Source organism: Hemicordylus capensis, chromosome 15 (genome assembly GCF_027244095.1).
Source record: "Hemicordylus capensis ecotype Gifberg chromosome 15, rHemCap1.1.pri, whole genome shotgun sequence".
Classification (NCBI taxonomy): Eukaryota; Metazoa; Chordata; class Lepidosauria; order Squamata; family Cordylidae; genus Hemicordylus; species Hemicordylus capensis.
The window spans coordinates 576,890-798,858 of NC_069671.1; the positions used below are offsets into that span (position 1 = coordinate 576,890).

General features: G+C 54.6%; 4 protein-coding genes across 19 annotated transcripts; 2 read left to right on the forward strand and 2 right to left on the reverse strand.

Annotated features, from left to right (window-relative positions):
• Window positions 1-3,801: 3,801 nt before the first annotated feature.
• On the reverse strand, window positions 3,802-76,332 carry DTX1 (deltex E3 ubiquitin ligase 1). 6 transcript variants are annotated; one of them, XR_008312449.1, is made up of 11 exons: window positions 45,574-45,880; window positions 43,533-44,743; window positions 21,710-22,391; window positions 14,999-15,060; window positions 14,607-14,768; window positions 12,997-13,058; window positions 11,969-12,127; window positions 10,358-10,519; window positions 9,535-9,624; window positions 7,277-8,216; window positions 3,802-4,840 (listed from the first exon to the last, which is right to left on the reverse strand). XR_008312449.1 is itself a non-coding variant. In XM_053279315.1 (10 exons), exons 2-10 carry the CDS (start codon window positions 43,789-43,791, stop codon window positions 7,992-7,994), a joined length of 1,863 nt encoding a protein of 620 aa, XP_053135290.1. In that variant the 5' UTR covers window positions 43,792-44,743; window positions 76,237-76,332; the 3' UTR covers window positions 3,802-7,991. The 6 variants fall into 6 exon arrangements, 5 of the variants coding, with proteins under 5 accessions (XP_053135290.1, XP_053135287.1, XP_053135288.1 ...); XM_053279315.1 differs by lacking the exon at window positions 45,574-45,880 and adding an exon at window positions 76,237-76,332 and having other exon boundaries at window positions 3,802-8,216; XM_053279312.1 differs by having other exon boundaries at window positions 3,802-8,216.
• Window positions 49,929-72,712, forward strand: LOC128337859 (phosphatidylethanolamine-binding protein 1-like). The gene is made up of 4 exons (XM_053279318.1): window positions 49,929-50,395; window positions 66,425-66,534; window positions 67,582-67,682; window positions 70,782-72,712. Exons 1-4 carry the CDS (start codon window positions 50,258-50,260, stop codon window positions 71,000-71,002), a joined length of 570 nt encoding a protein of 189 aa, XP_053135293.1. The 5' UTR covers window positions 49,929-50,257; the 3' UTR covers window positions 71,003-72,712.
• Window positions 76,333-78,104: 1,772 nt separating the features above from the next.
• TAOK3 (TAO kinase 3) lies at window positions 78,105-198,416 on the reverse strand. 10 transcript variants are annotated; one of them, XM_053279813.1, is made up of 22 exons: window positions 198,266-198,414; window positions 164,618-164,740; window positions 160,467-160,677; window positions 153,147-153,218; window positions 150,645-150,746; window positions 149,723-149,768; window positions 147,551-147,647; window positions 142,993-143,106; window positions 140,300-140,391; window positions 138,707-138,800; window positions 137,936-138,017; window positions 135,184-135,351; window positions 129,857-130,102; window positions 113,354-113,488; window positions 95,662-95,898; window positions 94,211-94,339; window positions 91,488-91,667; window positions 88,837-89,040; window positions 83,774-84,013; window positions 82,021-82,233; window positions 80,821-81,003; window positions 78,105-79,653 (listed from the first exon to the last, which is right to left on the reverse strand). In XM_053279813.1, the coding sequence occupies exons 3-22, from the start codon at window positions 160,584-160,586 to the stop codon at window positions 79,492-79,494; spliced, it is 2,916 nt and encodes a 971-aa protein (XP_053135788.1). In that variant the 5' UTR covers window positions 160,587-160,677; window positions 164,618-164,740; window positions 198,266-198,414; the 3' UTR covers window positions 78,105-79,491. The 10 variants fall into 10 exon arrangements, with proteins under 10 accessions (XP_053135788.1, XP_053135790.1, XP_053135789.1 ...); XM_053279815.1 differs by having other exon boundaries at window positions 198,228-198,407; XM_053279814.1 differs by lacking the exon at window positions 198,266-198,414 and adding an exon at window positions 177,375-177,673.
• Window positions 198,417-201,146: 2,730 nt separating this feature from the next.
• Window positions 201,147-220,930, forward strand: SUDS3 (SDS3 homolog, SIN3A corepressor complex component). Of its 2 annotated transcripts, none has more exons than XM_053280298.1 (12): window positions 201,147-201,691; window positions 203,517-203,586; window positions 205,212-205,267; window positions 205,806-205,877; window positions 207,042-207,061; window positions 207,686-207,842; window positions 209,080-209,298; window positions 210,190-210,227; window positions 211,751-211,772; window positions 212,480-212,585; window positions 217,322-217,406; window positions 219,923-220,930. In XM_053280298.1, the coding sequence occupies exons 1-12, from the start codon at window positions 201,403-201,405 to the stop codon at window positions 220,019-220,021; spliced, it is 1,233 nt and encodes a 410-aa protein (XP_053136273.1). In that variant the 5' UTR covers window positions 201,147-201,402; the 3' UTR covers window positions 220,022-220,930. The 2 variants fall into 2 exon arrangements, with proteins under 2 accessions (XP_053136273.1, XP_053136274.1); XM_053280299.1 differs by having other exon boundaries at window positions 201,156-201,691; window positions 209,080-209,175; window positions 210,166-210,227.
• The last annotated feature ends 1,039 nt before the right edge of the window (window positions 220,931-221,969 follow it).

A 221,969-nucleotide genomic window follows, 5' to 3' on the forward strand; every position in this document is an offset into this window, starting at 1 on the left:
ACGCGCCCCCAGGCCGCACAAGGAGGTGGCCAGAGCACCCCTCGGCCCAACCGCAGGCCCGTCTGCCCTGGTGGGGCTGCTCAGCCTTGGCCCTCCTCCAGCTGCTGTGGGCTGACAACGCCCGCCACCCCTTACTCTGCCCCACTGTGGCTGGGGGTTGGGGGAGTGGGCAGGCCACAACAGCCGGAGGGACCAGAGTGGCGCAGACCGGACTTAGGGCAAACCTCCTTGGCTGGTGCTAACCCTGCTGCTGACACTTGCTGGATGGCTCCTCCTGTCCACCTGCGCCCTTTGTTGGCTGGAAACAGGGCAGCAAGGGAGGGAGGCTGTGCCCTCCCCCCACCGCAAGGGCGGTCTAGATTTCTGCAACGCCACTTACCGACGGGGGCTTCATTCAACAACCCACGCTGCTGCCCCCTCCCAGATTTCTGCTGCTGACTGCCCTGTTGATGAGTTCTTTGAGCATAAATAGATGTTTTTAGTTGGCCAAACTTAGTCAGGGAAAAGAGCATCTCATCAGACTTTCCACATTGCACAGGGCGGCAGCTAGTTGTGGATGTTGGTCAGGTGAGGACAGTCTCCTACCCCCTGCTGCCTGCCCCCAGCACCGGCAATCTGCTAATTGTTGCGCAAAAATGGAACCCCCCCGCCGAGGGAAAAGAGTTGGCGGAAGCAGCAAGGGGGCTTGACCCAGAGGAAAGAGGAGACGGGCACAAAAATGGCACCCGAGTCCCACAGGCTGCACCACATGGGCTGCGTGTTGTAACATGAGGGTTGCGCCGTTGTGCATGAGCTCTCTGGCACAGGCATGACAAAGGTGCCAGTGGAGTGGGACGGTTCGCTGGAAGCCACTGCTGCGCCACCACGCAACTTTGCACCATTTGTGTGTGTGTGTGCAAGAGCGCCCGTGTGCAACAGTTGTGCAGTCTGCCAGCCGTCTGTGTGCGGGGGTGGGGGTTGCGCTCACAGGCTCCCGCAGGGCTCCAGGTGTGGCTCGGAGGCCTCTCCATCCCCGCAGCAGCCCAACAATAACAACCGGTCAGTGGGCAGGATCCAGACTGCGTTAGTCAGGAGGAAGTCTCACTGGCACCCCGAAGAGGGAGCTGGCCACATCCAGCAGCAGGACTCTGCTGGGTCCCGTGGGAGCCCCGGCCAGGCGGCCGGCCCAGTCGCTGGGTGTTAAGAGGGCCGAGACGAAGCCGGCTGGCTGGTGCCCCAGGAGGCCGAGAAGCCAGTCTGGCAGGAGCGGGGAGGACTCGCCGGCCAAGAAGCCCAGTCCCGGGCCAGGCCCTCCTTCCCGATGTCACGGGAGCCACATGCCCACCGGACACTGCTGGACCCCACCCGGGCCAGCCTCTAGGCGGGGACAGCCGCGCTTTGCCAGCGGTGGTGGAAGCCGCCTCCGGGCTACTCGGGGGTGGCCCCCCAGCCGCCTCCCCAGCCGCCGTGGCCCAGAGCCAGGGAGGAGGGCGCCCTGTGCCTGCAGGCAGGAGTCTTGCTCAGCCCTGGGGCCTTCAGCACGCAAAGCGGACGCTCCCTCCTGTCCCCCAGAATAGAAGGGGGCGCAGGACCGGCCAGCTCCCTCCAGCCTCCAACGCTGCCTCGGCCCCCAGCAAGCGCTGCTGGGCCTGTTTGGGGCCACCCAAGGGCTGGACTGTGGAGGAAAACTGAGCCCTGCTGGAGCCAAGTGAAGAGGGGGGGTGCCACCCTGCGCCCAGCCCCCACGGTGCATTTCCAGAAGACCAGATGTGCCTTCTGTGGTGCCCTGGAAATCCTTCCAGTCTGTATGGGGTGGCGGGGGTGCATGGCTAGCTGTAGCTGCCCAAGAAAGGCACTTTGCACATGCTCCAAGATACCCGGCCTGTATGACTGCTTCCCACCTGCCAGCGTCAGAGCAGAAGCCATCATCACGCCAGGCACAGGGCAGGGAAGGGGCGGGCGGGCGGGAGACGCGGCTGGCCTGGATCTTTGAAAAAGGGGCCACACACACCACCAGGTTGCCAGCTGGGGGCACTCTGGGGGGCACCCCCGTCAATAAAGGGCAAGGGCACAGTTGGCACTCGCCCCACAGCAGAGGCTGGACTCCAACGCCAAGAAGGGTGGTCGTTGCACTCCAGCAATAGCTGTGCAGCCCCCCTGCCTTGGGGCCCCTTGGCCCTGGGGGATTCTGCGCGCACAGCCCGACAGCTGCCTTCGGCTCCACAGCTAGTGTGGCTCAAGGAGCCCCGAGTTCCAATCCAGCTAGGAGGCCTCAGGCAAGCCACGGCCTCGGCCTCCCCAGCAGGAAAACGGGGACCTCACAGCAGGGGGGGGGTAAAGCGTCCAAGGGGCTGCAGGCAGCGCCCTTGAAGCCCTCAGAAGTGGAGGACTCCTGCCCCCAGCCCCACGGACAGCCCCTTGTTTTGCTTGGCCCTGCCAGGTGAGCTGCACTGCAGCCGTCTAGGGCTCCCCTCGTCCATGGGGCACTTATCACAGCCCTCCACATCCTTTGGGGTGGGCGGGCGGCAGGCCCACCCTCCAACCACGAGCAGGATACTGCCCCATTGGGCTTCCCTGGACTTGGCCCCTCACACACCACTCCAGGCGAACCTCCCGCTCTTCCCCCAAGGAGCCCAGAGCGGTGCACTACACAGTTCAGTTCCTCCTCACAACAGCCCTGTGAAGTAGGTCAGGCTGAGAGAGAAGTGATTGGCCCCGAGCCACCCAGCAAGTCTCGTGGCTGAGTGGGGGATTTGAACCCGGGTCTCCATGGTCCTAGTCCGACAGAGACAGCCACCCTTCTCTGGCCTTCAGGCATTCGGCGTAGTGCCCGTCGCGGCTGAGCCGGGGGGGCCCAAAGGAGGCGGCCGCTCCGGTTGCTCCTCTCTCCCCCGCCCTGCCCAGGAGTGGTGCTGCCTGCAGGCTGGCCATCCATCAGGTAGAGAAACGTGCAGTGAACTGCAGGCCATGTGGCTCCTGGGAGGGGGGCTGGGGGGGGGGGCAACCTGGCAGCCGCCTCCTCCTTGGGTGCCGGCGCTCCTGGCACATCAGGGCCGTTTCCAGAGAGCCAGCCTCACGACGCAAAGAGGGCCGTGAACGGCAACGCTCTGTGTGCCCAATTCAAACCGCAGCTGAAATCCGTTGTCGGCTGCGACTGGGAGCCGCGGCTATTTTTCTGCCACGCAGATGTGGGGTCCCAGGGCTGCGGCGCAGCAACGAAACCCAAAAGGCGGCATCGGAAACGTGAACGGCCCCCTGCTGACAGCCCAGGCCGTGCCGAAGCCCGCGCCAGGGAGACGCTGGGGCCGCCTGTGCCATCCGGAAAGCGCCCAGGAGAAGCCGCTGGGGTGCCTGAGCGCGGATCAGAGCAACTGCCAGACGCTCCCGGATCTCAGAAGCCCAACCAGGCCGAGGGAGCAGCCCGCCTGGCCCCTTGGTCCCAGCAGCCCCCGGGGCCACCCCAAAGATGCTTGGCAGCACCCAGCGGCACTCCCTCCCGGGAAGAGCGCTGACCCCTCCCCGGACCTCAGCCACTTCCCCATCACGAAGAGAAGCGGGCTCAGCGGCAGGCCAAAGAAGAAGTTCTCTCTTCTTTGAACGGGTTCCGATAGCCGTCCCTTCCCCATGGGGTCTCAAACCCGGGTCCCCAGATGGTCCTGGATGATGGGCATTGTAGTCCAGCGTCATCTGAGGAGGCCAGTTTGAGAACTCTGGCTATAAGCAATATAATGTCCACGGGATACAATCTCTGCCCATGTGTGCAGGTTAAAAAACGTAGGCAAAAAGAACATAAGCACATATAAATAGGACAGTACCATATGCTCCTTAAAACACCGTGTATTCCAGATAGGACATTTAAAGATCCAAACAATTAAATACACAAACATCAGGACTCTTAATACTCAGTAACGCTGAGCCTAAAATATCTATTGAGAAAATGCTATGCAATGCCTCCGTCTTTACCTTCACTGGCCTGCCTGGGAGAGAGATTTCCTCTCCAAAATCCCAAGGAGAGGCATGAAAAGCCCTCCTCTGACCCAGCTGGGCCTTTCCCTACTTAATCATTTCACTCCCATTCTTAAAGCAACAGTGCAATAAACCAGAAGACTTACACCCAGCAAAATCCATCGGTAATGATGTGTGCGATAACGAGAGAGCCAGCATCTATTTGAAAAATAAGACAGAGTCTATCAACCTCCAAAGAGATGTTCTGGGGGCACACGCAGCATTCTGAAGCCAAGGGGCGCTGCTCTCACCCCAAGGCCCAGAGTCAAAGCGGCTGGGGCGATCCACTGCCGATTCTGTCTCACACACACACACACACAGCTCTTGCGAAAACTACTCGCGGAGGACAAGAGACTCTCCAGAATTCTAGCATCAGGGCTTGAAACCTAAGCTGCTCCCTGCTGAAGAAACTTCTTTTGGAATATTCTTTTCCTCTCTATGGGGCAATCAGATCAATAGCCCCGAACATCCGATCTTCTGCCCTGTGCCCACTTTGCAGTTCAGTGCTTGACCAGGCAGTTTTTCACACCCAGCTTTTAGTTTGCATCTCCTCCAGAAAGGAGGTGGGCGTTCACACATATGGGCCAAATTTACCCCAAAGTGCCTACACGGGATCAGGGAGCGCTTCACCCACAATCCAGGTTTTTCATTGTGCATTAGAGTGTAGCCTGATTTATATCCGGAGTGGAAAAAAATTCCCCTTTTTGTGTCAGTTTTTGGAGGCAACTTTAAACTCGCAGTAAAGCCTTACAGAAAACCGTCGGCAGAGCCTGTCTGGGAAAGCTCCAGAGGATCTCTGGTTTTAGACCGCTGTAGCGTTCTCCAGTCCTAATCTTCAGTGCACATGTTGTCAGCCCTACAGACATCGGACCACAAGGACATTTTTACTGCACAACCTAAACCTGGACCAGCACAAGAAAATAAAGATTGCATCTTTTTATATAGTTTTATCATTTGATATTTTAGGCTCAATGTTATTGAGTGTTATGGTTCATAACTTTTGTGTATTTAATTGTAGCTTTAAATCTTATATCTGGAGGGCAAAGGAGAAGCGGAGCATGATGGAGTGTTAGGAGTCGTAATTTTTGCATCTGATGGTTTGAATCTTTAAATTTTCTGTCTGGAGCACAGAGTGTTTTTAAGGAGCAAATGGTATTGTCCTTTTTATCTATGTTAATATATGTTTTCTAACATGCATCCATGTGCAGTGATTCTATTATGTGTACATCTTATTGCATGTAGGTATTCCTTGAAAAAGTTATTGGAACATGTGGGAACAGAACTTCCCTCCTGAGGATTCTCTCCGGTGGCCCCCTCAGCTGACATCTCGGCCTCTGCTGACCGTGTTTGGCTTCTCCATCCTGCCCAGCTTTTTCTCGCTTTGGGGTGTGTGTGGGGGGGGGGCGGAGGTGCGGGTGTGTGTGTTCAACATCCAGCCTGACGAAGAGCTCTGATGGACTCAAAAGCTTGCCCACCCGCCCTCTTTCTGGACTGCATTTCCCAGCCGCCTCTCGAAATGTGGAATTCGTTCTCGGCAAGGGGGCCAGACAGGCACGCCCTGTGCGGGGAACAGTCTGCTCTGCTCTGCTCTGCAGGGGGGCTTGGCCCCGTGCATGAAGCCAGCCCCCACCCACGACACAGCTCCCCCTCCTGCCAGATTGCTGGCAGGGGAGGGGAGACACCCTTTCCGGGAGGCTGGGGAGGGGGTCCGGGCAGTGCAAAGCAGTCTGAGGAGCTGCCTGGGGCCACCACCCTCTGGGGGCCCTCCAGGCCTTTGCCACGTGGGGAAGGAGTCCTGGACCGACGACAATGATCTAGGGGGAGGTTGTGGGGCAGTTTCTCCCGCCACGCCTCTGCAGGGTGGCCCCCGGGCACGGCCGTCCTTTGGCTTGGCTCGGAAAGCCCAGGGAGGGGCCGAGGCTGCCCAGCTGAGAGGTGCGCCTCGGTGGAGCCAGAGCAGCCGAGGCGGCGGGAGGGCAGCCCGCACCCCATTCTGCCCCCGACTGCCAGGCTGAAGAGGGGAAGGAGGGCCCTAGAGATGCGTCCACCTTTTGTGCAGGGCGGGTAGAATCAGACCCCCGGGAAATGGCTGCTGCAGGGAGGCTGGAGCCACTCCGGGGACAGCCGGGAGGGGGCGCCTCAGCCCTCAGCTGTCATGGCAACGAGCCGTGGGCCCCCCCCCCCATGCCAAGAGGGAGAAAGTGGGGAAGGGACCGATGTGGCTCAAGGGATTCAGAGGGTGCTGCTGCTTTGGTGGCCACACAATCCTGCTGCACCAGGGAGCAGGAGCGGATCCACCGAAGGAGCGGGGCGGGGGGGCAGCAAAGGAGGCACAGCGGCCTCTGCTTCCCGGCAGCAGCTCAGGCTGCTCCTCTCCCCTCTGCACTGCCTGCAAGGTGGCCATCCCTCAGGTAGAGCTGTATGGTTAACTGCACAGGTCTACCTGATGAACGGCCGGCCTGCAGGCAGTGTGGCTCCCAGGTGGGGCGGGAGAGGGAGAGAGAGGCGCAACCCAAGGGGCCAGGAAGCAGAGGCAGCTGTGCCGCCTTTGGCGCCTGCCCTCTGCAACCCACCCCCCACCCGGCCGGCCTCCTCAGGAGGAGCCACAACTGTCCCGGAGAAGGCCGCAGAGCAGCCAGGATGGGAAGTCTTGCAAGACGACGGGGGTGTAGGGAGGGAGACGGGCTCAGCAGGCCGGTCGATGGGAGAGGTCCTTGCCCGAGATCTCCTCTGAGCCCTGGCGGTGCTGGGGGACCAGAGGGAGCTCCTTCCCTCCCGCTGAGGCCTCGCGGGACATCAGCGCAGAGAGAGCCCTCTTGCCCGCATGGCTCTGAAACAGGCATTGGCCAAGCTGGAGAGCCCACCCAAAGCGTAAGGGGGGAAGGCCAGGCGAGTCCCACTTCCTGGTCCAAAGACGCGTCAGGCGATTTGCTGAGCGGAGATCACACCGGGCGGCGTGATGCTGCTGGATGTCTTCCCCCGCAGCGTCCCCTCCCTGGCCCCGAGAGGAGAATCCCTCCCTGCAAAGGGGCAGGCATGGCAGGAAGCACAAAAGAGCTGCCAGCAAGGAGCGTGGAAGGAACCCGGGGCGAGGCGGTGGGGAGCAGGGAGCCACCGAGGCAGGACTGGCCTCGTGTCTCTCTCTCTCTCTTCCGCGACAAGCGCCGGAGGGATGGGATGCAGAGGGTCTGTCGGCACACAGACACACACCTGGGGCAAGAAGGCGACTGCCAATGGCCAGGAATCGACAGAAACCCCACCCCCACAGCGGAGCATTTCACCGGGTGCTCACTTGCGCAGGATCCTGTGGGTCTCCTGGCTGTTCCTCCAGCAGGGAACGGAGCGGAGGTCGAGACGCTCCTGGGCACTTTCCAGACTGGACACTACAACAGGGTCACGACGGGTCCGCTAAGTGTGCTTCCGAACGGCCCGTGTCTTGGCATCACAGTCCCTGCGCTGCCAGCAAGGTGCTGCTCATGTTTCCGATGCCCTTCTTTCGGGTTTCTTTGCTGCGTTACAGTCCTATAATGTGGCATGTGCAGCGCAACATAATAATAATAAAACAGCTGTATTTCCCCCGCTGGAGGGTTTGGCGGCGCAAGCGAGAAAAGACTGCTCCCCCTGCTGGAGGCTCTGCGCAACAAACAGCCTCGCTCCTTTATTTACATTTTCAATGCCATTTGCCCAAGCCGAAGCCTCTTACCACGGCTGTAGCGGGTAATCTGGGAAGCGCCCTGGCGAGGAGGAGGGGGAGGAGGAGAGGCGCGTCCCTGGGGCCTCCCCCGGCCACAACTGGTGCCGCTGTGCAAAGAGAACCCGACGGCGAGGCAGCGAAGCAATGTGGCTGGTGAAGGGATCAGTCCCGGATGCTGATGGAGAGCAGACCGACAGACAAACGGACGGACGGACGGATGGACGGACGGAGGCAGGCAGTGTTCACGCTTCCACGCAGCGCATGGCAGAGTGGGGCGGGGGGGGGGAGAAGTGGGGCGGGCAACGATGACTCCTCAGTCCTTCAGGTGGGCTTCGGAGACGCCCTGGGCCAGCAGTTCAGCCAGGACATTGTCCAGGTAGTTGGGGTCGGGGTAGCCGTGGCCGGTGAGGTTGGAGCCAAACTCGGTCTTGTGGTGGATCTCGTTCCAGACAACCGTGTCGGACTCCCCTGTCGTGTTGGACGTCCCAATGGTGAAGATCAGCCGGCGTTCCCAGGCCACGATCAGGAGCTTCAGGACCTGGGGGAGAGGCAGGGGATCAAAGAGCCTGTCGACCAGAGATGCCACCTCCTGGGGCTTCGGTTGGGGTCACCAGGACTGGCGGGGGGAGGGCTGCCCTTGGGATGCTTTGCCTCACTGTCAACGATCCATCTTATTTATCTATTATTTCTCTGCCCTGAGCATAAGTAATAAACAAACGGGTCTTGGGGTCAGTCCTGCTGCAAAGGAGGGACACCCAGTAGCAGCTGGCCCTAAGGCACTGGTGGGGGGCGGGCGGGGGGACCGCCAAAGGAGGAGCAGCTGCCTCAGCTTCCCAGCAGCAGTTTGGTGGGTTTCTCCTCTCTCTCTCGCCCTGCCCGAGAGCGGTGGTGCCTGCAGGCTGGCCATTTGTCAGGTAGAGCCACACAGCTCTACCCGACGAATGGCCATCTTGCAGGCAGCACGGCTCTCAGGCGGGGGGGGGGAGGAGAAAACCCCTAACCTACTTCCTTTGCCCCCCGCCCCCCCCCCCCATGGCTTGTTACGGTGAGCCGCTACTGAGACCACCTTGACGATGCCACGTCTCTTCAGCCCACCTTTTCAAGGGAGGCTCCGGCACAACCCTCAGCCCAGGAGACAGAACTTAAACCATCACCTATCCATCCTCTGTCTATCCCTGCTTCCATTTCTCTCCCTTTGCCGTCCAAGTTTAGATTGTAGGCCTTCAGGGGCAGAGGCCTCTCCTCTTGCTCTTTGTAAAGTACTGCACACATCAAGACGGCAATATTAATCATCGTAATAATCAAGGTTATGTAGCCAGGAGCGGGAACTCTGCTCTAGAGAGTCAAATGAACAGGGACAGCCTTTAACTTGGGGAATCAGGCAGTGTTCCCCGTAACAGGGACTCCCAGATGTTCTTGACTACAACTCCCATCACCCCCAGCCAAAGGCCATTGCAGCTGGGGATGCTGGGAGTTGTAGTCAGGACCATCTGGGAATCCCTGTCACGGGGAACGCTGCAGACAGGCTGCTCTCATCTCCCCCAATCCGGCACTGCTCGGCTCTGGCTGAACTCAAGATCCACCTCCGTATTCTGTGCTCCCAAAACCACACCCTGCCTGTGCAGAACCAACCGACTCATCTCAGCCTTCTTTTTAGTGAAGCAGAGCTGGACAGTTTCTCGTCCGCTGGAGTCAGAGAAAAACTTGAAAACCTGGCGGCAAAATCTCAGAAATTCAGTGCGAGGCAAAGCAGGGTTTCCAGTGGGGGTCCGGAAGGATTGAGGGACTCTAGGCCGGTGGAAATTCAAGGGGGGGTGAGGAGGAGGAGGAGGAGGAGGAGGAGGGCAGCCACCCACCTTTCTGCCTTTCTCGTTGTCAGGAAGGTAACAGTGTCGCGGGAAGCCCCGTGCGGTGAACTTCTTCCCCGGATTGGGGTGCTCTGGGCCCTGGCAAGGCAAGAGGCCGGAGGGTTAAGCGAGTTCTGCCAAGAGGGGGCCCGGAGGAGAGGAGGGGGCTCCCCCCCCCGCTCACCACCCCAGCAAAGGGTTTCTGGGTCAAGACCTGGAGGTTTATGTTAAGCCTTTTAAATCCCCGATGAAGCAGCAAATGCCGCCCCCCAGCACTGCTCCTTCCACTCAAAAGCTCCCCCTCTGTGGCCAGCGGCCTCTCTGTTGTTCCGGGGGCTGGGATGGGCAGACGGGCCACCGCTGGCCGCCAACATGGGAGAAGCTGCTCCTCCGGAGGCCAGGGCACTGGGGGTCCAGAGACCGGGGGGGCTGAGAACAGCAGCTTGCCAATCACGGCATCCATGCCCGGCCCTCTGCCCACCTCTCCCCCTGCCATTGCCTCTCCCTGCCTCGTGCCCCTTTGCAGCTGCATGGCTACAATCCCCCCAGCGACGTTCTCTCCCTCCAAAGAAAGGGTCTTTCAGAGGGCCCAGAGCAGAGTCCCCTCGGAGGCGTGCACATGTCTGCGCGCTCACAAGATTTGGGATGTCTGCTCAGTTAGTTTTAGATCCCGCTCAAGTGGAATCAGGAAAGCCGCTCTCCTGCTGGTGCACACACACACGGCCTGGGTACTCGTTCCGCAGACCGACGGGAAAAGCCAGAACTCCGGCCCCGAGGATCAGAAGCACCACCGCCGAGGCCACTGACTTCCGCCTCCCCCGGCCCCGCTCACCTGGATCCCCGCAGGAATGTCGTACACCATGCGGATGGTTCTGCAGTCCACATAGCCCGGCAGCGAGTGCGGGATGAGGTGGAATTCCATCTTCCCAGGGGGCTGAGTGCCAGTCTTCTCCCCATAGATGGCCTTGCAGGTGGGGCACTGCAGACTGCCATCCTGCCGGACAGGAGGAGGAAGGGGCGGGTGTGTGTGCACGCACAGGGACGTCACTGCCCGCCCAGGAGTGCAGGAGGCGTTCTCCGGGACAGCAGCCCCCGCCCCTCCCGGCCATGCCCGCCCCGACAGGCAGAGAAGCCCAGCGCTCCCTCCCGGCACGCCCCCCACCCCCACTGTGCGGGGAAGGGGGGGGCAGAGGTGCAGGCTGGTGCTCCCAGGACTTGCAGGGGCTTCGCTTCAGAAGCGGAAGTCGCTGTGAAGGCCTCGCTCGCCTCTGCCCATTCGTTTGTGGACAGCAGCCACAGGAGAGCCCGAGCAGGATTGGGACCGCGGCAGGGGGAGAGGGGTGGTTTTGACCCTCCAGCCCTCCCGTGGGGCAGCAGCCTTAACCCAAACCTCTCTGCCTTGGAGGAGGAGCTGCGATTTGCAGCGGGGCAGCTTCGACCCCAGGGCAGGCCGGAACCTGCCTTGCCAGCACCTGATTAACGAGGAGCCCACAGCCCAAAATCAGAGAAGCCCGGAGGGAGAAAGAGAGCAAACCAGCACCAAAGCGCCACGAAACCAACAGCTCTGAACAAAAATGCTTAAAAGCCACCACAGAGGGGCCGGCCGTGTGTCCCGAGGGAAGGAATTCTGGGTCTTCACCGGCTGGACCTCCAGTCGTGGTGGAATTTGGTGCGAGGTCTCCGGGGAAGCCTGCAGTGGTCCGATTCAGGCAGGAAACGGTGGTCTCAGGAACACAGGAAGCTGCCTCTCACTGAGTCAGAAACCCGGCCCGTCGAGCTGGGCATCGCCTACACAGACTGGCAGCGGTGCTTCCAAGCAGGAGATGCTGCCGGGGAGGGGACTGGGAACCTTCGGCATGCAAGCAGGCAGGTGCTCCATCCCCTCAGGGGAATACCTTGCAGTGCTCAGACATGTAGTCTCCCATTCAAATGCAAACCAGGGCGGGCCCTGCTTAGCAAAGGGGACAATCCATGCTCACTACCGCAAGACCAGCTCTCCTGCTTCCTCCTGCTCCCACTCCTGGCCACGTTGGTCCACGGCCTGCTTGAGCCAGACGGCAGCAGCCCCGGGAGAGGAGGAGGGAGCCGCCCGCCTCATCCTGGCTTGCTCACTGCCCCTCCGGGTGGGGCTGGAAGGGGCCCTCCCCTCGAAGCAGAGGCCAGTCTGGTGCCTCAGTCTTGGGCTGCCTCTCAGAGCCACGAAGCGTGGCCACGAAACGTGGCTTGAGTCCGACCCCCCTGCTCAGGGCCGGAAACAGCCGCTGGGGTGGGGGGGCACGCGCCCAGCCGCTCCCTGAAAACCACCAGAGTGTCGTCCGTCCCCCCGCCCAAGGCAGGCCGTGGCACTGCTGAAGGGCTCTCAGCACCCGAAAGACCCTCCTGCTTGTGCGAAGAGGGATGTGGGCGGAGAGGAAGGGGGCCCTGCCCGCCGCCCCGGCCTCACCTTGTTGCCGTTGTTGTACATGGCCACCAGGCAGAGGAGATGGTACATGTGGCCACACTTGCCCAGCTTCCCCACCAGCTCCGGCTTGGCCCCCTTGTGCCGGAGGATGCCTTCGTAGCCGGACGAGGACACCAGCCTCTCCATGCAGATGGTGCAGTCCTGTGGGAGGGAGACAGGAGAGGAGGGGGGCAGGAGCCCAGCCAGGGGGTCACGGGGCCCGGCTTGCCTTGCCTCGCCGGGATTTGCCAGCAGGGGGTGCAGCACTTGGGGGCCCAGAGACGGGTCACAAATGCTGCCTTGCAGGAGGGACCAAGGAGGGGCGAGACCAAGTCTGGGGAAGCAAACCATGTGCCGGTCCTGGCCTTCGAAGTGCTACGCGGCTGGGGGCCGGGGTCCCTGTTGGGCTGCTTTGGCCCGCATGAACCTGCCAGGGCCTTCGGATCATCGTCATCTCAGGCCCTGCTCATGGCCCAGCCACTGACAGAGATCTGGCTGGCGGGGACCAGAGACGGGGCCTTTCCGGTGGTGGCCCCTCGACCTTGGAACGCCCTCCCTGAAGAGCTTCAGCATGCTCCCCCTGCCCCAGCTCAGGGTTTTTAAAGAACCATTTGGGCACCAAGGCAGAAAAATGCCTGGTCTGTGTGGCACAGAAACACACGTCCAAGCTGCTGTCACAAAGCCCACTGATCCATCCTTGCTTCAAAGAGTTTTCTTCACCTCAGTCCCACACCCAAAAAGTGTTAGAACCCCCAATAATTCCTTTTCTTAAGAGCACGTGTGCAGAATCGCCTCTTAACAGCTGCAAATGGTAACCACAGTTTAAATAAGTGGGGCCTGGTGCATGCATGGGTACTCAACCTTGGGTCTCCAGGTCCTGTTGGACTACAACTCCCATCACGCCCGGCTACAGAGGTGAGGGGTGGTGGGGGTTGTAGTCCAAGGACACCCAAGGACCCCAGGCTGAGAAGGGTCCCGCTCAGAGCTCCCTGGCCTTCTCCACAGGACCACCCGGCTTGCGGAAGACTCACCTCGTCCGGGGGGTTCTTGACCTTCTGCATGTAACGCCGCACCACGGCCTCGGGGTTCTTGCCTGTACAGGACAAACCAGGCACTTGGGTGCTTGGGGCACCTTCCCTTCCGTTCTAATGCAAACATGGCTGCCGCCTGGCTCTGCTCCACAGCTGGGTGTTCAGATACGTTGGGAAAGCCACCTGAACTTACACCGCCTAGCGGTGGGAGGCGGGCCGGCCGGCCGGGTCCCCTCCCGCCGCCCGGTTCAAAGCACAACGTGTTCTCCCCTGGCCCTGCCCGACCCCTCTCCCCCCAGGAGGCCAAGCCCTGCGCAGCTGCGGGGGGGGGGCGGGGGGTGGTGGTGGAGGCCGCTGGGCTGCTGCCCGCCCCGCCCCCCACTCTTGGTGGCAGCAGCGGTGGTGGGTGGCTGGGGTCCCTGGGAGACCTGGCCCTCTCCGCCCTAGTGGGCAAGGGGGGGCCACACCGGAGCTGGTCGCCAAAGGTCTGCTCAGGTTCACGTTCGGCACAGGGGCTTACTGGGAACCCAGATCTGTAGGAAACGACACTGGCAAACTCCTCAGAGTGTTGAACAACAACAACAACTACTACTTATAGACCGCTTTTCCACAAAGGGTTCCAAAGCGGTTTACACGGAAAAATAATCAATCAATCAATCAGATGGCTCCCTAACCCCAAAGGGCTCACAATCTAAACAGAACCAGAAGACAGACCCCAGCAACAGCTACTGGAGGTTCTGCGCTGGGGGTGGACGGGGCCCGTTCCTCTCCCCCTGCTCAGTCAAGAGGATCGCCACGTCAGAAGGTGCCTCTTGGCCCAGTGAGCAGGGCAGTGAAGACGCGACTGAGCTACAGGGCTAACTTCCTCTCCTTCTCCTCCTCCTCCTCCTCCTCCTTGTTGCGGTTGCTGTCGGCTGACACCCTGACTAGCGAAGGGCTTGCAGAAGGAGCAAAGTGGCGCAAGCACAAGGAGAGGGCGCCGTGGCGCTTGTCGCAGAACAGTCCTCTTGCGTGAGCATCGCTCTCGCGCAAAGGTGCCCCTTAGGACAAGCGAAGTGCGCTGCAGACGGCACAGACACATGCCAGCATCTCTGTCGTGGTGCGACGCGCCCCTGGAACACCACCTCTCGGCTCAGCGCGGCAAACCAGCGAGTGCATCCGCTTGGAGCCTACACAAGGTCCTTCCACAGCCCTCCGTTAGTCAGCTGTGATGCGTTAGTTATCAGCAGGAGGTGGTTGCTCCTGTTTGGCGAGAGGTTTGGGCACACTGACAGGACCACTCGCCCTTCGGGTGGGAGCCCTTAGGGGACCAGCTCTAGTCACTCTGCATGCATTGCTTGGCCTGCTCATTCCTGGAAGTGTCCGGTGCCATGCAAAAATACGTCCCGGAGAGTCGCACAGTCCTCAAGGACGTATTTTCAGGTGGCACAGAGTGCTTCGCTTTCCGGAAGGTCACTGAAATTCTCCCCCCTCCCCCCCAACACCTGGGCTGCATGACTGGAACTCAGTAGCAGCTACGCAGGCGTGTGGGGGGGGCCCCTTCTCCCACGGCACTCATGCCTGGCCAGTTGGGATGCCAGCCAAAGCCACGAAAGCGGCCCCTTCCTTACTCTTCTTCAGGTGCTTCTTCTTGGTCTTCCGGCAAATCCCGCTGATGCCAGGCACCGGCTTCATGTCGCTCTTGTTGACGGGCGGCGGGTGCAGGATGGGCTTCGGGGCGCGGGTGAGGCAGACGGGCAGCCCGGCAGCGCACATCAGGATCCCGGTCATCCCTGCAGGCCGGACCAAGAGGAGGAAAAGAGAGCAACTCCAGCAAGGCAGTGGAAGTGTGGCAAACCTGCCTGGGATTGCTTCCAGGCTTGCTGCGTGCTGCAGACGCAACACGGCTTTCATGTACCATGTGCACGCTGCCTTCCTATCCCGTGGCTGAGCACATACCCCCCACCCTGGTCCAGCTCCACAGGGAGGGGTCCCGCTGCTGCAGCTTCAGTGTGAGGCGTACCTGCCAAGGCAGGATGGACTGGACCAGTTCCATTCAGGTTCTTGACAGGGAGGGCAGGAACCCTGCACGGGAAAAGAAATGGAGAGCCAATCAGTTAAACTGGACATCAACATGCCCCTCCAACCCCAAAAGCTTTAAAGCCAGGCAAGGTCTCAAATTCCTCATGGCGAGCCTGAGATCAACAGTGGCTGAGGCGGCAAATTCACTCCAGCCAACATCCTCACCAACTGTGGGCAGGGGCGGCGTGCAACACGCGTCTGCAGCAGTTGGCCATCCAGAATCTCACTGACGTTCACCAATCCCTCCTTCCCACAGAAGTGCTCTTTAACATGTGGAAACATGTCCCTGAGGGCTGCACGATTCTCAGGGACATATTTATGAGTGTTAACAAGTGCTTCTAGGGGAAGGAGAGTTCAGTGGAAATACGCATAATGAGTATGTGAATAAAGCAGAACTAGTCAAGAAAAGCAGCTGTTCCCTTTCTTTCCAGACAATGTTTGCATATGTGGCAGCAGCCCCTGCCTTAAGGCCACTGGAAGCAGGAGAGACGAGGGAGTGCCCCTCCTGCCACCCACGGATCGTTAAGCACTTACATGAACAATAGCTAAGAAAGTTTTTAAAACCTGCCCAGTTAAATCTATGATGGTGTTGCCACCCACATTTGTTGTAAGCGGTTGTGAAAAGAAAAGAAAAAAAACCCTTAAAAAGCAATCATCTGCTTGATTCCCCAGGGGCACCTTTTTCTTTTTCAGTTAAAGAAAAAGCGTTTCATCAAAGGCTGACAACCCCACTGAATTACTCCTGAGTAGTCCTACTGGAAAGTCTCTTAGAGTGCCTCCTGAGTAACTTGATGCCAGTCGGTGTTCCCAACTCACCACCAAAACTCTGCAGCCTGAATTGTTACTTGAGCCATTGTTATCAAATGGTTCTCACACCGAATCCGGGGTCAGCCTCCAACCTGTCCAGTGATGGCCCCAGAGGCTGCTAGGCTGCTCTTGCGCTGCACTGGTGCACCCTCGCACACTCGGCAGGTCACGGACCCCTCAGCCACTGCGGGAATGTCGTGCTGCCAGAGCCACCACGGAAAAGTCCCTGCGATTGAACCAAGAGGCAGATCACACCTGCCTGGCCCCACGTGAGGCATCTCAGGATTGTTTTGCCTCCGCTTAGCTTGGGGATTCTGTGGCCCAGCAGAGTCCAGCGTGAAGGGAGGGGAGGTTTGGGCAGGGCGGGTCCGACGAGCTTCTGACTCGTCCTGAGCGGAGGCTGCAGCTACACACGCGGCCTCCTCTTTGTCCTGGCCAGCAGCCAGGCCGGCCCGCTTGGGGGAAAGCAGCTGAGCTGTTTGCACTCTGGGGACAACTTTGGCCTAGTAGGAGAGGGCAGCCCGGAGGAGGAGGAGGAGGAGGAGGAGGAGAGCATCACGGGTTCGGCTTGGGCAGGGAGCCGCCAGAAGACAAACACTCGGCGGAGCAGGCCGCCCTGAGGAGCGCGCCCGGTCAGCTCCAGCCTGCAGCAGCGCGAAAGCAGATCCGGTGCCCAGAGCGGATCCTAGCGAGCTCCCCCTCTGGGGGGTTCTATCCTTCCTCTCGCACAGAGGCTCTCAACCGTGGGTCCCCAGATGTTGCCACACGACAGAGATGTACATATCAGGCGGTATAAAAATAGGAAAAACCAACAAGAAGTTTAAAAATACAGCTCCCCTCGTCCCCGGCCACTTCGTCAGCTGGGACCCAGCGCTGGGAAGCCTGGTGTCGAGGACTTAGGGCCAGATCCCTCGATTTCACATGCACACGGCTTTCTCTTAAAAATACTCAAAGGGATTTGTAACTTGATAAAAGCACCGTTAAGAGCATTAATGCCACTGTATCAGCAACAAGTCATCTAAAAATAAGGAAACCGAGCACTAAAAGCAGCCGCCACCAAACACCCATCCAAAGCCCTGGAGAATAAAAAGGTCTTCGCCTGTCTTCCAAATGAATGATAAGAAGTGCTGGTGCCTGTCGGCCTAATAATAATGAGAATGATAATAATAATAATGGACGGATATTTTGAGAGCATGTGCAGAGTGCATTTCCCCCACTAAGGAAGCACGGCCAGATCCACAGGGCTGGGGTTGGAAAACAGCTTTCTGTGGCTCTGGGTCAGGCTGGAGTCCAGGGGTGGTCCTCCCATGAGGCGAGGAGAGGCAGTCCACTGCAGGATCAGGGGAGCGCCAGCAGCACCGCAAAGTGCACCGCCCCCCCCCCAGCCGCTCTTCAGGACCTTGCAGGCTTCGCATTGCGAGGAGGAGAGGAGAGGGGAGGAGAGGGCGGCTTCTGGCACAGCCTCCCTCCTCCTCGAGCAGGTTTGCACGGAGGCTGCCCTCCCAGCAGGGCCATGGGGTCAAACGGCCATGGGGTCATACTCTGGGCTGCCTCTGCAGCCACCCCTTGCGGAAGCTAGCCTCTTGGCACTCCTCCCCCGCATGCCCGTGCCTGGGATGGAGCCGGAGGCTCTCCCTGCTGGCCACCTGGTGCCACCCAGCAGAGGCCTGCCTGGTGCCCAGTCGGACCAGGTCTAGGGGCTTACCTCTCCATGGGCAGCAGCACGGACTCCGCGGATCAGGGTGCTCCTGCCAAGGTGCAGCTCTGCCAGGAACTGACAGGCCGGAATGGAAAGCCGTGCAGAGGGAGGAAGCAAGCAATAACCGCGGCCCCAGGCTGGTGCACAGAAGCCTCGGCCCGGCGCTTCCGGCTGTGCCTGCGACACAAGGGAGGGCACAAGGGAGGGCCCCCCCCGCACTCGCCATCTTGCTGCTGGCTTTTGGCAGGCAACAGCTTGCAGAAGAGCAGACACCAGGCTGTGCAGCCAGGCAGAAAGTGCGATTTCCTCCCCTGCCGGGCCCGAAAGTTTACATCCCAAGAGATCAACTCATTATTATTTTTAACAGGGCCACATTCTGAACAGCGACGGCAGGTGGGCTCTGCCCACTGCTCTGTGCCCAGCACAAGCCGAGGCCGAAGCAAAGTGCCTGGTGTGTCGGGCGGGGGGGGGGGGGGAGCAACTGGCCCCGTCCAAGCCCAGCACAGCCCAGCGGCATCTCGGCACCTGTGGCTGTTTCTTCTAGATGTCCTGTTGACTGCGAGCCCTGTGCGGACAGGAAGCCATCGTGTTTGTTTCTATGTAAACCGCTTTGAGAACTTCTGTTGAAAAGAGAAGAGCTGGCTTTGTGGTAGCAAGCATGACTTGTCCCCTTAGCTAAGCAGGGACCGCCCTGGTTGCATATGAATGGGAGACTAGAAGTATGAGCAGCACTGGAAGATCTTCCCCCTCAGGGGATGGAGTCGCTCTGGGAAGAGCAGAAGGTTCCAAGTTCCCTCCCTGGCAGCATCTCCAAGAGAGGGCTGAGAGAGACTCCTGCCTGCAACTTTGGAGAAGCCGCTGCCAGTCTGGGTAGACCATCCTGAGCTAGATGGACCAAGGGTCTGACTCAGCATATGGCAGCTTCCGGTGTTCCTATGACTCCGCGTAGACAGTGCTAAGCAAGCCAGAGGGAGGAAATAACCTTGGTGCATAATAAAGCGGGGGGGGGGGCAGCCTGGACAGCACTCCGTACTGTACTTTGTCCATACTGCCGGCGTGGCCTTCACCTCCTATATGCGACGCCACACGGTCACCACTGTGGGGCCCAGCAGCAGGAATCTCGGAGCCAGAAAGGCCAGGGGGGCCAAACCTCCCCACGTTTCCAAAGCTGGCTGGGTGTCGCCGGGCAGTCAGTCTCTCTCAGCCCAGCCTACCTCACAGGGTTGTTCTGAGGACAGAAGGGAGAAGGGGAAACCAGGCCTGCTTCTCTGGGTTCTTTGGATGGAGAGCAGAAGGAGGGCAGAGTCAGCCCACAAACAAGCCAGGGTGAACTCCTTGGGCTTCGCACCCTCCAAGACTGGCAACCAACCAGGAGGGACGCCCCTCACGTTACCAACGGACACACGAGCCGATGGGGAAGAGTTTCCGGAGCCGGGCATGTCTGCCCCAGAGAAGAGAAGAACAAGAGAGCCGTCTCCAAAGAGCCGAAGGGCTACCACACAGCCAGCTCCCGAGGGCAGGCCTGGAGCCCGTGGCTGGAAGCGACAAGGAGGCAGATTCAGGCCAGACCTGCAGAGGGATTTCCCAACAGGAAGAGCGGCTGGGCAGTGCAGCCGTCCGCCTTGCGCTGTGATGGGGCAGCCATTGGTCACGGGTGCTGAGCAGGGGTCGGGCTAGAAGGCCCCCCACAAGGTCCCTTCCAGCAGAAAGACTCGATGGTTTTGAGCGTGCTTGGGTGGGCATCCAGGTGCATAAACGGCTGTCTATAGAAGGCACAGGTAACGGTGAAGGTGAGTCTGTGGTGGCAGGCAAAGGAAAAAAGAGGGCAGTGGCGCCTTAAACGCATCTACACTCGGTTGCTTTTGCTCCAGACGGCGGACAGGGCTACCCCTTCGAATGCGGAAGGAACTGGTCTCCCAATGAATGTTCAGGGGAAACGCAGCCATCGCAAACCAAGGCCGCTTCAGTGCATTTGCACCCAGAAATCTGTACCCGAGTAGTCCAAGGGTGGTGTGGGAAGCCGGTGCCTAGACAGAGGCCTCTCCCATGCAGAGAGCGGCAGAGAGAGAGCCAGGCACCCTGAGGCTCTAATCGCTCCTCTGTGCTTTACAGCTCTGCCACCTGGTTGCCATGGCAATGCAGGGCCAGCTCGCTGGTGCGCCAGCAGCCGGGTTCACAACCGGCCGAAGCCTCTTTGGCTGGAGGAGGCGCCGACACATCCCTGCCTCCTCCTCCTCCTCCTCCTCCTCCTCCTCCGCGGGTCTCAAGAGGCGCCGTAGGCAGCAGCACGGAGGACATTTGCGCCTCTCTTCCCCTCTGCCCACTGCCCTGTTCACAGGAGCAAGCGGGTCAGACAGGCTCTCTCAGACCCCAGTGGGTCTGGGGGCCTGTTCTTGCTTGCCTCTCTCCCGGCACCAGAGGGCAGGCAGGTCGTACAGACAGTGGGGGAAACGAGGGGTGGTGCCATCAAGGCTGTATTATGCCATTAAGGCAGGGTGGCCCCCAGATCCCAAGGCCTCCATTTCTAAGCTACTTTCCAAAGGGAAGAAGGAGGCGTCCGAGATCTCCATTTCTCCGTGTGTCTGTCCACCTCCATGTCCTCCTTTAATAACTTTTGTATTTACAATCCAATACAAACCAAATTGTTTGGGGGCCAATCTGCCATCTTGTTTCAAGATGGCAGCCAGCCACTCAAACTAGAGAAAGCATGGAGGCATTTGTGGCAACAGTCAGAAACAAACCAAATTCACCGCACATGGCAGGGGGTTCTAGGTAAATGCCCCCGTATTAAAAGAAACAGGATGTGGACGCCACTCATTCTGCTTGGAACGATTTGATTCTCATGTTACTGCACACGGGCAGTGCAAACCAACAGCAACAGAAAATATATGAAAATCATAGTAGCCATGTTGGTGTGAATGGCTGACCTACTGTGCAACATTAAGAGGGCGGTGGGATTTTTGCACAATGCAAAGATCGTGCAAATTGAGTTGCACAATGGTTGTGCAATTTCACGCTTGTGCAACATACTTGTGCAACATGACATCCCGCTAAAAAAGTTGAAGAAAATGAAGATGTAAAAATATCATGGGACTTCCGACTACAAACAGACAAACATCTGCCACATAATACACCAGATATAACTGTAGTCTAGAAGAAAGAAAAACAAGTCAAAATAATTGACATAGCAATACTAGGGGATAGCAGAATAGAAGAAAAAGAAATAGAAAAAATCTCCAAATACAAAGATCTACCGATTGAAATTGAAAGGCTGTGGCAGAAAAAGACCAAAATCATCCCAGTGGTCATTGGTGCCCTGGGTGCAGTTCCAAAAGACCTTGAAGAGCACCTCAACACCATCGGGGCCACGGAGATCACCATCAGCCAATTACAAAAAGCAGCTTTACTGGGAACAGCCTATATTCTGCGACAATATGACAGTCTGAGTGGAAAATTGATGAGTTATCTTTTATTAACTGCAATCATCTTGGCTGCCTCCACATGGAAAACTGTTACTATTCTTTCAGTCATAGAACAACTGGGTAAAAAAAAAGGTTTATTGTGACATTAGAAAGAGTAGTATAAATATGACTGAGACAAGATGGAGGGAAAATATTTCCTATTTTATTGTAGATCCCTTTGTATATCTGCATGTTATTGGATGCAACATCACAGCTTACATTACATACAGGGCATTCCTTGGCATGTTTACTCAGAAGTCAGTCCCACTGAATTCAGTGGAACTTACTCTCAAGTAAATGCGCAGAAGATTGCACCTCAGAGCAGCTTTGTAATGAAGCTCTCCACATTTACCTGCCTGCAGTTTTTGCTTCGTGTCTCCTTTAAGGTGCTCCTTGCCCGGCTATAGTGGCAATGAGGCGGATCGGATTGGCTCCCCCCCCCATCTTATTGGTCTCACCTCTGTGGGCAGCAGCGGCTTCAGCTGCGCTTGAAGTGCTGCCGAGAACGTCCCTAGCGGCCACCCCTTCTTCCCTCCAGGACATTACCCTAGGCAGGACCCCGGAGCCCGAGCCAGCGGCCTGCTGCAGGCTGAGCGTGTGCTTCGCCACTGATGCCCTCGGCCGCCCGGCAAGGCCCTGCACTCCCCTGCTTGGAAGACGGCGGAGACGTGCTCTTTGGACTTACCCTGGTGGGATGGACGCCCTGGTGCTCAGGATGGCCACACGCTGCGTGCCCGGCCGGTTCAGGTTGTTCTGGCCCGGGAGCTGGGTGTGGCTGGGTGCGCTCTGGCTGCGGGAGAAGGTGGCCGCTTGCATGCCGTTGGCCGCCCGGACCTGCTCCATCTTGGCCGTCCCGCCGGCTGCCACGGTGCCCAGAGACCAGAGGGCGGTCCCGTTGAAGGTGCTGCTCTGGCGCACCGGGAGCGCCCCGTTGCCGCTGCCGGAGTAGACCTTCCTGCGCTGCGAGGCCAAGATGGCATTGGAGGCCGCCCGGGTGCTGTTGACCAGCAGGCACTGCTGGCAGGAGCAGGGGTGCCCCGAGTTGGTGCCCACAGGCCAGGACTGGGACTTGGGGATGGAGCCCATGGTGAGCGGGTAGGCCAGGTCCATGCGGCGACGGAGCCGGCGCTTCCGCTGGGTCTGCCGGTTGACCTGGGACATGCTGTTGAAGTAGATCAAGTAGCAGAAGCCCAGCGAGGAGAGGTCCAGCCAGGGGTGCTGCTTCTCGTAGGCGTTCTGGATCGTGATGCAGATGTCCATGTCGTACGGCGTCCAGGAGTTGCTGTCGTTCTCCCATTCCCACACAATCCCCTTCCCCGGAGCCGAGGATGGGTCGTAGAAGTTCCTGCGCACGGGACGCATCGTCCCTGCAGAGAGGAGACAAGGAAGCAGAGGTCAGGCAATGCTGCCGTGGGTATAAGGAACGCGAGCAGAGCCCTGCAGGGTGAGGCCCAGGAAGGCCTCTGGAGCCCAGCACTCTCTTGTCCGCCAGAGAGCTTTGGGAAGCCTGCAGGCAAGAGCAGAAGGCCTGCCCCCTCCCTCCCTCCCCTGCAACAGGGATTCAGAAGCATCCTGCCTCTGAACCTGGAGGTGGCCTGTAGCCCTCAGGACTAGTAGCCCTTGGTAGACCTGTGAATTGCTCTAAGGCCCTTTTAAAGCCATCCAAGCTGGTGACCATCACCTGTGGCAGAGAATGCCAAAGATCAACCATGTGAACAAGTAATCCCTTTTGTCGGCCCTGAAGGCAGGCTGCAAGAAGCAGTCAACTGATCCAGGGGCGTAACTACCATTAGGCAAGGGGAGGCAGCTGCCTGGGGGCCCCCATGCCTCGAGGGGGCCCCCCAAGGCAAGTCACATGTGAAGTGAGTGTGTGTGTATCAGCGAGGGGCCCATTCTAAAATTTTGTCTCTGGGCCCACTCCAGCCTCGTTACGTCCCTGAACTGATCCATCAACATATTTTGATTTTATCAAGTGCACAGCGTTCCCTCTAAGAGGGATTCCCAGATGTTGTTGACTACAACTCCCAGAATCCCCAGCCAAAGGCCGTTGCAACTGGGGATACTGGGAGCTGTAGTCAACAACATCTGTTAATACCCAACAACATCTGGGATCACGGGCCCCTGGGTCTCTCTGCCTTGGCTTTTCACTGGGGGGTTCTGCAGGCTCGATCTACACAAAGACAACTGGAAAGTACGGAACGCAAAGGATGCCAAAGTCAAACGGAGTTGCTGGGCTTTTGCACCCACAGTGAGTTTTCATGGGATGGCCACAGATTTATTGAGGATGGTCAACAGGAGAACCTCTCATGCCTGCCCATTTCAGGTTAGAGACCAAGAAAGTGGGAGGAGGGCAGAATCAAGCTAGATGTTATGACAGATGCACGTCCTAACGAGCCGGTGGTGGTGTGTGTGTGTGGCACAGGAAGCTGCTTGGGTTGCTCCTCTCTCTCCCAGCCCACATGGAATCTGTGTGGGGCTGAGAGACCCCAAACGGAAAGGGGGCTAGCCAGGAGCATCCCAGCAGAGGGCAGGGGCTGCTCCCTCTCCCGTGTCTGTGGAAGTGTGCACAGGAAGGGGAGCAAGAACAGTGGATGGGCTGCATGGCTTGGAAGCCGAATGAACCGTGTGACTAACCAGGGCCCGCTCCAAATTGGCTGGGAAGCCCGTGCTGAGGGAGGGCCCTCGACACAGCCCTCTTCCTGCTGGCCTAGCAGCCTGCGGTTAGACGAGCAGCAACAGAAGCGTTGAGAGAGCAGCGGAGAGACTCCCAGGACACTCGGGCAGAAACGTCACGGTGTGACCTGCAGATCTGGCAGGACATTCTTTGGCAGCAAGAATGCAGAGCTGGCTAGCAAGTCATACAACGGCGCTTGACCCCTAAGCACGGACCAGGGCATGGCCATACTTTTTGTTGTAGCAATTCTGTCTTTACCTGAATCCAAGACTAGGTCCCACCCCACCCCCCCAAAATGATATCAGTAATCAGGAGGTTGTCAGAGTCCTGTTCAGAATTCAGAGTCCTTTTCCTTTTGAGTAAATGCAGGTATAATCTGTATCTAACTTCTACTTTTTAAAGGGGTCATCTTCAATTCAGGTAGTTCAGTTCAATTTATTTGCGGTCGCTGACCAGAAAAATATATACGTATAGTTCAAACAATAACAATAAACTAATCCAAGTATCCATAAACCTCATAAAAACAAGCAACACAGGTACTACAAATTCTAATGGCAACAAGGCAAAACTTAGCAACTTCCTTAAGTGATTTTGTAATTGCTGTCAGATAAAAGATAACCAAGATAGAATTCATCCAGGCGGCCAGGGTAATTTGCCAGAAGGGGCACTATTAATTCATAGCGAGTGTCCCTGTAGAAACTACGTAGAGTAACACATGGGATAGACAGTGTCTCAAGAGCCCCTGCCTTGCAAGGACAAAACCAATCTGCATAAGGGACTCTTAAAATCCTACCCTCAAACACAACGGAAGGCAGAACATCAAAGTGTTCTAGTGTAAAAAGCTCTGCAGTATTTTGCTATTTGCAAGCTTATCTCAATAGTTAGCAGGTTTCATATTCAAAAGTTGGTGACCCACCATTACTCGCCTTGCTGTAGGACTTCTATCGGATTGCCATGCTACATCACAAATAGCTTGATCAAGATTCATTGTCAGCAATAACTGGGGAGCAAAGCCGTAAGAGAACAATTTCCTCTTAACTTCCATTTCTCAGTTAGATGTGAACTTAGCTGCTAGCATAAGCAACAGCAATCCAGTGGGACTGAAGTTTATTTTAAGCCAAAATTTGAATATTAAAAGCCAGATTTTAGACTCAGCATTGATCAAATCTGCCTCCACTCTCAAAGCTGCATTAGGAATGTCCTGGGAGTACCTGAAACAGCTTTCTAAGAAATTTAGATTGCACAGCTTCTAAGGCATGGATGTTAGGATAAAGGTCGAGCTGTGCTCCATAAAGCAAATGACCAAACACCTTGGACTCAAATAGTCTTATGGCCTTTGATTCAGGAAAGTACGGTATGATCCGAAATGAATGCAGCCAGTCAGTAGACTGTGGTTTAGCACCAAGGATGCCATGAAGAGCCTGAACAAGAACAGAATGAAAATTCAAAATTGGCTAAAATCTCTGATCTTCCCACCCAAATGCAAATGCCTGAGTTCACATTCCTTATCGCTCTTATAAGAGGATCAAATATTGTGAAATGTTAACCACCAAATGGATGTGTCGCAGCCCAGTGGAAGAGCACCAACTTTGCACGCAGACAGTCCCAATTTCAATCCCTGGCAGCATCTCCAGGTAGGGTTGGCAAAGACCTCCTGCCTGAAACCCCAGAAAGCCACTGCTGGTCAGTGTAGACAATACTGGACCAACGGTCTGATCTGGTATAAGGCTGCCTCCTGTGTTCATCAACAGCACCCACCACTCACTTTGCATGCAAAAGGTCCCCATTTCAGTTCCTGGCATTTCCTCCAGGAAGGGCTGGGAAAGACCCTTCTCTGTCTGAAACTCTGGCAGTCAGTGTAGGTCATTGTGAGCTGACTGGACCCATGGCCTGACTCCATATCCCCATCTGGAACATCCATAGCTCAGTGGAAGTGTCGTGTTTTGCATGCAAAAGATCCCACATTCCCTGGCTGGGAAGGATCCCCTCGTCTGAAGACCTGAAGAGCTCCTGCCAAATCAATCTGACGAGTACTGAGCTAGATGGGCCAATGCGCTCTCACCCAAAGACAGCTTCCCATGCGCATTCCACACCCCCTGAAGGGATGTATACGAAATACCATGCTATGCCAAGTATCTCATAGGATGCCATAAGAACACAAGAGGGACCCTACCTGTCCCGGCAGATTGCTCCTCACAGTGACTCATCAGAAGCTTCCAAGAAGTCCACATGAAGGCCACAAGCCTTACTTTGTATTGTTGTAGACTGCCTCTCAACATGGAGGTTCTGCACATTTGCAAGGAACCCTCCCCATCTGAGACTCTTGAACGCGCAATGGCAATAGCTGGCCCACAGCACACCCCGTATGGACACTCTACAGTTGCTGTACATGCCATATTTACCCGAATAGAAGGCAGCTCTGAATTTGCCCCCACCTCGTTTTTAAACATCAAAGAACTGGGGGCGGGGGGGGGAGAACCTATTCTTGGATTCAAGTACATATAGTATCCCCGACATTTCACGGATAAGAGTACAGACAGCCTGCTGGTCCTCAGCGCCTCTGTCCCTTGCTCTCCGACGTCCCACGCTCTGCAACCTGTCGGAGGCTCAAATCGCTACCTGCTGGAATAAGTGCTGGCAGCTCATCAGCCAGCGCTGGGCAGCTGCTGCTCCTCCAGGTACACCTTGTGGGGATCGGTCGATCTCCTTCTGATCGCCTCCTCAGGACTGCCAGTCACGCCGTGTGGCTCTTAAAGGGCCAGCGACAGGGGGCAGCCCTGGTGTTCGCTGTTCACGCCTGCAACAGCGGGTGACCCAGCGGCTTCCCACGCAGGCTGCATTAATCAACTGACTGCAACCGGCTCCTTTTTCTGGTCAGTTCACTAGCACCGTGGGAGGAAAGCCAAGCGGAATTAAAAACATAAATAAAAAGCATCCCCCAAAGCAGGGAGGAGGACAGATCTGGAGCTACGGCACCCCAGAGAACGGGGGGGGGGCTGGAGGCTGCCCAGCAGAGGCCTGGTGCAGCCTGCCACAGAGCCTGCCACCCAGGCCCCCCCCCACACACAAGGCCTCGCTCGGCCACTCCTCCCTCCCTCCCTCCCTCTGCTTGCGGATGCTGCAGCCGGAACAGCAGGCTCTGCACGCAATCAATAATGATGTTTGAAGTGTTACGTTAACTCTCCCTCCCTCCCTGGAGACTCATAGAAGCTAAACGGGGCCGCACGCCAGCGGTTTCCGTGGTGTTTGTTTTCAAGGCGGCTCGGCCTGGCAGCCCTCCTGCTTCTCTGCCTTCGCTTGGCTGCCGCAGCAGACTGAAAGGGCCACACACACCCTCCTCCTCCTGGTCGCCACTCCAGCTCCTCAACCTGCACCACGCAGGGAAACAGGCGCTCCCAGGAGCCTTCTGAAGGCTCCTTCAGGTGTCCAGGTGCCAGGTGTCCCTGGCTGAGGCCGTGGCCAGAGGTGCCTTCTATCGGCTCCGGCTGATACGCCAGCTGCGTCCGTTGCTTGAGATGAACCACCTCAGAACGGTGGTACATCTGCTGGTCACCTCTAGACTTGACTACTGTCATGTGCTCTACGTGGGGCTGCCTTTGTACGTAGTCCAGAAATTGCAGTTGGTCCAGAATGCGGCAGCCAGGTTGGTCTCTGGGTCATCTTGGAGAGTCCATATCTTGGAGAGTCCAACATCCTGTGTTGGAAGAGCTACACTGGCTGCCGATAAGTTGCCAGGCAAAATACAAGGTGCTGGTTACCACCCATAAAGCCCTAAACGGCTTAGGCCCTGGGGATTGAAGAGAACACCTTCTTCGTCATGAACCTCACCGCCCATTGAGACCATCGGGAGCGGTTCGTCTGCAGTTGTCACCAATTCGTTTGGCGGCTACTCGGGGACGGGCCTTCTCCGTTGTGGCTTCTCGACTTTGGAACGCTCTCCCTGTTGAGATAAGAGCCTCCCCATCTCTGGCAACCTTTAAGAAGGCACTGAAGACATATTTGCTCACCCAGGCTTTCAATGCGATTTATAGCTTTAATACTTTTAATGTTGGGTTTTAAATGATTTTAATGTTGATGATTTTAATGTTTAAACCATCCAGAGACACAAGTTTTGGGAGGTATAGAAATATGTTTAATACAATAAAATAAAGTCTCTCTTCCCCTGTGGGCCTGCTGTCCTGCCCACGCCAAATCTCCTATTCCCCACCACTCCTGTAATAAGAGCCACTCCTGAACCCACAAAGGCACTCCCTACCCCCTCGGTCTGCACCAGAGCCCTGACACATAATTGTCACTAGCCAGGCACTCACCAGGAGCAAAGGGAGTCCCTTCATAATCAGAAGGAGGACCTCCAACCGGAAGCTCTTGCCCCGAAACTGGCTATGAATGTCTCTGACCCGAGCATAACGCCCCCTCCACCCCACCCTGAAGAGTGCCACCAAAGACGGGCACCCTTGGGCGGCCGGCTGCAGGCAGTGCGCCCAGCACCTGTGCCGGATGGCCCCTTGCCTGCCTCTTATCCGCAGGAGGGCCCACCAGGCCTCTCAGTCGCCGCCTCCCTCCAGCAGGCGCTGAGCACCAGCGAGGCAGCAGAAGCCAGGAGGCGGCAGCAAAGACCCCTCGCGGCCAGAGGGATCCCAGGGCCAGGGGGCAAAGCGGTGCCTTTTCTCAGGTGGAGCTGCACAGCTAACCGCACAGCTCTCTCGGATGCATGGCCAGCCCCTTGGCAAGCTGGAGGAAAGGCAGGCAACCTGGGCTGCCTCCTTGGCGCACACACACACACACACACACACACACACACACACACACACACACACACACAGAGACCCGTCCGTTCGGATGAGCCACTGCTGGGTACACTGAGCGTCATGTGTGAACAGGGCTGCTGGGTGCTGAGAAACAACACTGGGAGACAAGGTGGACTTTGCAGGATCAGACTCAGGTCCGTCTCGACTCCAAGCACAGCCAGTTAGAGGCCTGGGGGACAGGAAGGGGTGGCGGTTTAAAAAACGGAACGGTTGTCGCCAAGGACCTTCCCTGCCAGGGACTGGTTGGTGGATCCGATGTTGACGCCAGAAGTAGCTGCTGGGCTGCCCGTCCGCAGCTCACTGAGCAAAGAGGCACCTTTTAAAAGCGGCAATTCTCTTGATTGGACACGGGGAGAGCAACTGGCCCTATCCATCCCCTGCAGGGCTCTTGCTAATTTTCTTCATCTGTGTGCGGAATGAGTTTTGTTCTGGGCAGCAGGATCAAGGCAGTGTACGCACACCATGTGCATTCAGAGTGGGGCCTTCCTGATCCAACCTGAGCGGGATCTAAAATTGACTGAGTGGACGTCAAAAAACATGTGAGCGTGCACATACGCCTTAGAGGGAACACTGCTTAGGAGCCCGCTTGTAGCATTAGTCGGGATGCTGGACCACCCAATTACCACCACATAGCCCATTCACAGGCAGAGGCCACCAAGTAAATCCGTGGCGAAGGCAAAATCCGACCGAGAGAATTTCTGGTTCTCGGCTCTCGTGCGCAGGGTCCCCGTCCGACACAGCACGGTCCTCACTTGACAGCTGCCACATCAAGTGATGGCTTGGACACAGGAAGGACCCGTGACAGATATAACACAGACGGACCTTCTGCGTCTCCTCCGGCCCCCTCCCCTCTGCTGGGTGGGGGTCCTCTTCTCTGATGGGGATCTCATTCCAAGACAGACAGAGAGAGAGAGAGATTCCAGCCACCTGTTCCCACTGAAGAAACATCAACTAGCAATCCAGAGCTACTAATGGCTTGACAAAATGATGGCCCTCCAGAAGCTACACCAGGCATTTAGCGTGTCCTCGTAACGTCACGTGCTCACAAGGACCTCTGCCCGCTGGTTCACCTGGGGTTGTCAATAAACTGGCGGAGTCCCTCTCTGGCCTGACCATGCTTCAGCCCTCCCTCCCTCCCCCCCCCCCCCCCGCAACGCCCAGCAGAAATGTTCCCCACACCCCTTTGTCCAGCCCGGTTAATTACCATAATGATGGCCATTAATCAGCAGCCGGGGAAGGCAGCATTGCATCAGGCTTGGGAGCTTCTGCTGAGGCAGCAAAGTCCTTTCTCCGGGGGGGGGGGGAGGCTGTGGGCGGACAGAGGCCTGGCCCCGATCCCAACCCTTCCTCCCCCCCCCGCCCCCCAGCAAACCCTGCACCAGCGCCAGGAGAGAGGCTTTTGCCTGGCTGCAGCAGAGCATCCTTCTCTCCAAATCAGGCATGGCTGATATTAAGGCCTGGTCCAGAGGAATTCCCGGGGCCACATTCTGGAGCGAGGCGTCTGGCCACGGCTGCGTGCACAAGGGCAGGGAGCCCGATTCAGAATCCAGCTTCCTCAGAGCCTTAGCTTCCACGTTCCCAGTCTGGGTGGGTCACAAAAATGGGGCGGAAAGCACACGGGCAGTCTGCCAGGCGGCCCCGCCTCAGCGGGAAGCATCCTTGGGCTGGGTGATGGGGACCCAGCACCCAGGGGCTAGCTCTGATGCTGGGAAGGATCGGGCCCTCGTGGCCTAGCGCTCTTCTTGGTGGCTGCCATTCTCCCCCCCCCCCAATGCAACCTGTCAGTCGGGCAGCACTGGGCCTTGGTGTCCTGGGTCACTCCTGTCACTGCTATGGGTTGGGGAGGCAGCTCCCCACAGCACAGGGGGCTGGCCGAGGGTGCTTTGCTGAGAGCCCCCTCCGGGCACCGCTTAGCAAACTCTCAGGGGGCAGAGCTGCTGCAGAACATGGTCAGAGGGAAGCATCCCGGGTCTGATGAGCTCTCGGTCCCTCCCTAGGAGAGCGGCAGAAGCAGAACAGAAATATGCAGAGGATACAAGCTCATTGCTTTGCAGGAATCCGCAGGTCACCAAATGCCGCTTTTTAGCACAACTCCGATGGCGCCTTTGGATTCTCAAGAGTTAGTAATGAATGTTAGGGTTATTCTTTCACTAGATCATCAGTCAGCTGCTTCTATTTGATGCTCTGAAAACTGACTCAAATATTTACGCTCAAAAATAGTTAAACTTAACTAACCAAACTCAGCAAGGCCGCTATTCCAAGGCACACCCTGACACAGTGGGGCAGAAAATTCCAGGATCTCAGAGGCTCTCTGGACAGGCTGCCGAGCTCTGGAGCCATTTCAGGGCATGGAGGGTGCATGTCTAGGGTGCATTTACACCATCGTTTAACTGTTTGTGCATGATTGGATGCCCCTCGGCATCTTAAAACAAGCCCCTACAGGCAGAAAACCAGCATGTCAGGAAGGAAGGCTGGGGAGGAGAGCTGGTCTCGTGGCAGCGAGCAAGAATTCCCTCCTTTGCCAAGCAGAGCCTGCCCAGGTTTGCATGTGGATGGGTGACCACATGCGAGTGCTGTAAGATCTGGGAAGAGCAGCTGCATGCAGAAGGCCCTCGGCTCACTCCCTGGCATCTCCAGGCTGGAGGGTCCGCTGCCTAACACCTGAGAGAGACACTGCCAGCCAGTGTAGACAATACTGAGCTTGGTGGACCAGGCTCCGGATAGGGCAGCTTCCTACGTTCCTCCTTGACTAGCTAGTTTTCTAAGGGCAGGGCTTTTTTCCTTGGGTCTCAAGGCCTGACAAGTTTTAGGGTGTCGGCTGTCTTCATAGAGTGCCCAGAAAAAGGACTAAACATTTCAGGGACAGAGTCAGACTTCACCCCTTGCCCAGTGAGAGACCCCCCAGGAGGCAGCCCCTGCACTCCTCCCCCCGCCCCCCGGGTGGGGGGATCTGGGGGGCCTGCAGGAACCCAGCGACCTGATGCCAAAGACCGTTTCCCTCTCAGAGAATCCACCCCCCGCAAGGCTGAAGTGGTACAGTCCAGGAACCCGCTTGCCCCGCAAGGAGCCATCTGCCAAGAGAGCCTCTCAGGACCAGCTCCTTCCTCTGGAAGCTGAGCTCAGCACAGAATCGAGAAAAGCACCCGCTTAAAGCAAGCCCTTGGCAGCCTCTTCCGATGACCGCCCTGCCACAAGCTGCGAGGGATGCTGCCAAGAGTGCCTGCAACACTGCCGCGGGAAGCAATGCAGCAGTCAGCTGGCGGCAGCCGCGGCAGCCGCCTGGGGAACCCTCCTCCTCCTCCTCCTCTCCACAGGGCTGGCCGCTGCCTGCACAAAGCCACTGCGCAGAGGCCGGCAGGCTCACCTGGCCCCCCATTGCTGTGCAATAACTCACGGAGAGCACACGGGCCATTCTCCCTCCCACGGTCCAAGACGGAGACGGTGGAAATGTTTTTCGGGGGGGTGGGGTCGGAAATGGCTCCCTGAGCAACTCCGGCCTCTTGCTCGCAGCACAGCGAAGAACTTTGCACAAGACGGCAACGCATCTCGGAGTTCTTCGCATTTCAGCTCTGCAAAACACCGGCAGCGGAGGGGGGCGGGGGGGGGGGGGCGTCTGGAAGCAGATCTCTGACCTCTTTCTTTCTTTTGCTATAAAAAGCAGCAGTGAGTGTGTGTGTGTTGGGGGGAGTGGATCAGAACCACAGCTCCCCAGGAGGAAGCCTTTTAACCCATGGCTTGCCACACCTGCCGCTGCTGGACTACAGCTCCCATCATCCCCCGGCCTCCCCCTCCAGCCCCCAAGCCAGACTGCGCACTTAACCTGCCCACAGATATCCCTTCCTGCCATGCATCAGGAGAGTTTAAAAGTGGCTCTTTCACACACTGAAGGGGAGGGGGGCTTGAACCCACCCACCCCACCCCACCCCTGCCAACCAGAGGCACATTTTGGAGCCTGGACCTAAAGGCCTTTGAAGCCCCCCCCCCGCTGGAGCCCCCCCCCACTGGGCTGCAAGTTAAGCATCATCCCCCTATGCACGCTCGCACACGCACGCACACACACCGTGACACACACAGTATTTTTAACACATGCGTTCTTGAGGGTGCAAGCAGCAACTGGACTCACAAGGTAAGAATATCCAACGGGTCTAGTTATGCAAACAGGCATGAGCAGAACCATTTCCACCTGCAACCTAACATGTCCCCATCTGACATCTCCCCCCCCCTCCCCACGACCCCCTCTGTCTCTAAAGCCTCCGGCACAGGTCATAATCACACCCGGCCACTGGAGACAGTGCGAGCCAGCGGTGACCACACCACCCGGGACAGACTAAAGCGGATTGAGGGGTCCGCAGGGGGTGTGGCGGCCCCGGACTTCGGCCCCCAAGCCCAGGGGTCAGAGCCCCACTGCCCACCGTTGGGACTGCAGTCAAGCTGCTCTAGATCCCCATCTGGGAAACTACAAGCCAGTAGTTGCTGGGGGGGCTTCTGGATGAAAAAAGGAGGTTCTCCCCAGGGAGGAGCACTGTGCAGCCTGCAGGTTTTGCCCCCCCCCCAGATGTTGCCCCCCACCTCCAAAAATCTCACCACCTGGAAACAGAATGGCAACGTTGGGAGGCCGTTTTGTCTTGGCTCTAAAATGCGCCCCTGGCTACAGAAACAGACTGTCTTAGACGCCTGCTCACTGGGCCAAGAGGCACCTTTTTGACGTGGTGATTCTTTTGACTGAGCAGGGGGAGAGCAATTGGCCCGATCCACTCCCAGCACAGTCCTTCCATTACCTTTGATGGTGTCTATCCATCTTATTTATTTATTGTTTCTCTATGCAAACCGCTTTGGAAACTTTTGTTGAAAAGCGGCATGTGAATATTTGTTGTCGCCGTCTCTCGGGGCTGCAAACAGCACCCCTCCCTGTGATGTGGCGCTGCAGGCTTGCAACCTCCATGTTGGCTGCCTGAGCTCACAGGATCGTGAACTCTGCACATGCCCATAGTTGGGAAACTATGCAGTTTGGCCCAAGAAGGCATGGGGCAGTGCTGCCCGAGGTCAGAACAACAAGCGACCGAAGGGAGACCCCGCCTGGGCCTCTCTGGCACACAGGGAGGAAGCTAGCGAGTGGACCCGAGTCAAAGAGACCTCCACAAGCGAGGTAGCCAACTCCCTTCGCAATGGGATTCGCTTTGCTAATCGCTCCTCCAGCTGCACAGGTAAGCATGGCACACCCCCAGTCTCCTAACGCAACGTTGATGAGCTGGCAAGGACCCAGAGGTGGGATCATTGACAAAAAAGGAAACCTCTCTCTCTCTGGAAGAGATGCCCCAGTCTCCGATGAGGCTTTTGAGCTCCCCCATCCAATACTCCTCACACACACCTCTCAACCAGCCATCCCATCTTCTGTTTCTTATGGATCACATCACGCCCCCTTGACTGGTTCACGTAAACATGGGCTTCTGTGTTCCAGGCGGGTTTCAGCCCCTGCAGTCAGGGCACTTGACTTGTTGTGCATTGCCTCAGGATATGTTTCCGAGTACAAATACCCCTGGCCCAGCCACACGGCCTCTGGACCAGAACTGGACGCCACGTGGATCTTTGCCCCCTGCGGGTTCTTAAGAGTTCAAGCGGCAGCTCTTTGCTCCTCCCCCTTCTCCTTCCTGCTCTTCTGTCGCCTTCTCCCTGCGAGGAAGTCTGCCTGCGCACTCCAATCTGCAAGTGCATCCAATGCGCTCACGGACTGGGACTGGTAATACTAACTGCCGAGATCTCCTTGCTCTCTTCTCTCCCCTCTTTAAGTCTACCTCTTGGTCCTCTCTCAAGCAAAGCCTTAAGCTGATTTAATTGACAATTCAGACCTTAAGCTAAAAAGCCTCTACGCGAGACTCTAGTTAATAATGTTAGTTAAGATTTTATTGCCTCCTCACCTTGCCGAATCAATCATTTTCTCTTCCAGTACCCCGATTATACATAAATAAATTTGATTGTACCATATTCCTGTCACCCCATTTTTCAGACCAAAACTTTACAGAAATTTATTCTGTAATGAACGGTTCCATATAGTCACGCTGATTCCCCACATTAGACCAAAAGCCCGATCTGAATGTTCAACAGGCTCACCAACAATTCTTTCCACCGCCGTTTCCCCCATTAAGAATGCACACCCAGGTTAAAGCCTCACAACCTGGTGGTGAAATCCCAGCACAGAATCCTTCCAACAAAGACAGACAGCTCACAATCTGAACAGGTAGACAGTTCTTGGAAGGCACCCACAGCTCGCCCCAATGAGCCAGGTGTCCATGTGCCCCAAACGAAGCATGGCAGCCTCTGGCTCCTGGCAGCTCTGGCTGAACCTCGTTTGGCACCCCCCGGCTCGTTGGGATCAGCCACTGTTGCCTTCCCAGGACTGTCTGCCTTATGCCTCTGTTTAGATGGCGAGCCATCTTTCTTTGCTGGTTGTTGCTTTTCTAATTAAAGCACTTTGAGAACTTCTTCTGATAAGCAAGAGATCAACAGTCGTCATCGCAAACCCGGCACCTGGCATTGCACTCCCACCCCCAACTGGGCCCTACACCCCACCCGAGCGGCTTCAGGCAAACATGCAAAGAGACAGGCACCCCCACCCTCCAGCTCCATCGCCTCCTGCCGCTGAGGGCCCATTTCGGCTAGCCAAGTCAGAAATGCTAGCCTCGCTGCAAACGAGCGGTAGGCAGCTGAGCAACTGGAGGCTCAGAGGTGGGAAGAGGGCTGTCCAAAGACGGAGGGCCCTTCCTAGCCATGGCCCAGAAGACAGCTGTGAATGTTGCATTCTGGACCCCCGGGACTCTCTTTCCAGGGCTCCTCACAAGCTGGGTCCCCAGGGGTGGAGGGAGGGGACTACAGCCCCCATCGCCCCCAGCCACAATGGCCCAGCACTGCACCCATCCACCGATTCCAAGAGACGCCCCACTCTCTGGGCTTTCTGCAGTCACCTCCCCACAGGCTGGGCCAAGAAGGCAGGCCACCGCAGGCTCGTAGGAGGGTGGTGCCTGCCACGTCCCTTCTCCTCCACCCCGTCCCCCTTTCCCGGCTCCGCCGAGAGATCTTCAGGCTGGAGAGCTTCCATCTGTGCTGGGAGGAGCAGAGGAACTTCCGGAAATAAAAGGGTGGGCAGGGAGGCTCCTGGGGAGAAACTGCTCGTGGCCAGCCCCGGAAGGGCACCTGCGGAGAGATGTCAAACGGGCGCCTGCACTCCCAGCAGGCCCGGCTGACAGCCACTCCCCCCCTCCCCCGCTGCACCCTCCGCGTAGATGTCCTTTCGAACAGCAATGGGCACGATCCAGGCCCACGTCCAGGGCTTTCCGTGGGCTTCGCTCTCTCCAGCTGAAACTAGCAGGGGTATTGGGGTGGATGCTCAGCTTGTGGTGGGTGGTGCTCGGGGCCTGCAAAACTTTTCAAACAGTCCAATTTCCTCTCTCAGACAGAAGTCATTTCTTTTCTACATCCTGCCTTTGCAAATAAAATCTTCACTCGCTGGCTTTCAAAAGCAAGCAAGCGCACACCCCACAATGAAATGAGAGGACACCACGTCAACATTATGAGGCAGCAGAGATTAAAAAATCAATAGCAGACGTCTAGCAGGAGAGATGGGGCTGATCTTTCTTGCTGCTTGAAGACAGGGAGAGAAGGGGCTGGGGGGGCGGGCGGAAAGGGGGGCTGCACAGTTCCTGCAGCCCTCACAGTGAGGATTCCTTTTATTAATGGCCAACATCCAGATTAAATTGCTCAGAAATAAGAATATCTATGCTGTTTTTCAAACAAAAAAGGTTCCCAAATGCCCTAATCAGACATTATGTGGGACGCGCATTCAGGAGCCTGTAGACACCACCATGTTTGTGTGAGACTGACTGTCCCTGTGTTCATTTTAGAAGTGAACCTGGGTACAGCCCACTCACCCCCATGCGTTCCCACTCCTTCCCCTGAGGACGAACGGGGGTAGTTGGGCAGAGATGGGGCGCCCGACACCCACTTCTCAGGTACCCACCAGGTGAAGGCAGGAAGGAGAGCTTAAAAGGGTCACCACAGAATTGCTGCCGGGCTTTACCTTCCAAGACATAGCAACCTAGGAAGCTGCCATAGACTGAGTCAGACCCTTGGTCCATCTAGCTCAGTATGTCTACCCAGACTGGCAGCGGCTTCTCCCAGGTTGCAGGCAGGAATCTCTCTCAGCCCTATCTTGGAGATGCTGCTGCCAGGGAGGGAACTTGGGACCTTCTGCTCTTCCCAGAGCGGCTCCATCCCCTGCGGAGGGGAATCTCTTCCACTGCTGCTCCCACTTCCAGTCTCCCATTCAAATGCAACCAGGGCAGACTCTGCTTAGCTCAGGGGACCAGTCCTGCTTGCTGCCACCAGACCAGCCAGCCACACTGCAGGTGCTAGGGGAGTGGGCAGAGTGGCACAGCCTCCCCCCCCCGAAGAGCACACAGGGGGTTGTGCAGCCCCCACCTCACAGGCAGCCCCTTTTCCATGTCCCAAATTACAACCAAAGCAACCCCCACCCCAATAAATCACCCCAGTTATGTGGTGGCTACTTGCACAAAGGTGCCTTGGCCCCCAACGCTGTGTAAAAAGCCGCCCAGCGGCAGAATTGAGGGGTGCGCTGCCGGGCGGAGGAGGCGACACACCCAAAGCCAACCCTCCACGGCTGGCCCGTGATCTGTCCACACAGCCGCTTCTACACTGCCGGTTTCCGGAGAGTGTAAAACAAGGCTGCCAGATTACGTGGGACTACAACTCCCATCATCCCCAGCCACACAGTGGCCAGCAGTCAGGGATGAAGGGAGCTGTAGTCCAAGACCCAGCCGGAAGGCCAAAGATGTGCCGCCCGCCCGGGCTTAGAAGAACGGCTTCTGCATTCCCTGCACAGAGGGGCTCATCGCCATGGGGCAACCCAGGAAAGGCCGCCGGTCGCACCCGGCCGTGGTGACCGTGGCCAGGCGGACATACAACCCCGTCTGGATAAACCTCACCGACGGAATTGCTACAATAAATCCCGTGAAGCCCCGGAGCGCTTGTCTGGACGCACTACACCGCACACAGAGTGAGGACATTTTCGACCCAGTGGCTCCACCCCAAGCGAGGCTTCTGGCGGAAGCAGCGTTTTGGGTGCTCTGGAGTGCAGGCGGCTGCCTGGCAGGGAGTCAGCACTGGCAGGCAGCCTCGCTCTGAGGTTTCAGGCATGGAGCCTTAGCTGGAGATGCCGGGCGGGGGGTGGGCGGGGGTGTAACATGGGGACCTTCACCGGACGACAACACCCCCTTCGCAGCCACCTGGTCTTCTGTATCGCAAGATCATTTAAACACACACACACACCCTCCAGCGGTTCAGGAGGAAGATCCTTAATGAGGCCATGCGATTCAGGGGCCCTGGGGATGAACAGGACAAGATCACAGACACAACGCCAGGAGCCGCCTCCTGCATCCAGAGAGCCCTTTCTGCAGGAGCGTCTTTGCCGAGGAATCCCTGTGGGGTTCGGAAGTGGGGCGCGGTGGGGTTCTGGTCAGGTCTGCAGGCAGGAGCGGCTCGCCCTAAAAAGCCAGGGAGGGCAGCCAAGGGGGAGGCTCAGGTGACTCCTCTTGCTCTGTAACGGGCTGCCTGCAGACGGGCCATCCGTCAGGTAGAGCTGCACGGTTAACTGGGAGAGAGAGGAGCCACCCGAACGGCCTCCCCAGCCCCAGCCCGTGAGGCTGTAAGGCCTCCTCGTCCTCCAAATCAACGCACCTTGGAAGAACACGACGCATTTATGGAGAGGACTGAGGATCACAGGGAAGCCATCTTGAAGGAGGCTTGTCCACCAAGGCCTCCGGGCATCCCTGGAAAAGACCCACGAAACCCCAGTCCTCTGGCAGACGGTGGCAAAGGCACAGGCTCACCCCCACCCCTCCTCTCCTCCTCCAAGCCTGTGAGGGGATTGGCAGCTGGCGCTTGTGCTCTGCGAGGAGCCACACGATGCCCGACAACAGCCGCCGCCTGTGGTTTGCACAAATCACACCATTACTTACACAAAAATCTCAGACAGAATTAGAGGAAAGGCCCGGGTGCGGCAGGATGCTGATGAACTGGGAAGGGAAGCCCCCCATCTCACAAGGAGATACCAAAAGAAGAAGAAGAAGAAGAAGAAGAAGAAGAGTACGGCTGTATAAAGAAAATCAAAAATATATTCATAACAATGTCAGAATCTGTAGCCATATACTGAGTAATAATATATTACATAGAGACCAGAACAAGAACCATATTGTGGATGGTCATACCAGAGTGATACAATGCTAAGTAGAGCCCATAAAGGAAGAGCCACAGACAGAAACCATCATAATACAAGGTTTAAAAAAAACCAGAATAAGGGCCATTTTAGTTAGTCGTGCAACAAGTCAGACAATGTTGAACACAGGCCATAAACACTTAGTGCTAAACTTCGTTTTCACGTTCATCGGAGTAAGTGGCAATATACAACAAATGGGAAAACTCAAGAAGGGACAAATATCAAGGTAAATCTTAAGGAAAACAGCCCGCTTCATCCACGACTAGAGATGCTTCATGGAGACCGAAAGAGGTCTTGCGGAAGAATAGCTCAAGTAATTTCTGCCAAATTTTGTACGGATGAAGTTCATCTCAAACTCCAGTGTTGCAGACTAGCTCACCATTGCTCCCTCTAAGGACTGTGCATGTGCGCTCACGCATTTTCTGATGTCCACTCAGTCCGTTTTAGATCCCGCTCAGGCTGAATCAGGAAGGCCCCACTCTGAATGCACATGGTGCGCGCACAAGGCCTGGATCCTGCCGCCCAGAACAAAACTCAGATGAAAAAAACTAGAGTAATTCAGCAACACTGTTGCTCACCTACCTATGGTATTTCTCAGTATATGTTTACAGATTCTGACAATGTTGTGGAAATATTTTTGATTCTCTTTATACATTAGTACTCTGTTTCCTTCTTTCTTCCAATCTCATAAGAACATAAGAACAGCCGTTTGACTGTAGGAAAAACAAAAATGAAGTCTATTCAGGTTCTTTCGCGGGAATGGACGGAATAAGCCTTCTTGGTTTCAGTATTCACAATTGAACAGCGTAGTGCAGAAGGAAATACAAAAGCAAGGTGGATGTATCAGAGATTTGACAGAATTTGAAATATGAATAAGTAAAAATGACAAACAGTTACTGGGTTTGATATGTAAGTTGTTAGTGAAACATGACTCAGAATCAGAACAAGTTAAAGACTGTATGATTAAATGGATGCAGAATATGAACAAAACAATCGACATGCAACAAGGGAAATATCAATGGAAAGTGAACTCTAAATTTACAGCCAACAGTACGTTATGAGAAAATTGGTAGAAAATGTGTTTCCGTTGGTTACTCCAATGATGATTTCAAAGATAGAGAAGAAGTAACCCAGAAATTGTTGGAAGTGTATGAATCAGCCAGGAACCCTTTATCACATGTGGTGGACATGCACTAAATTTTGGAAGTTAATTCACAGTAAGATGCAACAAATGTTTTAAAAAGACTTTCATTTTTCTCCAGAGATTTCTATGTTAAATATTACTAAGCCTTATATACCTGCAGAATATTTGGAGTTGTCCTTATACATGATAACTGAGACTAGAATTTTTGATGCTTCTTTTTGGAAGACTCATTTGTTACCGACATTAGAGGAGGGGCATCTCAAACTCTGGGAATATGCTTCCCGTTTTCCCTTCTAGGGGAGCACGTTTTCTGAGCCTGCCAGTTAGGAGCCCGAGACAGGTAGAGGGTGTCTCTCCACCTCCCCACCTGTGATCCCAGGCAAGGCTCTCTTGGCCTGGCCTGCCAGTGGAAGCAGCAAGTGCTGGTCTGAGGGTGCTGGAACGGGGGCCCTTGTTTCTCCTTTCCCCCAGCTAGGTGCCTCTGTTCCTGCTGGCTGGGAGCGGCAGCGATGGATACAAATACAACAAACATTTATATGCTGCTTTAAAACCAAAGTCCCCAAAGCGGTTTATAAACCAATCAATAAAGATGGCTCCCTGTCCCCGAAGGGCTCACCATCTAAAACAGACAGACCCCAGCCACAGCCACTGGAGGGGTGCTGTGCTGGGGATGGAGAGGGCCAGGTGCTCTCCCCCTGCTCAAAAGGGGCCTCTTTGCCCAGTGAGTGGGGGTTAGCAGGGTCCCACACTAGGGAGCCAAGGGAAAAGGCCACGGGGCATCGAGGACATGTGGCGGGAGGAGACAGGAGGAACGGCTTCGTTCCAGAGAGCTGGAAGTGGCCTGGCAGCGTTTCCAAAACCTGGACACTTTGCTTGGCCAGAGATGACGGGAGGGGGAAAGACGGAAGCCAAGCCCCCCTCTCCAGCCAGGCCCGCAGGGGGCGCGACCGGCCTCCCGCTTTGGCCCCAGCCCCGGGTCGCCCGTCACACCTGCCAGGCGGCCACAAATGTGTGGCGGCCGGGCTGGCCTTTGCTGGGCGGCTCAGCGGCCTCAGACAGCCCGGCCTCTCTCCTTCTCCTGCTCTCTCTCGGCCTCTCCGTAAACAGGTTGAGGTTTGCACTGTCCGGGTGTCAAACGGCCGCCTGCTCCCGGGAGACAAAAGCAAAATCCGGGACGGTGGCGGGGGGTGGGTGGGGGGAGTGTTGTTTTTGCCCGTTGAAAATGGAAGGGTGGAAGCAGATCGCGCAGCTGGCAATTTACGGAGCCATGAGATTTTTAACCGGCCTTTTCACAGAGGGCTTCTGAGGGACACACAGGATTCTCCCCTTGCCCGTTTGATCTGCACAACCACTCTGTGAGGCACGTTAGGCCGAGGGATACAGTCTGCATCAAGGTGGTCCTGGCTGAATGGGATTTGAACCCAGGTCTCTGCAGTCCTAACCTAAGCCACTGTACAGTACTGCACTGGTCCAGTGACAGATGCAGGGACCCCTCGGCCTGAAAACCATCCTCTGGCCTCCACATCCTTATCATAAACCCCAGATGTATTTATCCAATAATGCGTGGAAGGCACTCTGCACACACTCAGAGGCCCCCTTGCATTTATTATTTGTACCAGATCTGATCTCTGGCACCAACAACAGGTTCTAGAGCTAGGCCCCCATGGCCCTTAACCCATGCTAATACCTGCACCATTATACATATTTCTGCACAGTCTATATATATTTCTAAAAACAGCCAAGGGCAGGGTCTTCATGGCTATGAAGTTATGATTGCAGCTGCTCTGTGCTTTAAGTGGTCCATAATTCTAAACACTGCCATCATGAGATCTAGCATCCTATTCTTAATTTTTTAAAAAATAAAAAAATCCAGCGAGGTAGCCATGTTATTCTGCTGCACCAAAACCTCAGAGGGGACCTTATGACCCTTGAAAGCTAAACACTGTGGCAGGGAACATAGGAACCTAGGAAGCTGCTATATACTGAGTCAGGCCATAGGTCCATCTAGCTCAGTATTGTCTACCCAGACCTGCAGCGGCTTCTCCAAGGTTGCAGGCAGGAATCTCTCTCAGCCCTATCTTGGAGATGCTGCCGGGGAGGGAACCTGGAACCTAGATGCTCTTCCCAGAGCGGCTCCATCTCTCTAAGGGAGAGTCGGCATTGTCAGACGTCTCTGACGGAGAAGACTCCTCTCCACAAATGCCCAAGTCTTCAGGACGCCACAAGAACAATCACAGGTTGTTGTTGTGTTTTTTAAAAGGACGTCTGGTTTCCTTTGATTTGATTTAAGCCTCTAATTTATGAGAGGGAGGAAAGGCCTGAATGCTTCACACACACACAGAACGGCCTGCATATCCCTGAACCAGATCTGTAGGAATTGTCACATCACAGGAGAAGACCTGCAGCCTCCCTTGAAAAGGGACTCCGTCTACAATTGGGAAGAAGATTTTAGTGGTATCCTTGGAAGAATATATGAGCTTTCACTAATACTTGAAAAACGACACTCGAAACAGAGTGCTGTTATTCACAGATTCGTTCCTTGGATGTACTACAGTGTTCTTATCTTTGCGGTTATTTACACTTTATATCTTATTGACCTATTTGCTTTGTACGATTTACTCGTATCACCCATCATCGTATAGATGATTATTCTATTTTCAATATAATCTACATCTGTATATATTGGAGTTATTGTTGTCTGCCACATTACCGGATCAGTTTGCGTCTTATTCAGATCCTTTACGGTTTTTGCTCTGGAAAGCCGTAAGACCAGTCGGCAGAGCACGGCATGGCCAGAACGAGAGGCCCTTTCCCTTTCCAGCAGAGACACTGGACCAAGTGCAGCCTTCATGAGCCCAAGTCTGGGCTGGCTCCCCCCTCCGTGTATCTGTGGGGTAAGGAAGTGCCAGCCAGCTCAGCCTCCTCCCGCCCCAGACGCCCCGGGGGCCTCCCAGCTCCCTGACTGCACGGCCAGGCTTGACTCTCTGGCCTGGCTCATCCACTTCGGCTTTCCCACAGGGAGGAGAGGGGACACTGAAAGGCCTCCTATTAACATAAGGGCAGCCCTGCGGGATCAGGCCCAAGGAGGCCCATCTAGTCCGGCATCCTGTTTCGCACAGTGGCCCACCAGAGGCCCCGGGGAAGCTCACAGAAGCTCAAGGTGAGGGTGGGGGTCCCTCTCTCCCGCTGTGACTCCCCTGCAGCTGGTACTGAGAGGCATCTTGCCTCTGAGGCTGGGGGTGCCCCACAGCCCTCCGACCAGTAGCCATAGAGAGGCCTCTCCTCCATGACGTTATGGAGCAGACCCACTCCCACAAGCAGCAAACCCATTCCCTGCAGGTAGGAAACTAGCAGATCAGGGAATCGGCTTCAGCTTGGCCTTTGCCCCTGGAAGCTGTTTTTTCTCAAGGCTGGGAGGTCTCTCCTCCCATCCTGGGTTCCAAAATGTGCCCCCTCCCGGACAGGCCCGAGTGATCCAGTCTCAAAAGAGCTTAGCCACGCGAATCCAAGGACAGGCTGGCCCTCGGGGGCTGCCCCCCCCGCCCCATCCCAGATCCGCCTCCCCCCCCGCCAAGCGGCCGCGTCACGCCTGCCCACCTGTGTCCTGGCGGAACTGGTGCATGGACTGGAGGTCGATGACGTAGGGCGCGAGCTGGGCGTCCACCTGGCCCAGCACCACGCTCCCGCGGGCATCCTCCTTCAGGACGTTCTCGATGTGGTGGCAGACGGCCGCCGTGTAGGGCCGCCAGCGCCCGTGCTCGTTCAACCACTCCCAGACCACCACGCGGGCCACGTTGTTGGGAGGGAAGCCCAGCCCGTTAGCCAGCACCAGCGCCCCTGTTGCAGGCCGTGCCATGCTGCCGGCCACCGGCCACCGGGCATGGAAGAGGCAGGCAGGCAGGCGGGGTCACCAGAGAGGTGTCCTCCCCATGGGCTCAGGAGCCCTGCGGGGCTCAGGCTGTGCACCCCGCCTCACAGGGCTGCGGGGGAAGGCAACAGCTGCCCCACATCCTGAGCCACCATCAGAAGCGGCTTCGGGGCCGAGGAAGGCAGACCACACACAACCCTTTCCCCAGCAGAAGAAAAACAGTGGAAGCCAGTTCCAGAGGCTCCGCAGGCTCTGGGGTGTGCAACCTTCAGGTCTCTGAGCCAAAAAGGGGCTCTCCCCTCTAAACAACGCCAACCACAAACCGGCCGACAAGGTTCCAGGCACAGAGGGGCTCAACAGCCAGGGGGCAGAAATGCCGGGGGGGGGGGCCGCGGGGTGCTCACACGTCCCTGTGGCCTCTTGCCATGGAGCCAAGCAAAAAAGGAGCCGGGCGCCCCCCTGTCTGTCCTCTCGGCAATCTCAGCAGAACCTTCCTTGGAGCCGGGCTTCCGGCTGGCCCAGGCCACGTCCCTTCTCCGGCCAAGCTCTGTAGCCCCACGGCCAGCCTTCAGGCTGCAGCAAGAGGGAGAGTCCCACTGCAGAGCAGCAGCAGCTGGCCAAGCCCGCTTGCCTCCGAGGGGAAGGAGGCCAGGGCTGGCGAGGAGGAGGAGGATGGGGGGAAGCAGAGTCCACCAGCAGGGCAAGGGAGGCTTCTTCCGGATCTGCCTGCACGGCCTGCTTGTCCACAAGCAGGAGAGCAGTGGCCGGCAGCGCAAGTGGCGGGGAGATGCTGCCTGCTTGGGAGGTGACCTCTTTCCTCCCAGCGCTGCTGCTGCTGCTGCTGCTACTCAGGCGGTGTCATCCTGGTCTCCTTGTTTTCCCGCAGCAGCCTGGCCCAGGTCTGGTTCTCCTCCTGGCTGGCAGGGGCTGCAGAGTGAGCCTGGAATGGGAAAGGAGGCGGGGAGGACAAATGAGGATGGAGGGGGACCTGCTGCTGCCTGCAGCCTCCCCCCTCCCTGGCTGCTGATGGGCTCTCTGCCTGGCGCCCTCAAGCCAGCCTCAACTCCCTGCTGCTGCTGCCGCCTCCTCCGCCAGAGCTGGGGCGGGGGGGGGGAGGAGGGAATGATGACTGTCGCGTCCCACCCCCACCGCCACCCCTCCCAGACACCGGCGCCCCTACAGGGGAGAGGGGGTGGGCACCTGGAGACCTCCCCCCGCCCGCCTCCTACCTGCGGCCGGGCTGCCCAGAGCCAGAGAGAAAGGAGGGTTTGAGGAAGCGGGGCTCGGGCGGCGGGGGGGGAGCACTGCAGCCGCCCACCGGGATCTCCGCGATCCGGCTTTCCCGAGCAGGTGGAGCGGGGAGAGGAAGCACCCCCCGCGCGCCCCGCTCCTCCACGCAGCCCCTTCCTACCTTGCTCACTCCTCCTCCTCCTCCCTCCTCTGCAGCCGCGCAGCGTCGCCCCCCGCCCCTGCCCCCCCGCGAGATGGCCCAGCCTCCCTCCCTCCCTCCCGCGGCCGCCACGCTACGTGCCTCGCGCCCCCCGCCTGCCCCCCGCTGCTGCTGCTCAGCGTAAACGCGCATCGACGTGGGTGGAGAGGAGAGCTGGTGGTGTCCAAGGGAGGCTGGGGGCGGAGAGAGCGGGGGCGGGGCGGGGCGGGGGGTCGTCGCCCTCCTTCGGCAGCGGGCTGGGGGCGCTGCCAGCCCAGCCCCGCCCCGCCCCGCCCGCCTCCAGGCGGCCTCGATCCCCACGAGTCACTCACGACACCTACCCAGGAGGACCCCGGCGCAGACCCTGCTGCTGCTGCTGCTGCTGCTGCTCCGGAGCTCCGGTGGCGCAGGCAGGCTGCTGATTGAATGCAGCCCGGGGCGGGGGGGGGGAACCTCCTCGCCCCACCCCTGGAGGCGACCAGCAGCTGCAGCAGCCCGGCGCCAGCCCACCACGGCTCGGGGGCCTCTGCTGCCCGCCCCCACCCCGCCGCGGGGGGGGGGACCCAGCGCGAGCGAGCCTCCCTCCTCCACCGCCCAGCCAGACAGAGCCCGCCTCCTCTGAGCATGTGCAGAGCGGGCCGGCTGCCTCTCCGAGCTCGCTCGCTGCCCAGAAGAAGCGGCTTGTGGCTGGCGGGAGTGGGGGGCCGGTGGGGTTTCGCGAAGGCGGCACTCGGCCCTTTGCAGCCCGAGCAGAAGGCACACTGGCCGCACACTCTCGAGGCAGGCAGGGCTCGCCACCGCGGTGGGTCCGGCCGACAGCTGCCCCCCGCCTACGCTGAAGCCTCCGGAGGCAGCCTTGGAGCCGGCGAAGCGGCGCGTGTGTTTTGCCGCGAGCAGGGAGCCCCACGGAACGCAGCGAGACGTGCTGCGCAGCTGCAGTCCAGGCGGGATTCACCTCGGTGGAGGAAGGCAGCCGCCTCCTTCGCGGCAGCGGCAGGCTGGCCGCCCGGCTCCCTCGTGCCTGGCCAGAAGCAGCAGCAGCAGCAGCGGCAGGGTCTCCTCCCGGCTAGCAGGCAGGCAGGCAGGCAGGCAGGGCGGCCGGCCCCGCCAGACCGCAAGTGGCCCGGAGCAGCCGAGGAGCAGCGCCCGCCCCCGCCCCACCTCTGTAAAGAGGTGCTGCTGCTCTGAGCCGCCCGCGTGCTTAGTTAGGGTGCTGGTTCTTCACCCCCCGCCTGGCCCGGCTGGGTCCAGTGCGTGCAGTGCACACTCAGCGGGCAGAGAGTGATGCAGACCCGGCAGGCAGGCAGGCAGGCAGGCAGGCGGCGCATAGACAGCGGAATCTGCCCGACCTGCCCCCGGCCCTCGAGCAGGGGGCCCGCGGCGCCAGCTTCCCTTTTGGAAAGCACACAGTCCTGGCATTCACACACCAAGCGTGTACAGGCACCTCTAGGCACGTAAAGGGGACTCCTGGCGCCAGAGGCGTAGCAAGGCGGGAGGGGGCCCAGAGACAAGATTTTAAAATGGGCCCCCGGTCACTGAAGCTCAGCTCATGAAGTAAAGAAGTCTTAAATGAGGCTGAATAGTGGTAACCAAAAGCAGAGTAGAATTTCTATCTATCTATATCTATATCCTATGTGCCACAATAGAACATCATCCTAAATTATTTTTTAAAAGGTTTTGTAAATTGTGGACGATGCCAGTCATTTAATGGTACTAGAGAAAGAGATGCGGTTCTGGTCGCTCCCGGGCTTAACACCCACATCAATTTCGGAGGATGAATACAACTGAGGGAAACTCAGGTGGGTGCACGGCTGGGGGAGTCAGTCATGTGACTTCCCTCTGGGGGGGCCCTCAAGGCAGTGGGGCCCCAGACAACTGTCTCCCCTTGCCCTATCATAGTTACGCCCCTGCCTGGCGCCCACAGAAAAGCCCTGTGGTTGCCTTGGGCAGCATACCGGAGGGGTTGGCCATGGCATGAGATGATGATGATGATGATGATGATGCCTTTCAGCACCTGCCTATGTCACCGATATAGGAGCAGCGGGGGGGGGGGGATGTGAACCAGCAACCTTCTGCTTGTTTGTCAAGCATCTGTGCAACTGGAGGGGGCTGAAGGACCTCTGATGGGAAATGTGGCCGGCAGCTGGAGGCGGGCCCAAGCCCCACCTGAGGAATGCTCTCCTGGAAGTGGGGAGGCACCCCCCCCCGGGCCACACCACGGTGCGTATCCAGCACAGGACGCAGACTGCCCGCCTCCTGGCCCCACTCCTCCTCCTTCCAGCCTTGCTTCCCATGATCTCCCCCCACCCGGACCTCTGCTCCTCCCCCTCAAGCCTCTCTGGAGGCACCCTGCCATCCATCTTGACCAGGGGCGTAACGAGGCTGGAGTGGGCCCAGAGACAAAATTTTAAAATGGGCCCCTTGCTGATACACACACACTCACTTCACATGTGACTTGCCTCTGGGGGCCCCCTCGAGGCATGGGGGCCCCCAGGCAGCCACCTCCCCTTGCCTAATGGTAGTTACGCCCCTGATCTTGACCCCTGCAGAGGCTGCTGGGCAGGCGGCTGGGCTTCATGGCCCCCGAGCCCCAGGAGGAGGCGGCTGGCCTGCAGAGGCTCAGGCCCACCGGGGGAGGGGGTGGGGCCCTGCTGACAAACGTCAGAGGGGGGACGGCATGTTTATGGGCAAAGCTCCCCAACCCCTGGAGAGAAAAACCACCACCCCCCCCGTTTGCAGAGGTGTGAGCCAGAGCCCAGATGAACCAGGCAGCGCTTGGAGCAGAGCTGCCAGAATTGGGTGCTGGAACTGCCGCCGGGGAGGGCCTTCCTTGCCCTTCTCACAGGACAAGGAGGCGGCTCTGCCCCCAAGAGGGGGCTCCCCAGAAGACCAGCAGCCACTTCCAGGGACAAAGGGAGCGGCGGGCTGCAAGCCAGGCCTAGGGAGGCCGGGAGCACTGGTGGCTTTGCAGCACCCTCTGCTGGACCCACATCATCAGTGCGAGGAGGGATGCTGCTCTGCATCTGGGCAAGCGCCACCGCGGGGTGCCCAGGTGGTCAGAAACAGGCTTGTGCATAGGAACTGAGGCAGCAGCTGCCATATACTGAGTCAGACCATTGGTCTGTCTAGCTCAGGATTGTCTTCACAGGCTTCTCCCAGGCGGCAGGCAGGAGTCTCTCTGCCAGCCCTATCTCGTTGGAGATGCTGCCAGGGAGGGGACTGGGAAAACCTTCTGATGTTCTTCCCAGAGCGGCTCCATCCCCTGCGGAGGGGAATCTCTTCCAGTGCTGCTCACACTTCTAGTCTCCCATTCCTATGCAATCCAGGCAGACCCTGCTCAGCTAAGGGGACCAGTCCTGCCGGCTACCACCAGACCAGCTCTCCTTTTCATTCATTCATCACCTCCAGACATCTCTCCCTCCCGCAACCAGTTGCATTGCCAGAGAGCCTAGACAGGGCTCACTTTTGTGTGCACACACCCATTTCTGTGTGAATGACTGAAGAGCAGGAAATAATTAAGGACCAACAAAAGGAAGGACTTGTTCACACTGTGCGCAATTCACTTATGGAATTCTCTGCCACAAGATGTGGTGACAGCCACCAGCTGGGATGGCTTGAAAAGGGGCTAGACACACGCAGGGAGGACAGGTCCATCAGTGGCGCCTAGGCTGGTGGCTGTGGGCCACCTCCAGCCTCAGAGGCGACAAGATGCCTCCGGACCCCAGTGGCAGGGGAGCCACAGCAGCAGCAGCAGGAGATGAGAGGGCCTGCCCTCCCCTCTTGCCTGGGGGCTCCCCAGGGCCATCTGGTGGGCCACTGTGTGGGAAACAGGATGCTGGACTCAATAGTCTTGGGCCTGACCCAGCAGCAGGGCTGTTCTTATGACTGCACCTGCGTCCCTTTAGAAATGGAACCTGGACACAGGCCCCGCAAATGCAGGATACAGCGGGCAGAGGTGCTCTGACTTCTGGGCCAAAGTCCAGGGCCTCCACACACCCCGAGGGCCCCCCCCCAATCCTCTTGAGTCTGTCCTGGGTGGTGTGGGACAGTTGTTGTGCGCTGAAATGTTCCTGCTCATGCATATTTGCAGAAATATACCTGTTTTCAATTCTTACCTTCTTGTGAGTTCAGTTGCTGTTTGTGCCCTCAAGAACTCACGTGTGGAAAATACTGTGTGTGTGTGTACGAGCTAGGGATGATGCTCAACTTGCTGGGGGGTGGGTGGGCTCCTAAAAGGCCTTTCGGTCCAGGCTCCCAAATTACCTAAGTGCCCCTCTGCAGCTAGGACTGTACTGCTGAACATTCATTCAGCGTAAGGTATGAAGGGGCAGGGGCCAAGGCTTGTGATCCTTTCAGAGCTCTGCTCCTGGAGGTGGAGGTTCCACTAAATTGTCGGCCCCTCGCAGGGTGCCATTTGTCCCTTCTTTTCCGCCAGTGGGAAGAGCCTCCGGCCCAGATCCAGCCAGTGATTGCCACTAATAAGGAAAGGAAAGCAAGGGGGGGAGCATGATCTCCCTCCCCCGCCCCCAATTCAAAGCAAGTGTCTTTCTAGGAGCCAAAGTGGCTCACCGCGGTTAGAGAAGAGACGCAGAAGCTCGCTCGGTGGCACCTGCTGCTGCTGCTCTCCGCGGCAGAGGGGAGGGATGGAAGCGCCTCAGGGAGCCCGGCGAGCCCCCCGCGATCGGGAAGCTCAGCCAAGCCCACCCGAGCCTGGAAGAGAGGCCGGCGGCCGCCCCCGCCCCGCTCCCTGCCAGGCCAAGCCAAGCCAAGCCGGCTCCGTCGGGGCCCTTCACGCCCCGCGCCAGCTCGCCCATCATCGCAGCAGGCAGGCGGCGCTGGCGGGTCGGTTTTCCTCCTGCCCCGTCCGAGAGCCGCGGGCAGCGGGCCAAGAGGGAGCGCCGCTTCCCCGCCTCGGAGGGATGGACGCGGAGGCGGCTCCCAGCCCGACGGGACTCTCCTCCTCCTCCTCTTGCCCGCCGCCAGTCCGCGCTCGCTGCCGCTGCTGCTGCCGCCCCGAGCAGGAGGATGCTGACTCTGAGCGCGTGGGACGGGCCGCCGCTGAGCCTCGGCGAAGCTGACGAGAAGCCGGCGCAGCTCCTGCGGGTGCACTACGGCGGCGCCCTGGAGCTGGCCGGGCTGGGCCAGCTGCTCACCCCGACCCAGGTAGGGAGCGCCGACTCGCTTTGCCCCGGGCTGCCGCCGCCGCCGCCGCCGCCAGAGGTGCCCCGCTTCGCCCGGGCCTTGGGGGTTCTCTAGAGGCTGCCCCTCCCGCGTGGTGTGCGGCTCACCCAGCAGAGCCGGCGGAGGGCCCCTCCACAGGCCTCGAGGCCCGGGCTCCCGAACGACCCCGGCGCACCTCCGGCTGCCCCTGGCGCCGAGCCGCGCTCCCCGCCGCCGCCGCCGCGGCCCTCCAGCAGTGCCCCCCCTCCCGCCGAGGGGGCGGCCCAAGGACGGGCGCCGCTGACACCCTCCACACTCCAAACTGCCTCTTGCTTCCCTCCTGCACGGCCGCGGGGAAAATGCCTTCAAGTATTAAAAACGGCATTTTCGGTTTGGAAGAGGCTGGCTGTGCCCAGCAGCGTCGCACTTCCCGGCTACCTCTGGAGAGCCCCGGCTGCGCAAACCACCCCGCCCCTTCAAGTCCTGGGATGTGCTCCGCTTGGCACCAGAAGGTGCTGCGGGGAGGCTGCTTTATTACTGTTAATGCAAAATGGCTTTGCTGGGTCAGTTACATGCTGCACTGCCGAGGAGACGCATCCCCACAAAACCGTTTGCTCTGTAAATGGTCACAAGACACTTATTTGGGGCAGCATAACCAACTAGGGACATACAGTAGAGGGGCCTGTGTTCGCCCCTCTCCCGGGCAGTCCCTTGGAGTGAGGGAGATAATGATTAAAAGAGGGAGGGGGAGAGTGGGGGGGGGGAGGTTCTTAGAATCCATCTGCTCAATTATAGCTACAACCCAGAGCGATTGATTAAGTGCCGACAGGTCGGTGTCCACTCTTAGCGACCACATAGAGAGATCGATTCTCTCCAGGCTGATCTGTCTTCCACTTGGCCTTGAAGGCCTCTCCGTGGTGCATCCTAGAGCCCCTGGTGGCGCAGTGGTAAAACTGCCGCCCTGTAACCAGAAGGTTACAAGTTCGATCCTGACCAGGGGCTCAAGGTTGACTCAGCCTTCCATCCTTCCGAGGTCGGTAAAATGAGTACCCAGAATGTTGGGGGCAATATGCTAAAATCATTGTAAACCGCTTAGAGAGCTCCCGCTATAGAGCGGTATATAAATGTAAGTGCTATTGCTATTGCTATCCATTGCTGTCCTCATCGAGTCCATCCACGTTGCTTCTGGTCATCCTCTTCTTCTCTTGCCTTCCACTTTCCCCAGCATTACGGACTTCTCAAGGGAGCTGGGTCTTTGCATCATATATGATAGTTTGAGCCTGGTCATTTGTGCCTCGAGTGGAAATTCTGGATTGATTTGTTCTATGATCCACTTGTTTGTTTTCCTGGCTGGCCATGGTCTCCTCAAAAGTCTTCTCCAGCACCAAAGTTCAAAAGCATTGATGCTTTTTCTATCTTGCTTCTTCAAAGTCCAGCTTTCGCATCCATAGAGTGTCACGGGGAAAACCATCTTCCGAACGCTTCTAATCTTTTTAGGTATAGACACTTCATGGCATCTGAATATCCTTTCCAAGGCCTTCATTGCAACCCTACCAAGTGCTAGTCTGCAGTGTATTTCTTGACTGCTGGATCCTTGACTGTTGATGGTTGATCCTAAAAGGCAGAAGCTATCCACCACTTCAGTGTCTTCATGGTCAGTTCTGGGGCTGGTTGCTGTCCCCATTGTCACATAACAATGCAATAAATTGAAATTCCTGATGCATTACTGGGGAGGGAATGGCCATGCCCTGAAGCTACAGGACAGGGGTGTCCAGCTGCAGCCCCTCCACTGGGGAGGGGCTGCAGACATGCCGACAAGGCATGGAATCGCGCAGCTCTACCTAATGAATGGCCAGCCTGCAGGCAGCACAGCTCTCAGGCAGGAGAGAGAGGAGCCGGTTGCTGCTGCCAGGAACTGCTGCCAGGAAGCAGAGGCAGCTGCACTTCCTCTGATGCCCTTCCAGCTCATCAGGATGAGCTGCTATTGTTTCTATTTATTTATTTATTTATTTATTATTTGAAAGCTGCTTTTCCATTTAAAAACAGAAGAGTCATTTCAGGACTAGGCTAGGCATTCTTGAAACCAAGAACCTTCCATGGCAATCTGGAGTGTGCCCTAGAAGTGGGCCAGGAAGGCCTCTCCATCCCCACCACTGGACCCTGAAGTGGAGGCCCCACAGCCGGGCATTATTGGCTCTGCCCTCGGGCCATTGTTCCACCCAGCCAATGGCAGGGCTCGGAGCCAGCCCCTCATTTGCATGGCTGCCACTACATAAGAGCCCTGCCGGAGGGAGGTCCCCAGCCTTTGCAGGGGGACACCGGAGCTGAGCCGGAGGGGAAGGAGGAGAAGGACATCCAGAGGTTCAAGCCATGGCCGCCGTCCGGAGAGGCCGGAAGGGCCACTCCATGCGCCAGAGGAGCAGAAGGCAGAGGCGGCCGCGGAAAGGCCCGGCCGCACGCAAGAAGCTGCCTCCCTCCAAGCCCGAGAGGAACCTGTGCAACATCCGCTTCCCGAGGAGCAGCTACCTGCAGACCTGCCCCCTGGTCTCCTGGTACTTCAACCGGCGGGTGCGGGATGGCGTCCTCTCCTTCCGGAGGGCCAAGAGGGACCTCCTGCGCCCCTGCGTGGGGCACCCCATCCAGAAGAGGCCCCCCCAGGCAGGCAAGCCGAGGGCCCGGGCCTGCCCCGACTTCCTGAAGGTGGCCCTCCGGGAGGTGGCCAGCAAGAAGCGGGCCCAGTGGGTGGTCCCTCCCGACAGGAGGAGGAGGAGGCGCTACTCGGATGAGGAGATCTTCTACCGCCTGGCCAGCCCTTTGGAGGAAGAGGGCGCTGGGCCCACCCCCACCGATCACGCCTGCGCTCAGGAGGACCCGGGGCTGTGCTCTCCGGGGCCCCCCCAGCCCGCTGCGAGTGAACTGCAGCTCTCAAGCTAGAGGAACAGCCCCCTCTCTTCTCCAGACTGCAGGCCCAGCCCTGAGGAAGACCAGGGGAGGGGGGAGAGAGAAGAAAAGAAAAGAAAAGAAGGCACCACCTGCCCAAAGATCCAGGAGCCGCCAGGAGACCTTCTGCACCCAGACGCCACCCGGAGCAGCACAAGCGCCTTGCCGCAAGACCCGGGAGGGAGGACGCTGGTCCGTCATCTGCGCTGGGGGCCACACGGCCCACCCCACGAGAGGGGATTATTTATGTCCTTGGTGACGAGAGCCAAAGGGGAGAAGAAACGGAGACGACGAGAGGGCTGTGGGCTCTGGGGTGCTTGTTCTTTCCTCCAAGGAGGTCCTCCTGGAATACCACTAAAGCTGGATCTTTTGCCACATGCGCTGGGTGCAGCCGCAGTTTTTCTTGCAGTCCAGGCCTATCCGGCCCACCAGTGCAGTATCCCAGGGCCCCTGTCCAAGAGTGGTGTTGCTGGTGTCTAATCAGCCGCTCTTTTTAGATTGCTGGGCCGTTTTTGACTGGGGGGGGGGAACCTTATTCCTTTCTCCTTATAAACTACTTTGAGACAGTTTTGCTTGAAAGGTGGGGTCAAAATGCCACTATTACTGAATCCACTAATTTAATTTCATTGTGTGTTTTTGGAAAAAATGTGACTTCATTTTAGTTCATGGGGTTACACAAAATTTGGCATTCAACATGAGGAAGTTCTATCTTGTGGTTTGAGCTCACATAATTGATATTATTCTTTGGTAGGTAATTTTCAGAACTTCAATCAAAACAGAACTTTGCAAATTTTAGAGTTTGGATCCTGATCGCTCTGTTGGGCTGAATGAAGGGTTGCCCAAGTGAGCAGAATTAAAATATCCCCTGATAACTCTGTGTTGTTGTGTAGCGGGTGGGGTGGGATACCTGTGCTACCAAAGTGAGGATGGTGTTCTTTGAGTTTGAAGATTTGTACCTGCCCGATTATTGTACAGGCCTGATTAATGAGGCCTGTGATGCCATTAATCTGGAGAAGCATGGATAGTTACTTCTGTCAAACAATGCTTAACAGATGATTGATTAATCATCACATCAATACACTTCTTGTACCCTTAACATAATATATAATAAAAACAGTACCCTTAAAATAATACTGAACAAGATCAGCAGATTTTCACTAGAAAAGAAAATGTATCCTAACTGCAGAGGGGACTCCTACCAAAGAACCTTTCCATATGTCACAGCCGTAGTGTCAGTATAATTAAGATAGGGAGTTGTTTCAGCATTCTACCATTATAAATCCTGAACACATCTGCCCAATTTTACCGTGATAACTAAACTGTCTGCCCAATCTGCCTGAAAGTTTGCAGGCATCCACTACGGGACGCCTCCCCAATACCCCGCACCTTCAGTGCAGAGCTGAGGTAAAGTGGCTGAGATGCAGCAGTTTAAAATTTGACCCTTATACTCTTGGAAACAAGTGTGGGCCAGTCGGGTTATTCACTGGACGATGCAATACAGGTGAAACTGTGGCATCCCACTGAGGTCATCTCTGGTGCATCAGTTCATCACATGCCTGCTGCTGGGAAGGCTTCTTCTGCAGGAAGCACAGCCCATGGGAACCACCCAATGAATGTGGCTGGCGATGATGAGAGTTGTAGTTCCACAACAGCTGGAGAGCACAAGTTGCCTACCTCTGTGTAGCAGATTACAGCCTTTGTCTCAGAGTAAGCCCATGTGAGGGAAATAAATGCTGAATCATCCCTGCTGAGCTGCCTGGCTAAGCTCCTCCTAAAACTATCCTGTATTATCGGTAGGTTCAAAATACTGCCTCCACCACCCCTTTTATCTACAGAAACTCTCTGGGCTTGGGGTGGGCTAACCCAGAAAGAAAAGAAAAAAACCCTCTTAATTTGGCTCTTGGACAAGTACAAAAACCTTTCACGTGTAAGCCTACCCGTGGTGAGAAAACTGAGGACATGTTTGCACCAGAAGAGTCCCCTTTGCCCCCCTTTTCCTAAGTTAAGAACCAACTCAGAGAGGCTTGTAAAATTATTCAATTACTACAGACTGCTTCTGTCTGAGGCTTTCTCAGCTTTTAAATACAGTTAAGAATACTTAGTAGGATTATAAAAACAGGTTGTCTTAATGCACGCTTAAATGTTTATAGAGCCTTTTGCAACACCTTAGGTAGGGTGGGCATAGGCTAATGTATCTTATTTCAACACACTCTCTTACTAAACCACTTTCTCCTGCCCTAAACTTCCGAAGCCACTAGCCTTGGCTTCCTTTTCCCTTGAACTCGCCAAACTCCTGTTGAGAATCAAGCCCCTGCAGTTCTATCTCCCAAGTGCTGCAGTCATCCTGTTGCCACAAACTCCATTGCCACATGTCCCCCTTTGCTCCTCCAGCACAGAGCTTCCTTTCTTGTTCCCAGAATTCCCAGCAACAGCTCTCTAGTTCCCACCCACCCCCTGCTGGACTGATTGGGCCATCTCTGTAGGTCACCACCCTGTCAGTCAAGACAAGGGTTCACTTCCGATTAACTCTTTAGAGAGGAGACTGGTTACTACACCCTGCTCTCTAGTAATCCTAACAACTGTCCTCTCAGCTGCTAGAGCGCTTGGGAGATTTCTTTCTCTGCCCCAGCTACAGCGAAAGAGCACAGGCAAGGAAGAAGCACTGCTAATTAATACTGTCTGGAGACATGGGGCTCAAATAAAGTAGTTCACTTGGGAAGTCCATCTGGGAGATAGATAAGGCCTATGTGCCTTGCTGCTAGCTACATACAGGAAGAGGGAAGGGAGTTAGAAGAAAGTCTTGTCTCTCCAGGAGAGAGAATGAAACCTGAGACTGTCAGTCAGGGGAATCAGAGTAGGGAAAGCATGGTCAGAAGGGAAATGCCCTTACTGGCCCCTCGTGGTCAATAGTCCTGCTGGTGCTCAGAGTCCATGCCCTCAGGAGATGCATCTCCAACAGAAGGCAGACCAGGACCCATTCCAGGGTGGAGGCCATGGCCAGGGGGACCCTGGCTTGCCTAAGGGAGTCCTTTCTGAACCATGGGGCCTGCAGCCCTGACTGGCGTTACACCAGCGGTGAGTTTCGCCCTTCCAGGGCCCAGTTCTCACCAGCTAAGGTAGGGTGTGCCCTCGAGTCGGTCTCGACCTATGGCGCCCACAGAGCCCCGTGCAGTATGCGATTATGCCTTTCAGCATCTTCCTCTATCGCTGCTGCCCTACACAGGTACCAGAAAGGATTCGAACCGGCCACCTCTGGTTTGCTAGTCCCCGCATTTCCCCACTGTGCCATTAGGTGACTAGCTAAGTGTTTATGACCTCAGTTGCTGACTGGAAGGGGAAGCAAGAGCCTCCATGCTGCTGCTGCTGAGTTACTTTAATCAACAGTGTAACCCTATGTGTTTACTCAGAAGTGCATCCCATTGCAATCAATGGGGTTTACTCTCCAGTAAGTGTGTGTAGGATTGGAGCCTTCTGGGGAAAATGTTCCAAGCATTGACTCCTCCCCATACAAGGAAGCTCAGTGTCTTTCTTGCTGCTACAACCTACCGCACAAGTGGCTATTAGTTCATTGGTTACCCACATGCATTGCCAAAGATCCAGCTTTATTAGAATTTCATGGCAAACTCCTTGGCAGAAACACCTTGGATGCAACAATCCTCTCTTTTACTGCCGTGGGGATCAATTTCTCTTTGTCTCTTGTTACCAAGGAAATAGATACCCTAATTTCCTTTCCCTGAGGTTCAGAGATGAGGCACCCTTCCTTCCTTCCTTCCAGGTGAGTGCGTTGTTCGTGAAGCGCAGGGCAGGCGGAGAGTCTTTTCTGTGTGTGTGTGTGTCCGTCCCCCCCACCCCGTGTTGGACTGCCCAGGTTTCAGGACTGGCACCAGGGTGCAGGTGGTCTCCTCAAGGCTCTTGGATCTTTGGCAGGCGGGGGCTTCTCGTCCTCTCTTCTCCCAGGTCTTCCTTAGGCCTCCGCTTCCTGGTCGGAGAAGGGGGGGGGCTGTGCCTCTAGCAAGGCACCTGTTGCAGCTCACCTGCCGTGGGGGGCGGGGGTGCTGCAGAGGAGCAGGCGGGGCCTGAGACGGCGGCGGCACAGTTGTCTTTTGGAAAACTGGCCAGCCGGTAGAAGATCTCCTCGTCCGAGTAACGCCTTCTCCCTTTGGCAGAAGCAGCCGCCCACTTGGGGCGTTTCTTCCCCGCCACCGCCTTGTGTGCATTTTTCAGAAAATCCGTGCAGGTGCGGACGATGCGCTGCTGCTTCTCCCTGTGCTTCCGGAGGAGCATCTTGCGGGAGGGGTCTCCCCTGGAGGGACCGGCAGCGTGCCTGGCCTTCCGGGGCAAGAAGACCTGGCTCTGCATCCACCTGCCGAAGCTCCAGGACATGAGGGGGCACTTGGTTGAGGAGCCTGGGCTTGGGAGCCTCAGGACCCCCCGGGGGCTCCTCCGTGGCCTGGGCAGCAGCTTCCTTCTCCGGATCGGGCTCTTCCGCAGCCTGCTTTGCTCCCTACTCCTCTTGCGCAGAAAGTAGCCCTTCCGGCCTCTCCGGACAGCAGCCATGGCTTGAACCTGTCGTTCCCCTTCTCCTCCTTCCCCTCCGGCTCAGCTCCGGTGTCCCCCTGCAAAGGCTGGGGACCTCCCTCCGGGCAGGGCTCTTATACAGTGGCAGCCATGCAAATGAGGGGCTGGCTCCGAGCCCTGCCATTGGCTGGGTGGAACAATGGCCCAAGGGGAGACCCAATAATGCCCGGCTGTGGGGCCTCCACTTCAGGGTCCAGTGCTGGGGATGCAGAGGCCTGCCTGGCCCACTTCTTGGGCACCCTTGCAAGGGCTGAGTCCTGGTTTCAAGAATACTTCGCCTCCTGAAACACCCTTTTTTAAAAAACAAACCAACAACCAACAGCCAGGAAAGCCACTCATAAGTCTAAAAAATAAATAGACACAGTCGCAGCCTGTCCTGATGAGCTGGGGGGGGGGGTTTGCTCCTCTCTCTCTCCCCTCAGATGAGAGCAGGCTGTCCATTCATCAGGTAGAGATGTGCGGTTAACTGTTCAGCTGTACCTGATGAATGGCCAGCCTGCAAGCAGTGCAGCTTTTGGGTGGGGCGGGAGAGGGAGAGAGAGAGAGAGGGAGGAGACAGCCAAGCTGCCTGCTTTGGCACAGGACGAGCAGCTATGGAACAGAAACAGAACTCCACACAAGCTCCACGCCACCCTTGCATGAAAACAGGGAGTCTGTGCCCCTACTCTGCTTCCCGGGCTGGTTCCCAGTATAGGTGCACAACGGGGGGTGGATGGGTTTCGGGGTTTCGGGCGGGGCTGTGCACGGCCGTCGTGATCAGAACTGGTCTCAACCCCATCCCGGTAATGACCGCCAGGGCAGGCCAGAGCCCATGCACTCGATCCCCGGTGTGGTCCAGATTGCCTCGAGCCAATGCCTCCGTACTGGAACAACATCCATGGGCCTGGGGACAAAGAGCAAGAAGGGGCCCCCACCGCGTGCACCCCAGGCCACGCCCCCTGTCTGACCCCAGGCGCAAGGGGGCGGGGCAACCTCCTTGCCTCTCCCTCCTCTCCACTGTGATGTCCAGAGAGGGGGACTCCAAGGGCGCTTTACCCAACAGCGCTTCCATTCAGAAGGGAGGAGGGAAGAGCAGCCCTGACCCTGCCCTGCGCGGCTCCGTCCTCCAAACAGAAAGAGCTTCTGGCAGCCCCCTCCCTCCCCACTGCTGCAGGAGAGCAAGGGAGCGTGTGCATGTGCGCATTCCCCGGGCTCTAATTGTTCAGCGTGAATGTGAGAAATATTGGCAGCAGGGTGGCAGTGGTGGGGCAGCCCCCCAGATGGCAGGAAGCCTCTGCTTGTGGGCCCCGTGACCCAGGGACATTTGCCCTCCCTGGCCCAACGGACCCTACGCCTACGCTTTGGGGACATCTTCTTTCTCTCCCTCTCTGTAAGCTGCGTTGAGAACTTCTTGTTGAAAAGTAGTAATAATAAAACAACAATGAAACATAATATATGATTAATAATGTTTAGGCAAAGTCATGGTGGTGGTGGTGGTGGAGGGAGGTCTCTCTCTGGCTGTGGCCCTGATGGCGCTTTGGAGCTTCTGTGTTCAGGAGCAGCCGTGGCATCTCTCTGGATCCCAGCTGCTGAGAAGGGAAACCGCTGGGGAGGGCTCTTGCCTTGAGGGCATCCTGGAAGTATCTGGTGGGCCACCGTGTGGGGTGGGGGGAGAAGGGAGGCTGGGCTGGGCTGGGGGGTCTTGGCTCTGACCTAATGGCTTTAAAGCAGAACCATGTCCGGCAACTCCATCCCAGTGCTGAAGAGAGGCACCCCGTCACCAGCAGGCAAGTGAAACCAAACGCTTGGCTCGCTCTGCGAGGAAGAGGCCCTCCACACCCCAGTTGTGACTGCAAGCAAAGGATTATTCCGTAACACACTCCAGATGGTTCCTTTGGGCAGGCCACGCCACTTGCAGCTTGGAACGGAAACAGATCTCCAGGGTCACTAGCCAATCTAACCTGGGCGGCGGGGGGGGGATTCTTCTCTGACACCAAATCTAGCAAGGAGGGCAGTCGCGCAAGGGGAGCTTGCTGTGATTTCCACCTGAATCAGTTTGGTTTGTTTGCCTTTTCTCTGTTTCCAAGAACTGAATCGGCTCCCTCTCATTCAGCCTCCAGATTCCACTAACAGGCGGATCCCTTCTAGGAGGCTCACAAGCTCGGCACAAAAGCCAAGGCTTGTGGGAGGGAAGTGCAAATCAAACCAGCTCAGTTCGAGGGCTCGCCCTCAAGCCGAACCAGGCCTGGGGTCAAGGTCGAGCCAACCCCCCTGGGCCAGTTCGGGGGTGTCGGGGATGTTTGTTTTATTTTTAAAGGTGGACTTACTGCCACTGAGGCATTTTGTGGCCGGGGGGGGGGGACGACGGACTGCTGCAGCTATGGGGGGAGGGGTCTCCGGTGGTTCCCCCTCCCCCCGGCAGCCTCCCCTTGGTGTCCCAGCTGGGCCCCTCTGATCGCACAGCAGCCATTTGGGAGGCCGCTCTGCATGCGCATGGGCCATTTGTGTGCCCGGATCGTGACTTGGCAGCCCTGGCACCAGAGTCCACTCTAAGTTTGATCACCAGTGAGCAGAAAGAGTTTTGTTCTGGGCGGCAGTGTCAAGGCAGTGTGGGCACAGAACTCTCTCTCTCTCTCTCTCTCTCTCACACACACACACAAAATTAATGCACCGCGTGAAGCAGTCTCTCTCCCCGCTCCCAGGCCCCCACCTTGACATTCTCCCGGCCCCCCATTTCCCCCTCTCCTCGGCTGGGCTGCTGCCGCCTCCACCTCCCCCCCCCCCGGCCAGGATGTGGGGACCTGTAGTCTAGCAAGATCCAGGCACCCGCATTTGGGACCCCCTGATCTGGATGACATCCTGTTTCACAGCAGCGGCCAACCGTTTTGCTTTAGAAAAACCAAATGTATAAAAATACGCAAAATAGGGATTAAAACTTTCCAGGGTCTACATTATGCCCCAGCCATGCACACACCACACGGGTGCTTCCGAATACTGATATATGACATGACTTTGGTTTGATCTCAAGGGACTTAATGTGCGGTTTAAGGGTGGGAGTTCCCAGCAAGCGGGTGTGTGCGTGTGAGATTTGTGGGAGTCTTGTGCCAGCTACCATGGAGCAAAGCAAACACAAATAGATGCGTCATGCCTTTATGAAGCTCTTTGTTATGAATCGAAACCTGATTTGAATAAGCCACAGAAAGGGAGGAATAAGCTGGGGAGAGACTTCTGCATTCTTCTCTTTACGGACTCTGGAACGCACAATCAGAACCAAACTTCTCAAAAGCAAACAGCTGCCTTCCAGCCTCTCCGGCACAACCGTCTCTGATAGAAGAGTCCCTTCTCTGTCTCTCTCCCTTCGCAGATCTTCTTGGTTATAAAAGCCTTCTCTGTGCACACAGACTTTTGCAGAGAAGTCCAACGGAAGCGAAATCTGCTAGAGCCCTTGCCTGCGTCTAGGCAGGCTCGGCCTGGCTTAACTCCAGCCCCTGCACAGGAAGAGAGTTCCAGAGCAGAGCCGTGGCTGGCCTGACACTCGGCAGCCTCCGCCGCCCTCCCACTCCCTGTAGGGATGCCTGCTCCAAAAGCACGCACGGGATCTGCCACATCAGATCAGGGCTGCTTCTGGAGCTCCTTTTGGCACTTGGGAACCAGCCCAGGAAATGGTCGCGGTTTAGGAACAGTGTGCATAAATGGTGACTTTGTCTGCAAAATACACACCCACACTCCAGCAGCCACCCAATCTCTCCTCAGAGGAGTGCTGAGGGGAGCCGAGAGGCCTGGCGTGTTCTCCTTCCGCCATCTCTGCTCCAGACCAGCTTTCCCCCAAAGCTGCTGCTTCGCTCTCTAGCCCTACTCTGAGTAGGCTGTGCCTGCATTCAGAAGATGTCCACACACTCCTCCTACATCCCTGGAGGATGGCCTGCGCGGGGAGAGGGACAGTTGGAGTGTGACCCTGAGGATAACATCGACCGTGGGGTCCTTTGGGGTCCTGTCCCTGGGTTGGGATTGATTTGGGGGCACTGTTTGGCAGCGCCTCCTCCTCTTTCGTTTGTCTTTCTTCTTTCGTTCTTATTTATTATCATCACTTGAGTTGTTAGCAACAGCAGATTTTTAAGCTTGGAAGATTCCACCTCTTTACTTTCCTTAGATAAAGTGAACCACCCATGTGGAAAAGGGCAGATTTTGCAGAGGAGTTCATGCAGGCCATGCTGAAATGGAGTGCAGTGGGGAAAGTACAATGGGAAGACCTTGAACTGAATGGCTGGTAGATTTTGGAAGTGCTAAGGATGCTGATGGCGAGCAGAGGAAAAGCAAGAGTTCCACAAAGACGCGAAATAAGCAATGCCTTTTAACTGGAAGCAGCTTTTATACTCAAAAATAACCTGCCAAGGAAACAAAGCATGGGCACCATCCAGAGAAAGGATTCTTCTCTGCACTTTCAGGTCTGATGGTCTCAAGGGAAAAGTGACTCCAAGCACCTTCCCCCACTGACACCTGCGGGGGGGGGGGGCTTGAGGTTACCTGGAGTGAGCACCACAGACCTTCCCACCAGGAAGGGACATCCCACAGCCGGGCATTATTGGCTCTGCCCTCGGGCCATTGTTCCACCCAGCCAATGGCAGGGCTCGGAGCCAGCCCCTCATTTGCATGGCTGCCACTACATAAGAGCCCTGCCGGAGGGAGGTCCCCAGCCTTTGCAGGGGGACACCGGAGCTGAGCCGGAGGGGAAGGAGGAGAAGGACATCCAGAGGTTCAAGCCATGGCCGCCGTCCGGAGAGGCCGGAAGGGCCACTCCATGCGCCAGAGGAGCAGAAGGCAGAGGCGGCCGCGGAAAGGCCCGGCCGCACGCAAGAAGCTGCCTCCCTCCAAGCCCGAGAGGAACCTGTGCAACATCCGCTTCCCGAGGAGCAGCTACCTGCAGACCTGCCCCCTGGTCTCCTGGTACTTCAACCGGCGGGTGCGGGATGGCGTCCTCTCCTTCCGGAGGGCCAAGAGGGACCTCCTGCGCCCCTGCGTGGGGCACCCCGTCCAGAAGAGGCCCCCCCAGGCAGGCAAGCCGAGGGCCCGGGCCTGCCCCGACTTCCTGAAGGTGGCCCTCCGGGAGGTGGCCAGCAAGAAGCGGGCCCAGTGGGTGGTCCCTCCCGACAGGAGGAGGAGGAGGCGCTACTCGGATGAGGAGATCTTCTACCGCCTGGCCAGCCCTTTGGAGGAAGAGGGCGCTGGGCCCACCCCCACCGATCACGCCTGCGCTCAGGAGGACCCGGGGCTGTGCTCTCCGGGGCCCCCCCAGCCCGCTGCGAGTGAACTGCAGCTCTCAAGCTAGAGGAACAGCCCCCTCTCTTCTCCAGACTGCAGGCCCAGCCCTGAGGAAGACCAGGGGAGGGGGGAGAGAGAAGAAAAGAAAAGAAAAGAAGGCACCACCTGCCCAAAGATCCAGGAGCCGCCAGGAGACCTTCTGCACCCAGACGCCACCCGGAGCAGCACAAGCGCCTTGCCGCAAGACCCGGGAGGGAGGACGCTGGTCCGTCATCTGCGCTGGGGGCCACACGGCCCACCCCACGAGAGGGGATTATTTATGTCCTTGGTGACGAGAGCCAAAGGGGAGAAGAAACGGAGACGACGAGAGGGCTGTGGGCTCTGGGGTGCTTGTTCTTTCCTCCAAGGAGGTCCTCCTGGAATACCAATAAAGCTGGATCTTTTGCCACATGCGCTGGGTGCAGCCGCAGTTTTTCTTGCAGTCCAGGCCTAGCCGACCCACCAGTGCAGTATCCCAGGGCCCCTGTCCAAGAGTGGTGTTGCTGGTGTCTAATCAGCCGCTCTTTTTAGATTGCTGGGCAGTTTTTTACTGGGGGGGGGGAACCTTATTCCTTTCTCCTTGCTTACAGTTTACATAGAGAAAGGAAGAGGGTTATTGAGGGATGAGATGGTTGATTACCAGTTGGGACAGAAGTGGTGCAGGACTCCAGTGGAGACAGGGAACCGGGTGTGTGGGCAGCCCCACCACAGGAAGGCCCCAATCCTGCAAGTTCCTGTGGAGGTTGGGAGGGCCCTGGGAGTGTCCGGAGGGACCTGGAGGCATGTTCCAAAGTGTGTGTGTGTGTGGGGGGGGTGCTGGTGGTGGGGAGAAGCTCCGCCCCCCACCCAAAGCCACTCCCCCAGACACTGAGCACACCTGCTTGGCAGCCACTCACGCCTGCAGGGTGGGCAAGCAGGCCTCTCTCCTGCGGCCCACCCAAAGGGCCTTTGGCTCACCACTGTGGCAGTAGGTGGGGGCCCGTCTCCTTCCCGTTCGCTGCCCGGCATCAGTGACCTAGTCCAGGGTTTCCCACCCGGTGGTCCCCCACCGAGGCTGCTGAACTACAACCCCCAGGGTGAGAGTTCAGCAACGTCTGCCCTTGTCTGTCCCTTCCTCATTAATATCCCACACAAGATTTTGCCATCTGACCCACAGGTGTTATGGGGGAGGGTGCGGGGGGGGAGAGAAAATAATCCATGTGGAAGGCACCCAGTTCTAGACATCTCACCCCTTTCTATTGCCTCCAACGCTGGATTTTGTATCTGCTGTATTGTCCAAGGAAGTCTGGGTAACCTAAGTCGCCATTTCCCCCCTTTGATCCTCACAACAGCCCTGAGAGGTAGGGTGGACTGAAAGGGAGCACTTGGCTCAAGGTCAGCCAGTGGGCTTCATGGCTGGGGGTGGGGGTAGGATTTGCACCCAGGTCTCCCTGACCCTCCTCGGACATGCCCTCAGCTGCTCCTGCTTTGGGGGAACCAGAGGGCCGGAGAAGGACTCTGCCCAGAAACAGCGTCCCAAGGCTGCTCTGCCTCAGTTTCCCCCAAGGACTGCCGCGAAGGCCTTATGAAAGGCAATCAGGGGCAGTGTTGACCCAGCTCTGGACAAAGGCAGGCCGGCCTCTCCCTGGTCACTTGCGGTCTTGGGAGCGACGGAGACAGGGCTTTTGTGCTGGCGGCCTCTGGCCTGACCTCCTAGCCCAGGGATTTGCAACCTGGCTTCCCCAGATGTTGCTGGACTACAGCGCCCGTCATCCCCAGCCAGAAAGGCCAAAGGCAGTTGCACCCCAGCAACACCAGGCGGGGAGTCCCCCAAGGTTGCAAACTCTACCAGAACCACTTCCCTGCCTGCAGCTCCAGAGTTTGGCTGGTCAAAGCATTTAGTATTGCCCGGGGGGGGGGGGGATCGAGACTAAAGCCAGAAAAGACCTCTCCTCCTCCACCATGACTTTGACTAAACTCTATCTATCTATCATTAATAATACTACTTTTCAACAAGAAGTTAGGAACAGAGGAAGCTGCCGTATACTGAGTCAGACCACTGGCCCATCTCGCTCAGGCTTGTCTACACAGACTGGTAGCAAATTCTCCGAGGCTGCAGGCAGGAGTCTCTCTCAACCCTCCCTTGGAGATGCTGCCAGGAAGGGAACTTGGGACCTTCTGCATGCAAGCAGGCAGGGGCTCTGCCCAGAGCGGCCCCCTCCCCTAAGAAGGGAATATCTCTCATGGAGTCTCCCATTCAGATGCAAACCAGGGAGGACGCTTCTTAGCAAAGGGGACATTCATGCTTGCTGCCACAAGGCCAGCTCTCCTCCCATAGTTCACACAGCAATTTACAGAGACAGGGAAATGAGATGTCCTCAAAGGACTCGCCATCGAAAAAGAAACACAGCGGAGGTAGATCCCCTTCAAAGCTCGTGGCCCAGGAGTAGCTCAGCCTCGCCAGCCAGCCGGGTGCCAAAGAAGGCAGAGCTGCCTCTGGTTCCTGGCAGTGGCTCCTCTCTCTCTCTCTCTCCCCGCCGGAGAGCTGTGCTGCCTGCAGGCTGGCCGTTGGCTGCGCTGAGCTGCATGGTTAACCGCTCAGCTCTACCTGACGAATGGCCAGCCTGCAGGCAGCGTAGAAGAGAGAGGAGCCACCCGAGCTGCCAGAATCCAGAGGCAGCTGCACCTCCTTGGGTGCCCCCCCCCGCTCGTTAGAACGAGCCGCCATTCCATCTCCTGGCCGAGCACCCCGGGGCGGAATGGTCAGGTGCCGGGGCTTGTCTCCGGAGCCGGTTGCCAGCCAGGACAAGCGCAGGCTTCTTGGCCATGATCCAGCTGGCTCAGGCACGTGCCCGCCTTGAGCATGCGGAAGGCTGCGCCGGATCCTGACCGTCAAGGACTCACCAGAACAAGAGCGAGGAATGAAAGAGCGGGAAGCCCTGCGGGGGGCGGGGGAGTACGGGGGGGGGGGAAGTTGCTGGCTTCCTCTCTCTGCCCTGCCGGGACTTAAGGTGTGTGAAGCGTCAAGGGCTGCTGCAGAACACGGAGGGGGGGGGGCAGGACCCTGGAGAGAGAGAGGGAGGAGGGTGTCCCCCGGCGAGAGAGAGGACCACAAGCAGCTGCTTCCACTTGGGGAGGGAAGCCTGCAGGTTGGACCAGGATACACACACACACACACACACACACACACACACACACACACACACACACACCCACAGACATGATCCTTCTAACACAGCGTGGCTTTAATTCTGCCAGGTCCAGAGTCGCCCAACCTCCCTTGAGTGGGCCGGCTCTGACGCCCAGAAGCTCTACACCTTGATTCTGACCGACCTGGATGTTCCTAGCAGGGCGGACCCAAAGCTCAGGTGAGAGACTAGTGGGAGAAGTGGGTCGGGCTTCTCTTGGGATCCCCCCCCCCCCGGTGTAGGCAGCTTCTCTGCCGGAGGCTGGTGTTGCAGAGGAGGAACTGGGCCGCCATTCTGCATTCTGGGAGCATATCCCTGAAGGCACCGCGTTCAAGGCCAGTGAGTGCCGCATGGGCCTCCTCACACATCACGTCCGGACCCCCCCCCCCCGGCACTTCTGGATTCACACGACCACTTCTGGGCGCTCCCCGCCCTCTGCTGCTTCATGGGGGGGGAGCAGATGGGAGGGGGGGAGGGAGGGATCCCCGGCCCCCAAGAAGGCCCTTCCAGGCCGTGCGGTCAGCAGGAGAGCCTTGGCAGTGGGGGGGGGGCAGCTGGGTGAGCCTCACCCCGCCCCATTGGTGGACTGCCTGTGGTGTGGGGAATATGAAGGTGTGCAAGGCCATGCTTGCTAGCTCTGTGCAGTGCTTCACTGTGCAACACGCAGCAGACAGCCCATCACCCGGGTACTGCAGGAACCACGACATTTTGGGAAGACGGGGTGAACTGCGGGAACGGAAGCGGCTTCCACGAGGGCTGTGGGTCCTCTCGCGCCCTCTCCCTGTGGGTCCAGCCCTTGCCGAGATCCGTGCCAGGAATCTCTCTGCCGGCGGAGGGAGAGACGGATTCCAAATCCCCAACTCGGATAGTTCTAAGAAACGTTTGGGGGGGGGGGTGTCTCCCAAGGGAGGCGAAGCTGGCTGTTTAGAGAGGCTGGGATGCAAGGAAAGCGACCCTGAGAAGTTCCACTGGAATTAAGAGGACACGTTTGGCAACGCCTGCGTGATGCTTCCCAGCTCAGTGTGCAGCAGCTCTGAGGAATCTCCCTCCTCGTGCCAGCCGGGGTCTTGGGTGGCTCATGTTAGTGCCAAGATGCGCAGTCCTCGGAGCCAGAGGCCTGGCGGGACTCCCCAGGTCTGTGAGGTGACTGTCCAGGGTGCGGGGAAGGACCCTGGAGGAGGAAGGTGGGTGCTGGATTCTGCGTGACTCTCTTCCCCCGCTTTTCAGAGAGTGGCACCATTTCCTGGTGGTCAACATGAAAGGCAGCAACCTGGACAGCGGATGTGTCCTCTCCGATTATGTTGGTTCGGCCCCCGCCAAGGGAACAGGTAGGCAACCCCTTGCCCAGATGCCATCGGACTGCCTTTCGTGGTCTCCAGCTTGTCACAGGAACACACACACAGGAACAGAGGAAGCGGCCATAGACTGAGTCAGACCCTTGGTCCATCGCGCTCAGGATTGTCTTCACGGACTGGCAGCGGCTTCTCCAAGGCTGCAGGCAGGAGTCTCTCTCAGCCCTGTCTTGGAGATGCTGCCCGGGAGGGAACTTGGCACCTGGATGCTCTTCCATCCCCTGCGGAGGGGACTCTCTTCCAGTGCTGCTCCCACTTCCAGTCTCCCCTTCAAATGCAACCCGGGCAGACCCTGCTTAGCTCAGGGGACCAGTCCTGCTTGCGGCCACCAGACCAGCTCTCCAGGTCTTCCAGAGCTCTGCCTCAGTGGGCAGCCGCAGGGGCACAAGGGGGGGGCAACCTCCCCTCCCTTCCCTGGCAAATGGTGGGTGGCCCAGGCAGCAGTGGCAGGGAGGGGGGAGCACCTTTGTCTGGAGTGATGGGAGGCTGGCCAGGGCAGGGTGTGGAGGGAGGGAGGGAGGGAGTGTCACAGGTGGGGGAGGCCAAGCAAGGGCTCCGGGGCTGGGCAAGGCAGGCAGAGACCTGGCTGAAGGGTGGGGAGGAGGGAGGAGCCGCTTGGGCCTCCTCCGGGCTTGTCTTCCAGGGATTAGCTGTGTGCCTCCGAGGCCTGTCCCGGCAGGGTTCCAGGGGTGGAGATGGAGCTCTCCTCCCTGACAGAGTCTGGGCTCCTTCCCTGGCCGAGGCCACGGGACAGCCCAGGGCTCCCCCAACAGGGCAAGGCCCTCTGTCTCCCGGTGGGATGGAAGCCTGCTCCACAGCTTGGGCCCGGAGGGGAAGAGGCCGGGGAGGTGCTGAGGGGGCCTCTTGGACCCCAGCAAGAGGGGGGGGTAGCCTTGCAAACCAACACAAGCCCTGCAGCCCAAGATGGCGCTCGTAACAACAACAACAACAACAAATATTTATAGACCGCTTTTCAACAAAAGTTTCCAAAGCAGTTTGCATAGAGAAATAAACAAATGAGATGGATTCCCTGTCCCCAAAGGGCGCATAATCTAAAAAGAAACTTAAGACAGACCCCAGCAACAGCCACTGGAGGGATGCTGTGCTGGGGGTGGACAGGGCCAGTTGCTCTCCCCCCGCTTGGTAAAGAGAATCACCACGTTCAAAAGGTGCCGCTTTCATAACTGCAGGAGCTCACTTCTGGAGCTCCTCCTCACCCAAGTCCGGTTTTCCTCCCCCCTCCGCCATCTTCTAGGCCCTTCCTTTGGCCCTCTCCTCCTCCTCCTCCTCCTCCTCGGTCCCTGGGGCCTGGGTCCTTTTGCCGGGCCCAGGACCCACCCATGTCCTCAGAGTAGCTCCGCTAACTGCTGCCAGTGGCTTCAGTTTGCCACAAAACCCTTTGCAGTGTGGGTCATCATTCTTATGACCCACACAGGACACCTCCCCTCTCTCCAGACTTCTCAGCGTGGCATTTAAGCCTCTGATTAACAGGGCACAGGATATGCCCCTTTAGGTAAAGCGAGTAGGGGGAACAAACATTCTCCCATTTGCTTATGAATATGACATCTGTGGAACTCATCCCTCGAAACTGGGCATGTGTGACCTACTGGACGCAGCCTGCAAATGTGCCTGATTTCACAGCAGTCCGATAGGAATGGCCACAGGAACAGCAAGTTCAAAAGGACTTAAAACTGACTGCCAATTTTCCCGTTTGTAGACAGGGCTGTCATCTTTCTGTCAAACATTGATGAAAATGGTGGAAGTCAACTGTTCAGGCTTGTCTAGGAAGGCGATCCTCAGTCAGGTTGATAATGTGCTGAGAGTCGTTCAGAAGTCACGAAGGGCACCGTGGGACACCTTTGCGGGTGCCAAGCACTCCACCCTTCCCACCCTGATCCAGGCTTTAAAGCCAAAGGGAAAGTCCTGGGTGCGTGGAGGGCAAGGGGCCTGGCTGCTCACGGGGCATGCCTGTCGAGGCATCAGCCTCCAGTTCCCAGAGCCTCAAGACTGGGCTTAAGCTGGCAGAGCTTTTGACTGTTGACTTAAAAGGCAAGCCCTGGACAAGTTCTGGCTGACTCTCCAAATGCCTACGGAGGGGGCAGGCCTGCGCCTTGGCAGACACACCCTTGCTGCCTGGATGCCCTTTTGTGTGAAGGATCAGGCGGTGTGTCAACAGGTTAGCTGACAGCCCAACCACACAGGATCCAGTCATGGCAGTTTCGTTGCCTCTGCCCGCTGGCTGGAGTCCCTCTCCCTCTCTCTCTCCCCAGCCCTCCCAAGCTCAGTCCCAGCATCCACGGCGCTGCTTGCATTGCCAGATGGCGGACCTGGTGTCCGTCAGCGCGTCACTCAGCCAGCGCGTGCACCTCGTGCTTAGATTCCTCGTATCTTCTTGCCATCCGGGGGCCGTCAATGGCAAAGGCCGTTGGGAAGCGTTGGCCAACAGCAGCTGGGGGCAATGATCCCTATAACAGGGTTTTCCAGATGTGGACTACAGTTCCCATAATCCTCAACCAAAGGCCACTGCAGCTGGGGAGGCTGGGAGTTGTCGTCAACAACATCTGGGAATCCCCGCTACAGAGGAGACTGGCTGGGGCCCCTGAGGTGGAGAACTCCCGTCCCAAGTGAGTCCAGCCTTGCGGGAATTGTGCATCGGCTGAACCTGCTTGTCGCCCCCAGGAGGAGGTGGGAAAAGCAAAACACCAACGTGTGGCGGAGAGCAAGAGTCCAGGTCACGGCAGCCACTAGCTCAGCCTCGGCCAAAGTTCACCCCGTTGTGGCTGGGCCTACTGAGCCGGGGTGGGGCATGGGGTGGCCACGGGGGCACCGTTGCCTCTGCTTCCTCGATTGCTCCTCTCTGCCCACACTGCCTGCAGGCTAGCCATTCGCCCGGCAGAGTGGCATGGTTAACGGCACCAACGACCAGCCTGCAGGCAAGGCGGCTCTTGGGCGGGGTGGGGGAGGGCGAGGGCGAGGGAGAGAGAGAGGAGCAACATGCGCTTCCGCCTTGGCGCCCGCACACCTCCACCCCGCTCAGCTGGCAACACTCTCCTGTCCTGTTTTTGCTCCACGCAGGACTTCACCGCTACGTGTGGCTGGTTTACGAGCAGCCGGGGCACCTGACCTGCAACGAGCCCATCCTGAATAACCGCTCGGCTGCCAAGCGGGAGAATTTCTGCTCCTCGTCTTTCCGGAAGAAGTACCAGCTGGGGGCCCCTGTGGCGGGTGCCTGCTACCAGGCCGAGTGGGACAGCCACGTGCCAAAGATCTATGAGCAGCTGAATGTTAAGGAGTAGGGTGTGTGTGTGTGGGGGGGGTCCCCTGGAATTCTGGCTCCCCGACAATGGGCCCTCTGGCCAGTCACCCAACGCGGTCCCTTTCTCGCAGCACCAACACCCAAAGGAAGCCCCTGGAGCACCTGCCCACCTTCAGGCCCTTTTCCCTACCCAGAGGCAGTGGTTTGCCCCTGGAGTGGCTTAAGGCCCGTCCAGGTCAGCAGAGGCCAGCTGGTGTTGGGGTAGCGAGGATGAATTGTCACCCTTTTGCCAAGCAGGGCCCACCTTGGTTTGCATTTGGGCGGGAGACGTTCCCCTTCGGGGAGGGGGCACAAGCTCAGTGGCAGAGCATCTGCCTCGCATGCCCAAGGGCCCAGATACCCTCCCTGACCGCAGCATCTCCAGGCTGGGCTGGGAAAGACCCCTGCCTGCAACCTGGCGGGGGGGGGGGGGAGAGCCACTCCAGTCGAGGGGAGAGGCAGGCGTCTCTCCCAGCCCTACCTGGAGATGCTGCCACGGAGTGAACCTGGCACCTTCGGCATGCAAAACCCAGGCTCTGCCACTGAGCCAGGCCCCACCCATCACCCCCCAGCCTCAGGAGGCCTGCCCGGCCTGCTTGGGGAAGTTGGGCAGAAGAATCTGAGTGCATCCAGGCAACACTTGTTAATGTACTGGCTGGCCTGTGGTGCAGCATCACGGAGCTGTCCTGCGGTGCCCTGGGGCTAAGCAAGCCCCAGCGGTGTGCAGAAGAGGTCTGCAGCACCCGCACCCCTGGGACTCAGCACTACAGCTCCGTGACCCTGAACACCACACTCACTGTTAAAGTGCAACCAGACACGAAATGCGCAATTCGGTGGGAAAGCGGGGGGAGAGTGCTGCTCCAAAAAGAGATTTGTTCAATTAAAAAATCCAAACCATGCAAAAGTTGTCTTGTGATAGCCGATGTAAAAAGTGGCTGAGGACCATGTGGAAAGTCAAGGGCGTACGGCAGGCTTCTCTAAAACCCCAAACTTTGACCATGCAAGCTACTGCCATGAGACAATATCTGAAGCAAAACGTCAGTAGATCATGCTCAAGGATATGTATGCAACCCTCATTCCCCTTGGCTATGAATCTGTTATAGGCCTGTGCAAATTCGGATTCAAAAATGCAGGTTTTATCCAAAATTGCCCCAAATCAGTCAAAATCAGTAAAATCCAAATCTGATTTTTTTTATTTTTTTAAATTGAATTGGTAACATTGGAACTCATTCCAAAATATATCAAAATTAATTTGGGAAATACTTCAGAATTAGCAAAATGGAATAGGATTTTTCTCCATAGAGGTGAATGGGGAAATGGGTGTGTGCGTGTGAGGGGATCACCAAAAATCACCAGTTGGTCCTAGAACCTTGAGACTTGCCACACATGTGGGGAAGGAACTTGGGGGGTCTCTGCAGTGAATTTGAAGAGAATTAATCAATCCCCTGACTTTTGGTGAATTTTTGAAATTTGTGATTAAAACGGCTAAAAATGGTGACATCTGCCTCTATAAAACTTCAGCTAAGAAACACAACATCCAGAGCATTCCTTTTTGTTTATAACAGATTTAATACCTCGAGCAGGCTTGTTAACATTTTTCCAACCCTGGTCGCCGTCTCTAAAATTCTGTTTATTGTTGACTTGGCAATGAGACAAATGTTTTCATTAATTTTAATAAAGGAGGGCATAATTTGCATTGTATAACATATAACATATGTGGTGTGTTTGTTAAGGAGCCCCTGACAACAGGCCACTTGTAGCCCAACTCACCGGAGGAGGAGTTTGTTTTCAAACCCTGAATAAACCAGATCTTGCCTGCCTGCCGGTGGTGGATCGGCGCAATAAAATGACCTGGAGTGGGGTCCAGATCTGACCCACGGCTCATCGGTTGGCCGTCTTGGTTTTAGAACTAAGGGGCCAATAATTAGCCTCTTCTAGGCAGCCTTGATTCTCCGCTGCCTCTTGCTTTGGCAGTTTAGCTCAATGGCTGGGCTGCAACCCCATAAGAAAGTGCCACAGGCACCGAAGGGGGCGGGTACCACTCCACTGCAAATCCGGATGCGGGCAGAAGGCAAAGCTCCAGGCCAGACCGCTTCCTGGCTGCCTCTCGGTGGCCCTCTCTCGGCCAAGAGGAAAGGGAAAGCAGCCCTCTTCGTGTCCCCTCACATTTCAGGTCCAAGAATGCAATTCCTTCCTAACAAGGGAAGGATTGGCGGGGGGGGGGGGGAGCTCAGGAAGGGATGCAGTGAAGAGATGGCACCTGGTGGGCCGGGCTGTGCCGTGTGACTCCCCATGGTGGTGGTGGGATAAGGGGGGGGGGGTCCTCCCGCAGAGTTACTGCCCAGCGGGTGGGAAGCAACTGGGGCCAGGCTGGGGATGCCGACATGGCCTGAAGGGGCAGGGGGGAGGCAGAGGGCCGCTGCTTCGGCCTGCTTTGGAAGCTTCCTCTTTGCACACCCCACACCTTCTCCGCGTCCGACCATTGCACAGCCTCCCCTTCTCCTCTGAGGAGTTTCCCCACACAGGCGAGCCCCTCAAAACGGTGACACCGTCCCGCCCGCCCAGGGCAGCGGTCCCGTGTCCACTGGGCCCCCTTCTTCCGCCGAGGGTGAAGGCGAACGCTCACGGGTGGCCTGCTCTGGCGCCAGGCGGGCAGAGGGCAAACAGCACGGGGACGTGTGCCTTTCACTCAAACAACCACCAATGGCGAACTTTGTTACAGGGGCGCAGCAAGGTTGGAGCGGGCCCAGGGACGAGGTTTTAAAACGGGCCCCCAGCCCCTCCACGTCCAGGGCCTCCACCCACCCCCAGGATTTAAGTCTGAGATTTCAAAACAAGCATGCTGCCTGGAAATACATTTCCCTGAAGACACACACACACACGCACACTCCACAAGACAGAGTGACAGACACTGACTGCTCTCTATCTGTGCCACTTTTCATGCCTCACACCCGCTAGAAACACTCGTGAGGAAAACGGGCCCCTCGCTGCTGCAGAGGAGCCCAGGAGACTGTCAGCCCTGCAGGGCGAGCCTTGTCGGTCCTCTCAGGATCCTGAACCACTTCAGTCAAGCTGGATTCCAGGCGGTTTTTCACAGGGGGGGCTCTGAGAGCCCTTCGAGACACCTCTCCTCCTCGGGGATTGTGGAGGTGCTGCATGCACAGGGGGGCCAGACGGACCCTGACGTCGCCCCTGCGAGTTATTTGGGGGGAGCAGCAGTTCACGCACAAGAAAAATAAGATAAAGTCCACTCAAAGCACCACACACAGGCTTGGCTTCACAGTCCTCACTCAGACCCTTCTGGGCTGCAGAACAACTTGAACAGAAGTGCATTTATCAATCAATGCATGCATGAATGAGCGAATAAATAAATAAATAAATAAATAAATAAATATTTAATAATAATAATAATGCTCTGCACCCCCGCAGTGATGTAGATAGGCTACACCTCCCTTGCAGCTCAGGTGGAAGAGGAATGCTGCAAGTCCATCAAACAGTAGGAGGAGGAGAAAAGAGGCCTTGAAGAATATATCAAAGACAGTGAAGAAGATGCACTCCAAATGGTCAATAACGAGAAACTATTCAACACCAATGAAACAAAGCAGGCCTACAAGAAAGAACAAGTCAAGAACCGAGCAGAAAAATGGAGAAATAAGCCCCTGCATGGTCAATATTTGCACAATATTAGTGGAAAATCAGACATCACCAAGACCTGGCAATGGCTTAAGAATGGCAACTTGAAGAAAGAAACAAAGGGTTTAATACTGGCTGCACAAGAACAGGCACTAAGAACAAATGCAATAAGAGCAAAAGTCGAAAAATCCACAACAAACAGCAAGTGCCACCTTTGTAAAGAAGCAGATGAAACAGTGGACCACCTGATCAGCTGTTGTAAGAAGATCGCACAGACTGACTACAAACAAAGGCATGACAAAGTAGCAGGGATGATACACTGGAACATCTGCAAAAAATACAAGCTACCTGTGATGTGTTTTAGAAAACCAAAGTAACTCCATTTTACTTAGAAAACCTCAGTTTGACTTAAAGTAACCCCAGCCCAGCTCAGGGACATCACGGCCTCACATGATTAACGTCATTATCTCTCTCTACTAAATTGTATCTATGAAACTTGGTTCTCACAGGATTCTCATTGTTCTTTTGCTGACAGTCAAGAAAACAGGATGTAACCAAATAAGGGGTGATCACCAGATGAACAATGAATCATTTGCATGCGTACTAGATACTTAGTCCACCATTTTGTTGCCACGTATACTATGTCTAGGGTATCAGCATCATTCAGATTGTTTGTATAAATGTAAGATGCACCTATAACCAATTTGTAATCAGTTAGAGAGCGTAAAGCCCTCTGACTACCTGTTGCAACTGCAGTGCAATAAAATGCCTCTAATTGATTCCCACTGAGTCTGTTTGATTGGCAAAAGGTGGAATTCACATCACCTGTAGCCAAACATTGGTGGGACCATAAAATTGAAAAAGTGGTAGAAAACGAAGATGCAAAAATATTATGGGACTTCCTACTACAGACAAACATCTGCCACACAATACACCAGATATCACTGTAGTCGAGAAGAAAGAAAAACAAGTCAAAATAATCAACATAGCAATACCAGGGGATAGCAGAAAAAGAAATAGAAAAAAATCACCAAATACAAAGATCTACAGATTGAAATTGAAAGGCTGTGGCAGAAAAAGACCCAAATAATCCCAGTGGTCATTGGCGCCCTGGGTGCAGTTCCCAAAGACCTTGAAGAGCACCCCAGCACCAGAGGGGCCACAGAAATCACCATCAGGCAATTACTAAAAGCAGCTTTACTGGGAACAGCCTATATTCTGCGACAATATCTATAATAACCAACAGTATTGACAATAAAATCCTGGCTTCCCAGGTCCTTGGGAAGGACTCGATGTCTGGGTAAAACAAACCAGCCAATAACACCTGCCTGACTGTGTAAACAAGCAATAATAATAATAATAATAAAAGTGCATAATATTGTTTGTTCCAGAAGTTTCTGTCATGTTCAGCCACGAAACGAGCCACTTATAGGGCCTCTTTAGACAGTTGTGTTGCTGTTTAAGGCCAGCCCGTTTTCCAAGCGGCTTTAAATGAAATATCCAGAGACTTCTCAGTCTCCCCCCCCCCCACGAAGCCCCATGGCAAGCAGGGCCCTATATATCTGGGGGGGTGACCCCCAAAGGGAGGAATCCACGTCCTACCTGGCAAGGGCTGGGCTGGTGCTGCGGGGCCACTCTGGCTGCCTCTTCCTCCTTCCTTCTGGGCTGGCAACCAACCTACTCGAGCTCAGGCTTCAGTGAGGCCTACTCCTGGAAGCCCCGCCCACACACCTATCAGCTGAAGGGCGGGGAGAGAAGGCGCTCCTAGCTGCTGATTGGCTGCTTAGCTTGCCAGCCAGGAGGACAAGCAGGAGAAAGGGCAAATAGGGCAAGGGGCTGAGGGGTCTTGGGCCTGGGCAGGGGGCAATGATGGGGAGTCACGTGGGGGGCCCTCCAGGCAATGGCCCCCCCAGACAACTGCCTCCCCTTGCCCATGCTTTGCTGGCTGTCCTACCACCCATTGTTACCTGGCCGGCCCAGGAGGACTTATCTCCCCCCCCCCCATGCAACCTTTTGACCAGGAGCTGCTTGTGGCAACGAGCCGGGGCGGGGGGGGGGGGGCAAGAAGTCAGGGCGGAAGCCGAGGAGGCCCAGCAGCCGCTCCTCCCTGCAGCTCCGCTTGCTCCTCTCACTTCCGCCTCGCCCGGGAGCTGTGCTGCCTGCAGGCGGGCCATCCATCAGGTAGAGCTGTGTGGCCAGCCTGTAGGTAGTGCTGGGGAGGGAGAGAGAGGAGCAAAGAGATCCCCGGGCAGGAGAGGCAGCTGGGCCTCCTTTGGGGCACCCCCCCACCCCCCGGCCTGTTACACAAGGCACTCCTGATTGTGACCCAAGGGGTCTGCGGTATTGACGACAACACAAGGCCATAGAGGAAAAGTCATTTCCAGGCAGAGGAATTAAACACACACACACACACACACACACACACACACACTCTCTCTCTCTCGCTCGTACTTTCTAGGCAGGATGAAAACCAGGAGGAATGCAACTTGAGCACCCACCAAGCCAACAAAAAGGAAGCCCGAGCAAGGAAGCGGAGTCCCAAGGAGAAGCTCGATCCAAAGAATGGCTCCCAAGACAGAAGAGCCCCACCGACACCGACCAGCTGCAGGGGAGCCACAGCAGCAGGGGAGAGGGGCTGCCCCTTTCGACTCCTGCCTGTGGGCTCCCCAGAGGCATCTGGTGGGCCACTGTGGGAAACAGGAGGCGGGACGAGATGGGCCTCCTTGGGCCTGATCCAGCAGCCAGGCTGTTCTGAAGTTCTGAGGACATGTTCCAGAAGCATGGGAGGGCATGCATCGGGCTGGTCCCTCCACCAGAGCGCACGTCCCGCTTTATCCCAGCTTGGCAACCTGAACGGGAGGCACACCAGCAGCAGAATCCCCTCCCTTCCATGCTACAGGGGGGAGGACTTCAAAACAACAACACCGCAACACCCACAAAACTAACTAAAGCAGCATTTATCCTGCACCAGAATAATGATGGAAACATCTTTCCACGCAAAACTGCTCCAGGCATCACAGGGAGGCGAGTTTCTGGGTAACGTGGCAGGCGTTTGCCGTGGGCTTACAGAGCCGCCCACTCAGCGCCAGAGCATGACCCTGCCGAGAGAAGCCCCTGAAGGCAGCCCGGCCGCTGCCACACAGGCTCTCTTGCTTTCAGAGACCCCCCCCCCCGTGTGTTTCTGAGCCCAGAGGAAGACCCTTCCATGCTTCCGGCGCAGTCCTGCACACCCCGTGACACACACACACACACACACACACACACACCCTCCCTGCCGGCCCTCCTGTCCAAGCGGAGAAGTCCACCTGCCTGTGTCTGTGTGTTGCCACTTGCGACACGCTCCCGGTGGCAGAGGGGAGGCAAGCGGGCTGGAAGGCCATGCAGATCCCTCTGCCCTGGCTGGCCGAAGCGGGTGGGGTGGGGGGCACAGGGCGAGGGCTGCTCCCCCGGCTCCAATGAGACAGCAAAGCTTCGTGAGCAACACTTTTATTTACAAATATAATTAAAAGCTCTGACAGTTCTCATGCTCTTCCTTCGAACCTGAAAAAGTTTTTTTTTGTTTGTTTTGTAGTTTTTTTTTAAAGTGCATGCAAAAGAAGTAAAGCCTTTTTTTTAACCTTTTTTATTGTAAGAAAATACACAGTTTGAAAGTGTGAATAATGCAATATTTATGACCAAGGTTATCAAGGACAGGAAGAGGGGAGCATGGCAGTGGGAAACCAAAGGTGGGGGTGGGGTCATGGGGGGGAGGAGGAGGAGGAGGAGGAGGAAGGCTCAAAGGGATGCGCTGGAGAGACAGTGGGGACTCCAAAGACTGACTTGGGAAAGGCGGGGGGGGGTTGGTGTGGGCAGGAGCAGGGCGGGGGGGGACGAGGAGGCAGGTAGTAAAAAAACTTCTGATCAGAGAAACAGTTAAAATACAATATGAAAATAAGTAAATTTCTCCTTAAATTTCCTTCTATACACAAAATACACAATTTGACAAGGCCCAATTTGTGCTCTTGGGGTCCTCTGGGCTCCTCTTTTTTTTTTTTTTTTAAGTGTATTCACATCCTCTGCTACAGCAGAAAATGATTATGATACAATCAAGAATGTGCCAAAGACCTCGGCCAAAAAACCCACCTGGCCTGGCCTGGCCTTTTCAAAAAAATCACGCTCTCCCTCTTTCCCACCCCCTCCCCTCCCCCCCTCCCCAAAGTAATAATATGTCCACCACTGATATGTACAGCACAATTCAGAATTCATATTTTCTGTAAAATGTATCAAATTTTTCAATCTCTTAATAAAATTTTTATTTTTTATTTCATTATTCCTGATGAATAAATACGAAAGAAGAAATAATAATAAAATTAAAAACTAAAAGTTATGCAGCAGCTGATTAAGGTAAGGCTGCGATATACATCTCTCTCCCCCTGGGGATTTGACTTCTTTTTTCTTTTTAAAATTTTGTTTTTTGCTTGTACTTTCATTGGTTGGTGGCAAAAAGGAGTAATTGCTCAAAAGCAAACATACATCCACTTTTTTTTTTTTGATTCGTTAGAATTGTCTCCAAAGTTTCCACTGAAACATATTTTTTTCCTTTAAAAAAATTCATTGCACAGAGACATCAATACTGTGAGACACTATGAGATTCAAGAGACTTTGCCGAGCAGGGTCCGGCTCTGGAGCTTGACGCTTGGCGGAAAAGGGGCCCCCCTGACGGAGTAAGAAGATAGAGGCACTAAGTCCGACGTGATGTCAGGAAGAGAGACAGAAAGAGAGAGAGAGCACACCCGTTAACATGGGGGGAATGTCGGGAGAAGAGAGACTTTTCTGTTGGTTGGTTTGCATTTTTTAAATGGCAAAAGAAATTTAATCTCATCTGTAGTCCTCCTTTGGAAATTCTAATGTGACCAAATTCCCAAAGCCCATCCGAAGGCTCTCCAGGTCAAAAGTCTCAATCTCCCGCTCTTGCCTTTCCAGTAGAAACTTGATTCTCTCGCTGCGCTCCTTCTGCAGGGCGGCCAACTCCTCTTCAATCTGAAAGAGCAGAGGCAGGCGGCCGTCAGCACACTCCGACCCGGGCCTGGGGGGAGCCAGGCGGGCCGCCCAGCCCCCGGAGCCCCCCGCTTCCTCTCCCCCTTCTGCCATCTCTCATGGGCCCCTCCCACGCCCAGACCTGGGCTCTGAAATGGGGAGCTCGACTGGCCATGGAGAAAGGCCTGTGGGGTGGGCTGGGGGGCCGACAGGAGAACCTCCGTGTGCATGTGGCAGAGCACTGCCGCCTGGGCCGCCTCCTGGCTTCCATCCACTTGGTCCTGGACAATGCCGCAGCGCCTCGAGGAGAGGGTCCCTATGACCCAGCACTTGCGCCTCGTGGTCTGCAGAAGGCAGCAGCCTGCCCGGGACTAGGACGCTCCTGTGGCCAGCACCCAGCGCCACCTACGCAAGCGGCTGCCCCACCCCTCCCGACCTCCCGCAGTGGGGAGAAGCGGCAGCCACTGCCTCTGGGGCCGGCCCAGCCAGGCCCTTCCCACTCATCCCCCTCCTGCCAGGCAGCCGAAGGCAGCGCCACGCTCCGGGTCCCGTCTTCCGGCGGCAGCCCTGCAAGCGACACCCTCGGCCTGTCTCTCCCTGCCAAGGAGTCAACTCTGGGGTTTGTTCAGACAGGAACCTCGAACCCGCCAGATCCAAAAGGTGAGCCAGAAACTGGCCTTGGGGTAGCAAGCATGAATTATCCTCTTTGCTAAGCAGGGTCTGCCCTGGCTTGCAACTGAATGGGGGACTACATGTGACCACTGCAAGATCTTTCCGTCAGGGAATGCCGCCGATCTGGGAAGAGCAACTAGGCTCCAGGTTCCCTCCCTGGCAGCATCTCCAAGGAGATAGGGCTGGGAGAGAGACTCCTGCCTGCAACCTTGCAGAAGCCGCTGCCAGTCTGTGAAGACAACGCTGAGCTAGGTGGACCCAGGGTCTGGCTCGGCAGAAGGCAGCCTCCTCGGTTCCTCAGGGTGTCTGCCTGCTTCCCTCTGCTCGCTCGGGCAAGACAGAGAGATCGCCAAGCAGCGTGCCTCTTGACTACCCCAGCAAGGCCATTTCCTGGCCACCAGCCGCCCGCTGGAGCTACCGCCCAGGGCCGCCCCCCCCCGGAGGCAGCGGACAGGGAGGGGCCTCCCACCGCCCGCTGGCAGGGCTCCGTGGCGGTACCTTCTGCTCCAGATGGGCCCTGCGCAGCGACACCCTCTGCTCCAGCTTCTGCAGCTCCCGCTCGTGCTGTGCTTCCGTCTGCATCTTGATTTTGCTCTGGTAGGCGTTGAGCAGCTCCATCTCCTGCTGCAGCTGCAGCCGCAGGGCCTGGCACTCCGCTTCCTGAGCTTCGTCCAGCCGCAGCTGAAAGCACAGGCAGAGACGCTCCGGTCAGGCGGGAGCCGGCCATGGGCTGGGCTGGAACTGCCGGGCGCTCTTGCACTGCGACAGACCACGAGCAGCAGGCCCGGGCAGAGACGTCCGGCCAAAGGGAAGGAGCCCCCAGCGCCAATGCGGATCTCAGCACTAACCTGGACTGTGCCCTTCCCCGGCAGGCCGGCAGGCAGGCAGGCCGGGGAAGCTGTCGGTCCAGATGCCAGAGCTCCCTTCCTGCCTGGCTCCCACCCCTGCCTTCTTCAAGTCCCCCTCCCCACCTGCCCCATGTCCCCCCACGGCACAGTCAGCCTGGCTTCATTCAGCCATCCTGGGCTGCCTGTCATTCCTGTTCAAGCTTCCTCCCTTTTGCCCAGAGTGGGGTCACACACACCTTTCCACCCAGCCCCACATATCCTCGGCCCCCCACCCCTCCTGCTGCCTTCCCCACAGGCCTCCGTCTCTCCCGCCTTGAGGTCCTTCCCCCCCGGGCTCCTCCTTCCTACCGCCCGCCCAGCGGGTGAAAGGTTTCGGCTCTCTCTTCCCGCACAGTCTGCCTGCAAACCTGCCTTCCCGCCTGCTTCATTCACTCGGGATGTTCGGGAATATCCTGAAACGTCCCACCAGCTCCGCAGACAGCTGCAACGGCCTCCGGTGGGTTGCAACGCAGGAGGGCCCCCCCCACCTTTTTACCAACGGACTCTCTTTTCTAGAGAGAAGAGCCGCTTTCTCGGAAAGAGGAATAGCGGCCGACCCTCACACAGCTCCCCCCAGAGCCCAGAGAGTCCTCCCCGCTCCGGAAGAGTGGAACCGGGTTGTGGAGGGTCCACTCCCGGAGGGTGGGGGGCGCTTTGAAGCCTCGGGGCTCAGGAGCACACGGCATACGCGGGCGGGCGGGCGGGCAGGCAGAGCGAGGGCTCCTGGCCCGTCTCCGCAGCCCCTCGAAGGGCCGGCGCTTCGCCAGCTGGGATGCCAGCCGCTCTGGGGCCAAGAGCCGCCCTCACTCACCGCTTGCGACGCCATCATCTCGTTGATGCTCTGCTCGTACTGCTCAGCCAGGATGGCCAGCTTCCTCGTCTGCTCGTCCTTCAGGCTCTTCAGAATAGTTTTGTGCTCACTCTTGGGAGTGACTTCCAGCTGGTGGTTCTTGAGTGCTTTATACTGCTTGGTTTGCACTTTGCACGTGTCCTGGAACTGCTTCTTGATCTGCATTTCCATGGCCTGCGGGGAAAGGCACACACAGCCAGGGTGAGCCTACGCGCGACTGTTTTATACGGAAGAACCAAATAATCACACAGTGTTCACGCAGAAGAGTTACAATAAGGAAAACTCGACAAATGGATACAGAAAAGTGTCCTCCCTCAGGGTTTTCTTCTGTGTGCAGTTTGAGTTTTGTTCTGGGTAGCAGTGTGTGCACATGTGCATTCAGAGTGGGACCTTCCTGACAATAAATATAATATAATATAATATAATATAATATAATATAATATAATATAATATAATATAATATAATATAATATAATATAATATAATATAATATAATAATAGTAAAAACAAACACATTATTATACATTATCTGTCAATATTTCTGTCATTGACAAACCCACAGCCAAGTTTTAATGCAGCCATCTGTGAGTTAGGCTCCAATAGTTTAGAGGAGGAGGACCGTTTTTTCAGGGAGTTGAAGAGTGACAGGGAAACGGGCCACTGTTTGTGGTGTATCTGCTCATTTGACTTTGCCTCCAAGCAACCTGTCTTGCAGGTTTTTAACTGTCCCCAAAACCTACAAAATCTCTTTGATCAAAGGTGACAGTGAGACAAAATATTGTGTATACACAGTGAGAAGGTCCACCTCTCTCAGACCCTGTATAAGGAGGAGAGCTAGTCTGAACTGTCCCCATAGCTAAGCAGGGTCCACCCTGGTTGCATATGAAAGGGAGACTTGATGTGTGAGCATTGCGAGATATTCCCCTCAGGGGATGGAGCTGCTCTGGGAAGAGCAGAAAGTTCCCAGTTCCCTCCCTGGCAATATCTCCAAAACAGGGCCGAAAGAGAGACTCCTGCCTACAACTTTGGAGAAGCCGCTGCCAGTCTAGGTAGACAATACTGAGCTAGATGGACCAAGGGCCTGACTCGGTAGACGGCAGGTTCCTGGCTTGGGGACGGCAAAATGTACTGGCGGCCAGAGGTCCGATCAGCAGTGGGGGCAGAGAGTGGATGAAGCAGAAAGCACAAGGCAGGGCTTGAGACCCGGGGCGGGGCAAAGGCAGATGAACCGAGGGTGGGATCCAGAGAAGTGTCCGGGCAAGGCTTTCGGGGCTAGGAGCTAGCTGCTAGCTCCAAGGAAAGGGAAGAGCTTTGATAGGTCTGAATTGGGTCGCCCCATTTAATCTTGCGGCAGATATTATTTATTTCCTAGGTTTTTATCTCGCCTCTCCACCCTATTTTCATGGCACTTTACAAAAAAGAAACCTCACAGTAAAAAAATCAATCAAAATCAAAACCCTCCTTCAAGCCTTGTTTGAGGGAGCTGGGAAAGGCCGCTGAAGAAGGTTTGGCCTGGAACTGCTGGAAACGTGGCACAGCTGGGCGAATGCCGAGCGCCGGCGTCAGGCCTGGGGCGGTGATCGGCTCTGGGGCGGAGCATTTGCCACGACGGCCACGGAGCTCTCTAGGCCTGGACCCTGGCAGGGGACTGACTGTGCAGGCGGCCTCCCAGGTGCCAGGAGGGGGGACCCCTCGGGCCAGCCGGCCCCCTCACCTTCAGGTTCTTGGGCTGCTGCCGCAGTTCCATGACGTGCTTCCTGTGCAGCTCCCGCTCCCGCCGCTTGTTGTATTCCAGCTGGTTCTCGAGCTCCGTCTGGTGCTGCAGCCGGATCAAGTCCATGCGTAGCTTCTGCAAGGTGTGCAGCTGCCGGTACTCCAGCTCCCGCGTCGACTCGTCGTGCCGGATCAGCATGGCGTGCTCCATCTCCTTCTGGGTCCTCTTCTTGTTCAGCTCCTGCACGGCGGAAGACCCTGGGTGAGGGGCTGCCCCAAGCAGGGGAGCCCGCCTCCCCCCCTCCCCCCCCTGCCCAAACAGAGGCTTTGGATGGGGGAGACCCTGAAGATCAAGGCCAGCTGAAAACAGCCACAAAACCCAAGCCGAAGGCAGCTGCAGACTGGAAGGCAGATCCCGGCGCGTTTCGGTCAATATCACCCTCTCTCAGGGGAGAGTCTCACTGGACTGCCTGGATTCAGAAGGATGTAGGCTTATGAGGGTGAGCAAGAGCTCGGTCCTGAGGAGGAGCAGCCTCTGAACCAGGGTTCCCTCTAACAGGCATTCCCAGATGTGGTTGACTACAACTCCCATAATCCCTAAGCAAAGGCTATTGCAGCTGGGGATGCTGGGGGTTGTAGTCAACAACATCTGGGAATCCCTGTTAGAGGGAACACTGCTCTAAACTCACCGTTTGGTGCCCCCCTGCGTGGTGAGGGGAGAGGAGCAAAAATGGCATCCCCTCCCCGCCGTGCCCCCCCTGTGCTGTGAGCCAGCCCTAGTGACTCTGTGCAAGGACAGAGTTCTTGCCGCCCCCCGGGCAAGAACCTCAGCCACTTTCTGTAAAGAGAGAACTGCAGAATGACCCACGAGTCTAGCCTGCTGAGCTCATGGCCACCACTGCATCTTATGGTGGTGAAATCCATGCCGTTGTTGTGCACTGTAGAAAGGCGTGCTTCCAGATCAGCTTCGCTGGGTCTTGGCCTCAAAGTTTCAAAGCGAACCTGCCGATTCCGTCTCCACACCATGTGCAGAAATCAGTCCTGCGGTTACTTCTGATAACTGACCAGCAGGGGGCAGCCATGAGTGGCGTAAACTTGCTTTACGGGTCCCAGCCGGGCAAACCTGGACTGAGCGGAAATTAATATGGCGAAGGTGGGTGTTTTTGTTTTGTTTTTAAACTGTATAAATAGGTATGAAAATAGGTTTTTAAATGTATAAAATGTATAAATAGCATGCCAAATCGGATCACAATCCATCTTTGGCATCAGGAAAATGTACACAGTAATTCTTTTTTTAAAAAGAAAAACAATGCAGAATTCACGCAAATGAGGGGGAAATCTACATGGGAAAATTTTCCAGTTCAAAATTTTCCAGAAAACCCACCTCTCTGGTCACAGCTGAACTGCCTCTGAAGACAGAAGTTCCATTCAGCGATCACGGCTTAAAGCCATGGACGGCCACATGAATCTGGCCGCCTAAGACAATGGCCGTCGGCCGGCACCAGGCTTTGCAGAAACACATCCGGTACATCTGTGATGTGCTGCTGTGTGAGACGGAGCAACATCTTCCGTCTGACAAACCCGCCCTCACACCTAGCGCTGCCAGATTCTGTGCGGCAGCCTGCAAGACCCGCCAGGTCCTGACAAGCGACCAGGATGACTTCGGCACTCAACTCCACGGCTACACCAAAGTCCTTACACTCCTGCATTTGACCAGTTTCTATGCATTTTATCCACATCCCGCTTATATACTTTACTTTAAAAGGTTTTTAAATTTAAAAAAATGTTTTACATTGTAGAGATTTATACAGCTCAACAGCTTTTATCATTTATAGATAGATAACAATATAATTTTTATCAGCCCTAGAGTTTTCTTTCTTATTCTTATAGTTTTTATATCTCGTCCTGTGTATGTTAAACACACCCTGCATACCATTTTTTTTTTTTTTGCTAGTATGTATTTATGTTGGTCTAAGACCATAATGAAGATTTGATTGATTGCCAAGTACTCTAGGAAATTCTGTCTTCAGAGGAACAGAAAAGGTTTACCAGCAAAGTTGTGGAGAGCTGGTCTTGTGCTAAGGTAAAGGGTGCTGTTGAGTCAGTGTCGACTCCTGGTGCCCACAGAGCCCTGTGGTTGTCTTTGGTAGAATACAGGAGGGGCTGACCATTTCAGCATCTTCCTATATTGCTGCTGCCCGATATGATACCAGCGGGGATTCGAACCGGCAACCTTCTGCTTGTTAGCCAAGCATTTCCCCGCTGCGCCACTTAAGGTGATGCCGGTCTTGTGCTAGCAGCAAGAATTGTCCCCTTTGCTAAGCAGGGTCCACCATGGTTTGCATTTGAATGGGAGGCTACATGTAAGCACTGTAAGATATTCCCCTTAGGGGATGTGGCAGCTCTGGGAAGAGCATCTGCATGCTTGCCTGCAGAAGGCTGCAAGTTCCCTCCCTAGCGGCATCTCCAAGAGAAGTGACTGAGAGAGACTCCTGCCTGCAACCTTGGAGAAGCTGCTGCCAGTCTGTGTAGGCAATCCTGAGCTAGATGGACCAGGGGTCTGACTCCAGCCTCATTTTCCTCTGTGTGTCATTCCTTGCCTCAAAACTATCCTGCAACTCCCAGGAACACTTCCAGATTCAAGCCCAAGCCAAATGCAGGGATGAAGTTTCCCAGTCTGCTTAAGTTCATGTGCTCTGAAGGAATCCAGACAGGCTGTATGAACCCTCTGGAGAGCGGAATCTACTGCCCAGCTGCCCGAGTGGCTTCTTGGGTCCACAGGTTTTGGCGCCTGAAAGCACTAGTCATTCTGTCCCTGGGATCGGCTTGATAATCCTACAAAAATATTCCTTGTAAAAAGGAAAGAGGCAAGAGCGAGCACCCTCATGCCTCCAGAGGCGCCCCTAACCCTGGACTTCCAGGCCCCAGCCCAGGGCCTCCACAGCCCCTGCCCGCCCCCAATCCTCTGGTGTTGTCCCCAGGCCAAGGATGAGGATGCTCAATTGGCAGGGGGTGGGGTGGGGGCCTCCAAAGCCCTTTAGGTCCAGGCTCCAAAATGACCTAGGCGCACCTCTGATCACCTCCAAACGACTGCTCTCCCCGACCAGGGTAAAAGTCAAAGAAAAAAGTCCCCGGCTGTTGTTTTGCTGCTCAAACAAGTCTGAGAGACTGAGAACAGAACAGAGCCATTGTGTGAGCCTCAGATCCCTCCTACGGCGTCCCATTTGGAAAGCACCAGACAGCAAAGTTCTGAAAGGCTCCAGTTCCCGGAATGGGGTGCTGTTGGCCCCCTTCAAGCTCAAACATTCTGCAACCTCTGTGAATTGTGCAAACTAAATAAAAACGGCATGGTTTCGCTCTGCGTGTGCTACTTATTTTGCATAGTTTATTCTGCTTTTGCTAGTCAGGGGGAGAGGCAAATGACCCCAAAGGATGCAAGCTCCAACCCACCCCCCCGCCCTGCCAACACTGGAAATTCTTCTGCAGCAGCCTTCTGGCTTCTACGCTTCCACCAAGCAAGCATGCTTTCCCATGCTTCAAGTATATATTCACAACTCATCAGGGCAGGGAAGCCAAGATTTCTAGGAAATGGTATTCTGTGCCTATTACCATATTTTACACAATTTCTGTGCTTCTGTGGAGTCATGGCATGAATGTCGTCTGACTCATACCCTTCCAACAGCTGGCAGATAAAAATATGAACGCTTTTAAAATCAGGGTGCCCCGTGGCAAAGGGCACGGGACACAGGACACAGGCGAGAACCAGTGGCACCTTCCACGGGCAAGACAAGCCGCCCTGAGCAGACCGCCCCCAGCCCCTCCCGGGGGGACCTGCTGCAGCAGCACCGATGGCTGCCTGCCAAGGGGTGACTTAGCCACGGTGGGCACACAAGGGCCCCGCTCCCTCCCAGGCAGCAGGTCCCCTGCCCGGAGCCAGAAGAGCCCCCCCACGCCCCTGGGCCTGAATCCCTGCCTCCTCAGAGATGCAGAGGCCCCCAGGACCAGCGGCATGGAAGCCACCCGGACCAGCAGAGACAAGGGGCCCGCGTAGGCACGGCCCAGAAGGGCCAGGGAGGATCTCAGCGCGCTGGCATCGCAGCAGGAGGGGGGCCAGAAGGGGGCCAGTTGGGGGGCCAGGGAGCACCAATCTGCCGTTTCTCAACCCAAAGATCTCAAAGCAGTTTACACAGCAAGAGGTCTGAGGAAATGGCTCCCCGTCTCCGAAGGGCAGCCAGTCTAAGAGAGGCCAACGCAGATAATGCCACCAGCGGCAGCCGTGGCAGGCGCCGGAGAAATACCTGGCGGAGCGGAAGGGGAAGAATGCTGCTCGCCCCCTGCCAAGTGTGGGAGGAAGGGGAGCTGAGGCGGTGCCAACGAAATCCTCAGCAAGATTTCAAGTTGGAGTCCCCAACGACCCATCTTGGCACCACGGCAGAGAACCACTGCTCCATACCGCCATTTTAACTGTACTGTGGGCATACGGTGCGTGGGACCTTTTGTGCGCAGCTGGGATGTTTCAAATGAAGACACAGAATGCAGGAGGTGCAGCCAAGGTGGGTGGGCTGGCCGAGGTCTCTTTGCGCTTCAGCAGTGACCTGAGCCAGGGGTGTGTGTGGGCTCCAGGGACCCAGCCCTGCCCAGAGGCCCATGAATGATACGCCGCATTGTGTGTGCAAATCATGATCAGTGTAAGCCTCTGGATCCTGACCATGCCGCAGCCCTGACTTTGGCCTCTGAAGCACGGACACCCCCCGTGGGGCCAAGCACTCCGTGGAGCTCAGCATGCGGACGCTCTGGCCCTTTGGCTGGGCCCTTCTGGGCACAGGATTCATGGGGCAAAGGAAGACCAGTCAGGGCCCAGGTACTGCACTCTGGATCAGACAGCAGGGGCAGGAGGAGGGTGAGATCCTTTCCCCCACTGGGCAGGAAAACCAAACAGCCAGCTTAGCAGGAAGGTGCCATGATCTTTGTGCCGAGTCCCCTCTGGGCAAACCTGTCTCCCCCCCGCTCCCGACACACCAATATATGGGGGGCACAAGAAGAAGAAGAGAGGAGGGGAAGTACCTCCCGAATGTTCTGCTGCTCCAGCTCGTGCCTCCTGATCATGCTTTTTCGCTTGAAGAAACGGCAGTTTTTGTCATAGTAGAGTCTCTGCTGGCTGAGAAGGTGAGCCTCCTCTTCAGCCTGCGTGTGCTGCAGGTTCTCTTTGTGTTTGGAGATCCTCTCCTGCTTCTCCTTCTTCGGTGTGCTGTGGTCCTCGTTCATCTCCTGCACAGAAGGCACAGAGAAACAGCCATTTCTGCCCACGCAGCCGGGCTCCCGGACCGCAGGAGGAGAGCTGTGTGTTCCAGCCAGCAGCTGCATGCATTTAGCCACAGCAGAGGGCACTCCTTTGAATCCCCCTTCAAAAGGGCTTAAGCCCACGATTCCTCAAGACCCTCCTGCTGGGAGCTAATCAATTTATACAAAACATACAGAGACTCCCGGGGAGAGAGTGAAAATGAATGAAAGCTCACCAAGCAGGCTGGAATCAGAGAACAGAGACCCAAATTAGGACTCTTTCAGCAGAGGCAAAGCCCTTTACACCTCTCCAACTTTGTCACACACAGCATTATCTACACTACAGGTTCGACGAGACCCACAGTCATTCCCTCTCTGCAGAGGAGCCTGGGAACGATAGTTCTGTGAGAGGGCAGCAGAGAACTTTTCATCTCTCCACAAACGACAATGCCCAGGAAGAAGGCACACGTCAAAGTGTATTCAACTGATAACTCTCTTGATTTTCGTTATTCTACTGTAGTTATTTGAAATATCAAAAACATCCCATTCAACGATAATAGTGTGGGGGACAGCTCCTATGAGTGTACAGAATCTGACATTCTCTTCTTCCAGGGTTGGACAAACAAATTAGACACCTTGTCTAACGGGATTGTGTCCCTCTAGGAACCACATCTGTCTATTGTATCTGCATCCCTGGAAGGTTCCCAGAAGGCGAGGGAAAGAAGAAACTTCCTGCTCCCAAGACATCCTAGCCAGTCTGCGCTTGTTGAAGGTGCTTCCACAAGGTGGAGGTGTCTTTTGCTGAAGGAGCTGCTCAGGCTTTTGCCACAGAGATGCTTGCCACTGCTAACTGGTAAGTGACCGTTTCTACATCTGCTTGATGGACAGAATCCAGCCCTCTGCGTGGTGGGACTGGGCCAGGCGTGCAGGCGCCGCTGTATAACACCTGGGGCCCAACCTTCGCCTAAACCGAAATTGAAAGTGAATCTGGGGGCACCTTCTTCTCAGCTGCGTGTCATGTGATTTTGCTGGCCTGCGACTGTGATAAAGGCTACCACCTTCTCAGGCCAAACTTCAAAAGGTTTGATGAGGCTAGTGGAATGCTGCAGCGGATGGTATCCACCCACAAGAGGCCAGGAAGCCTGGGCAGCGGACAGAGCCCCCGTTCATCCCGGGACCCCGAAAGGGAGAGCCGGCGGGGGGAGTCAGGTCAGGTTCGGGGCCCAGCAAGAGTCCTCTCCAGCATCCTCGGCAGCACCGTGGCAGAGGGACCTGGGACCATCCCCTCCCTGCTCCTGCCCGGCTGCAGAGCCCAGCAGGGAAGGGACCCTCCGAGGCCAAGCTGGCCAACTCCTGCCCACCAACTCTTGGTTTGTCACTAGATCTGAATTTGGGGTGAAGCCAGAAGAGTTTCAGTGGGACGGCTGACCCCTCCCTCCCCGGACAATTTAGCCCATCTAGGACAACACAGATGACGAAGCCACGGCGCTGGAACTGCCAGAGGCTGGAGGAGTTGAAATCGGCAACCCTGTCCAAGGAAGGCTATTTAGCCCTCTGAACTCTTTCAAGGGATCATCGTCAGGACAGCATCCTCCACTCGCTACAAAAGGGTGGGGGAAGAAAAGAAAAAAAGAGCAGAGGCAAACCCTGGGAGAGCTTTGTGTGATTTCACTTTAGTTGCTTGTGGAGGAGAGCTGGTCTTGTGATAGCCAGCATGAATTGTCCCCGTTGCTGAGCAGGGTCCTCCTTGGTTTGCATTTGAATGGGAGACTCCAGGTGAGCACTCCATGATATTTCCCTGAGGGGAGGGGGCCACTCTGGGAAGAGCACCTGCCTGCTTGCATGCAGATGGTGCCAAGTTCCCTCCCTGGCAGCATCTCCAAGAGCGGGCTGGGAGAGACTCCTGTCTGCAACATCGGAGAAGCTGCTGCCAGTCTGGGTACACAATACTGAGCTAGATGGACCAAGGGTCTGACTCCGTATATGGCAGCTTCCCATGTTCCGAGGAGGAGGTGCGGACAGGCTCCTGCATGTGAAAAGGGAGGAGACGGAAGACCGAAGGGCTTCTCCACAATCCTTACCCCAGTCCTCCTCCTCCTCCTCTCTCTTTTCCCTCCTGAGAATGCAGCCCTGCTGAAGGTCCCTTTTGAGATTTCCCAAAGTGTTACTCGCAGCTTTCAAAGCCAGCTATGATGCCAAAGGGGTGGGTGTACACGTGTGTGTGCTCACCACACGTGCCGACGGGCTATCACAGATCTAGTCCCACGGGCAGCCTGGTTGTTTCACTTCCCAGTCTGGAAACTACAACGGGTACGGAATGCAGCAGCCAGACTGCTTTCTGGGGCAACCCGAAGGGACCATATAACCCCAGGTCTGAAAGAATGGCACTGGCTGCTGCCATGTTCCTGTGCAAAATACAAAGTGCTGGTCATTACCTCCAACGCCCTGAACGGCTTGGGTCCAGGGTACTTAAGAGAGCCCCTTCTGTGTAATGAGCCCTGCCGTCTATTAAGATCATCTGGGGAGGTCCGGTTATGGGTTGCCGCCGGCTGATCTGGTGGTGACTCAGGACCAGGCCTTCTCTGTGGCTGCCCCGGGGCTTTGGAATATGCTCCCTGTCAAAATAAGAGCATCTCCAGCTCTGGCTGCTTTTAAGAAGAGCCTCAAGACACACCAGTTTTCCCAGGCTTTTCGTTAATTCGTTAATTTAAAAAAACAAAAACAAAATCAAAACATTAATTTGGCTTGTTTTTTATTTTGTAAAATTTATTTTATTTTTAAAATTGTTTTGTTCTGTTTCATACTTCTTGCATTAAATTAAGTTAATGTAATTTAATTTAATTTAATTATGTATACCACCTAGGGATACACATAGCCGGCCATAAACAAATATGATGAATGAATGAATAAATAAAATTTTAAAATATTATTTATTTTTAAATACATTTTATTACATGTATTATTAAAATAAAACGTAAAGTAACCACGTGATGAACATGCACCTGTATACCTGGCCAGAAGCAGCAGGTATAGCACATGTTAGAAGCACTGAATGCAGGGAACAGGTGGGGTATTTATTCTCAGGGTCATAATCTGGAATGCAAAAGTTATTCTGCATGTGTGTCCTGAAGATCAGTACAAACTGGACTTGGGACTGAGATTTCCGCCTCTCCTCTCCTCATGGAAGTGGCACTGGTAAAAGGATGTGCACGGATTGCGATTCGCTCACTGATTCGAAGAACAGCCCGAATCAGCAACTGATTCGAAGCACCTTTAAAAAAGAGAGCAGCTCCGCACCTGCTCACCCCAGTAATTCTCGGGCGCCAGTGACATGCACATGGCCCACGCACATGCGCGGCGGCTGTGTGCAGGTCAGGCTGCCGTGCATGCGTGGAGTGACTCCTTAATTGACTGGGATATTGCGCGTATAGAGGGACTCCTCTGAGATGTCTGGGAAGACTCGCTTCCAACTGGGAAGTAATGAACGTCCTAAGAAGGGGCCCCTTGGGATGTGCTAAGCCCCCAGGTTCATCTGGCCCAATGCTAACTGCTAACTGGGCAAAGAGGCACCTTTTACCGTGGTGATTCTCTTTTGTTTAGCGGGGGGGGAGTAACCGGCCCTATCCACCCCCAGCACAGTACTTCCAGTGACAGTTGCTGGTGTCTATTTTATGTTTTGTTTTAGAATGTGAGCCCTTTGGGGACAAGGAGCTATCTTATTTATTTGTTTTTTCTCTTTGTAAACCGCCCTGAGCTATTTTTGGAAGGGCGGTATAGAAATCGAAATAATAATAATGATGATGATGATGATGATGATGATGATGGGCGCTCCTTTTACAAATGCAACAGAAACCCAAAAGATCATTCAGAAGTCACGCAGTTACACAGGCTCTGCTTTAACTGGGCACTCAAGGCTGACTGAATGAGATCGAATGCCTCAAGGTGGTTAGAGAAACAGAGGCACCTGCGTGTGTCCAGGAAGCCAAGCCTAGAAGAGGACTCTGGGCAGAGTCCTAAGTCACCTGAGGGAGGAGAGCTGGTCTGGTGGTAGCAAGCATGGATTGCCCCTTTTGCTAAGCAGAGTCTGCCCTGGTTTGCATTTGAATGGGGGACTACAGGTGTGAGCAGCACTGAAAGAGATTCCCCTTCCGGGATGGGGCTGCTCTGGGAAGAGCATCAGCAGGCCTGCATGCAGAACCTTCCAGCTCTCCCCCGCTCCCGGGTGGGGGGGGGGCACATGATTTGCATTACCATGATAAGAACATGACAGAAGATTATAAGAACAGCCTTGCTGGATCACCCCCAAGAAGGCCCACCTAGTCCAGCACCCTCTTTCCACAATGGCTCACCAGGTGCCTCTGGGAAGCCCACGATTCCCTCTAACAGGGATCCCCACGTCTTGTTGACTACAACTCCCAGCATCCCCAGCTGCTCTGGCCTTTGGCTGGGGATTCTGGGAGTTGGAGTCAATAACATCTGGGAATCCCTATGAGAGGGAACACTGCCCCCCCCACTGCATACCCCCACACCTGCTGTTGTTCCCCTGCACCTTGACCCTGAAGAGTCTGGAGGTGGCCTATGGCCTTCAAGACTAGTAGCCACTGATAGACCTCTCCTCCATGAGCTTGTCTAAGCCCCCTTTGAGGCCATCCAAGCTGGTGGCCATCACCACATCCTGTGGCAGAGAATCCCATAGATGAATTATGCACGGTGAGAAATAATAGATCCTTTTATTGGTCCTAACTTTAATGTTTCATGGGATGGCCGCTGGTCATCTAGTCTTCTGAGAGAGGGAGAGGTTTCTCTCTCATGGCTCTCTCCACGCCATGCATAATTTTACAGATCTCTTAAACTAAAAAGCCCCAGAAGCTGTAGCCTTGCCTCATAAGGAAGGCGCTTTAGCCCCTCCGTCATCCTGCTGGCCCTCTTCTGCACCTTTTCCAATGCTACAATCTCCTTTCTGGGATACAGTGACCAGAACCGTACACCCCCGGACTCTAAACGGGGCCATGCCATGCATTCTAATATCAGCCGTGTTATTTCTAGCCCCCTCCCTAATGGTTCTTAGCATGGGAAATGTGTGGTCTTCCCCATGGTTTTTTTACAGCATAAAGTGTCCTGCATCCTGGACTAAAGCAGGAGGATGGGCTTGGCTTACCTCTTTAATCTTTTCCTTGCAAATCTTGTATTGCTTCTTCTGACTTTCTAAGAAATTGGTCAGATCTCTCTTCTGCTGAGTCAAAATCTGCTGCTGGAATTTCTTCTCATCTGCTGCCGCTGCCTTTGCCTGGAAGGCAAGACGAGAGAGGCATGGCTCCCATCTCCCCGGAGTGGCCAGTGGTGGCCTTGGCTGCCCTCGCCTGGTCTGCCCAGCAGGCTGAGTGGCCCAGCGGGGCGCCTACCAGGCGCAGGAGAGGGCAGCCGCCCAGGGCCAGATGGGCCGGCATCCCTCTGGACCGCCTGGACTCCCCGCATCCCTGAGCCTGAGCACAGAAGCCCGGCTGGCCCGCGGCTGCCCTCGCAGTGGAGGGCCCACTGGCCACACAGCCCCTCCAGCCGGGGCAGCCCTTCCCGGAGGCACTGGAGGCCCCCAGAAGCCAGGTGCCCAGCCCCCCTCCAACCCCTTCCTGCCAGCTGCCTTGAGGCAGGGCGCAGCCAGCTTTTGAATAGGACTTAGAGAGTTTGACGTTGTTTTTAAATGTCTGGATTGTTTTGATGGGTGTTGTTTTATTGTCAACTGCCCAGAGACGTGAGTCTGGGCGGTATATAAATATGTTCAATAAATCCATGTGTCCTCCTCCTTCGTGTGCTGCAGGGGCTGGCGAGGAACACCCCTTGGGCGGGGTATGTGTGTGTGTGTGTGTGTGTGTGTGTGTGTGTGTGTGTGTGTGTGTGTGTGACACCCAGAGCATGCTGCCTGCCAAGGAGACGGCTCCCCCTGCCAGTGGCTGGGAGGGAGGGAGGGGAAGAGGCAAAGCTGAGCGACATTTGCCAGGGGAAACCAAGCTTGCGCTCCCAAACAAAGGTTGTGCGCTATCCAAACAAATGGCATCGAGTGTCAAGCCAATGTGCCTGGGGTCAGGATAGCAGCACGGAATTCCAGTTCTGTTTGTGCAAACACGTTCCGCTTGCATAATCTATTCTGACTCCAGAACCGGTGGGCTTGTTGCAAAAGCTGGAATATTGTACTACAGAAGCCCGACTCCTAGGCCAACTCCAGACCTGAGATCCTCAGATTCTGCTGAAAGAGATGGGGGGGGGGGAGTCTGGGCCATTCAATTTCTGACTCTACATGGTATGTGTGTGGGGTGGGGGTGGGGGGGGTTGTGTGTCATTTTTCCCAATGCTTCCCAACATTCAGAAGCTCCCTGCATGTAGCACACTAGCAAATTGACATGAGTGCAGCCCTCTCCCTGATCTGCTCGTTCCCGACACGCAGGCAGTGTCTGACCCCGGGGAGCACTTCCAGGCACCACAGCCCACCGGGCCAAGCCCAGAATCTGCCCACCTCATTCTGCGCAAAGCACGGAGGGGCTCTGAAGCCCAGGGGAGCCCCGGCCGGCCCGGCCCTTTGCCCAGCAGGCCCAGGCGGCTTTCATGGCAACCCACCTCCTTCTCTATGACGGCCACTTGCTTCTTGGCCAGCTTCTCCAGCTCAATGGACGAGTTGTTGGCGTGCGTCTCCACCTCCTTCTGCAGCCTGAGGCGGTGCTCGTCCATCTCAGCCTTCAGCTTGTTCTCGAGGGCGATCAGCTGCTTCTGGTGCTGGCGCCGCATCCGCTTATAACCTGACATCTGTTCCCGCAACTCGTTCTCCTGCTCATGCTCATGGATCTGCCTTGTAACCTGCAGGAAACAAGGAAAGGGAACAAGCCGGCCGGGGTCAGAAGGGCAGGCCCCGAAACCGGCCGGCTTCCCATCCCACACCCCAGGAGACTTGCTGCTGCTGCTGCTGCACAGAAGGGTCGGGACTCGAGCCCCCGAGGACTGGCAAGTGGCCAGCTCAGTCAGAGGGCCTCTTGGGCAAAGGACCAACGCCTGACACACACACACACACCCTTCCCAATGGCCTGCTGCCACTGCCAGCCCCTGCCCTCTTGGGCATCTGGGCTGGCACGGGTTCACAAGAGCTTTAGGGGAGATGGGACCCCCCACTCACTACCCTGGGGGTGCCCACGGCCACCGGCAGCCTAGGCACACCCTCCGGCAACTCCACCCCGCCCCAAAGAGGTGAAGGACGACGGGGTCTCCGAGTCAGCTCCTGCCTTCTCGCCAGCTCTTCAAGCACCAGGGAGGCGGTCCAAACTCGCCCCCCCCCGCCCCAGCTTGGGGGCTCTGCCCACTCCCATCACTACGCTGACCCAGGCTGAGAGCCAAGCCAAGGAAACAAGGCGTGTGTCCCGAGGCCAGCATTCCTGCAGGCCACTAAGGGCAAGAGCCTCGAGGGGCTCCGTCTGTGCACGCCGGAGAGTCGAACAAGCCGGTTATTCCGTCTCCGCACATTCTAACCGAGGCAACACCTCACTTCCTACGGAACCAGAGAAGCCGACGGGGGCCATCCTTTGCACTGGGAAAAAGGCGCTGCAAGAGAGAACCCCCGGCCTCACTTCTCAGCCCTCTGCCTGACTCTGCGGTGTGGCGTTTTTATAAATGACTTGGGAGAGGAGACAGCAGCGGAGGGGACGCTGACCAAACTGGAAGAGGACACCAAGCGGAGGGGTGGCAGCAGCCAACACCTTCGAAAACAGAACAGGAATCAAAACAGTCTGGATGGGCTTGAAGACTGGCCCCAAACCAACACGATGGGCAGACACAAATGGAAACTCAAGGAAGAGAAGCCAAATGGACAGGTACGGAGCAGGGGACATCCTGTTCACGGGCTCTAGGCATCTTAGCAAGCCACGCGTCGCACATGAGCCAGCAGTGTGATGCGGCTGCTTACAAGGCTAATGCCATCTTAGACGGCATCAGCAGCATCGTGTCCAGGTCAAGAGGCCACGTTGTTCCACTCCATTCTGCACTGCTCATATCTCGCTTAAAATAAGGGCTGACCTGCAGACTACATTACTCATGAGTAGTCCCAATCAAATCAACCCGACAAATTCGCCTCGATTAACTCGTCCTGTTGGGACTGCTCCTCAGTCATTTAGGGTGGCTGCCGGTCCGTGTGTGTGGTTCCGGGCACTGCACCTTAGGAAGGACCCTGGTAAACTGGAAAGAGGTTCAGAGGAGGGCAGTGAAATCGGCAAGGAGTCCGGAACTTGCAGCGCCAGGAGGTGGTTCTCACCGACGAGGGACCCCTCGGGAGCAGGCGCCTGAGCAAGGCTGGCCAAAGGGCCACTCTGCTTAGCCTAGTGGCTAGCCCAGCCCAAGGGAAGGAGGCAACTGCTGGGAGCTATGACGCTGCGGAGAGAACCAGAGGACCTATTGACGACATGCATTGATTTCGTGAGGAGAGGAGGGTGCCTAGCAGGACAGATCACAAGTGATCAGAGGGAGGGAGGAGGACGGCGGCTTTTCTCCCACGCTCCCTGAAGACCAGAGGAAGAAGTGAGGAGCAGTGAATGCGAGGGGCCTCCGGAGCAGCAGCATCCGTAGCCAGCTCACCGGCTCCACCTGCCCCGGAAGGGCTGGCCCAAACCATCACATGCAACCATGGACTCTATGTTCATCCCCAAAGCACAGACATGCCCCTTGGTGTGTCTTTGGGGCCGTCTGGGCTCACCAGTCTTGCCACAGTGGCAGCAAAGACTCTTGAAAATGCACCCTCCCAAATCCAGCACTTGGGCCTCCCTGCAAAAGGCCCCAGGAGCAGCTGGGAGAGCCATCCGCTGGGCAACACTGCCAGGTGCTGGCATCCAACAGAGTTCTCTGTTACCGTTCAGTCCAATGAACTGGAGAGCTGGGAAGGAGAGCTGGTCTTGTGGCAGCAAGCGCGAACGGCCCCCTGTGCTAAACTGGTGATTCCACCAGTTGAAGCGGCTTTTAACTTGCCCCGTGCTTTAGAATATCCAGGGTGTGTCCCTCTGCGATGCCACACCAGAAGTCTCCAGGGACCCCGGCCTCCGCGGGTGGCTGTCCTAGGACTTGTCGAATGACGGTTTGCAAGAGGGTAGTGGGTGCAGCCCCCTCCCCAAGACTCTGCTCCTCCCTCCTGCCTTAGCTCCTTCCGCGTCTTAGGGCGAGGAGCGCTTAACCCCTCCCTCAGGGCATGCCTGGGGTGGATCTCTGGGGCCCTTCCGTCGGCCCCCCTCTCAGAGAAAGAGCACAACTCTTCTGTGGCCCCCTCCTCTTCCTTGGGGTCCCAACCAAGGCATCCCCATGGCGAACGCTCTGTCCCTGCAAGTTGGGGGTGGCATCCCTCCCCCCAGAGGTCTCATTGTGTGACCACCCTGGGCCGGTGGGACACGTCCTACCCTGGCTCTGGACAGCCTGAGAATGCCCCCGTTCTTACCCCGCAGAAGCCATTAGAATTCACATCCCACCAGTGAAACACAGGCTGAAAGACAGGAGAGTGCCAAGGACACGCAAGAGGTCCACGGAAGAGGGGGCTGAACCTAGGGTTTGGGGGAATTAACACTACCCCTTGGAAGTGCAGTGGGCTGTGATCTGCTCACAAAACAGAAGCAGCCACAGGACTTCTTCACCATCCGACCCACATGCTTTCAGGGACCTTGCAAACTGGTGCTAACCCCACAGTGCCAAGGAGTCAAACAAGTCCTCTCTGATTCACCAAGGCCAGAGCCTGCTGGATCAGGCCCCCCAAGGAGGCCCATCTAGTCCAGCATCCTGTTTCACACAGTGGCCCACCAGATGCTGCTGGGAAGCCCACTGAAGGCAGGCCCCCTCTCCTGCACCTGGGAGTCAGAGGTATCCTGCCTCCAAGTCTGGAGTCAGCCTATAGCCATCAAGACTAGAAGCCACTGATAGACCTGTGATCCATGAATTCATCCAAGCCCCTTTTTAAAGCCATCTAAGCTGGTGGCCAACACCACATGCTGTGGCAGAGAGTTCCACAGTTTAATTAGGCTCCACCTAATCTTTAGTAGTACTGTTGAGTTCAGTAATATTCTAGGTTGTTGTTTTTAAAGCAAAGTTTAGATTGGTATATTTTACTATATACGCTTTGTGGCTGTCTGAGAATGCTACATATATTGCTTTATTGTACTGTATGCTCGCCATAAACTGTAATAAATAATCTGAACTAATTATGCATTGTGTGCAAAAGTAGTCCCTTTTGACAGTCCTAAATTTCTTGGCCAACAGGTACCATGGGATGACCCCTGATTCTAGTGTTGCGAGAGGGAGGAAAATTCCACTCTGTCCACTCTCGCCACACCAGGCATAATTTTTAGAGATGTGCATGAAACAATTTTTTTTTATTCAAATCAAATTCCAAAAATTCATTTTGAATTTCAATTGAATCTGAATCTGGTTCAAAAATTTGATTCAAATCTGAATCAATTCAACTCTGTTTTGGTGCCTTTTTTTAACCAATCGGGGGCTGAATTGGTTAAAAAAAGGTGTCCAACGGCTCTCAAATAAAATTCAAATCAAATTTCAAAAATTCAATTCAAATCACTCAAAACACCCAGATTCAAGTCAAATCAATTCAAATTGATTTGCACATCCCTAATAATTTTATAGACTCTCCTCTATCATGTCTCCCCTCAGTTATCTTTTTTCTAAAATAAAAAAAGTCCCAGATGTTGTAGCCTTGCCTCATATGGAAGGTGTTCTAGGCCCCTGATCATTTTGGTTGCTCTGTTCTGCACTTTCCCCAATTCTATAATGTCCTTTTTGAGATACAGTGACCAGAACCAACTGTACACAGTACTCCAAGTGTGGCCGCACCATAGATTTGTATAAAGGCTTTATAATATGATCATTTTTATTTTCAATCCCCTTCCTAATGACCCCTAGCATGGAATTGGCCTTTTTCACAGCTACTGCACATAGAGTCGACACTTTCGACAAGCTGTCCACCACAACCCCAAGATCCCTCTCCTGGTCAGTCACCGACAGCTCAGACCCCATCAGTGTATATGTGAAGTTGGGGAGGGGGGTTGCCCCAAATGGCAGCACTTTACACTTGCTTACATTGAACTGCATTTGCCATTTTGTCACCTACTCACCCAGTTTGGAGAGATCCTCTTTGAGCTCCCCACAATCTGTTTTGGATATCACTGCCCTAAATAGTTTAGTGTCATCTGCAAATCTGGCCACTTTGCTGCTTACCCCAACTTCTAGATCATTTATAATAAAGCCGTTCCAGAGCACAGAGACAAAGATTAAGTTCCTGCAGGAAAGAGCTGAAATGCCACGTAAGAATAAATGTAAATGTAATGATTGAGGCCCTTTCCCACCTCCCTTGCACTTCCGTCAGGCTCCCTCTTTGCGCGTCCAGAATCCCACCTCAGCACATTTCCCGAAAAGCTACTCTTACCTTGCCAGCCCCCAGAGCGACCCCTCTCTTCCCACTCCACCTTGTCCCACTGGTAAGGTGACAGGCTTACATTTTCCTCCCTGAAGCGACTCCAAGGAGGATGCTCCAGCCCTCCTTGCCAGCGCAATCTCCCGTTTCTAGGGGAAGCTCCGACACATGCCGGCCTCCCCCCCTGCTTGAAGGGGCCTTCAGGAATCACTTGGCTAGGGCAGAGAGTGGTGCGCCGTGTCCTGGACCCCACGGAAAAGGAGGCTCTGGCACGCAGACCCCCAAGTCTTTCACAAACAAGGAAATGCTGGTCTGTGCCGGTAACGAGGGGCTAAGCGGGTGGCTCAAAGTCTGCTTGAGCAGAAAGAACTTCACGGGTTGCATATTGATTCCCCCGCTCGGGCGGCACACACGTGGCCGGCGGGAGGGGAGAGTGGAAACCCCAGTCATGCCAGGAATTCGAACGGTGGGAGAGACACCCTCCTCCACGGGCTGGCACCCAAGGCTGCTCTCCATCGCAGAGCGCCGGATCCCCAGAGCCGAATTTGACCTTGAAGGCCTCCAGTGAGGCGGGAGCGCAGAATGGGGACCACTCAGAGCCCTGCCTCTGAACTGCCCCCCCCCCCCCGTTACTACGCTGTTCCTCAGGTTTGAGCCAGGGTTGGCCAATGCGTGTGGGGTGGGGAGGCTTTCGACACAAGGACAGGGGCTGGGAGAAGGAGCTCTAACCCAACTGGCACCACTGAGCAGTGGAGGCTGCACAGGCAGCGAGTGCCGGATTTTGGGGAGCAGGAGGGGGCAGGTGGGCAGGCGGGGGGAGCGGAAGCCAAGGAGGCGTGGTGCTCCCTGAGGACCAGCTCGAGGCAGGCTGGCAGCGCCACCTGCCCTTTCTAGGAAGCAGGCAAGAGCGCAACACGTGGGCATGGCTCAGCCACACACACCCCCCCCCACAGAGCGTCTCACTCCTCCTCCTCCTCCAACAACAAGTCCCACATGCCTTGACTGAAACAGGGCAGGGCCCCCAGGGGGAGCGCAGGGAGTTGCTCGAAGGCAGGGCTGCCCCACACCGGCCCTCCAGCATGCCCAGCCACGGGGGCCAATCGCCAGGGAGAAGCTGTTGGGCAGAAGCAGCAGCCCAACATCTGCAGGAGGGCCCGAGCTGAACAGCGCAGCTGGGAGGGCTGGAGTGAGCTCGCAGGCTGCCTGTGGGCCATCGCTAGTTCAAGCTAAGTGGACTTCCCACCACTTCCTTCTTGTCTGAGCCTCAGCAGAGCAGAGCAGAGCATGGCCTGTCCGCCCTCTTCTGCTTGGCTTCCCTTGAAAGACCTGGGTTTGGGTTGCGTTGTTGTTGTTGTTTTAAAAAAACTGTAAGGCTCAAGCTGGAGTGAAGAAAATCTCTGACACTAACACAAGATCCTGCCCGCAGAAACCCCCTTCCGTCCTGGGTAACTGGAGTTACGTGCCACAGACAGACACCAGGAGAGAAGAGGCGGCCTCCGTGCCAGGATCCAGCCTGACATGCTGAATGCGAACACCGCCGAGAGAACCTCCGTGTCCCCAGATGCCACCTCACGTGTAATGCTTTTCAACTGAGCATAAGAACAGCCCGGCTGGATCAGGCCCCAGGAGGCCTATCCAGTCCGGCATCCTGTGTCACACAGTGGCCCACCGGACGCCTCCAAGAAGCCCACAGGAGGCAAGAGGGGACGGCAGGCCCTTTCTCCTGCTGCTGCTGCTGCTCCCCGGCAACTGGGATTTGGAGGCATCTTGCTTCTTAGGCTGGAGGTGGCCCACGGCCATCAGACGAGCAGCCATGGATAGATCTGTCCTCCATGACTTTGTCTAAACCCATTTTAAAGCCATCCAAGCTGGTGGCCATCACCACATCCCATGGCAAGGAATTCCATAGATTAATGACGCGCTGTGTGAAGAAGTATTTCCTTTTGTTGGTCCTAAATTTCCTGGCCTTCAGTTTCATGGGAGGACTCCCAAATCTAGGACTATGAAGGGAGGAGAAAGATTTCTCTCTGCCCACTCTCTCCACTCCATGCATAATTTTATACACCTCGACCATGTCTGCCTGTAGTTGCTTCTTTCCCCAGATGCTGCAGCCTTGCCTCCTAAGGAAGCTGCTCCAGGGCCCTGGTCATCTCGGTTGCCTTCTCCTGCACCTTCCCCAGTTCTACAAGATTCTTCTTAAGGTACGGTGACCAGAACTGCACACAGTACTCCAAATGTGGCCACACCATAGGTTTGTAAAAGGGCGTTATCATATGAGCAGTTTTATTTTCAGCCCCCTTCCTAATGATCCCTCGCATGGAATTGGCCTTTTTCACTGCTGCCGCACACTGAGCCAACACTTTCAACAAGCTGTCCACCCCGACCCCAAGTTCCTTCTCCTGGTCAGTCACTGCTAGCTCAGACCTCATCAGCGTCTCTGTGAAGCTGGGATTTTTTGCCCCAATATGCATCACTTGACACTAGCTTCCACTGAACAGTGTCACTTCCCATGCTTTGCTGCCTTGGTGGCAACTTGCAGCCGTCCATGCCCTGTCTTGCTGTGGGGGCTCCACTCCACCACTCCAGGGTGTGCCCCACACCTGTCTCTTGCTTCACAGGTTGCCAGCAGCAGCCACAACTCAATGGCTCCGATGCTCCCAACAGTCACAGGCAAACTGGTGCCACGTGTTGCATTGATGAAAACGACCACGGCATGGACTGTGGCAGAAGCAGCCAGGGCTGGGAGGGGAGTCCACAGTCGCCCCTTGTGATGGGCCACCAGGACTCCAAGACTCAGCCTCTCCCCCTAGGCAATGGAAAGCTCCCAGCTCCTGGGGTGACTTTGGCTACTGAAACTGGCCACTGACCAAAGGCTAGAAAAGGCCTTCCGTGCAGGCTAGGCCTTGGCTCTGGCCACGCGGGTCTTTCCCGGCTCGTGCTCTGGCTTGACCAGCTCTTGCCTGATGGCTCAGCCCCCACATGTGAACTCACACTTGGACCCACAGCAGGAGTCCAAACTGAGCCCATCAAGTGTTTCTCACAAAAGGTTACTTAGCGACTAACCATCAGCTCTCCAAGCTACAAACATCAAGATCCGTCCATCCTTTTCCCGCAGGACGTCCCTTCCAGATCCTTTCCCATCCACAAACCCTTCTTAGCTGACCCCATTCCTCCAGAGGAGGTCTTGCCAGGGCTGAATAAGGGTTTATGACTATTACTTTCTGAGTCTTGGGGGAAAGGCTCCTGTTAAGAGGACTCTAAGATTCTCCAACCTAAAGCCATTCTTGGACCGTGTGCTGCCATGACAGCTGCTCGCACCTGAACTTTACCAGGACTGGCAAGCTCAAGGACATCCGCAAAGGGAGCCTCAGTGCACCAGATCGGATGCTCCCCACCTCCCAGATGCACGAGAGACTGGGCCTGGTGGGGGTCCAGTGTGCGGTGCCTTGAGGAGTGCACATTGGCCTCGGGTAGAGATGTGCACGGAACTGCAGCGGGGCAGTTCGAAGGCGGTGGGTGCCGCTTTAAGAGCGGAGGAGGGTGCACTTACCCCTCCCGCCACTTCCCCCCTGCCGGCATCCTTTGTTTAGAAAGCTACTCGGGGAGGCAGTGTACCTCCCTGCTGCCCGGATATGGCCGGAAGTCCTGACATTCCGGAGTGCAAAGGCACGTCGGGGACGTCCGGCCACATCCAGCCAAAGGGTGGCAGGGAGGTACGCTGCCGCCCCGATTAGCTTTCTAAACAAAGAATGCCGGCAGGGGGGAAGTGGCGGGAGGGGTAAGTGCACCCTCCCCTGCTCTTAAAGCAGCACCCCCGCCACCTTCGAACCAGCGGAACCAGTGGTCCTTTGAACTGGTTCGGAGGCCCATAAAGGGCCTCCGAACCGGTTCCGTGCACATCCCTAGCCTCGGGTGCCACCATATGCCAGGCACAACGGGAGCTCCAGTTCTAAGAAGGTGCAACCACCCCAGACGCATCATCCATACTCCACAAACATGTCCATGGCCTCTGGGCACCTGCACCCTTCCTGGGACAAATGAGCAGCTCATTTAGTGTCCCGTCTCCAGTAAATAGTGCACTGCTTGGGGTGGTCTGATCTACGCTGGGAGGGAGGCAGGGGGCGCACTGGGCCCCCCTGGCTCCTTGGCATGCTCAGCAATCTTGATGGGTGGGTGAACCGTGAGGGTCAACCAACTCGCTAATGCTCAATGCAGATGTGAGGCAAATGGGACTAATTTCGGGACATATAGTGACAATTAATCCAGCATTTCCAGATGATTTACAGCCCGGAGTTGAGTGAGGTTGCCATCCCGAATTTCAACAGAGAGGCCATCCAAACTACATGTCCTTTAGTTTGGAGAGCCCAACCATTCTTCTGATTCTTTGGACAGCAGCTTGGCTAGACGACATCCATGGAAAGAGTCATCCAAACTATGACGAGATTTGGAAGAAAGGTATGGGTGGGGGAGAGAGCTCCCGGGCTCCTGAGCACTCTGCGCCCCCCTGCTCACCAGGCAGGGCCCCCGGAAAAGCTGGGAGGAATCCACGTCCTCTCCAGTGGCTTCTTACACGCAGCCTGGGCCTTTCCAGGGAGCCAAAAGCAGCATCTGTTCTCACTGTGGGGCAAGACCCCCTGGGGAGATGGGAGCCCTACAAGGGAGGGGGCGAGGAGGCCGGGACTCTGGAGGGGCTGTGCAAATGCAAGCCGCGGCAGCAGCTCCGGATCCCTCCGCTACAAGGAACCGCCAAGTTCCCACCATTTGGGTCCACGTCTGTAGCAGCTGTGGCCGGGGCCGCCTCCTCCTCCCTCCGGAGCCTGCTCACCTGCCTGGAGGGAACAGCACCTTCAACCTGCCCCCCACTGGAAGCCGTCGGGCTCCCAAAGCCTCTCTTTCCTCTGCAGGGACACCCACAAGAGGCTCCTTCGGGTGGGTAGGAGATGAGAAAGACCAGAACTAGGGAGCCACTGGACTCCCGTAAGCCACTCCCTCCGAGGCCACGTGCAAGCATCGGTCCAGGCTCAGCTGCCAAGCTCAGGGGAAGAGATGCTCGTTTTGACGGAGGTGCGTGACATGCCCAGACACATTTCGGATGGCCAAGACTGTGCGTGTGGCTGTCATGGCCGGCATGCTGCACTACCCAACACCAGGCGGGCAGTTGTGCAACCACCGAGATCGGCACGTGGGCTGTGGCCCCACCGTTTCCAACGGAAGCCGTGCTGCAGAAGTGCCCGTGCGCTGCTTTAGGCAGTTGTGCAAGTGCCCGCCTCCGCAACAGCTCCGGGGCGGCCTTTCCCAGGTGCAACAGCCTCAGCGAGTCAGAAGTGCTGGCCCTGGATGGCACAGCACGTCAGCCAGTTCCTCTCCACGTGGCTGTGACTCCAGCAGCGGCCACCACCTGCAAGGGGCCGTGTGTCCCCCCCAAGGCAGCGCTTCCAGCAACAGCCTCCGGGACTCTCCAATAAAAGGGGCTGCTGCAGAAGTGAAACGACACACCGGCCAGTCATTTCTGACGGGGTGCCACCTTGTGGGGCAGCTATAGCCCAGTGGCCAGGAGGCAAAGAAGCAGAACATCCCTGGTTCGAATCTCGCCTCCTCCAGAACTGGCCTCAGGCAAGCGCCTCTCTCGCTCTCTGCACCTCCTTGCCTCCCTCTGAGCTCTCCACTGTGGGAATAACGCTCACTTACCTTACAGGGCTGCTGCAGGGATTTCAAGAGACTGGGTGTGAAAACCAGGTATATAAATGCTTACGGTCCTCCTCACCATCCCAGCAAGGATACATGAATTTGCCACCAAACGTTCTCTGGCCACTTCGTTTACCCTCCAGTGAGCCAGTTCAGGCCTAAACCTCTCTCCTTTGGTGACCTCTGGTGAGAACAGACACCCTGAGCTGTACAACAATGCCATGATCATCACTCGTATCCCTAAGAGAACAGCAGGAACAGACTTTAGCTCTCACCTCCGGTCCCCACTTGACCAACACTCTCTGTATCTTAGGGCAGATCTGCACCACAATTGGGTGGGTTGGATGATAATCTCCCCAAACAGTTCTATCATCCATCATGGACCCCACTGTATCGTGGCTGATGGCCACGAGGCCACCGTAAGCAATTCCCACTTTCCAGGGTCAAGCCAGCTTGCAATAAAACTTTAATTAGCTGGGGTAGTTCTGTAATCCAGTTACTTATATGTTGGAATCCAATTTACCCCCATTGTTTGTTTAGGGTAGGTTTCTATCCTGAAGGGTTTAAAAAAAAATAAATTCACAGATAATCAATGGCAAATAGTACCTGGCCATACTCTTTGGAGGTGTTGTGTAAACAAGTGTGGGCAAGGCCTGCTTTCAATGGCTTGGGCCCAGGGTTTTAGGGAGAGCGCCTCCTGGGTCACAAACCCTGCTGCCTGTTACAATCTTCTGGAGAGGTCCGGTTACGGTTGCCACCAGCCCGTCTGGTGGAGACCTGAGACTGGGCTTTCTCTGTGGCTGCCCCAGGGCTTTGGAATATGCTCCCTGCTGAAATAAGAGCATCTCCTTCTCTGTTTTCAGGAAGACCCTCAAGACTCACCTGCTCTTGCAAGCTTTTAATTAGAATTAATTTTAATAATTTGTTTTAATAACTGTTTTATGCTATCATTTTATTGTGTTTTGTGGATTTTAGTCTGTGACTTTTTATACTGTTTTAAATTTTGTACACCGACTAGAGATGTACAGATCAGGCAGTATAAAAATACAATCCATCACTCAATCGGGAAAAGGCAGGGTGGTCAGAGGCATTTTGCTGCCCGAGTTGAGGGACTACAGGATGCTCTCCACTGGCATCTGTGGGCAGGTCCTCTGCATCGGAAAGAAGCGGAGACTCACAGCAGGGCAAAGCGGGGGCCATGGACAGCAAGGCCCCGCGCAGGGAGGGGGAGGGCTTGCTGCCCTGGGGCTCCTCCTAGGGCCTGCAGCTGAGGACGCCGCCTCAGCCTGCCTCATGGAAGGGCCACCCTGCACGAGGGCAAAGCTGCAGAGCCACATGTCTGCAAGGGAACAGATCTGCCTCTGGGGTGCAGAGCTACCCCAACGCAATCCAAGAGGGCTTCAACACCTGACTGATGAGAAAAGGAGAGAGGGGTTCAGAGGGAAGGCGGACTCTTCTATCTTTGGACTTTCTTCTTCTTTGGAACAGTTTCAAAGGAACCCGGAGATCGTGCAGCAAAGGATACAAGAAGTTCCCTTCCTCTGAGCCAGACCCCAGCAAGCATCAAGCTCAGCATGGCCCACCTCTTCTGGAGAGGGCCGCCTCTCAGCCCTGCAACACAGGAGTGTGGAACTGGCGGCCACCGAGAACTGAATAAGGCACCAAAGCTTGACACCCTGCCCTGCAGCTCCTGGGACCTCTACTTTGGTTCCCCATCACAAACGAGACAGTGGGAGCATCAGCAGAACAGAACGGTTTCCCGATCCTGGAGCAAAAGGAAGACTCTCCAGAATGCCGCGAGAGCAAGAGAGGAGAAAGCCCCAAGGAGCGACAGAGGGCTTAGGAACCCAGGAAGCTGCCATATGCCAAGCCAGACCACTGGTCGATCTCGCTCAGTATTGTCTACCTAGACTGGCAGCGGCTTCTCCAAGGTTGCAGGCAGGAGTCTCTCTTGGCCTTATCTTGGAGATGCCACCAGGGAGGGAACTTTGGACCTTCTGCATGCAAGCAGGCAGCTGCTCTCCCTAGAGTGACCCCAACCCCTGAGGGGAAGATCTTACTGTGCTCACCCATGTAGCCTCCCATTCAAATGCAAACCAGAGCAGACTCTGCTTAGCAATGGGGACCAGTCATGCTTGCTGCCACAGGACCAGCTCGAGTAGGCCGCACTGGGGCGGCCCCTCCCCACTTCCCCAGGGGCTCCTGAGACCTGTTTGTCCAGAGGATGGCTGGCCAGGAGTACCAGCCAAAGAGAGAGACATCCTGCTTGAGTCGACGTCCTGCTGGAATGGGACTGGCAAAGGGGAAGCCTGGGGCACGGCTTGGTTCAGGACAGACATCAGGGCGAAAGTAACAGGCGCTTGCTGGCTGCACCACCTCCAGTGGGAGCGGGGCTGGGCGGGAGAAGCACATGGGGAGCATGCACGTGGAAGGCGGCTCTTCTGGCCCTGGAGGGTCTGGCGGATCTGTTGGCATTTTAAGGCTCTGCACCTCCTCACCTTGCAGTGTGGTCAAGCCCGTCTCTTTGACAAGCCAATCTGAGCTGGGGGAGCGGGGGCACCTCTCAGTATTTCTTCTGCATGCATCCCTGAGATGTTCCTCCAGGGGTGGATGGGAAAGACCCCCACCTGGAACCCTGCAAGGCCACCGCAGGAAACAAGTGGACAAGGGGGCTCAATGGTCAGACGCCACACAGGGCAGCTTGGGATGTGGAGACTGGTGAGTTGCCAGGGCACCTGACAGGGAGAGAAATATGGCGGGGAAGGAGCTCCAGAAGTGAACCAAGCCCAACCCACTTACTGATGAATGGGCTCTAGACTGTGAAGGTTTGAGCCTGGGCTCTCATCCTCTGCAGGGAGCCACAAGGCTCTTTGAGGGCCATTGATGCCACAGACCAAGATGGCTGCCCCTCTGGAAGTCTCCCACAAACCTGAGCTGCAAGGGGTTTGGCCACCACCTCCTACATGGTCAGCCTCCATCGTATCTTCTTTTACTATGGAAGGGGAGGCTTCCCAGCTGGTGTGCACGGCTCCTTATCCAGCTCACAGATGCCGTTCCCAACGGGAAGTGGTTCTGGCATGGAGACCTCTCCATCAGCCTCCCATTTCTCGGTCAGAGGGGCCTCAGGGGCTGGCGCCAGGGGTGGGGCAGGCGAGGGCCGACTCTGTGGCCAGGCTGCTCTCATCTCTGGGGAGTCCACCCTTAAGCAGATGGGCTGGCCAGAATCTGGTCCCCTCAGGCTGAAGAGACTGACTCTTATGTGGTGGTCCATCTGCACACACAGACGCAACGGTATTGAACAAGTGTCAAAATAGGCACATACTACCACTCTTGTGTTTGGTGTTTTGATTGGGTTATGACAGGCCTAGAAACATGTGCTCAAAGCAGTGGGGATTTTTTTAAAAGTGTCTGTGACACTATTTCTAATGGAAGAAAAACTGCACATACACCCCCCCCCCCCCGAAGAAACAAACAACTGGCAAGGAACTTGGAGGGATAACTGTAGGGAGTAAGAAAATGGTGGCATAAGCCAAGAAGACTCTTGAGGAGACCATGGAGAGCCAGGAAAAGAAACGAATGGATCCTAGAACAAATCAATCCAGAATTTTTACTCGAGACACAAGTGACCAGGCTCAAACTATCATAGTTTGGACACATTATACGAAGACCCAGCTCCCTTGAGAAGTCCGTAATGCTGGGGAAAGTTGAAGGAAAAAGAAGAAGAGGATGACCAGAAGCAAGGTGGATGGACTCAATTACGACAGCCATGAATGCACCACTGAGAGACCTTAAAGGCCGAGTTGGAGACAGATCATCCTGGAGAGAATCTCTCTAGGTGGTTGCTAAGAGTTGACACCGGCTGGACGGCACTTAATCAATCAATCAAGCCAAGAAGAGCTCCCTGTAAGTTGCCTTGAATCTTCAAGATCAGACCCACAGCAGCTGGTCCTATTGAGCCAAGGGGGCACCAAAGGAGGCAGCTTGGGCTGCTCCTCTCTCTCCCGCCCCACCGGAGAGCCATGTTTCCTGTAGGGTGGCCATTCGCCAGGGAGACCTGGGTGGTTAACTATGCAGCTCTACCTGACGAATGGCCAGCCTGCAGGCAGCGTGGCTCTTGGGCGGGGGGAGAGAGAGAAGCAACCTGAGGTGCTGCCGGGATGCAGAGGCAGCCGCGCCCCCTTGGGAGCCCCCCTGGCTCGTTAGGACCAACTGCCACTGGACAGGCCAGGATATCCGTGGCAATGGGTAGGAAGGAGAGTGGAAGGAGACAGAAGGTTGGGGTGGGAAAGGCCACCGGAGATCTCTGGGGAACACCAAGGAGCTTATCTGTAGTACCCGCAGAGCAGGAACTATCCAGTGGGAGTGGACTCGGTAGAAAGGACAAGACCTTTCCCCGATCCAATCCATACATGTCAGGTGGGCGGGAGAGCAAGAGTGTTGGATTTCAAGACCTGGACTGTATTGGAACAGGGTGCTCCATGGGGACAGGCAGGGACGCTGGAGAGGAGGCAGGCATGCCAGGTGGGCGGCGTCCCTTGCTGCCTATGGGCCAGAGGGGAGAGAAGTCCCATCTCCGCTGACCCACGTTCATAACACAGAGCACCAACTGCAAAGACTTATTGGGCTTCTACAATAAGTTCTAAAATGACCCCAAACATTTTTGGCTTGGGTTCTCTTAGAATTTCTTGACCTGGCGCGTCCCGCTGCTCAAGGGGGGGCGGGTGGTTTTCCATGGCCCCTCAACTCAAGTCCAGGCCAGCTGATACGGCTCTAAAGCCGCCAGGCATGCTTAGAATCAAGCCCCACTAGTGGGTGGGATTTCCTCACTGCTAGCCATGCCAGAGGCCTAAATGCGGGGAGCCATCACTCCACCTGCCACACACACTCAGCAGGAGGATCACCACGAATGGCAACCAGAAGTCGCCCACAGGAGTCAGGATCAGAAACAGTCACAGGCCAGGAGCGTCATGGAGGAGAGGTCTATCAACAGCTAGTGGTCGGAGGGCTCCAGGCCACCTCCAGCCTCAGAGGCAGGAGGCCTCTAAGTACCACCTGAAGGGGGGGAGCAGCAGCAGCAGGAGAGGGGGCCTACCCTCAGCTCCTGTCTGTGGGCTTCCCAGCAGCACTGGGTGGGCCACTGTGTGAAACAGGGTGCTGGACTGGATGGGCCTCCTTGGGCCTGATCCAGCAGGGCTGTTCTGATGTCTGGCCCTGTGCGGGAGAGGACTCCCTCACTCTTGCTGGCAGGAGAGTCAGGGGGACTCTCTTCCAGCCCAGACCGTAATGGCTGCATCTCCTTCCTTGGAACTAGTGTGGCACTGGGAGGCAGCAGAAGTGTGGCGAATGTTGACTACCCCAAATGCATTTTACGGATGCCCAAATACAGCGACAGGCCTCTCTGCTTTTAGGACATCTACCTGAACGCTTACATCCACATTTAGAGGACTGTCAACATTCAGTGGAGCCTCTCTTGAGTTCCTGGACATCGGCAGAATCTGGCATGGCCAGGATTCAGTGTTGGCCTTCACCAAGTGTTGGATCCAGACCTGCGGAACTGAAGTTAATCATGGCGGAAAGACAGCTCCAGCACTGGACAGGAAGCCCAAGTTAGAGCTGAGCGTCTGAATAAGAGTTTGGGAATTCCTGGACGGGGTGGCTGTAGAGGCGGCCATGGAATCTTCTGCCTCCCTCCTGATGGCAGGAGAGGCACTAGAGGGAGCCAAGAGAGGCCTCTGCTTGGAGGAGGCATGCTGGCTTGGAGGCCATCTCCCATGCCCTGGCATCTGGGTCATCCTGGAGGGAGCAGTTTCCCAGGCACCCCCCTCCCAAGAAGGCTGCCGCCCCAGTGGCGAGCAAGAAGGCTGCTTCCCAGGCCAGGGTGCCAGCAGCAGGAAGGAGAGCGGACCCAGGCGCCTGCTCTCCTTGCCCGGGGGGCCAGCTCCTCCTCGGCCCACCTTTGTCCGCGGCCACCAACAACAAGCTCTCGGGATGTGCTCTGAAGATGGCAGAGGCAGGGAGAGGGGAGCGGAGATGTGCAGGGGAGAGGAGGACCCAGGGACATGATGGCCAAGGAGGGAAACCATCCAGAGACCAGGCAAGACAAAAAAAGGGGGAGGGCTACCCATTGTAATTTCTGGGCTGGCTCAGGATGATGTCATGATGGCAGGCAGCAAATGCAACGGCCAGGCGCCGGGCACCCTGTAAATCTCTCTGCCCATGTGACCTCTAATACTGATTTGGCCGAAATACTGAAAAATGCTATCATGCTCCATGTCGGAGAGCATCGCTGGTTTGGGGAGCCACACAGCCCCTCCTCCACCCGCTCCCAGGATGCTGCTGCCAATTTCCAGCTGTGTGTGTGTGTCTGTGTGTGTGTGTGTGTATCAAGGGGAGGAGGGGGGAGGAGGAGGCACAGACCTCACTCCCTACCAGCACACACCCCTTTTGCTACTACAAAGACATCACTCGCAATCACATTTGCAATAGTACAAATGCCGCCGCCGCCGCCGCCCTCCCCCGCCCGCCTTCCTTGCGGCCCCCTCCCCGCAAAAAGCCCCCTGTCATTTTCTAGGAGTTGCCCGGTCGGCTCCGAGTGTCAAATGGGAACAATGCAGTGAGCCGCAAATGAATGAATGGGGATGAATGAACACAAACGGGCAGCGCTTCGCCGCCACCGGGAGAGGCGACAGACGCGCCTTCCTTCCGCGGCTCCCATCCATCCGGACTCCTCAACATTGTCACCCTCCAGACCCAAAGCTAGCTGGCCCCGCCGCGGCCCCCCCCGACACAGCCCCCCCCCCAGAAACCCCACTCCACAAAGATGGATGCGAGATGGAACAAGCCAACCAGAGGGGGGAAGAAGCCCCCCGAACCGCTTCCTCCCAAAGCCATGTTTAATTTCACAGAAGCTGCAAATAACCCCAAACGCTCAGAGATGGCATTAAAAAAAAAAAGGAAAAAGGAGGAGGGAAAAAACAAAACCCCGATAGACAAAAACATCTTTCTTGCAATATCTAGTTGCTATGCCAACAAGGTGCGGGGGGGGGAGGCAGAGGGTGTTGGGGAGAGGGGAGGCTGCCTGACCCCTTCCTCCCCCCCTCCCCAGCCCCTGACACGGGAGGAGAAGCAGGAGAGCGAGCGAGCGGGAGCAGCGGGGCCAGGAGGGGTGTGGTGGCTGCTTACCAAAGATGCTGATTTGATTGTGGCAAAGCGTTCTCGGTTCCGGTAGTGGAGGGCCTGATTCTGGACTGACTGGGTAGGCCGCAGCTCAGGCCTGCGCTCCCCGTGGCCCACCTCATCCCTTATGAATACATGATCCTGCAGAAATGGATAAAAACAAGGAGAAAGTCCAGCTGTGCTCGCTCTTCGCCGCCGGCTGCCTCTCTTTCGCCCCTCTTTTTGCACAAGCCCTGCTGTTTGAAATGCATAGTTGGGCTCTCTGCTAGCCCCTGCTGCAGCTCTCACGGTACAAAATGAATAAGCAACACATTGCAGCCTTCAGTGAGGAGCGTCAGCTGATCGCTAGTGGGATGCCTGCTGAATCCCTGGCAGAATTTTTTTCAAACCTCCAGAATTACATGTGTGCAAAAAAGAGAGTGAAACACACACAGCGCTGCAGAGCAGCCACAGTCCTCAGAAGGGCTGGCTTAGAACACTGCACCCAAATAATCCCTTTAAAAACATGGTTTCCATGGCTAGCGAAGATGCCGCCGCCGCCGCCGCCGCCTTTGAACAGAGGAGCAAGGATCTGCCACATTCCCTCTTCCAGCCGGGCTCGTCCTTTGGGCCGCTATCTCTTCCGCAGGAGGGGCAGCAGCAGCAGCAGCATTTCTGCCCGCCCGCGGAGGCAACTTGGAGGGGACCAGCTTCTCTCGCGGGCTGGGGCTGGGAAGGCTCTGTGACCACTCAGGGATCCTGCTTTCTAGTCATGACCGTGCACGGTTCTAGCATTTTCTCTCCATAGCCTTGGAAAGGGTGGTTTGGGTGGGTGGGTGTTTTTTTACATTTAAAGAGACAGAACACACTTTAATACAAATGATCTCTGCTAAGTTTTTCTTCCCCCGATGGCCCAGAGCGTCAGGGAAGCAACTTGACAGTGGGGATGCATCCCTCCCCAGACATACCAGCACCCAGAGAGGTTATTTGAATTGCTGCATGCATCATAGGAGAACTGGCGTGCTCCAGCACCCCGGGCCCAGGATCCAGCCCAGGGGCGAATCTGCAGGGTGGCTCTGAGCAGCAGCCCTCTCTTTCAGCCTCAGTTACTCATCTGCACAATGGGGCCAAGTCAATGTCCCAGAGCACAAAAGTGTTGCAGACTGACCACGCTAGCGCCTCTTCATCGACCAGTACACGTGGCTCTGGCTAAATAAGCCACCAAGGGGAGAATTCCGCTCTCTAACCAGCGGAAGCTTGAACCACCTCCCTGCTGCTAGCTCTCGAGCTGGAAGCACTCAGACATTTCTCCCCACACCTTCGGATGGGGGTGGCAGCTGGAATGGTAACCAGAGAGAGTGCCTTTTCAGTGGTGGCACCCAACGTCTGAAACTCCATCCTGGGCTAGTCATCCAGTACCTTCACGGCGATCTTTCAGATGCCAGCCAAAGCCACCTGAGGGCCTTTAGAAGGACTGGTTAACCTACCAGCAGCTGACATCTTGTGCATCTGCTTCAACCACATGCACAACCTCCCATGCACACATTGTAGCCGGCACGGAGCTGTAACACGCAGCTGACTGAGGGCATACTTGCGCAGACCCAGACACGGTGCAGAGCTGCATGGGAGTGTGGTCCTTCTTTCCAATGGCCTTACTCTTGTGCAACCCCATCTGCACCATTCTCACATTTGTGAAAGCACGCACTTGCACAACTGCCTGCATGTCACGTGACGACGCACAGAGAACTATGCGCAGTATCTCAGCCACTATTCTAACCCCTCAAGACTAAAATTATGTTTTGGGCTGTGGGTTTGTTTGGTTTTTTAAATTGCACTTTGTTCTCACTCTCTGTGCCAACATTAAAATCAATGTCTTGTTTTTTGGGATGAATTGTGAGCCACCTTGAGACTCTTGTGATAAGGCAGGATAGGAATTGCTAGATAAAAACAGCACAAACAAGACTACAGCCGCTGGACACAAACCTGGTTCAAAAGATGCGTTTGTAAAAGCGGTTGCCACAGAGTCACTGCATCCCAAGGGTGGCTTCAGCCACACACACACACACACCGGCTCCCACAGGTCAATGTGCTTCCCTAGGGGGCTGCAAACTCCATCAAGTAGATCTGGCAGCCTTCCTATTGGTTAGGCAAGACTCAGTGTTTGCAAGGATTTGCCACCACAGGATAAACCAAGCAGGCATGATGGGATCCATTAATTTAGCACGGAAGATGAGCCTTGAGCCCCTGATTTTTGCCAGGATCCAATGTCCATTCCGACTCACTCCAGCCTCCAATTATCTTCCCAACCGTGTAAATGTACAGAAGACAAAGGCCTAGCCTTTGGGCTTATCATACGTGGTCAACGGTATCGTCTGAAACAGGGCGTCCGAACCTGGGGTCTTCCAGGTGTTGCTCACCTCATTCCCAGCTAATATTTTTTTTGTGGCCGGGGAGGTTGTGAGTTGTAGTTCAGCAACATCTGGTGGGCCACAGGTTGGGAAGCAATAAATAATGGGGGGGGGGGAGAATCACACAGTGAGGTGAATTCATTAAGGTGGTATTGCAGGAAAACTGACTGTGACAGGTGGGGCATCCCCATGACACTTGGAGCAGGTCATCCAAAGCCTCCTGATCTTCAGAGGGGGAAATGGCCAGGTCTTTGAAAGGCGTTTGGCTGCCCCAACGAAAATGAATGACACGACTCCCCCTGCCTGTGAATGGGTGGGCTCATGTGTCCTGCAGACTCAGAAGAAAGCCCTCGGGTCTCCCCATGCCCACCCAGCCTTTCTGGTCCTTTCCTATGTGCTAAGGACCTCTTCTGCAGCTCCAGCTGAAATGCAGCTGCAGGCAGACAACTGGACTCTTCCAAACAAAACTTCCGGGCAGCAGCGGCTCGTCCTAAGGAGCTGGGCGGGGGGGGGGGGCGCATCCAAGGAGGTGCAGCTGCCTCTGCTTCCTGGCAGCAGCCCAGGTTGCTCTTTCCTCTCCCGTGCACGCAGCTCTACCTGATGAATGGCCAGCCCGCAGGCAGGAGAGAGAGGAGCCCCCTGAGCTGTTGCTGGGAAGCAGAGGCAGCTGCTTCTCCTTGGATGCCACCCACCTTAGGAGAAGCTGCTCCTGCTTCCTGGAGCCAGGCAATGAAAGACAGTGGGCAAGATCCAGATGGAGTCATGAGTAGCATCACTGAAATGCATGAGACCACTTCATGACGACTGCCTTCCCCCATGAATCTCAACAACACAGTCCAGATCCTCCCGAGTTCTTTAGCAATGCGGAGTGTCACTTCCCAGCCATTCAGGGGCGGGGTGATATCAGGCATTACAGCAGCCTGCAAGTGGGGGCCCCTGGCAATGGCAGGAGGGAGCCATCAAGATGGGAGGCCTGGATGCACATCGGACAGATCCTGGTGTCTGTGTGAGGGGAAGAAGCAAGGGCACCTTAGGCCTCCTATCGTGAGCGAGGGCAGGCTAGACGCCCAGAACCGATTCACACGGAGGGCAGCAAGCACCACCACGAAACATGCCTGGACCTTCTGAGAACCTTCTGAGGTGCTCTTTTATTGGAACGATTTCCCAAAAACCACCCAGCAAAGGCGTTTTCACCCGTTTGATTTTCTGCCGATCTGCCTGCCTGGACTGCAAATGCAGCCAACCAACAGACCCGTGCGTGTGGCGTGGGGTTTCTAAGAGCATGGAAACACCACCACGGAGCGGACACAGCTGTCCACGCCACCTCAGGAATGGCTCAGGGGCCACAGCCAGCATCTCCTGCTCCAGGGTGCCTTTTTGAGAGGACTGCGCCTGCTTGTCCAGGGACAGCACGGGAAGCATCATGGACCACAGGGACAGAATGCTTAAGGGCGAACCTCAGTCACTGGAGATCCTTTGAGAAAGCGAGCTGTTTACATCAGTGCTGAACTGTGGCAGGAAAACCGTCTGGATGGCTCCTTAGGCAGAGATCAAGAGTGTCCTTGAGCACAGAGGAGCAAGCACCATTCCTGGACTAAGAGAAGCCAGAGCAGGGTTCCTCTTTCCAGCAAGAGCTGGGATGAGATGATTCACACGGTGCCCCACTCTACCATGTTATTATTTTCTGCTCTGGAAGAGTCCATGTATCTGGGAGGGATGCCATCCTTCTTCTTGAGGGAAAAATGGTGGTGGACAAATGCCAAGATGTATCTTTCTTCATTTGAATTAAATTCGTTTCCGGGTCCAATTCAAGGTGTTGTTTTTGACCTTTAAAGCCTTTAATGGTTTGGGCCCAGGATACCTGAGGGACTGCCTGCTCCCAAGGGTTACTGCCCGCTTGACGAGGTCCTCTGAGGGGGCTCTGCTCTGGGTGCCGACAATGAAGGAGGCTCGGCTGTCATGCACTGGGACAGGGCCTTCTCTGTAGCTGCCCCCAGACTCTGGAATGCTCTCCTGGTGGCTATCCGCTCCTCAGTCTCCATCACATTTTTTAGAAAGCATGTCAAGTCATGGCTTTTTACCCAGGCTTTTATATAATTGTCTCCACTGCTGCTTCTTGTAGTTTGTACTGTTTTCATGTTTGTGTTTTAATTATTTTTTTAAAAAAAATCAGATTTGTTTTATATTTTTTAGCTCAATATTTTAATGTGTCTTTTTTATAATCTTGTTTTCAAATTTTATTGTGAGCCACCTTGGGATTTTCTTAATGAAAGGCGGGGTATAAATTTAACAATAATAATAATTTAAAAATATGGCCACTTTCCACCTGACAAAATTAAATGGGTATATTTGTATAAGTTGTGCACTTGAGACAAGAACTTGGAAAATGAACAGGCAGCCCGTCCTGGTGCCTAGACACCTTCGACTGACGTGAATGAAAGGGCCAGATGCAGGAGAGCGAATGTTCTAGGCGGGCAGCCCAATGGAAGCTGGCTTCATTCTGCAGGATACGTTTTGGGTTGCATGTTTGGTTTTGGTAAGGATTTACCTTTTTGGCAAGCAGGCAGGATTTCAAACAGGCCCCATTTATGACGACCCTTGACTGGCGTGAGCAAACACAGAAGGGTCCTAATGTCTGCCTGCATTTAAAAAACTAGCTTCTTGTCAAGATGAAAGACTGAATTAAAAAGGATTTCTTTGGTTTCCATTTTAAAGAAATCTCTGGCCCAAATCTCTATACGTAGATATATGAAGGATCTCAGACACCATTACGAGAATCCTGTCCGTGTCCAAGTTGGGGACTGGAGATCAACAGCAAATCGAGAGAGGGGCTCTCTGTGTCCTGGGCGAGCTCGGCCCTGGCCCAGCAGCGGCGGTGTATATGCCACAGGGAGGCCCAAGATGCTTGCTGGGGACCATCGAGGGCTCATCTCCCAGCACCAAGGAACCCTCTGCTTATACAGAGCTTCACATAGATCCTGGAGCTCCCCTCCATTTCACCAGCCTGTTGCTCTGTCACTCTTGGTTCTCCTGTTGACGCAACACCCTGTGGACCACTCCTCACCAGTCCAGTCCTAACTCTCCAGTGAATTCCAGGCAGGGCTGATGAGGGCCACCTCGAAACCCAGAGTCTCTCTTCACTGGCTGTCCTGAGCCGGCTGGGCTGGACTGTTGCAAGGAGGCTGCAGGAGGCCCCAAGCAATGGCCCACAGAGCTCAGGGAACAAAACCCAGAGCAGCTGCGTCCTACAGGACTCGGTGTGGGGGCTCCCAGGCAAAAGTTGTTGCAGCTCCCACCCCCCCACCCCCGGCTCACCCAAGCACCTAAATAGCCAAGCACTCTTCTTCTCTTGCTGCGGTGGATATTGATAGGCTGCTTTCCAACAGAACAGTTCTCAAAGTGGTTTACACAGGAGGAGGAGGAGGAAGGTTTCCTGTCCCCAAAGGGCTCCCGGTGCTCCAGCTTCACTCCAGAAATGAACCTGAGAGTGAGCAGGGATGCAGAAGGGGCAGCGTCCTGGCTTGGAGCTGTGCACAGCAGCACCACTGGCAGGCTTCTCATTGTTCCCCTCTTCTCTGGCAGGAGCTGACGGGAGAGCAAGGGCACCTCCGTGATGGAGCCGCTGCTTGTGGCTGTTCACCTGAAGACGCCGGACCCCTCACCCCAGGGGCATCCGGGCAGCCAGTCTCTTCCCCTGGGGTAGGCCACCGAGGGCTCTTCCTCTGACTTATGGTCTGCAAGATGCCCGAGGTAGATGCCTGCTGACTGGCATTCACATTCACATCTGGTGGGTCACTGTGTGAGACAGGATGCTGGACTAGATGGGCCTCCTTGGGCCTGATCCAGCAGGGCTCTTCTGATGTTCTTAGGAAGCCCGTAACGAGTCATCCAGGGACAGAAGTGATATAGTCTGGGGCCCTACACTGATCTAGGGCGCTGTTCACAAATCCAACCAGGAACCAGAACTCTGGACGTGTGGCTGCTTGATCTGGAGACGCTCACCACGATCCTTTAAAAAGCCCGTCTGTGGCCACAGACGCAGCCCTACTTTACTAGGTCTTATTGTTGCTGCACCGTCTGGTTCCTCCCTCCACCCAAATAATTAGTTCCTCTGTTTGCTACCTGCGACGAAAGGCACATCAATGGCTCCCTTCGAATCACAGCTGTGGCATGACCAGACACTGAGCTTGTTCTCGCGAGAGTCAACTGGGCAGGACAAGCATCCTGGCCAGCTTTGGGATCTGTGCCCCAGCGTTCCCTCTAACAGGGAATTCCAGATGTTGTTGACTACAACTCCCATAATTCCCATCCAAAGGCCTTCGCAGCTGAGGATGCTGGGAGTTACGGTCAACAATATCTGGAATTCCCTGTTAGAAGGAACGCTGCCGTGTGCACTTCTGGCCCATGATCATATGCAAGTCAAAACCTAGGGAGGAGGGGGGGGAGGAAGTGACCACGTGAGGGGGTGGTGCTGTCCTGCTCAGCATCTGCACCCAGCAGTTTACTGAGGGAGGAGGAAAAGCCGCATCCCCCACCACCACCACCAGTGCGCCCTACCCCTGATCACTTCCCCCTCCTCTCACCTAGGTTTTCACTCACACGTGATCAGAAACCAGGAACACTCACAACTCCCAAGGCCAGGTAGGACCTTTGTCCTCCTCGTGAGAAGCAGCCTCCCCATTCAGATCCCTTTATTCCCTTGAGAATTGCAGTGCTTCCCCTCTAACCTAAGTGAGAGCTTAGAAAGTTGAGTGGGGTTATTTGAAGAGACTTTCCCCCTTTCCACTCCTCCAAATCATCAATCTCTCACCACAGCAAGCTCAAGTCCACCCACCCAATGTACTCATCCACGAAGCTTTTGGCTCGACCCCCTAAGCCCCTCAGCCCCAACCCAAACAACTCCGAATGCAGGCTGGCTACTTTGGCTTGCAGCCCTCTCTCCTTTGTCTCGTTCCTTCCTTCCTCTCTCATCTCTCTCCATCCCTACAGTCTACACTTATTGCAATCTATTTGGGGCACAGACTTGGCTCCTGCTTGTTATTCTTTGAAGTGACAGAGACACTGTTGGTGCTACGTAGACAGGCCTGCACCACGGTCTCAAGGGGGCATATCTGCAAGTTATATGAGCATTTGTGCAAAGTATTTTGTAAGAGAAATTGAGGGCTTCTGTCCAGATCCAAATAATTTCCACATAAGTTGCAGGTACTAGCTTCAAGCGGCTGATGTACCTATTGGCAGGAAGAATACTCCAAGGAACCACTTTGCATCTAAGTGAGAACATTCAGAGTCCGCCTCCATCTCAGTATGGCAGGCGGAAAGAGCAGCCCAGTTCACCGTGACAAATGGACGGGGGAAATTCTGACCCATGCAGTTCTAAGAGACACAAACAGACACCACTTATTCCACATGAAGTGGGTGCTAGTCAAGCAGACGGAGGCTTCCCTTCAATGGAAAAAGGATCTCCGAGTGGAGGAATTCCTAGAGTGAAGGAAAACATCCTTACGTTCTTTGAGAAGCTATGGAGGATAATCCTCCATGAAAGTAGATCCAGGAACTCAAGATCATGCTGTGATATTCTGGCACAGGTGGATGGGATGAGATGGCTTTGGCTGTGGTGGTAACTGAAGCTGGAGACCATCCTTGGCCTCAGCAGGTCTGTTAGCTCAGTGGAAAGGTTCAGAGGACCCAGTGACAGGGCAGTTGGCACTTGATCTTCCTTGAGTGGTTAAGCAGAGGCAGCAAGTCCTATTGGAGTGAGCCTTTCAAGACCATTGGCATGTTAGGCACCTCTCCTTACTGGCAGCACCACAGAAATCTCCACCACTTTGCTTTTTCAGCAAGGAGGCAAAGGAAATCAGGTCAGGCTAGATTGCTTCTCTCTCCAGGGGATGCATTCGGACCAGCTGTTTGTACCTTTGCTGAGATGCAACAGCTTCCCCACCCCAATATCCACAGTGAGCACTTTGAACAGGATTCAGCCGCCTGCAAGGCCCCCGACAAAAGCATCGAGGGAAGTGAGAGCTTGCTGCGGGAGGACAAACATTTCTGGAGGGAATGTTCTGCAGGATAGCAAGTCCCAGAAGCCAGAGTTAGAGTGCTCTTTTGTACAGCCGAACCCCGGGAACTAGAAAGGCTCCCAAGGCCATGGAGGGACCCCCAATCTCTCTGGCTTTTACAAGTCCCCTTTCCAAGACAACGGTCTGTAGTGGGTACACAAGGAGGACCTGTGCTCTGCTATTCCCTTTGAGCCTCCATTATAAGCAACCCCACAGCCCAGCAGCGAAGAAGCATTTAGGCAGTACTGTACGGAGACATTTGTCGACGCCACTTGGAGAGCAACCCCTGAATGGAAGAGGCTGAAAAATCACAGGCAGCAACTACTCTTCTCGCCTCCACTCCTTCAATGGCCAATGAGTCCCAGCTTTCCATTTCCTCTTATCCTGGATGGATCTCTTTCCAACTCCTGGCATTTTCGGCTACCCCATCCAGGTCAACCTCCTGTTGCTGATGACTTGAGCGATTTTGGTCCTTGAACCAGCCGACCTTCTCACTGGCCTTCACAGGGCTCTGCCATTTTCACTCCTTGTCTCAGGACTTTGGGAGAAGCCCACACTGGATTAGGTCTCCTCCATGCCATTCTCCTTTGCAGCACTAATCTTCCTTAGCCCCCCCACCCCCCACTGGCGAAGAAACGCAGAGTCTACTTTCATTGGTCAGGGTCCAGGATTCACACTGGACTAGTTGAACCGTTGGACCAAAAAAGTTAAGAGTTCACAATGCCTTGACACTTCCTTGGGTGGCATGACTATGGCCAGGCCCATGAGGCATATATTAGCACTGTGAGCTGGTGCCTTGAGTCTTCTGGCTGGCATCTGGGATCATTCATCATCGATATTTGAACACAACCCCGAATTTAGTCCTCTTATGGGTACCATTTCCTCTCCAACTAGGCAAACCTCATTGCCATATGCATTCTACTGAGCTCTATAATAGAAGACGGTAAGAAAAGCCCTGCTGGATGAGTCCAGTCCAGCCTCCCGCTCCAAGCGGTGGAAGCTCACAAGCAGGACAAGGCAGGCAGGCTAACTACTCAAGAGACAGACAAAAGGAAGTGAAGACAGAAGAGTATCGTCCTTCTGGAACAAGCAAGCACTCTCATGGATCAAGCCCGGGTGGAGGAAGGAACAGGACCTGCCTCTAGGCTTGGACACAATGGAAAAGGCTTCCTGGTCAAGAAGAAAGAGGGAAGTAAAAAAAGCAACCCCCCCAAAAACCCTTGCCAGGTTCGTAATACACATTGAATGAAGAAATCCGGTAACCTTGCCAGGAGCTCCAGCCCACACAGAGGTCACCAAGACCCACCATGAATTCATCAGCAAGACATACCACCCGTCCCCATCTCCACTAGGAGCACTGATCAGTCCACAACCCTCCGTCCCACAGCCTTCCGCCTTCTTCCGAAAACTGGTTCTCTTTCATGCAGCAAGATTGATGCCCACCTGGATAAGCACCTGGGATAACAGGATAATGGATCTCAGCAACTTTTCCTCAATGCCTCTCAAGTGGACTCCCCCACAAACAGCACAGCGGCCTGGATGCTAGACCTTGAGAGGGGCATCCTTTGACTCCTCTCAGGAGCAGATTTTTAATCATGATAACCCATCTTAAAAAACCCCAAAAACTAAGGGAAGAGATTTACTGCCCCCTCTGTCCTCTCTTTTTGCTAAAACTCTTAATGTTGTAGGCTCAGGAGAATGGGTGCATCTATTTCCGTCATGTGTGTTCTGCTGGAAAAACGGCACCCCTTGCACTAGCCAACGCGCATGCTGTATTTCAAATTTCTGCAGAAGGTGGACCGGGAATAGTTCTGCAATGTGGGAAGGGAACAAAGTGGGCACCTTCTGAGAGCTAGTGCTCAGCACCGCTTTTGCCCGCTAAAATGCATGGCCTGGCTTGGTCAGCAGCTGCAGGGTGCATCGGCAGGAACTGAGTCCACAGCGGGGTGGGAGGGGCAGCCTCGGTGCCCGTCTGTGCCCCCACCCTCCGATCCCAGCACAGCGGCGTGACCCTAGGAAGATGCCTGGAAATTATATAGTCAAAGAACAGCCACACGGTCCTCTTTGATTCATGACAGTAGCTGGCAAAAGGTAAACTCGCTCCCCTTTCTGTACGGCTCTTTTAAAGTGAGTGGGGCAAGATGTGGGACCTTGTCCAGGTTTCTCAGCCAAGTGTCTCGTCCTCTGAGCTGGACAACCGGGAGACTGCAGCTGCTCCGGTCCCTCCTGTAACTGGACATGCCCTCGGCTCACTTCTCCACTCGACTTCCCGCTAGCTCAGGTTTCAGAGCCGGCTCCCTGACTGGGCAGAAGCCCAGTCTGGCATCAGCTCCTTGAAAGAGGTCTAGAATACACACCACGCTTCGCAAGTGAGGAAGCCTGGAGTCACACCTGCATGCACTTGAAAAGGAAAGACAGACATGCATATGGCAAGATTCAGAGCTCTTGCAAGTGGGGTGTGTGCGCGCCCAGGTGTGCAAAGAACAAAGAAGGGGACTCCCCCCAAGAACAAAGCTGTTCTGCGAGCTGCTCAAGTGAGCCTGGCCCCACCCCGGAAAAGCGCCTTTGAGGCAGAGCAGGAAGCTCCCTGGAAAGGTCAGCCGTGGAAAGGTGGCAACTTCCATGTTACAGGGGAACACACTGGCCCGCCCCGCTTTTAGGAGAGAGGGAGAAATGCCTCCTCTTACAGCCAGGGCCCTGACCAGCATGTCGAGAGGGCAGGGCCTCTTGGACCCTGTTTGCGGCCAACTGAAGTTGCTTTTTAAATTTTGATTTTAAAATGTGGCTTTTAACTGATGTTTTAAAAGTTTTTAAATTGCTTTGCATTGTATTTTGTATTGCCTTTCCCTTTGGGGTCTGTTATGATTTCATGTTTTAATGCTGTGTTGTGAGCTGCCCAGAGAACAGTTTGTTATGGGGCAGCTAACAAACAAAATTATTAATTATTATTAGATCAGCTGAAAATACCACAGCCCTGTGGAACTGCACAATAGGAACCTAGGAAGCTGTCTTCTGCCGAGTCAGACCCTTGGTCTATCTAGCTCAGGATTGTCTTCACAGACTGGCAGCGGCTTCTCCAAGGTTGCAGGCAGGAGTCTCTCTCAGCCCTCTCTTGGAGATGCTGCCAGGGAGGGAACTGGGAACCTTCAGCTCTTCCCAGAGCGGCTCCATCCCCTGAGGGGAATCTCTCACAATGCTCACACATCAAGTCTCCCATTCATATGCAACCAAGGCAGATCTTGCTTAGCTAAGGGGACAAGTCATGCTTGCTGCCACCAGACCAGCTCTCCTTTCTCTCTCTCATTCAAAGCAAGAGAGGTAGAAACGTCCCATTTTCCAGTTACCACAAGGCAGCAGCAGCAGCACCCTAAGACTTTGATTTTCCACTGAGGTCCAAGCATTCAGATAGGCAATGCACTCTACGTAGGGCTGCCTTTGCACATAGTCCAGAGAGTTCAGTTAGTCCAAAATGCAGCAGCCAGACTGGTCTCTTGGGTAACTCCGAGATACTACATCCTGCCTGTGGTACTACAGTAGGTTTCCAGGCGGAATTACTTGGTTATGACTTTTAAAGCTCTGGGTTACCAGAGAGAGCACCTTTCTCTGCAAGATCCCCACCACTCACCTGCTGGCAACTTGGGATCAGGCCTTCTCAGTTGTCACCCCCAGGTTGTGAAGCATAAGAGACCTGTCATCCTCGGAGGCCTGCAAGAGAGCCCTAAAGACCCATCTTTCCCGCCTGGCTTTTTAATAATATTTCAGAGGTTTTAATGATGTTTAAAATTAGTTTTACGTTAATATTCTAATTGTTTTTATTCTATGTTCTAAATTGCCTGAGTTTTTCCACTGCCGGCCACTTTAGGATGGGTAGTATATAAATGAAATAAATATTTATAAGTTTGCATGATGCAACCATTAAGGCCTTCTCTCGGTTACCACTGGATATGCTCCCTCTTCTAAATCCAAATCTGACTCAAGGGTGTGAAGCAGCCATGGCCTCCCCACAAGGCACCCCTTCCATGCCACGTGCAGCCTGGCTCACTCTCGGCAGGAACACAGGCCTCCATGAGGCAAGAAGGTTCCACGTCCTGACTCTTAGGTGCCAAAAAGGGGTCCTATTTACACCCCCACCCCCAGGAACTCACAAGATCTGAGCTGTGCGTGCACCACATTTCAACGTCCTGCAGGAGCTGGAAGGACATTAGCCACTTTAGGGCAAGCCGTTCTGCCCCCCGTTTGGAGGGAGAGGGCTGAAGCTGTTCCCCTGCAGGCTTGGCTTCAAAAACCAGAAGGACCACACAGAGACCTTTTCCAGGTGGCGAGAAAGCCCTGCCCAATAGCCTGGGCTCCGCTCCGCTACCTCCTTTAGGAGGAAGAGATCAGCAGGGCGCTTGGGGCCGCTCTCTAGGTCAGGCGGGGCCACTGCGGGCCTCCAGCTCCCATCACTGCCGGGGATTGGCCACAAGGGCTGGAGGTCAGGGTTAGGGTTAGGGTCAGGTCAGGGGAGTGGTGGTCCAAACACAGCTGGGAGGAGGCCAAAGAGGTGTGTCACCCCAGCAGCCGACGGCCCTGTGCAGGCCAAGCCTCCAGGCATATGGAATCCGAAAGGCTTTGCAGCCCATTCAAAGAAGACATCCTGGATGGGTAGTTTAGAGGGGCTCCCTGGTCAAGGAGGCATCAAGCGAGAGCAAGTCAGTCAAGTCCACAGTTGCCTAAAGCAGGGTGAGGGCTTCACGTGGCTGCTGGGGGATCGGCTGGGGGAAATCGACTTAAGTGGGGGAAATGCTGGGGGGTCGGCTGGGACCCTGCAGTGTGCACCTCCGGTGGGTGAGTTCGGTAGGTTCAAACCACCCCAGTCCAGTTGCCAAGATGCTCAGCCTGACATTCTCCTGACCTCCGCCCAACTGCTTTAACCAAGATTCAAAGTTGGGTGGAGACTGTCAGGAACTGGACCGGGGGCAGGGTGTGTGTGTGGGATGAACCGCCCACCGGAAGTGCTCCCTCTCGGGCCTCAATGTATCCCCGACATTTCGCCCGCTTGCCAACAGCCATGCAAAGCCAACCACAGATGCCATTTTTTGGCTGTTCAGTAGCTCAACTGTCAATGATGATTGGCCATTTATGGCTGAAGAACAAAATGGCAGCATCTAAAAATGGTCACCATTCCTATTCCAGAATATCCCATGACCTACTTAAAGCAGGTTTGAAACCAAAGGAGTCACCAAGCTTGTTTCTCCAAGCCAGGGAGGCACAGCTGCCTCTGCTTCCCGGGAGGCCCTGTCTCGGGATAGGGGGCCGCTTTGGGAAGAGCCCCTGCCTGCTTGCACGCAGACGGTCCCAAGTTCCTTCCCTGGCAGCATCTCCAGGTCGGGCTGCGAGAGACCCCTGCCTGCCATCTTGGAGAAGCCGCTGCCAGCCTGGGTAGACAACACTGAGCTAGATGGACCAAAAGTCTGACTTGGTATATGGCAGCTTCCTGTGTTCCTAGGAGTTGAAGGGCACCCTTCAGTCCCAATCCAGTTTGCCGTCGTCTGCACCAAAAACAAAAGAGGCAGGCATGCAGGGCCAAATGCCACAATTCATGCCATCTCTAGCTGGACTCAGCTAGTCAGTGGCCATCACGGCATCTGGTGGCAGCCAAGTAATCTATGGAAATTATCCACGGTGTGAATGCTCTCTTGTCCGGCATTCACCGCCATGACCATGACATGACCACTGGAGGAGGAGGAAACATCCCCTCCACTTTCTCCACCTGGTGTTAGAAGTCGCTCTCACGCGTGTCCCCACACAAGCTTCCTCTCCCCGCCACCTGCCACAAAAACAAACGAAAAAGCTCCAAATGCTTTAGCCTGTCCTTGCAGGGAAGGTGCTCCCAAGTGAACCCCTCATGATTCCCGAGACCTTTTCCATGCCTTCCTCCGCTCCAGGATACTGTTTGGGAAAGCGAGGCATCCGGACTCTACCCAGCCTTCCAAAGAGGGCCACGCCCCAGAGGCACACACAGGCCCTGCAAGACCAGCCGTTCCCCGTCAAAGCCTCTTCCTACAACTCCTCAGAAGGAAACACGCTTCCCCCACCGCCGCTGCCCCCCGAGTGGGCTTCCAGCAGTCCAACTGGGAAGCCCCGACATGCATCTCCCTTCCTTGCACTGAAGCACACTGGCCAGCTTGCCACCCGTCGCTCCCTTTGGGGGCTCTTTGCAGCTCACCGGCATTTCCGCCCTCCTGAAGAATCCTGCGCCATGTGGGGACGTGGCTACCTTACTGCTCTCCCCCCTCAACTCCCGATCATTTATGAACAAGGGGAACCACACCCCTGCAATGCTCCTCTCCGGAGGAACCCCCACTGCGCCCTTCCTCCCACTGGGAAGAGCTACTCAAGGGGTTACTCATCCCTCCGAGGGCCTGTCTCGGGTGGCAGTGCCCACATGCGCCTACGCGGCTACCTACTGGATCACCCCGACCTTCGTGGACGTTGGTCCCACCCAAAAGGCAGGTGAGGCAGGGCTGCAGGGCTGGAGATGCTCCCCGTCCCGTCTGAGCAGCCATGGGGCTCCAGCAATCCCTCTCCAAATTCAAATGGGTGTGTGTGTGCGATAAGCAGAGTGCTCAGAAGACAGCATCACAGCCCCTTCCTGCTTCAGGCAGCGGTAGAGTTGCCATGCCCCCTGGAATTCCGGGTCTCACCCAGATTTTAAACATCTTACCCAGATTGCTTCGCCCACCCAGATTTCAGATTTCTGGCTCGAATCCGAGGCGGCCCCGTGGCTCTCGAGGCTCGGCACACTGCAGAGTGCTGCCACTCTGCTGGGGTGGGCTATCATCCTTACCCCGCCCTCCTCCGCATCCTGGGCCTCCCCCCTCTCCCGCTAGCTGCTGCTCAGTCCTTGGCACGCCAGGGATTTGCCCCTCCCCTCTGAAGAGGGGCTCTGTTTCCCCAGAGGGGCAGCCTCCCCTCCCTATTCAATCTCTCTCTTTCCAAAGGGTTTGTCAAACCTGAAGCCCCGGAGGAGTGAAACTGTGTCTCTGTTCTCCTCTGGAGAGTCCGCCGGCAAGTGGGGGGCACGGCGGGGCGGGGGGAGAGTGCTGTGGAGCTGCTGCAGCGAGGCCTACAGTACGGTGAGGGACTCTCCCCCGCCCGTCGCTCCTAGCCTGCCCCGGCGGCCTTACCGTCAACCGGGGGGCAATGCAGCCCAAGAGAATGCTCAGCAGCGCAGCACCAGGTGGCTGGAAAGGAGGCGCCTCCTTGCCCTGGCTGAGAGGCCCACCGCCTCCCTCTGACCACTGCGCAACTCTGCCATTCTTCTTCCGCTGCCGACACCTTCTTTGGCCTCTGCGTGGGCCGCTATGAACCTGGGGCTGCCGGTGGCCCAGCGAGGCCAGGGAACCAGGCATGGGATCCTCCTGGGAAACAGGCAGAGCCCCGGGCGAATTGGAGGTCGGCCCTCCAAGCACATACAGTACCTGCTGCAAGGGGTCCAGGGTGCTGCTGTGAAGGGGGAAACCCACAGGCAGGCCAGGGCTTAGCGAGGAGCTCTGGGAAGAAGCCGGTTAGCTGGGCGGGTGCGACTGCTTCAGCCCACATGACAAGCACTTGGGGAAGACGGAAGTTGAGGAGACACGGGGGGCGGGGGGGTGTCACACAGGCAAGGACAGAGGCAGGCAGGCAGTGCTGGGTGCAGGCAGGAGGCCATGGCCAAGGGTCAGTCTCCCAAAGCAAGGAGGCAGCGCCTGCCTCGCTCACTCCCCGTCCCCACAGACCAAAAGGACTTGGGGACTCCCAGGAGCTCCCACGCCTCGGACACGTGCCTCACAAGGAGGGTGTGGGTGGGCGCCCGGCCGCTGGGCGAACACTCGCGAGCCCTTCCAAAGCCGGCCCGGAAAGCGGGAGCAGCCTCGCACCCTGCCAGGGCCCTGGGCCTCCTCTCCGCAGCTCCCTGCTGGGGGAAGGCTTGCACCGCGGAGGAGGAGGAGGAGGAGGAGGAGCCGGAGCAAGCGCAAGCGCAAGGAAGAAGCCGGCACTGAAGGCTGGAGCTGGGCAGAGAGCAGCACCGCAGAAGAACGTACCTTCTTGTGCACAAGGGAGGAGGAGGAGGAGGAGGAGGAGGAGGAGGAGGTGGTGGTGGTGGTGGAGGGAGGGGGGCTCTCGTCGCCATGCAGTGCGGCCGGCTCAGAGCTGCTCTCGTCCATGACCTCCTGCATGCTGTTGACACTGCTGCTCTGGCTGCCCGTGCTCACAGACATGCTGGGAATGGAATGGTTGCTGCCCAGGCTGTCCATCTTCCTACTCAGGGGGGTCCCATGCTCACTCTCCTACAAGACAAGCGGGGCAGGAGGGTTACGGTGGGCGCCACGGGAGGCCGCCGGCCCCACACGGCGCCCCCTGCGGCCAGGGCCGCCCTGCAGGAAGGAGCCGTTGCGGGCCGATTCGGCCAGGCCCCGCTCACTCCAGGGCTGCGGACGGCGGCAAGGGAGTCTCTGAGGAAAGCCCTGCCCGACCCACCCAGGGAGGAGGAGGAGAAGGCTGCTCGTCCCCCACGCCCGGCCCTGCCCAGTAGCCAGCCGCTACGGCAGAGCGTGGCAGCCCGGCCACTTGGCCCTGCTCTCCTGCACAGAGCCAGGCTGGGCTTGGCAGCAGGAAGGGGGCCACCTCCACCAAGGCGGGAGACGGGAGCAAGGAGGCTCCTGCCGCCACAGGGAGAGGGAGGGCGACTCCAGGACCGCGGTGGGGGGGGGGCATTCCCAGCTGGCCTGCAGCAACCTTCCGCCGGGGCCATGGTCCTGGAAAGAACAGCCTCCGCGGTGGACTTCTGCACGGGGTGCCGGGCCCTGCCGCCCTCTAGGGCCTGGCGAGCCGAGCGGGTGGTGTGCCGTCCAGAAGAGGTCTGGCCATCCCGGACCGGCCTTCCAACATGGAAGAGCAGCTCTGATTGGGTCTGTGTGTTTTTTTAAAGAAATCAAGGGCATGCACAAGCATTTGTGTGCCCGTTATTGCAGAGGGCTACGTTTGTGAGCGCTCGTGATGGGGAAGGGAGAAATCCCCTTGTGGAAAGCAAAATACGACAGACCAAAACAGAGAGGAAAGTTGGAGAGGAGACTTTTCTGGGGCCCGGGGACGAGGCAGACATGCAAAACCATTCCGTTTCCACACAGCTGGCATATCCTAACCAAGGTGGAGAAGAAGGGTGAGGCAATACAAAGGCTGGGGTGGGATGAGATGGGAAGGTGTTGGTCTTCACAAGCATGGCCAGCAATGGAGGGCATCCAGGAAGGGTGGTCCTCATTTCCCAACACAGGCCTTGCTGCACGTCTCAGGAGGAACCCCGGAGAAGAAACCGGCCGTGTGGACAGAACCTGGAGCGACTCTGCCGCGTGTCTGGAAGCGCATTTCCCCAAACCATCGGGAGTCACTCCAGTCAACTCCCACAGCAAGCGCTGGCTCCGGCCTTTAAATGCCCCCGGGCCCAGTTCTGCAGCACTGAGCTCGCCTGACCCTGGAGAAATCCCAGCGGCGAGGCCCGGACTTGATGCTACGAGACACTCGCTCTCCCCTTGTTCACGGCCTGCCGGGGGGGGGGGCGGACCCCTCAGTGCTCCCCTCCCCAGACCAAGGATGGTTAGGGTTAAGGTCCCAGTCAGGTTTCTTGAAGCCAGAACAGTCTGCAGTTCCGGAGGATGCCTTGCAAAACTGCTTTTCACCTGTTGCAATGGCCACAGCATCAGATATCTTACTGCGACTGCATCCTGCTCACGAGGTGGATCAACCACATGACTAATCCAGACGGGAAAATGGGGCTGAACAGGACTGGGGTGGAGGCGGGTAGCCTGGAAAAGGCTCACACCGTCTAACTGGGCGCGTTCAGATGTACTGGGGGGGCGCGCAGGGAGACTCCACCTCTGCAGAGCGACAGGGCGCTTGGGCTGTAAAGTGTATGATTATTCAGTGCAGCTCTACTTGAAGCCACAGTGGCTTCCCTAAAGTGTCAGGACAGCAAAACTGGCAACAGACACAACACTGAACACAAAAATAAAAAACTTAAAAAAAAAAAAAAAAGGTCAAGATTGTCTGTTTACATAAATGGCACAAGATCTCCATGAGTGGCATGCACAGAGGTGCATAAAACATGCAGGAGAACTCTTAGCTTTTCCATTTCCCGCTATCCACAGGCTTGTAATTCCGCCCCCCCTCCTCCACCGGGCCACCCAACGTTTTTTAAAGTCTTTCTCTTTCCTTTCTGCAAATTCTAAAGGGTTGTGTTTTTTTCCTTTTTGGCCTAAAGAACTTTCCAAAGTCGAGTCCAAAGCACTCGAGGGGCAGGATGGAGCAGACAGAAGCATTTCCATGTAGACTTCATGGATTCTCCAGCCAGCTGGATCTTGTGGGAAAGGGGGTGCAGCCGGCTGCGTTCCGTCTGGCTCGCATAGAGCAAGCAGCCCACACACATGCATGGATCACAGGGGGAGGCTTGAACATGCTTCACAAGGACACTCCGCTGCACATGCTGCATGCACATCCCACCTGGAGAACTCAAGAGCCAGTTCGGGCGGACCACTCCCAAAGCATGTCTTGGGGAGAACAGCTGATGCTGCTCCTAAACCTCTCCCACACCACTGTGGGCCCCCCGTAAGCCCTCTGGGCCTGCTTTCCCTGCCAAGGAGGATGTTTGGTGCCTTAGTCCACACTTGAACCAGCGTCAGCTACCTTGAACCTAATGCTGGTGGAAAGGAACATGGCCTTCAGCCTGTTCTCCTTTGCCAGGGGACCCTGAGTCCAGGTATTATACAAGAGGGAAGAGGTTCGTCTCCAGTAGATCACAAGACTAAAGGAAACAGCAGACCCGAGGACGGAGGACGGCGAGCAACAGGACGAAACCTCTTTCCAGTGCTGGGCTCTACACCACCGTGGGGGTTACGGAGCTGGGAGCCTGGAGGCAACGGGGCAAAAGGGATTCAAAAGGTCCTTGCTGCTGCCAAGCAGCTACAAGGGGTGGCCCCGATTTCCAGCATGATGAGACACCACCACGCTGCCCCTTCTCTTCACCGCATCCCTGGCTTTCAAAGACCATGAGAGGCTGTGGAAGACGTTTCCTGGAAGGTTTCAAGCGCCCAGTCGAGATGGCTTTGCTATTGGGTCTCCTTCCTTAGAGCAGGGGATGGGTCTGTGGCCCCCTGAATACCTCCCCACTCTGCGATTCTACACTGCAGGGCCTTCTGAGAGCAGGAGGAAGAGCGCCAGCTCTTGGCACCCCTCCTTAAACAGAACCGGGCAGGGGGGGCACTGTTGAGGACCTGTGCACTGTCCTAAACCAATGCAAAGCAGCTTTGGCAACTGTAGAGACAAAAATGGCTACCCACCGCCTGGAACTAACCCATGAAGCCATTTCAAGTAGCTCTTAGAAACTGGCCAAACACAATCAAGGCGTGGCACAAAGTTTGCTAGCTGTTTTGCCTGAAAGGGAAGTTTGCTCGCCAACCAAGTCCTGTGTGCTCTCTGAGTTGGGTCTGCTCAGACCCATAAGCCTCAGTCACTCGCAAAGGGGCAGTTTGGGGTTAGGGTTAAGGACATTTGGAGGCCCTGGACCCTCATTCTGGAGAATCTAGTGGCCTCCGAGACGTCGGGATGAGACATCCCGGGACAGCGCTTAACTCATCTCGCCCCATCTCCCTCTTGGAAGATCTTTAGACCCATCCAGGAAGGAAGCATGTAAAAGGCAAGAGGCTTGTGCCACCAACCCCCCCCTTTTCTTTCTTTCTTTTTTTGAGAATGTCAGCCTTTTCCAATGAAGGCTACAAAAATAATGCGACAATTCTCTCTCTCTCGTGCATGCGCGCGCACAGTCTCACCACGGTGGATGGTGGCCACCAGGACTGCCACCTCCTGAGAGGGGCCAAGTGGCAAGCCAAGGCATTTCCTGCTGGGAGCCACAATGCTGGCCCTGAATGATTTTGCACGCAACACCTCCATTCTGCGGCTCCTCTTCCCCCCTCCACTTCACAGACTCTTTGGAGCAGGGACGAGTTCTCAGGCTGCCGCAAGAGGGCTGCCCACTGCCAGGAGCAGACCCTCCCGGCCAAGGTCTCAGGGGTCACGACAGCCGCCTCTTTCCCCAGCTGCTCAGTCCCAAGGAGTCTGGCCTCCCAGGGCAAATACCCACCAAGGGGAAATACTGGCCAGCCGCCCCGAGGGGCCTCTGCTCCTCGGAGGCAGCCCCCCCTTCCTCCCAAGAAGGGGACCCTCCCCAGATGCAGAACAATCCCCCCTCCCTGCCTCCCCCCCCCGGCACGAGGGAAGCAGCCAGACCAGTGGACGGCAGCGGCCAGAGGCGGCCCGCAGACCACTGGCTGGCCCCCGCTCCTCCCCAGCACCCCAGCAAGCGCCACTGGCCGCTCGTCGTGCTGCTCCTGGGCCCCGGAGCCCGCAAGGCCAGCGCCCCAACGCCCTCCGGACAGGGAGCGGCAGTGGCTCAGTCCAAGCCGCAGCCAGAACCACCTCAAGGGGCTCCTGCAGAAGGAACGGCCTACGGGAGAGCCCACCACCCGGCTTGGGGCTGGCCAGTTTGGCAGACATTTCACCTGCATACGATGAGTCCGTTCTCACCTGCTGCCCATGGCTGGAGCCCATTTGTCCATCCGCCTTGCTTCTGCCCAGGTTTTCCTGGGTCCAGCCCTGCGAGGGCCCACATGCCCCAACATACCCTGAGTGCACTTTGGGCCTCTGTACAGAAAAGTGGGTCACCCACCGCTGAAGCAGCAGCAGCCGCAGGCTGGGGATCTGCTCCTTCCTCCTAACAGAGGAGGATGGGGACACAGGAAGCTGCCATACACCAAGCTCAGCAGATGGTCCATCTCAAGTCCATCTAGCTCAGTCTGGTCTGCCCAGGCTGGCAGCGGCTTCTCCCAGGTTGCAGGCAGGAGTCTCTCTCAGCCCTATCCTGGAGATGCTGCCAGGGAGGGAACTGGGAACCTTCAGCATGCAAGCAGGCAGCTGCTCCTCCCAGAGTGACCCCATCCCCTAAGGGGAATATCTCACAGTGCTCACCCATGTAGCCTCCCATTCAAATGCAACCAGGGTGGACCCTGCTTAGCAAAGGGGACAAGTCATGCTTGCTCCCACCAGACCAGCTCTCCTGGTCTTGCCTCAACCATGCCCCCCCCCCATGCCCCCAACCAAGGACTGAAGGCAAATGTCACCTGCTTTGGGATAGTCGGTGAATACTGTGTCACTGAAATGAGGGGCGGAACAAGATGAAGGATATCATGGGCCAGAAATAAGACAAACCATCCATCACAGAACTCCACAAGTCATGCTGGGGCCCACGGAAAGGGGGCTGGGAGGGGCCACATGCAGCACAGGGGTCATGATTACCCATCACCAGTATAGAGAAATGGGATACCTCCTCCTCTTCCTGAGATTCGTTCAGAGGGCCGTTGTGGGCCTCCTGGAAAAGGATCTTCTTCATTTTCCGGTACTGAAGGTTGTCCAGTTCTCGCACAGCATCCTTCGTTCTTTGAATCAAGTCTATTAGAACTCGCGGCGGCCGCTCACAGCGGACAAACTCGTGCTGGTTTTAAGGAGGAGACATAAGCATTGGGGGGGTCAGAAAAGAAGCCCAGGAGATTTCTGCACATTGCAAAAGGCACCTTCTTATGCAGAAAGCATGCAGTGGTGCAATCAACTGCAGCGGAAAGAAAGTGTGTGTGTGTGTGTCTGTCTGTCTGTCTACACACACACACACACACACACACACACACACACACACACACACACACACACACTTTCTCTCTCTCTCTTTCTGTTTTAATGTAGTAAATCAGGAATTCCCAACAGGGGGTACAAGAACCCCTAGGGGTATTTGAAGGACTCCCCGCGGGTCCTCAGAGCCCTGCTGCCACGCTACTGCTCTGTGTTCCCTATCTGAGGATCGCCAGCTGGAAGCTGATGAGTCCCCGGTGAAGTGTCCGCTGCAGAAGGGGAGAGAGGAGGGTGAAGTCCATCCTCCTCTGTTCCTGATTGGCTGGCTACGTGCTGAAGCTCAGCGTATCCCTCCCCTCAGCCTGACTGAAAGGCTTTGGAAAATTAACACGGAGTACATCTCCTACTGCACGGGAAGAGGCCATGGTCAACCCCTCCTGCATTCTACCAAAGACAACCACAGGGCTCTGTGGGCACCAGGAGTTGACACCGACTCGATGGCACACTTTACCTTTACTCCCACAGAAACTAACAAAACAAGTTTCCTGGTCCCACTAATTTTAATACAACTGCTTATGAGCAATTTAGTGTGGATGTGAGCTAGCAACTGGAGTAGCCCGTCTCCCGAACTCTAACACTTAAATTTGTGCGTGCATGCACGCCTACACATGAGCTGAAGGTTTGCGACAGAAGGGGTACACTTATTTAAAACAGTTGGGGATCCCTGGAGTCTACCCATGCTGAAGTTCATTCTGGGGAGACAGCGCTAAGGTGAGCTACTGGTGTGCCTCTCCCAATGCCAGTAAAAATGATGATGCCCCCACAGCCCCCCACCGGAAAGGCGAACTGCCCTAAGGAAGCACAAGCGGTTGCTCAGACTGCTGAGGTCCCAGACCAGACCTTGCAGCAAATGCCTCAAGGCAAGACTGGCACAGTAGACAGAACAGCCAGCAGCCACACCTTAGGAAGAGCTCTCTCCTGCTCTCAGTGGGTCCAGATGCGGACGCTGAACAAGAAGGCAGAGCTTCACCACCACCCCAAAGGAGGCCCCAATGCTGCTGCTTGTTCCCCACCACTGTCTCCTCCGCCTTCCAGAATTCATTCCCAGCACCAGAGCAGCCGTTTTCTTCTCTCCCTCCATTGCATCTCTAACCGGAAGCAATTGCAACCGTTGGTCATCTGAGAATCCGATGGGCCCGAGGAAGAAGTGACCAGATCAGCAGGAGGGGGCAGTTCATGGCTAGAATGTGCTTGATGGTGGGGCTACTGCAAGTGGCAGAGCGGAAATCGACAGGCCTAGCGCTACTCCAGGTCGCCAGTCACTGCAGGAGAGGTCCTCTCCAAACACAGGAATCCACTAGTTCGAGTTCCACAGGCAAAGCCATTGTTAACTCGTCAGCTTCTGGTTAAATCTCTCAGCTAACCATTTCCAACTAGTTAAAAGCTGACAACCTCAAGTACAGAAGCTTTAAAGAATGAAATCCAATTTTCCCCAGAGTAGGGGTGTGTGTGTGTATGTGTGTTTTCAATGGCCCACCTGTTCCCTAGGACTCTACATGAATCAGGATATTTCTTTACTGAAACTCCAGGTGGTTGTTTGAGAGGCAGAGAGTAGGATGCCTTCCTGTGTGATCCGATTTCCCAAGAACTCAAAGTTCCCGGCATCCTGAGTTGGCATCTTCGGTGCCCTGGCAGGAGAAGCCGACAGGGCATGGCAGCGGCTGGCCCTCGCTCCTCTCCCCTGCAGCCACCCGGGCCCCAGGACAGGGCGAGGCCGGCCTGGCTGTTCCGTGCTCAGGACCCAGAATGGATGTGACTGAGCGAGCCTCTGGGGACAGGTTTGCCCAGGCTCTGCCTTTTTAAAAAAGTAAGCCAGAGGCAAATGCCTTCCAACTTGCCCTGGGGGCCTCCTCCTGGCTGAGCCGACCTGGTCTCTAAAGCCCCAAGTCCAGGTTCAATTCCTTCAGAGTGTCCCAAGGACTCTTTCAAAAATGCCACCAGAGTTATCCCGTGGCATGTTATTTACTTAATCAATAGTGCTTCTATACCACTCCATATAAAGCGGGTTAGGTATAACGGTCATGCCGGATAAGGCAGGGGGAGGTCTGAGCAAACATGTGTGCTTCTGTGGCTTCATGGTTAAGACACTCACTAGTTGCATTTGAACATGAAAAGAGCTCTCACAAATCAACTGAGCTTTTTAATGTGTTAAAAATGGAATCACGGAACGTTCAACTGAACTCAAGTTAATAGTTAAAGCTAATGACTCTTAACTTTAGCGAGTTAAATTTTCCATTAACTTTGCCCAATGACTGGCCCTCTCCAAAGGAAGTCTCCGCTTATGACGCGGCGGCTGGCCCGCTCAGCAATCCCCAACTTCAAATCCCGCTATATGGCAGCTCTCTGTATGTTCCCCTCCCCTCCCCGCCGCCCCGAGAAGTCTGAAAAGTTACCCGCAGTAGTTCTGCTGATGATGGTCTTTCCTGAGGTATTTTCTGCAAGCAGTAATCAACAAATCCCCTAAAAGAGTCCGTCCTGAGTATAGGGATACATGAAAAAAAAATTAAGTTTGGGAAAGCCAGAGGAATAAAAGCACAAGCCAACTGAGAATCCACGAGACAGAGAGCCATAAGCCAAGTCTGGAACTCGGGAATCCAGACCTATAGCAGAGGCAGGTCAGACAGCGAACGTATCACCAGGAAGAGCCATGCTGGCACAGCAGAGCACTGGGGTCAAGAGGCAACCAGGAGAAACCTGCGACTGGCGGATGAGTCACAAATTTCTCCTGGGTGCTGCCAGGAACGGAACCCTTCGCTCGTGGGGCTGAGGAGGAGAGGGAGCAACTTTGGACCTCCCAAGGGGTGAGAAGGGACGGCTCAGGAGCCAACCTTCCGATCCTCCAGGCCACAGCAGAGCGGGTTGGGATCCAGCCTCGTGCTCCTGCTGGTCTCTCCTGAGGGGCTCAGACTGGTCCTGGGGGAGCCACAAGGGCCACTTCTGCCCTGGAAAGGCTCGCTGGCTCGAGGGAAAGCGGACTGGCACAGGAGCTGCTCTGCCCCAGGTGTGGCGCCTGGTTCTCCCACACACCACCCTGGCGCTCGTTTCATGGGCACAGGGCTGGACAGGAACAAGGACCACACCAGAAGCAGCCGCCGCCGCCGCCACCGCCAGGGGAGAGGCAGTGTTTCCAAACGCGGGAGTACGAAGCCGGCAGCCGCTCTTACCACTCGCTGGACTGCAACGTCGGGGAGTCGTTCTGGGCTATGTGATATAAGGCACTCATCGCATTCATATTGAAGAGGGGAGGTTTCCGTTCCGCTGCAAGGAGACGGGAAGTCGTGAAGCAAGTACAGCCACAAAAGCCTCTCCCAGGGCCCAGACCCAGCTGGGCAGCCCTCCTGGCCAAACGGCCGCCCCGCACTGCGAGCGCCGATTCCCTCCCCGACTGGCTGGCCGGCCAATTGCGACTGGGGCTCAGCCTCCAACCCAGGACTGAAAACGGTGGCTCCGCTTCTGGCTTGCAGGGCAACGGGCAGCCCGTTTGCCGATTCAGATGTGGCCCCGTGATCAGCCAGAACATGGAGGGAATCTGAGCACGCGAGGAGGCAGACAGGAATGTTGCCAGGCCTGCTGGCCAAGCCATTTCTGGCGACACCATCCAGATCAGTCCACTGCCTTGTATTTCACACCTGTGATGACCACGGCAGCTATTGAGGAGGCATGGAAACTCAGATTAAACCCTAATGGAAGTTGTGTGGTGGTGGTGGTGGTGGTGGTGGTGGGGAGGACTGGAGGGAAAACCTTTTACCCAGATTATCTGTGTTAGTGATATGAGATCTACAACACTCCTTTTGAACAGTGTTTTTTTAAAAAACGAACCAAAAACAACTTGGAAGCAGAGTGCAAAGCTCCACAGGGTATGTGCAGTGCACAAGCATGAACTGGGATTATTCTAGAATAAATGTGAAAAGTGGGCCAGAGCAGAAGCGTCTCCACCCATCAAACTACTGCTGAGAGCTCTGAAGCAAGAAGGAGAACGAGAAAATCTGCCTAGAGCCCTCAGTTCAGGTACTGTCATGATGGACACAATGAGAGGAAGGAGTAAGGTGCAAAGAAAAGGTGTGTTTAAAAAAAAAAAAAAGATTCTGCACCAGGAGGAGCTGGATTCTGCAACTGGCCGAAATGCCGCCAATCTGCCGGTGCTTGTTTGGGAAATTCTCTCCTGCTCCGCAGACTCAGGGCAAAGCTGGCCAACGGCAACAACCGGAGTGTGCTGCCGGTTCAGCCGCTTCCGCTGCTGAGATCCTGCTCTAGAGACAGGATTTCCGGAACTCGCTCAGCCCTTCTGCGGCTTTGCCCGGGTGAAGTCCTGTCTGAGGACTGTAAGAGATGCCCCTCCGGGGATGGGGCCGTAGCTTAGTGGAAGAGCATCTGCATGCAGGAGGCTCTAACTTCCCTCCCTGGCAGCATCTCCAGATAGGCCTGCCTGCGACCCTGGAAAAGCTGCTGCCAGCTAGGGGGAGACAATCCTGAGCTAGACGGGCCAAGGGTCTGACTCGGTATATGGCAGCTTCCTGTGGTGCTGGAGACCGTTCACATGCACACCCAGCATTCGGCTGGTTTGAGCATTGCTCTGGCTAGTTCTTATACCGAGGCCGGTGTCTGCTTCATGTTTATGGTCCGTTTCGTTGGCCTTGGGCCACTTGGCCCCCCTCTGGAGCATCAATGCGATGTGACCACACGCTAGTGGGACACCCCTGAAGTGCAGCGGGGAATTCAGCAAGCTGGCGATTGGCGCGAGGCGGCCTTTTACTCACCTAATTCTATGCACGTGATCCCAAGAGACCAAACGTCTACCTTGCCATCATACTGTCCTTCGTCCATCGCCAGGATTACCTCCGGGGCCATCCTACCAGACAGGGACACGGAGGAAACAGGTGACGCCAGACAGACAGCAGCCCGCTCCGGCCCAGACCCCAAGAGAGCCCTCCCTCCCTCCCTCCCTCCCTCCCTCCCTCCCTCCCTCCCTCCCTCCCTCCCTCCCGGCAATGTCACCTTCACCAGCACAGCCGCCCCGGAACTGAAAAGGATCCGCGTGGAAGAGAAGGAAGCGCCATGCTGGGGAAAGGAAATGCGCGCCTGCGGAGCAGACTCCTTCCACAGCCGGTGATGACCAAGGCGCATGAGCAGAGCAAAACAAAGGCGGGCAACCTAAGGGCCTCCGGTTAGTGCAACATGCTGGCCCAGGGCAGGTGGCCCACACCAACCTCACCGGCGTTGTCCCTGCAGTCGGCCAGCAGGGCCTGAAAAGGTCCCAAGGCGCCCGTTTCAGTCTCCCCAGAGGCAGTGAGTTTGCTCACTGAGACACCAACAGAACTTTCCTGGAGATGCTCAGCCTGGGAGGGCAGCTATGGAAGAAACAAGGGGATCTGGAGCAGGGTGGGGAGAGAGGGGCCGCCTCAGAGACACACCGGGGGGAGGACAGGGCTCACGGCTGGGAGGGCCACATGGGGGGGGCGGGCGGGCGTCAGAGCCACAGGTTGGGAAGCGAGGGTGGGTCTCTGCAGCCCAGCTCCTGCCATCCACGTGCCCCCCTTCCCCGCCCCCTGCCCTTGGGAGTCCATCGCTCAGGCAACGGCAACGGGAGAACAAGGCCGGTCTGGGTAGCCCAAGGAGGAGGAGGAGGAGTGAGATGGTCCCAGGGCCTGCTTGTCGCAAAAGGCCCCTGGGGTTGGTTCCCAATTCTGCACCCAAGCAGCAAAGCAGGGGCGTGGAAAGCCCCCGGGTCACACTCGGGCCCCTTCCGGCTACATTGTGGGGGCGGGGGGGGGGGAGGAGAGACCCAGTTTCTCCTTTCCCTGCTGCTCCCAGCTAGGAGTGTCTTCTAGCTGGCACACCGCTGGAACAGGAGCAGCACGACGGAGGCTGTGCTGCAAACCCGGAAACTCCCCGAGAGGGAGGAGAGCTGGCCCTGTGGGAGCAAGCCGGAATGGTCCCCTTTGCAAATCAGGGTCTGCCCTGGTTTGCATTTGGATGGGAGACTGTGGGTGAACACTGGAAGAAGTTCCCCTTGATGAAGGGATGGGGCCACTCTGGGAAGAGCTCCTGCCTGCTTGCATGAAGAAGGTTCCCGGTTCCCTCCCTGGCAGCATCTCCAACGAGACAGGGCTGAGAGAGACCCCTGCCTGCAACCTGGGAGAAGCCGCTGCCAGTCTGGGTAGACAATCCTGAGCTAGGGGGACCAAGGGTCTGACTCCGTAGAAGGCAGCTTCCTGGATGCCTATGTCAATCTTGCCTCTACTACAGACACAATACGTGGCCTTAGGGAAACTGGTCTCTGTCTGCAGTATGGTGGCCATGCTACCAGCCTTCCCTGCAGGAAAGGAAACACTGTGGACACTCCAAAGCACGGCCTAAATACTAAGTATTCACACAAATAAGACTTGAACTACAATCCTTTCGTGGGAGGCCTTCTGTTTCTTGCGTATTGCCTTTTGCTAGTAACAGCAGACTGCAACAAGATCCCATCTATTGAGGAGACTGGTATGGCGGCTTCCTTCTCACAAACACTCCCGACCGCTTACTCAGTAAACATATGTGAAGCATTTGGTCCCGCAATGCCTGCCTGCTAACAGCCCTCTCCGTGTGCGCCGACAGGCAACAGGAGCCCTGCGTGGGCCGAGGGAGCCCAAAGACCCTCTCCCACGGCAGAGGGACAAGACCGCCAGGCCAGGAGGGACACCCGTCTCAAGAGACAGCTCTCGGGGGCCGTCATGAGCAGCAGGGCAAAGGCAGCTCCGGCCCGCAAGAGGGTCTCCTGCACAGACTGACAGGGGGAGCCCCCCCCCACCATCATCATCATCAAGGAGGGTCAGGCCAGGGAAGCAGCAGCAGCAGCACCTCATCCTGGGAGGTGGGGCCCATGTGAATTCGCAGCAGGGTGGGCAGGAGAGAGGCCATTTGGGTCTCTGGCCTCAGGTGCCAAGATTACCTTGGGCTGGTCTTGTTCCCACAGAGCACAGGCGGGAGGGAGGGACCACTCCATCAGCAAGATGGAGCCCTCTTGATGCAGACTCGCCTTGCTGTGATGGCAGAACTGGGCTCGCTTACAGCCTGCAACGCCTGCTCAGCAGTACACAGCAGCAGTGCACCAGCATCCCGGAGACCGACAGGGGAGCCGCCGCCACCACCGAATAAATTCTGACCTAGCGGCAAGCAACTTAAGACCTACAAAAGGGTCTGGAGGGTGGGCAGTGGACACGGCATTGATTCAGGCGCCCGTGCCACCTGTCAGTGCCCGTGACAAGAGCAATGGGGCTTTGCACCCAGCACACAGTTTGGAAACAGTGGTGGCTGGCTGGCTGGGGAAACTGCATTTAGGACAGCAAAGTGCAGGGGAACCTTTCAAAGAGAGGTTAGTCTACAAGGTCAGGGTGGTGCATTGGGCTGAAATCAGGTTACCAGTGCCCCATGGAAGACCCACAGAAAACAGCATTCCCTCTTCACTTACCAGTACGGTGTCCCCACAAAGGAATTGGCAGGGGAGGCTATAGAGGCGGACCCAAAGTCAGCTAGCTTCACCTGACCTGGCTCTGTTAGGAGAATATTTCCTGCTTTAATATCCCTTTTGAACAGAAGGAGGAAAACCACAGTCATGGTTACACACAGCACTTCCTTATAATACAAAATAAGCAGCCTGAAGTTTTAAGCTTCTCTCCTAGCCACCAAGGATAGGCAGCTAGGAGGCCAGCAGGTCAATCTAGCCCCCCAAACAGGCCTCAACAGGGCCCCCAAGAGCCCCTTCCCAGGAGGGACTGTCTCCAGACTAGGCCAGGAAGTGGCAAAGGGACCTTCAGCCTCAAGGCCCTCTCAAGTACGAGTCGCAACCCAAAACCATGGCAGCCCCCCCTCCCCCGCCCCCTTTGGTAGCTCCACCTTTTCCTCCCCTGTGAGAGTCTCAGGTCAAAGGAGCAAGAGAGACCAGGAGCATAAAGGGAGAACTCTGCGACTTCTTTTAAGAGCACAGAATGACCATGCCTTCTAGAACGTCAACATCCAGGTTTTAGATTTGGCAGGAGAAAGGCGCTAGTCTCTGAGGAAGGCATGGCTGCAAACATGTTCAGAACAGGGATAATCTGGACGAGTGCTGCTTGGCATTTAAAAGGGGAAGGAGAACATTCAGATTAGGGGCACTGCCAGACGGGACACGCATGTTGATTCAGGGGTTCAACGCCCGGTGTGCTTTCACATGCAGGAGAGATGACATCCATGCAAGTGGACTTGGACTGAACGTCAGTGAGCAGGAACGCCACCAACTCATCACAAGATTCCTAGGAACGGAGTCCCCCAGACTGTGCCCCACGGAGCTTGGCACAGATGCCGGCTGTGCTGGCGTATTTGTCCCTCTTGCTTTCTCTTTTAGCACGGAAGAACCAGTAAGCCCTTTCACACGAGAGAGGAAAAGCACACCGCAGAGCTAGGAGGCTACTGAACGCAGCTCTCTCTGCCCAGGCCTCTTCTAGCATTAACGGGCTACCCAAAGAGACCATGTGACTCCTATTCTAAAGAAAACTTCACTGGCTGCCAATTCGTTTCCAGGCAAAATAAAAAGTGCAGGTGGCTACCTCGAAAGCCCTGAATGGCTTGGGCCCAGGGGGCTTAAGAGAGCGCCGCCTTCTTCATGAACCCTGCCTCCTTTTCAGATATAATTGGGGAGGTCCAGATGCAGTAACCACCTGGTGGTGACGGAAAGCTAGGCCTTCTCTGGGGCTCTGGAACGTGGTCCAGAACGAAATCAGAACCTCCCCATCTCTGGCTGTTTTTAAGCAACTCTTGAAAATGCACTATTTTATCAGGCTCTTCAAGTTTTATTTGTGGTTATTTTCATTTGTTTTATGTGATTAAAGACTTTAATTGTTGTGTTTCCATTTGTAAACGGCCCAGATATTTTACATGGCGCGGTCTATAAATGGTCTCAGCACTGTTAGCCCTGGGAAGAAAGAAATGCAGCCGGGCAATCTGGTGCCCAAACGGCATGGCGGAGACGGCGAGTGTTCCGGCCCCCATCCAGCCTTTACTAAGCAGTTGCCCACGAACGCCAGGAGAGAGGGAAAGAAGCAGGCAACAGTCACCGCCCTGCTGCCCTGTGCTGGACACAGAGTGGGCACAGCGGACCTGGATTAGCAGGCAGACTGGGGGACGGTGCACAGACTCATGCCTGGCTGGATGCCACTCAAGCCCAAAGTCCAGGCTCTCCTGTGGGCTCAATCCCAATGCTAGAACTATACAGGGACACCCCATGTGTGTCATGACTGCCCAGAGCTGCAGACCCATGGCTCCTTCTCCTCCTCCCCGCTGCCAGCCCACATCATCCATATGGGATCATCTTCACAGCCCAAGTTCCCCCATCCCCACAGGCAACAGCCAAGGTGGAGAACCCTGCAACGGGATGACCTCCCTTCTTGTAACCTGCATTATTAGGCTGTCCCAGGGAGAGAGGAGGACACAGGGCTTCTCTCTTCAGCATCAGCCACACGTCTGCCCCCCTCCCTCATTATCGGAGACATACATTTCCAGAATAATCCACCTTATTCTCCCCGGATTTCGAAACCTACCAATAGACAGTACATAAAATAGTTGTCATTGTGGGTGGAGGGCACCTGGGTGCATGCACATGTAGATACCAACTAGGCAGGGTTGCTTAGCCTGCCAAGTGGACATCTGCATGGTCCATGCACCTCTTTGATCTTCCGGGCCACTCCCTGTAGCGGTCTTCTGGGCCAGAACATTCCACTCAGTCAGCCCACTTCGACCACTCACCCGGCTCGGTGAGAACAAAATAAGCCGTTAAGCTCATACATGTCCCCAATTGGACACGTATGGATAGAACTCTCAATGTCAATGTTCTCTGTAACGAACAGCCACTGACCAGCCCCTCCTCTCCCTAAAGAGGTAAGCGGAAGTGATCCCTGTCCTGACTGACAGGCTGGTGAACTCCAGGGATCAGCCAACCAGCACATGAGGTGGGTGGGACCTAGAGAGCCATGAGGAGGAAGAGAAGGTCTACTTTTTAGACAGGAGCTGAGCTGGAGGTGCAGCAAGACATGTGGCCATGGAAATGGCTGCAAAAAGAACTGCAGATCCTTGAGAGACAGGATTGCAGGAAACTTGATTCTCATCAGGTATGGGGTGAGTTTTCAAGGAAAAGGGGATTCAGCCTAGGGAACAGTTTGTTAGTCAGATTTTGCATTAGTATCCCTGCTACTGTTCTATTGTTGTTTGCCTGTTACACAACTAAGCTAAGAAATGCTAGCCTGCGCCCATCCATCCAGGGTGTTGCAAAAGACTCTGCAAGCTTTTAAAGGTGCTTTTGTACTTTCCTGCATCCCTGTTCCTTGCAACCTGGGTGCTTTTTGAAGTATTCTTGTAACCTACTGAGTATTTCTTTTACCTGTAACTAAAAACTGACAGAGCCTCAGACCGAAGCAGTCTGTAGCACTTGAATAAAGCTTTTATTTTTCTTTTTGTTCTTTCCAACTTTAACAAGCCTCTTTGAGTGGATTTTAAACTCAGGAAAGCGGGGCAGGAAAGGGTTTTCTCTGGCGTAACACGCCTCATTACGTTCAGCAATTCTACCAGTTTTCTCAACCCATGAAAGCTTGCACGTGGAAGGTTTTTGTACTTTTCCAATAACAGAGGAGTTAGTTTCCCTGGGAATTCCACCCAAGCCCCAGAGGGGTGTGTGGGTGGGTGTCAAACTCTTCATAATTGGGGTGGTGGTGGCAGTGCGAAGTACTGGAAATAAAGGAAAGTTTTGGGAGAAGCCTTTGCCAGAAAGCTCAGAAGGGATGATTCAGCATTTTTTCTCCCCTCACGTGGGCTTGCTCTGAGACAAAGGCTGATAATTAGTTACATTCTCCATCTCAGATTGCTTTTAAAAAGACCCTCAAGCCCCCACACCTGTTTTCTTGGGCTTTTAGTGAAAATTTAACTGATTAACTGTTTTTATTCTGTGAAACTGTTTTTTAATTTATTCTGTTTTTACACTTGTTAAAAAAAATTATGCACACTGCCTAGGGATACACACAGCAGGTGATATATAGACAGGATTGATAGACAGATAAATGTGCTTACTTTAAAACATGTTTAGCTTCTGTACTCATTGAATTCTAGAATGACAAGACACCTTGCTAAGTCATATCCAAACATACAGCACGTCTTCTCCAGGATCCTCACCACTTACCCAGATCCCCTGGGGAGGTCCACCTATGGCTGCCACCAATTTGTCCGGCAGTGACCCAGGCGTCAGGGGTTCCCTAGCACCACCCCGAGACTCTGAAATGCCCTCGCGGTTAGAATCAGAGCCTTAACATTCCTGGCAGCCTTCAGAAGGAACCTCAAGCCACACCTGTTTCGCCAGGCTTCTAGCTAGTTAAGTAGTTTTCAAATTGTTTTAAAACATTGGCATTGCTTTTAACTATTTTAACTAAAAAACAGCTGAAAACTCTTATTTGTTCAGGCTTTTACCCCTTAAGGGTTGCCAATCAATCTTTTCCAGCCACTGTCTTTGTCTTTTTATGGCTGTGGCTTTTAAAAAATGGTTTTTAATTGATCTTAATATTTTAATGTGATTTTATGGAATTTAATTGCATTAGCTTTTGTAAACTGCCTTGGGGTGAGATTTGTGAAAGATGGTCTATAAAGTTTTGGGCGTCTATAAAGTTTACATGGTCTATAAATATGGTCTATAAAGTTTTGGGATGCAAGTTTTGGGCGGTATAAAAATATGTAAAATAAATAAATAAATAAATAAATAATGGAATAAATGAATAAGTATTCTACATGCTTATCAGCCACTCTTTGCAGTTTCCAGGGTTTGGTAAACTGGTTAAAACTGTTGGTGTAAGCATAGCTTTCGGCCCAAAGAATTCCTGCTCTCCGTGGCGATGGTCTGCCTTGGCTTTTTAGTTTTTTGTCTTGTTTTTATTGCCCATGTGTTACGGACCCCTCTGAGTGAAGGAGACAAAAGAACCTAGCTGCACCCAAATGAGAGAACTCCATGTCCTTACCTATGTATCTTACAATGAGAATGCAGGTAGGCCAGCCCCTGCAAGGCACCATGGGTAATGGCAGCTATCTCCACTTCCTGAAGTGGCTTCTTGTGAACTGAATGAAAAAGAAAGAAAGAAAGAAAATCAGAGAAATGCAAGAGGATGAAGTACTACAGCAGGAAGGTTTGTATATGCTCCTGAAGCTTGCACCCCTGCTAACCAAGCAAAGAGGCATACTGGCCACTCTCTCTTACATGTAGCAGGGGGAGAGCAACCGGCCCTCCCCAGCCCTAGCAGAGTGTCTTCCCCATGGCTGTTGCTGGGGTCTCCTTTATGCACTTCCTTTTAGACTGTGAGGTCTCTGGGGACAGGGAACCATCTCATTTCTTTTTCTATGCAAACTGCTTTGTGAACCTGTCTTCTGAAAAGAAGCCTTTGAAAGGAACCAGGGCTTCTCAGAGGACATTCCTTGTTATTCATTTTAGTTCTATCCCTAGAGCACCGGCTTTGCATGCAGAAGGTCCAAGATTCCTTTCCTGGCAGCATCTCCAGTTAGGGCTGGGAGAGAGCCCTGCCTGAAACCCCTGAGAAGCCGCTGCCAGTCTGGGTCGACAATACTGAGCCAGATGGGCCAGGAGTAGAAGCGTCCTCTGTGACTCCCTCTCTGCATGCCTGTGCAATGACATCCCTCTCCCTTCCTTCCAAGGCTTTCTCCTACTTACTTGGGGGGAGCCTTTGGCTTGTTTTCTTTAGTTTTCACCCCCGGAATGAAATGAAGCCCAAGGATCTATAATTACACGTATTTCCCTTCCAGTTGTTGAAGTTTGATTATAAGTTCTATGGGCCCGGATTTTTACTTTTTTTTTTTTTTTTAAACGTTGCCAAGCAGGCCGTGTGTTCCTTCCCTGCAAGCGGTTCAGTCTATCCTCGTTCACAGGCGGAAGGCAGCACGGCCCTTCCCTTTGCCCACCAAGGTAACCTGAATCTCACCAAGCCTGGACAATTGCAAAGAGGCCCACCTGAAACAGGCGGCCTGGTTCTCTTTGTCCTGAATCTCAGACGGGATTCGGTCAAGACTTACCCCTTAAAACCCAGCCTGGGCACCATGACCTACACCCCCCCACACACACACACCCGTGCTGATGTTCAGGTATCTCGCATCAAGAACTGTCTGTGCCCAAAGCAACCTCCCCTCTCACAATCTGCCCCCCACACACAACAGATGGGCTGCAGGGGCCTGTTCTTCGGGCACCAGGCCACGGGCCGCCTTTTCGTATGGAGAACATATGGAGACGGGGCCAGGAGTGGCTCCAAGGTGGCCTCAGTCCTCCCACGCTGGGTCTTCAGTCCACAGAAGGCCCTGCTTGTCCAAACTGTTGGGGAGCAGATACAAGGGGTCCTCACCCCCTCGCCCCCAGAATACCCATACTTCCCCACAGCTCACACTCCCAAGGGCACATGGAAGCAGCAAACAGAATGCAGGGAACCCTCACGCCAGTGGGAGGCAGCCTTGGGCACACCAGCCGTTGTTGAACTACAACTCCCATCACTTTCTGCCACAGCTGATCAAGCTATAGTTCAACAGCAGCTGGAGCGCCAAACCGCACCCCTTGTCCACTGGGCTGCAAAAAACAGAACACCCACCCCAGAAGCACACAGATGTGGCCCAGCTGCCTGCCGACTCGGGGGTTGCAGCTCCACCATGGAACACAACCGCGGCTCAGCCAAGAAGGCCCTGCATGGCCTGGAGAGGAAGAGACCAGACTGCCTCGGCACTGAATGGTCGGTTGCCTGCAAAATGCTGCGTGAACAGCTCACTCATGAGGAGAGGAGAGCTGGCCCTTGTGGTAGCCAGCAGGACTGGTCCCCTGAGCTAAGCAGGGTCCGCCCTGGTTGCATATGAAAGGGAGACTAGAAGTGAGAGCACTGGAAGAGATTCCCCTTAGTAGGGGATGGAGCCGCTCTGGGAAGAGCATCAAGGTTCCCAGTTCCCTCCCTGGCAGCATCTCCAAGATAGGGCTGAGAGAGACTCCTGCCTGCCACCTCGGAGAAGCCGCTGCCAGTCTGTGAAGACAATGCTGAGCTAGATAGACCAAGGGTCTGACTCAGTATATGGCAGCTTCCTAGGTTCCTTTGCCAGACACAGGCCATGCTGGTCAAGAGGTATGGTGGGCACAAGGCAAAGCTTACCTTCCAACAGATCCGAAGCTGATCCTAAACAGTACTCCATCACTAGCTGCAGAAGACAAACATAAAAACATCACTGTTAAAGATCACAAGTGACAAGAGGTCTCCAGATGACCCAAACTCGGACTAGTTCAACAGTCGGTCTCCAGCCTCCTTGGAGCCGGCAATGCATAGTTGAGGGGTGGGATTTCTAGCAGATAGCATCAGCAACGTCAGACTACAGTTCCCAGGATTCTCTGAGGGAAGCCATGGCAGTTAAACTGAGTTACAAGGGATTCGCTGTTGCGTAACTGTAGCCAAAAGGTCTGCAGCAACGCAGATAACCGGGGTCCCGTCTCTGCTCATCACCCACCTGGAAGGCCTTCTCTCAAGAGATGCTTCCAACTCTGTTTTGCTTGCCATGGGCAGCTCCACCCCCCCACCGCCCCATCAGCCTCCAAGTCGGTAAAAACAGGGACCCACCACCCACTGAGCCAGCACTGTGAAACACCTGACACATAGCGGGGGCCAGGCCTTGCCTACTCACCTGGGCAAGAAATCCATGCCCACCCTCCAAAAGAAGGAAGGGCAAAGGGGGAAGCCCGTAGGCACCATTTCAGCACGGCTACAAGGCGTGCGTGAGGAAACCGTGCCGTTAATGGGCAAGCAGCCCCAGCGGTGGGCTTCCTTCATCCCCGTGGGTGCACCATCATTCACACCCATTTGCCGTCACTTCAGTCGCCCACCCCCACCCCAAACAAGACTCAGCAGTGGGCCCCAATCCCGCCACCGTCCCAGTTCCCACGAGGGCTGCAGACTGGCCGACTGCCTTGGAGCAACAGGGGTCAGCATGAGGCAAGTGAGGGATTTCGTGTTGCATTTGCAAGCCAGGGCTTGCCCATAAGGGCCTCTTGGGCTCAGAAGCCAGAGCAGGGATAGGACTCACCCAGGCAGTGTGCTCCTTCAGGTAACAGCCCTTGTACTCGATGGTGTTGGGATGCTTGAGCTGGCGCAAAAACCGGACTTCTTTGATGATGTCCTGCCATTTCTGCCAAAAAGAAGGGGTGAGGAACTCAATTCACACATCAGGCCTTGCATTCGTAGAAGGCAGGATCTCCTGTTAGATCCGCAAGGATCTCGGGCCCATTGGCATGAAAAAGGTTCCCAGTTCCCTCCTTGGTGGCATCCCCAAGAGAGGGCTGAGAGAGATTCCTGCCTGCAACCTGGGAGTAGCCGCTGCCATTCTGGGTAGACAATACAGACCTAGATGGACCGAGGGTCTGACTCAGTAGAAGGCAGCCTCCTGTGTTTCTATGTTAACAGCAAGAACTGAAAGGGCCTTTCTCCCATAAATTAGGCTGCTGAGATCTCTGATCTGTAGCAACTCCAAATTAAATCTGTACTCCATTGCAGATCATCCTTACACCAGGCTATGGTTAGGGTTCTAGTAAAAAGAAAGTAGACCCCACAGGCTCCTGCTTGCTCTAGACCACTGCAGAATTTCAGACACAAAAAAGCAAAATGTTTTGCTCAGCCCAAATGCCACATTCCTCTGCTACATACATTTGCCTTATGCAGTTTATGAACACAGAAAGCTGCCTTACACACAGAGTCATAAGAACAGCCCTGCTGCTGGATCAGGCCCAAGGAGGCCTATTAAGTCCAGCATCCTGTTTCACACAGTGGCCCACCAGATGCCTCTGAGAACCCCACAGGCAGGGGTGAGGGCTTCCCCTCTCTCCTGCTGTTGCTCCCCTGCATCTGGAATTTAGGGGCATCCTGCCTCTGAGCCTGGAGGTGGACTATAGCCATCCAGACTAGCAGCCACTGATAGACTTGTTCTCCGTGAATTTGTCTAAGCCCCCTTTAAAGCCATCCAAGCTGGTGGCCATCAATACATCCCGTGGCAGAGAATCCCATCGATGAATTATGCACTGCGTGAAAAAGTCCTTCCTCTTGTCGGTCCTAAATTTCCCAACCTTGAGTTTCATGGGACGACCCCTGGTTCTAGTGTTGTGAGAGAGGGAGAAAAATCTCTCTCTCCATGCCATGCTTAATTTTATAAGCCTCTATCATATTTCCCCTTAGTCACATTTTCTCTTAACTAAAGAAGCTGGACCATTAGTCCCTCCAGCCCGGCATGGCCTGCTCTGGCTGACAGGAGATGTTCCGGGCCTTCCCCACCGCGGAGTGACAGCACCGCCTTCTTTCAGGTGGAGTCTTTTATCTGATTGGAATGTGGATAACAGATTCTCAGCTTCATCTCCACCAACAGCTTTTTGGCAGAAGGAACTGGGAAGTCGTTTGTCTGCCAGTTATTTTTTTGCTGAAGATGTAGAGCCTTTGCAAGGCGAAGAGTTACCAGAGGGCAATCAGAATAAGTCAGCTGAGTTCAAATGTGTTTGCTTAACACTACCGGTCATCACAACGCAATTTTTAAAAGGGTGCAGCAACTGCCCTTGAGGCTGATAAAATCAAGGCAAAATAAAGCAAAACTAAAATCATGGCAAACCTTAATTCAAATGAGCTCCAATACTGAAAACTTCATTAGATTGCATGTATTTTGAATGCTGAATAAAATAGGTGATGCAATATGGCAATCCAAAGGAAATATGCACATTAAGCAAATATATGCAACACTGCAGAGTTACACAACGAAGGGAAATCTGGGCAACATTCTACGAGTTGCATGATTTCTGAACAGAATTTCCCTGCAACACTGGAGGGTTTTTTTGCCTTGGCCAATGGTCTGAGGAAAGGATGGGCCAAGTCCAAAGAATATTTTAGAGCAAATGTCACTATGTGGCCTACTAAGTCTGATGAGTTAGCTACTAGAAATTTGGCTATTTGAAAGCTGCAAGCTGTTAACAGAGAGAATCAAAGGGAAGTCATAATACTAATATAAATGCTGCACTAGAGAGCTACAGTGGCATCACAAACATTCCCACTGCTGAAGGCCACGGCAAAGCAGGACAGGCAGTGGTGGTGGGCAGAACCACATTCAGGACAGAAGTATGGTGAGATGTGTGATGCAGGTGGACTCAAGACACAGCATGTCGGAGGGTCAAGGGACAGTATGGAAAACCGTATCATACCAGGCCTGAACGGAAGCTTTGTTTTCGGGAGGTGTGGAAAGGAAGGTTGGATTTCACATTCCAATACAAACCTTAACATGCAGGCCTTGAGGGATATCTTGTTTCGAACTTTGGTCGTTTTCAGATCCTGTAAAGATTCTAGTGCTGCAACAGCTCAGTGTCTACACTTCCACTCTTCTTTACCGAGGAGCCATTGATGATCTGGTTTTATGGGGAAATGCATTCTCCTCCTCTATACGCAGCTGGCACAGGGCTGCGGAATCCTCTGCCTTGCTGCCCGAATGCCCAGGCAGCTCGGTCAAGGATGGCTGTTTGCAGAGGGTTATTTTTCCCCTTTACCTCGTTTCTCTTACCTCGTTCGTTTGCTTCCCACTATAGGACATCTTCTTGATTGCCACCACCTCGTTAGTGCGGGCATTGGTGGCCTGTAGAGGGGTGCGGGGCGGGGGAGGGAAGAGAAGAGAAGAAAATGAAACACACGCTCTGTTTTTGCAGCGGAAGGTGCAAAAATGAGCGGCTGACATTCTGCGCAGAATCCTGCATGCATTCCAACACAATGCGCAGGCAGGCAGTTGCTCAAGAGCGCAGCTGCACAAACAGGCCAGAACTGCATGAATGCAGGTGCCTAGTGATCCGTCCCCGGGTGTTTGTCCAACAGGGCACAGGTGGTGGCAACACACAGGTGGGGCGGTGTGTGGGATGCCAGCGGCCACTCTCCCTCCCCCGCCTGTCCAGCATGCCTGCAGCTTTCCCTCAAAGGGCTGGCCAGGCATCTAGCCTGGCACGAGGACTTACACCCGTGGCCACCAGCAGCACAGACTCTGCCACAAAGCAGGCCCAGACGCTAAATGCTCTGGCCGGGTACCGAGAGCAACTCCCACCACAGAAGCAAAGCCAGCAGCAGCAGCAGCAGCACTCCCCAAAGCTTGAGTGCCTGAACAGAGCAGCCCTGGGCCACCCTGGAAATTGCCTAGCGTTCAGTCTCGTAGAGCCTACCAACCAGCTCAGCCTTCAAGAGGGCTGCCTGCCCTGGGGGTAGGGAAGCTGGGGGCCTGGACTGAGAACCCCACCCCTACACCAAGGAGTGCCTGCAGCTTGAAAGGAGCACACGAGTCTCTTGGCCACTGCTTCTGGCCGGAGTCCTATTCCTTCCTGCGCCACAGAGGCCGGTTCTCTTGACCTGGCTGCATGCCCCATGCAGAAGGCATTGGCCAAGGCGGTGGCCAAGCATCTGGAATGAGCTGGATGCTGCCCGTGAGGCTCTCTCTTCCTCCTCCCCACTTACGCTCCAATCGTATCTTGACACATCATTCGAACGAGTCATGACTTGGGCAACCCTCAGTAGTTTTCAGTAGCCCTCCAAAGACCCGCCCAATTGAGTGCCTGCCTTGAACATCCTTTGGAAGCAGCAGCAGCAGCAGACTTCTGCAGAAGGGGATTAAGACGGCGGAGGGAGTCAGGGCTGAGGACTGGCATCTTGGGTGGTGCTGAAGTTGGGGCCGACAGACCCACAACCCCCTCCACTCCTTACAGGTTAGGCATTTTTGAAAATATAGATACTAAGTACTAGTAGGTGAGGCCCATCGCTGAACAGGCAAAGCCGTTTTGCATAGGCTACACTTCTAGGCAGATTCAAGGGAGAAATTAAATAGATGGAATGGAATTTTTTATTAATGTGGCAGCAAAAGGAAAGTAAAAGGACAGTTTGGAATTGGTAGGATGTCAACTTCAAACAATACGCATTGTATTGCATAATGACCACATATGGCCAATAAGTAAATAAGCAAACAAACAAATAAATAAATGTTTTGAATTTGATCAGAGACAACTTTTCTGCTTTGCTTGGGGCATGATGTCATTTTGGAATTATTGATCTGACGGAGTGCTAAAAATCTGTTGAGAACAGCTAAACTACGATTAATTCAGCATTTCTGCTAAAAATACAAAAAAAAAAATCTTTCCAAACATGTCCCCAAGCATAGCCCAGTGTAAAAGGTATTGTGTTCAGCTCATTTAAGTGTCAGCAGTGTTCATGCAAAATTTGGTGTCTGTAAGTAAGTATGATATTCAGAATTTTTTTGGGGGGGAAACAACTACACCCCAAAATATAAATTTTCATTATGCATAATCTGGTGTAAAAGTAGTGCTTTTAATTAGAATTAATTTTAATAATTTGTTTTAATAACTGTTTTATACTATCATTTTTATTGTGTCTTGTGTATTTTAATCTGTGTTGACTTTTAAATATTATTTTAAATTTGGTAAACCACCTAGAGATGTACATATCAGGCAGTATAAAAATATGATAAAATAAACAAACAAATTCAGCTAATTTCAGTGGCAGGATTATGTATGCAAAATTTGGTATCTGTAGGTCATCAGGAAGTATGACGTTGTTTCACACAATCTCTCACCCCCCCAAATAAATAAATAAACACGCGCACACGCGCACACACACACACACACACACACACACACACAGTAAGAGATGAATTCTTACTGGAATTATAGCAAGACTTTTAAAATGTTATCAATCCCAAGTCTGTAGGTGGAAATTCAGCAAATATAAAACAGATTGGTTGTGCCCCGATCGTGAAACGGTCTCCCAAGGCAGATCCGCCCGGTCCCTTCTTGGTATCCTTTAAGGGCCAGGCAAAGTTGGTCCTGATTATTTGTGCCTTTGGTGGTTAGGGTTTTCTGGTTTAGGTCTCTCTCTGTGTCTGCCCAGTTTGGTTTTTGGATTGGTTATAATGGCAGCTGAATTCAATTGCATTTTATTTGAATTATTTCTATATAACAGAATTATGTTTATATAACTCTTTTATTCTACATGCTGTTTGGCGTTTTCATGTTTAATGCTTTAAGTAGGTTTTGTTAAGACCATTTATTGTTTTTTTAAAAAAACAGCATACTTTTAAAAGCAATAAAATAAAAAACAGAACCTTAGAAGAGAAACGCTGCTAATGGCTGGAAAGTGTTATTTATAACTTCCAATGAGTCAATGGTTCTATATGATTCTGCTAAGAACAAAAAAAACGAAGCTTGATTGGAATCCTCCCGAAGCATCACGAGGCCAGGACCACCGGAGGGTCCTCTTGCGCTCCCCAGCCCAGCCTGCTCTACCAGGTGCTTTCCAATCTCTCGCCTTCCCATGGAAGCCGAATCCCCAGCCAGGGACTTCTTATGCTGGAAGAAGAGGCTCATCAGACAGGCTGCGAGTAATGCTGGGCGGCAGGCAGCTTCCAGGGACTGCTTCCTTTTCAAGGAATATGTGGCATCATCTCTGCCGAGCAGAGGAGCTAATCAGCCCAAGCCGCTTCATGGGCAAAACTGGGTCACCTCATTGAGAGAGCAGGCAGGCAAGCATCTTCTGCAGCTCCCAAGAGGAACCTGCCGCTGTGATGCAGAGCAACCCCGCCAGTGTCAAGGCAGGGCCTTTAATGAGGACCCAGGAGGCCCTTGGGCCAAGCCCTGCCTCCGCCACGGACTCACTTGGCAGGCTGAAGCACAATGCTCTCCCTCTCGGCGGCAACCGGGGGGGGGGGGACACAATACGGAGAGGACACTATGCCAGGGCTGCTCAATTCCGGCCCTCCTGCAGATGTTGTCCTACAACTCCCACAAGCCCTGGCTAATGGCCACTGTGGCTGGGGATTGTGGGAGTTGTAGTTCAAACACAGCTGGGGGGGCCTAAGTGGAGCAGGCCCGCTCTATGTCCATGCACAGCCGCAGAACTCCGTGGAAACGCCAGCCTGGGAAGACGCAGCAGCAGAAGGGCCTTGAGCAGGAGCGCCCCTGGCTCAGAGGGAGGTGCTCATTGCTGCCCTCCCCCCCCCAAGGACCTGGAACACCTGCGAGGCAAGTCGATGCAACTGCAGCCTTCCAGCTGGATTTGGACTCCGGCTCCCAGCATCCCCCAGAGCAGTGGCTCACAGCCAGGGAGATGGGCATTGCACTCCAACATCTGCAGGGAGGCCCAAGTTGTGCCCCCACCCCGCCCGGCAGTGAGGGCTGACCTGCATGCCTGGCAGCCAAGAAGGGCTCGAGAACCTACCGTAGTTGCCACTTCTCCCCTGCAGGGCAGAGCAAGGGGTGCCTCTGCACTTGGCCACCATTTAAATAACCAGAAAGGGACAATATTCGGTGGGGGGGCTGCTTATGGGAGCCTAGCCCCAGATGGAGGCAGGGGCTGGCTCATGTGAAAGACGCCCACGGAGTCAGAGACGCCTTCTGCAGTCGGTGAGGCAGGCCAGGGTGACTGGCCCCTCCCTCAAAGGGGAGTGCAGAGAAAAGTGCCAGCAGCTGAACTTGGCGACTGCCTGACCTTAGAGACATGAAGCCGCAGAAGCGGCTCTTCCATTGGGGTCATTATGCGACGGTGACCTTCACTATTTTCCAAGCGAGGGCCACTTGGGGAGGGGAGAAAAAAGCCTTCCATGTGGGAGCCATTCCCCACCAGGCTGACCTCCACCCAGTCCTGCACTCTCCTCAGTGCTGGGAGGGCCCTTCCGGAGAGACGGAGGCCTCTCTCCAGAGCTCTAGGAGGGAAGCCCTGGGGAGGGCGATGCCTCCCAGCACTCGCTGCAGACTGTTTCCCCAGAGGGTGCCGAGGGCTCCAGTTCCCTTAGAGAAGCCCCTCCGCACCGGGCAAAGAAAGGGCAGCACTGCCCAGTGAGAACGGTCTCTCCAGGATGGCAGGGGAAGTGTTCCAAGTACAGGCAGCCCCCGCTATTCCGGGGGGTTCCGTTCTCGCCTCTAGGCACGAATACGGAAACCGCAAATAACGGAATCTTGAGTCAATGGGAACTGGGGGTTTAGGCTCCTAAAACCAACAACAAGAAGAAGGGCAAAAAAAGCAAGGGGGGCAGAAAGAAGAGAAGGAGAGAAGCTGGAGACCCCAGCTATCCAGCTCTCTAGCAATGTCCCCCCAAACCCCCAAAATGGCTGAAGATTCCCCCTTGAGAAACCCAAATCTATTTCTCCATGTCAATATCATCAGGAGAAGACATAACCTCCCTAAATGCCTGCCTGGAGATGGTAATGGGCTGGATGAGGGACAACAAACTGAAGTTGAATACAAATAAGATGGTGCTTCTGGATCCCAACCTCTCCCTGGTGTCCCAGGTTGAGGCAGTGGCCAGAGATGCTTTCAAATGGCTTCAGCTGATACGCCAGTTGCATCCGTTTCTTGAGATAAACGACCTCATAACATTGGCATATATGCTGGTAACCTCCAGATGTGACTACTGTAATGTGCTCTATGTGGGGCTGCCTTTGAATGTAGTCTGGAAGCTGCAGTTGGTACAGAATGTGGGAGCCAGGTTAGCCTCTGGGCCTTGGGATTATTTTAATGAAAGGTGGTATATAAATTTAACAATAAATAAACAATAAATCTCAGAGAGACCATATTACTCCTATACAAAAGAAGAGCTAAACACTGGCTACCAATATGTTTCTGGGCACAAGATGCTGGTTATAACCTATAAAGCTCTAAACAACTCAAAGGTAAAGTTCTGTCGTTGCGTCGGTGTCGACTCGTGGCGACCCCAGAGCCCTGTGGTTTTCTTTGGCAGGACACAGGAGGGGCTTACCCTTGCCATCTCCCCCGCAATAGTAGATGATGCCTTTCAGCATCTTCCTATATGGCTGCTGCCCGACAGAGGCGTTTCCCCTAGCCTGGGGAACATACCAGCGGGGATTCAAACCAGCAACCTCTTGCTCCCTAAGCAAGTTACTTCCCCGCTGCGCCATTAGGTGGCTTCTAAACAGCTTAGGCCCCAGGTATTTAAGAGAATGACATCTTCGCTATGAGCCCCACAGCCCACTGAGATAATCTGGAGAGGTCTGTCTGCAATTGCCACTGGCTTATTATTATTATTAATAATAATTCAATTTCTATACCGCCCTTCCAAAAATGGCTCAGGGCGGTTTACACAGAGAAACAACAAACAAATAAGATGGCACCCGGTCCCCAAAGGGCTCACATTCTAAAAAAAAGAACTATCTAGTGGCTATGCAAGGACGCTTCTTCTCTGTTGCTGCCCCGAGACTCTGGAACGCGCTCCCTGCTGAAACAAGAGCCTCCCCATCTTGGACAACTTTTTAAAAGTCTCTAAAGACTTATTTTTTCACTCAAGCTTTTTAACTGGACTGTGGTTTTAAATTATTTTTAAGGTCTTCATTTTTAATCTGTTTTATGTTGTTGTATAACGCCCAGAGACGGAGGTTGAGAGTGGTCTACACATCAGAAAAATGAAAAGAAAGAAAAAAGTCCAGGTAGTTTCTGGCCACTCAAAACCATGGAGAAGCAAATTTTGCCTATTTTCCTATCTGGGTCTTTAAGAGCCAACTGCGGATATGTCAAAGCGCAGATGACGAGGCTCCCTGTATTCAGCTTGGGCCGAAGTTTCACACAAGCGCAATAAAGTATTAGTCAGCAGGCCACATCAGGGTTGAGGGGGGCCTCCACTGGCCCCTGGGCCTTGCCATGAAGAATGCCGATCGAGGCGATCCAGAGTGGAAAAGCCACTCACTGTGGCAGGCTGCCCCCTGCCCCCACCCACAGCTTTCCTCTCTGCCACTGCCACTGCCAGCCAAAACATGCCCCCTGCCCAAATATGCACAGAGGAATTCCAGCTGAGAGAAAGGGGGGGCTTGTCAGCAGTGGGGGGGAGAGGCAGGCAGGCAGGCAGACCCCTCCTGCACACGGCACCTGTCACTTGGTGGCAGAGGACTGGTGGCTGCAACTCCCAGACCCACACTGGATGTAGGTCGTGCAAACTGCAAACTTGGATGTAGGTCGTGCAAACTTGCCCTGCAAGGGCAAGTGTGCAGCTGTCCCAACACGCGACACTCTGCACACCTATCCACATGCATAACAGATGCCCTATCGACACGGTGGGAGTGACAAACGCATCCCTCCCCCCCCCCCGCCGCCCGCACAAGTGCTAACACACTTACAAGTAAACTGGCCCTATCCACCCCCAGCATAGTACCTCCAGTGACTGTTGCTGGTGTGCATCTCAGGTTTCTTTTTAGATTGTGAGCCCTTTGGGGACAGGGAGCCATCTTATTTATTTGTTATTTCTCTGTGTAAACCACCCAGAGCCATTTTTGGAAGGGCGGTATAGAAATTGAAATAAAAATATTATTATTATTATTATGGGACTTCCAACTACAAACAGACAAACATCTGCCACACAATACACCAGATATAACTGTAGTCGAGAAGAAAGAAAAACAAGTTAAAATAATTGACAAAGCAATACCAGGGGATAGCAGAATAGAAGAAAAAGAAATAGAAAAAATCACCAAATACAAAGACCTACAAATTGAAATTGAAAGGCTGTGGCAGAAGAAGACCCAAATCATCCCAGTGGTCATTGGCGCCCTGCGTGCAGTTCCAAAAGACCTTGAAGAGCACCTCAGCACCATCGGGGCCACAGAAATCACCACCAGCCAATTACAAAAAGCAGCTTTACTGGGAACAGCCTATATTCTGCGACGATATCTATAATAATGACAGCAACAAGACTGATAATAAAATTCAGCCATCCCAGGTCCTTGGGAAGGACTCGATGTCTGGATAAAACAAACCAGTCAATAACACCTGTCTGACCGTGTAAGTAAGTAAATAAATAAATAATAAATGGGGGAGAGCGAGAACTACTTACAAAGTAAACGGCTCCAAAACTTCCATGTCCAATTTCGTGTAAACCCACAAACAGTTCCTGAGGATCATCTTTGTAGAATAGGTCAGCGATGTCCGGGTCCTTTGGTACCCCTTTGCGCATGGTGAACAGGATTAGGACTGTGCTGCCTGCTCAATTTCCCCGTCAGTTTCTTCCCTCATTGACAAGACGGTGGTAGGTGACAAATTAGAACCTTTAGTGGAGAGGAAAAAATGGTATCAACCAGTTCAGCCTTTCAATCCGTTCTTATTCAGCTTCCTTCTATACGGAGATTCAAGGAAACGACGTCACACACACACACCACATAAAAATTACAGGGGCTTGTTTTGTTGTCAAAGGTTTTGCAATACAGTTTTCTGTCCACACGCAGGCTAAACAATATAAAAACAAGCAACAATAAAAAAGCAGGCATTTCCAACCACACCTTGATTAAACCGGAGAGGCTGCTGGGAGTCCGGCTCAATGGCTTCAGGGGCTGGTTCCAGGCTACAGGCCACCCCCACTGCTTAAAGTTATTCTGTGTACCACTTTCATTGAGCTTGGGGATGGTTTGGACTTTGTAAATCATTTACATGCTGACGAGGAGATTCTAGACTACCAAGTATTGAAGCCTCTTGCTTTCAGTTTGGACTTATCTGCAACAATCATCTCTCCTTCCTCATAACACCAATGACTATAAAACGTGTTTCACAGTGAAAGGGCTGTAAGAGGGTGGGTGTGTTTGTTCCTTTTCAGCCTGTTTCTGCTCATGTTCCGAGAGTGAGGGTCAGCGGAGAGAAATGTGGGTATGTGCATTACCAGCGACTGATCTGTCCGCCTTTGGAGAGGAGTCTTTTGGGAGAAGGTGAGTTATCAGGAATGTGGCCCTGTGAGTAAGGGTGGGAAAGGACTACTATTTTTAACATGCACTCTTGTCTCTTCAGGTCATTCATACCAACTGTGAGAGACCTGGCAGGGAGGGCAAAAGGTTCTCCCTCACCCCCAGCCTCCTGACCTTCCAGCTGACCCACAGCCAGGTCTCCATGAACATTCACAGAACGGCAAGGGACTGCAGCCCCCACAGCACACTGGCTTTCCTTTCAGCCACACAGTCATGAGGCAGGATGTTCTCAGCCACCATCCTAAGCGCTGTTGGCCAGGAGCATGTAGCCAGAAGAGCACCCAAGCTCATAGACAGGGCCAAGATCTACAGGCAAGTTGGTGCCAGAGAGACAGAAATGACCACGACAGAAGATTAAATCGTGCCACAATCTGAATCTGCTGGGGAGGAGAATCCCACCCCACCCCCTTTCCTTCCCTTTAATAGGGTTGGCCAACAGAGGCTCACCCCTACCCCACTCAGGTCATCAATCAAGGTCTTTGTTGGGTTTGCGGAAAAACCAGCTAGCATTGGGCAAGACATGACTATCGCCCAGCTGATACTTCTAATTGATCTCCTGCAGGAAAACTGACTAGAAACTTAGGAGGTTACCTAGAGCAGGGCTGACCTCCTGCAGATGCTGGACTACAACTCCCATCACCCCCAGCCACAGTGGCCAATAATCAGGGATGACGGGAGTTGTAGTCCCACAACAGCTGGAGGACCACAAGTTGTGCAGCCCAAACCTAGGATAACTCCAGACACTTCAATGCCCATCTTAGTGTAGAAAGGAGGAGTGGAATCAGTGTGTGTTCCTCAACAGCCAAGCTGCGGGGCAGGGGGCAGCCACGGGGGGTGGGGGGGGTGGGGGGGTTAACGCCCAGAAGCAACCGGTGCCCAAAGGCTGCTGGCTGCCTCCGCCATCCCCTGAGGGGCGGTTCTTGCACCGCTGCACCGGGCGCCCCACTTCCAGCACGCCTCCCCAAACGACTGTTCTCCCGGCACGGCCCCCTCCTTCCTTGTCTCGGAGGAGTGGGGCTCGCCCGCTGGCTCCAGCCCGGCCACGCTCCCTCCCAGGCTCCCATCCGCTCAGGCACTGCCGAGGTGCACTTCTGGACTTGCTGCAGTCACCTACTACCAGGGCCAACTCCTACGGATATCTACGTGCTGCTTTCCAACAAAAATTCAACCTGCCCGCTTCTAGGGTTGTTGTGGGGATATCAACGAGCAACTGTTAGGGCGGAGATAATTCTTTGCCAATGAGAATTGCAATCACAAATGCCCCATTAGGGAGTAAAGGTAAAGTTGCGCCGTCCTCGGGTCAGTGTCGACTCCTGGCGCCCACAGAAAAGCCCTGTGGTTGTCCTTGGCAGAATACAGGAGGGGTTTCCCACTGTTGCCTCCTCCCGCGCAGTCTGAGATGATGAGGCCTTTCAGCATCTTCCTCTATCGCTGCTGCCTGAGAGAGCGGCTTCCACTAGTCTGGGAAACATCTCCCTTAATCTGGCAACGCTTACGTCTGTTCTGAGTCAGTAGGCTTTGGACCGTGCTGTACCCACCCACCCTCCCTCCCTCCCTCCCTCCCTCTCCCCCAGAGGCCATGACTGTCTCCCCTTGAGTTCAGTGGGAGAACTGTCGACTTGCAAGTTCCACCGGCTGAGTGGGTCTGACTTCCCAATACCTAGGAAGCTGCCGTCTCGGGAGTCAGAGCCTTGGCCCATCGAGCTCAGGATGGCCGACCCCAGGCCTGCTCCCCTTCGGCCCCCCTGCGGATGCAGGCCTACAGCTCCCATAATCTCTGGCTACTGGCCACTGTGGCTGGGGATTATGGGAGTTGTAGTCCAAAACCAGCTGGGGGGGGTGTCCAAGGTTGAGCAGGCCTGGTCGAGCCAGACTGGCAGCGGCTCCGCATGGTTCTAGGAGGAGGAGGGAGTCTTCCCCAGCCCTGCCTGGAGAGGAGGCGGCTGCCGCTGCTGCCGCCGCTGCCACCAGGGCGTGAACCAGGGACCGCCTTCGGCACGCCCAGCAGAGGCGCCAGCACTCCGCGGCGGCCCCGTCCTAGCTAACTCTGCTTCGGACGGCGATTACGCACTGAAACCCAAGTGCTTTGACTGACGGGGACTGGAGAGATGGTGCTGAGACGCGGTGACTGATCTGCCTTGCAGGGGGGTAAGGAAGAGCAAAGTGCTCAGCGGGGAAGGAACAAGCGGACTGGGAAACCACGGGCCAAGCAAAAAGCCTGCCAGCGGCCGGCAGAGTCTGTGGGTGCTCGCTTGTCCTCCTGGGTGGGGCCAGCAACAGCCTCCTCTGTGGCTGGCAGGCCCGGTGGACCCCTCTCCAAGGTGGAGGCAGAGGCTGGCCATCAGTGCTTTTTGCCCAGGACCATCACCCTTGGCCCTTCCTCAGTCCAACCCTGTTGCACCCACGGCTGCTTCTGCTTCTCCCCCTTGCCTGCCTTCCCTGTGGCTGCGGCTGCCCATTCTGCAGCACTTTCCAGAGGCCGCTCACCTTGGCCTCCTTCGGACACTGCCAGCCTGTGCGTGTGCACGGGACCAAAGACAACGCGGCTGCCCAGACCGAGGTGGCAAGCGTGGCGATGCAGAGGGCAGGCAAGCCTCTCAGGGTGGCTCTGAGCAGGGAGCCCTGCCCCAGCCGAGTACCACCGCTCCCCGCATGGCAAGACAAGTCACAGCAGCAAGGGCCACCAGCCACAAGGCCCCCGGCGGCCAGTGTCTCATGCAAGTCCCCTGGCTCCTCCACAGGCCACTCTGATGAGGCCCCCGCTCCCCTCCAAACCCAGCAGAGGATTCAGAAGGGCCTCCTCGCGTGATGTTCGAGGTGCAACTCTATCGTCATGGTTTTCTGTCCTTGCACAGCAAAGCTCGGAGCAATTTGCAACCAGGTTTGCCGGAGCAAATGCAGAACCAGTCCCTCCCAGGCGGCTTTCCCGGCTAAAAATCCAGCAGCGGGCTCCGCAGTCCTGGGCCTCCCCACTCTCACCTCTGAACAAGAAGCACACTTAGGGGAGGAAGCAGAGAAGCCATCCGGGTGGGAACAAGCTCTGAGCCTAGGGCTGTACAGTCTGCAGGGCTTGCAAGTTTTGAGATTTGCTTTTGGCCGGACTGAGAATGGGTTTGGGTTAGTCCTCTTCTGAGAAGAGCACAGTTCCTTAGATCTCATGACAACAGAACTGCAGAAGTTGACCACCATGGACATGAGAGGAGTCCAGAAGGAAGAAAGCGCTTGCCATGGCAGTAAGGGCATTCTGACATACCTGGGTAACTGTGGGGTCAACCATATCCTATGGCTCAGACCCATTTCAGTGGGAAAGTTATGTTTCCTTTGCTGGCGTCTCCCTGGACTCTACACAACTGGTCTTCTGACCTGGGGGTGGGGGCTGGGAGAAAGCAGCAGCAATTAAAAACAGGCAATGCACTATACAAATAAGCTTTTCAAAATAAAATAAAATAAAATAAAATAAAATAAGATGGTGAGCTTTTCAGCAGACGGACCCATCTTTTCACTCTTTGTGAAGCACTATGCATGCAGCTGGCATATGATCTTCAAGGCCGCATGACTGGCCCCTATATGCTCCAGCTAGCCCCCTTAATACATTATCTTGCCCTGCTTATTGGATTAGCAACTAATTTACTGGTGGCAACTACAGACAAACCTCTCTGGACGATCTCAATGGGCAGTGGGGCTCATGGTGAAGATGATGGACTCTGGGCCTAACTTGCCTAGCAAGCCAGAGGCTGTCGGTTCGAATCCCCGCCTGAACAGGGCCAGTTGCTTGTCAAGCAGGAAAGCCATAAAGCGATGCAGCTCTCTTGCAGCAAAACCTGGCCACTATTACTGGTCTTTTCACCAAGAAACCTTTGATGGGCTTCTGAACCAACTTAGAGCACAGCTTGAAAAAACTAGACCAACAACCATAACCCTGTAAGACAATAAGCGAATAAGGAGAGAAGTCAGGAGTCCCCTAGATTTCCTGGGTTCGTGGGAGGAGAGCTAGGCTTGTGGTGGCAAGCATGAATTGTTCCCGCTGCTGAGCAGGGTCCACCCTGGTTTGCATTTGAATGGGAGACTGCATGTGTGAACACTGTAAAGTATTCCCCTTAGGGAATAGGACCATAGCTCAGTGGAAGAGGATCTGCCTGCTTGCCAGTGGAAGGTCCCCAGTTCAATCCCTGGCAGCATCTCCAGAAAGGGCTGGGAGAGACTCCTGCCTGCAACCTTAGAGATGCTGCTGCCAGTCTGTGTAGTCAATACAGAGCTAGATGGACCAAGCGTCTGACTCGTTAGAAGGCAGCTTCCTCTGTTCCAGTCTCTACTCTCTACAGCCCCTGACTCACCCCTTGAACTTGGAAGCAAACCAGAGGCCAAGCTCAGTTTAGGAACAGACCATGTGACAAGGCGGTGGCTTCACAGCCACTTGACCCAGCCATCTTCTCCAGACTGTGACAAGTTTTGAACCCGACCCTCCAAGGATCCAATCCACTACCTGCAAAAGGACAATGGCATCCTTTCCCAAGACCTCCAGACCTCCAGCCAATTAGTTCTTATAGGCTGCTGTCAGCCCCCTTGAGGCAACATTAGTGACGACATACCTGCCGCTGTTAAGTCGCGTTGTGGTTAAAACAACTGAATGACAAATCAGAGTTAAAATGAGTGAAGGCAAAGAGAGAAAGAGAGCAGCTCAGCGATGAGTCAAGTGTGAAAAGCGTTACACCCTACAGAAGAGACGTCACTGAGAGAACGTTTGCTTGGAAAGTTTTAAAATGTTCCCATTATTTTCCTAGCACTAACAAAATCACTAGGAAAGAAAGCAAAAGAGCAAACGGAGTAGGAGGGCGTGTGCGGGCCGTGAGAGGGGGCAGCACTTCCCGAAGTCACTGTGTGTTAGGAATGACTGAAGAAGCTTGAAATCCAACATTGTTCGCGCAGCATTAAAGCAGCAGCAGGAGGAGAAGGAACTGCCCGAATACCCGGACAGCCCCCCAAAGACTCTGCTCATGGCCATCTGATCCATCTCTGGGTTTTTCCACAGGGAATGGGCATTATATGGGCATGATCCAGCCACAGTTGGGCACTTGTGCGTCCCCTGGATTTCAACTGGCGAGTCACATTATCTTCCGTCAAAGTCAATGGAAGCTGGATTGCAAAGAACTACCCACCATTACTTGTTTATTTAAATTTTCTTATATGCCGCCTCCTCCAAAGACTCCAGGCGGTGAGCCAGGAGTCAACACCGACTCGACGGCACACTTTACCTTAGTAGTCTACCTTACATGATTGTTGCACGGACGGTATGTAGAGCACCTTCACCACTTATGAAACAATGCAACAGCTTTGATTTAAGGCATCGCATGTCAAATTTAAGCCACCGGAAATGTTCCTTCCTCTCCTCAAAAGAGATACTGTATCATCCATCCTGAGAACTTGAGCCATGTATCGATACACCCATAAAAGTGAAATGAAATCCAGGGAACAACAGACCCTTCACTCAGATTGATCCCCGCCACCAAGAGCCAGTCCAAACAAGAGCTTCAAGTCACCTTCCAAAAGATGCTCAGTGCGTGTGTGTGTGTGTGTGAGTGGCATGCACTCTGCTTGCTGTGGAAAGCAGATGAAAGTTGTGCATCATCAATGCCCACCGAAGAAGCGGGTGCGGCCAGCCTTAGGCAAAACATCCTCCCCACACGCACCCTCACGTTTCTGAGCAGCACTCTTGACACGATGGAGCCTCTCCGCAAAGTTTCCCATCCGCGGTCACTTTGCTTTGAATGCCTTCCCCCCAGAGTGACCCAGCCTCACCCAGGCCCAAGTTCTAGAGGAGAATCCCCGGACATCTTGACTTAGCATCTCTGTGGCAGTTATCTTGCAAAGAAGAAGAAGAAGAAGAAGAAGAAGAAGAAGAAGAAGAAGAAGAAGAAGAAGAAGAAGAAGAAGAAACAACAGTACTAGGAATATGTTCTTCTCTGTATTCAGGCTTTTTGGCAGCTGTAACGAGAGATCAAGTCCCCCATGATGGATAACCCTTCACGCTCCACAAGCCAGTCAGGAATTGTCTCCTTGTCGGCACACGATTCCACACCTGTAGATTTCACCCACCATAATTAGGTTTATCAGAGAGTCAAGGCATCAACTGGTCTATTTCTCCAGCTCTGAGGTTATCCAATGCGATCGCGGATTCAGATTCCGTGGCAACTTCGCAGGGTCAGATTCAGCTGGATGAATGCAGCTCTAAAGACAGGTAGCTCAACTGGCTTCCACAGCCCCACGCTGAGTGCCCACACAGATTAGTCACGTCAAGAGCCCACTGGGGCTCGTAACTGGCACAGAGAGGATCATAATACTATAGTTACAGCATCATTCTCTATGATTCATACTAATCCCACCTCGGCTCTTCACAAAATGTAAAAGCAGGGAAGGAGCGAGGGAGGGAAGGAAGGAAGCAAAGTCTTCGGGTAGAATCTCCACCAAGATGAGAGAGAGAGAGAGAGAGAGAAAGCCTCCTTCTGCCAGAATACCATGGCTCTAATGGGGAAAGTGTGTAGCAGGAAGACGACAAGAGCATCAGTGCTCCTGAAATCCCTTTCCTATCCCCACCGGGCTTGGAGCAGAATGCTAAGCGACATCTGCACAAGCGGCAAGGAATGCAAGCTGGAAAGTACATGGTTCTAACAGGCAATTTATTCATCCTTCCTCTCCCAGCGCCAGCATTCTCTGGCTCAGCCTGGAGGGTGTGGCGGCGAAGCAGAGCTGAAATGTTAGGCGCGCTCCCCCGCCCCATATTAGGACTCCTCCAAGGAGCGCGTTGGTGAGCTTGTCCTGGGACTCTGATGCAATCTGCAGACACGGAATAGGGTTAGGGTTGTGCTTGGCTCCCTCCCTGTTTCTGCAGCAAGAGAAACACAACTGCCAACCCCTGACCTCCATGTGAATTCATTTGGGGCTAGTGGGAGAAGAAACCGACAGAGCAAGCCAATCAGCTAAACAGTTCTCTCTCCGGATATATGAGTGAGTGAGTGAGAGAGAGAGAGATCCTAAGAATAGCTAATGTTATTGCTAGCAAGAGTTCCTCTGCCCTCCCTCTTCCGATTGCTCTGTTGGTTTCTTCTCCCACTACCCCCAAATGAATTCCCAGGGAGGCCAGAGGTTGACAGCTGTGTCCTTGTGGTCCTAATCCAGACACTGTTCAGGGCCAGATTCCCTTCACTTCATCGGCTGAGCTGCCACACGCCTTCAGCAGAAAACTCAGCAGATGCTGCTGGGCATCCAGATGAACCATCACTAACTGTGCTTGAGCTTCTGCACAAGAGTCCTTGCCAGTAGCCCTGAGGGTGACCCATGCATCCGGTGTGTGGTGAATGAAGCCGCCTACTCCACGTAGCACCATTTCCCCACACACAACAAGCCTCCATGCTGCAACTCACTTGCCCCATAGAGTTCCTTGCCAACTCAAGGTGAGTCGAGGAGAGGGCCCTGAAACTCAAAATGTGCACCACTCAACCATCAGGATGACAAGTGAGGAAAGAGGAGGAGAAGAAGTCTATTTTTATATTGATGTAACCCGCTTTGGAAACTTCTGTTGAAAGCAGTATATAAATATTTGTTGTCAGAGGACAAGGCAGTCTGAGGGAGAAGTGGGTGAGTTAGGGTTAAAAAAGGAACGCGGGGAAAATATTTGCAGCATTTAATATAAATGCTAATCTTGCTTTTTAACTGAGTACCGTTTGCAGAGAAGCAGCTGGGAAATTAATATGTTCAAGTGTATATCCAAAATATTGTGACAATACCACCAGGCTCAATTTTTTAATAGCATATGCATACGTGTAATCGCAGATAAACTGGGCATACTTCACACAAATATAGCAGTTCTTGTGATCATTCTGAAGTGACGAGTATAGCTTTTTTTCCCTTGACCAGAGCGTGTGTCTACAGGTGAAACTCGGAAAATTAGAATATCGTGCAAAAGTCCATTAATTTCAGTAATGCAAATTAAAAGGTGAAACTGATATATGAGACAGACACATTACATGCAAAGCGAGATAAGTCAAGCCTCAATTTGTTATAATTGTGATGATCATGGCGTACAGCTCATGAAAACCCCAAATCCACAATCCCAGAAAATTAGAATATTACATGGAACCAAGAAGACAAGGATTGTAGAATAGAACAATATCGGACCTCTGAAAAGTATACAGTGTACTGTGCTTGACTGACCAGCAAACTCGCCTGACCTGACCCCATAGAGAATCTATGGGGCATTGCCAAGAGAAGGATGAGAGACATGAGACCAAACAATGCAGAAGAGCTGAAGGCCGCTAATGAAGCATCCTGGTCTTCCATAACACCTCAGCAGTGCCACAGGCTGATAGCATCCATGCCACGCCGCACTGAGGCAGTAATTGCTGCAAAAGGGGCCCAAACCAAGTACTGAATACATATGCATGCTTATACTTTTCAGAGGTCCGATATTGTTCTATTCTACAATCCTTGTCTTCTTGGTTCCATGTAATATTCTAATTTTCTGGGATTGTGGATTTGGGGTTTTCATGAGCTGTACGCCATGATCATCACAATTATAACAAATTGAGGCTTGACTTATCTCGCTTTGCATGTAATGCGTCTGTCTCATATATCAGTTTCACCTTTTAATTTGAATTACTGAAATTAATGGACTTTTGCACGATATTCTAATTTTCCAAGTTTCACCTGTATGTCTGCGGGTGAAGGAATCACAGCTTCCAAGCCAGACTTTTCACAGAATGATTGGCAGTTGGCGGGGGGGGTCCTCTTCTTCTTTTCCATGCTTGAGTCCGGCTTGGGTCTAGCATTCATGAAGGCGCGCCTACATGCAGATGCATACCCACAACAAGACCAGCCTACAAACTGTGTGGGGACAGTCAGTCTACGAATCTAGAATACTTCTTGTTCCAGGAGTAAGGTACCCATCTAAGTTCAGTTATAGTTGTCTGATACTATACTACTTGTTCTAAAGCAAAATTATTCTTCCTCATGCTGCGAACCCATACAGTGTTATGCTCCGTTTTGATATTGCATGTCATTCCAGTAAGGGATGTGGGAAACCTCTTGAGAAATTTCACTTCTCCGATTGCCCTTCTTTTGGCTGCCCCTCCCCCCCGCCCAACTTTAAGCATAAGGGAAAGTAAAGTAAAGTGTGTCCTCGAGTCGGTGTCGATTGGATTCTTGGACCATGGGCCACACTACCTGCATGGACTCCTAGAACTAGATGGGGTGATAGATAGAACCTCATGAGGAATAGGAAGACCGTGTTTGGTAGGTGCCTTGCAAACCATGTCAGAAAAGCGGTAAACAGATCCAGTGGCAGAAGAAGGCAGAAGCACTGTACCACAGAGCAAAGAACTAGGGGCAAGGAAACAGGGGCCAAAAGACACAAGCAAAGTAGAGAAGGGGTGCTCAGAAATCCACAATTCACTGCAGCAAGGAAGCCAGAGGACAGCAATACCCATGGTCTCCAGGGCCGACACACTACCGTGCAGACTACAGGGAACAAACAAAAGGAACTTGAAATCCCAACACAGGAAGGCAGGTCAAACCAAATCAAAAGGTTATTATGGTCAAAGACTAGCTTCAGGTAGTAAAATACAAGAGCATTGCTGCCAATGTGCCCTGTAACAGACAGGGATTTCCAGATGTTATTGACTACAGCTCCCAGAATCCCCATCTGTAATGGCCTTTGACTGAGGATTCTGGGAATTGTAGTCAACAACATCTGGAAATCTCTGTTACAGGAAAAACTGATCAGCAGTAGAAACAACAGTAACAGCAGAACAAGAAATTGTGCATACAGACATATGGTAAAACTCTAAAGTATATAAGTAAAAATCAAATTAACCAGAGTGTAATTGGCTACAGTAGTTATTAGCATACAGTTTGCAAATTTTACAAGCTGTTGTATAGAATATAACACTGTTTGTGACATCAGACTGCTGAGTAGAAAGGAGGAGCATAATGTAAAAATCATCAATTCTTCTTGAATACTTAATATTAATAATGATATTAATTTATATTGCATAACCTGATAGAAGGGGCAGTAGAAGATACTATAATCCACTGTTCAAGTACAGCAAGTATGATTTGACAGGTATCGCTTAAAACTTTGACACCATTGTAGGAATTTGCTATAGACAACCTGACCAAAAGGAAGACGTAGACCATGCTTTCTTAAGAAAGATTCACACACTTTGAAAGAGGCAGGTCTTAGCAACACTGAGGGACTTTAAGTACCTACTGGAAGTCTAAATCTGCCAAGAGTGGCAAGTCCAATCCGTTTTTGATCTCCCTTGCTGACAACTTCATCTTTCAGAGGGCAGAAGATGAAATGAGTTGCCCATAATAACATAGAAGAATTGGTTGATGAAGTCAAAGTGGGGGGATCCCTGCGGGAAAGAGACCATGCCATCTTGGAATTCATGTTATCAAGTGGGAGGGGGAGGGAGAGGGCTGAAGGTATTCAGACATGAACTCTGCATTTTGGGAAAGCTGATTTTAAGGAGCTCAGAAAAATTAGCTAGAAATCCTAAAAGAAAAAATGCTGAAAAGAAATGGGAGATGAGAGAGAGAGAGAGAGAGAGAGAGAGAGAGAGAGAGAGAGAGCACAATCGCAAGCAATTCCCATGAGAAGGAAAAGGAGAAGACATCTGGGGGGGGCGGTGTGCCGTGAGCAACTTCTCCTGTGCACACGCTGTTGCAGAAAGGGGCTAAGCCTTCCGAGCCCTACTTGTGCTCCAAAAGCACTCTTAGATTGGAAACACGTTGCTTAAGTTTCCATGATTCTGTAATGCTGTGTGCGCCTAAAAACGCAGTCCCACGCAGGCCAGTAGGCAAGGGGCAATTTGTGCTGCTCTCCCCCTCCCTCTGCAGCCCATTGAGCCTCCCAAAAATATGTCCATGGTGAATGTGGGACCTCGGGGACATATTTTCAGGAGGAGGCACCATGGTCTGCAAGGAAGCATCACCCCTCCCCTCCCCCCGCACACACACACGCGCAGGAGGGTTTTCCGTGTGCACAACGCTGGTCTGAATACCGTCCACCTGTGTTCATCCTACGCTACTGTGGAAAGACAAACACAGAGAAAAATAGGGATGCGAAAACAAGAAGCCTATGACACATTGTGAATAAGAAAGAGCAACGCAGGCTCCACATTTCCCTCTCTGGAACCATTTATGAATCTGTTTGGGCACTCATAAAAGGGGTTGGTTGAAAGCATGTTTATGAGTAACAGAGAACAGGGAGCTCTTAAGGGGGGCGGGGAGAGCGGCTGAGTCAGGGGCAGGGGCAGGCTGCTCACGCAGGCGCCACATTGAGGCCCCCATGCTGCAGTAGCAGGCACACCCACGTGACAGGCTTGGGCTCAGTCGTCATGCACAGGGAACCCTGGGAGTTGTAGTTTGGCAAAGGCTGGCTCAGCATCTCAGTTCTATAGTTCTTGGAATGCTTATGTTTGGGAGAAGGCCCGGCTGCTAAAAATAGGATATAAACTCCATCCAGATTTGCAGTACAGATGTTCCCTGAAACCTCCAGCAGCAGCACTGGAAGAGACCTCTGACCAAGACCTTGGGATTTTTTAAAGCTTGCTGCCCCCAAAGGCTCTGGCAGGTAAACTCTGTCTCTGTACTGCAGAATGATAATTTAAAAAACCACAAGAGTTGTTACCAAAGGCATTACCCAAAGGGCGGAGAAGAGCAAACCCTTGGGCGGCTGGAAGAACTGGAGCCCAATGCTAGGCATTCCTTCTTGACAAATGCCAGGCAGTGTATATACTGGGAGAAGTAATGAGAGCGGCTCATGCACACGGCTGAACTTTTGCCATTCACTGTAACCGCGGAGGGAAGAGTCCCGAGGTCATCGTGGACAGCTCTCTGGAAGCATCTGCGCGGAAAAACAGCCGGAGTCGCAGAGCAAACAAAGCATTCGGCCTCGAAGCAGAATATTCGCCTCCAGGATGCCCTTGGCAGGCCAGCCCACTCGAGCCAGCCAGCTGCAAAGCGGCTTGCCCCCGGCAACAGACGGAGGGCAAGAGGGGAGCAAGGCCACTTCCCTTCCTTCAACGGTGAACCCCGGCTCACCCACATTCCCCGGCTGGAGCCCTCTTCCAGGCACACGTGTGTCTCGGCTGGAAACGGAGGCCTCCTCCTGGGACCCGACTAGCTTGGCCCAGCCTTAGCCTCGCTCCTTCCCTCTCCCCTGCTGTTGGTCTCGTCTGGATAATCCGGCTTCCCCTTGCAGGGCTGACACCCCTCACTTATGCCCTGCCCCCCTTTGCCCTGTGAAGATCCAAATGCCTCTGCTGTCCTCCCAAGCGGAGGGGCACAGAATCAGGCCACAGCTGGCTTGACCACTGCATGGACTGAAAGGGGATTCATGGAGCTCCCGTCTCCACACCCATCGCCAAGAGGGACCAGTGGGAACTTCAGCTGGCCCAGCAGAAAGCACCCAGTGTGTTCCCACCTGTTTAAGCGGTCCAGATACTTTTGCCACCTGCCGTTAGGAAGGCTTCGGGGATTTCAGCAGAAAGTCAGACTTCAGCTATAGGCAGACGAGGCCCTTCCGGGCCAAGAACCACCTTCTCTCTTGGCTGCTTGCAATTATCCAGACATTTGGTCATCAGGAAATTAAATTAACTGGAACTGGGGAGACCTGCCCACCAAAACTGGTCTTTTGGAGGACGGTCATGTAAAAATCAAGTGCTTCGAAATACTGGTCACCATGAAAGATTTGGTGAAAACCAATTTGGACAGCCGCTTGCCAACCTCAGCGCTGAACAGATGACCCCAGAGTGGTCATCACAGGGCTGGGTGAATGCAACCCAAATGAACGTGCTTCCTTGCTTGAAAGGTTTTCCAAAGCTTCCTAACCACCCAATATTTATTTCTCCAGGATGGACAGACTCACTAGCAGATGCCGATGGTGACTGAAACACCCCAAAACCAAATGGCATGCATGGGCTATGCCAATTTATAATTGCCCATTCAGAAAAGGGATTTTGGTCTTCCTGGTCTCTATCACTTATATAGGATATTTAAAAAACAAATTACACTTGAAAGTACGTCTCTTAGCTGACCCCTCTGGCTGCCACTTACGGCTTGTATGTCTCTGCTTGAGTGATCAAGATAGATCAATAAAGTTGGACAGATCTTGGGCCCAACAAACCAACAATCCCACACTGAAATCTGAAAAGAATCGTGGGTGAAGGCTAGAACTGAGAATCTTGCCGAGTTTCTAGGACAGACAGAATTGCCCCTTTCCTGGACTAAGGCACTGCAACTTTTCAAAACTAGAAACTAAGCAATGGTGCTCATAGCTAGGACACCTTTGGACGAAGATGTTCTCTTCCCTCTCAGCCTCCCCTGCCTCCGATATATCTGGCTTTAGAAGAAACAACTCTCATTTATAACAACTGGGTTATAATGGGACACCTTGGAACAAACCAACTGGAGGATCAGTTTCCTATGGTGGAGGCCTGCTTTTAAAGCAATTCAATGACACCAATAAGATAAACTCTGCCTAGTACATCAAAAGGTTTTGATGAGAGCAAACGGAACCTTGCCATCTGAGGAACTCACTGGCAGGCCCAGGAGGGCTTCTGAAGGGACGGTCTTACCTTGAGACTTTGGCCTGCTCAACTGCTACCCCATTCGGGGCAATACGATACACCCACCACCTCATGCCGCAGTGGGAAAATGACTTGACTAGCAAGCCAGAGGTGGCCGGTTCGAATCCCCGCTGGTCTGTTTCCCAGACTATGGGAAACACCTATATTGGGCAGCAGCGATCTAGGAAGATGCTGAAAGGCATCATCTCAAACTGTGCAGGAGGAGGCAACAATGGGAAACCCCTCCTGTATTCTACCAAAGACAACCACAGGGCTCTGTGGGCACCAGGAGTTGAAGTCGACTTGACGGCACAGTTTACCACTTAATAGTGATGGCTGCCATTTCTCTTGGCAGGTCCATTTTGGGATACTGCACGGACACTCTCCCACGCAGTTGGGCTTGGCTGGCAGCCAACAGTAACACCCTCCAAAGGTTTGCCCAACCCCGTCGCCATACAACTGGCTGCTGAAATCTGCACAAAGCCTCTTCACGGAGATCTTCTGGAGGGGAGAGTGCAGGAGGAGAAGCAAACTACACGGCAAAGTTTTGAAAACTACAGAAACTTCCAAAACTGCATCCGACAACTAGAATCCCTGATCAGGAAGCCCAGTGATTCACCTCCTGGGGCAAGCTTAGACAGAATCGCCACCACAGGCTGATTGAGACAGAATGGACCCAGGCTGATTTGCGTGCTCAAGGCACCTGCCGAGAGTCGACGCGTGGACTGTGCAAGCATCACAAAAGGCAGCTCCACGCAGCCAGCACTGCGAACAACGCAGCCGCTCCTCCCACAGAGCCCCACGTGGGACCCCAGAGAGCTTTGGACCAATGCAACTGTCTGAACCCCGAGAAGGGTATTCAGAGAATGCAGCCAGTACTGTTCTGCTGTAGATGGCCTCTCTTCCTTTGACCCTTAAAAGGAGAGCAGCCACAGGGTGCAGCTGAATACCCATTGGGAAACAAGAGCCTTCCTGATCCAGGGTCCGTTCCCAGGAGTGGCCGGCCAGGAAGGGAGCCTCCAGGAAACTCACGTGCAGCCCCCTTCTCCCACTGGCGGCACCCACCCCCTCATACGCAGAGATCAATTGCCCAAGCTGCGGACCATCAAGGCAATTCACTTTTCTACGCTCCGAATATGCTCAGAAAAGAAAACCGGGCAATGTGGCGTGGCCTGGCCTGGCCTGGCAGCGGCAGCAGCAGATGTGAAAAGGAAGCTGTGTGTCTTCGCTGGCAGCCAAAGCTGAACCTAACCTGCAGCGCAAGGCAGCTTCTCAGAAAGCAAATGCCACCCTAGGCTGCCCTCTCAGAAGCACAGCGCCCCACGCGTGGGAAGCAACCCTTCCGCTCTTCCTTGGCCTTGGCCAGGCCTCACTTGGATTCCTGTGTCCAGTTCCGGGCCCCGTACTTTGAGGAGGGGGTTAGGAAGCTGAAACAGGGTCAGTGGAGGGCACCCAAGGGGGGGAGGATGGGGGGGTGTCTGGGAACCAAGGCCTGTGTGGAATGGTCCAAGGAGCAGCTGGGCAAGCTGACCTTGGAGAAGGGGCAGCTGAAGGGCGAGAAGATACCCAAATATGCTGCACAGAAGACAACGACTTGTCCTCCGTTGTCCCTGACGGCCAGACTAGAATCAGGGGGTCAAACACGGCAAGGAAGCAGACTGAGACGAGACATCAGGAAGAACGTCCCAGCTGTAAAAGCGGTTTGACTGTGGAACAGTCTGCCTTGTGAAGTGCTGGACACGCTTTGGCTAGAGGTTGGCAAACAGTAGCTGGGCAGCCACCGGTCCGGGACTGAGCCCGGGGGTGGACTAGAGGGCCTCCGGGGTCCCTTCCGACTCCAACATTCTCCTATTCTTTGCCCCAAACCTGGGTTATTTCCCAAGAACTTGGGTAGCTGGCAGGACAAGCATCCCATCAGCCAGAGATGGGCTGAGGCTAAGGGAGGAGCAGCAAGTTTCAGCCACACTCGTCAGGGAGGGGAGAGAAGCAGCCCTGAACACCAGCCCCCTTCAGCAGCCGGCCCGGATGCTTTCAAAGCACCTCAAAACAACAGCGAGGGATAGGAACTTGCATCATCATTTGAAGAAAAGTCGAGCCCCTCTTAACATCCACATTCCATGGCAACAACAATGCACGCAGAGATGGGATGCCGTCTAAAGACTGTAAGCTCATGCCAAGCAGGTAGCAATCCTGAGCCGCGTATCCAACTGGAAGCTGAGACACAACCGGGGGCGGTGGGGGGGGGGAGGAACGGTGCCTTTCCTACCCAGGAAGAAAGCCCCAGCTCGACTCACATTTATTTACCAGACAGTGAAGATACAAGCAAGAGACACATCACAACCGAGATCCCAATCACGGAAGGGGTGCGGGGGGGGGCGGTCTTACCTGCTCTTGGACAGAGAATTCACTGAGCAAGGAAACAAAAACGAGAGCAAGACAGGAAGTCCATGGCATGCTCACAAAGCAGGAGGTGAAGCTTTCCCTCTTGCCCAACCATCTCGAAGCAATTTCCCTGCTTGACAGGATCTGGGCTGCACCAAGAGAACCAGCAAGGAGAAACACACACACACACACACACACCAACAGCCACCCCCTTTGCACTCCAAGCATCTGCAACCACAAAGACTCATGCTCGCAATGAGATAACTCCAGATGCTAAAAATAACCAGCCGGCTGCAATTCCCACTGTATGTAGCTGGGCAGAAACTCTTCCTTTCCCCCAAGCCTGCCTCCTTCTGTACTGCAACATGAAAAGCCAAACTTAGGGCGGCCAAAGCACGGAGGCCCTCCCCGCGAGGCTCTCTCTGGTAAAAGATGAACCAGTGGCACTTGTGTAAGGGAGCAGCCGAAGCCCACGCGGAGATACCAGGCGGGATGTGATTTATCCCCCCATCTGGCCAATTTCTTTTGAGCAACAGAGCAGACTTCTGAATCTCTGGATTTTACCGAAACGTACAGTAGCCTGTGCCCTCTCACATTAACGCTTCTCCGCCAACAAGCAGCAACGCCATCTCCAGGCCCACAATTCAACCGGGGTCGGGGGGAGAGAAGGAAAGAACGCAGAGGATACGTTTGAGGACAGAAACACGCGCAGCCTTAAATGTGCCCTCCAGTACATCAGCCAGGAACTACGGTGGAATTCCGAGCACCAGAATATCCCTTTCTTTCTCATGGGAAGATTTCCAGCCCTCGTAGTCAGAAGAGGGCCAAATTAGGCATCGCCTCAAGGCACGCGCCCCCACGGCTTTCCCAAGCCTGTGTTTGTGAAAAGTCACCCATGTGCGTGGAAGGACTGAGAGGCAGGAGAGGAGAGCCCTGCCCCTTCCAGGGCCTGCCGATCCGCCCTGCAATGGGGCCAGGCCAGGACCCAAAACCTGGAGTGGAGGGAGAAAACGGCCTTGAGACGGTTGGCGGACAGATGTAGAAGGAGATCCGGAAAGAGTGGAGACTCTCCGCCCTGCCGGTCCTCCCCTTCCCACCCACCCCCTCCTTTACCTTGCAAGGCCCTTTTGTTTGCCTCCTCACCCTCAGCACAGCCCCAGGTGTGGCACCAAGACTGGGATTCCCACCAGGAGGCCATCACCTGGGAGCTGCCCAGCAAAGAAGAAGAAGAAGAAGAAGAAGAAGAAGAAGAAGAAGAAGAAGAAGAAGAAGAAGAAGAAGAAGAAGAAGAAGAAGGCCTGCCAGCTCCGCCTCTTGCCAGGGACTCCTTTCAAGTTCTCTGTAGGGGCAGACCGGGTCGCCTTCCAAGCTAAGGAGCAAGCCTGGCAGGCAGCATGCGGCCTGCAACCCACAAGCTCTTCGGGGATGAGGGGGAGAGGACGGCTATGCGCTTGCAGCGGCATGGGGGTGCTCCTGGGGGGCTGCTGAGAAAGCACGGCTGGTGGACTTAGAGGCACAGAATATGCAGAGACGGAAGGGAGCTGGGAGGCAGTGTCCCCGCTAAGAGAGATTCCCAGATGCTGTGGACTACAACTCCCAGAATCCCCAGCTGCAACGGCTTTTGCTTGAGGACTCTGGGAGTTGCAGCCCACCACATCTGGGAATCCCCGTGAGAGGGAACGCTGCTAGGAGGTCTCCAGGCCCAGCCCCCCCAGTTCAATGCAGGAAACACACCCAGGGCCAAACTTCAGTCTTTATCGTCACACCACTTTCCAAGAAGAAGTTCTCAAAGTTTTGCTTACATAGCGAAGAGAATAAGAAAGTGGTTTCTTGTCCGCAAAGGGCTCAGCAAGCTGGCGGGGGTGGTGGTGGTGGTGGACGGAACACAGATGAGGTGCCAACGTGAGGCTGAACAGGGACAGCCCACCCGAGAGACACGCCACTTTGGAAGGGGCCCCTTTGCCTGGTCAGCAGCGGGTGACATGCTCTGAGGCCCAGAGCCTCCAGCCACTGCAAAGGCATTTCCTGCCAACTCAGCCCTTGGAAGCTACAGAGAGGGCGACTCACGGGAGACACTTCTTGTGCCATCCAAATTTCCTGAATCTTTCCAGCCCAGATGAGACCTGTTCAAGGGTTCCCTGGTCCTGCCATCATACCAAGCCCACCATTCCCTAGCGTGAGGGAGGTGGTCTCGGTGAGCTTTTGAAGCAGGCATTCCAAGTCCACTTGAACGATTCCATCTGCACAGCAGTCCTCCTAGTTATAACACAAGCAGAGTTGTGTTAAGCCAGGTAAGTAAGTAAATAGGAAACCCTACACAGAGGAAGAAGGTTGCTTCAATCAAAGCATACATGGACTTGGATCAGTGGTTGGGCAGCTTGACCTGGAACCAAGAGGGGGGAATCAAGCATTCTTTCCTGCTCAGAGCCCCCAGAATAGGATTAATGCATAAATAGAAAAATCCACATATCAAACAGCACTTTGTAACTTACAAAGTCCTCACATCACATGATCCCAGAAACTGGGCCTTGAAGATTAGTTTTCACCAACACTGAAAATCCTAATTTTTTTTAATGCTTTTTAGTACTTTGCTGCTTCTTTCCTCTCTTTTAAGGCAGCATATGCAACATTTCAGTGTCCTTGCCTAATGCAGAGCAGTTTCTGCTACTGTGCATCAGGGCAGGGTGGGGGTGGTGCATTTGTATACACTTTCTCTCAAGCTCCATTTTTCCCTGGCAACACATTCAATTTATATAGACATCACAGAACACAAAATTCTGTTTTCATCTAGGTATTCAACAGTGCTCATGTATTCTGTAGGATCTTCAGCAGACTCATATTTTAAGAAAGTAAGACTAGTAGCCAAAGTTAAACAAACTGACAAGAACAGAGAATTTCAAACAACAGATATCATTAATGCAACAAGTTGCTAGAGTAAGAACTAATCTGCCTACTTTCCTTTCACTACTCCTACAACTGGACTGAGCCACCTCATGGTGCAGCAGGGAAATGACTCGACTAACAAGCCAGAGGTTGCCATTTTGAATCCCTGCTGGTAGGTTCCCCAGACTATGGGAAACCCCTCGATCGGGCAGCAGCGATATAGACAGATGCTGAAAGGCATCATCATCTCACACTGCGCGGGAGATGGCAATGGTCAACCCCTCCTGCATTCTACCAAATACAACCACAGGGCTCTGTGGGTGCCAGGAGTCAACACCAACTCAACGGCACACTTTACAACTGGACTAAATTTGGTTCAAATTGAGGTCCACAAGTTAGACCTCTTGCACCTCAAATGTTCATGTGTCCACCATCTTTGATTGGGGAGGATGACATCATCACAAACTACACCACTGAGGTGTCCCTACAACTGCACCCAATTCGGTTCATGTTGTTCCAGGTGTTGCAAAGTTGATTGGGGGCGGGGGGGGCACACACAGTCACATGAAATGCCAGGAGGTCTCAAATGCTAACTTTGGAAGAAAGATATTGCCTATCGACAGCTATTTAGCCAGGATATCAAGCCTCCAAGTCCAAAGATAAGTCCCAGATGTTGGGAAGTCCCAGATGCTGGAGACAACCAGCAGGGGAGGGCTGTTCCTTTCATGCCTTGCTGGGGAGCTTCCCAGAGGGGTCTGGGTGGCTCCTGTTGGAAACAGAATGCTGTGTTAGCTGGACTCTCTCACTTCAATCCAGGAGGACTCTTTTGTAGCTCTTAATATCCTCAAAGTCACCTATATCTTTACCTACTGTTTAGACAACTACCTTGCACAGGAACAAACCCACTTCGGAGGGAGAGCAGCGAAAATGTTTCTTCTGAGTTCAGTCCATTATTTCACACACCCACCACAGAACTCTTTCACCAGTGAGCATGACCACCGCCCCCCCCCCCTTAACAGGGCACTCTTCCTCCAAGGAACTCAGGGTGGCGTTCTCCTGATTTCATCCTAAACCCTGTGAAGTAGGTGAGTCTGAAAGACCATGACTGGCCCAGTCGCCCAGTGAGCAGGATTAAGTGGGAACTCCCTCCTGTCCCAGATCCTGCCCACTGCATCAGACTGGCCCTCTCCGCTGGTTTAAGTTGCTATGCATGCCACTCCCTATGCACATCTCCCCATTATCAATATCAGTCTGGATGTCAGCCGATCATTTTATTACTCCCTGGCTTTTCTTTTCAAAACGGCCTCCTGATGAGAGCAAATCGGAACCTCTTCCTTGCTCTCACCCGCCCACAACATTGTGGGGCAACTAGTATTGTTCCTTTTCTACCAACGAGGAGCCCACCAAGTCAGTGACACCGCACACTGGAAGACACTACGCGGTCAGCGGGCGTCTGCAGCCAGACCCTGGGCCCATCCACTCCAGCTGGTCTCCTCAGCCTGTTTCCAAAGATCAGGATAACTGGAGACGCCAGGGCCAGCCCGGGGAACTTTCTGCCGGAGCTCTACCTTTGCCACTGATGCAAGAGATGCGCGGAATTCCAGAATGAATATCCAGCTGACTCTCCCCGGGGTCACCACACGTCCAGACCTTTCTCCGGAATAAACAAAGCAAAGACCCCAGCATTCCAAGGGGAAAGAATCCCTAGACTGCCTCTTGCTGCTCTGCCATTGTCTCTGCCTGAGAGATTCACAACTTGTATTTATGAACGCTTTCCACGCAACTTCATCAGGCAACCCACATTTTCTCCCAGTATATAGCATCAGAATAGGGTGTGTGTGTGCGCATGTGTGTGTGCATGGATTCTCCCCCCCCCACTGCCTTCTGCAGTGCCATATTCTCCTCTCTCACTGGCCTACATTTCTTCACGGAGAATGCTCCTCCTCAGGGTGATTCAGCACTGACTGCACGCCCATGAATCTGGCTTACTGAAAGACACAGTCACACCTCTAAATAAAACCTCTACACTGTTAGTTGAAGAGAGAAACACAGTTTTTAATTCAAGATGTCAGACAAAAAGCAGATGCACCTCGGAGGGTAGGGCACGAGAAGCCTCAAACTAGCAGGAAAGACCTGCACGGGCAAAGAGGCACCTTTTTAACATGACGGTTCCCTTTACTTGGCAGGAGGATGCTGGTGTCTCTCTTATGTTTCTCTTTAGATTTTGAGCCCTTTGGGGACAGGGAGCCATCTTAAGTTTGTTTGTTTATTATTTCTCTATGAAAACCATTTTGGAAACATTTGTTGAAAAGCGGTATATACATATTTGTGGTTGTTGAGTAGGAGAGGGGTTGCTTGTGACCCATTTCTCCCCAGGTGAGAAAGAGGAGAGCTGGTCTTGCGGTGGCAAGCATGACTTGTCCCCCTAGCTAAGGAGGGTCCACCCTGGTTGCATTTGAATGGGAGACCACATGTGGGCCACTGTGCAAAACAGGATGCTGGTCTAGATGGGCCTTGGGCCTGATCCAGCAGGGCTGTTCTTATGAGCACTGTAAGATATTCCTCCCCAGGGAATGGAGCTCCTCTGAGAAGAGCAGGTTTCACATTCCCTCCCTGGCAGCATCTCCAAGATCGGGCTGAGAGAGATTCCTGCCTGCAACCTTGGAGAAGCCGCTGCCAGTCTGTGAAGACAACACTGAGCTAGATAGACCAAAGGTCTGACTCAGTATACAGCAGCTTCCAATGTCCCTGTCCCAACTATCCTCTGCCCAGTTCCCTTCTTTGGTCTCTTCCCCAGAATTTTAAGTTTATACAGCTCAGCAACTGAGGATGTCCTAGCATCTCTTCCAGACTTGCTGGCCCCACGCTTGACACCAAAGGGTGGGGAAACGGAGGCTCCTCTGCTTCCATCAAGGGCTTGGACCCTGAGACTGGTACACACACCACTTGGTGGTGGTAGTCCTCACCTTGTCCACACCATGACTTTCTTCTTCATACACTCAAGCCTAAGCACAGTGCTGTGAAGGGGTCAGGGGAGAGATCCCAGGGCATACACAACATTCAGGCACGCTCTTGCCTGAAGAACAGGATCACCAGAAATTCAGGATTCCCTCCTGCAAGTGTAAATGCTTAATTGGCCAAACGGCTCACTTCAACGGAACCCAACCAAGGTTTGGCCGGATCAAGCTCACATATTTGTTCCGTGGCATCAGCTAAAACTTGGGGCAGGGCTAGGGAAATATTTCAAATTCTTGGTGCCAAAATGTTGATGCTGGCAGCCATGCCTGCTCAAGGCTGAAGAGACATTTCAGATTCCATTTCTAGAAATCTAAGGGTTTTCTTCTCCTTAAAAACAGTTTTTATAATATTTTTTATGTTTGTATTAGTCTTGTTTTATGGGTTTTTACTGAACATTTTTAATTGTTGTGAGACGCCCAGAGAAAAACTTGTTATGGGACGGCTACCACATAACGTGTATTATTATTGTTATTAGAAACCCAGACCACAAGGCACCTGGGTTATTTCCCGCTGGGAGTAGAACAGGGAACAGGTGCTGTCACTGAGGAAAGAGTAGATGGACCCCAAGAATTCTGCATTATCAGGGTGCCCACCGCTCCCAAGCCCTCGCCAGCCAAAGGAACAGCCACAGTTTTGTAAAACAGAGCTGAAGAGAGTATTTCAACCTCCCCGAGTGTCTTCCTCCATTTCCTGGGAGCTGAAGTGACTGGCTGATGCCTTGCTGGATCCCTTGGAGCCAAGGGGAATTGGAAGCCCTGACGACACATCATGGCCAATGCATGTACCATCTGTGCACAGCATATGCACACACAGATTCACACACATTCACCGTTATTCACAGACTACAGTCAATGCACAAACATTAGTACGGTATACCTTCTATTTCTGTACCTGTGTAGCAACGCACATAAAAACTCACATGTGTGTGCATGTACAACAGTGTTTCTGAATAGGGCTTTCGTCTCCCCACACACCATTAGCAGACTAGTAATTTACCCCCCATTCAGGGGCATAACTAGGGGAGAGGGGGCCCATGTTCACCTCTCTCTCCGGCGGCCCCTCCGATAATGAAGAAAAAAGGGAGGGGTGGAGCAGGGGGGCAGGCTCTTTGAACCCATCCACTCAGTCATAGCTACACCCCTGCCCCAATTCCATCTGACTGGGTTAAGGTCGCTCCCCTTGGACTCAGAATCTTCCTCACGGTGTAGTATATACAGCCAGAGAAGGAGAAGGAATAGAAGACTGGTCTTTCAATACCTGATGAATGAACCTACATGAGGACGTTGCCGGGGAGAGGAAGATACGAGGCGGTGAGATGTAGGCTCTCACCAGAGAAGGCAAAGGGACCACCCAAAAGAAGTGGGCGGGGGAAAGAGGTATGTATGACTAAAGCAAGGCTTATAGTCGAGGACCGGGCAGATGCTCTGATGGCAATGAAATACCCTACACAGGTTAACGTGCTGTAATTCAGTCTAGACCAGCAGTAGGTAGAGATCCCAACTGGTTTCACTACCGCACATGCTTTTTGGAGGAGAGCTCTCCTCAAACTCCATGCAAGAGGAAGGTGCTGGAGGGGAGGAAAAGGTGTCCGATTAAGCAGAAGAGCATTTTCCAGACATGGGCAGTGGGGCTCCCAGCCACTGCTTGAACCCGGGCCTTTCCATGGCAACAGATCTCATCAGGAGGACATCTGCTGGATGGGATGGGCTCTCCAAGACCGTCTGACACTTTGGACATCAGTCTGAGATGCTTACTCACAAATAATTCATTGGCTTTTTGTGGGAACAGGAAACGTTATGGAAAGAACCTTAAAGAACGCCAGGGGCGTAACAAGGCTGGAGTGGGCCCAGAGACAAAAGTTTAAAATGGGCCCCTCGCTGACACACACACACACACACACACACACACACACTTCACAATATATAGTCATGTGACTTGCCTCTGGGGGGCCCCTCGAGGCGTGGGGGCCCCCAGGCAGCCGCCTCTCCTTGCCTAATGGTAGTTACGCCCCTGAAGAAAGTGTTAGAACCATCCATTGCTTCCGAAGATGAACCTGAGAATTCGCCCTTAACTATATTCTGCAAAAAGACTGTCTTTTCCAGCAAAGTCTTGTGGCATGCATATTTCCACACACACACACCCCACACACACACCTATGGGTGTGCAGTGTATCAGCAAAACCACAGCAAAGTGTTTTGTTTTTCTTGGTTGGGGGAGGACAAGAAGAGAGACTTGGTCACTTTTCCTGGGAAGAGAACTGGGTGGAGCAAACACACCCCAAGGACCAAGAGACACACACAGCTGCAGGCTTTCGAATAGTGCCGGGATTCCTTAGTCAGTGAGCATCTCTTAACCTAACCGTTGAAGAGCGAAATCCGCATTCAGGTTGCCTTTTCGTGGGTGGGAAGCATTCCACTAGGGCTCTGCCAAAAGAGTTTTGTGAGCTCCCTCCATTCAGCCTGACATTTTCCTACCGCTGTAAGTTGGGTAATGAATTCCTCATACATCCAGCGTGAGCTCACCAGCCAGGGAGGCCAGCGCCCAAACACTGCTGTGCAAAGCAGGAAGGCGTCCCCCTCCCAGGAGTCCAAGGCAGAGCTCCCGCCACGCGTGAAGCCTTCTACTGCCACAGCCAGTCTGCTGTGGAGGAAGCCGGGTCAACAGCACGGGCGGTTTCTGTTTGCCTTTACGCCTGCTCAAAAACCCTTGCTGCTCAGCCCACAGCTGCGCTCCAGCATGAAGCAGAAGCAGAAGCATTCAGAATGGTGCGGAGGGTTAGGCTGCGGTTCCACCGGGGTGCAAGGACTGGGAAGTCAGGACTCAGGCCTGCAGAAGGCCCTGGACCGGGGACTTGAGGAAAGTCAGGCAGGGAGGCGGCCCAAGGACCTCCACCCAGCCTCCGGCAAAGGGGGGGACTACAGGGCCATCAGCCCAAGCAGTCTGGATCCCCTGAGCAGTAACAGGCAGAGCAGGTCAGGGGATATCCCCTGCCACCACCAACGCTTCCAGGCCAGGCCTGCCTGTGGGTCTCATCGGCAAGGAGACTCGGCAGTTGTGTTCTGTGCAAGGAATGGGGAACCCTGGCCTCCCCTTTGACTCCCCCCCCCACTCTGCTGTGTCTGCCAAGGGCAAGAGGCAACATCTGGGAATCCCTGCTCGAGCAAACACTGCTCAGGAGTGCCCTGCTGCTGGCCAGGTTTCCTTCCCTTCTGTCCGACTGCCATGACAGCCAGGAAGCCTCGGCTTGAGAGCACAGCTGGTCTGGTGGTAGCAAGCAGGACTGGTCCCCTTAGCTAAGCAGGGTCCACCCTGGTTGCATTTGAATGGGAGACTTGATGGGTGAGCACTGGAAGAGATTCCCCTCAGGGGATGGAGCCGATCTGGGAAGAGCAAGAAGGTTCCAGGTTCCCTCCCTGACAGCATCTCCAAGATCGGGCTGAGAGGGATTCCTGCCTGCACCCTTGGAGAAGCCACTGCCAGTCTGTGAAGACGATACTGAGCTAGATAGACCAATGGTCTGACTTTGTATATGGCAGCTTCCAATGTCCTCTGCACAGACCCAATGCCAGTTTAGAGGCAGGGATGCTTCCAGAATGTATTTGCAGAATAAGCGGGTGTAAGCAGCTTTGGGCAAGGTGCAGACTCTCCATGTTGCCTTTCGGAAAGGCAGCCCTGGGCCTGCCCTGCTCACTCCAGGAGCAACGGACTTGCTTTTGTGCAGCCTGGAGCAGGAGAACTTGGGTTCGGTGAGCAGGAGGAAAACACAGCCGGGGGGCCCTGCCCAGCTTCCCCTTCCCGCTTTCTTTTACACCTACACGCCGGCCTAGAATCGTGGTGCACCCCGTCAGCCCTTCTGCACGGAAGGCCGTGAGATGCCTCTCTCTCCACTGGCCAGAGTCCGGCTGGGGAACAGGCTCCAGCTCAGACTTTGGGCCATGAGATTAGAGGTCAGGAGCCAGAGCTGCTTAGACCCTTTTCTAGTTGGATTCCAGTCATCACAACCAGCCTGTTGGACGGAGGCCACCACAAAGCAGCACCAAAGCTGCAACCGGAGACTCCACAGCTGCTAGCTTCACACGGCCGTCAGGGGGTCACCTGGAAGATGCCGCTAAGTGAGCGGAAGTATGTTGCCCACCCTTATCCCAGATATAAGGAAAACCGCCAGATGCCCACGGAAGCAGAAAACCAGCCCCACTGAAAGACTTAGCAGAAGTCCACCCAAACCAACACCTCTCCACTAGTAAGCTCTGAAGGCACAAAAAGGGTCCCGTTTCTTGCCATGGGAAATCCACCCTGATGATGGGATCTTTTGGAGCACAAATTATACAAAAATACAGAGCGACAGCCCCAAATTAACCCACCATCAATAATGGAGCAGTTTCTCTCACAGATATTAACCTCTGGCAAGTTTTAAGGGCGGGGCTGCAGCCTGCCCCCCCCCCCCGGTCACCTCCCACCCACCCCCACATCAGTTTCAGTTTCAAGTTTATTGTGGTCCATGACCAAATCGGAACATATGGCCACAATAAATAAATGCATGCATAAAACCAAAATAACACTTCTACCTTTCAGACATCAAACCAGATAAACTCCCACATGCTTTGAGGTTCAATATAGGAATTACACTCCAGCTTAGCCACTTCATGGTGCAGCGGGGAAATGACTTGACTGGCAAGCCCAAGGCTGCCGGTTCGAATCCCCGCTGGTATGTTTCCCAGACTATGGGCAAGACCTCTATCAGGTAGCAGCAGCGATACAGGAAGATGCTGAAAGGCCTCATCTCATACTGCGTGGGAGGAGGCAATGGTCCACCCCTCCTGTATTCCACCAAAGACAACCACAGGGCTCTGGGGGCACCAGGAGTCGAAACCGACTCAACAGCACACTTTACCTTAGCACCTCTTACCACCTCTTGGCAGACTCCAATAGCCGCCACACAAAAATTTGCAACAACACACACACACAAATATATATGATCTAGGGGCCTGGTCCTTCTCACCCATGTTTATTTCCTCTCCTCCTCCCAAGTACAGAGGCACTAAGAGACTTCCTCAAAAACAGGCAAAGAATACGGGGCAGGTGGAGAGAAACTTCTTACAATCTCATGATTCTCTCAAGAATCAAACAAGATTCTGTCATAACAGAAAAGTCCCCTATCATTCTGTCTACATGCAAAGCTCTAGATAATTTAAAAGGCAGCTGCAACCAGGCAGCTGAGAGTACCCACAAAGCTCAGGGAAGCAGCCATGGGGTCGGGAGATGATGTGGGTACTTGGCCCCCTAAGGAACAGTCCAGCCCCTTCCCCCCATTCCCAGTATTTCTTTATGTGAGTCAATAAAGAGAAACGTGCAAGCAATATTCTGAACTGCTCAGGACTGGGGTTCTCCGACTTGGCTCCCTAGTTATTGGACTACGACTCCCATCATCCTCAGCCACCCTGGCCTGTGATGGGAGTTGTAGTCTCACAACCTCTAGGGAATCAAGTCTGAGAAGCCCTGGCTTCGTAAGAAGTAGATCAGTTCCTGTTCTTCCAGCTGAGCACAAAAGTTAACACATTTAACTAAGACACATTTTTAAAATGCCAACTAAAAAGCAGCCGGCATTTTTAAAATGTGTGTTAGAAGTTTCATGTTTTACTGAAGGGAGAGCAACTTTGAACAAGGCGGCCGACAAGCATTTAGGCTCCAGCCTTCACTGACAACACACGCACGCACACTGACCTTTGAGCCACCCGATGGACCCAACCCACTCCACAGGTTCACGCCAGCCAAGGGCCGCTGGAGAGCGACGCCATGCCTGCCCCCCACCCCACCCCACGGCTCCCACCAGCTAACCCAGCCGGCCGAGCGGCTGCCGCGGCGAAAGCAAAGGCATGGCGCACATCGGCGCACGCAGCTGCTTCCTTCTTTGAAAGAAGGAAGAAACCTTTGAGATTTCCTGAACCGAAGGTCTGTCGTCTTCACTGACAGAGACGAAAAGGAATAAGGCGCAGAATCCACCCCCACCCCCACCCCCACCCTGCTCTTTAGTGGCCACTCACAGGAAGTGGGTGCTGCACAGGAGCCTCTCAAGGACTGGTTACCTCCTTCACGCCGACCGGAGCAACGTTTCCCACGAGAAGGAAGCCTCCTCAGCAAGGCAGGCACGGCAGGAGTCCTTCACCTCGGCATCCCAGCACCGACCAACCCCTTGCCGTTTGAAGGCAGCGTCTGGGGCCACGACCTGTGGGTGTGTCCACAAATACTGACACCAAGAGAGCTCGCCTGTGGCACTTGGAAGGCTCGCCAAGGTCGTGGGGCATGAACTCTCGTGAGCGACTGCTCGGAAGCCCAAGCCCAGAAGCCCAGTGTGCCAGGGGCCGAACTGCAAGGCACCACTATCCAAATTCGCCAAGACCTCACACCCAGAAGTGACTGTGTTCCAACCACGCAACCGACTCGAAGGGCTTATGAATAAATAAACTATTTAGCACTTATACAGCCCATAGTACTTCCAGTGCTTAGAAACTGATGAGTCACTCCCTCCACCAATATGCTCCAGACAATAAAGAAAATTAAAATAAAATTAAAAAAAATAGAAGCCCAAAACAGTGATACAGAGCGCATGACAAATTACTACTACTACGAATATTTATATACCACTCTTCAACCAAAGTTCCCAAAGCGGTTTACACAGAAAAATAAATAATACATAAATAAGATGGCCCCATCCCCAAAGGGCTCACATAACAAATAACAAAACTGCAGCAGAAAATCAATCCCATTAAAGTTCACTTAAAGGTCAGCAAACACCTGTGTTCCCTCTAATTTTCTTCATCTGTGTGTGGAATCAGTTTTGTTCTGGGCAGCAGGATCAAGGCAGTGGACGCGCACCATGTGCATTGAGAGGGTGGTGGCCTCTCAGCTCCAGGCGGTCTTGGAGGAAATGGATTATCTAGACCCATTTCAAACTGGTTTTGGGGCGGGCTATGGGGTGGAGACTGCCTTGGTCGGCCTGATGGATGATATCCAATTGGCAATGGACAAAGGAAGTGTGACTCTGTTGGTCCTTTTGGATCTCTCGGCGGCTTTCGATACTATTGACCACAGTATCCTTCTGGAACGTCTGAGGGGGTTGGGGGTGGGAGGCACTGCTTTGCAGTGGTTCCACTCCTACTTCTCGAATAGATTCCAGATGGTGTCGCTTGGAGACTGTTGCTCTTCAAAATCTGAGCTTAAGTATGGTGTCCCTCAAGGCTCCATGCTTTCTCCAATGCTTTTTAACATCTACATGAAACCGCTGGGAGACATCATCAGGGGATTTGGAGCTGGGTGTTACCCGTACGCTGATGACACCCAGACCTACTTCTCCATGTCAACTTCTTCAGGAGCTGGCATATCCTCTCTAAATGCCTGCCTGGAAGCAGTAATGGGCTGGATGAGGGAGAATAAACTGAAGCTGAATCCAAATAAGACAGAGGTACTTATTGTGCGGAGTCAGAACTCTAGAGACTATTTTGATCTGCCTGTTCTAAATGGGGTCACACTTTCCCAAAAGGAACAGGTTTGCAGTCTGGGAGTAATTCTGGATCAACGTCTCTCCTTGGTTTCTCAGGTTGAGGCGGTGGCCAGGGGTGCTTTCTATCAGCTTCCGCTGATACATCAGCTGCGCCTGTTTCTCGAGATCAATGACCTCAAAACAGTGGTGCATCTGTTGGTGACCTGCAGACTTGACTTTTGTAATGCGCTCTACGTGGGGCTGCCTTTGTACTTAGTCCGGAAACTTCAGTTGGTTCAGAACGCGGCAGCCAGGCTGGTCTCTGGGTCATCTCGGAGAGACCATGTTACTCCTTTACTGATGGAGTTACACTGGCTGCCAATAGGTTTCCGGACGAAATACAAAGTGCTAGTTATAACTTACAAAGCCCTAAACAGCTTAGGCCCTGGGTACCTAAGAGAGCGTCTTCTTCATTATGAGCCCCACCGCCCATTGAGCTCATCTGAGGAGGTCTGTCTCCAGTTACCGCCAACTCGTTTGGTGGCCACACGGAGATTGCTGCCCCTGCTGAGATACGAGCCTCCCCATCTCTGGCAATTTTCAAAAAACACCTGAAAACCCATCTTTTCACCCAAGCGTTCTCAGCTTCCTAAATTTTGGGGGTTTTAATATCTGTTTTTTTAAAAAACTAAAAACCCGATTTCAGGGTTTTAAATCACTGTAATTGTTTAATTGTTGTTTTAAAATGTTTTTAAATTGTTAATTGTTACATTGTTTTTAATTTGTTTTAGCGGTTTGTTTTAATTGTAAACCTTCTGACTGTGTAAACAAGAAATAATAATAATAATAGAAAAAATCACCAAATACAAAGATCTACAAATTGAAATTGAAAGGCTGTGGCAGAAAAAGACCAAAATAATCCCAGTGGTAATTGGCGCCCTGGGTGCAATCCCCAAACAACTTGAAGAGCACCTCAACACCATTGGGGCCACAGAAATCACCATCAGCCAATTACAAAAAGCAGCTTTACTGGGAACAGCCTATAGTCTGCGACGATATCTATAACAGCAGCAACAACATTGACAATAAAATTCAGCCATCCCAGGTCCTCGGGAAGGACTCAATGTCTGGATAAAACAAACCAGTCAATAACACCTGTCTGACTGTACAGTGTAAATAAATAATAATTCAGAGTGGGGCCTTCCTGATCCAACCTGAGCGGGATCTAAACTTAACTGAGCAGACATCAGAAAATGTGGGAGCGCGCACTCATGCGCAAGCCTTAGAGGGAACAGTGGCAAACGCCTGGGAGAAAAGTAACTCAGCTGGTGGTGGGATATACGCAAGGAAGAGGGTCATCCCTCAGAAAAACATCCCAGACCTTGAAGATCCCTCGGAAGACTCTTCAGGACGATGGGCACCACCACAGAATGGGCCTTGGCCACCTGCTCGCGGTGACCCTGCCTGGGTAAAGAGCCACACACAGGGCAGGGCCTCATTCCAGGAGCAAAGGGCACCAGGCAGTCCATGGCTGCTCATACATTATTTAACCAGCCCTTAGACCACCCTGTAAAGTAGGCCAGCGCACAAGTAGCTTGTGTAGGAGAATTCACAGCCGAGGCAACATTTGAATCAGAGGCTTCACAGCTCGCGGTCTTAGCTACCACACAACACCAGCTTTAACTATTCCCCTTCTAAAGAGTCAAGACACTTACTCTGAATTCCTAACACACCTGGAAACTCTCTGTTGTGTTACATTCAGCATTTACTGGAGGTTTGTGCTGCGTTTGGCCAGACACAGAGTTTGATCCATCTGCATGCAAACGAAGAACAAAAGGCTGTACAATGATAGATTTTATGACTGTTGGCTGCACAGCTGGAACACACACACTTAAGTGATACCCTTATGCAAGAAACAAGAGACATAGGCAGGCACTTTTTCTGCACCGCTCCTTCACCAGGCTTAGACCTAAGCAAGCCTCCCGTTCTGCTCCAGCAGCAGCAGCCCACACGGACACTCCTGCTCCCAACATGGAGTCACGGCAGGCACCACAACACAACTCAACTCTGAACATATCAGGCTGCTTCTATCAAGCCTAAGAGGGTGATGGGCGAGACCACGGGGGGTTGGGGTGTTCCTTCCTACACCGTTTTTAAAGCTTCGGAAACTTGGGCCTGACAAAACCATTAAGCATCTCTTCCCCGCACCCAACACAGCCAGTAGAAAGATCACTCCACACTTGTCCAGGCTGGCCTGTTCTAGCATCTCCAGCGGCACTTCCAGGAATTCCTTATGCCCCACAGCAACAAGAGCTCCTTGTTCCCACCACATGGCCACTTAATCTGTCTGAATGGTGTCTATTAATCTGAAGACCCTGCCATGAGGAGCTGGGGTTCCCTGGGCCTGACGGCAACACCCAACACAACTGGCTGCATTCCGTGGCCCTGAAACACTCAAGAGATCTGTCTCCTGGGGAGATCCTTCAGCTGCATAGCAAAGAACAGATTATAAATCCCCAAAACATTTGTTCACTCTTTTTTCTACAAACACAACACAACAAATATTTATATACCGCTTTTCAACAGAAGTTCCCAAAGCAGTTTGGCTTCCTGTACCCAAAGGGCTCACCATCTAAAAAAGAAACATAAGACAGATCCCAGCAACAGCCATTGGGGGGGGGGGGGAGAGATGCTGTGCTGGGGATGGAGAAGGCCAGTTGCTCTCCCCCTGCTCAATAAAGAGAATCACCACTTTAAAAGGGGGCCTCTTTGCTCAGTTAGGAGGGGACACTATTTTGTTCCATAATTAGTGGAAGTGCAGTAGCATACAGTAAACATCCTAAAATGGTTAGATTAAAGCATTAATGTTTTTATTGTTGTACTGAATAATACTGAATATCTAGTGGCGTTCTAACCACTAGGGTGCACATTTGAAAAAGTCAAGGTTTGCATTGCATTGTGTTTGTCTGAGTTACATATCGTAACTCAGGATCTTTGCATGAGTTGATGATCTCCCTCATTTGCAGCTTTCAAAGCATTCCTGGGAATCAGGCCTCTTGCCTCAGATGCTAACTGAGCAAAGAAGCACCTCGTAAAGTGGCGATTCTCTTATATTTAGCAGGGGGAGAGCAACTGGCCCTCTCCACCCCCAGCACAGCATCATCCCTCCTGGGGCTGCTGTTGGAGTCTACCTTATGTTTCTTTTTAGACTGTGATCACTTTGGGGACCGGGAACCATCTTTCTTATCTACCTATCTACTTATATATATGTAAACCGCTTTGGAAACTTTTGTTGAAAAGCGCTACATTAGCAGAAGATGGGGAAACAGCGGGTTGTTCTTGGCAGCCACGGCCCAGCCTTTCACCATTTGCAGGCACCTCTGACCCCAACCAGCAACTTCGGCCAACTTCACTCCCTCTGATGTGTTCCCTCAGTGTTCTCACTGGCCAAGGGCCATGTGCCTGATGGGCGTTGTAGTCCAACAACGTCTGGGGACCCACATCTGAGCCCCCTTGCCTTAACGAAGGCTTCCTCGGTTCACTCCCTTTGGATGCCGCTTGGGCACAAGACAGGGAAGAAGGCAGGCTGTGACCCAGTGGCCTAGGATCTGGGAGCCAGACCAGGGACACTTGACCCAATTCCTGGACGTGCTGATGGCGACCGCGGAGGGGGCAGAAAGGCGGGCTTCTCTTTATCCCCTTGGCAAGTACCAGGACAGAAACAGGGCGCCTGGAACCGATTCTGGGCAACCACTCTCCCTTTGAGTATCCTGCTCTAGGCACCACAGTTCAATTTCTAGGCACCATGGCTCCCTGGCACCTGGGATTTGTCGAGCGTTGGGAGTGAGGGGAGAACCCCAAGAGTCTCAAGATGGAGTTAAGGGGCCCTTTGAGCGGCTGGAGAGCCAAAAGGGAGGATTCCGCTAACGAAAGCCCCTGTGGCTGTTCTCATCAGGGAAGGGAGGGTTAAAATGTTACTTGCTTATGTCTGGCTTTGAGTGGGAGAGAGTGACAGGGCGATCCTGAGGGGATGCTGGCGGGCAGCAGGGAAGCTCCTCCCTACCAGACCTTTAAAATGGCCCACGAGCTGCATGCAGACCAGTCGTAACAGAAGCAACCGAAGGGCACGAAGTTCTTGCAAGAACTCCGGTTCTGGAGTCACACCTGGGAAGCCAGAAGTCTCCTTCCACTGGCGACTAACCCAAGGGGTAAGTAACTACAGATGCTCACCACCAGTGCGGAACAGTTAGGGTCCTGGGACTAAGAGGAAGAACGGACCAAGGAGGGTGGGGGTGGAGGGAAGAGAAACCAAAAAAAGATCTGTGGACGCAGCAACAAGAAGAGGAAACAGCACTAGCAACCAAAGAAACTGCTGAAGGCTCACACTCGGAACGATTTAAGCGGCGCTGAGAGCGCGCCTCGCCAGGACAGACGGGAGGCAATGGCATCCACACGACAGCACAGGCTGGGACCCTCCACTTCAGATGGATGCGCCTAGGCAGGGGGGCACCCAGAATCCGAGCCCTGCCTTCTTCACTCATTCACCATGCCTCTAAAGCGGGGGTGGCTGGGAATGATGGGAGTTGTAGTTCAACAACAGCTGGAGGGCCAAGTGGGCCCTGAAGCACTGCTGAACAGGTAACCCCGTCAATGGACTAGGGGGCAGCAGATGGGAGGGAGAGGGGGCAGCATGGGTCCTAGAGGGACCCACACGACACAGGCACCTTGCTGAAGCCGTGAATGCCACCTTTGGGGGTGAGGCTGCAGGTCCCTGGCAGAGCGTCTGCTTTACCTGCAGGAGGACCCAGGTTCCCTCCCTGCCGGCATCTCCAGGTAGGGCTGGGAGAGACTCCGGCTTGGAACCTCGGAGAGCTGCTGCCAGTCAGTGTAGACGGTACTGAGCGAGACGGATCAAAGGTCTGGCTCAGGCAACTTCCTATAGGTTCCTGCCTAGCAGGGAGTCTAACCAACCCCACTTTCTTCCAGCAAAGGTTGTCCCTTGGTCTACATTCTAAAGATTATCCTGTGGAGTTGAGTTCCAAGTTCAATGGATTTGTATTCAAATCACCCGAATGCACCACCACGGTGGCCACCAGGGCTAGATCCGAGCAGAAGTCTGAAAATGCGCCCACTGCTCCCATGAAGGAGAGGGCCCCGCCAAGGTCTGTCCCTCGGGCGGACCTCAGCACTAGGGAGGCTTCCCTTTGCCTTGCAGGCCCCAGGCCCCTCACCAACAGCGGCTCCCTGTATCCTCCAGGTGGCTGGACTTCACATCAGCCTCACCCACCCCAGCGCCATCCTGCCCTGATAAGAAAACTTGGCCTGAGTCTTGCACAACGCGGCACTCGGGAGCGGAGCGACTCCAGTGGGGATCTGGATGGCGACGCTTCCCTTTCTTCCTGCAACTTCCACCCTTGATCACCAAGGACGGGAAACCCTGCTTCCCCCTCCCCCCCGCCCACACAACAGCACCCTCTGCCAGTGGGATTCCCAGTGGGCTTCACATTGCCCCCTCCCCATCTGAGAGCACAGTCCGCCCCCCCCCCCCGCCCCCCAGGGCCATGCCTCCTTCAGGGCTTGCCTCCCGCCTGAGGCCCTGCTCCCTTTAGCAAGGCTCTCCTCCTGCACCTCAGCTCCCACTTCCCTCTCATCACCCCGGCCCCCCACCCCACTCCCTCTGGATCTTCCCCAGTCCAACTCCCCCCCCCACACAGCTGCATGCCCCCTCTCCAGTTGCTTCCCACCCCTCCTGGCTCCTTCAAACCTCTCCCCACTCAGACTCCCCTCTCACCTGACCCCTCCCCCTGCAGGGGGGCTGAGCCCCTTCCCCTCCTCCTGTTGGAGTCGCCAGTTCAGCAGAAGCTGTGCAGGCACACCCCACAACAGCCCCACAGCCACAAGATCTCCCCACGGAGATCACAAGTGCACTCATTTGGGGGGTTCTCTTCCGAGGAGCCGAGGAGCGTTCCCTAGCCCGACAGATCTGAAGCCTGGAGAGCGGGCTGGACTGTCAGCCACCGAGGGGGGAGAAAGCTCCTGGCCACAGGAAGCAGGAAGAAGGGTCATCGAAGCAACGGGGGTCGGATCTGCAGCTATGCAGGGGACTAGAAGGAGCCGCCAGGTCTGAGCCCAGCATTAACCTCCCCCCAGTTTGAGGGCAGCACCTCCCAAACTTTTCCCAAACTCAAAGTGAAAACCAAAAACACAACCGAAGGGAGGGGAAAGGAGGGCGAGAGGGAGGCGGGAAGGGAGAGACAGGGGACAAGACCCACTTCCTCCTCTCCAAAGGACTGGGGCCTTTTCTCCTCCTCTCCTTCTACAGCTCTGTCCCCCATTGGACCCCCACATCCCCCACGGCACAGAAACCTACTGCACAGTCCCCGCCCCCACCCCCGGGCTCCTCAAGAGGGGTCCGGCTGTGCCCCCCCCGAAATCCCCGGCTTAGCAAGATGACTGGCCTACAGAGCACCCCAGAAACTGGCTCCTCAGGCCTGGCCTTCCAGGGGGGTCTTTCAACTGCTTTCCAGGGTTTCAAACTGTTTTGGGGTTTGGGGGGGAGGGGTGGTGGTTTGGGATGGTTTCGGGATTCTGTTGTGGTGAGGCGCCCAGAGCGGACCGCAATGCCATCCAGGCGCAGAAGAGACCCCCAAGAAGAGCAGCCAGCCGGCCGCCCCCTCCCAAGCCAAGGGCTTGAGCGCCTGGACTGGGGTGGGGGGTGGGGGGCCTTCGGCTGCCCAGCAGGGGCTGAACCACAACTCCCGGCATCCCCAGGCCCAGCCCATGGGGGTTGGGGGGTGGGTGGGAGGGCAGTCCAGCCCCAGCCAGGGGGCCCAGAGCGCCCAGCCCACCCAGGCGGGGAGAGAAGCCCCGGCCATTGCGGCTCCGCACCCACCGACCCCCTCCTTCCAGGGGGCGCCCCCCACAACCAGCTTCCCCTCGAAGAGGGATTCCCCGAGGTGGTTGACTACCACTCCCAGCATCCCCAGCTACGAGGGCTCCTGCTTGGGGGTTATGGGAGTTGTAGTCAACAACATCTAGGAATCCCTGCGTGAGGGGACGCTGCTTACAAACCACCCCCCCTTGGGGGGGGTCCGTTTCCACTCCAGCCTCTCCCCACACCAGAGCTCTTCCGCCCCCGCCGGGATAGGCAGCCCCCCAGCTGGCGGCTCTCCATCCCCCCCCCCGCAAGTTTCTCCTCAAGCATTTTGCTCCCCTCCCCCCCCCGGAGGCGCAGCGGCTGCCTCTGCTTCCCGGCAGCAGCCTGGCAGGCTGCCTCCTCCTCCTCCTCCTCCTCGCACGCTGCCGCCTGTCTACTCGCCAGGTGGAGCCAACCGCGCAGCTCTACCTGACGAGTGTCCAGCCTGCAGGCAGCGCGGGAGAGGAAGAAGGGAGCCCTCACACTGCTGCCTCCCTGCCCCCCACCGGGCTCTTCCTCCCCTCCCCTCCCCCCCCAAGAAGCGCCTCCTCCTTCTCCTCACCCCACTCCGGACTGGGAAAAGTTCTTCGCGGGGGCTACCTGGGCTGGCGAGCCACCGCAGGCTCGGTTCCCGTCCGGGGGCTGCTGCTGCTGCTGCTGCTGCTGCTGCTGCTGCGCCTGAGGTGGTGGTGGTGGTGCGGCGGCTGCTGCTCGCCAGGCGCGGCCAATCGCGTTCGACTGCATCGGCGCTCGGCTGCTGCGCCTGGCCGAGCCCCGGGTGACGCGCCGGCCTCGCAGGAGGAGACGAGCGGCCGGCGATCGGCTGGCTACCCTGGTCCCTCCGGGAGGGGGCGGGCCCATGCGGGCGGGGGCGCTTCCGCGTTCCTTCCAGTCCAGAGAGGAGGCTGGTGCGTGCCTGGCGCTGGCTGCCGCCAGGGGGCGACCTTCCCCGGCCTGAAGGAGTCCCTCCCGCGGCGGCGGCGGCGTTGCTTTGCAGGCAGAGGGAGGGAGGGAGGGGCTGGAGGCTGGCCGGCCCCTCCCTCCCGCCCTCCTTCCCGGGCTCCTCCTCCTCCGCCGCGCGGCGGGTCTCCCTCCATTCCAGTCCCAGGCATCGCAGCCCCCCTCGCGGGCAGGTGGAAGCCGTGCTCCTCCGGCTGCTGCTGGCGTTGCCTGAGCCGAGGCCGAGCGCCTGTGGGTGGCCCACACTGGCTGGCAGCAGCAGCAGCTCCTCTCCCGGGTGCCAGGCTCCCCCTCTGGGGTCTCCTGCTCCTGCCGCCCGCCCTGCGTGCCGGGGGTTGCTGCTGCTGCTGCTGCTGCTGCTGCCCGGGAGTGGAGGACCCGGCAGCAGCAGCAGCACCACCACCACCTGCCTTCCGCTTGCAAAGCCTCGGAGCTCCCGGACCGCAGCGCCTGACCCCCCCACCCCACCCCCCGCGCGGGCCAGAGGCGCATCTAGGGAAAATAGCGCCTAGGAGGGCAAGCACTGAAATTGCGCCCCCTGTCCAGGCATCTGACGCCCGTCTTTCAGGTAACTCCACCATAATATCAGCTGAAAAATACAAGTCAGGCTCGTTAATCTATTAATATTTCAAAAACTATTCAGCAGTGGACGCAGCCAGACCAAAAAATGCTGGAAAAGGACACATTTCAGTATGCTGGGGCTCATGAAATACCCAAATACTGTGTGGAGGTGTACTTGGAAAACGAAACAGAAGTGCCTGTCTAATTCTCTGCTATGCATTGTAGCATCACTATTACATGAGTTTTAAAAATCAATGGAGAATTTGACTTTTCCCAGATACTCTGTAAATAATTAAAGGATATGCAGAGTCAACTGTGTCACTGCTTGGAATATATCCTAGTATTTCAGAAAGACAGTTAAAATGAGAGAAGGAGAGCAAGAAACTCCCAGTGGGCCTTATTACTAAGGATTTCACACTGATTCAAAGACAAACTTACCCTTAATAGCCATATTATTAAGACATCACGTTTAACTCACTTATCACAAAAAGCAAAGTAAAAGCAAATGAATACAATCCTAGCTCATAAGCTTCAGCTCAGTATTCACAAGCCCTGATTCTCTGTACATAATGCCAATCTGAATATGTGCACAGTGACTTACATTATATTAATTCTTTAAAAAAAATTTAACCTGTAGCCCCTTCGGTGGGCTTCCTAAAGGCCGTGGGGTCTGCAAAGGTTCCCCCTCCCCGCGCTGGCCTCTAGGGCCTCATAGGGACCATTTGAGAATGTGCGGTGGCCATTTTTAAAAATAATTTGTTTTTTAAAAAATGGCCACTGAAAACAAAATGGCCACCGTGCATGCATAAATGGCCTCTGCGATGCCTGGCATGGCCTAGGGTCTCACAGAGGCCATTTGAGCATGCACAGTGGCCATTTTGTTTTTTTATTTTTTTTAACTTTTAATTTTTTTAATTTTAAAAAATGGCAACCCCCTTCAAGTGGCACCCGGGGCACGTGCCCTGCCTGCCCTAGATATGCCCCTGCCATGCACCCCAGGAGGCCAACGCGGGGGCTGCAGTCAGTGGGGCCATGGGGATGGCGAGCAGCCTCTCCCTCCTCACTAGGCCTGGCACCAACTTGGAGGGAAGGGGGGGAGGCTCTTCTCCCACCCCACCTCTGTGCCCCCCGCGCCAGGCCTGGTCTGCCCGGATGAAGAATTGGAAGAGGGACCGGCGCCCTTCTTGCTTCTCCCCCAGGTCTTATTGCTGAAGCTCCTTGGGCCTGCTGGGTCAGGCCGCCCAAGGATGCCCCACGGTGGCCCACCAGATGCCTCTGGGCAGCCCACACAGGCAAGAGGTGAAGGCATGCCCTCTCTCCTGCAGTTGCTCTGGGGTTGAGAGGCATCGTGCCTCTGAGGCTGGAGGTGGCCCCCCGGTCTCTCAACTAGTAGCCATTGAGAGACCTCTCCTCCATGAAACTGTCTCAGCCCCTCTGCAGCAGGTTGGAGGAGCCTGGAGCAGGGACCCTTTAAGGCCGGGCGGCTCAACTTCTTCGGCTCTCCTCCAGGTGTTGCCCTACAACTCCCATAATCCCTGGCTACTGGCCACTGTGGCTGGGGGTTATGGGAGTTGTAGTCCAACAACAGGGAGGGCAAAGCTGAGCAGGGCTGCTTGAAGGCTGGTGTAGCACCACCTTCCCTTGTCCGTCAACGAGTCATGCACTGAGCGTGCGCAGAAGCATTGGCGCATGCTCAGCCTCAGGGTCCCAGAAGCGGCTGGACTGCAACTCTCATCAATCTTGGCCGCTGGGGCTGATGGGAGTCGCAGTCCTGCTACGGGCGGGTCCCAGAGATCCGCTTGGACTACAGCTCCCATCGCCCCCCAGCCGTGGTTCGAGCACCCCCGCTGGGGGAGGGGCTGCCCTGCAAGGCTGGGGCTGCGCCCCATTCCCAAGCCGCTGCGCCGCCCCTCCCACCAGCGCCGGAGACGCGGCCCAGTTGCAGAGACCCTCCCGGAACAAGGCGGGCTGTACGAGTAGCGGCAGGTGCCAAAAAGGCAGGAAGCGCAAAGCGGAAGCCGACTTCCGGCCCCGGAAGCCGGAAGTGGCTGCGGCGCCTGCGCGCAGGGAGCTCTCTTCGTCCGTCGGGGTTGGTCTGAGGAAGGGCTGAAGCGTCGCCGCTGCCCGCCGCAGCCCCGAGAAGCGGAGCGGCGCCACGGCCAGGGGTGGCGGCCTCCGCTGCTGCTCCCCCGGCCTGCTGCTCCCGCTCCCCGGCCATGAGCGTGGCGGCGCTGGTGCCCGCCGCCCTGCCCGCCCCGGGGCCGCCTCCGCCCCCGCCGCCCCCCGCCGCGCTGCCCCCCGGGACGGCTCCCGCCGCCGCCGCCGCCATCGCGGCCGAGAGCTTCGAGGAGGAGGAAGAGGAGGAGGAGGAGCAGCCGCAGCAGCCCCCGCCGCCGCCGCCGCAGCCGGAGAGCCCCGCCGACCAGGAGGATGGCGAGCGCGGGGCGGCGGCGGCGGTGCCGGGGGGCGGGGGCGGCGGTGTCCGCCCGCGGGACTCCGACGAGGGTGAGTCGGCCGGAGGGGGGAGGAGGAGCCGCCCCGCCCCCCCAGGCAGCGCTCCGTCGCACGGGGGCCCCGGAGGTGGCGGACCACCACCTCCAGCATCCCCTGCTGCAGTGGTCTCTGGCTGGGGGTGCTGGGATTTGGAGTCCTCTGGGGATCTCCTGCTGCTGCGCCCTGCGCGATGGGCTCCTTTTGCTGAGTAGTGTTTCCTCCAGAAGGGATCTCCAGGTGTGGTGGACTACAACTCCCGTCATCCCCAAGGCTGCTGCAGAGGGGGATGCTGGGAGTGGGAGTCTACCTTCTCTGGGGGGCCCTGTGCAAGGGGACATGGGTAGGGGCGGGCAGGGCGGGCGCCTAGCCCTGGAGCCCTGCAGGGGAGTAGAGCCTTGCTGCTTGGGTGCATAGAGCAGCCAGGTGGCTATCCTCCTGAGCCTCTCTGGCTGGCCTGGGACTACAGTTTCCATCAACCCCTGCTGCTGCAGCGCATTGATGAGGGTTGTAGTCCAAGTCTGGAGAGCCTCAGGTCAGCCGTCCCTGTTGCAGAGGATTCCCCCCTGTGGGTGCCTGCTCAGAAGTAGACCTCATTGCCTCCCGTGGGACGGACTCCAGTGTTTGGAGTGTGTGTAAAAGGGACAAAACAGAAATAGAGTTGAAATTATTTTTGGCTTCCACCGAAAGGCTTAACGGCAGTGTCCCCTCTAACAGGGGTTCCCAGATGTTGTTGACTACAACTCCCAGCATCCCCAGCTGCAGTGGCCTTTGGCTGGGTTAGGGTTAGGGTTAGGGAGTCAACAACACTTGGGAATCCCTGTTAGAAGGAACGCTGTTTAGCAGAATACTTCTATATTTCTTTTTGCTTTGTCAGATTTTTATTTATCTAGGGATTTTTCTGATTATTCTGCTAATGGTTCAGAGGCCTACTTGGGTGCAGCACTGCTTAGGTGTGTTTAACTTAATTTTCTGTCGGTATAGAATTGTGGTGGTTCTTTATTGAGTGAGGAGCACTATATAAATGCCCCAAAGTTGCTGCTATAAGATTGCTTGTGGCTTTGAAAAGGAGGAGAGAAAGGTTGCATAGGAGAGAGTGTCAGGGATGAAATGGCTTTAAGCTAGTCTGTAGCCCGGCTTACTTGGAAATAAAGCTATAGGCGTGTCTGGGTTTTTACTGCCAAGTGAACTGGTTTTGGATTGCAGCTTCCGGCTTGTATTGTCTTTTGCTTCTCTTTGGCATAATGAGAGGTAACAATTCTTTTACTTAAAGAAAATATGACTTGTTACCATGTGTAACTAAATGCTGTAAGATGTGGTGATCAGTTTTAGAGGTTTCTATCCTGTCTTTCTGGGATAATCATGGAGGCTTGCATTAGAAGTATATGTTCCTGCCCCCATAGTCCTGGGGGTGCCAATATTCCAAAATGAATTGGGCAGAGAGATGTGGTGTCAGCTGGCTGAAGAGGCTGAGGTTAAATCCTCCCTGGAAGTAACTAAGGTTTGGAGGCGGCCAGCAGAGATGTGTGGTAGACTCTGCAGGGTGTGTCTGTGGAGTCAGTGGGGTGGCTGTCAAGCTGTGTTGGAAGGGAGTGGGTGGGACCAGCTGCTGAACTGCTGCTGTGGGGTTTGCTGAGAGCCATGCTGGACACAAGTTCTCTCTCACTGCAGAGTTCAAATAAGAAAAAGCCAAGAGATGGAAGAGCTGTTCAAATGAAAGGGTCTTTAGTTCTTTCCTTAATTGAGCTTCGGGTGGCGAGGAAGTGAATGCTTAGACAAAACCTGTGCTGCTGCACAGTGAGGTTTGTGTTCATACACTGCTGCTGTTTGTGTTGCTCAGATACCGAAGATGCTAGTGAAACGGATCTGGCGAAGCACGACGAAGAGGATTACGTGGAAATGAAGGAGCAGTAAGTACTTCCTGTCCACCTTCTGGTTGTGTCTTTATGACATCCTTTGCGCTTCTGCTGGCTAGTCCCTCCCTGTCCAGTCAGCCTCTTGGACCAGTTTGCATAGATGCGCTCTCCTTCTTCGTCCCTGCAGAAACCCGCCTTCAGACATACTCCTGCCTGTTTGTCGGAGAGCTCTTGCTCTTTGTTCTCACTAGACAGGACTGCTGCTGGATCACTTACCCAAGTGGGACTTCCAGAGCAGGCTTGCTGACACATGCTGTCAGTCTCCCCCGGAACTCTGGGCTCACTTGCCCCATGACTGCAGCCCTGCAGCTTGACGGTGCTGCTGACGCCAGCAGTGCCTGAGTCTGGCCTGGCCTTGACGAGCTGGGGGCTTGCCTTGCACCCCTGCTGCCTTGGCTCCTGCCCAGGGGTCGTCTTGCACTGGAGTGCTGGACCCCCTCTCTGGAGCCACCTCTCCCCTTGAGGTTCCTCCTTTTGCAGCCGAGAGAGGAGAGGGAACTCCGCGCTGTTACTCTGTTTCTCAACCACTACTTGATGTAGCATCTCTGCCCTGAGACGTGAGGTCTCGTCTTCCCCTCACTCATCCTCATATTAGCAGAAGGCTTTTTCAATACTATCAATTTATTTTTCTCCCTTAAAAAAAAAAAAATCCTCCCACCTACAAGGCAGTGGGGTACTACTCAGTTTATGTTCTAGGAATTTTTTCAAGTGTTTGGACACTGGTGTCTAATTACTTTTCCTCATGATGAATCTCTGAGGACTCATTACACACCAAAGAGTCTAAACACCTCAGAAATTCCTAAAATATAAACTGAGTACCCAGTGGCTTGTGGATTGGGTGGGGGGGTAGTTGGCACATGGGATGCCACTAATTCCCCAACCCCACCTGCAAAGGAGTGGGGTCAAAATGAACAGAAGAAATGTGTAATGAAGATACCAAAGAAACTAAACACTTCAAAAAATCCTAAAAAATAGAGTACCGGGGGCGGGGGGGAGAAAGCAAGGGTATAGTTGACACATGGCAGTTGATGGTTGGCACTGACCAGTGGCAGTCAAAATGAACAGAAGAAATGAAGGTGTGCAATGAATCCTCGTAGGGATTCATTATGAGAGTTTATTATACATCAAAGAATCCAAAAACTTGAAAAATAGTGACTGCACATTTTGCTTCATAACTCCACTTCTACAAGGGCTAGAGCTTAGCTCTTTTTCTTTTTTAAAAAAATTAAAGCTGGGGATCCATGTTAGGGTTAGGATAGAGAACTTTGAATCCCCATTATTTCCTATGGCAGAAGTATACAAAATCAGTAAAAACTAAAAAAGAACCCATTAAAAATCAACCAAGTGCCCCACTGCCTTGAAATTTGGGTGGTAGGTGGCACCCATGGGGACCTACCACCACCCGAATTTGGTGCCCCTAGAACCTTTATAAGTGATCCAAATTGAATCAAATCCAAATCAACTCTGGGGTTATTCGTGGGGACAGATTCGGACACAAAACAAATCAGGGGTGATTCAATTTGGGCACAAATCATATCAAAAAAAATGATTCTTGCACATCACTACTAGACACTGTACTCATTTCTTTAAATATTTTAAAATACTTATTTTCTTTGCAGGATGTATCAGGATAAATTGGCATCTCTTAAGAGACAACTACAGCAACTGCAAGAAGGTAGGGTTTTTAAATTGTGCCATTATATAGTTTTGAGTTAACTCTTTTACAGTTCAGTTGCTAAAGGGGAGTAGTTATGCCAGGCTTTCCATTTGATGAATTTGTCCAGATCAGAAGTTCAAATTCACCCGGATGAAACCTTCTGGTACACACACCCATATGGTCAGCTTCCTGAATCTGGCTCAGTGCTTAACCTTGCCTGATTGAGAGTGTCTTGCCTGATCTACAATCATTTGAGGGTTAATTAAAATTGAGCTGAATCATCAGAGAGGATGCTGTTAAAATATTGTTTACATAGTTTGAAACTTGGTGATGTGTAAATAAAACAGTTCAAGGGATGTAAATTGTGTAACTTACATCATGTAGAGAGATTTCCATGGAGCAGCAGTAACTGCCCCTTTAAAATGCTCACACAGATACCACGGGAAAGCTCAAAAGGGAGTGGAGTTCTTCAGGGGAGCAGCGGGCCTGTTAGCTCCATTTACCTGATTGCAGTGCAGTAGCAGGAATCTCTCAATTTATAACCACTTTTAAATAGGCACATTGCAAGAGTATCAGAAAAGGATGAAGAAGCTGGATCAGCAATACAAGGAGAGGATACGCAACGCAGGTGAGTGGTTTGGCTTTTCTTGGTTGAAAAAAGAACCCAGCTCCTAGACGTGCTCACTCTAAAAACAGGTGCATGGTATCTGTTCAGCACTGGGGTGATATTGTTACTTGTGTTCTCATCCGAATCAAACAGGATAAAAAATATCCCCCGGATATCCCAGTGTTTATCTACACTGATATTGCGATAAAAGGTGTTCCTCTTTGCTTTAACTCGCGGTGCTGCCCACAACACTGGCAAACTCCCCATCAGAAGTTGCCTTGCTGCCAAATGGCAGTGTGACTGTTTGGGGAAAAGGATTATGAGCAGAGATGTACACAGGTGCACTAACTGTGTGGCTTCAATCCATCACAATAAAACCAGCGAGTCCGTGTTCTGTGTGTTTTCCAGCCACATGCTCTCCCATTGGCTAACCCACAGGGGCAGATAAAGGAACTGATTTTCAAGCCGGGGAGGGGGGAGGTGGGGCATGGCCTGCACTGTTGCCTAATCATAATAAAATTGGGACTGTTACATGTGGTCATTCAGGTGAGCAATGCCCACGGTTGAAATGCCAACAAGGATGCCTCCCCTGTTGCCTTCTCAGTCTGCAAGCTGAGAGGTCGGATGTGAGGTAGTGTGGGAGAGTGAGGAAGGAACTGGCTGTGAGCAGGAGGAAGGAACCGTGAAGCTGGGAAGAGGGAAAGGGGGAGGATTCCAGCAGCCATGTAGCCTGTGCCCAGAAGGGGGAAGATGGGGTGGAACCTGAGACTCAACTCGGTGCTGAGTTTAAGGAGGAGCTTATGGATGGACAGTTATCTTCACCATGAATACCAAAGGAGTCTCATATTGGGCCTTAGAGGATAATGCTGTTTCTTCCAAATTACATGTGAATATCTCAGCGGGGAAGCAACTCGCTTAGGGAGCAAGAGGCTGTCAGTTCGAATCCCCGCTGGTATGTTTCCCAGACTGTGGGAAAGGCCTCTATCGGGCAGCAGTGATATAGGAAGATGCTGAAAGGCATCATCATCTCATACTGAGTGGGAGATGGCCATGGTCAACCCCTCCTGTATTCTGCCAAAGACAACCACAGGGCTCTGTGGGCGCCAGGAGTCGACACCAACTCAATCTTCCCTTTCTTTTGCATGTGTCTACAAATGAATTTAATTTGGTCTCTTTTTCTTTCAGAACTTTTCCTCCAGTTGGAAGTAAGTGTGCATATGTGTGCATGAATTATTATTCTGGGGTCTTATTAATGAGTGTTCTGTTCTTCAAGAATGAGCAGAACCTTTGGTTAAGGATAGTGCTGACTCTGTAGAGTACAGTATTGTGCAAGCCATCACTGGTTTTCAAGGAACAGTTGAGTATGAACAATGAATGAATCCAAATAATTTGAGCCATAATAATTTGGATTTCCACGCTTAGAGTTCAGTGTGTGTCTCGGGCTGAGCCTGCACCTTAGATTAGATGCTTAGTTTGACTCTTTCTTGCTTCCTAACACCTGGCCTGAATCTGCTTCTTTGTCACTTCAACTCATTGGTTCTAGTTCAGCCCTCTGGAAGGGCAGCAAACAAGTCTGTTCCTCCTTCTGTAGAAAGGAGGCTGGCATAAATAATATGTTAACACAAGCAGGATTGTTGCCCGCTCTGATGGAGTGTGCACTGTGTCGCTTGTGTAATGTTTCACTCTGTCCTTGCCCGAAAAGCCATCTTTGGAAACTGTAATCCTGCATCTCGCCTCTGTCCCCATCAGTAAAAATGCCCATCCCAGTGGGGTGGGATGTAGAGAATTCTTCTGTCTTTCTAATTGTTTTTTCTTTTTGCCCTTGTCAGACAGAGCAGGTAGAAAGAAACTACATCAAGGAGAAGAAAGCAGCTGTGAAGGAATTTGAAGATAAAAAAATTGAGCTGAAGGAGAACTTGATAGCTGAATTGGAAGAGAAGAAGAAGATGATAGAGAGTGAAAAGCTAACCATGGAGCTAACAGGAGGTGAACATCCATCCTTATCTCTCGTCTCCCTGTCTACACTTTTGTATTTGGGTGCTGGGTCAAGAATGTGTTTGGTCTGGCTTGTACTAGAGGAGGAGGAGGAGGCTGTATGCTTGACATTTGAGCTCTGCGCACTCTACAAGCCATTCCGTGCCTGTGGGAAGAAGCAGGATATCAATGGCAATAGCACTTACATTTATATACCGCTTTATAGCCGGAGCTCTCTAAGCGGTTTACAATGATTTAGCATATTGCCCCCCCCCCCCATTCTGGGTACTCATTTTACCGACCTCGGAAGGATGGAAGGCTGAGTCAACCTTGAGCCCCTGGTCAGGATCGAACTTGTAACCTTCTGGTTACAGGGCGGCAGTTTTACCACTGCGCCACCAGGGGCTCAGTCATATAAATGGCCGGCTCAGCTCATATAAATCAAACAAATGCATACACAATAAAGCGCCAAGGGATGAGCAGATGCTGCTTGTGCCTTCTGGGGGCTCACAGTGTTATCCAGAGCTATTGTTCCCCCGCCCCCGCCCCGCCCCCCTTGGCAGTTGCTGTACAAAGGAGTGTCCTGTCACTTCAGCAGTGTGTGCAGGACTTGCTGAGCCCATGAATCCTCCGGACTTCCCAGTAGCCAGCTAAGACTAATTCTACACACATCGACCTGGGAGTGAGCCCCCTGGAACACTCTGGGAATTCCTTCCAAAGGCCCTCTTGGCTGGGCATGGTGGAAGTTGAGTCCAGCATCGTCTCAACCCTTGGCATAGGCTGCTCTTGAGCTGGTTTACTTGGAAGGAAGTGCCCCTGAAACCTGTGGAACTTGCTTCCAAGTAAACCAGCTCAGGATCAGCCTGTGCCCAGGGTCAGTGGGACATCTCTTGAGGGGACACAGAGTTGCCACATCAGCCCTCGAAGGCCTTGGCCCTGCACTCGCTTCAGACGGCCTCTGAGACCAACTTACTTTTATTATTTATTTGTTGGTTTGATTTATGTCGCGCCCCTCCAAAAATGGCTCAGGGTGGTTAAAATGGCCTTGTTTGCTGAACATCAGCGCGCGCTCTCAGTCCACTTAGGGTCAGAGGCAGCTTGGGGGGGGGCGAGACTGAGCCCGCCTGGAATCTCTCGTCATCCATATGAATGTCTTTTGTGTGTGAGCGAGTCCTGAAGCACAGCTCTCCCTTGTCTTCCGTCCTCCTTCCTCTGTGTCCTGGCTGTCCCTCTGTGTGTCTGCCCTCAGATTCCATGGAGGTGAAGCCCATCATGACCAGGAAGCTGAGGCGACGGCCCAACGACCCCGTCCCCATCCCGGACAAGAGGAGGAAGCCAGCCCCAGATATCCTTTTAGCCGCAAGGGGAGCTGCTGGAGTCGGTGGCCGGGGCGCGAGCTCTCGGCTGCTCCTGCCGTCTTGCTGGGCCAGCGGCTTCGCTTCCGGGCCGGTGTTCCAGACCTTAAAACGTAAGGGAGAGGACGGGTCAAGGTTCATGATTCTGCTTGTGTTATGCACAGAGAGTCGAGGCATTTGCTTGCGTGATGTGCCTCGTGCCGTGCCTCTCGTGTCGCCTGCTGCTTCCCAGTTGTCCACTCACTTCCTTGGCCCAGGGGTTCCCAGCAGGGGTGCCAGTCCTCCTAGAGGTCCTTGAAGGGCTCCCAGGGGCCACTCGGAGCCCTCCTGCCTCCCGTGCTGCATGTGTGCCATCTGTTCCCCTTCTCAGGGTGGCCGGCTCGAAGCGGATGTCTCCTCAGTGATGTGTCTGTGGGGAGAGGGGTGGGCGAAGACCCTCCTCTGCTCCTGATGAGCTGGCCATCCTTCCCAGCAGCCATTTTTTGTGGGTGGGGGTTGTAGTTCAGCAACAGCTGGAGAGCCAGGGTTGCCTGTGCCTGCCCTAGAGCCTCCATGTTCAGAAGCAGCATGCCCAAGGAGTACCACTTGCTGGAGAGCAGGGGGCACACCTTCGCGCCCTGTGGACTTCCCAGAGGCCTCTTGGTTGGCCCCTGTGACAGGAGAAGCTGGACTCGGCGGACTGCTGGCCTGATCCAGCAAGGCGCTTGTGCTGCTCTCTTCACGTGCCTTGCAGAGGAGGAGGGGCCAGTTGGCAATTAGCTGCCTTTCAGGGAATCTTTGAGCTTCGAGAAGAAGTGGTGCTAAGCTTCCACACCGTGGCCCCCACCCTGCAGAGGACACTCAGAAACTGCTGCCTTAGAGCCATGGGTTGCCACAGGGGCCCTCCTGGGGCAGTTCCTGTGTCCCGGCACCGGGAGACGAAGCCACCCCTGCGTGTGTCTTCAAAGGGCCTCGGTTACTTGTCCCTTAATTTGGATTACCTCAGCTCAATTATCTACTCACAGATGAACAGATCATGGAGGATCTACGGACACTGAATAAGGTAAGAGAGCTCCATGTCGGCGTGGGGTGGAAGGGGTCGGGCACGGGCAAGGGGAGCTCCTCCTGACCAGGCAGCGGAGCCGGGCTGCCTTGGTTTCCCTCTGCCGCCTCCAGAGGGAAGCCCCTCCCAGGCCCAGCAGCCCTGGGGCGGAGATGCCCAGCCTCGGGGGGCAGCAGGCGGTGCCCCAGCACCCTTGCCCCCAAGGTGTCCTCCAAAGGAGAACAGACAAGGAGCCCGGCGAGCCCTCAGTCTGGAGGCGCTGCCTGTGTGGCCCTCCCGCTGAGCCCTCGGGTCCCGCGAGTGGACTCCTTGAGGGAGCCTTGACCGCCAGGGTCCTGGTCCCAGGGAAGGGCCAGAGGCAGCTGCAGACCCCAGGGGCCCATGACGCGAGAGGCGGGAGGCTTCCGCCTTGGCGATCTGAGTGGCAGGAGCCAAAGAACGGCCGCGATTCAGTCCTAGTGACTTAAATGATGGCTGGCCTTTGCCTGGCTCCCTAGCCCCATTACAAAGTGCTTCCATGTTTCCCTTCTGCTTCAAATGGAGTCTGCTGCACAGTGTTGGGGCTGTGCCTGAGAGCCGTCTTGGTGGTCCGAAAATAGTTTTTTCTCTCTTTGGAGCTTGGCCATAGGCTCCTCTTTTGGAGGCTTTAAGGACAAGAGTAGTTCCCTTTCAGTTAATTCTACAGAAGTCGCCACCCGTTGTTCAAGGGGGCCTGTTTTCCATCCCACTTGTGCAAATGGGATCTTTCCTGCTACAGTCGAATGCCAGAGCTCAGCTGGCCTTAAGAATACCTTCCCAGGCCGCCCCATTGGTATGTCCCTTCTATCAGAAATATTCAGGCAGTGTGTAAGTATTTTTATATGAAATCAGTATTGTGGGAGATCCAGATTTAAAAGGTGCATCAACAGTGATTCCGGAAAAATGTCACCTTCAGTTGTACCTACTCCCCCCCCCCCCCCGCTTTCTTCAGGAAGCACAGAGTAGTGCAATTCTCCCTCCCCCATTTTATCCTGTGGCAGACTGGTGGAGTCGGTTAGCCTGCAGGATGGTGTCTGGCCTGAGGTCACTCAGTGAGCTTCGTGGTGAACTGGGGATTTGGCCTGGGTCTTCCAGGACCTCGTCTGACACTCTCTGACTGCTGGGCCGCAGTTATCTCCTCTTGTTTCCAGAAGAAAAGCCAGAGTGGTTTCACCCTGGCAGGCCAGGCTTTTGCTAACTGGAGTCGTCTTCCAGTATCTACCCCTTTCGGTTTCTTCCTAAGTACATTGAGCCCAGGGAGGAGAGGTCTCGCTGGAGTCTCTCATCCTCCCAGGATTCTGTTTGGGCATATTGATCATTCACCAGATAAATCAATCCACCTTGGGATCTTAGGACAAAGGGCAGTATAAAAATGAAATAGTCTGTTGTGAGTCCTGAGCCCACATTGACACATTGGATACTTTCAGCCCAAAGTGAGATGATGTTTGTGACCTTGTAGGTGCTCTCTTCTGTCACTAAAACTGTTTTCTTGTCCTTCCTTATAGCTTAAATCCCCTAAAAGGCCAGGTAAGTGCATGATTCTGTGTCTGTGTGTGGTGGTGGTGGTGGTGGTGGGGCGTGTTTGGACCTGGTGATCTAGGTGAGGAAGGTTTGACTTGAAGCGTCCTAGTGCTTACTTTGTGCTGAGACGTTTTGTCTTTCAAAAGAGTCTGAGGTCAAAGCAAAGGGGCGGTTGAGGCTTCCAGTCTCTTTGGAGCAGTTCTGCATAGAGTCCCAGGATCGGTCCCTCCTGTCTCCTGTGGTGACAAGGCTAGAGTGATCTCTTCCTAGGACCCTGTAGACCACTTCCAGACAGAGCTGCATACAGTTGGGGTAGCTGGAGGAGTGGTCTTGCTCATTGTTTTTATCTGACTACATTTATATCCAACTCTTCCTCCAAGGAGGCCAGAGTTATGGGCTCCTTCGTGGTTTAACTTATCCTCACATCAACCCTGTGAGGTAGGTTAGGGAGAGAAAGAAGTGACTGGCCCAGAGTCACCCAGGGAGTTTCACGACTGAGCGAGTCAAGTCTCTGAACTCGGGTCTTGCCAGTCCCAGTCCAGCACTCTCACCATGACACCACGCTCTCGAAAGCAGGCTCGGCTTTTACAGAGCGCCAGACTTTTACTTCCATCCTTGGTTGGAGGTCATGGCAACCTCACTCACAGCATTGCTCGTATTTAAGCAGCTGCTTAGATGTTAAGCTGTACAGAGAGTCCACTCTTCTATTCCAGCATCTCCTTCATCACCAGAACACCAGCCGGCTACACCCGCCGATTGCCCTGCTCAGCGCTTTGAGGCCAGGATAGAAGATGGCAAGCTCTACTATGACAAAAGATGGTGAGTCTTGCAGTGGGGCATGGCGGTGGTGGTGGTTTAGCATGCTGAGCTTTGTGCCCCAGGGCAAAAAACACCTGGACCCACAATAGAAGTGTAAGGCAAGACAATGAGCGCTGAGTAGGGGACATGTGGGGTGTGTGTCTGTGTCTGTATGTGAGAGAGACTCCAGACAGCACGATACCCTGAGCCACGTAGCCAGATGTCAAACCAGGAGCCATGGGTAGCCCCTGGCATTAGTTTCATGGCTGCCCACCGCCGTTCCTGCTCAAGAAGAGGCCGCCTTGTGGTAGAGGCCTCTCGCATCCTGTCTCACCCCAGCAAGTGCAGATTCCAAGAATGCAAAAAGATTCAACCCAAAGGGGTGCTGTGTGGGTGACCCTCCTTGGCCTGGCCCAGGCAATCCTCCACACCCCAGTTGTGAACGAGCCCCTGCTGGTCCGATGGGCTCTTCACCTCCACCTCCTCCTCGCACCAGAAGAGGAGGCCAGAAGCTTCTGCTTCTGAACCAACTCCAGTTCCCCTCCGTGATCTCTGGGGACTGTGGCTTGTGACGACCAAGCCCTCTCCAACCATAGTTTTCTTTCGCTCTGATCGCTAAAGGATGATAAAATGGCGCGTAGAGTAGGCAGCGTTGATAGCAAGAGGGGTCTCTCGACTCGCAGCGGTAGCTGAAGTCCCCCGTCCGCCCCGCCCGGCAGTAGACCTCTGAATCGCTAGTTGCTTGGGGCAAACGGGAGCAGGCTGTTTGTGGAGCTCCCCGGGGCCGCTGGGCCAGATGGACCTTTGCGCGCCTCCAGCAAGGCCTGGCTTTGTGTCTGTCCCCTTTGGGAGCCAGTTTGAAAGAGGCCCATGAGGCAAGGCTGAATGGCCCACAAGTGGGAAGCCCCTCCCTTGTCTTGCTTTTGGGGAGCACGGAGGTTCCTTACGGGCAGCCCGGCCTCCCCCCCCCCCGCAGCTCCTTCTCTGGGAGAAGCCAGGCTGGCTCGCCCTCCTTGGTTCTGAACACACTTTGGTCCACGGGCCTTGGGATGTCAGGGACGGAGGGCGCTCTCTCCCTGCTCCAGAGAAGCCCCTCTGCTGTGCAGGAAGGCACCGAAGCAACCGGCTTCTTTTTATTTCTACACTGAATAGCCTGCTCTTCCTTCCCAGCCCCGGGCGACATGCATGGCCATGTTTCTCCTCGCAACAACCCTGAGAGGTGGGCTAGGCAGAGAGAGAGAGAAGTGCCTGGCCCAGAGTCACCCAGTGAGCTTTGTGGCTGAAGGGGGGGAGGTTTGAACTGGGGTCTCGCCAGCAGTCCTTGTGCAACACTCCAACCACTGCACCTCGCTGGCTTGATGCTAGCATTGGGCCCATTCTGTGCTGAAGCTGGACCCCCTGAGCTCAGCCCTACACGACTCCTTGAGCCACAGACATAGCGGCCTCCAGCTCTCGAGGAAGGTGGCAGTGTGAAAATGTCCAAGGCCTACATTAAACCGGCTCCTTTTTATCCCAGTGACTGTTGCTGGGGGCTGCTTTGGTGTTGGTTCTGTGTTAGATTGTGAGCCCTTCTGGAACAGGAACCATTTTCTCATCCCTTTTGATATGTAAACTGCTCTAAGACCCTTTTTTGTTGGAAAGCAGCATGTAAAGATATCTTTTCCAAATGGTTACCAGGCACCCTGGCCACGCAAGAGCTTCAGAAATGCTGCTTTCCCTTTTCATTAAAACTTGGGGCCACAAGGTGGCAGAATGCTAGAAATGCATCCCGCTAGAGAAGACGGGAGCTTTGTTGGCCTGGGCTGAGCAGCACCTGCCTAACGGACCCCTTAGAGAGAGATCTCTATGCGGGAAACGGAGATTGGCCTCGAGAACAGCAAGCCAGAAATGGGGCTGTGATTGCCCGAATGGAAACCTCTGTGTTTGAAGACAGCCAGACGCTTCTCAGTGTCTCATGGACAAGGAGAGGGGAGCCATCGCCTGCTGTGCCTGTCCCCACGTCTCCAGCAGGCTCCCCAGTAGAACTGGCAGTTGGGATTCCGCCTGCCTCCTGACCTGGGAACGGAGCCATTGTTACCTTTTTAGGGGATCTCTTCTCCCCCCCCCGCCCCGGATCTGTTACCTGAATGGCATCATCTCTGCCTTCAGGGCCACTAAGGGCGCTGCAGCTGCTTCCACATTCTCAGGATTGCTTTGGGTTTGTTTTTCTGGGAAAGGGTCCCTCTGTGCCACATGGGAAAACACTGAATTGCCGCTGCTGAAAAAATAAAACTCTTTCCAGGCTCTGGGCAAGGCTAAACCAACACTTACTTGGAGGATACCCAAGCAAGCACTTTTTACTGTTGCAGTTTCTAGGACTCTGGTTTACTGCTTGTATCCCACTCTTTTTTTTTTTTTTTTGCTAAATTTATATACTGCATTTCATTAAATCTCAAAGCAATTTATATACACTCTCTCTAAAAATTAAAAACACAACCAGTAAAACACAGAAGCATCGCCAATAAAACCCAAAGGAGCCACCGCAGAGCCCCGAGTTCCCAGCCAGGCCTTGAGCCTCCCCGCTCTGCCCCGCCCCGAGTCCTGCGCGTCTCCCAGTTCAGTTCTCATCCACAGCCTGGTGTGGTGGGCTCCCCTGGGAGAGAGCACTACGTACCAAGGCCGTCCAGGGAGCTTCGTAGCTGAACAGGGATTTGGACCCCAGTTGTTGTGGCCCAAGGCTTTCCCCATGGTTTTAATTGTAAGCCGGTTTTGAGCGATATATGTTAGATAAAATCAACTGCTCTGCTCCCGACACAGGCGTGCTCAAGCATGGCTGCCTTTGGCCACTGTGGCTGGGGATAGTGGCGGTTGTAGCCCAATCTCAGGCACCCAGGCTTGAGAGAGGCCTGCATTTCACCAAGCGATTATTATCGGCCATTAAAGGCGAGCTCTTTCCTGGCTTTGCTCATTCTCCCCTGCCCTTTGCGGCCAAGAACGTTTTGTGTTTGGGTGTAATAATGCCTCAGCAAAGTAGCTGATATTTTAAAATGACTCTCACGAGTGTGTTCTGTAAGTGCACGTTAGGATCTCCAAACCATCATGTGTCTCAGGGAAGGAAACCTGAGGAGTGGATTTGTGTGTTGTGTTCCGCCTGCTGGGAAATTCAGGGGGTAAATATCTTAAACTAACACATCTCCAAGGCTCTTCAGTGGTGTCTGGCAAGTGGCCTCCTCGCAAAACGGTGCTTCCGTGGCTGAAGTCCAAGCTGCATGGAGAAGTTGGGCTGACGAGATTGTGCCCCACTGGCCAGAAATCTTGCCCCTACGTAGAAAAGAAAATCTTTGCTGCTGCTCAGTAAGACGGTGCGCGGCTCCTGAGAGCCACCAGGGCAAGCCGCAGGGGAGGGACGGGGAGGAATTGCCTCACCAACGCAGACAGAGGCCTGTCAGCCGATGAGCAGTGTCCCGAGCGGAGGGAGAGGTTTCTTCCCCTCTTAAATGCGATGCAGTCTTGACACGAATGCTGAGGTATAACCCAGCAGAGTAGATTTGCAGGAGGCTTGTCCCAAACACTGGAAGACTCCCACGGGATAGGCAATTAACCATGCGGCGTTCACTGCCACAAGATCACACCCCCATCCCCACCGCTTAACTGAGCAAAGGGGCCCCTTTTAAAGGGGTGGTTCTCTTATATTTTGCAGGAGGAGAGCAACCGGCCCTCTCCAGCCCCAGCACAGCACCTCTCTGGTGGCTATTCCTGGTGTCTACCCTCTGTTCTTACTTTTAAGATCATGAGCCTTTGTGGACAGGGAGCCATCTTACTTGTTTTTCTATGGAAACTGTTTTGAGAACTTTGGTATATAAATATGCATAGTAATATAAATATAAACGGTATATAAATAATAATATAAATATAATTATAGTAGTAATATAAATATAAACATAGTAATATAAATATAAACGGTATATAAATATGCATAGTAATAGTAGAAGCTGCTAGGGAAGAGGTATTTTAAAAAGGCTTTGGCAAACCCATGGAAGAGACTGGATCAACTGATCACGATTAAGCATAACGGCCCAATATTGAGAGGCAACGGATGCCTCTTGAGGACCCAGTGCTGGGGAAAACCTGTGGCTTTCGCCGTTACCCTCCGAACTTCCAGGGGGTTCTTTGCAAACTCCTGTTTGGCCTGAAGTACTGATGCTCCCTTGAGATTCAGGTTGGCTTCAGTTTTCCTGCCTTCTGCAGCTTTTCGTGCAGAGATCTTTAATTAGTGCATTCTCCCTGTTGACTTGTGAATCCCCAGTCCCACCCCCCCACCCCGATGGCCTCTCTGGCTTCCATGGTGAGCCCCCCAGACCAGGACTGCATGCCATGTCTGTTCTCGGCAGTGGCTAGCACCCAGGCAGGGGGCTTGCTGGCCCCCTCTTACTGGCTGTGCCGTCATGGCCCACTCTGGGGCTTATCTGTGGAAGCCCCCCCACCCCACCCCCCCGCGCGCGCGCATTGTACAGCAGCGGCAGCCTCCAAGCCAGGCCGTCCTGCACGAGGAACACTTTGCTGTACTCAAGGTGTGAAAGGTGTGTAGGAGGGTTGCTGAGGCCAGAGCGGGACGGAGGTGGGACCCAATGAAACCCCTGTTCGCTTAGCTGCGATCTTCTGGGGTGGAGGGAGGTGAGGGGGTCTTCCTGCTTGACCAGCCGGCAACCTTCGGATTGGGCCCTGGGCGCTGTGTTCAGGTTTGGGTAGCTTCACCCTTCTGAAAACGTCACTTGCAGGTACCACAAGAGCCAGGCGATCTACCTGGAATCGAAAGAGAACACCAAGATCAGCTGTGTGATCAGCTCCGTGGGAGCCAATGAGGTAAAGGCTTGCCGTCCCTCTCAGTCGTGGCCTTGCAGACTCGCTGTTGGGTTTTCAGCCGGAAGGGGCAGTCTGCCGACCCCAGGCGCTGGATCTGAGCCCCACCGCGACCGCGCTTGACAAACGGCCTCTTCATGACTGCCAGCGTCTGTCACAGCAGTTTGCCTTTTCGGTTCTGTGGGGTGAAGTTCCGAAAGAAATACTCCGCCCTGGGCTGGCTCGGACTGCCTGCCCACTGGCAGCGCTTCGGGGATCTCGGGGAGGCCTCGATTTGAATGGGAGGGTTCTCTTGTCGCTCCCTGGAGCTCTGTCTGCCTCCCCCCCACCCCCCAGCCAGCCCCCGTTAGGAGCTGAAGCTGTCGCTCTGGCTCCTCTGCACCTCCACTTACCCCACCCGTCTGCCCAGCTGGCACCTCGCCTGCTTCTGGACCTGTCCCGGGGAGAGGCCCCCTGGGTTCTCCGGCTCCCTTCTTCCTCGCTGATCTGTCCCTTCCTAACCCTGCAGCCCCTTAACTGCCTCGGGTATGTTACTAAAAGTGATTAGAATTCCTCCCAACCCACTGTGTTTTCGTTCTTGCTTTTCACCCACGGGAGCTTCCCATTGGGGGCCGCAGCCTTCCCTGTCCTTCACTTAGGTCTTCCTTGATGTGCCCACTAGCCTGCCCCCCCACCCTGCCCCACACACCCACCCGGAGAAAGGAAAGCTCTGCTCTCCTCCCCACAGTGGCCAGAACTGGGCCTTTGAGCCACTTCACCCGTTACATAGGAAGCTGCCATAGACTGAGTCAGACCCTTGGTCCATCTAGCTCAGGATTGTCTACACAGACTGGCAGCAGCTTCTCCCAGGTTGCAGGCAGGAGTCTCTCTCAGCCCTCTCTGGGAGATGCTGCCAGGGAGGGGACCTGAAATGGGTTTAAGTGGTGCAGCAGGGAACTGCTTGACTAACAAGCAGAAGGTTGCCTGTTTGAATCCCCGCTGGTGGTACTATATCGGGCAGCAGCGATAGAGGAAGATACTGAAAGGCATCTCAGACTGTGTGGGAGGAGGCCATGGTCAGTCCCTCCTGCATTCTACCCAAGACAACCACAGGGCTCAAAATTGACTTGACGGCACACTTGACATTTGCCTGCACATATGACTCGTGGATGTGGTTGTCATACCTTTTTGAAAGGACACAGTAAACTCGAGGAGTCAGCTTTCAGTCAAGTTGGTGGCAGACCTGACTTCACTGCCACAGACTGTGTGGAATTGCCCTTCTTTATTCAGAAACTCCCACACATCTAAAATTAAAACACACTACTTTTGATAGAATCGGGGGCACCTGTATTGATAAAATGGGAAGGGGAGGTAGGAAAACTGTAACAGGCTCTACAGAAATAAAGGCCTGACTTGTGGAGGGGGAGAAACGTGTTCTCCGCTTGGGACAGAGTGCGCCTGGGCGGGCCCAGCACAACCCCGTAGAAATGCTTCCGGCCAAGTGATGGGCTCAGAGAAGTGGAAAATTGAAAGGACAATATTTTGCATCACTCGCTTACAGCTGCTCTTCAAAGTGTCTCTATTAATAATGAGACTAGTCACAGAGATGCCATTATGCTCAATGGTTAATTATTTAAATAAGCATGCTGTATTGTACGAAGAGATGCATTAGAACATCATCTTAAATCACAGCTAGCAATTTCACCGTTATTAATGCTGACAATAGATATCTTAATGTGGTTCGGTATCTGCATAATTGAATTAAAGTCCTTGTCCTGTTGCAGGAAATGCACTTGAACTTGGGACGGAGGGTTCTGCTGAAACTGCTCTACTTGCTGCAAAAATCAGCTCTGGGGAAGGGGGACGGTGTTGTATTTCGCTTGCATGTCCAGTGGAAGTGGCTTCCAGAGAGCCAGGCGGAGCCACAGCTTGGGGGTGGGGGGGGAAGAGACCTATATTTTGTACGTGGTTCCATCCCCAAAGATAAAAGGTCTTTATGGCCCATCTGTAAGAAGAGCCTCAGCCCAGGATCCTGGAAGGCTGCTGCCGCCGCCCAGAGTAGGCCGTGCTGGACTAGATGGGCCAGTGGGCTGACTTAGGGTTGCCTCGTAGGGAGTCCAACTGTTGGCCCTTCCAGTTCGGTCTTGTCTGCAGCTCTCCCAGGTTTTGGGCTCAGGAGTTTTCTCTGTGGGTGCTGCCAAGGATTGAACCTGGGACCTTCCACATGCCAGGCGGAGGCCTCCCCCCCACCCCCCCCTTGGCAGAAGGCTTCTTCATGTGTCCCTGTTGCTAGTCGGTGCTTTGCCCTTTGAGTGCGCTGGAAGTGGCCACCATCTAGAGACCAAGCTGCCCTAAAGCAGACAGGCGCCATGGCGCCCAGCGTTGACCTATCTTGAAGTGGACGGAATGGCCTGTGCTGGGGGAGCGGGCTCCGCAGTGTTTTGTTCTTGTCTCCACTTGCAAAGGCTCGGGAGGGGTGAGGAGCTTTTCTTCTGCGGCTTTTTCTGAGGCTTTGAACGTCCTATTTTTCTTGCCTGCAGATCTGGGTGAGGAAAACCAGCGACAGCACAAAAATGAGGATCTACCTTGGCCAGCTCCAGCGAGGGGCGTTTGTGATCCGCCGGCGGTCAGCTGCGTGACTCTCCAGGCAGGCTGCCCTGCGGTGGTGACGACGTTCTAAAGGACAGCCGGCTCTCCTGGAGCTCTGCGGCTGCTTCTCCTCCAGGGCTTCCTCCGCAGAAGACTCTTGCTCCTCCTCTCCGGAAGCCGCCTCTTTGCTGCCCGGGTCGCACCCGCTGCCCTCGTCTCTCTCATGAGCCCAAGCAGGGCCCCGGAGCGTGGCCTCAGGCTTTAGTTTAGCTTTCTTGTTTCCAAAGACTACTTCGGGGGAATGTCCACCCGTGTCCTCCCTCTCGCCCTTCTTGTATCGCAGAGAGAGTCCTGGCAGTGCCTGGACCTCTGCATGGAACAGCTCCGGCTCCGTAGGCTCAAGGCCTGGTGGGGAGAGGAAGGACCCGCCTGCCCTGAGTGAGCGGGAAGGGCACCCTGCTGCCGTGGACGACTGCGCTTGCCCCAGGAGGAGGCATGCAGGGAAGCGGAGATCCTGAGATGCCCGTCGAGGAAGAGTGGCCAAGGGGTCTGGCGTGGCTACTCCACAGCCACTTGGAGAGCTTGGCCTTGGTAGCCGCAGCGGGCAGGGCAGGGGATCGTGGGCGTTTCCTATGGAGGGTGAATTTGGGGTGGGGGGTGGTCTCTGCAAGCAGTACTGCACAAACTGCTGGGGTCTGCCGTGCATTGGCAGGCAAGCTCCTTGTCTGTCTTGGTCAGTGGGAGGTCTTTGGGGAGAGGCTCCCCGCAAAATAGTGTGTGCCTTGTGAGGCCTTGGACTTTGTGGGTGGGAAGGCGAGCAGAGACGCCCAGATGTAATGCCGGGGGTGATGGTGTTGCATGGAATCTCCGTGCTGATCTTCAACAAGTGCTGTATGTTTTTTTAAAGTAACCTGATGGCAGCGCTGAAATGGCTTCCAAAATATTTTTTACCTCCAGAACCTGCTGTGCGGAGTGTGTGTTTATTTCCCGTCTTCGTAATCTGACGGTGCTGCCTGTCCCAGGCTAGCCCGTCTGTAGTGACAGGAGAGCTGGATCCGAACTCCTTCCTCCTCAGCGTGCCTGGGTGCACAGGGATCCCGGACCACCACCTCCTGAGAGCTTCTGGGTCACTCTTGGCCCTCTTTCCTCATTAACCTGAGCACGCAATGCATCCCGGTTCTTCTCCTTCCTCTTGGCTGCAGCTAGATGGCAGTCCAGCCTCAGTGGTCTGGTCCCCATCAAGATTTTGCTCTGGCTTTGGGAACTGTAGCCTGCCCAGCCAGCCCCTCTGGAGCACCTCCTGCCTCCCCCACCAAGTTGGGGTCAGCGTGTGCTGTGCATCTGGCTGGTGCCTCTCTCTCCTCCCTTGTAAATGCTCTCCTTGAAACATTGATTTGGGGTCAGTCTCCGTCAAAGTGCTGACTTGAGAGGTTTTTCCTGCCTTGGCACTCACTGGTTGAAGGGCAGGGACCAGAGGGTAGGAATAAGTGGACAGTTCTCTAAATGGAGGGAAGAAAGAAGTGGGGTCCCCCAGGGATCTGTACTGGGACCAGTGCTTTTTGATTTAGTCATAAATGATCCAGAAGTTGGGTTAAGCAGCGAGGTGGCCAAGTTTGCAGATGATACCAAACTCTCTTGGGTAGTGAAATCCCAAACGGATTGCGAGGAGCTCCAAAAGGGTCTCTCCACACTGGAGGAGTGGGTGACAGAATGGCAGGTGCAGTTCAGGGTTGGCAAGGGTAAAGTGGGGCATCTTGGGGCAAAAAAGAGATGACTGTGGGGAGACATAGAGGTGTATAAAATCATGCATGGAGTAGAGAGAGTGGGCAGATGCATTTTTCTCCCTCTCTCACAACACTCGCACCAGGGGTCACCCCAGGAAATGGAAGGCCAGGAGATTTAGGGCCCACGAAATGAAGGACTTTTTCACATGGTGCCTAGTCAATCTATGGAATTCCCTGTCACAGGACGTGGTGATGGCCACTAGCTGGGGTGGTT

Coding starts and splice junctions, on each gene's coding strand:
- SUDS3 (XM_053280298.1), top strand. CDS start 201,403: ATGAGCGTGGCGGCGCTGGTGCCCGCCGCCCTGCCCGCCCCGGGGCCG. Junction 203,587..205,211: donor TACGTGGAAATGAAGGAGCA/GTAAGTACTTCC, acceptor TTTTCTTTGCAG/GATGTATCAGGATAAATTGG. Junction 212,586..217,321: donor CTCTACTATGACAAAAGATG/GTGAGTCTTGCA, acceptor CGTCACTTGCAG/GTACCACAAGAGCCAGGCGA.
- LOC128337859 (XM_053279318.1), top strand. CDS start 50,258: ATGCTGACTCTGAGCGCGTGGGACGGGCCGCCGCTGAGCCTCGGCGAA. Junction 50,396..66,424: donor AGCTGCTCACCCCGACCCAG/GTAGGGAGCGCC, acceptor TAATTCTGCCAG/GTCCAGAGTCGCCCAACCTC. Junction 66,535..67,581: donor AGGGCGGACCCAAAGCTCAG/GTGAGAGACTAG, acceptor CCCGCTTTTCAG/AGAGTGGCACCATTTCCTGG.
- DTX1 (XM_053279315.1), bottom strand. CDS start 43,791: ATGGCACGGCCTGCAACAGGGGCGCTGGTGCTGGCTAACGGGCTGGGC. Junction 14,769..14,998: donor AGTCCATCCTGCCTTGGCAG/GTACGCCTCACA, acceptor TCCGGCCTGCAG/GGATGACCGGGATCCTGATG. Junction 8,217..9,534: donor ACAACGAGAAAGGCAGAAAG/GTGGGTGGCTGC, acceptor CCTCTCCCCCAG/GTCCTGAAGCTCCTGATCGT.
- TAOK3 (XM_053279817.1), bottom strand. CDS start 160,586: ATGCGCAAAGGGGTACCAAAGGACCCGGACATCGCTGACCTATTCTAC. Junction 130,103..135,183: donor AATCTCAGGAAGAGGAGGAG/GTATCCCATTTC, acceptor CTTGTCTTGTAG/GAGAGTGAGCATGGGACCCC. Junction 94,340..95,661: donor TGGCCGTCATAGAGAAGGAG/GTGGGTTGCCAT, acceptor CTTGCCTTCCAG/GCAAAGGCAGCGGCAGCAGA.